Here is a 241,794-nt window from a genome sequence, read left to right as displayed (position 1 = left end):
TCACAGATCTTTCAGCATTTACAAATCTGTTTCCTCCTTTAACCTGCTGCATAGCATTCTCCTAGGAATTTGCAAAATGTCTTTTTCATTCCTCTGTGGATGGGCACTCAGGCTGCTTCCGATTCTTCATTATGAGGAGTGCTGCTGCTCCGAACATCCTGTGCTCACCTCCTTGGGCGAGGTCTTTCTCTAGAACAGTCACCCAGCAGGAAATGGCCCGCTCAGAGGGTCTGCACACTATGCATTTTAGTAAAACTGGCCAAAGGGTCAGGATTTCTACCACCAGACGCTGCAAGTAGATCAACCCATAATCTACTTGAGAGAATGGTAAGTGGAGAGAATCTCTATGGTTTGACGAAACGGGATGGTCGGGAGAAGGCAGCATCAAAGTCATAGTGGGGGTGAGGGGGCTATGCTCATAGTCCCCCCACCCAGCCAGATGCCCTGTGTTCAAATCATGGCTCTGCCACCCTCAAGCTAAGTAACCTCAGGCAAGTCACCCAACCTCCCTGCCCACAGTTTTCCATCTGCAAATGAGAAGAACAATAGTAACCACCTCAGAGTGTTGTCAGGAGATTTAACACTTGTATAAAGTGCTTAGAGCAAGGATGCACACCTGTGAAATACGCAGGACGCAGGACGTGTCAGCTACTGTTACTATTTAACAACCCAAGGAGGGGTGTGTCCAGAGAACACATTCAGCTCACTTCAGTCATAGTCTTTACCCTCCTCCACCCCGCCACCCCGCCCTGGCTTTTCCATCTGTTGACTCAGGACACCTACAGCAAAGGGAGGTCTCTCCCAGGAGAGACCTGGGAGATGCCCAAGTCCCAGGGGGCGGCTATTCAGGGGGGAAGGAGCTTTACAGGAACCGGACCCAGAAGGTGCTGCTGCAGCCTGGCAGCAAGCACGTCACCAGTGACCTTTGGGAGGGACGCTGGGGCAGAAACCAGCTCCAGAGGGACAGTCCCTACCCTTAATGAAGGGTAGCCCCCGATCTAATCTGCAAAAGTTCACAGAGATACGAAAAGGGTACAGTCACGATAGAGAGGTAGAGCCTGGAGACAGGCGGGACGGGAGAAAGGCTGCAGACTGGCAGCCTACACGAGGCTTTGATGGCCCACAGGGAGGTATTTTTAAAGCTGACTTGGTTGCCATTGATTACACATGGGAAGTTTTCACAGCAAGATCTGCATGTCTCACGCCCCACATCCTCCACGTCAGCAAATTCTGTAGCTCCGCCTTCAACATGTAAATACCCAGAGTCTGCTGACTTCTCCCTGCCCACACTCTCACCAACCTGTTGCCCATTCTCCGCGCGCAGCCAGAGGGGTCTTGTGAGGACCCGCGACGTCAGACCCTCTGCCTCCTCTGCTCAGAGCTCTCCCTGGCTCCCACCTCCCCAGGACAAAAGCCAGAAACCTCACAGTGGCCCACAAGGTCCTGCCTGGTCTGTCCCCATCACCTCTCTGTCTGCAGCGCCTTCTACTCCCCCCCCCCCCCCGTTCTCCCTCCGCTCCAGCCACACAGACCCCTCACTGTCTCCAGGGTGGTCCAGGCAGGCTCTCTCCGTGGGGCCTTTGCATTTGCTGCCTCCTCTGCCTGGACAGCTCTTTCTGCAAATCTTTCCTCAGACGCCCCCTTCTCACTGAGGTTTCCGGGATACCCAACTAAAAATTCACACCGCCCCTGCCATTCCCACCCCCTGCCCTGCACATTGTGTCTCCATGGCGTTTCTCCCACTCCTCGCTGTCCAACCTGCTACCGAGCCCACTGAGTCTGTTTGCATCTGTCCCCCGTTCGTTCCCGAGCAGCGTCTTTGGTCTGTTTTGACCTCACGGTCTCTCCAGGGCCTGGGGCAGTCTTGCACTTGCGAAGCTCTCAGAAAACATTTGTGCAATGAGTACATTTCCCGCTTCCCCAAAAGAATTTGGCAACACTGGGCAGGAGTGAGATAAGGAGGGGCCACCCCTCTTCTGCTCATGGAAGTCCCCACCCAGCCCCCTTCACTCACGTATGCGTGTCCCCCCCCCCGCCCCCGCCCGCAGGTGACAGAGCGCTGCGTCGGAGCCAAGAGCCTGGCATCTCGATTCCAACTTTTCTGTTCCAACTTTCCCTCCTTGCCGCCTCCCTGTCCCTGCCAATCTCACCGCCCGGAACACCCTTCTCCGCGTCTGCCTGGCAAACTCCTCTTCATCTTCTAAATCAGGGGTCCGCAGACTCCAGCCGCCAGCCAGATCCGGCCGGCCGCCTGTTTTTCTGCAGTTTGTGAGCTCAGAATGGTTTTTACATTTGTAAATGGCTGGGGGGGGGGGGTGGAATACAAAAGCAGATGATTTCATGACACGTGGAAAGTATATGAAGTTCAAATTTCAGCGTCCATAAGTAAAGTTGAACTGGCTGCACAGGGCCACACCGCTCAGTCACCTGTTGTCTGTCGCGAGACGACGGCCGAGCTGAGCGGTTGCGACAGAGGCTGTGCAGCCAGTGACTCTAAAAGAGTTGTCGTTCTGGCCCTTGAGATGAACAAAAACCAAAAACCACCAACGTCTTTCTCGCCCTTAGCTCCTCTGTGAAACCTCTTCTGGTTCCTGGAACCGCCTCGGCCCAGAGGACCCATTCACGTTATTGCACGAGGCACTGGGGACTTGCCCCGCCCTCCGCGAGGACCGGGGCCTTATCACACGGGCTCGCGTGCCCCGGCCCTGAGCGTGCCCTGGCCCTGAGCGTGCCCTCTGGCTGTCGGTAACTGCACATCAAGCTTTTCTGCAGGACCCAGCGCTGCCCACTTCTCTCTGGGCTTGCTTTTCTCGTCTGTGTGGTGGACGCCTTGATCCCCGAGGTCTTCAGCGCTGCGTGGAGGCAGCAGCCCTGAGTCCTCGGCTCAGCAGGTGACATGAGATTATTCACCAAAACAAGATTATTTTTTTTTAAGTCACTGTGAGGGCACGAAGGCCACAGATTCATAAACTGTGGCCCCATTTCAGCCCAAATACGTTTTGCTTGGCTTGTACCTGTTCTGGGTTTTGGTTTTGGTTTTTTGTTTTTTTTTTACTTCACTGTCAATATAAACCTAGCCCACTTAACCCCGCCCACTTCAGTCACGAGTACTACATGTCTGGCCCTTGTGAGCGTTTGAGCTTGCCACCCTAGGGCAGAAAGTTAAAGATCATTATAGCAACAATGCCCAGAAGCCCTAAAGAAGCTTCTGGAGTCAAAGGTTAGGGAAATATTTAGGCCATTTGTTCCCAAACTGGGTTGAACATTGCAATCACCAGGAAGCGTATAAAATGCAGACCCCAGGCCCACCCCAGTCCCACTGAATCCTACCCTCCATCATTCACAGTGCTGGATACGAATTTTTTTTTTCAAGCTTCTCCCACAATGCTTAGGCATTGCAGATGGGAATATATATTGAATCAAGCTCTGCAGATGTGAATTTGGCTGTATGTGTCAAAATTATAAATGTATCTCTCTCTTGACCCAGCGTTTCCACTGCTGGGAATCTATCTTCCAGACCAGCGCTTCTTCAACTTTAATGTGCATACACATGCCCCGGGCGTCTTTCTGAAATGCAGGTCCTAATGCAGCAGGCCCGGGGCGGGGCCTGCGATGCTCCAGCTCTAACAGAGCTCCCAGGCGACCCCCAGACGCCAGTCCTGCAGCATCTGACGCACACGTGCCCAGCACTGCCTGTGCAGGTTGACTCGCTGTACCTCACTCTGTCATGGCAAGGGGTGGGAGGAACCTAAATGTTTACTCACAGGGGACTGTCCTGCAACAAAGCATTACACAGCCTTGGAGAGCATCAAGGCAGCTCTCTATGGAATGCTATGGAATGTTCTCCAGGACATGTTATTAAACACAAAAAGCAAGGAGCAGAACAGTGAGTGGAGTGTTCAGTTATGTATGAAGAGTGTTGGGGTGGGGTGGGGGGGATATTTATGTTCATATCGACTTGAAGAAGCGCAGAACAGTCCGGCAGGAGAAGCTGGTAAGTGAATACCTCCGCAGAGGGGAGAGAATGGATGGATGACAGGAGAGAGAGAGTGATGTATTATAGTACTCACTTGAATTCTGAGCTATGCGAATGTAACACCTGTTCGAAAATAAATGAAAATGTACGTTATAATGATATATAAATAAAAAGACTCACTCTGCACTCCCGGTGCTCAGATGGAATGTGGACCGTCAGAAAAGCTGTGCCAGAGTGGGCAGCTCCTTGCTCAGCGCTCCGTGTGCACTTGTGCGCGCGCACATACACTCCCGTGCAGCTTTGAGGACAGCCTGTGCAGTGTGTTGGCAAGCACACCAGGCTTAAACTCTGCAGACCTCAGCGAGAGCCCAGTGCTGCCAGCCAAGTGACACAGAGCAACACATTCAGCCTCCAGGAGCCCCATTGCATGGGGATGATCAAAATAACCCTGGCCGCCCTGCAGACCTTGGGTGGTAGGAGAACACTTCACAGACTGTCAAGGGTACCCATGAAAACACGAATTATAACATGAACCTCATGGTGAGCAGGGCATGGGGCTGCCTCTGCCTGGTCTCTGCAGGGTCTCGTGCAAACCTCCCAGGACACCATGCAAGGTGGAAACCTAATACCTTGACCTTTGCAGTGAGGCAACTGCTCTGAGCAACCCCTGGCCATGCTAATCTCCAATTCTCCCATCATCTGGTCCTGCTGCCAGGCTGAGTCACACGCATGCAGGCCGAGGGACAGGCACATGACCTGTGTGTGGAGCTGATGTGTGAGGTGGCTGGGGGAGGGAGGGAGGGAGGGAGGGAGGGAGGGAAGCAAAGACCACAGGAAGCTGTCACTCCCTGCTCAGCGGGAAATTTCCTGACAGAGAAGGACATCTAAGCTTGACTCGGTTTAGAACTCAGCTGGCTGTCTGGTAGAACTCCTCCAGGAAGCCCACCGGGTGTGTGAATGTGTGTGTGTGTGTGTGTGTGTGTGTGTGTGTGTGTGAAGGAGAGAGGGGAGACAGAGACAGAGAAAGAAAGTGTACAGAGGAGGATGATAAAAAATAACTAACAAATATTGAGCACTTACCATGTGCCAACCTCTGTCCTGAGCATCTTGAAGATTAAACTCAGTGAATCTTCATGGATACCAGCATCCTCATCACCCCCATTTTCCAGATAAGGAGACTGAGGGACGCGCAGCTCATTAACTCACCCACAGTTATATGGTCCAGAGGCAGAGACAGGCGGTCTGGCTCCAGAGGCCGCACTCTGAACTTCTCAGTTACAAGGAATTTCACTCCTTGATGGGGTTTTTCAGGTGTCACTTGGCTCAGGACAGGGAGTGACGATGATGGAAATGCTGCCAGCCTACGGTGGCATCTGTCTGTAGAACGTTGGATGAATGAACCCTGTGCTTCATGTTGAAGCGCCTCCGTTTCCCCACCTGTAAAATGAGGATCCTCGTGGCGTCCCCCACCTTTCAGGGCCGTCTCAGGGCTTGGTAATGAGGTGTGGAGTGCCCTGCACACAGAGCACAGACTATGAACTTTGTTCATGTAGTTTTCAGATCCATGACCATCCAGGACTATTGAATGAGGTATAAAAAAACAGTGGCTGGTGTGGCTCAGTGGATTGCTTGCAGGCTGGCAAACCAAGAGGTCGCTGGTTTGATTCCCAGTCAGGGCACATGTGTGGGTTGCAGGCCGGGGTGTGGGAGAAGCGGCCGATCAAGTGTCTTCCCCTCTCTTTCTCCTTCCCTTCTTCTCCCTCTAAAAAAATAAATAAATAAAGCCTTACATCTTGTGACTCAGCACCACCACCAAAAAATAATAGAAAGAACTTTTTAAAACTTTTTTAAAAAAGAAAAATGGCTAGAAACTCCCAGCCCTGTGCAAGAAGGAATCACATCTCTCTTTTTCGCTGCTTGTCCGTATCATTCATCTGTAACATGTAACCTAAATATCTTGCCTTTTCTCCTCTTTCTGCAAGAAAGCAAGATAGGGCTAGCAAAGAAAGTACACAGATCTTGGTCATGATTAGAATCACTTTTAATTTTTTTTTTCCGGAGACATTGAGCATCGCGGTCTCTGCTGAGGCATTCTCGCAGAAGAGAAACTCGCCCGTGGCACCAAATGCGGCCTGGTGGCCAGGGGACAGAAGAAATGTAGCTTTCAAGGTCACTTCCACCTCTCTGTCCTCGGGAAATTAATGCAATTCCATAACTATTGAACATTTGTGCTGTTCCAGGCCTCTGCCAGGGGCTGCGGAGACAGCACTGAACAAGACAGACAAAAATCATTGCCTCATGGAGCTGACATTTCAGAGGAGGAGGCAGATAATAAACAAGCAAAGCCACCGTCTAATGTCAAGTGTTGAGGAAGGCCATGAAGGAAAATAAAGCAGAATAAGGGCATGGAGAGTGATGGGAGTGGTGCGTGTGGGAGGGATGCTATTAATTTGAACAGGGTGACATTTGAACACGGAGACGTTTGAGCAGAGAGCTGATGAAGGGAGGGTAATTAGGGGACGAGTATTCCAAGCGGAGGGAATGACTGGCATGTGCAAAGGCCCTGAGGCAGAACCGGGGGGAGAGACTGACAGAAAGCGAATACAGAAAATCAGGCAAGGCCTTGCCTCTCTGTTCCTCTCTTAGCAGCCTGCCGCCCCACCTCCATCCCAGAGCCGCAGGGAGATAATAGGTGGGAAAGTGCTTCGAGAGGAAGAGCAGGAGAGCGGTGTGATTTAATGGGCTCGCCAGGTGCGCTTTGGGACACTGTGGTTTCTCCTCCCTCCCGGCAATTCTGCGTGATCCTAAATACCAGCAGCGGGAGAGTCCGAGGTTCGAATCCCCACCCCCCCCACCCCATCCAGGCCCCGTGCCCTCCTTCCAGGGACGGAGGAGGTGGGGCTCGCCGAGGGGAGGAGACCTGCCTCAGGTCACAGAGCTCGTTCCTCCACGGCCCCTGCCTGCAGGGTTTCTAGAATCGGGGCTCCGGGATGGAAAATATTGAACAAACATTGAACGAGCCCACTCTCCCGTGGAGATAAGAGTAAATCAAATCAGTATTCTTATCTCCTTAAGAAGTTGTTATTTCCCCAGGGCGAGAGGGAGGTGAGACTATTTGCTGGGGGGTTGGGCTGGGGGAGCGACACTTTGCAAAGCAGATGAAAGGTGTTAAATCAGCAGTTTCTCCCACAGGCTGGTCTCCTTGCTCTCCGCAAGTGACCTCTCCTTGGTGCTTATCCAAACATTCTCCTAGTTCTCCTAGGTCTTCTTTGCAGCCCGAGTCTCTGGGCTCTTTGTCACCTTCCCTCAGACTGAGGCTCAGAGTGGTGACAGGCTCGTCTGAGGCTGTGCAGCAGGTTTATCTGCCCGGTCAGCAGACGCGGCGTAACGGTGGACTGAGCAAACGGTGGGGAGCAGACCGCAGGGGCAATAACACAACGCACCAGATAATTTCAGAGAACACGCCGACAAAATAAGACACAGGGGCTGCAGGACTGATGCAGTGTGGTCAGAGAAGGGCCCCAGGGGAAGTGACACAGGAGTGGGGCCTGTAGCTTAAGAAGCAACCAGCTTTGTCAGAGCCAATCAGAAGAGGGCCCCAGGCTGGGGGACTGCAGAGGCAAAGTCCCCGTGGGGGGGACAAGCACGGGGTTGGAGGAACAGAAGCAGAGCAGACTGGGGGAGAGGTGAGGGGGGTGAGTTCAGGGCGTTGGGGCAGGGCCTCCCAGGCCACTCTAAGGAATCAGATTCAGGGCTAAGGGCAGGGGCTGCCGGTCCAGGGCTCTGCGGTTGGTGGCCGAGCGGGGAGAGGGGGGGCCCCTCAAACCCAGAGCTCGTTCTTCAGAATCAAGGCTCGCTCTTCCCCAGCACCCTCCGGCCTTTTGTGCATCCTGGTACTTCCTCAGCTGAGCCTGGGAGTTCCTGGTTGTCCTCCTAGCATGTGACTCTGTCCCGTCCTGCTCAGCCCGCATTTCCCACAAACTCAGCACCGACTGCCTTTCTCACGTGCGCGGGCAGACCTTCACCTCCGCTTCTCAAGTTCACACGCTCAGGCGCGCAGGGGAGCCTGGCAACAGCAGTTGAATTTGCATCCCCTGTTCCCCTGGCGGCGGCGGCGGCGGTGGGAATTGGGGCTGGGGAAAAGGAGAGGAGGAGGAGGGAGAGAGAGAGAGACTTTCAAGAGTGAATCTGCCAGCAAGCCAGGTAGAGAGGCAGGGAGAACACAGGCCAGGCCTGGTGTCTCGGGCTTATCAGCCACGTCCGGGAGACAGGCTTCCAGGGCCATCGCTGGCTCCTCCGGCCTCACTCCTGGGGCCAGGAGGCGGCAGACAGGATCCTGCTGGCCAAACACAGCCAAGCCGCACGGACAGCCTCTAGGGGACCCTGAGGGGGGTCTTGGGTTGTGTAAGGTCATCATTTCTCTCCACACATTTTGTCATTCCTTGAACGCGTTTCCTTAAAACGCAAAGCAAAGATAAAAAGAATGAATTGGAAACTCTGTCCGCCAGTGTAGGGCGCGGGCTTGTGTTTAGAGCCAATGAATCAATCGATTGCATTCTCACCGAACACACCATCGGTGTCCACAAGCGCGCCCATGGGGCGGGCTCCCAGAAGCATGTCCCTCGGGCACACAGGAAGGTCTGGGAATTCACCACGAAGGAGAACGGGAGCTCCAGAAGTGCACTTTGACCCAGGCCAAAGGAAGAGGCATCGCCCCCTATGGGTCGACCTGCGCTTATCCAGAAACGTAACAAGGACGGAGATTCACCGAATAAATATCTCCCCTGGTGTGCTCCAGTCGCCACTCGCAAAAATCTGCGGTCCGTGTGGATACAAAAGAACTAACTGCTGATTCTCACACAGAGTTACAAAACCACGAGATTTTTTTTAAGCCAAACAATCAAATTTTTAAAACCGATCCTACACTTTTAACTTCAAAGACATTTAAGAGCAGTTTTGTGTTCACAGAAACATTGAGGGGAAAGTACAGAGAGTTCCCTATCCCCTCTTAACCCCTCCCCCAAATTCCCCACTATTAGCATCTGGCGTCAGTGTCGTGCATCTGTTACAATCGAGGGGCCGATGTTGATACATCGTTAGTAACTAAACCCATAATTTACATCAAGGTTCACTCTGTGTTGTATGTTCCGTGGGTCTCCATAAGCATATATAGTATCATGTTTACCACAGCAGTATCGCGCAGAAGAGTCTCACTGCCCTAAGAATCCTCTGGGCTCTGCCTGTTCATCGTCCCTCCCCCCAGACCTCTGGCAACAGCTGATCTTTTTACCGTCACACCATTTGCCTTTTCCAGAAAGTCACATACTTGGAACGGTACAGCACGTAGCGTTTTCGGATCGGCTCGTTTCACCTAGCAGTATACGCTTAAGCTTCCGCCACGTCTTTTTGTTGGCTTGATAGCTCTTTTCTTTTTTTTTTTTAATTGCTAAATAACATTCCATTGTCTGGATGTACCATAGTTCGTTTTTCCACTCACCTGTTAAAGGACATCTTGTTTGTTTCCACATTTGGGCAATTATCAATAAGGATTTATGTGTTTTTTTTTCTAATTGCAAAAAGCATACTACAGTATGTAGTCACTGTAGATTCGGAAAACACGAACACACATAGAGGTTGAAATAAAAATCTCCCCTCTTACAAATAAAGAAACTGAGGCTCAGGGAGGGAAAGTGACGTGTTCATTCGCTCATTCCCTCCAGTGAATATTTACAAAGCTCCTACCATATGCAGACACTATGCTGGGGCAGGAGACTCCACAAGGAGCAAGAGAGATCAAGTCTCCTCTTCCCTTCTGGAGCCAATATTCAAGACAGACAATAATCCAGTAAATAAATGCTATGAATAATGAAAGAACAGCGAATATTTATTGTGTACTTTTCCTGTGCCAGGCATTGTTCCAAAACCTTTGTGTGCGTTGAGACGATCCTCACAAGCACATTGGGAAGTGAGCCTATCATTATCTCATTTGCAGATGGGAAAACTGGGGTCCAGAGAGGTCAAGTAACTAATCTAACGTCACACAGCTGGAAAGTGGAGGAAGTGCGATTTGAACCCAGGTCATGGGCTTCCAAGACTGCGGGCTTACCACTGCTCTACAACAATAAGAGGAAGTCTTTTCAGACCAAGGGTTGGTGGCAGAGTCCAGGCAGCACCTGGGTCTTCAGCTTCTTTCAGGGTTCGGAGAAGCCAGATGTCATTGTTCCTTGTAGCTTCTTCCAGTCTCTTAGCCGTGGTCCCAAGGGTTGAGGGGAAGGGCTTGGAGCTCAGGGCTTGGCCAGGGCTTCTGAGTGCCATCGGGTCCCCTTTATTTTTAAGCCAATAAATCCCTGATGACAAATGCTGCTCTTCGGAGCAGCAGGCTGACCTGACCGAGGGAGAGTCGCTAGGTGTGGTGGGGAAAGGAGAAAGAAAGGATCTCAAAGCCATACATCCCAGCTGATGTGTTTGACAGTCTCGAGAGGGGTAGTCTCACCCAGCTGTGCTTCCTGCTGGGCCGTTCAAAAGCAGCAACAGAAAAAGCCAAAAGGGGCCCTGGCTGGCATAGCTCAGTGGATTGAGTGCAGGCTGCGAACCAAAGTGTCGCAGGTTCGACTCCCAGTCAGGGCATATGCCTGGGTTGCAGGCCATGGCCCCCAGCAACCGCACATTGATGTTTCTCTCTCTCTCTCTCTCCCTCCCTTTCCTCTCTAAAAATAAAAAAAAAAGAAAAAGCCAAAAGTTTATAAAACAGCATTGGCGAGGCTCTGGGGAAACAGACACGGTGACAGACCACTGGTGAAAGTCATCGTAGTTGCTTTGGAAAACAATTGACATTGACTACCCAGCTTCTAAGGAACACAGTCTTGGGGCCAGCAATCCCAGGTCCAGGAGTCCGTCGTACACGCATCCTCCCCCGGGTGTGCAGTGATGTACCTAAAGGCCGCACGGCGCAGCAGCTTGTAGTAAAGAACTGGAATGGCCCATCACTGCCCCAGCCCCTAACCAGGTCGCTGGTTCAGCACAGTGACCACACAGGCGTCCCTGGCTACAGTGAGCTTCACAGGCATTGCATTTTTTTTTACAAACTGAAGGCAAGACCCTCCACCAGCAAAGAGATTCAGACTTGCTTTACTCACTTTGCTGTGGTGGTCTGGAACCGAACCTGCGACATCTCGGAGGTCTGCCCGTGCTCTTCCGGAAGTGCCCTGCTGTTGTTGAAAAGGCAGCAGCAGCTCCCCGTGGACGGCCATTGAGCCCTGTTCAGGATGAGTTGTTTAGGTGGGGAAAGCAAGGTCAGACGTTGAATGCTATCTCTGCTGTGAGAAAAAGGAGGAGGGGGCTGTTACGAAGGTGCTGAATCTCAAAAGAGGACCTGGGGTCAGGCGCCCCTTGCTGTGCAATGAATAGCGAAGTCCTCGACCTCCCCATGCCTCAGTTTCCCGAACTCTAAATTGGGTCCGAACTTCTAATCTGGGCCCACTGGAAGAATTGGATAATCTATGTCAGGGCCTCTGCTCAGTGCCTAGGACGTAGGAATCGATCCATAAAGAATGGCTGTAATATTAATAATCATTGCCATTACCTACAAACACTCTCTTGAGGAAGACACGAGAAGCTGGGTAAGGAGCTGTTTCTGGGCACTGGGAGGATGGGGGGTGGGAGACAGAGCGGCTGACTTTTCAGGGTCTGCCCTTATTGAAGCATTTAATTTTTTTCTTCTTTTAACTTGTGCATGTATCACACAGTTAAAGAATACCATTTGAAGGAGGGGAGCAGGGCGAATTCAACAGGAGGTGGTTTTCCAGCTGGATTTTCTGAGCAACCTTTGTTTGGGGGCCCTGCTGCTCCTGGGCCACACCTGGGAGGCAGTTAGAACTGCAGGAGCTCGGCCCCGCCCCGACCTGCTGAACCACAATCTGCATTTTAACCAGATGTCCAGGTGGGTCTCTCACACGTGCAAGATTGAGAGTCTCTGGTTGTAGGACCGCAGCCCTCGAGGCTGCCAAAGGCCAGAACACAAGTATTTTTTTTTTATTTTTTTTTCATCTTGTGATTCAGCAGCAGCACAGGATGAATGGAATGAATCGCCCCTCCCCTGGGGTGACACGGGGGAGGGGAGAGAACCGTGAGATTTAAGAACTCTGCTTACTCTCTCTCCGCAGGAGGCTGCAGCACGTGAGATCTGAGGTGTGTGGCTTTTAGCAGCTCCCCACTTAGGGTTTAAAATAACTTTCTGGTTAAAAAAAAAGAAGAAGAAGAAGGAAAGGAAAGAAAAAAAGGGAACCTCCCACTGCAACCCACACAGCCCAACATAAAAGGAAGGCTTCTGCTCCCCCATCCCGTTTCATCTGGCTTTGGGGACAGCGACAGAAGAGTCGCTCAGGGGGAAATCAAGTGGGAGCTGAGATAATCCACGTCAAGCTTCTTGTTTAACGGGTGGGAAACCTGGGGCCCAGAGAGGGTAAAGGGTTTGCCCAAGGTCACACAGCAAATTAGAGGAAGAAGCAGTTCAGGGACCACAGAGCAAAGAGAGACCTGAAACTCGAGGGGCCACGAGTGCCTCTGAGAGAAGCAGACCAGCGATCCTGCCGCACAGGCTGCAGAGCAGGCACTCGAACATGCCTGGCTGATAAGAATTGGTTCTGGATCTTTCGTCGGTCCTGGGAGCCATCTTTGCATCTACCTATATAGGTCTAGAGCCTTCCATATTAAAAAAAAAAATTGTACTAAAATACACATACAGTTTACCCTCTTGACCATTTTTAAGTGGACAGTACAGTAGCATTAAGCACATCCAGCCTTCTGTGCAATGAGCCTGCTGCTTTGGATGGAGACCCGAGCATGAGGAGTGTTTCACTAAGTCCCCGGCTCATTTGCAGATGGTGATTGTGAATGCAGCTGCCCTGGCACCCAGCAAGGGTTCTCCTCTCAGATGTACCAGTCAGCTTTCGCTGTGTAACAAACAACCACGAACTTTTCATTTATTTCTGCTCGTTTGCAAAACATTTTCATTGTTATGTTTTTAGAGAGAGGGAAGGGGAGGGAGGAAGAGAGGGAAGGGGAGGGAGGAAGAGAGGGAGAGAAACGTGGACGTGAGAGAAACATCAATCGGCGGCCCTCAGCACCCCCCCAAATGGGGACTGATCCCACAACCCAGGCCCGTGCCATGACCAGGAATCAAACTGCAACCTTTTGGTTTGCGGGATGACACCCAGCCGACTGAGCCACACCAGCTAGGCTATTTTCATTCTTTTATCCTAAAACACTTCACCGAGTGCCAGAGGAAGCCCCTTCTTGCAGAGGTAAGTCTGCAATGAAAACCCAGGAAGCGGATTTGGATCCAGACACATCTGAGCCCCAGTCCTGGCTCAGGCTCTTGCAAGCTGTGTGACTTCCCTGTTAAGCTTCCATTTGCTCAACTGTCACAGGGGGATAATGAAAGTCCCCGCTTTGAATTGTATGTACGTGGTAACCACAGTGGACAAAAATAAGTACCTTTAGCATCGACATTGGGCCCAGCTCACCAAGATGCTCAGACGCTGAAAGGCTGGAAGAAGTTGGGCCCGAGTAAGAGAAGATTCAGGGGTCCCCTGTCACTCATTCCCCTCCAAATCACACCTTCATGTAGGCAAGAACAGTGGGTGGAATCACCCACGCTCATTAAATGATGACAGTTTTTTCCACTGAGTGCCTGTAATTGGGTAGGTGTACATTGCACACACAGGTAAAACAATGCCTTCATATCTGTGTTGTGTTTATGCAGCTAGATCCTAAGCTCCATGGAGGCAGGGACCGGCATGGGGACAGCTAAATATTTTACAAGGTGGTGTGAAGTAAACGGTGGCTGCGACGTGCCATGGGGAAGGGCAGCCCATTCAGACCGGGTCCGGGAGTTTCCTGAACCAGCCCTGGGAGGGAGACTGGGGGCTGGAACAGTATCCAGCCCTTACCAGCGATTTGCTTGGCACTCCGTTTCCTGAATTTCTTCTTTTCTATTTAGGTTTGTTTGTTTTTTCTCTCTTTGAAAGATGACACAAGTATATCTGTTATCTTTCCCTGTAGAACAAACTCATTTATTTCTGGCTCGCGCATCTGTGGATTTTCTGGGGGATACTGCTGCTGAGCTCACGATCTCCACTGCGTCTCTGGGCAGTGGGTTTGATTTAGATCCGGCCCCCCTGGGGCTCATTCTGGGGGGACCAGCAGGCTACCCAGGGCGTGTTCTTCTCCTAGTGAAAGGCGGGAGCATGGGGGACTAGCCGAGCTCCGTCAGTGCAGCTCGTGCCTTGGTTTGTACAGTGTCCACTAATATCCCGTTGGCCAAAGCCAGTCACACGGCCAAGGCCAAGGCCAAGAGACGAAGAAGTGCATTCCTTCCCTGACAGTGAAGGGTGGGAAGGTACATATTTACTCAACAATAACCTACTCTAGAGCAACCAATAATACGTGAATGCAATCCCATTAAAAAATCAAACAATAGTGAACCAAAGTGTCACAGGTTCGATTCCCAGTCAGGCCACATACCTGGGTTGCAGGCCACGGCCCCCAGCAACCACGCATTGATGTTTCTCTCTCTCTCTCTCTTTCTCCCTCCCTTCCCTCTCTAAAAATAAATAAATAAAATCTTTAAAAAATTAAAAATTCAAACAAGAAAATATAAAAGCATAAGAAGGAGGCAAAATAGTGTCTTCATCCTCCCCATCCTGCCCCCCCTCCTCCCAGACTTCAGTGCCACACCCATTTGGGATGAGTCCTGCCAGGCTTGGCCCCACACTCTCACACACACACAGACACGCACACTCACGGTTTCTATTTCACCCCACGGGAGCGCACTCCCTGAGTGTTCACGTGACAAACACAGGCACCGAATCATTTTGACTACGATGCTGACCCCGGGATGAGGCATGTTGTGCTACCATTTCATCAACGAGGAATCTGAGATTAAGATGTTTAGACAAGGTCCCTCATCTCTTAAACAGCTGAACCAGGATTGGAGCCCAGGACTTTGCAAAATCTCTTGGAGTTGCGAGGAGGCTGCCTCTGTGAAAGGGGGTTGGTTGGGTTGGACCATTGAACTTGTTACGGGCTCACTGCACCCATCCTCTGGGGCCACAGAGAAGGAGGTGGAGGCTGTGTGTGTGTGTGTGTGTGTGTGTGAGTTTTAGGAAAAGGAAAAGGGAGTGTCTACTCTGATCGGACTTGTGTTGTGGGCTTTGGGAGACACACCGCAGAGGAGAGAAGACCCTGCCCCCCAGGTCACGGGTAATTAGGCCAGAGAAACCAGGAGTCCCTCTGCAGGCAGGTCAACAAGAACCCGGCAGAACGCGCTGGGGGAAGTGCGGGGCGCCCACAGGAAGTTTCATTATCTGTCCATCTGGCAGCTGAACGCTGAAGGTGAGCGCAGGAGGGGCCCATGGCCCTGCTCAGGCTTGGGGAGGACACAGGGCTTAACCGCATTTGTAGCAAAAGGGTAGGTTTTATCTTTTTTTTCCTCCCCCTCCCCCAAAAAGCACTGTTTCTATTTATGTAGAGTCCTAACCACTTCAGTGGCAGGAGTAGGGGGAGAGGTTCCTTTTTCAATCCAGGGGCTTCTAGTTTTGTTAGTCTGTTGCTAGCAAACACACAGGGAGTGGCATCAGGGGTTTGGTAAACTAACTGCAATGTTTAGTCTCTCCGCTTGAGCGACAAGGTGAGCATGCCTCTTGGCCTCGGTAAGAATCCCGCATTTAGGCTTTTCCACGGCAACTACCCCCACTTCTATTTCTGAAGGCTGGAAATCAGTTGACGGAACAGGAGACAGGCATGTAATCGCAGTTTCCACTGTCTGTTCAAACGCCCAATTAAATTTCTTTTTCACTGCCCCCCCCCCAAGAAAGCTGGTTGCTGGAGAGGGCTTGGGCATCAGAGAAAGAGAAAGGGCACCCTGGTGGTGAGGAGGAGGGTGGGGAGGGGGGTAGGGATGTGGCTGGAGATAAGGCTGGGCAGTTGGCAGGGGCCGGGCGCGCAGGGCCGAGGGCTGAGCTCACTGGGAAGGCGAATAAGGGACAAAAGGTGCGGTGTGACCGCAGGCTGGTGCCAGAGGAGGCGAGTGCCTTTACGGCGGACCTGTGTAGGAATGGCTTCGTGAGCACACACGAGACGGCTCTGAAACAGGGCCAGGGTCGGGACTGGGTGAACCGTGCGGTGGTGACTCTGGGTGTGATTTCACCCGCGGCTAAACATTCAGGGCTTTGAAAGGGTGCCTCGAATCGCAACACTTGAGAAGCCCTTCCTACAGAGCTTGAACAAAGCACAAAAGAGACAAATTCTGACGTGTCCGTGGTGCAGAGTAGTGGAAGGTGTGGGGGAGGGGTTGGCATCAGGAAGGTGTCACGAGGTGACACCCGAGCTAGGTCCTAAGGAATGAATGGGGGATCACTCAGCAGGGATGGTGGTGCTGGGCACAGCAGGCAGAAGGCGCAACAGAGGCAAAGGCGGAGTGTTCAGAAAGTGCCCCGCAGGTGAAAAGGGATGGCGGGGTAGGGGTCAGGGTCTTAAAGGAGAGGGGCAGAGAGGAAAGCTGGGCGGTCCTGCTGGGGGTGGGCTGTGCACGGCCTCCCGCACCAGACACGGGCCCTGGGGAACCCCGGGATCAGGTGGTTCATAATAATACGCTGGGCTCGCCTTCACGCTCTCTCACCCCAAGAGACCAGGGCAAGGCATCTGGGGCCCTTCCCCCTCTGCCTCCACACAAAGACGCACCTTTTGGGGAGGTCAAGGTGGCAGATGGGGGCGACAGATCCTGTAACCCTATCCCCAGTCCCTGAGTCAGAAAGCTCTTTCCACAGCGGGTTCCAGTCCAGGTCTACTGTTAAGTCAGAGGTTGGAAAACTGTTTTGCTCACTCACCTGGCTTCAGGTGGGCGGGAGGGAAGCCAAGCCGAGTCCCCTGGAGACAGCTCCGACTGTGGGGCCGGCCCCTCGGAAAACACGAAGGAAACCCAATGCAACATGAAAGGCGGCAGGAGGTGGCCAAGGGCCGATCTTATCGATCTTATCGAGCCAGCTCCTCCTCAGAATCAGAGAATGGGGATAGAGCGTCGCTGGTCTCTCTCCTTTTTCCTCCTGGTTAATCGCCGACCAGGGGTCTGTGGCCGTGTGACCAGGGGACGGCTGCGTGTGTAATCAGGCCTGGGAGGCCGGTTTCCCAACCGGCCTGAATTTTTATCATTTTCCTGTGGGAACTCCCATTCTCAAGCAAACTGGTAAACACCATTTGGGGGGACTGAAAAGGTAAGAAAAAACAACAGACTGTCTCAGCAAAACATTTCTAGTCTTGATGGAAGCAGGGAAAGAGGCACAGGTTCTTGACCTATCTCACTCAACTGTGAGCTCGTTGGGAGCGAGGACCTACTCAAAACCGTGCTGGCATCTGTCCCTGGAACCAAGCACATGATGAGGCTCAATGTACCTGTCGTCTCCTTCAGAAATCTTTCCGTTGTGAATATTAGAAACCCAGCTAAGTCCACCTAATGAGACTCAATCCTGAAACTTCCGCTGGAATTATTGGGAACAAAAGCTCTCTTTATGCTGATGTTGTTAGAAGGACAGTACGAGCGTTAGGCCACCAGAGCTACCACAGGGAGATTCTACTTAAGAAACACCAGGGAGCCCTGGCTGGCGTAGCTCAGTGGATTGAGCACAAGCTGGGAACCAAAGTGTCCCAGGTTCGATTCCCAGCCAGGGTACATTCCTGGGTTGCAGGCCGTAACCCCCAGCAACCGCACATTGATGTTTCTCTCTCTCTCTCTCTCTCTCTCTCTCTCTCTCTCCCCCTCCCTTCCTCCATCCCTCCCTTCCTTCTCTAAAAATAAATAAATAAAATCTTAAAAAAAAAAGAAAGAAAGAAACACCAGGGAGCCCTGACTAATGAGGCTCAGGGGGTTGGTTGGGTGTCGTCTTGCAAAGCGAGGGGTCTCTGGTTTGATACCCAGTCAGAGCATCTGCCTGGGTTGTGGGTTTGGTTCCTGGTGGGGGTGTGCAGAAGAGGCAACCTATTGATGTTTCTCTCTCACACCGATGTTTCTCTCCCTCTCTTTCTCTCTCCCTTCCCCTCTCTCTAAAAATAAATAAATGAAACTTAGGGTGGAAGGAAGGAAGGAAGGCAGGCAGGCAGACCAGGGAAAGCAAAGCAGGGAGAGAAAAACTGAGTTCTGGTTGATATCTTTCAGCCTCTGGATTCAGCTATGACTGAATCCCATTAGTCTTTTTTTTTTTTAGTTTTTATTTATTTCTGGAGAGAGATGAAGGGAGTGAGAAAGAGAAAAAGAGAAATATCAGTGTGTGGTTGCCTCTCACACACCCCCTACTGGGGACCTGGCCCTCAACCCAGGCATGTGCCCTGACTGGGAATCGAACGAGTAACCCTTTGGTTTGCAGGCCGGCACTCAGTCCACTGAGCCTCACCAGCCTGGGCATGAATCCCATTAGTCTTAAAGTTACATGCCTTAGCAGATTCCCTTCTTTGCTCAAGTCAGCTTAAATTGGGTTTCTGTCACTTACAACCAAAGGCCACACTGAAGGACTGCTTCAAGGTAAGGCTTAAACGAGATTGTAAATTATAAAGTGCTTAAGCACAGATGCTCCCAAAACCAGGAGTCATCATTCTGAATATTTTATAATTTCATCTTCTGCACACATATTGAAATCTGTTTTCACTTTCAAAACTTTTACTGAAGGGAAAAGAAAATGTTTCAAAGTCTGTAAAATCGGGATTACTGTTCCCTCGGTACCCGTGTGGCCACATGGGTTATTATAACACTGAACTATTTCCGTAACCACTTTGGATCTCCCGCCTCCCTCTCTGGGGACCCATCAGCCCAGCTCACAGCCCAGCACCTAAGGGGTTAATGCCGGGGCTGGCAAGGGATCCCTGGACCTGCTTCCTGGCTGAGGCCTCCTCCATGCTGCATGTTTTTGATATCACCTCTGGGTATAGCTGTGTAGCCTTTACTGACCCCAAAGATGCCAGAGATGTAATTTTGCACAGTGGTGACTAAGCAGGTGTGGGTACCAGGTCAAGTCCTGTCTCTCTCCCTTGCCTATTAGCTGCCTCCTGACCTTGTTTCTACATCAGGACCATATTTGTCGTTTCTCACAGCGATCCGACAGTCCTTTGTTTTAACACACTGTAGCTGGCCCGACCCTTCCTCCACAGGGGACATATGGTCCGTTTTTGTTCAGCTTTTCAAACTTTAAAAACTCACTCTGTCGGAAATTGAATTTCCATGTGGTGCCCATCTTTCTGGTAATAAGCAACGGATTGCCTTCCTGCTACGTACTTTGGTTTTGCGAATCACAAGACACAGTTTAACTTTTTGTCTGGAAATGTTTTTTGGTTGTTGCTCTTTGAAATAAGAATCCATGTGCTCGACTGTGTGATGCTGCCATTTAATAAATTATTTATTTTGACTCTAAGTCTACGAAGGATTTAAAGTGGTTTATAAAAATACACACGAGATGAAATCAATACAAGAGGGAATCAGGGAAGAAAAAATAAGGAGCTGTATATCTAATAAGTACAGTGGTCAGCTGCTGTTAAGAGACCAGAAATAACAGTGGCCTAAACACCATAGACATTTTTCTCTTACATAAATAAAAATTTTTTAAGATTTTATTTATTTATTTTTAGAGAGGGAAAGGGAGGGAGAAAGGGAGGGAGAGAAACATCGATGTGCCCCCCTCACTGGGGACCTGGCCCACAACCCAGGCACGTGCCCTGACTGGGAATCAAACCGGCAACCCTTTGGTTCACAGTCCAGCACTCAATCCACTGAGCCACACCAGCCAGGGCCATGAAGAAATATGGAGGATAGAGGTTTAGATATGATGTGGCAGCTCCACAAAACTGTTCTTGTGACTTGTTTCACTGGATCCTTAGAATGTGGCTCCTAGCCTCAAGGCTACCTCATGGTTCAAAATGGCTACAGGAGCTCCAGCCATTGCAGCCACATTTAAGCAGCAGGGAGAAGAAAAAGAGTACACCCTGCAATCCTAGCTTTCTTTAAGGAACCTCTTGGAGGTTCAAAACTTCAGTTTATAAACTTCAGCCCAAAACTTCAGTTTATATATCAATTGGCCAGAATTTAGCCCTGGCTGCATAGGAAGCTGAGAATTATAATCTTTTAGATCAGCATAATGCCACCTCACGTAAAACCGGGGCTCGGTTACTGGGAAAGAAAAGAGAATGGATAACAGGTAACCTCTGCTACAGATAAGTAAACAAAATAAATCCAGGGATTCAGCTGGTTCATAAAACTGCTTTTTGTAAAGACCTTTCAGGCTGCCACATTTTCTCTGAGCATGCTAGTGACGACAGCAGGTAGAAGTCCGAGACTAAGTACACAGTGTTCTTATCAAAGCAAAAGAAGTAAACCCATTGCTCAGAGAAAGACTTATCTTTTCCCTCTGCAGAAGCTAAAAAAGAAGGTCTACCCACAGGTCTTCACTAGGAAAACATGGGACATGGCGTCCTTAACAATATTCCCACGACAACGAAACGACATGCTTCTGAGATTTGCTTCAAAGAATGCGGGGCGAGGGAGTGCTCGGGATTGTGTAGCTGAAACCAGAGGAGCCGAGAGTTGATACCTGCCGGACTGGGTGAGGGGGACAGGGGAGTTTGTTAGACACCTCCCCTTCCTTTGGTGTGTGTTTAAAATTTTCCCATAAAGAAAAAAAAGAGCTTAAAACTCTGCAAAAAATCCTCTCCTACAGTTGCTTTTTAAATGTTCCTTTCAATAAACTTGCTTTCAAGTTCATATTGTCAGGCAGTTTCCATCATAATTAATCCATCGCATTTTTGGCCTTTTGGTATGATTTCCTTGTTTACTAACATATTTCACAGCTTTATTGAGATGTAATTCACATTATAATTCAACCTTTTCAAGTGCACCGTTCACTGGTTTCTCACAGAGTTGCACAACCATCACCACGATCTAATTTTAGAACTTTTTCTCACCCCCAAAGGAAACCCCACCCCCATCAGCAGTCACACCCCATTCTCTTCCCCCAAGCCCACCCCCCGACAAACAATCTACTTTCTGACTCTCTGCATCGGCCTATTCTATATAGTTCATGTAAATGGAAATCAGACAACATGGTTTTTGTGTGTGACTAGCTTCTCTCACTTAGCATGATGTAGTCAAGCTTCATCCATGCTGCAGCCTGTGCCAGCACTTCATACCTTTTCACAGCCAAAGAATATCCTGTTTTGTTGGCAATGCCACGTTTTGTTCATCCAACTGCCAATTGATAAACATTTGGGTTGTTTCCAATTTTTGGTGATTAGGAAGATTGCTGATATGAGCCTTTGGGTGCAAGTTTCTGTGTGAACGTGCGTTTTCATTTCTCTTGGATATGTATTTACCCCCACGAATGAAATGGCCAGGCTAAGCGGTGAACTCCGTGTTTCACATTGTGAGGAAATTGCCAAACCATTTCCAAGGTGGAAATGTATAATGGTTCCAACTTCTGTACCCCCTCATCAACACTTATTATTGTCTGTCTTATTTATTTTAGCCATACTAGTGAGTGTGGAGTGGTATCTTGTGGCTTTGATTTGCATTTCCCTAATGACCAATAATGTTGGCCATCTTTTAATGTGCATATTTGTCATTTGTATATCTTCTTTGGAAGATGTCTTTTCAAATCCTTTACCCACTCCCCAGTTGACTTACTGTCTTTTTACTGTAGGTGTTTTTATGTATTCTGGGTACAAGTCCCTTACTGCATATATCAATATGATCTGCAAACATTTTTTAACATTTCGTGGCTTGGGTATTTTTTATGCTTTGTTTTGTTTTATACTTTCTTGATGGTGTCCTTTGAAACACAAAAGTTTTTAATTTTGATGAACTCCAATTTATCTATTTTTTCTTTAGCCACTTGTGCTTTTTTGGTGTTACACGCAAAAACGCTTTGCTTAATCTAAGATCACAAAGATTTGTTCCAATGTTTTCTTCTAAGAGTTTTAGTTTTAGTTCTTACCTTTAGGTCTATGATTTATTTTCAGTTGTTATTTGTGTGAGGAGGGGGTTCAAATGCATTCTTCTGCATGTGAACATCCAGTAGTCCCAGCACCTGTTGTAGAAAAGTCTTTACTTCCCTATCGAATTGTCTTGGCACCCTTGTCAAAAATCAACTGACTATAAATATGAAAATGTGTTCCTGTCTTTCAATCTATTCCATTAATCTATATGAGGCCTAGAAAAAGTCCAATCATTGTTAATATAACAAGAATGGTTTGTGCCACATTGATGTAACCTGGCAGCCAAGGAGAGTGGACTGGAATGTGCGTGTGTGAACAATGATGACTTCACTGTACTAGTCAGTGGGGATGGTAGTCTCTGTTGAGTGAGTGTGTGTACTGTGTGGCCATCACATTCAAAATGACTAATTGAGTAGAGCAATGAATTTACATCAAATTTTGCATTAAGCTTGAATATTCCTCTGTAGAAACTATTCGGATGATTCAGAAGGCTGCAGCTATGGGCAACTGGTGACTGGCTGCTTCATCAAGACAATGCTTCTGCTCATGCATCATGTCTTGTGCAGAGTTTTTTGGAGAAACATCAAATCACCCAGGTGACTCAGCCCCTCTACAGCCCAGATGTGGTGCCCTGTGACTTCTGGCTTTTCCCAAAATTAAAATCACCTTTGAAAGGGAATAGATTTCAGACCATCAATGAGATTCAGGAAAATACGATGGGGCAGCTGATGGAGATCGGGAGAACTGTGTGAGGTCCCAAGATGCCTGCTTTGAAAGGGACTGAGGCATCACTGTCCTATGTACAATGTTCTCGTACCTTGCATCTTCTTCAATAAATGCCTCTATTTTCCATGTTACATGGCTGGAAACCTTCTGGACAGAGCTTGTATGTCTATTCTTATGCCAATGCCACACTGTACGGATTACTGTAGCCCAAAGTAAGTTTTAAATTAAAGAATTGTAAATCCTCCAACTGTGCTCTTTTTTGGGGTTGTTTCACCTATTATCTGGGTTCCTCGAATTTCTGCATGGATTTTAAGATCAGTTTGCCAATTGAAAAGAAGCCAGCTGGGATTTTTATACGATTCCTTTGAATCCATAGACTAATTAGGGAAGTATTGCCAACTTCCCAATATTAAGTCTACTAATCCATGAAGACGGGATAGCTTTCCATTTATTTAGGTCTTCTCTTGCTTCTTTCCATTTTTTATTTTTTTGAGAGCACAAATACTGTACTTCTGTTCATTTATTCCTAAGTGTTTTACTCTTTTTGATGCTCAAATAAATAAAATTATTTACTTAATTTTATTAACAAGCTTTTCATTGATATTTTACAGACACAATTGATTTTTATATCAGTCTTGTATCCTACAACCTCGTTTATTAGTTCTAATAGTTTTTTAATGAATTCTTTACCATTTATATAACCTATGAGATAATACCATCAACAAATAGAATTGCCTTACTTCTTCCTTTCCAGTCTGGGTACCCTTTATTTCCTTTTCTTATCTAATTGCCCCAGACAGAATGCCCAGCACAATGTACAATGGATGTGGTGAGAGCAGCCGGCCTTATCTTGCTCCTCACCTTAGGGGGAAGGCATTCATTCTTTCGTCGTCAAGGAGGAGGTTGACTGTGGGCTTTTTGCAGATGCCTCTTAAATTGGGTTGAGGAAGTTCCCTTCTATTTCTAGTTTGTTTAGTGTTTTGTTTTGTTTTTTTAAATCAAGAAAGGGCTCTGGATTTTGTCAATTTTTTTTGTACCTACTGAGATGATCATGTGTTTTTAGTCTTTAGCCTATCGATATATGATATTAATTGCTTTTTTAATGTTAAGTTCACTTTGCATTTCTGGGATAAATTCCTGGTGTGTAATCCTTTCCAGATGTCTCTAGATTCAGTGTGCTGGTATTTTGTGGAGGATATTTGCATCTATGTTCATGAAGATATTAGTCTGCACTTTCATGTTCTTGTGGTGTCTTTGTCTGGCTTCCATAGCGAGGCAATACCTGATCTCATAGAATGCATTGGGAAATGTTCCCTCTTTTAATTTCTAGAAGAATTTTTGAACAACTGGTATTACTTCTTCCTTAAAGGCTTGGTAGAATTCACCAGCAAAGCTATCTGATCCTTGCTTTGTAAAACAATCTGTTTTATTAATTATGCGATTACAGTTGTCACAGTTTTTCCCCCTCTGCCCCTCTCCACCCGGGACCCCCATTCCCTCCAGCAATCTCCCCAGGTGGTTCATGTCCATGGGCTATGCATGTAAGTTCTTTGGATACTCAATTTCCTATACTGTTCTTAACTTCCCCCGTCTATTTTGTACCTACCATTTTTTACTTCTTAATCCCTGCCCCTTTTCCCCTATTCTCCCCCTCCCCACTCCAAATGATACGGAGATAACACTCCAAATGATGTCCGTATCTATGATTCTGCTTCTGTTCTGCTTGTTTGCTTAGTCTGTTTTTTTTTTTTTAGACTCAGTTGTTGATAGTTGTGAATTTATGGCCATTTAACATTCATAGTTTTGGTCTTCTTTTTCTTATGTAATTCCCTTTAACATTTCACATAATAATGGCTTGGTGATGATGAACTCCTTTCGTTTTACCTTGTCTGGGAAGCAAGTGTATTTGTCTCTGTGTATTAGGTAGAGCTGCTTTGGCTCCCTGGCTGTTGTAGAAAACACACCTGTAAGTTGTATGGGGTGGAGCCTTAGGTAATCACCTGCGTGGGGCAACCTCTGTCACTGCTCAGAGGCTGTGTGTGGAGGGGAGGGCTCAATGCTGCTGCCTGGCCTCTGGAGCTCTACCTGGAAGGAAACCACCTCCCAGGACTCGCCCTGATGCCAGCCACATCAATCTCTCCCCGTGTGCCCCTGGCGCCCTTCCAGTTGTGGCCCTGGTGCTGAGTCCCAGAGGGAGCGTGTCTGCACAAGTCCCAAGTCCATTGTGGGCCCTTTAAGAGGAATTTCTCAAAAATTCTGCAGTTTCTTCTGCCGCCCCAACCCCCACTGGTTTTTACAGCCAGAAATTACGGGACGCATCTTCCTGGTGCTGGAACTCTGGGCTGGGTGGTTTGCTCTGGGGCTAGGATCCCTCGCTCCTGAGGTGTCCCTCCCAGTTCTTACCCACCACACATGGATGTGGGCGCGCCCGTTCTGTGTCTCTGTGCCTCTCCGTGCCGCTCTGCCGCACCTCTCCCCACCTCCCCATCTCTCCCCACCTCTCCCCACCTCTCCACGTCTCCGCCCCTCCTACCCGTCTGGAAGAATGTGGTTTCTTTAGGTCCTTGGTTGTCGGACTTCCATTCAGCTCGATTTTCTGATGTTTCTGGGTGATATTTGTTTCGTAGTCCAGCTGTAATTTTTGCTGCTCTTGTGCAAGGAGGTGAGATGGATTTGCCTGTGCCCCGACCTTGACCGGAAGTCCTTGTCTCCTGGCTTTTCTTTGTGGAATTTATTTTATTATTATCTCCTTCTTTAGTTGTTATACATCTATTCAGATTTCCTATTTCTTCCTGAATCACTTTTGGTAGTGTATCTTTCTAGGAACTTGTCCATTTCGGCTAAGTCGTCTGATTTTTTTGGCATAGTTGTTTGTAGCATTCCTTTATAAACCCTTTTTGTTGTTTTTCTGTAAGGTCAGTAACGATGTCTCCTCTCTCATTCTAGATTTTAGTCAGTTGAGTCTTCTCTCTATGTTTCTTGGTCAGTATGGCTCAAGACTTGTCCTTTGTGGATTTTTTTCAAAGAACCATCTTTTGGTTTTATTGATTTCATTGTTTTTCTGTTCCTTATTTTTTTAATTTTTGTCCTAATACTTCTTTTTTTTCCTTTTGCTTGACTTAAGTATATCTATATTTTTAAAGTAGTATTTTCTAAATTAGTTTTCCACAGGACGAGAAATGACTGGCAAAGAAAAAGGATTTCCCTGATCAAATAGTTTTGGGAAACACTGAGTTTAATCATATTAAATCCTCCTCCTCCTCCTAAACTGTGGAGGTTCTCAGAATCTTTGTTATCTTTTTTAAAAGATTTTTGTTTGTTTATTTATTTATTTAAGAGAGGGGAAGAAAAGGAGAAAGAAAGGGAGTGAAAGACTAATGTGAGAGAGAAACAATAATTGATTGCCTCTCTCATAAGCCCCCAGCCAGACCAAACCCACAACCCAGGCATGTGCCCTGACCGGGAATGGAACCAGCAACCTTTCATTTTCACGGATGACGCTCCAACCAATTGCACCACGGAGCGGCGCACAGAACCTTGGCTGTCTTTATGAATATTATGGATTTCCCAGAGAGGGCTTCAGTATACAGCACCTTCAAAATGTATTTAATTAGAAAACTCATTTTTTAAATTTTTGTAAAGTAATTTTGGATCCTTGGGATTTTGTGAGAATCTACTGTGGAGTTGTCTGAAGTTCTAGCACGCACAGAGGTTTTATATGGTTAAGGGTAGAGTGACCACGTATCTTCCCAACCAGCACACTTTCGAGACTGACAGGGGTGCAAAATTTAAGGAGTGCCAAAAAGCATGGTGATCAAGATAAAAAAATATTTGTAATGTGCTTTTTAAAACAACCTAAGTCGATATTAAAAATCCATGATGGCCCTGACTGGTGTGGCTTAGTGGGTTGGGTGTCGTCCTGCAAACAGGAGAGTCGCTGGTTCGATTCCCAGTCAGGGCACATGCCTGGGTTGCAGGCCAGGTCCCTGGTTGCAGCCGGTTGGGGGCATGTAAGCGGCAACAGATAGATGGGTGTTTCTCTCACATACAGATGTTTCTCTCCTGCTCTTTCTCCCTCTCTTCCCCTCTCTCTAAAAATAAATATATAAAATCTTGTTTTAAAAAAATACACCATGAACAAAATAATCAACCTTTGAAATGAAGACAGAAGCAGTGTCCTTGACTTTGACTTTTGCCTCAGGCTCCAGGGCAGCTGGGGCGTGGCGCTGTTCCTGATCCCGTCGTTATTAAACATGTGGGGATTCGATTCATTCTGGATGTTCTGCATTCATTTTGATGTTTGTCAATACCGCATTATAAATATAATTATCCCGGTCACCAGAGTTTTTTGGTGCCCACCCTTACATTTTGCCTGGCTCTCTCACCTACTCTTTGGGCAATCAACACGTGCCAGCTGCTGCTATTGCTACTCCTTGTTGAGTGTTAACTATGCACCAGAAAGCGCCGTGAAGAGTTTTGTAAACATGCGTCACCTCAACAACAACTGGAGGGGAAATCAGGGACCGCATTGCCACTCGAGTGACAGGATGGCAGAAACCATTTGTAGCTTCAACTGGCGAAGGATCACTGCCCAGAATACATAAAGAACTCCTACAAGTTCATTTTTCGAGAGACAAACGACCTAACACAGCAGCAGGCGAAGGAGGGGAACAGGCAGTCCACCAAAGAGGGAAGACGGTCGACAAACACGTGAAAACGCTTCCACCTCGCTGTTACCAAATACAGATTTTGAAGCTTGATGCTATCGAGTATTGGCAAGGATGTCAGGAAATTGTACACCGACATCCTCCCTGGAGGGAAATCGGCACATCTGTTACATTAAAGTTGCACCCGTCCTGTGGCTGAGCTCATCCACTTCTTATCTATGCCAGGAGATACCGTGTACACGCGCCCAGGGTGTTTCTGAGGCTGCGCCTAATGGCAATGAGTTGGAAACTTGCTAAAGGTCCTTCAAGGAGGGAGCCGACAGATAAACCAAGGGATGATCGGCCCCATTCCCACTGTTGGGGGGGGGGGGGCGGTGCCTGGTGGCCAGCAGCATCTTCTGTCATCAGCCCTGGTCTCCAGAGAGAGCCAGCCCCACGGAGCTCCTCCCCTGATATCTTTTGTGGGCTGGGGAACCACAGCACTGTGGGGCACGGTTTCCCGCCTTATCTGTTATCTTCACTTTTGCAAACCCGCCTCTCTGGGTCTGGCCTCCCTTCCTTCACAGTCTGCTGGGGCAGTGGTGCCTTTCTGTCGCACGTGGCCTGGACCCACCTTTTCCCCAGCTGCCCTCCTGGGAACAGGGGAGCAGCATCTGCCTCCTGGAAATTGCAGGTGTTAAATCCCGTCACACAGGAGAGCGCTCACAAATGATAAACGCGCCCTCGTCCAGTATCGTGTTTCGCTCCCTACACTGTTGCCTCTAGATCCACACCTGCAGTGGGTCCGCTCTCTCCCTGTTCTGGATCCGTACCCTGTCGGTCCATGCGAAACTCATTCTGCAGCCCCTTGGTGTCTGATCCCCACGCTCCAAAGCCTAGAGAACACCCCCCAGCCGGGCTGTGCTGGAATGTGACTCTTAGAGACCAGGTTGTAGGGCGGGGATCCCGTTCGATATTTTTCCACTCCTAGTGCTTGGGAGAGAGGCTGGAGGAGTCCTTGGCAGGTGGTGTTGGCTCCGGGAATGACTCCTTGGCTTCTGGCATCACAGGGCTCTGGGTGTGAGCTCAGAAGCTCAGCACTTTCTGGTCGTGTGGCCGTGGGGGTTCACTCGATTTCTGTGAGCCTCTGTCTCTTCTTCTACCAAGGGCAGTGAACCCCACGAACCTCACAGCCTCACGGGGGTGCTACAAGGATGAAAGGAGAGAGAACCTTCAAAGCTCCCTGCAGACAGCCTGGGTGGCTGGGCTGAGCATCTTGGATGGGCCCTTGCAAACTTGAGATTCTGTAAATGGGAAGAAATGCTTCCCAGAGCCGAGTGGGGGACCGGAAGCAGTGTCAGGGACCGGGTGAGAGGAAGAGGAGGAGGACTTGGGGGGGGGGAAAGAAACACAAAGTGGGTCCCACTGCCTGCCACTGTGGGGTGTGCGTGGGGTTCTCTCCAGAGACTGCTGTGTTGTGGGCTCCGTCCTGTGCGTTGAGGGGTCAGTGCCACACCTGGCCCCCGCCCACTGGGCGCAGTAGCCCTCCTGCTCCCCCTCCCCTGTCGCGACAACCAAGCATGCCTCGGGGGCAAGGTTGTCCCCAGTTTGGAAACCACTGCTCTAAAACGAATTAAGCCTCCTGGTGAAAATGGGGTAATAATGTAGTCATATCCACCTTTCATGGTGGCAGTAAGGATGTCATCACTTGTACCATGTTTATTGAGCACTTACTGTGTGCCCACGGCCATGCTGACGCCTGACATGCTCCCCCAACCCTGCAGTCCATCCTACTTGGCACCGCTCTCTTTTTCTCCGCTGCACAGATGCAGAGACTACCACCGTCTCTCTCATCTTCAAATTCAGCAAACACCTTCCAAGACCTGTGTGTGCCAGGGCTCAAGGAGGTATTGTACATATATAATAGCTCTGGTTTCCGGGCGGATTCGGCCAGTGGGAGTCACTAGGTGGAGACCGGGGGATGAGAGGAAGGGAGGATCCGGGGCATCTGCCCCCCTCTCCCTGCCATGGACAGCAACTTCAGCAGCCGCCGCATCTCATTCCATGGTTCCAGCTCCCGCCACACGGCCCCTCCCTCGGGGGTCCTGGCTCTGTCTGCCTGGCCAGGCTTCCTCCCAGGGGCCCAGACTCCAAACCATGACAACATCAACCTCTCTCTTTACTCCTCCCCACACAGCAGTGGGTCATCTTCCTGCTATGGTTAATCACCAGGGTGCCTAGCATGTCCTTTTGGCTTTTTAGCTCCTCCATCACCCATGTAACCAATGCCATGTATTACATTCCCTTGGTTTAAAGTCTGGAGGGTTTTTTGTTTCTCTGATGGAGCTGTGACAGCCACACACAGGATTCGGTTTCCTAGGTTGTCCTCTTAGACATCAGGCTGATGAGCTCCTGGCTTTACAGGGAGATCTCCTGAATAGGAGAATAACTGTATCTATTAGATGTATTAGTCAGGACTCCTTTGATGGCAGGTGACAGAAAACCCAACCCCAAAATGGTCTAAGCAGAAAAAGAAATGTATTCACTTAGGTGACTTCCAAGGGCAACCTTCAGGCACAGTTTGATCCAGGGACTCCAGTGCAATTGTCAGGATGTCTCTATCTCCAGCTCTTATTTTTCCTGTGTTAACTCATTTGTAGGTAAGCTCTTCCATTATGTGACAAAGGATGGTTCCCGCAGCAGCAAGCCTGCCTCCTTCCAACTTAACGACCCCGGCAGAAAGAGAGCTCTCTTTCTCAATATTTCCAATGAAGTCCCAGGGAGGGTTCTCATTGGTTGAGCTTGGATCCCATGCCTATTCCTGAGCCAATCACTGTGGCCAGCAAGATGAGATGCAGGGTTACATACCCAACCCATAGAGCTGGAGATGGGGGCCAGCACCCTGGGGTCAGCACCCCGGGCCCAAGAATGGGAGTGGAGCACAGTGGGGAACTGTTACCACTGTCCGCACATGCGCATCTATATATCACACACACACCGTTCGGTTCACTCGGTGCTGATGCAAAAGAAACCGGTTGATCGGGAGGGGCAGAAGATGCGGACTCAGAAGACCTATTTCGGAACGCCAGAGTCTCCGTGTGTCCTCGGGGGTGTGACGTGACCTCTCTGCGCCCGTTTTCTCGTGTACAAAATTCAACAGCAGTAATAACCACACGCATTTATTGAACGAATGGCAACTATGTACCGGGCACTGGCAGAGGCTCCGGGAGCACAGAAGTGAGGGAATAAAACCGGGGTTCATATTGCTTGCAGCTGACATGTAGCTGTAAGAAATACATGAGATTCTTTGTGCTAAACGTCTCCCAGCCCTGACACATACCAGGCCTTCGGGAGGAGCTAGTTACATTGAAATTTGAAGAAAAGTGAGGTAAGCCCATAGAAATTGTCAATGAGTATGGCAAAGGCAGTGAGTACTACCCCAGTGATTTTTTTTCTCCCCCTCTTCCTCAGTTCTTGGGCACACTGCTGCCTGAAATCAAGACTACATTTTCCAGCCAACCCTTACAGCCGGGTGTGCACATGCGACTCAGTCATGGCCAAGGGATGTACGTGGAAACTCAGTGCGGTGGTGGGGAGTGGGGAGTGATGGAGGGGGGGGATGTTCTTAAAAGGAGAGGTCAGGCACCTGTCTGTCCTGGTTGTCCCTGGGTCCCTGCAGTGTACATGCGACCATGGCAGAGCAGGTATCTTGGGCCACAGGGGGTTAATCCCTGGATCTGTTCCATCATTCGTACCATCTTCAGGGGGAAAGAAACCTCCCTTGAGCTCATCTCCAGCTATAGCCCCATTTCTCCCTTTCCCTTTACAGCAAAAACTCCCCAAAGAGCCTGTGTTTTCTGTCCCAAATTTCTCTCCGCTCACCCGCAACCTGCGTGTAGCTGAACCCCGTGGTCCTTCGAATTCCTCCTCCAACGTGCATCCGCGGCGTGTGACACAGTTGTTCCCTCCCTCCTTTGTTATTTTTAATTTTGGTAAAATGCATAAAATAAAATTTGCCCTTTCAGCCGTTCTTAAATGGACAGCCCAGCGGGCGTTAGGTACATTCCAGCTGTTGTGTGACCATCACCACCACCCAGCTGCACAGCTTTCCTTGTTTTCTAACTTGTTTTTTATTGTTGCTCAAGTCCCGTTGACTGCATTTTCCTCCCACCACGCCCCCTGACCCCAGCCATCCCCACTTCCTAGCCCCGGTCCCACCCCTCCGCTGCTCAGCTGCTCCGCCTTCCCAAACGGAAACTCTGTGAGAGTTAAACCACGACCCCTCTCCCTGCCAGCCACACTCTACTCTATGTTCTGTCTACACATTTGCATGTTCTAGGGGTCTCCTATCCGAGGAGTCATACCACATCTGTCCTTCTGCATCTGGCTTCTTTCACTAAGCGTAATGTTTTCCAGGTTCAATTCCATTGTGGCGTGGACCAGGTCTTCCGTCTTGTTATGGCCAAATAATATTCCACGGTGTGACTTAGACCGCATTTTTGTTTTTCTGTCCTTCCGTTGATGGACACGCGGGTTGTTTCCACTGTTTGACGATTGTGCAGAGTGCTGCTGTGAGCCTCCCTGCACCAGGTTCCATGAGCCCTGGTTTCAGTCCTCTGCCCCTGGAGGAGAGGCGCTGCGCTCACGGCAGTCGGGTGCTTTCCGCTGTGGGGACTGGGCTGTGGTTTGGGGGGGCAATGATTTCCAGCCTCTCGGGCTTCTTGAGGCCGGTAACATTTCTTAAAAACAAAACAAATGGTTGGGCGAGGTACGTGAGGTGGTCTGCTTTTTATATTGCCAAGGAAAAAGACTTTAAGGTCAGAGGAAAAGGGCATTTTAACCACTGCTGCTACACCCACCCCCACCCAAAAAAAGAGAAGGAGATTTAAATGTTAGAATAAGCAGCAGTTAAAGTTTATGCAAATTTCACTGCATTGTTATTTTCTCCAAAGTACACGAACTGCTAAACACACACACACACACACACACACACACACACCTCACCTCCTTACAATCTAGCCAGGCTCTGTGTGTGAGTGTGTCTGCATGTGTGTGTCATGGGGGGATGTGGAGTACGCAGCTCTAGGGAATTCTGGGATGTGTAAAAAGTAGTTATTGCCCTAAGGAGCTTCAGGCTCCATGAAGAATAAAAACCAGGGTAATTGCTTTAATCAAGGCACAAGCAACGAGAGAACTCGAAGAAAGAAATCAGTCCCGACCGTGGGAAGGCCTGTCGGGGAGCAGAGATTCTGAGCGGGCTGAGACGCATTGTGTGCCCGCGAGTCTGGGAGATAATTTTTCCCAGACCAAGGAGAATCTGCAGTTCCTAGAGCCGTGGTACCTTTAGGAACAGAGAGGTTCTATTGCCAAATAGTCTCTTCCAGTTGGGGCATTAATACAAGCAGTGGGAAGGTTTGGTCCTCTCTTCTCCTGGGCCCCAGGGGACTCTGAGAGCCACCACCTTCCATAGGATCCAGCTCGGAAATTAACCCCAAAGTGCCTGCCACCTGAGCGAGTTTGGGAGGGAAGCAGTTGTCCCAGGAGGTTGGGAGACTTACGGGGTCCCAGCACCATCATGAAGGACAAAGTGGCGTGTACCTGAGGCAGCAGACACCAGGAGGTCTATGAGTCTCTGAGCCCTCTGTCTCCCCCTAAGCTCCTAAAATCCCCTTAGAGAATTTGGGGGAGGGGACAGAGGGGGCAATTGTAGCTGAACTCATTAGGGGAAGGAATTATTCTCTTCGCTCCGCATCCCACAGCTCCCTGCTGGAAGCACAAAAATGAGGAAAGGAGACGAAAACATGTAGCCACTTAGTCTGTGACTCAGTGACTCCCCAAGGGAAGAGGCAAATCCTATGGAGGGAGTTTAGGAGAGCCTCGGAGTGGGGAGCGAGCTGGGTGGGGCAGGGTGCTGGGGCCTAACCTGGGCACAGAGGAGACGCGGGGACCTTTCCTTCTGTCCCATCACCGTGCGGTCCTTGTGCTCTGCCCTAGGTCTTAGGGACACTGCAGTGAACACAGACCCTGAGAGTCCTTACCCTCGCAGACCTTGGTTTCTAGGGCGGGGAAACCATTCACACGTAAGCTAACGTGGGGGCGGCTGAAGCCTCACGCGTATCCTAGGTTATAGATGAAAAGCGGTCACTGGGACTATAAGACAGAAGCGTAAATGTATTGGAATCAAACCTGGCTGATTTTCGCCTAAGGCTGGCAATGTCCATGTGGACAAGAAGTCCCCAGATCTTGTGAGGTGGGCTCCTGGAAAGTCGTGGTGAGGCAGATTTGTTTCCAATTATCTCTGAAGGATTAAACAATCCAGTACCAAGCTCACACATGACACAGCTATCAGATTTTCTTCTGGTGCCAGGGTAGCCCACGAGTACAATTCTAAAGCCAGATGATGAAGTCAAAACCTTTTCCCTCCTTTTCTTCAGAGAAGTAAACAGGACCAGGTGGTGAGTTCCATCTGAACTGCCTGGGCATTGGCGTCCTCTGGTGGCCAGTATATGAATTGCATCAAGGATGTGGACAGAATTAGGGTGGAGGGTCTTCTTTCCCTTTGTGAAAGGAACAGAGTTAGATGTACTAAGATATTTTGGAGAGGCTGGTACTGAATTGTGGGAAATGGCAAGTTGTTGTGTTAAGCCGCTAAGTTTGGGGACAGATTTTCCAGTGGATGACCAAAAACAAGGAGTAAGACCACTATAGTGGGTAGATCTGTGGAAGATCCGTGAAAGTTCTAACCTCAGGACTCCACAGCCAGCTGCCCACTCCGCGATGAGGGCAGAACCGTGGTCAGAAGCTAAGCTCTTGTCCCAGCTGGCAGCCAGGGTACAAGCTCATGACCTCTACTTGGCCCAGCGGATGCTTGGGCTCAGGCCTTTCAATCTGGAGTAAGCAATGCGGAGGGCCAGAAATTTAGGACTTGTTCTGAAAGGAGTGGCGGGGGGGTGTGGGGGAGAGGGGCCCCTGGGCGGGGGAGGTGGGCCAGCATCCTGTCTCCAGCGGCAGCCACTGAGACAAAGCCAGGAGTGAGGGTCTGGTATCCGGTTCGCAGAGCAGCAGTATCCTTTCCAGAATCTTCTTTTGGTATCATTTCAGATCCCCCAACATCCCTCATTTCCCACTTATTTTCTCAGCCTTGTTCTCCAGTCTTCTAATTAGTTTTTTAAAAAACCCATCGTCATTCTGGTAAAGCCTTTCTCTGCTGAAGTTAGCAAGAGTTAGTGTATTGATTAGGTTGGGTTGCACACATCAGGAGAAACAAAATAACTGTGATTTAAACAAGAGAGGCGATTTTCTCTTTGTGAAGGAAGTACAGAGGTCAGCAATCCAGGTGCCCCACGCCCTTCAGAGACCCCACATCCTTGGGTTTTAATGCTGTGGCTCCTCATGGTCCTAAATGTGCCTCCCAGTCTAACATGGCTGCTCTAGCTCCAGCCACTGCATGCACACTCTGGGCAGAAGGGGAGAGGAGAGGGTGAAGAATGACATGCCCCTCCCCTTTCAGGTGACCAGGACAGCTTACTTAACAGCTCGTGGGTAGAACTCCATCCCGAGGCCACTCCTCGGTGTGAGAAAGGCAGGAGTGGATAGTCTTTCACTGAGTAGTTAGGTTTGCAGCTAAAAATCAGGGTTCCGTTGATCAGAAGGAAGGAAAGACTGTCCACTGGGGTCGGCTATGAGGAACCTCTGCCCCGGTCTGCCTCTGCTGCTGCCCAGCCCAGAACCCCGCACGGAAGAGCCAGGCCGGGCTACGAGCCTGTGACCACCAGAGAACCAGGGACTCTGATGATATCTACCACCTTGACCTAGAACTGGCCTCCCCTCTTAATTCTCTCTCATTTCCTTGATCACATCCTTTTTGTTTCTTCCCTCTTTGTCCTGGCTGCCCACCCGCACTCCCCTGGCCCTAATTCTTTCATCTCCCTGCCGTATTTTCTTTCCTACAGGCCCAGCCCAGTCTAGCCTCCACACCTTGATGCCTGCTGTCCCTTTAACCTGGAAGGGCCCTCCTTCTCCCTCTGGCTTGTTTACCTGTCGGGCGCATGCGTCATGCTTTCTGGCCACCCTATGTTTGGGGGACGTCTCCCTTACACACAGAAAGCAGAGCCAGGCCTGATCCCCAGCCTCCCTTGCAGCTACAGGTGGGCACGTGGCCTTAGCTTTGCCAACAGTCACACCTGTGCGGGCCTTCCATTTGGAAGTGGGTGACATGAGAAAGGCTCCTGGTGAGGGCTGCAGAAGAGCCCAAAGCCTTCAGCACAGCTGTGGAAGCAGAGTCCTGGAAACGCCATCCCACCTCAGGCTGGCCGTGTGGGCAGCGGCCTGCACGCCAGGGTGGGGCGGCGGGCCTTTCTGAGCTGCCCAGTGGGGGAGTATGGATGGTGCATGTGGCTCTGGAGCCCCCAGACCTGATTCCCAGGCCCTCCCAGAATTTCTAAGAGCTTCTTGCTGTATTTAAAAAAAAATCATTTTCTAAACGATCTGGAGTGAATTCTGCTGTTTGCCATTCAAAATCCTGTTTCATACCCTCATCGTCTAGGTATTATTTTTCCTGTGGCTGCTGTAACCAATTGCCTCGGTGGCTTAAAATAACACAGGTTTGTTACCTCATGGTTCTAGCAGCCAGAGGTCTGAAATGGGTCTCACGGGCCAAATTCAAGGTGCCGTGAGTGCTGCGTCCTTTCTGGAGGCTGCAGGGGAGACTCTGTTTCCTTACCTGTTCCAAATTCTCCGGGCGCCCACGGCCCACGGCTCACGGCCCCTCCCTGCCTCTTCACCGCCAGCAATGCCATCGCTCCGACCTCTGCTTCTGTCATCGCACGGGCCTTTTCTGACCCCAGCCCTTCTGTCTCCCCTTTTGCCTTATAAGAACCTTTGTGAGTACATTCAGCACCTCCCCCAAATAATCGACAATGATCTTCCCATCCCAAGATCCTTAATTTAATCCTACCTGCAAAGTCCCTTTTGCCACGTAAAGTAACATTCACAGGTTCCAGGGATGACGGTGTGAGTATCTTTGAGAAACCATCATCCCACTCACCACAGTCAGGTTCCCCAGGAGCTTATCCAGAGACAAGGATTTGGGTGTCAATGGTTTATTTGGGAAACATCGGTGGGAAAGCAGGGACATGATACAGGGAAGGGAAGGAAGCCACTATGGGGTATGCCGTTAGGCCAGTGACCACTGGGGACCTCTGGGAGACCCCCGGAGCTGTCTGTTCATCGTTGGGTGGCTCTCCCAAGGGTGTCAGCCTGTTGGCACTTCTGGTCTGCCCAAGCTTGGCCAGAAAGAGCTCTGAGGCTGAGAGTCTGACTTACTGGAAGGCACGAAAACAGCACGTAGCAGACGCTGTGGGTGCCCCGGGCATCTGTCCTGGGCACTCCCCTCTCCTTCCTAGAGGAGGCTGCTGTCCCCGGACCAGGGGCCCCGGCCAGCCTGTGTGCAGGACACGGTGCCAGAGTCAAAGTCCCCAGGAGCAGCCCTTAGGCAGTGCTGGGCAGGGACGAGATGATGGACTACCCCAGGCCCCTCATCCCTCTGCTGGGATGACTCGGAGGCACATCTCCATGGACTCCCAGAGTGGTCCAGCGGGCTGGAGCCCCAGATGCCCTTAGTGGTCTCTGGCTTGGTGTCACACTTGTGCTGGCTGCATCCCCACTCCCCCGTGGCCGCGTCCTGGGATCACCTCCCAAACACACTCACATCCTTGTCCCAGGGTCCTCTTCTTGGGGAGGCCACGCCAAGGTCCAGGGACAAACAAACAAAGTCCCACACTGTGGTGTCTTAACTATTTACATGGAACGAGTTAGTGTTGTTTTTTTCTTTACCGCAGTTGGACACACGTACACACACAAGCAGAATACAATCACTGTGCACATAACCTGCTTTGGAGAGAATCTCCTAAGTCTGCATTTGAGGTTTTTCCCAAATTTGAGCCCTGAGCAAATGGTGCTTCTGTCTCATACCCCTGCCCCAGCCCTGCTGACAGGACTCGGGGAGGCTGCGCTGGAGTTTTTCCTTAAAGTAAACACAGAAAATGAGTGTGTCTCCAAGGGAGCAGTGGCAGGCAGAGGCGCCGTGGGAGCCGGCAAGCCATCCCGTGTGACCAGGCATATAAAGAGTCTGTGTGTGCAGCGCGAAGAAACCAGACTGGCGGCTGGAAAGGCCGACGGCAGGCCCAGCGCGAGTCATCAAGTTGAGACGTGACTCAGAGGAAAGCAGGGGTCGGAGTGGCACTGTTTGTGGCCAACTGTATCCGTTACGACTAGGTTCGGTGACAAGAGACTGAAAATGAAAGGTGCTGTTGTCTACTTCGTGTAAAAGTCAACCGGTGAGCACCCCAGAATGGGCATGGCACCCCAGAACGTCAGGGACCCAGGTGCCTTCTCTCTTGTTGCTCTGCTGAGGAAACGTGTGTTTCGAAGCTTGCCTCATGGGTCCAACGTGGCTGCGGGACACTGGCAGACTGGGAGGGGGGTTGCTGGATGAACTAGAACATATGCAATTAGATTTCATCTATTTCGATTTCAGCTAAACAGGCAATACCTTTAACATGTAACTATGTCCCAATTATTGCATGGGACATACTTAGACTAAAAAAAAAAAGTATGTGCTTTTTACCTGAAATTCAAGTTTATTTATGCTGTAACAAAGTACCGTAAGTTTAGTGGCTTAAAGTAACGCATGTTTATCGCCTCACAGTTTTGGAGGTCGGAAGTGCCAGCTGGATCCACAGGGGCGTGGCTGGCGGAGGCACTTGAGGGAGAACCGTTTCTCTGCCTGTTCCAGTCTCTAGGGGCCGCCCGTGATACTGGGCATGTGGCCTCACTGCCGCTTCAACCCCTGCCACGTCTGTCCTCACATCTCCTGACTCTGGCCCTCCTGGGACTCTGTCCCTCTTAGAAGGATCCTTGGGATTATATTGAGTCTACTGGAGAATCTAGAGTAATTTTCCCATTTTGAAACCCTTAACCTAATCACATCTGCAATATCCCCTTTGTCCTCTAATGTAACATATTTTCAGTTTCTGGGGGTTACGACGTGGAGATCTTTGGGGACCATGATTGCACCTATCTTAGAAATGTACAAATTGCCCCTCAAATTACTTGCTGATTAAATGATCAAATCCTATGGACCCCAATCCAGCCATCTTCATTCATTCATTCATTCATTCATTCCATAAATAGTTATTAAGCACCTCCAATGCACTCTGGGCATAAAGCTATGAACAAGACAATGTGGATGCACACTCTGCCTAGAGAAGGCACGAGGGTAAGTGAACAAACTCATGTGAAAACAGACCTTTCCTTTCAAAGGTGGAGCCTAATTCATCTCTCCTTGAGGGTGGGCTGGACTTAGCCTTTCACCTCTGAAGCGGCTATATGTAAATCAAGGGAAACCCATATTTTGTCTGGAACTTTGCCAAACGTTGCTCACCATTTCAAAACCACATCATCCACGCTTCTGCCTACCGCGGCTGAGTCACCAAACCTGCACCCTTGGTCAGTCCATGTGGTGAGCCACTTTGGAGACAAGGTCATAAAAATCACAGTGGCTTCCTGTAGCTGCTTTCTCTTTCTTTCTCTCAGGTCCCTCGCTGTGGGGGAAGCAAGGTGCTGTGTCGTGAGCACCATCGGGCAGCCCTGCAGACAGGTGAGCAATTAGACCTCCATCCCCCGGCCTCAGCTGTGCCTCCGGATGACGCAGCCCCAGCTGACAGTGTGATTGCATCCTCGTGAGAGACCCCGAGTCAGAACCAACCAAGCTGCTCCCAAATGTCTAACCCACAGAAACGACGAGATCACACATGTTTGATTTTAAGCCACGAAGTGTTCAGGTAATTCGTTATGCAGCGAAAGACACCTAATACACAGGTGAACGGATAGCACTGTTTCCAATGAAATTTAGTGCAACAAATAAAGGAAATCAAGATGATATAGAAGGAAAGTGGTGGGGGCAGGGGTGATAAGACCAGGAAGTGAGTGAGAGCCTCCCTTACTGGTGACCTTGACCTTTGAACAGAATGGTGAGAAGGGGCCAGCCAACGGTGCTTTTCAACTCCAATAGGCACCACACACAGCTTTTTATAACCACAAGTCTCCCATTAACTATTTGGAAATGAAATTCACAGATAATGAAATCTTTCTACAGACAAATTTTTTTAAAAAAGACAACGACCTATCAAACAAAGATGAAATAAAAGGAAAGCAATATATCAATTGCAAATGTTATTTCGACATGTAAATGCTCGGACACAGTTACTCTAACAGATACACCAAAGCATTCAGATGCGGGGACCTACAAGGAGAACGAACCCTCTGAATGGCGATCGCGACAAGGCAGACGACCCAGGGTGCCATCATGGCGCTCAGACACCGTGGCCGGAACGCCATGGTGGTGATGTGGTTCTCCAATGGTGACCAACACTTGGTAAAGTTCCAGCCAAAACCCAGTTTTCCCTTGAATTACAAACATAGTTGCATTCCTAGAAAAATCAATATACATTAAAACTGGACAAAACATGCTTTGTGTTTATATGTAAAGCGGATGTGTGTTGTAGGTTTAGATCATTCCTTTTTCAAAATATTTCTTATTCATTGATTTTAGAAAGGAGAGAAGGAAAGAGAGAGAAGGACCTGCTGTTCCAGTTACTGACGCATTCATTGGTTGATTTTTGTACGCGTCCTAACCGGGCATCAAACCCACAGCCTTGGCATTTCGGGGTGATGCTCTCACCAACTGAGCCACCTGGTCAGGGCAGACCATTCTTAATAGGTTTCTCGCCCACAGGAACGTACAGTCCAGCCGCACGGGATGCGTGTAAATATTTATGAAGTGGGACTGTCCAGCTCTCTGCAGGATGCTGTCAAGCATTCCTGCTCCCCACCACCAGTCATGACAATAAAAAAAATGTCCCCCACAAAACTTCAAAACGCCCCTGGGAGCAGTCGTGCCCTCACTGAGAAGCACTGGTTCCGAGGAACAGAGATGCATCAGCCACACTCTTGATCGGAACCAAAGGGGAATCCCACATGGCTGGAGAGTCCTGATGGGGAAAGAAAGCAAAAGGGAGAGAGAGGTTCAGGCAGAGAATTCAGCCAAGGTGAGATGCAGGTGTCCACTGATTTTCAGAGTTCACGCTCCTCCACTTGGCTTTTACAAAAGGCTGACATTGGTACCCATTTTCCTTCCCTGAAAGAAATCCGAAAAGAAAAAGCGAAGAGAGAGCCGTTAAAGAGGCAGCGTGCCCCCTCAGCAGTGAGGGTGACGCCACCACTGCCTTCCCCAGGGGCCACGTGGCAGCATCGCAGCTTCGAACGGCGTCTGTGAGCATCTGTGCTTTAGCTCCATTTATTTTGTGCATCCATCAGCGAGATGTATCCTGAGGTATCGGAAAAGCCTAAGAGCTCTAAGGGTTTCTGCTTACAGTAAAACTGGATATAATTACACATTTCGATTGTGATGAATGAAATAAAGACATTGTGTGTGCGTTGAACTTGCTTGTGCTCACCATACTATTTACACACACACACACACACAGAATCTTAAAAGCTGCCATAGTTACTATTGGTTCTGCTAATGGCAAAATGGTCTCCTTTAATCGGCATCCAGTAATGGATAAAAAGGCAAGTCCATTGCTTGAGTGGATTGGTGGGTAGGCAACACTCTGTGTTCTGTTATCTGGGAACACTCAAAAAATGCCCCATATAAACTAATGGTCATTGCTTCTTTGCCTAACGCCATTTCAGCTTACAAAAGATTTCATAGGAATGTTCTGCTTTCAGCTAGCAGGGAAAACTTGCCCTTAGACTCATTCAGTTCCAAGGGCAATGGAGAGCTGAATAGGGCGTTCAGTAGGGGAGTGACCTGGCCTGAACTTGTTGTGGGGGAAGTCACAAAAACTTCTGTTGCTCGGGGGTTTGCACTGCATTTTTCTGAGTCTCACACATTCATTCAATCACTGACTCATTCATTCAACACATAAGCATTGAGGGGTTTCTCATGCTATCTAACAAATGTAGTGGTGCAAAGAATAATTTGTTTTCTGTTGTTCTGTGGGTTGCCTGGGCAGTTCTGCTGCCGGTTCACCAGGGTTATTGAAGCTGCTGAATTCAGCCGGTAGGTCACCCGGAACCACTGAGCCCCTCTCTCCATGTGCGCTTTCTTCCAGATGCTTCCTGAGCAGCCAAGGCCTCTTGATTCCTAAGCTCTGGGCCACACTCAGCCTCACTTCTGCCACATTCTATTGGCCAAGGCAAATCACAAAGCTACCCCAAAGGAATAAAGAAACAGACTTCACTTTAACAGGAGGAGCTCTGAAGCCGAGTTAAAGCTTTGGAATTCATGGCCATGAAACATTCTACCTGGCTCTGGACCAGGCCCTCAGGATACGGCCTGCCCCTCTGTGGCCTATACCCTGGGCAGACAACAAACAAGTCAATAAGTAAAAAAGGTCAGAAAGTGCAATGAAACACATCAAATAGGGAGAGCGGGGGTGCTACTTTAGACAGGGGGGTCAGCGAGGGCCTCCCTGAGATGTTTGAACTGAGACCTGAGCATTTGAGCATGCCTGCGTGGGAAGTTTCTGAGGTTTCCAAAAAAGACGAGTTCTCACAGGAGCCCAGAGCACAGGGCTGCACCTGGGAGAGGGGGACAGTGTGAAAGACAGCGCCCCAGGGGGCATCACCAGGGGTGTTGTGGTATCCCTGGTAGCGGGATGGAGTGGAAGGTGCCCCGGGGCCAGGGTATCTGCCTTCTTACACTCATTTGCAACTGGGTCACAGTTTCTCTGTTTCTCCTCCTGTCGGACACCCCCAAACCCCACCTGCCCTGGTGTACTGCACTGTAAGGAACCACACGTTTATGGAAATAAATCGACAGCCTCCAGAGGGAGATGTGCTGGGGGCAATTCTTACTGGCAGCCCTGGGCACAGGTGTGGCAGCAGATTCACAGAAGTTCACTGAACTAGACCCCCAGCAGCGAGCTCTGCTGTGGCGACAGGTCGGTGGTGTGGAAGGGGTGTGTGTGTTGCCAACAGGCGTGCAGAAATCCTGTTGCGGAGAGTGTATATGAGCCCTACCTTCACCTCTGACCCCTTCCTTTCCTTTTCCCTCTACCACCCACCATGTTTTCTGGCCATCCTTTCTCACCTCCTCCCCCTTCACCTCCCTCCCACCCCATCTCCTTTCCATTTCGTGCCTCTTCCCTTGTCCTGACTCCCCCTTCTCCCTGTACCCTCCTCATCTCCTCTTTTCTTCCCTCTTCTTTGCTTTTCTCCTAAACCCTCCTCTTCCTCCCTCCTCTCTAACCACCTCACAGCCTCTTCCAATCTCTTAGCGTCCTCTCGTTCCTCCTCCCGACCTTTTATCACCTCTCTCACTCTCATACCGATTCTCTTTTTTCCAAACTTCTCTTTCCCCTTCCTTGCTCTCCTCCCATCCCCTCTCATCTCCTCTCCTTCCTCACCTGTGTCTTAACTGTGACTCCAGTTTCACCTTCCTCATTATCCCTCTCGCCTTATTTCCTATCACCCACAACACCACCTCTCCTACCTTTCACCCCCTTTCTCCTGCCCTTCAGGTCCCTCCCTGCCTTCGCCCACCTCCACTCGCCTCCTCCCGTCCTCCACCTTCGCCCCACCCCTCCACGCCCACCTGGCCACGCCCACCCCGCCGCGCCCCAGCCTCCGGCCCCGCCCCTCCTGGGGTCACGGGGTCGACGGACGCGCGGCTGCCGTAACCTCTCCAGTCACGTGATCACGTGACGCGCTCCAACATGGCGGCGCCGTGGGGCCGCGGCGTCGCTTCCTGACGGGGCGGTGCGGATGGACGCGGCGGGTGCCGGCCCGGACGCCGGGCCCGCAGCCTCGTTGGGCCGCTCGCTCGTGCCGCCGGCCCGCGGGGCTGCCAGCCCCCGCCGGGCTGGGGCCATGCAGGAGAGCCAGACCAAGAGCATGTTCGTGTCCCGGGCCCTGGAGAAGATCCTAGCCGACAAGGAGGTGAAGCGGCCCCAGCACTCCCAGCTGCGCAGGGCCTGCCAGGTGGCGCTCGGTGGGTGAGCTGCCCCAGCCCGTCCCCGCGCCGGCCTCCCCACGTCGGCCGTTACCCCATTCGTCCTCAGCCCGGCCTCCTGGGCTCCACCTTCCCGGGACCACGAATCCCACCCTGCCGACCTCTTCATTATACCCTGGGGGAAACTGATGCCCTGGTACCTCGGAACTGGCCCAAGGTCACCTAGCAAGTTGGTGACAGCTAGGGCAGGTTCTCCAACCTCCCAGCCCATGGCCCTTGCCACGACTCCTTGCCGTCCCGTTTCCTGGTTCCTCCCCTCACCACCCTCATAAGCAGTCTTTGCCTTAAGTTTGTTCTTGACCCGCATTCTGCTGCGTGGGATTCCCCCATGTGAGCGGAGCCGGTGGGAAGAACTGGTTTAGAAAAAAAAAACCAACCCTGAGCCTTGCTTTGTAAGTGCCTGATTGGAGAATGTTTCCCATTAATTTCCGGATCTCCCATAACTCATAACTGCCTTCAAGAAAGGAGTGTAAAGTGTTATCCTACATCTCCCAGGTGTTGGGTGCAAGAGATCTTCTTACTCAGGGCGGCCCACTGAAATAGAGGTTTTGTTTTATTGAGTTCCGGATCCCCGGCACCTGCAACAGCGCCTGGCACATAGCAGATACCAATTGAATAGACCCACAGATAATGGGAAAAGGGAGAACACGCTAACTCATAGGTAGTTGAACCTTCGTGGTTGATTCCCACATCAACATCCTATCTTTTAGTTTAAATCATTCAGCAAATGCCCACTGTGTCCCAAGCACTGTTCTGGGCCCTTAGGATACAGTAGGGAACAAGTCAGACAAGGTATTTGCCCTTACAGAGCTTATATTCTAGTAGGGGAGACAAAATAAGTAATAAAGTTACTGAGACATCTTTGAATACTAATAAATACTTTTGTGAAAATAAAAGAGCAAGATGTGATAATAAAGGTCTGCTATTGATATAGTGTCAAAAAGTAATCTTTTCTGAGGAGGTGGCATTTGAATGGAATACTGAAAGGCAAGAAGTATCCACGTGGAGTTTGGGAGAGTAGAGTTCTGGGCGTTGAGGATCAATACATTTGACTAGACCTGGCTCCAGCTTACTGCCCTGCCCCAATGCCTTTGATTTGGAGTCTGTGAAAAGTCCTATTTTTCCTAACAGATTGCGCAAATAGAAAGTTTGGTTTTCTGTTACAGAGTGTGAGGTTGCCATCAGCTCTGTCCCTTTATTTGGTTTGAGGTCCAGCGCTGGGATTCTTCTCCTAGGGCCTGGGGATGGGCTTGTGACCTTTGCATTTCTCTGGAAAGAAGGTCCATGGCTTTCACCAGACTGTCCTAGAGGTCTGAGACTCCCTCAGTGGTCAAGAACTATGGATACAGAGGTTGTTACTTAGATAATCTTGGAGAAATTCACTGAGATTTAGACTTGTAAAGCTTTTCTAATCAGAAGACCAAGGCTGACGGTTGGACGTTGTTTTGTCAGGAATGCTCAATAAGCACTACAGAGCAGTTTGTTGGGCAGAAAAGCCCTGAAACAACTCCCCTGGAAATCTGCCTGGATTCTGTCCTCTCACTCGTACTTTCAAGGTATTGTCGCAGAGATTCGAAATAGTTATTTGGCAGAAAAGTTTTCATTCTTTCCTCAGAAAACTTACCATATAATTTTCACCAAATTGTTTATCACATTGTTGGAACCTACTTATAAAACTGTCATATGACTCATAAAGGACCGTAACCTTGAGAGCTTTTAGACATTTTTGGATCATATCTTTGTTCAGAAGTTCAGATTTTTCCAACCCAGATTATGGAATGTACATCCATTGTTTCAGGAGTGAATCACAAGAAATAGCCTATAAAGGAAGTAACTGACCACAGGTTAAATGAACAGCAAATTGACATGGTGGCTCATCGTCACTGAATTGAAGGAACTGTTATAAGGAAATCTATGTGTAGTGTTGAATTAAACTGGCCATCTTGTTTAAGAGAATAATTGTGTGTCATTGCTGTTAAGTAAAAGTGACTGTTTTTACTTATAAGCAGTAGAAAACATACAGCAAAGTGCCTGGTAAGATTTCACTGTGCATCTCAAGGCATAGTCCTCTTTCCAGTAAAACTAGCCGAAATGAGCCTGTGTATAAGAAAGATTGCAGTGTGGCTAGTATTTCAGAGGCTACCACGTGTGGATTTTCATTAATTTTGATAAGAGGAACTGTGAATGTCTGCTAAAAGTTGAAATGCTTGAATGAGAAGAACACTTACAGGAAACAGCTCCTGTGATAAGTCCACCAGCTGTAGCTTGTCAGTTCGTGGGGGGGGCGCTGCTGGGGCTGTACAGGGTAGGGGTTATGAGTGTGTTCTCTGAACTCAAGATCACCTGGGTTCAAAACCCTTGCATGGCACTTGCTGTCTTTGTGATCTTGGACAGATCTTCTGCCTTCCTTGTGGGGTTATTATAAAGTTAGTGTATATGTGCAAAGAACTTGGCACATAGTAGGTGCTCTGTAAAGGCGTGCTGCTATTACTTATTTTTAATATTTTAAGCGACACACCATAGAAACTGTAAGTGCTCTGACTCAATGTGTTATCTGAAGCTACATTGATTCTTCATTCAGCAATGACTTGTTGCTTTATTTGGTTTGTGGATGTAATAAGTAAGAATTTAATTACATGGCTAAAATACTGGGTTTATTGCTAAACTCAGTGAAGACAGGGGTGGTTGTCCCTTGTAAAAACAGTGATGATCAAGATGGAAAAGTTCGGAGTAGTTGCAGTGATTCATCTCCACTAAATGCCAAATGGGTAGAGAGAGACTGCCCAGTTGGGGGATTGTGTCCCCCCATCGTTTATCTGGAGAAATCAGAAGAGCCTGTGAGAGCATTCTTCATTGTGGTTTTTACCTTGCTAACGAATCTTTGACATAAAAGTAATCTTGAACCTTTCAGCCCTCGGTTGGGTAATATAATTACACAATTAAACCTCCCTTTCATAACTGCTTATTTAAGAGCCATTTTCTCCCATGACCTGTCCTTAACTTATACTTCTGCTCTTAAACGAGGTGGAGTTTAGAGACTTGACAAGATAATTAAGTGCTTTTAAATTGGGCATAGAAAAATTGGTCCAGAAATCTGGAAAACTGTAAGAGATATCTTATTTAATAATTTAATATGCACAGAGGGCTAAGTAAGGATGAAGTGTTCTGTAATTGGTGACTGTCATTGTTCTTAGCCAATATCAAAAACATACAAAAAGAATAGCAAACATACCTATACATCTTTCATATGAAATTGAGTGATTTTTTTACATTTATTTTTTAGATCAGTTTTTAGATTCACAGCAAAGTTGCACTAAAGGTATAGAGGAGAATACCCATGTGTCCCCTGCCCCCACACATGCAGAGCCTCCCCACCGATCACTGTCCCTCACCAGAGTGGTGCACTTAATTACAGTTGATGAACCGCATTGTCATTAGTGTAGTCACCCACCTGAGGGACTTTTTAACGTCACATGCCATGCAATAACTACATGGTATCTACCACATACTGAGCATTTCTTATGTTCCAGGAGCAGTGCCATGAGCTTTGCATGCAGCCTAGTTCTTACTATTACTGTCCTCACTGAGGCCCAGAGACGCTGGCCAGCGTAACTCAGCCAGCAAGCAGTGCAGCCGAGGTGCGCACACAGGCAGTCTGGCTCCAGAGCCCAGGTCCTAACTGTCACTCCCATGCTGAGTTGTCTCTCCATACGAAAGCCCTTACATGTAAAGTCGTCGTGGAGTCTTTAAACAGTCGTACTGCAGTGATGCTTCTGCGCCGTGAAGTTTTGACGTTTCTGTAAATAAGCCAGTGAGTAAAGAGACCATGTTTTCTGTAGTTGAATTCGAGATGTATTTGAAAGCCTCTAGTGAAAAAGATCATAGCTTTTTTTTCTTGCAGGTTTTTACTGCACGTGTATTTGGTTTACTTTAATTTAGGGACTCATGGGAAGAAAGAAATGAGGGTAAAGAGCTGATTTCCCACAAGCTTCATTTGAGTTAGGAAGTTTTTCTTATTTATGACATCTTTCTCTTCATCTGCAGTAAACTCCCTCTTACTAACTCTGGAGTTGTGTGATCAATGCCCATCTGTGGGTCCAGTCGGCAAAGGGAAGCCGAGGCTCAGAGAGCAGCTTGCCCACATCTGCACGGCCAGATGGGGAGACAGCTGTAACACAGGCTCCAGTCCGAGATGTGAACGATAAAATTCACCTTTAGATTTGCTACTCTAACTGTTAAATGTATGGGACTTAGAGATGTGTGGATGGTTGGTGATCTTCGCTGGAGCTGTCTCGGTGGCACGAGGAAGGTGGAAACCAGACTGGAGTGGGCTGAGGCTTGAGTGGGAGGTGAGGAAACAGGCAGTGAGCACGGAGGACTCTTCCCCAGAGTTTGGCTGTGGTGCCAAGGGGAGGAGAAGATGAGGATAATGGGGAGTCTTCTTTTCTTTCCTTTTTTTTTTTAAGGTATAAAAGATTTGTTTAAATGTCATTGGGAAGGAGCCAGCTCAGGGAGTACATTCATAAGTCTTAGTTGTTTACTAATGTGCGGGAACATTCAACATTTACGCAGCATAATGCTATGTGGTAACTTGCTTTTTCTCCATTTGATGATGTTGTTCTAATTTCGGTGTGTTCAAAATAACTGTTCTCATTATTGGGAAGAACCTCAGTGCAAAATTTGAAAAATACAAAAAAAAAAATCCCTAAATTGTCATAGCCAATATGGTAAGGCTCTAAATTGAAAGATAGAATAAAATACTTAATTTTAGCGAATTCTGGTGTTTTGATTGGACATTTTGTTTATGAGTACTTTTGTTTATGAAAGTTTTGAGGAATAACAGGACTCGGGAACCTGACAGATTACTTTTTGTGGAAAAGCTCTACGATGCTTCTTTGGGAAGAGGTCATCTCTCTAGAAGCAGCATCTAAAAATTAGATTTAGATTGTTGAAAAGCACTTGTTTATTGGGTCGGCAGGATGTTCACTGAGAGCTGAGTTTGAAACTTTGCTTATTGATTGGTCCTGTGAACCTGGGCTAATAATTAGCTTTATTAAGCCTCAGTTTCCTGAGATGATAGGGGTGATAATACCTATGTCTCGGGATTATTGTAATGGTTAAGGGAACTAATGCAGTCAAGTAACTGACACAGTACCTGGCACCTAACAGGTGACCTGCTAAAACTCAGGCATTGGTGTTACCACATTTAAAGGAGAAGGAGCTGAATGCTTGTTCTTCACTGTTCCCCGTAGGCATTGGTTTATGGACCTCTTTGCTAGGCTCTGACATTTGGACACCAGTGAAGCAAGTGGTTGGATGAATTTGGAGCTCTGTTCTCTACTTGTAGATCTCAGGGGAGACTCTGTAAGCAGTGCTGGGGAAAACAGTCAGACCATTCTTTATGGAAAAGAGTGAGCTTATGAAAAACGTGTACTTAATCAGCAAGTACATGGAGTCTCCTATATAAATAGCTCAGTACTGTATTTAGTTCTCACCATTTTCACCGGGCTGGAAGGCCTGCCAGGAAAATACTTGACTTTCTTTCCAGCGAGTTTATGAGTTTTTATGCTTATTAATTCATTCCTGGAGTCTTCCTATAAGAAGGTTCTTTTGGTTTACAGTCTGGGTTGTAAATAAGTCTTTTAGCTTTTTGTTAGGTATTTTATTAGGTTTTATAGATTTGTGGGAAGAACAGCCTTCTTGTGCTGGGACATAAAATTCTTAAATTTTCCCTCAGTCCTAGGGAGTGGTCAGGGTGTATTTGTGCTTCATATAGTCCTTTTGCTTGTCGAATAGACCAGGCTGATGTTCGTTCAGAAGGTGTTTGTTTGGGGGTCACACCTGGTGTCGTGGTGCGAGGGAGAGAAGACAAACAAGGACCCTGTTCTCATGGAGTTTGCAGTTAATAGGGAAGAAGGGCACTGTTCCGGTGATCTTGTCCTCTGGGTTGTACTAACAACCTGAAATGTTCTAGAAAGGAAAGACACCTGGTCCTGCAAGGGGAGAGAACAAGTTGGTGATTAGAAACTTCCCTGAGCAAGGCTGGAGATCTGGATGATAAACAAGAGTTAAATAGGTTGGGGTCAGAGGCATTTTGGCAGCACGTGGAAGCAGCATGTGCAAAGGTCCTGTGGCAGCAAGGGGGGGGGTGGGTACACCCGGTGAGGAAACTACAAGATACAACTGTGCATGAATTTGCCATTGTCTCAAAACAAAACAAAAATGATTTGAGTTGGGGAAAAAAAGGCAGGGGAAGAGTCTGAGGATAATGTGGGAGAGGTAGGCCAGGGCACCACCATGCGGGACATTGGAGGTCATTGCGTGGAGTTTGACTTTTAGACCCAAAACAGTGAGCTGACACTCAAGAGTTCTAAACAAGGAAGGTGATAGGGTGACCAGATCTGTATTTTAGAAAGATCACTCGGGCCGTTGTGCTCAGAACTTCTTGAGGAAGACCAGAGGGATTGCCGTCATCCAGATGAGAGATGTCAGTGGCCTGGAGTTAGAGTGCTGACAGTAGAAACAGAACAAAATGGAAGGATTTCCCACTTGTTTAGAAAGTAAAAAGCTAACAAAACCTTGGGATGGGTTGGGTAAGAGCATGAGAAAGAGGATCGCTAAGTCTGACTGTCAAGTGTCTGACTCACCGAGCTGGATGGATTTGATGCCGATCTTGGAGAGGAAGGAGAGAGTGGGAAGACCATCTGGGGAGAGGAGGGGGTGGGGGTTGATGAGTTGGGACTTGGACATGTTGAACATCACCTGCCTCTGAGCATCCAGTTGGACAGGTGGAGCGGGAAGCGGATGGATGTGTGAGCCTGATGTTCATAAGACAGAGCAAGTCTGGAAGCCAAGCTCTGAGAGTCGTCAGGATCTAGGGTGGGAATCGAACACGCAGGGGAGGGCGAGATGGCCCGGAGAGAGAGAGTACAGAGAGGGCGAGGCGAGGGGAGCCTGCGCCAGGGGAACCCCAGCCTGCTCGGGCCGTGCAGAGGAGTCTGAGTCCGCAGGGGGTGAAGAGGAGATGGGCTGGCGAGAGGCAGGGAGCAGACGAGAGTGTGCTTGAGAAGTACACGGAACATCTCAGGGAGGTGGGGTCAGCAGTAAGGTCCGGTACTGCAGGAGCTCAAGTCAGGCAGAGGCTGGGGAAACGTCCCCCCCGACTGGGAGACGTGGGTCACTGGGGACCTCAGCTGAGCTGTTTGGGGGCGCGGTGAAGGTGAGAGCCGGGCTGGAGTGGGTTGAGGCACGCGCGGGAGGTGAGGGGATGAGTAGGGAGTGCAGACAACTCTTCTCCACGTGGAGGTCACGGAAGTTGTGTTTCTTCGAAGGTAGAAGAAGCTTGAACTTGTTTCAGTGTCATTGGGAAGGGGGCCAGTTGAAGGGCAAGGTTGAGTAACGCAGAAGAGGGCAAGGACAGTTCATTCAACAAATGCTGAGTGCCTGCTTCGTGCCTAGGAGTCCCTAGGTGCTGGGAACTCAGGGGTGAAGAGAACAGGCAGGGGCCTCCGGTTACAGAGTTTGTAGTCTCCTGAGAAGGGTAGTAAATGAACTGATAATACGTCAAAGGTGGTAAGTACTGTGAAGAAAGATTAGAAAAATAAGTCAAAGAGAAAAAGCAGATAAAAAGATAAAGAATGACCAGGGGCAGAGATGACAGTTTTAGGTGGTGAGGGAAAGCCCGAAGGGGTGACGTTGGATCTGAAGGGAGGGGGGAGCGGGGGAGGGAGCCGTGTGGGTGTCGGCGGGAGGGAGGGCCTGCCCTGCGGCAGGGAGAGCCGGTGCAAAGGCCCTGAAACAGGAACACAGGCCGCGAGGCCAGAGGCAGGTGGTGGAAGGTGGGATCAGAGGGGGAAGGCAGGGGGCCAAGGCTCGGAGGCCAAGGCCAGGATTTTGCATTGTACTCAGAGTGGGACGAGAGGCCAGCAGAGAGTTCTGAGCAGAGGAGCCTGTATAATCTAGCTCACATTCTGGGGGAATCCCTCTGGCCGCTGCGAGGGGAAAAGGTGGGGCGGGAGGGAGGGCGGGGAAGGGCTGACATGGGGAGACCAGTGAAGAGGCGGCAGTAGGGGTCCAGGTGGGAGGTGGCGGAGGTGGCCTGGTCCGAGTGAGGAGCTCCTGGCCAGGGGGAGCACGATGTTCCTGAGAAGCCAGGGAGGGGTGGGCGACTGCAGAGCGGGGGACACTGGACACCGACCGGCTTCTAGCTGGGGAGTGGAGGGTGGTACAGAGGTGGGTCGGTTTGTGAGCCGACTAACAGAAAGTAGAGGGAGTCTCCTTGTGGCAGCTCCTGATTTGTGTGGAGCAGGGGCCACTCCGAGGGTGGTGAGTGAAGAGGTAGAGTGGTGATGTGTGGCCGGGGCTGGGGGGGTGGTCAGAGAAACGTGCAGCAGCCCCTTTTCCTGGGCCACCCACCTTTTCCCTGGGCCTTCTCCTGCCTCTTTTTAATGGAAAAAAAATATTGTGTTATCCAGATACGTCCAGAATCCAGCTGTTAGTTTGTTTGGACCATATGAAACTAGTAGTATTGGACCGTAAAAATGGCACTTGCATGCGGTTCAGACTGTACCTCTCTCTCCCCACACAGCCTCCGCCCTGGTCCAGGCCCCGTGTCCCTTGCCTGATCAGCTCCTGTGCTGCTGTGGTGGCCACCCTCCTCTTTATCACCCAGATGGCAGCCAGAGTGATCTGTCAGGACGGAGGTCTGCCCAGGCTGTGCCCCCTTCCTCCTCAGGCCTCCCATCGCCTGGGCCCCTGCTGTGCCGAGTGGAGAGGATTTTTCATACGTTTTTTCTTTAACAAAGACTGGTGTGGAAAGCACAGCAAGTCCTAATTCTTGTGGAAATAACAGTTTGTGGCCTTGGCTTCTTAGCCCTCGTGTAGTGGTAGCCTTCCCCTTCCTGCACACCTGTGAAGCAAGTGCAGGCCCTGCTGCAAGTCACCGGCCCTTGTTTGTTCTCATTTGACTGGGAAATGCCAGAGCCAAGTTGTAAAAGCCTCTCCAAGGCCACGTGGGGCTCACAGGGTAGTACAGAAACCAGAGCTCTGTGGCATTCACGTTTTGACTTAGTGGTGGCAAGACTAACATTTATGTTGTTCTGTAATTCCGTGTGCTTTTTAAGAGTTTAGGTACCCCAGAGATTATGAACACAGGCTCTGGAGCCCAATTTTTTAGGTTCAAGGCCCCCTCCACCTCTCTGGGTCTTTTTTTCCCATCTGTAAAATGTAGCAGAGTTTGGCCTTGAACCCTGGCCCTCTGGCTCCTTAGTTGCTCATTGCTCTTTGGCTGAGCAGCATCTCGCCTGTACAAAACTTATTAGATGTTTTGTGCTCACAGTGCTGGTTATAATCCTTAAAAGTCACTTTTATCCTCTGCAGTTACTCCTTTGCAGTCAGTAAAGTACTTTCTTTTGGATTCTTTCCTATCCTTTAAAGCAAAGGTTGCGAGCTAATAGCCCCAGGGTCAGGGTAGCCTGCAGACCAGTTTTATTTGAGCCATAAATTAAAAAAAAAAAAAAAAAAGTTGAGGTTGCTTTGAATTGCAGTCAGAGCTTCCACTTTAAAGTCCAGATCAGAACAACTGGTGCCTCTGGGCTCAGGGTCTCTTGAGTCACCAGTCAGCTGGAGCTGAGGCTCCGCTGTGCCTTTTGCCCTGTTGGTGGGGAGGGGTCCTCCCTGCCCTTGATGCCTCGTACCCACCCATCTTGCTCCCTGAGGTTCCCTGCCTGGCCCCTGATAGGCCTTCGAGTGTGTAACCCCTGCACTTGGTGTATTACCCTGGGTGCCTCGATAAGGAGCAGTCATGGTGACTGACCCACAGATTGGAGGGCTGGCACCACTGGCATTCCAGAACAGATTAGTTTAAGTTTAGAGGCTGGCAGGGACTCTTGCAAAGGCCTCATTGTTTCAGAAACGTTTACTCTCTAAACCTAACTTTAACAAGGTAACCCTGATCGGAAGAAAACCTTACGTTTGCGTTTGGGCAGCAGTGCCCCTCTGGCATGTCACACGGTGACAGGTGACAGACGGTTTCACCACCACGCAGAGCCTTGACATTGTGGACATAGATTTCCGAAAGCTGAAAGCTTAGCTGCCAGCCTCCAGGGCTGGATTTCCTGGGCCACTCCCACAGCCTGGGGGCCGCAGCTTAGAGGAAGCCTGCTCTACTTCCTCAGTGGATTCACCTCCTGGAAGGGCAGGAACCGTGCCACAGAGCTCTGTAGCAAACCGGGTCCCAGGCCTCACGGTCCAGGGGCAGAATGCTGGATGTGAGTCATCTGGACGTTTGGCTCCTGTTGTTTGGTAGTGAGAAGATTGAAAGACTGACTTAAAGTTAGAGTTTGCCACCTCTAGGGAGTCCAGGTATTCAGTTTCCACATCCTAAAGTTCAGGCTAGAGCAGAGTTGTCCAAGAAAAGGAAAGTTGTAACCTCTAGATCTGTGTTCTGGGGTTGCTGGGATGGCTAATGTTGTCTCCCAATCCCTGGCTCTCGTGAGACTGTGTCAAGAAGGCTGGTGTTCTGGAGATCACCTGGGTGCATTGTGCTCAGGGTAGGCCTGCTTCACTGGCCCGTTTTGGGGAAACGTTGAGCCTATCATGTAGGAATACGGATGATTGAGTGGGATGGGGAATTCTGGGTATTTAGATAGGGGGTTCTGGTGTGTTTTAGTGGCACAAAACCTTGTACTTCTGGAAATAAGACTATCATATTTTGCTGTGTACAGTGCATACTTTTTTGCCCAAATTTTTGAGGGAAAAATAAGGATGCGCCTTATACATGGGTAGTACCTGAAATACCTGTGTCTGTTCCTGTGTTTTGTAATTATTTGTTACATAAAATTTCTTGTGCTATAGTATGTTCAAAATAAATGCTGAAATTCCTTTATTAATAAAAGTATCTAAATATAAATAAATAAAAACTTGAATTAAAAAAATAAAATGAAAGATTTTTTCTTGAACGTCTGGGCCAAAAACACATGTGTACATTATATATAGGAACATGTTATGCATGACAAAATACGACATCTCTCTGACAGTGCAGTTTCTGAGTAACAACGCTTTATGTGTTAGTTCCACAAGTGTAACCTCCATGGTAAAGGCTTTTACGTTAATTTTCTTTCTTTTGTTTTTTTATTTTAGAGAGGGAAAGGGAGTGAGAGAGTGAAACATCTATGTGTGGTTGCCTCTTGCACGCCCCCCTACTGGGGACCTGGCCTGCAACCTAGGCAGGTGCCCTGACTGGGAATCAAACCCACGACCTTTTGGTTCTCAGGCTGGCACTTAGTCTGCTGAGCCACACCAGCCAGGACAAGATTTTTAAGTTACTTATCATTCACAGAAATTATGTATGCCTTTACACAACTGTGTGAATGTACTTAATGCCCTGAACTGTGCACTTGAAAATGGTTAAGATGGTAAATTTTATCTAAACATTTACTGCAACTTTTAAAAATGCATTTGTTATTTTAGAAGAGAAAGTATATGCTTATCATAGAAAATGTGAAAAAAGAGAAAGATAATATCATCCCACTACTTATACACCTTTCGATATTTTGTTTCCAATTTTCTGTGCAAATTTTGACACAGTTAAGGTGTTACTGTATCACCATGCTGTAATGACAACTGTCGTTAACATTCATTTTGCAGAATAGGGGAGTAGCTAGAACATGGACTGTGGAGCCAAAATGCCTGGATCCCGATTCTGATCCTCCAGTTCCTGATAGGTAGCAGGAGACAAGTTACCTAACCTTTCTGTACCCTGGTTTCCTCATCTAAACCAGTGATTCTCAACAAAGGCAGTTTTGCCCCAGAGGACACTTGCTTGGCATTGTCTGGAGATGTGCTTGGTTTTCAAGACTGCAGGGGGATGCTGCTGGCATGGCCTGGGCAGAGGCCAGAGACGCTGCCCAACGTCCCACAGTGCGCAGGACAGCCCGACAGTGAATGGTCTTTCCCCAGGTGTCAGTGGTGCAGAGGCTAAGAAATCCCGCTCTGAGTAAGGTGGAGATACTGGCACCCACCTCATAGGATTGCTATGAGGGGCAAATAAGTTAAAATATGTAAAGTGCTTAGAACAACGAACGCCTAGCACATAGTAACTGCTGTGTGTTAGCTATTATTGTTATAATCATTCTCTATCACTTCGTATCACTATTTATGGCCTTTAAAATCTCATAAACATTCTTTTAAATAGTTTTTTAATATCTTTTAGTAAAGTATCTTTTCATAAAAACATTGCATACTCCTAACAAGCCTTTCTTTCTTCCTCACCAGATGAAATTAAAGCAGAAATAGAAAAGCAGAGGTAAGCTGGGGCACTTTCTCCTTGCTGAATACCATTTTAAGGGAACAGGTAGTGGCCGAGGGGAACCCCTTTCTCTGCTCGTTCTCTCATATTTCTGGTCTTTGGGTGGCACACACTCTCCTGGCCCAGAGCGGGACACATTGCAGAGCTCTGTATGTGTTTGAACCAAAGCTAAGTTAACAGTTACTGGCTCAGTAACTGCATTTGGAGGAAAAGAAAGGAAGGTCAAGTTAATGCTGTTGTACCTTTCCTTGACAAAAGAGTCAAAGCCCGTGCCTTTTGTAAGTCATGTTTCCTTAAGCAGGAGGACAGCTTGTCCGATAAGAGGCTGTTCCTTATCTTCATAGTAATGAAGCCAGTTAGTCATATTTCAGGAACAGTGCTCTGCCATGGCCAATGCCAAGATCCAACGTGGGATGTGGTCGATACAACTCACTGATCCGAGGCCTCGCTCTCTGCCTGTGGCCACTCTGGTATTTTGTCCAAATGCATGTATGTGTTCATTTTGAATTGTTTGGCCCCACAGGTGCAGTTTGCAGGCATTTTTAATTAAATGGTTGCAGGTAGATTGGGCAGTTAAGAGTGTAGTGGAGGAAAAGCAAGTTTGTTGTTTTGTGTTGTTTTTTTTTTAATTTTCCCTCTCTGGCCCTCTCCTGCTCTTTTCCTAGGCTTGGCACTGCTGCACCACCAAAGGCAAACTTCATTGAAGCTGACAAGTATTTCCTTCCGTTCGAGCTAGCTTGCCAGTCCAAGTCCCCACGGGTGGTCAGCACGTCCCTCGACTGCTTGCAGGTACCATGTTTCAAATCAGCTGTATAAAGGGGGTTCTCTTCAGGCCACGCTGGTGACCCCTCTGCTTCTCAGGATGCTCTTTGGGGTGACGGAAAAAGGAACATTCCAACTTACTCTTTTTATTTTTTTTTCCTAATTAAATTTGAGAGGGAGGGAGGAAGGGAAGGTGGGTGGGGGAGAGACAGAGAGAGAGAGAGAGAGCGCGCACGCAGGGAGAGGGAGAAATAGATAGACATCGAGTTGTTGTTACATCTGTTTATGCATTCATTGGTTGATTCTTGTATGTGTCCTGACCAGGAGTCGAGCCCTCAACCTGGTGTATCAGGACAGCTCTCGAACCAACTTAGCTACCTGGTCTAGGCCACATTCCAACTAATTTTTTACAGAGGTCTCATGAGGGAGGGAAGTGAGAGGGGACTGACCTTCTTACCTAATAAAAGAATTCGCCCTGGCTGGGTGCTCAGTTGGTTAGAACGTCATCCCAATACACCAAAGTTATGGGTTCGCTCCCCAGTCAGGGCACACACAAGAATCAACCAGTGAAAGCTTAAATAAGTAGAACAACAAATCAGTGTTTCTCTCTCTCTCTAAAAAATCAGTAAAATAAAAAAATATTTTTAAAAAGAACTTGTTTCCCCAGAAATATTTTGTTGATCTCTCTTATATATGTTTTTCTGGAATATTTGCTACACGTGAACATATAAGATGTTTTTATTCAACCTCTTCCTTGATGGCATTAAAATTCATAAAATTGAGTAGAGAAAAAAAAATATATATATATAATCAAACCTCATTATTTGTAGTAATATTCTATGCAGTTGTTGTGAACACCGATTTAGCAAATTCTGAACCATTGTTTCTAAAGGAAAAACAGGGCTGGGTTTCCTTGAGCCTCTGGTCTCAGCATGCTCATCAACTGATCAATATGCAACTGTTTTTGTGTGTTTTGTTTAAAGGCACCATAGCTACTGGGTAGTACTGATTCACTAGCAGTGAACTCCCAGTCCACAGCACTATCCTGTATGCCTGAACGAAACCTACCCGACACACGTGATTTCTCCATGAAGCATATGTCTGTCTTCGTGCTCTTAGCAACACCAGACAGGACTTCACACTGTGGTCGAGGGCTATTTTAAATGGCAAAATTTTGTGCTATTTTAAAAGGACAGAAATGGGAAAAACATAACACTAAATGGACCACAAAAAAAGACAGTTTACAGTATGAGGGCTGAATCAAGAAGGCAGAGTGTCTCCTTGTTTGACCTCAGCTGGGAACCTGCACATCAAGTAATTCAAAGTTTTCACTGCTCCGTATGTGTCATTTTAGAGAGTGAAAATTTTTTTTTCTCTACTCGATTTTATGAATTCTAATGCCATCAAGGAAGAGGTCTGCAAGTGACCGTAAAGCACCACAAGTATCGATTTTGGGCTTACAAATAAATTTTAGGAAGTGCATTTATGAATACAAAGTCTGCAAATAATGAGGATTGACTGCACTTAGACCACCAGTAACCTTGTCATAAATTACCTTTCACTAATGAAGAGGCAGAAGAAGAGAAGTTAGGGTGACTTGTCCGATGACGTACAAATAATGAGGGACAGAAATCGTGCTACAGCTTGGATCTCCTAACTCCTAGTCCAGCATCCCTGATTTGTTTCATTTTTTTTTTCCATTTTAAAATTATATAGGTTTCAGCCCTGGCTGGGTAGCTCAATTCATTGGAGCATCATCCTGTGTAGCAAAAGGCTGTAGGTTTGATTCCCAGTCAGGGCACATACCTGGGTTGCAGGTTCAATCCCTGGTCAAGACATGTCTGGGAGGCAACTGATTGATGTTTCTCTCTTACATCAATCTTTTTTCTCTCTCTCTCTCCCTCGACTTCCTCTTTAAAAAATTATGTAGGTTTCAGGTGTACAGTTCTATAATATATCATCTATGTATTGTATTGTGTGTTCACTATCCTGTATTTTTTTTTTAAATGATCTACTCCTGAGGTTTCTGGTTGCATCAGAGAACATTTATTCTTAACCCCAGTGGGAAGCCTGCATCAAGGAAAAGAAGCTTGATACCTTTTTTTTTTTAATTGATTGAAGAGATCCACAATTTATTGGTACTTCCTGGAACAGGAATGGTGAATAGGTTCTGTATTATGGTTGTTTAGAAGCAGTGTTGGGAAGATAATGAAACCTCATCTGGGTTTCTTGACAAAGTGCCATGGTTGATTGGTAATGTCTGGTAAGGCACAGGACTGCCAAGTGGTGGTGGGCATGCCACATTTCTGGCATTTCTAGTCTAATATCTAATAATCTCTTTTCTCTGATATATCTAAAATTGATGACAGTTTCTTCACAGAAGCAACTCTTCCAAATGAAAAGTCATTTGCTCATTCAGTGTAATTCTGTACAGATTGTCCTATGTATATAACAAGCCAAGAATTCTTAAACGGCGGACTCAAGTCCTACTTCCATCCTAAAATATTTGTTGCTGTGGAACATTTTCTGAAGAAATTTGTCATAAGTTTAATTTTAGCTGTTTTGTCCTCATGTTAAGGTTTAGTTTCGAAGCTGGTGCTGATAGTCAATGTTATTGACGTACTAAGTACAACGGCTAACATGTTGAGCACTCAGCCTGTGCTGGGCCCTGTGTGAGATGCTGTATTATCATCGTTGATTTTATCTTCACACAAATCCTCTCATGCACTTACTCTCATCCTCATTTTAGAATCAAGGAAACTGAGGCTTAGAGAGTAATATAATGTAGAGTAATATAATGACCAGCCAGCCCCACTAAGTTCCCCTGGCCTAGGAGTGATGGGATTGGGTGGGTGTCCAAGATTTCCCTGCTCCACATCTAAGTCTTTAATAGGGTCCCTAATCTGTAGTCATGAACCAAATCTGGCCTTCCACCTGCTTTTGTAAATAAAATTTTATTGGAACACAGATGTCTTAATCTATTTGGTCTGATATACCAAATACCACAGACTAGGTGGCTTACAAGAGACATTTATTTCCCAAACATCTGGAGGCTGGAGAGTACTGGGTCAGGGTGCCAGCTGTTGTGAGAGCCCTCTTCCTGTTTTGTAGGTAATTGAATTCTTGATGTGTTGTTCTCACATGGCAGAGAGAATGCACTAGCTTTTTTTTTTTTTTTTATTCTCACCTGAGGACTTTCTTCTTCATTGCTTTTAGTGAGAGAGGAAGGGGGAGAGAGAAACATCAGTGTGAGAGAGAAACATGGATTGGTAGCCTCCTGTTCATGCCTGGACCAGGGATTGTACACACCCTGGACCGGGGATTGAACCGAGAACCTAGGTACCTGCCCAGAGCAGGAATCGAACCCAACCTTTCAGTTATGGGATGATGCTCCAACCAACTGAGCCATGCCAGCCAGTGCTGTGACGTGTCTCCTTATAGGCCATTAATCCCATCTCGAGGACTCCACCCTCATGACCTCATCTAAACCTACTCACCCCCAATGGCCCCACCTCTGAATACCACCCCACTGGGGTTAGGTCTTCAGCATAGGAACCGTGGGCACGCAGACATTCACGTGCTGTCTGTGGCTGCTTTCCCGCTGCCGTGGCCGAGTCGAGCAGGTGCAGTGGAGACCGTGTGACCTGCGAAGCCTAAATACCTAGTATGCAGTCCTTCACAGAGACAGGCTGCCAACCACTCCGAACTATTATCCTGTAGTTCTGGCCTCTTCGATTAGAAACATGCTCCGTTGTCCTAGAGATAGTCTGTTCCTAGAACTCTGAGTATGTGTATGATTTCTCACAGAAACACTGATGTCTGGCTTTGACCGGGGTTGAAAATTTAAGAGCATAGTGCCTGTCTTCCTTGAGGTGTGTGGCATATGTTAGCTCTTTTTTAAAGAATGGAAGTTCCCTGTGATCTAGCAGGTGCTCCTGTGTCGTCCTTTTTATGACATGGAGAGTGGCTGGGTGCTCCCCGGAATACTGAATGAGAATTTCATTTCCTCTTGGTGGCTGTCTTTGCAAAGCCTGTTTGACTGGCTTTTCCCCAGTGTGGGTGGGGTAGCTTCCATCCTGGAAGTGGAAGGCCACTGTCGAGGGGTAAAGGTTGGTTTTGGCAGATTGGGGCAGCTGCAGACACATCTGCCTGTTGCCCTGGGCAGAAGTGTCTTCTTGGAGCTTGGAGAGGTGAGGATGGGTGGTAAGGGATCTTGTGGGTTTACGTGAGCAGTTAGCTCAGAGTTCTGTCTCCCCATTGGGAGGAGCCTTCCCCTCTGCTTCCTGCCACCAAATGATAAAGACCCTCTGAATTCCTTACCTCGGGCAGCTGGTCTGCGCACACTCCCCCGGCTGGGACTGGGGGGCTGGGACTGGGGACGGAGTGTTAGGGTTCAGTCTTGCCTACACCTGCGAGTGATCTCCAGGTTTCCCCGGGCACATGTCCGTAACAAAACGTTTTAAAGACTGTGTTCCTAATATATTCATATTTCTTCAGTTGTAAGATTATAAATATGTACTACTGTTACTAAATTGCATGTATTATAAAACATGTAAAAATGGGGCTTTTAAAAGAATAAGACAGAAAACCAGGTAGAAAGAAAATGCCGCTGTCTTCTTCCTGCGCGCCGGGGAAGGCCGCGGGAGGCCCGGTCTGAGCTGCCCTGTTCGCGCCGCAGCGTTGTCTTCTCACCTGTTCCTAGGAAACTGCGGGTTTTCAAACGCACGTCTGCAGTTGTGTAAGGCTTACATGACCGCATTCTTTGCTAAAATACTTTTAGAACTTTATAGATAAGGCCGGAATCCTTTGGATCACCAGCTCCAAACCCAGTTGCCTGCTTAGGTGTATAATGTTCTTTTTATCGCTTTTATTTTTCTAAATAAATGGTATCATTTGTACAAAATTTTCTGCAGCTTTTTATGTTCAGCCGTGTCTTTTTAAGATCTAGCTATATTGCTATAGGAAAACATAGGACAGTCCTTTTGACTGATATAACATGTATTAATGCCACTATTTTATTTATCCCTTCCCTTATGGAGGGTACTGGCCGGTAGGGTTACACTGAACATCCCCGTGCGTGCAGCCTCCTCAGCGTGTGTGTCAGTGAGCCAGCTGCCCAGAGGCCTTCCTTGTTCGCCCTTCTCTTCCTCTTCCCTCACTGTATCAAGGAATGGCAGGAACTTCTCTCCGCCTCTGTCACTGCCCCCCAGGCCCCTGCCCAAAGTCCAAGCCACCAGCATCTACCTCTGGGACAGCCGAGGTGGCCTCCTCACAGTTTGCCTGCTCCCACTCCTGTGGCCTGCCCTCAGTCCTCTTTTCCACGAGGAACGGGGGTGGGGGTGGGGGTGGGGGGAAGCCTTTAGAAATGTGTCACATTGTGTTACTCCTTTGCCTAAACCTGCCGGTAGCTTCCCGCCTCACTCAACGCCTCACTCACCGTGCAAAGCACTGTCCCCAGGGAGCTTGCCAAGCACGCTCATGCCACAGGACCTCAGATATGTTTCCAGGCTTTCTCTGTAAGTACAAAGACACTTGTAGACACACATTTTTATTTTTCAAAATGACATAATGCTGTGCATTATTGCTGCGACACCCTTTTGTCAAGATATCTACAAATCACACAGGGTCCTGTGGGTCCCATTCGGGACTTTTGGCTTTGGTCTGTCCCCACCCCTACCCCAGAGAATATAAACGCCATGAGAAAAAGGACTGTCTTGCTCACTGTCGTATCCCCAGCACCCAGAACAGTATCTGGCGTAGAGAAGGGTGAGAAGGCAGAACTAGAACTAGAAGGCAACACAGGGCGCAGACACTCTGCACAGACAAGGGAGTAAAACCGTAGTTAAAACCTGTTTCAGTTTGAAGGGTCATGTGCCCTTTGAGGAGCCTGTAGAGGGGAGAATACATCCAGTTTTGTTTTGTTTTTTTGTATTTGAGTTAAACACCCAGGAATTCACTTCTGTCTTTGCTTTGCAGCATCAGTGTTGGGTTCTGTGGGGCCTGCTTTTATTCGTTTTTATTGTAAAATTTTTTTTTACTGTCTGTAGTATTTGTTCATTGTTTGTTTATTGAGGAAAACTATTTCTTTGCCTAGATATTCATGTTTCACAATTCAGGAACACAGGACAGTGACAAACTTTCATGGAACTCAACCCAAAGAAATTCTTTGCATTCCGAAAACACTTTGCACTCTGCACGATCCCAGCATTCCTCAGGGTTGTGTCAGCGTCTTTCCTGGAATCATGATTGCTGTAGAAATCTGCATATGCCTGCTTTCTTGGTTCAGCCACAGCAGACTTAGAGAAACTGCAGCCCCCAGGGATGCAGTGAACACTCCAACAATACGAAGTCACAGGCGCTTTGCCAGAAGGCCGAGTAGCTGAGGTTTTGTCTGAGCACCGGAAGGCACAGTGATTACGTTCTCCTGCACGGCCACGTGCCTCCTGGTTGGGCTTGCTTTTCAGCGTTCGCGTTTTAGCATTTCGCAGACCACCCCACGCATAACCCAGCGCTCAGAAACGGGCTTGCGGCCATGAGGAGTACGGAGTAAGGACGTCCAAACCAGAGCTCATCTGGAGGGAGCCAGCACTGCCCCCTTGGGAGGCCTGCACATGCAGCAGCAGCGAGAGAGGATGAGGCGGAAGAGCACCCTGACTCGTCCTTTAAAAGCACACTCGGTTCTCTGCCGCTTCCCCTACCCGGCCCCTCTGGAGATCTCTGGGGTTGGACTGGACCTGCAGAGTGTAGGCAGGCCTTTCTCCTGCTCACTCTCTTAATCTGTTTTTATTCTGCTTCCTGAACGTGGCACTTTCGTAGCTACTGATGGGGAAGAGCCATTGAGAAATGGCGTCAGGCCTCTGCGGGGCAGTGGACCCTCCTGTGGCGGTCAGTGGTGGCTGCCCTGTGAATAATCTCAGGCGCTTGTGTCGCTGTGCGTGGGTAGAGGCAGATTTGACAGGCCAGAGACCCTAATGGATCAGGAACAGAACAGGGTATTTAAGCGTCTTCACTGAGTCCCCGGAAGCAGGCGATGCGTTAGAATTCGTGTATCCCAGCGGGCTGTGTCAGTGAGCGGTTCGCTTATCTGGTTGGCCGTCAGAGTCACCAGGATCGCTTGGAGAGCACTGGTGCCTCGGCTCCACCCCAGACGCTGTGGCTTAGTAGGTCTGGGTTGAGGTCCAGGAACCTATATTTTTAATGAGCTCTCCCAGGTGCTTCTGAATCTCAGCCAAGCTTGGAAATCACCCTGCTCCTGACCTTTGAGCTACCTCCCAGCCTTGATTGTCCATGGTGAAATGCAGGTCATCAGTGAGGTGCCAGGCAGGCTGCCTCTGGAAGGTGGCCCCTGTCCAAGCCGATCTGTCACCTGATTGTGAGTGCATGGCCCAAGCAGCCACTCATCTCTTCAGGGTAACAGGCATTGTTTGATAATGTAGATGCAGAGTTTAGTGTTTTCACTTCAGTTTTTGGAATAGAAAAAGTGCTGATGTGATTCAACATGCTGAAAGAATGAGAGCATGTACTATCAAGTGTCTTGGTACCACCCCTAACCATAGCTGTTCCTTCTCAAGCAAAAATGTTACTAGTTTTTTTATGTATCTTTCCATTTATATATATTTTTTTACAGCTTGAGACATAATTCACATGTCTATGATTCTATTTAAAGTGTTGTATTTCGCGATTTTTTTATATTGATACAGTTGTGTGACCATCACCACAGTCTAATGTTAGACCATCTTCACCACCTCAGAAAGAAACCCCATTTCCCTGCAAATCCCCCAGCTTCAGGGAGCCTCTGCCCACTTCCAGCTCTGTTATACGTGGTTTTAACCCCTCGGTGTTTGCATGAGTGGTTGTGTACTGGGGACGGTTCCACACCTTGCCTCTTCCATCAGGTTCTGTTCCCCATCGTGGGGCTCTCCTGCCACGGGGGGACAGGACCAGTGCTGCACGCTCAGGGTGGCTGTGCCCACCGTGCCCCTGGGGAGCAGGGGGATCTGTGGGCACCGGAAGTTAAAGGCTGTGCTTGTCATTTGCTCCAGTGGGTGGCTCCGGTCCCTGCCCGGCAGAAACATCTCATCCCTGTTCTTTCTCTGTTTAGAAACTCATCGCATATGGGCACATCACCGGCAACGCCCCCGACAGTGGAGCCCCGGGGAAGCGGCTGATTGACAGGATCGTTGAAACCATTTGCAATTGTTTTCAGGGCCCTCAGACTGATGAAGGAGTCCAGTTACAAATAATTAAGGTATTTCTGTGTGTTTGCCTGGTCTGGCTAGGCCCTGCTGGGAATTTGGGTTTCTGGTGTAGCACGTGTTAGTGGTCTCAGGTGGTGCTGAGCTGGAACAGAAGAATGTAAGCATCACTTAGATCTTTTATGAAGTGTCAGAACTTATTAGTGTGAACTGAGACAGGAAGAGTGGAACCAGGTGTATTTTCAGAGTAAACAGTTCCACTAATAACAATGCAGATTGCTTGTGAATTAAATCGCCTTGAAGTCCTCTGGTCTTGCCCCTTGAATTTCTGGATTCCCAGTCTGGCATTTCTCAGCAGGTTCCTGTTGATACTCACATCACCAATTTGCTCTTGTCTTCTTGGCCCCCCCTTCCATTCCCCTGCTCCGTATCTCCCGCCAGGAGTGGGTTGGCACGGGGCTTGTCAGAGAACGGGATCCGGATGCGTGTAGCAGGCTGCGCCTGAAGCCCTGACTGTGTTAGCTCTGTGAGGGGTGGCCGAGTTAGCCACACCTTCCCTAAAGCTCCCTGGGAGACCCACCGGGGAACTGGGAAACGGACCCCCCACCAAAATATACATATGTATATACATATACAAAATATGTATATTTTGTGGTTAATCAGGTGACATCAGGTTGGAGCATTTTCCCTCTGATACATATTGTTGGCTTTTTTAAAAAAGTAAGCTGCTAGAAAGCCCTCTTCAACACAATCATCTCAAATAATTTGGACTTTACGGAGTTAATAATTGTTTTTAAACTCCGAGCAGGTACTAATCAATCTTCCAGTTTAGTCTACAGAGCCATTATTTTTAAAATTTCTCAGAGCAAACAAAAACAAAAGCAGGCCTCGTGGAGGAGTTGGGCTGTGGGAGACTCGGAGTGAGGGGTGTGTGAGCCTGGAGGCTGAAGGTTTCAGAGTTTCGTTTCAGGCTCTCCTGACTGCAGTGACGTCCCCGCACATTGAGATTCACGAGGGCACTATCCTGCAGACGGTTAGGACGTGTTACAATATCTATTTGGCCAGCAAAAATCTCATCAATCAAACCACTGCCAAGGCTACCCTCACTCAGATGCTGAATGTCATTTTCACCCGCATGGAAAACCAAGTGGTGAGTGAGTGAGAGCAGTCGTTAGCTGCCGGGGGCGGGGCGTGATCCCTTGCTGTGAACCGTGTTGTGGGTGGCCTCAGTGCCTGGGGAAGATCCACCAGCATTTTAAAGTTTATCCCTTCTTCCTCTGAATTCTCTACACTCTGTTTTTGTTCTCGCTTTAAAAAGCAAGGGAGAGAATCTCCCTTCTTTTTACTAAAAAAGCACGTGTTTTAAAATTTGCATTCACAATTTTTTGAGTCTGTCTAAGGAATGTATTTCTTTTTCAAAATGTTATCCTTCTCTTTGGAAATTTTTTAAAACACAGGCTGGTGTGTTTTCTGTTCCTTATCAACATTCTGGGACCATTTAGGTTGAATCCCCTTTCTGTTGCCTTCTAGTTGCAGGAGGCCAGAGAATTGGAAAAGACGGTCCAGTCGAAACCCCAGTCCCCTGTGATCCAAGCTGCAGCAGGGTCCCCGAAGTTCAGTCATGTGAAGCAGAGCCCGGCGCAGAGCAAGCCAACAACTCCTGAAAAGACCGATGTAGCCAACAGTGAGCATGCCAGGAGTCATCCTGGAAAAGGGAGCTCGGAGAACGGAGACGCGCCCAGGGAGAGAGGCTCATCGCTGTCAGGTATGCGCTGTGTGCAGTCCCTTTCCAGCTGGGCGGGAGACGGGAGGCTGGTGACGTCTGCAGGAAACCTCTGGTAGCAGCTCACCCGTCTGGGCCTTCCCCTTGGTTTTCCCCTTGGCTTTCTGTCACGGAACGCAGCTAGCGTGGCGTCATGGCTGATGGCCCGATGCTGGCTCTGCAGTGTTCTCTGTCGTTCCGGGAACGTGTCTGGCCACCGCTTCTTAGTGTCGGCTTCAGTGCAGTGGGTTCAGCTGGGTGCACGTATCTCCCAGTGGTTAAATATTTGGGTGGTTAGTCACTCAGGGGCTGTCTTGCCCGCCTAGCGGACAGCAAGACCTCATCTGTCCTGTGTGCACAGGATGTGTGTGCCTCGCCCCCTGCCTGGCAGTTCGTAGCTGCTCGCAGACGCCTGAGAGGAGCTGGAAGGTGGGCAGTGGTCGGATACGTAGATGTACAGATAGCATTGTTTTCTTTGTCTGTGACTGAGAACATTACTTGTTTTTGTTTGCTTTTTTAACTGAAAGAGATCTTATTCTCCACCTGTAGTCCTGAAGTAAATAATGTGTTGGGCATGAAATCGTGGACTGGGCTGCCATAAGATTATTCCTGAATGTTTGCATCTCTCCTTGGGCAGCTGGTACGAACCAGATCCAAAATTGACCCCCCCCCCCAGGAATGTCCCTCCTGGAGTGATTCTGTCAAATAATTTTTTACTCTCGCTGGTGGTCCTGCATCTTTATAGTTGTTCTCACGTCTTCTTCTCTCACGTTATTGGTGGTGATTTCTGTCGCTAGTGTGTTCCCTGCTGGAGTGCACACACTTGAACCGCTTTTGTTTCTCCAATAATTCACCACTGTGCTTGGCGTATGTGGGAACAGGCCAGGTGTCATCGCTGGAACGTTGTGCTGTGTCAGTTCGCTCAAGGAAAGGACGGAAGAGGAAGTTGCCACTAAGAACTGCGTGTGTGTCAGGGTGAGCACAGAGGTGCCGCCTACTCAGTCCTGCTGTCACGTGTCTCAGGGAAGGTGCTCGGGAGCTCCTGGCCCGCCCTCTGTCTGCCGTCAGCGTTTGCCTTCTCAGCTCTCAGGGCAAGGGCCAGAGCTTTACCGTAACCCTCACCAGGCTGCGGTCAGTCAGCATTAATATTTAAACGCCAGAGTAAGCATAGCCGTGCAGATGCGGTAGTCAGTCTCTCCGAGCTGCATGGAAGTGCTTCCACTGTGGCCCATTTTCTGCACGGCAGCCCAAGTGCTCTCTTAAGAGCGTGCGTTAGATCACGGCCCTCATCAGCGTTAACCCCGTTGGTGATTTCCCATTCTGTCCCACTCAGAGTGAAATCTGTGTCTGCCCTGCTCCCACGGCTTCCACGGCCCTGTGTGACCTGGCCCCCGTCCACCGCTCCGTTCCCTGCTTACACCTCTTTCCCCCTCGTTCGCTACACACTCTGCAGGTGGTGTGGATGGCATTTCTGATTCTTGAAAACGCCACACTTACTCTTGTGCCTTCGTTCTTCCTGCCCCTCCCCGCCCCCTTCATCCTCAGGTCTCTCAGTTCAAACGGATCACCCTCTCTGAGGCTCTCTGTCACGCCTGTCTTCTCGCCCTCTACTTGACGTTAGAGTTAATGTTTACGTGTGCTCGGTCTGAGACCTAGGCCGCCCTGTTTACGGCTGTATTCCCAGAACCTGGAATGGTGCCCGGCACTCATGGCAGACAGTAAAGACGAAGTTTTGAATAAACGGCGGGGAAGGGTTTGACCTTTAGACTATAGTTTGGTGGAAACGCAGAAGTGAAAATTCTGTGAGAATGATGTGCAGTCATTTTGCTCTGGATTTTGTTGCCAGTACACGGTGCGTCCGTGAGGCTTCCCGCAAGAACGTGGGAATCAGATGGCCTGTGCGAACCAAACCGCAAACTTGCAACTAGGTCAGCGTGAGGGCGTGCCGTCAGCCTTAAAGAGCCAGTGGCTTCAGTTCTCAAGGTGTGGCTCTAACGGATGAGTCCTTCTGAAGAAGGGACTGAGAAGCCTTGGGAGCCAAGGAGGAAGGACAGCCTGAGAGGCAGGTGGCAGAGACAGTGCCTGGGCAGGAGTCCATGCTGTAGAGGCCCGGGCTTCGGCGCCTCTGCGATAGAGCCCACACGTCCAGCCCCCCTCTGGTTCCGTCCGCAGGCACCACCATCACATAGCTGCCCCGAGCTAGCCGGCCACTGCCCGGCGCCGTGCTCACTGCGTGGGCCCTGCACGTGCGATTTCTGCTTCAGCGGGAACCCTCCCCTTGGCCCTCCTGGGGCAGTTGGCCTCCCAGTGAAGACCATGAGCTGACTGGCCTGAGCACCTCTTTCCCTGTTGCAGTTTTTCATCCCAAGTTGATAAATCACAAGTCACTTTGTCAGTCTTATCAGCCTGTCCAGGAAGTAGATCGAATGGCTCTTTGTACACTCACAAAATGAGATTTTTTTTTTTTAAGCCTAAGACATGCTTGGTTACGTGAAGTTCTGGGCACAGCTAACAGCTGTCCCCGGGGAGCCTGCCCCATCTGTCTGTTCGCACCGCTCCTGATTGCCCAGCTCGTCTTCCCAGCTTTTTAAAAACAGCCTGATGGGGATGCAGCCGTTACCGTGAATGCAGCCATTTAAAATGTACAATTGAATTCTTTTTAGTGTGTTCACAGAGTTGTGCAACAATCACCACAATTAATTTTGGAACAGTCTATCATACCCATTAGCAATCACTTCCCATTTTCTTTTAGGTTCATTTTTAAAATTCTGCCTTTTTAACTCCAACATGAGACATTAGCATTTATATAGCTAATATGTAGCTATTGTAGGTACACCATTACCTATGTGTTTACCGCTTTGTTAGTTCACTTTCAGATAACCCACTTCTAAGTGCCGTAAAACAGAGAAAGTTTATCCTCCCTCAGCCATTATGGAGGTTCTGATCAGACAGCCTAGGTTCAGATTATGACTCCACCACTTAGCAGCTCTGAGCCTCAGTTTCCTCCTCTGGAAAAGGAGACTGCAGCCAGTAGTACCGTCTTACGGGTTTATGAAAATTAAATGAGAGCAGTGTCTGGCTATACAAGTATTTGTTCTCATCTTTCAAATAAGCGTCAGCCGGAACAGCCGAAGAGTTGGAAGAAAAACAGCAGAGGGGAGCAGCGCGGCGGCCGCCGCAGCCCGCTCCCCTGTCGGGTGAACAGGTGGTGGTGCGGTCAGTGCTCGGGGCGGGGCCGCGGTGCTGCTCCCCACGGCCTCGAGGCCCAGCCATGGAGGCATGCATGCTGGCTTGTTTGAAGATCCTCTTTAAGGAAAAATTTCAAGGGTTATTTTTCTGTTGTTTATGTAATGTGATGGCCTTTTTGGTCATTGTGATTTTTATGTGTCCTTCTGAAAGTCTAATTGAGGGCTGTTTAGCAGTTCTCCCAGAACTGGTTTTCTGCAAAAACAAATGGTGCCAAACCTCTCCTTCCATGCAGACAGTTAACATTTTGCAGAGAAATTCCATTTAAAGTTTAGTAAATCTCCGACTACCACGTTAGAAATCTCATGCTTAGTTCTAGGTTTACAGTGTGGGGAAAGCGAGGCATCAGAGGCAGTCACTTACCAAGGCTTCTTGTTCCCGGAGGTGAGGACGCAGGAGAAACCATCATCTTTTGTTCTGCCGAGAACCACAGCTGGATAAAATCCAGCTCCTGCCTCCAGCTCAGGGGTAGGAGGGGGTCCTGAGACTTGGAGCGGCTGTGGCTTAGGGAGGAAGAGTGTGTAAGTCAGAGGGTGTCACTGTCCCACAAAGGGAAACGCAGAATCATAGCAGATGTTGCCGGGGAGGCTCCAGATCTCGTGGACTTGTCTTCGGTTGGCACGGTCATATCTGGCCTCGGCGGGTGCTTGTTCGTACCCTTTGCTTTCTGAAGTGTGACCCTAGAGAACGTGGACAAAATCTCCTTCCCCTTCCCGTCTTCACTGGAAACGCCCACATGTACGTGTTTGTGTTTGTGCGTGTAGGGACTGATGATGGAGCCCAGGAAGTGGTGAAGGAGATCTTAGAAGATGTGGTCACGTCCGCTGTTAAAGGTAAGAACCAAGAACCCAGCCTTTCCTTCTACCTCAGTCCTCCAGAAAGTCCTTAGTCAGACACTTTGGTGGTAGAGCGCCCGTCCCCAGGGGACCTAGGGAACCTGAGTCTACCCGTGTCTGTGCATCTTTCATGTGGAATTCAAAAATTACTTGTTTTTAGTGGTCGATTTTGTTTTCATTTGAGTTGGGTTCAAGAAGCACGGTCTGCCCTGACCAGTGTGGCCCAGTTGGCTGGGTGTCGTTCTGCAAAGTGAAAGGTCCCGTGTTCGATTCACGGTCAGGGCACGTGCCTGGGTTCAGTTCCTGGTCGGGTGCGAGCATGATGCAGCCGATTGATGTTTCTCTCCCTCTCTGTCCCTCCCTTCCCCTCTCTCTAAAAATAAGTAAATGAAATTTTTTTTTGTAAAGCACAGTCTAACGATATCAGGGTTGGAGCTCCCCGTGGAGACACAGAGGGCCACTTGCATACACATCCAGTTCCTCCGGGAGTGGGCTGAGCCCTGAGGTAGTGTCCTTGCCGCCGAATCTCCACGGCCGGCCACTGCTGCGTCGGGGAGACAGTCCCTGTGTCGGCAGGTGTCAGACGCACATGGAAGCTTGTTCTCTGTGTTAGTTCTCACCCGTACTCCCTCAGTTTTATGGTGTGGTTTCAGTGAAATTAAACTGGTACAGCCCAGAATAAATATTGGATGATTTTTTCTTTGTATTTGCCCAAAATCTCAGGTCAGTGGCTATATGTTGAACACACAGTTCCAGTGTCAATAGACCATTAGTGGGTTAAGAAATCAATAATTTAATGGGTTATAATCTGCATTTTACAAATGAAAGAACATAAAATGAGAATAAAATACCAACTGAGTGCATTGCATGTGGTTTATTAAGCATTGTTTTGTGAAACATGCATTTCAGTTATTTATGTGCTCATATGTGCTAGGTCATGACTTTTAAAATGCATTTCGTACTGAAGTTGTAGTCAAAGAAATCGGATCTCCTGCCCTAAGCCTTATCCTTTTGTTAATTTAGGGTACCATCAGTCTATATACATAGATTTCATTATTTAATTCCTTGTAGAAATGTCTTCAAAATATGGAATAATTTTATTTCACACCCTTAGATTTTTTTCCGGGGCCAATGCAAGTCCTCACATAATGAACATTGGTCTGTCTTGTTGACTGTGTATCCCCCGGTCCCTAGCGCAGAGCTTGACAAATAATAGGCACTTGGTAGACCATTTGTCGAATGAATATATGCTTTGTAAAATCATTGTTGATGATCGTGCTTATAAAGTTTTGATGTTCCTTATACATGTAAAGATCCACATGGTAAATTCCTCATGGAGTTAAGCTGTTCTTTTACATATATATTATTTTTAGAGAGGGAAAGAGAAGGAGAGAAACATCAGTGTGTGGTTGCCTCTTGTGCACCTCCTACTGGGGACCTGGCCTGCAACCCAGGCATGTGCCCCGACTGGGAACAGAACCAGCAACCCTTTGATTCACAGGCCAGCACTCAACCCACTGAGCCACACCAGCCAGGGCCAGCTGTTCTGCTAATCATGAGATATGCTTTCATTAAATGGTGAAGTCTATTCAATTCTTTGTTTTTCCTTTTTTCATATGGTTGCCAGGAAGCTCAGGTCTACATTTTTTTTCTGTGAGGTTTTCTTTCATAACTGTCAAATCCTTTTATTTATGTGGCTCCTCTTCTCTAACACCTGTATTAATAACTCTTTTTTAAAAAAGTCTACCGTTTTCATGTTAGTAGCTTCTAATTTTTTTCAAAGGGGACAGGGTGGGCAGGGCCGCCATATCGCACAGTTCTGGAGGCACCATTGACGTGGACTGCAGTGTGAGCCAGGCCCCCGGCAGTGGGGCTGTGGGTACCAGACGTGTGGGAAACTTACCACTTTGGCCAAGCCTGTTGCAGTATGATGTCAGTCACAGGGCAGTGGTGCGGGCCAAGGAGAAAAGTGGTACCTGGAAGGTTACGTGAATCACTTCCGCATGGCATCAGGCTGCCTTTCCGGATAAGCGCTAATTCGGTGATGCCTTTTGTGTTTGTGTTTGAAGAAGCAGCACAAAAGCACAGTCTAATAGACCCCGAGACGGCCCTTGGCGAACTGGAGGGCCAGGAATGTGCTGTCCCACCAGCAGTGGACGAAAACTCACAGACCAACGGGATAGCGGATGACAGGCAGTCCCTGTCATCAGCAGATAACCTGGTATGTTGATGATTGGTTTATACAGACTGCGTTCCATTTTTACCTTTGTCGAAGAGGCAGAGTTCTCTGTCAAAGAAGCGAGCGAGAACCTTCGGCTAGAAGGCTACTAGGGCTTCTACTAGGGCTACAGGGCTACTACTGTTCAGTCACTGGTCACAGAGTCCAGGAGTGATATTCTTTGTGTTGGTGGGTTCCACTTTAGAATGCGCCAGTTAGTGTGGATTGTATACAGCAGCGTTATCAAACCCTGTTTATTCAGATTGTTAACACTGACGTTTCCTGCACTGTTACTCCTCTCTCACAGTAATATGCACTCATTATAAAAAAATAAAGAAATGCAGAGAAGGAAAAACAGGGAGATATAAAAGTCATCCATGGTTCCATAACTCAGAAGTAACCCTTGTTATTAACCTTTTAATTATAGCTTTCTGAAATCTCCCCTCACATATTTTTTTTCACGTAAATGGAATAACTATATATACTGTTTTGTAACCTACTTTTTAAACTTTATATATATTAACATTTTTTCAGGCCCGTAGATACATCCGCCACAATTTTTTAATAGTTTCATTTTCTGTTGAAAATGTTATAAACTCACTCTCTGTACCTTTTCACCAGTGTTTCTCAACCTTTTTTATTATTGCCCTTTTAATGAACCTTTTTACCACCCACCTTCATGAAATTTTAAAGGTACTGTTTATATAACTGTATATATATATCTGTTTTATACATAGAAAATAAGATTTTTTTCACCCCCAAGAGCCATAGTTTTACCCTCATATTAGCCTGTTAAAACAGAATACCACAGACCACGGCTTATAAACAACAGAAATGTGTTTCTTGCGGTCCTGGAGGCTGGAAGGCCAAGATGAAGACCCCAGCACTTTCAGTGTGTGGTGAGGGTCTGCTTCCTGGTTCACAGGCAGTTGTCTTTCCTGTCCTCGCGTGGCAGAGGGCGAGGGCGCTCCCTGGGGCCTCCTTTATAAGGGCACGAATCCCATTCATGAGGACTCCACCCTCCTGACCTGAGTACCTCCCCAAATTCTCACCTCCTAACATCACCACACTGGAGATTAGGTTCCAGAATATGCATTTTGGGGGACACCAGCATTCACTCTGTGGCGGCCCCCGAGGGGTTATATTGTCCCTGTTAAGGATGCACAGAGAGGTGGATGTCTTTAGATACATACGCAAGACTCATGTCTTATATACTAGACTGACTTGGTTTGTTCACTCAGCATTATCTCATGGGCATCTTTCCACATCAGTATGCATATAGATCTAACTGACTTTTTAATGGCTCTGTAAAATCACCCATATGGATTACCATAATCTATTCAGCCAATTCCCTTTAGGCGATTTCAGTTTTATCATAGGAAACAAGGGTTCTATAATGAGCATCCTTATAGATAAATCTTGTGCACATCCTTAATTCTTTCTTTAGGATAAATCCCTACAAGTGGTATTGCTGGATCAAGAGTTGGAAGCTCTGGCTAAGCCTTTTGATCCTTAACATCAAATTAGCCTATTGGGAAGGTAATGCTGGCATCTCTGCCCACCTGTAGGCTCTCGGTTCTCATTTGCCCATATCCTCGTTGAGACTGGGCAGCAGCATTCATTCAGACCTCTGCCAGTCTGCCAGGAGAAAGGTCCTGCCTTAACGATTCATAGTGAGGTCATGTGGGTTTGTCATTTGCATTTCTTGGTGAATTGCTTCATGTTTTTTGCTTGTTTTCATTTTAGGTAAAAGTTTCCATGTTTCCTTAGTGAATTATAATAACTTACTGTATGGTTGGGATTTTTTTGTATGTTGAAGATATTAATCCTTGCCATAGGTTACAAATATTTTTTATTTTTAAATGTAGCTTACTTATTTAAGGTTTATTTTAAGACACCCATCATATTTTTCATTTATCTTGGAACAGTATTTTTAGAAATACATTTTTACCCAAGCTTATATGAATAATTACTTATATTTGTTTTGGTTTTTTTATGATTTAATGTTCGTGCATTTATCACTTTACACCACTCACACCCACTTTCTGAAGGACAAGGAACAGGTGTTAGAATTGCTTTAATGGCCCCCATAGCTCCTTTTTTGCCATTTCTCCCCCCCAGCACACTACATCCCTCACTTCCCCACTGAAAAAATAAAATACATTTCCATGAAGTAATTACATTTCTTATTTTTGAAAACAGTCATCCTTTTGTACTGACCCTTTGATTTTTCTCATTTCTTTCTCACCTTAGGAATCGGACACACAAGGACATCAAGTGGTCGCTAGGTTCTCTCACACTCTGCAGAAAGATGCCTTCCTTGTGTTTCGCTCCCTTTGCAAGCTGTCCATGAAACCCCTTGGCGAAGGCCCCCCAGATCCAAGGTAAGCAGACAGCAGTTCTTGGCTGTTTATGACCCAGATGGCCCAGGAGGATCTGAGGGGTTCCAGGAAGCTCTGTGTCTTGGCCCCTGATTGGTGTGAATGCAGGAATTTATTCAGGATGGTTTTATAGCTTTTTAAACTCATAACGAATTATCTTTGTGTCCCCACCAACTAAGAGTTTGCCCAGTTTTGCTTTCTTGGTTTATGTGCTAAAAATAATTTCATTAAATATGCGTGCACCTTCTTTCTACTGAATGATGGATTTAATATACTAAGGGCGGCGGGGGCAAGATATGAGCAAACCTCAGTCTCATGACCCATTGGAGACCTTTGTTTGCTGCATGGATACAGGTCTGGGCCCCAGATTCAAACCAGAAAAGCCAAATCTTTCTTTGTGGTAGTGAACGAACTATCACGAGGATGGAGTGCTGTGGACTGTCCAAGCAGAGGCTTTGGAGCCCAGAAGACTGTATTCCTTCCCGGCTCTTCCACTTGAGACCAGCTCCAGGGCTGTGGGAGCTCCTGACATCATCTGAAAAGCAGGAATATAGAAAATCACCTTACAGGACCCATTTAATAATATGTAGTGACATCCATGCACAAGGCCTTGCCCTTTGTAAGAGTTTTATCGTCACTATTATTATCGTTGTTATTATTGCTAGTCCTTAATAAGAACCCTCAACTCTTATTTTGTGAAGGTAACCATTAGGGAAATGGTCCATGGAAGGTTCCGGTTTCTTACCCTCCCTTGGGCACCCCCTTCGTTGTCTGTGAAGGCAGAGAGGGCCGGATGTCTTAGGGTCCTGGGAATGATGCGAAGTACTTGTTCCGTCAGGTTGGTTAAGGACCAGCTCCCCAGAGTCAGCTGACACGGCCTCTCTCCTGCTGTCCTTGGCACTTCGTGGCGGGGCGGGAGGGGGAGTAGGAGCTGGCAGCCCTTGGGGGGTTCACAGGGTCTGCGGGTTCAAGAGGGCCCACCTCGTGCCATCTGCTCTTGGTCTCTTGACGTTGGGTGCCGTTGCTAGTTCTTAACTCATTGGCTTCTCAGACAGTTCTCACCTATAGAGGAATGAGACCTGCCTGAGTAACTTGATTTTTAAATTTTATCGTCTGGCCTCATCATTGTTTTCATTTTCTTCGCTAGGTCCCACGAGCTGCGCTCCAAGGTGGTTTCCCTGCAGCTGCTCCTGTCCGTGCTGCAGAACGCCGGCCCAGTCTTCAGGACCCACGAGATGTTCATCAACGCCATCAAGCAGTACCTCTGCGTGGCGTTGTCCAAAAACGGCGTCTCCTCTGTGCCTGATGTCTTTGAGCTCTCTCTGGCCATTTTTCTTACTCTTCTTTCAAACTTTAAAATGCACTTGAAAATGCAGATAGAGGTACGACCTCCAAATTGGTTTTTTAATCTCATACTAGATGAGTTAACTGCTGGTGGCACAGTCACCAAGAACTACAGTAACACAGTCTACTGACTGCCACCCCCAAAGAACTTTTTGAATGAATGAGGAGAGACTACCTTTTCCTAAATAGTTACTGCCCCAAAGTCTCGTATGGTTTTCATTTTAACCAGAGATTTAAGTCACATGGTCTGTGTGCTAGGCTCAGACCCCACAACTTGTTTGTTTAGCCTGTAAATTATTGGAAATACCCTGAACTAGTTGCCAAGTTGAGAAATCAGATTCTCTGTGAAAATCTAGATTTCCTGGTTTCTCTCAAAAAAATCCTGCCTCTCCATGTGGCAGCTCTTGGCGGTCACTCAGGAAGAGCCCCTCCTCCAATGGGCCTGTGTTCCCCAGTTCCCTGGGGCCCCACCCCCTGGCTGTTCCCACATGGCCAGCGTTCCGACGCGACTCTGCAACGTGTGGACACTGCTCTTCCTTCACCATGGGGTCTGCCTGTCCTCTGAACTCTAAAGGCTTTGTGGTTCGGAGCCCTAGTTCAAACTGCTAATCAGTGTCCTCCTTGGTTTTCATGTCATCTAGGTCTTTTTCAAAGAGATTTTCCTGAACATTTTAGAAACGTCAACCAGTTCTTTCGAGCACAGGTGGATGGTCATTCAGACTCTGACAAGGATCTGCGCAGGTGTGTGTACCCCGAGGGCGCGTGCTTATTCCTTTGGCTGGTCCAGGGCCTCCTGATGCGTTCATTTGCCAAAGTCCCGAGGAAGAACTCTGACTCCTCCTTTTAAAGTTTTGATGAAGTGCTGGGAAAATCATGACCTTAGAGGCCAATGCTAACCTAATGAACAGTCCTGTCCCACCTCTCCTCCTTTAGAGGATGACAGTTTCTCAGTCTGGGTGGCCTGAGAAATCTTAGTACTAAGAAGTCCACGTCCTGGGGAACCCCCAAACCCTGGAAAACTGTTTTTCTAAGTCCCAGGGTCCCAGCTGTTGGTGCTGCCAGCCCCTGAGTGGGTGAGTAGGGGTTTGAATTCACCTTACACCTCATGATCACGTGACTGTAATGCCAGCAGCCTCCTTGCACCATCAAACATAAGTCTGTAAGAGTTACACACCTTCAAGAGGTGGATCGGGCAACTGTTACTCTTTTTTTTTTTGTCCTCACCTGAGGACATTTTTTTACTGCTTTTATCAAGAGAGGAAGGGGGGAGAGAGAAACATCGATGTGAGATAGAAGCAGCAATTGGTTGCCTCCCCTCCTCATCTGGACCCGGGCTCCTACGAGCCCTGACTGGGAATCAAACCTGCAACCTTTCGGTTACGGGATGATGCTCCAGCCAACTGAGCCACACCGACCAGGACTGTTACTCCTTTTCTGGTGAGGAAAGTGATCTTGGAGAAGGCAGAGTGACCTGCCTGAGATTTCAGTTAGTGCCAAGGCCTAGAGAGAGGGCATCCTGCCTCCCTGGTACTTACGACACACATTTCCTGTGTAAGGCGTGTCCCCCTGAGTTGGTTATTCACTGGGGAAAATGTTTGAAAAAGGAATCCTGTTTAATAAAAAAACAGAACTGCTATTTGTGTTCAATCAGAATTTCTAATATCTGTCTGTTATTTTCCAAGATGCCCAGTGTGTTGTAGATATTTATGTCAACTACGACTGTGATTTAAATGCTGCTAACATTTTCGAACGCCTCGTAAATGATTTATCCAAAATCGCTCAGGGAAGAAGTGGACATGAGCTGGGAATGACCCCTCTTCAGGTAGAAACTCCAGGAGCTCTCGTTTTTGTTTGCGGTTCATTTTGATGAACATTCGCTGGGGCCAGGGTACAAAGCAGACGGACGTGTGTGCTGGCGCACAGTTGCTGCCGTCGTGACAGTTCTGAGCGGGCAGGGAAGGAGTAAACTGCAGGGATAAAGCGGAGAAGGTAGCGAAGCAGTGCAGGGTGGGGGGGTCGGTGGGGGGAGTGTTATCCTCAATGATGTCATTGGTGTAGTCTTCTACACCCCAGAAGGTGGCGTTTGAGCTGAGATCTGTAGGGGCAAGGTCACTTTCAGTCACCTTCCCAGAAACCTTGCGGCAGCAGGATCTCAGGCCTCTCACTGGTGTGCCTACAAGGAGTAGAGTCCTCATGGACTGGTCCGAAGGTCTGTGGGCCGCCCAGAATTATGTGTAGACTTTTGGGGCCTGGGCGTTGTTCCTGGAAGGAGGTTCGTACTCTCATCAGATTTACAGGGAGACCTGTGCCACCCTAGATGCTGCTGTGAGCCTAAAATAGATTGTATGCAATTCACCTTTAATTTTTTATTTAAGAAATACTATCTGTTAAAAAATCAGTGTTTTTAATGAAGAGTGAGCCTTAAAATGGGGTACATTTGGATGTGTTTGGGGGGTAAGAATGTGTCCAGAGTCACTCATTTGTTGAGTAAGATTCTTTTGTCTTTTTTGGAGGTCACTGTTATTTAATGAAAAAAAAAAAAAAAGGAAAGTATTTTAAGTATTTTTTCAAATTACACAAGCAATGAGTGAGAACTTCCTTTTAGAAATTCAGATAACACTTCGTTTTAAGAAAGCACACATCCTGTATTTTTGCTGATAGGAAGTTTGTAATGAATGCCCATAGAGATTTTCTGGGGTTTTGCAATGAGCCCTTAATAGTTATGTCACCTGTTAACTTTCCTTTGAGTAGCACTGCATGTCAGTGATTATCTGGTATCCTTGTAGGATTCCCCGAGAGCCCTGTGGATGTCTGCACTTCATTTACCTGTTCAGTCTCTGAGCCTTGTCACTCCTGTCCTTTAGGAGCTCAGTCTGAGGAAGAAAGGCCTGGAGTGCCTCGTGTCCATTCTCAAGTGCATGGTGGAGTGGAGCAAAGACCTGTATGTGAATCCCAACCACCAGACCAGCCTCGGTGAGAAGCGTTACTGCCACTGCCACCTCCATTGACAGCAGGCTACTGTGGCTGTTGGGGAAAGTTGTCTTTGTGTATTTGTCTTAGAGTTAGCCAGAACATTTTAGTTTGCTAAATACCTGTAGTGTTTTAAAGGGCCTGCTTTTTGACCCATCTGGAATTTGGGGGAGGAAATGTATGAATTGTGCTCTGACTTCATTTTTGCAAATGAAGAACCAGTTGTTCCAGTGTTTTTTAGCAGTCCCTCCCTCACTGATTTGGCGCCCCACCTACAACATACCATACTCCCCTCTGTGCGCATGTCTGTTTCTGAATTTTCCGTTCTGTTCTACTGGTTTGTCTGTTCTTGCACCAGTGCAAGTGTCTGGATTGTTTTTGCACTTTATACTTTCATGGGAATTTCAGAATTAGTTTCTCAAGTACCACAGAAAGGTAAGTTTCTAAGTAAAGTGTTAGAGTGAAATCAAAGTTGCATGCTTGTGATCTTTACAGTACCAAGGTTATTGTTACAGGTCTGGAAAGGGGCATTGCAGAGCCAGGCCTGAGCTCAGCCGTGTCTGGGCCCCATCTGCTGACGGTTTTCTTTTCTTTTCCGTCATTGCAGGTCAGGAGAGGCCCACAGATCCGGATATGGGGGATGGGAAAGGCCTCGACATGGCGAGACGGAGCAGCGTGACGTCCATGGAGTCCACGGTGTCCTCAGGGACCCAGACGACTGTCCAGGATGATCCCGAGCAGTTTGAGGTCATCAAGCAACAGAAAGAGATCATTGAACACGGCATTGAGCTGTGAGTGTGGGCGCTGCTCCAGCTGAATCTCTCGGGGCCTCTGGTGAAGCCACGTCGCTGGGGACCTGGGGCTGGCTCCCCAGGGGGAAATGCCTTTCACAGAAGGCCGGTGCTGGCACTTGCAGCTGAGCCTGATTGAGCCAGCAGAGTGAGTGAGAGAGAAACTCAGTGGCTTTGTGCAGTCGATGCCCGGTCTTTTTATTTTTTCCATCGTGAAAAAAACTGCTTTAGAAAATACAGAAAAGCATAAAATGAAAATGTTCAAATTGCTCATAAAATTACTACCTAGAAAAAAATCACGGTTGGTAACATTTTTCCCAACTATATATTATGAAAAATTTCAACATACAGGAGAATTGACATTTGCCACATTATATTGTGTGTGTGTGTGTGTGTGTGTGTGTGTGTGTGTTTTCCTGAACCATCTGAAAGTAAATTGCAGCCATCATAATACTTCGGCCCTGCGTCTTTGAAAAATAAGAACATTCTCCCATATAACCACCCCATTATCATTATAACTACTGGTAAATCTTAATGTGTTTTCTTTCTAGTCTTTTACAGACAAAAACGCATATGCACACAATCTCATATCCTGTCCAACTTTTGAATGATTGAAGTGTTGATTTCTTCATTTCCTCTCAGCCTGCATCTCTCAGAAGTAATCTTGAACACTTAAGTCTTACCACTCCCCTGCCTGAAGTCATTCCAGGCACCCCCTTCTCTCATCACAGCCCGCCCCAGCCTCTGGCCCTCTCACTGGCCTCATGGCTCGCTGACCTCATCTCCTGCCGATACCCCCGAGTCACATGATGTGTTTCAGTCCTTTGAACACTTCCAGGTGTTTTTATCCATCACACGCGTATTCCGGGGAAGAAGGGGGGAAGGGCAAAAAGAGTATACCTCCCAGCCAAGTCTGCTTTAAGAAGCCTTCTTGGAAGTATGCATGCTGCTTCTGCCCATATCCTCCCTGGCTAGAACTATATCACGTGGCTGTACTTGGTTTAAGGGAAGCAGGGAAACGTAGTTTTTGTGTTTTGGGGTTTTTTTTAAGATTTTATTTATTTTATTTTGAGAGAGGGAAGGGAGCGGGGGAGAGAGAGAGAGAAACATCAATGTGTGGTTGCTGGGGGCCGTGGCCTGCAACCCAGGAATGTGCCCTGACTGGGAATCGAACCTGCAGTGCTTTGGTTTGCAGCCCGTGCTCAATCCACTGAGCTACGCCAGCCAGGGCGGAAACATAGTTTTTATTCTAGGGAGTCATGTACCCAGCTAAACCTCTAGGGTGCTAGTGGTGTTGGAGAAGGGGAGAATGGGTACTGGGTGAGCACCAGCAGACTCGGCTGTACAGCTAGGTCAGAAGTCGAAGGTGGAACTCAGAAAAGCTGCCAGGACACGCAGGACCTTCTTAGCTGATACGTGATGACTCGTTTGTGGTGTTATTGTAACCTGCCTCAAATGCTAGTTATTTCTGTCCTTTAGATTTTGAAATGAGCCATCCGTGTCCCATCTTATCTTAAAACAGGTTCAACAAGAAACCCAAGAGAGGGATCCAGTTTCTCCAGGAGCAGGGCATGCTGGGAACATCAGTTGAAGAGATTGCCCAGTTCCTGCACCAGGAGGAGCGTCTAGATTCTGTAAGCCTGGGAGTTGAGCACTTGCACGTGGGTTCTCTCAAGTGACTCTGAAATCAGACCAGCTTTTACCTAGAGATTGTCTGACCTGGGTGCACGCCCCTGCTTCCAGCAGTCCTACTCATCCCTTTGGCCAGCGATGCAAAAAGCTCTTTGAAGGAGATGAACTAGCCTCTGACAAGTGGTTGTGTACTTGGTGGGACAGTTGCAGAGCTAGAAGTGTGCCTTCAGTGCTAGGAACTGTTCTAGCTGCCCGTCTGCCACTGATCTCTCTCCGGAGTGTGTCCCATCTTTCTTCCATTGTTAAGTCTCTTGTGCCTTCTCCTCCTCTGCTGTGGCAGTACAGAATGACCTGGAATGGTTGGGGGATGGACAGGCTCAGGGGTCACCTAGCTTCTCTAGCAGTATAGTCTGTTCTGGGTGTCCAGAGCTGGGCATTCTGCCCCCCCCCCCTTTGACTGAAGTGTCTTTCCTTCTGCGTTCATATTTGACAATTTCTAGACGTAAGTGAATACGTATGTTTCAGACCCAAGTAGGTGATTTTCTGGGAGACAGCACCAAGTTCAACAAGGAGGTGATGTATGCCTATGTGGACCAACTTGACTTCTGTGAAAAGGAGTTTGTCTCAGCCCTTCGGGCCTTTCTAGAAGGTTTCCGCCTTCCCGGGGAGGCCCAGAAGATTGATCGGTTAATGGAGAAGTTTGCTGCGAGATACATAGAGTGCAACCAGGGGTGAGCGTTGTGTTTAAATCTTTTCCACACGTGTTTTCCCTGTATCAGAACACTAACCTTGGATAGGTTGGGGGTTGAGTGTGATATTGCTAAACCTTTGCCAAGCAAGTGAAGCTTCTGTTCACCACGTGCCAGACACGGTGCTGAGGGATCATCCCGTGTGAGACCGCAGAGCAGCTGTTTGCGTCTCCCTCTGCAGACAGCGAGGCTGAGGACCCGAGAGGCTAAGTGACTTGCCCGAGCTCCCACCTGGAGCCCGCGCTAGTAGTGATGGTCGGAGGGCGGTTTCAGGGGCTGAGAGGAGGCACTTGGGCACCTCTTCCCTAATCAGAAACAACTCCCTGACTTAGTAACTGGGGTAGATCTCAAGGGTTTTAGTTTTTCTTAATTACATACCGATGAGCAGGTTACAAAAATGGCTATGTAACTGATAAAACCCATCTAAGTACCTGATTCCACATGGGGACCTTTTTCATAGGTAGGCCGTGTTTTTGTAGGAGCGAAATTGAAAAGAGAGCTGACTTTTATTAAAAGCCCCCTATGTGTCAGCCAGGCCCGCGTCTTACATGCATTACATTGAACTCACGGTAAGCCTGGGAGTAGTGTCCCCATTTCACAGACGAGGAAACAGGCCCTGGAACATTGAGCAACTCTCCAGAATCAATCAGCTGGTAAGCAGCAGAGCCAGGATCATGTATGGGTTTTCCTAACTCGAAGCTCACACTTCTTCCTGCTGAATGTGAAGTTAACAATGTCTGGCTATACTGAGAATATGATGTGGAATTGTTCAGTAGAAACATTTTGGTAACAGTTTTATTTCCATAGTCAATTTGGTTTTCATATTAATTACTCCCAGTCCTCCAAGTGTACAGCAAAGAGACGGCGTAGCCAGCAAAGGCAGCATCTGGTCATTTTAACCAAATGGATGATGCTCGAGTCCGCCGTGAAGACATAATTAGATGTTGTTTACTTTAAACACACAGGCATACCTTGTTGATTGCACTTCACAGGTACTGTGTTTTTTGCAGATTAAAGACTTGGGGCCACCCTGCACAAGCAAGTCTGTCAGCGCCGTTTTTCCAAAAGCATTTGCTTGCTTGTGCCTCCCTGTCACATTTTGGTAGTCTGCAGTATCTCAGACTTCTTCATTATTGGTATATTTGTTACCGTGGTCTGTGATCCGTGAGTGACCTTTGATGTTGCTATCATTGTTTTGGGGAACCACAGCCACATCCAAATAAGATGGGGGACTTAATAAATGGCGTGTGTGCTGCCTGCTCTAACAGCTGGCCGTTGCCTTGTCCCTCTGCCTCTCCTTGGGCCTCCCTGCCCCTGAGACAAGACCGTATTGAAGTTAGGCTAGTAAAGAATCCTATAGTGGCCTCTTAAGTTTTCAAGTAAAAAGGAGAGTCACTTCTCTCTCTCGATAGCATAATCAATAAAATATGTTAAACAATGAAGATTTAAAGAAAGGAGAGTCCCGTATCTCTCACTCAGTGAGGACAGCCACGTCAAAGGCTGAGACAGGCTGAAAGCCAGGCCTCTGTGCCAGGCAGCCAGCGAAGAACTCGCCACAGGCCACCCCCGCTGTCAGCAGCCACCAGGCTGACCAGTCAGCAGCCACCGGTATCTAGGCAAGACCCTCCACCGGCAAAAAGACTCCAGTTTGCTGAAGTCTCAGACGATGACTAGGATTTTTAGCAATGAAGTAATTTAAGTTAAAACACATACATTTTTTTAGACACAATGCTATTCTGCACTTTAATAGACTACTATTGTGAAAACATAACTTCCGTGTGCACTTGGAAGCCAAAAAATTTGTGTGACTTGCTTTGTTGCAATATTGGCTTTATCATGGTGGTCTGGAACCAAACCTGTCATACCTCTGACGTCTGCCTGTGTCTCCTGTGTGCACCTGGAGGCCTTGGTCTGTCTCCCTCAGTCACTACATTCAAGTATGTGACCCAATTAAATTTCACATAGGAATGCTGGCCTTTTGTGTGTTCTTCAGAATTTCTCCCCTTCTTATTGGGGACAGTTTGGACAGACCAGTTTTTCTAGCTTTAGCCTCACTTATTATGAAGCTGTGTATCCAACAGTTTTTGTCTTTTTTTTTCTTGCCTAAGACAAAAATAGTCAGATTTCACCAGCATATTGTTTAGGATATATAAATATTTACTTTGTATTTCTACTGTTAAAATATTACAGTGGGTAATGTAAACTGTTAGTAGCTGATAACTGGATAGCAGTTTTAGCCGGCTTTCCACGCAGTGCGTAGCACGAAGTGGATGGGTAGCATGGCATGGGTGCCTGAGGGAGGCACTAATGGTGCACATGAGGGGGCCTCCCTCTCGGGGTCTTGCACTGCAGGGTCGACACCCAGAGTGGGGGCACCTCGCTTGCTTCACCCCAGACCCTGTCCCTCGAGGCTACTCGGAGATCTTACCAAACTGGCTGGAAACTGCTTTAGTCGAGGAAGGCTAAAGCTGGCACACATTCTGAATTTGCTTTCTCTGCATCCTGGGTGGTTAATTATCAGTCGGTGATGATGGACGTAGGGAAACTCTTGGCTCATTTGGCACCACGTGGAGCAGCCGGGCTGCTTTTAGCGAAGTGTGTCCCCCCGTCAGCACGGGACCGTCCCGGCCGCCTCCCCGTGCTCGTTCTGACATCTGGAATCTTTTCTTCCAGGCAAACTCTGTTTGCTAGTGCCGACACTGCGTACGTCCTCGCATATTCGATTATTATGCTAACTACAGACTTGCACAGCCCTCAGGTAAAACATGTTAATGACTTGTATATTGTGGCAGCTGCGTAAGTAGCCTTATTTGGGCCACTGGCTGTTTTCTAAATGCGATTGTTTAAAATTATAGGTAAAAAATAAAATGACAAAAGAACAGTATATTAAAATGAATCGGGGCATCAATGATAGTAAAGATCTGCCAGAAGAATATCTCTCCAGCATCTATGAAGAGATAGAAGGCAAGAAGATTGCAATGAAAGAAACAAAAGAACACACGATCGCAGCCAAATCTACTAAGCAGAGTAAGGTCTAATGGCAAATTATTTCTATTCACTACAATTTCTGGGTGTGTCAGAATGCACAATTAAGCTCTCTGATGATGAATTTCTTTTGCCTATCTAGAGATCTGAATAAGAAATGTGATTAAGCCCTGGCTGGGTGACTCAATTAACTGAAATGTCATATTGTACACCAAGAGGTTGTGGGTTTGATTCCCAGTCAGGGCACATACCTAGGTTGCAGTTCCAATCCCTGGTGGGGGTGTGTATGGGAAGCAACTGATCAATGTTTCACATCGATGTTTCTCTCTTTCCCTCTCTCTCCCCACCCTTCCCCTCTCTCTCTCTCAAATTAAATAACATATCATCAGGTGAGGATTCTTTTTAAAAAGAAATGTGTATAAATTAATTATTACAATTATGTTGGTTCTCTCATATCACCATTTTCTCGCTATGTTTGTGATTAGTTACAAGAGAGAATTTAAAATAAATAATCTGAATTCCTCCCCAGAAATGTTTCTTAAAACTGTGCTTTAATGCCAGTGACGATTGTGCCAACATGATTAGAATCCTGTTAGTTAAGACCCCTGTGAAGCCATCCATTTCTTTGTTTGAGAGGCAGCAGAGGGTAGTGGTTTTGAGTTTAGGTTTTAGAACCACTCAGGTCCCAGCTCTACTGCTTATTAGCAGTGTGACCCTGGATAAGTTACTTAACCTCTCTGTGCCTCATTTTCCCATCAGTAAAATGGTAATAGTATTTCTAATAGACTCAAGAGGTGGTTGGGAGGATCTGTGAGTTCATTATTGCAGATCTGTTCAGTCAGTGCCTGGTACTCAGCAAGCACCCCGTGAGCATCAGCTGCTGTTTATCTCTTGTTTCTCTGTAGGTGTAGCTAGTGAAAAGCAGCGGCGGCTACTGTACAATTTGGAGATGGAGCAAATGGCTAAAACAGCCAAAGCTCTGATGGAGGCTGTGAGCCACGCCAAAGCCCCATTCACGAGTGCCACTCACTTGGACCACGTTCGGCCGATGTTCAAAGTGAGTATCCCGAGGAGCTAGGACATGGCTAACCCCGGTTCTGGAGTTAACCAGCTGGAAGCTAACCAGCAGGTTTATAATGATGAAGAGATTGAGGAGAGGAAAGGCCGAGTTTGGGGGTTGCTTTCTGAATAGTGGCTAAGGCGAATCCTGCCCAGAAGGCCTTTGATGGTGCTGGGGATGCACCGGCACCGCCCCGGCCAGAAGCGTGAACGCTGTAGTCAGCACGTCTGGGTTGGAACCCTGCCTTTGCCACGTGGCAGCTCTGTGACCTCGGTCAGTGACTCACCGTCTCTCTGTTCATCATCTGTAAAATGGAGACAAATACGGGGATGGTGGAGGATTGAATGAATAAAAAATTACCCCTACCAGGCCCTGGCCGGGTAGCTCAGTTGGTTAGAGTGTTGTCCCAATACACCAGGGTTGCAGATTTGATCCCCCATCAGGGCACATACAAGAATCAACCGGTGAGTGCACAAGTAAGCAGAACAATAAATGTATGTTCCTCTCTCTAATCAATAAATCAAACTTTAAACAAGTAATTGTTCAGGCAGAAGAGACAGTTTCAGTGTGACCTCAGGGTGAGTTTAGCCGTTGAGAGTAGGTGGAAGTAAGAGACCATATCCCGGGGCCTCTCTGTTTTTAAAATGCCTAGAAAAAACACACATTCTGTACACATAACATTCATTTTTCTCTGAAGATGTTTTTATAGCTGTCTGTGTCCTGTTGATTGATTGAGTCTAGATTTTTGTGAGCATTCCTTTTTATGGAGTTCACAAGAAAACTGGAGGAAAAGTAAAATCGAAATAATTAGGAGTCTTTTAGTGAACTAACTTTACGGAAGACAAGTTGCTCATAGGCTTTATTTTGCACGCCAACCTCTGGTCGGTGATGGCTGCCTGCCGCACGGTGGGGTCTCTGATTGGTCAGCGGTGTCTGCCGTGCACCCGGGGACGCATAGCGGTGGCTCACTGGCCCCAGGTTTGCCTTCCTTCCTTCGGAACTGTGCATGTAGTGTATGGCATCTCTGTAGTGATAGCTCTGGCCACAGCTTGGGAGGAACTGTTTTATGGGAGTGACTGGAATAGATTGAAATAAAAATAGCGTGAACTTGGCATCCTGGCTGTGCTCATAACTAGCAGTGTGGCTTGTAAGTGCTCTTTCTCCTGACATTCTGACATAACAAACCTTCCTTCCTTGGTAGCTGGTGTGGACACCACTGCTGGCCGCCTACAGCATCGGACTGCAGAACTGTGACGACACCGAAGTGGCCTCGCTGTGCTTGGAGGGCATCCGGTGCGCGATCCGGATCGCCTGCATCTTCGGGATGCAGGTGGGTGTGAGTCAGCAGAGTTCCGGAGATGCTGGTGGGCTGTGTTCTCTGAGATCTGGCAGAGCCTAGAAACTATCAGGCATTTCCAATTAGCCAAGAGAGTCTCAGCCAGCTCCTTCCTCGTGCCCATTGAGTAGCAGCCCACAGACTTGTGCTGGCAACTGCCTCATTAGGGAAAAAAAAAGGAGGTTTGGGTTAAAACTTTATTTCAAAGGTTTTAAGGTTGAAAACCCTTTTTTGAAAGTTCAGGCTAGATTGGATTTGATCTACGTAACTTGGCTGCCCTAATGCTTGAAACATTACTTTTTCTTTTAAAATGAGTTTTTATTATATATTTTCCCTCATTTCCAAATCTTGTTTAGGGGAAGTAAGTGGTTCAATGAAAAATGAAAATGTCAACTTTTTGAATCTTGGAAAATTCTAGCAAATAAAATACAGTTCTCAAACTGTTTTAAAATCAGGACATTGTTGATCCTATTTATTTTCTAAGTTGGTGAGAATTTGCACCCATTTATTTTGAAAAACTCAGTCTTCTCTTGCCATTTATTTTACAGTCGGACATTTTCTTTGGTCCTGAGACCATGGGCTTTGCTGTCAGACACTGGGTCTCAGTGCCCAGCTCTGCTCTTTCCCTAGCCACGTGCCATTGGCCAGGTGTCCTTCCGTCTAAGACACCTTGTGTTTCCTCATTTGCAAACCTGAAAGAGTCAACTTACTTTGCAGGATTGTTACAGATGCCAGAATCTATGTGACAGTCTTAGCATTCAACAGATTCCTCCTCTGCTCCCTCCCGAGGGGGTGGGCAGGAACACAAGGTTGAGGTCACTTGGAAAGGAGGGGGCCAGTTCTCAAACACGCAGTGCGCCGCAGCCCCAGTGGGATGTTCCGGTAGCAGGAGGGCAGCAGCGTGGAGTGACTGGCATGTTACTGCGCGTGAAGCCTGTCGGTGTGTGTGTGCAGAAGGTGTCAGAGAAGCCGGGTGCCCCAGCCCCATCCATGTGAAGACGGTCGTGCCGTGGGTAGGATCTCAGTGTTCTCTCCTCGGCTTCCCTTACAGCTGGAACGGGACGCCTACGTTCAGGCTCTTGCTCGCTTCTCCCTGCTGACGGCCAGCTCCAGCATCACAGAAATGAAGCAGAAGAACATCGACACCATAAAGACGCTTATCACAGTGGCTCACACTGACGGCAACTACCTAGGGAATTCCTGGCACGAGGTGCGCATCTCAGAGAGCCTGGCGGTGACCTTGTCTTGGTCGGGCTGACCCCACGTTCCTTTTATCCAGTGTCTCTCTTTGGCCACTTTCATTTTTCTTGAAGTCAAGTGTAACTTCAACTCTCTCACCCCAAAACACCTCATGTATGTGAAAGCCAGGGGAAATGCATTCACAGGTGCCACCTCACCAGTGGCCATCGTCCTCACGGAATGCACTTGCGTTGTGACAACTTTCCTTCCACAACGGCACTGCTTCCCCAAGCCCTTATGCACCTCCTGGGAGCTCTTACAGTCAGCGAGCAGATTCAGGACGGAGCTAGGGGCCTGACTTCTCTCCTGATTATCTCTTAAAAGAGATGGTCGGCATTTACATTGAGCCATGGGGCAAACTGCCAGTGGGTTCACTTTTTTTTTAAGAGTATTTATTTATTTATTTATTTATAGAGAGGGGGAAAGGAGGGAGAAAGAAGGAGAGAAACATCAGTGTGTAGTTACCTCTTGCACACCCCCCACTGGGGACCTGGCCCACAATCCAGGCATGTGCCCTGACTGGGAATTGAACCTGCAACCCCTCGGTCCCCAAGCTGGTGCTCCATCCACTGAGCCACACCAGCCAGGGCAGGTTCACATTTTTTAATTCAACAATATCATGACATTCTCTCACCCAGGGCAAGACTTAACCTGTACAAACATGTATTGGAAAGGTCATTGGAATTTTAGTTGTTCTGGGGAAAAGATTGGATTAGAAACAGCCTAGATGTTTCAACAATAAGAGATTGCTCCTTTTAAAAAAAAAAGTGTGGTACCCCATTCTTTAGAATGGTGCGTGGCCACTTAAAGTGATGTTGCTGACAGGAGAGACAGCCAGACATCGTGTGCTCCCGGGTCCTGTTGGCCCCAAAGCCAAACCCGAGTCCGTTCAAGCCTCTGCTGCCTGTTTTCAAGAAGCCCGGGGGACAGAGGAACACCGTGATGGTGACCGTGAGAGTGCGGTCTGCAAGTGAGGGTATGGCAGGCCCTCGGCAAACGACCAGGTCCTCCTGCACATAAATTGCAAGAAAAATAGTAGATGAAGGGGAAGGACCTGTGGGTTAAAAGAGACGTTAGAGAAGAAAGATAAAGGTGTTATTAAAAACTAACACTGGGGAAATATGGCCACAACATATTAAATAACAAGTCATAGTAACACTTTGCGAGGCATCATCCCTTGTGTGCCAAACACACACAGAGTGGGGTTTGAGAGGATAAACAGAAGTGTTAGCATCCTGAGGGATAGGATTATGGAGGTGATTTTTCCTTAAATTGGGTGTGTAACCTCTACCATGTATCTACATGTATTCCTTTTTGTTGTAGGAAGAAAACTGAGGAGTAGAGGTGAGGGTATTGAGAACGGTGGGGACTGTGATGCCAAAAACGAAAACTGCTGTCAGCCCCATGTCCCCCTCCTGCACCAGGATTGGGTGGTGGCGTGGAAAGGCCTGGAGCCAGACCCCCGGGGTCTGGTCTCGGATCCACTGCTCCTGCCTGCGGGGATGGGCAGGTTACGTAGCCTGTGGGCTGCACCGTTCTCTCTCTGTGGCTCACGGGGTTGCTGTGAGCGTGAGAGGAGTTACCTGGCAGGGAAGGGCTTCGGGCTAGGTGTGGCAGGTGCCCCGGGCTCAGTAGTTGTCAGCTGTCAGCATGGTCCTCATGGCTGGACCTTGGTCCCTGCGCACCCAGCCTCTCCTTCCTCTGTCACAACCCCGGAGCATTCCATGTTAGAAAAGGTGGAGGAGGGACGTTGTTATTTTTATGGAATTGGGAGCTTTTATTTTTTTAATTTATAAAATGTTCCCAATAGACTGAATGCTAGCAATATAGCAGGAAAAAACCTAGTGGAAAAATATTTTTGTGGTCATGTCCATGGCAAATGAGAAACTGCATTCTAAAAGCCTTGGTAATGACCGTTAGTTGGGTTCTTTTTTAAAGAAATAACTTCTTCTGAGGAGTTACAATACCTAGTGACTCAACGAACAGCTGCTTTCTCTCCTCAAACTTCTTTAGCCTGAGAGGTATGATGTGTGTGGGGTTCCTGCTGGGTACCACGTGTACAGCAGGGCCCGGAGACACTGCACGTGAGTCAGCCACCTGTTTGACGGTCAGAAACCTTGAGAAATCAGGGTGGAACCAGTACGTTTTTGGCCTTGTATTGCTGACCTCGAGGTAGGCGTACCCCCAGCTTCTGGAAAAGGAAGGGTATTAATAGTTTACTAGTGATAATTAAATAGCATACTGTGTGGGCCAATCAGGGGATGGCTTTTTTTTTGTAAAAATGAAGTACTTTTCTCAGTCAAGAGGAAGGCAGTCTATGAGATACTCAGTGGTGCTCAGTGGATGGTCGAGTCCCATAGTCTGGGACTGGATTGCAGATCAGCACGAACGGCAAAACCCAGCTTTAGTCAGGGGTCCCCTGAAAACTGCCTGGGAAGGCTTCGCCCAGACATCCGTGTGCCGTCTCTCAGTGGGTTTCCTGCAGCTGGTTTTGCCTCCAGCAGAAGTGGAGACCAGCTTCTGCGTCCTCGGGCCAGCGCCCAGTGAGAGAGAGCTTGTGTGCAGGAGTGTGTGCTCACGGCGGACCACCCCCAGGGCTGTGAGGCCGCCTTGCCTCCCACTGCACACTCCTTCTAGGGCACGTGCTCCTCCACTCAGGTGACCAGGCAGTAGCTGCCCACTGTGTTAAGTGCTGGGGAGCCAGTAGTGAGCAAGGAGGTAATGTCCTGGTGGCACTAAAGACAGAGAACAAATAATTACTTGGCATAATACCAAAATGTGTGACCAGGGGAGGGTGTGTGGTCTCGGAGTGGTCAGAGCGGGTCTCTCTGAGGGACACATTCCTGAGCTGGGAGTCGGAAGGAGTGAGCCATGGGGAAAGGCATAAGGAACAGCAAGCGTAAAGGCCCTGGGGCAGGACCAGATACATCAGGTTAAAGGAACTGCAGACAGGCTAGTGCGCTATGCAGGGGGGAAGGGAGGTGGAGGTGGCTGAGTCAGGTTAGCTGGCGCACTCTGAGTGGCATGGTAGGTGGAGTCTCCTTCTCTAGTCAAGTATCTTTCCTTTCTGTCTTGAGCACTTACTAAATTTGCATAATTAAACATTGATATCATGTGACTCCATTGTGCCAGCTTTTCTTTTGCTTATTTTCTCTCTCCCTTCTTAATAGGTTTTGGGGGACTTTTTTAAGTGAAGACTGTCATCTATACCCACACTCAGGGACTAGGGAAACCATCCTAAGACTCAGATTTTACTCTTCCCTGAGCAGCTGTGTGTTTAAAAGAACTCTCTAATGACTAATTTAAGATCATGGTGCCCTTTTCAGGCTATAAAATGGGAACTCATTTCTTCATGCCTTCTTTTCACTAGATCTTGAAATGCATCAGCCAGCTGGAGCTCGCCCAGCTCATAGGGACTGGTGTGAAGACACGCTACCTGTCCGGGGCTGGGCGTGAAAGAGAAGGAAGCCTGAAGGGCTACACGTTGGCGGGAGAAGAGTTCATGGGCCTCGGCCTCGGTAAGACGCCAGGCCCCAGCCACGGCTGCCCGGCAGGGGCTCCCGGGTTAGCTGGGACGAAGCACTTCCTGTCTCATCAGGACTGTCGCGTAAACCGTTCTCCTCCTGTGCCAGCCGAGGGCGTGCGGTTATTAATGGAAGTGCTGCTTCAGCAGTCTAGTTGTGATGAACTGTCAAGTGAACGCCGGTTTTCTCGGCAGCAGCAGGGTGCATGACTTTGCTCTGTGCATAAAGCTAGGGGGGAAGCCACCTTAGAAAGGCTACAGCTGTTAGAGGGATGGGTATGTTTATCTCCAGATTTTAGAGGGTAGTGTCAGCCTCTTCCATGTTCATTTGGATGGCTTTTTAAACAGCATTCGTACAAAAGTAGAATCATTCCTGGCTCTGCTGGATTGAGAGACTCTTGCAATGATACTGCCCATTAGCAAAGTGGGCAGACAGATGTGCCCAGCCACGTTCCGAGCTCTCAGTTTGTACATTTTTAACTCATTTACTCCTTGTGACAACTCAGTGAGATGGGGACTATTATCCCCATTTTGTAAGTGAGGAAAGTGAGGTACAGGGCTGAACTGACTAGAGCAGGGGTGTCAAGCTCATTTTCACTGGGGGTCACATTGGCCTCGCGGTTGCCGTCAAAGGGCCGGATGTAATTTTAGGGCTGTACACATGTTAACTAACTACTCCTGAACAGTCAGTGAGAGCTCAGCACTGCCGCCGGGTAGACACAAGGTGCCGGCCGGATTCGGCCTGCAGGCCTTGTGTTTGCCACCTGTGGACTAGAGCAAGGCCGCACTGCAAGCAAGCGGCAGAGGTAGGTGTCAAACGCAGGCCGTCTGATTGCAGAGAGTAGGCTCCTGGGTTGTGCACAGCGTGGTGGGAACAGTACTGGGTAACGGTTAGAGGCCTGGACTCGACGAAAGTGGGGGCGTGTAGTAGCACCTACTTTCTGGGGAGAGTGTGAGGGTGACTGGGGTGATGTCCTGGAACGTTACGCTGAACGTTCAGCAGGTGTGAACCATCACGTTTTCTAGGAGCTCTGGGTTGTGTCCATTGATTCAGATTTGTTTTCCTTAATGTGGGCATTGAATACTATAGAAATGTAGAAGTCTGTCAAGAAAGGGAGATGGTTGATACAGGCCAGGGAAATTGTCATAACAATGTATTTTAAAAGCTAAATGCCAAAACCCCAGTTCAGTTTTATTCCGTCATCAGAAGAAGGGTTTTTCGCCTACAGACCATTCTCATTTCTGTCTCTTGTGTGCATGTCGATGTCTCGGGGTACTTTGCTCTGAATACCTGACTGTCTGGGAAGCACTGTTGACTGTGCGCTGTGTTTCAGGTAACCTGGTGAGTGGCGGAGTGGACAAGAGACAGATGGCCAGTTTCCAGGAGTCGGTTGGGGAGACCAGCTCGCAGAGTGTGGTCGTGGCTGTAGACAGGTAATGATTGTGTTCTCCAGGGAACTGGACTACCCAGGGGCTTGGCGTCCTCTCTGTCATCGATTTTCAACCGTTTTCTTTCTTTTTTTTTCTTTTTAATTTTATTTATTTATTTTTAGAGAGAGGCAAAGGGAATGAGAAAGGGAGAAAAACATCATTGTTCAAGAGAATCATTGATCAGTTGCCTCTTGCTCGCCCTCAACCAGGGATCTGGCCCCCAACCCAAGCATGTGCCCTAATAGGGAATCCAACCAGTGACCTTTCAATGTGCAGGGCAATGCTCAACCCACTGAGAAATACCAGTCCGGGCAATTTTCAACCTTTTTCATCTCATGGCACACACAAACTACTAAAATTCTGCAACACACCAAAAAATATATTTTTTTGCTGTTATGACAAAAAACTAGATATAATTTTGATTCGTTCACACGGGACAGCTGTTGTTGTGTTGACTGTTTTTATTTTTTAATTTGACAGTCTAAGGAAAAGAGGTCAGTGCCTCTGACCAAATAGTCAGATATTGCATGGTTTAAAAATTCTTGTGACGCGATGGTTGAAAATCACTGCTCTCTCTGTGCAGTCACTAGGTGAATGGCTCCTAACATGTTGGATGACTGTAAATGGTGTCAGGTCCGGGTCACTCAGACTGAGAAAGGTCAGCGTGGTGCGTGTGATCCCCAACTGCTGAGAGCTTTCACAATCGTCTGAAGTTGGCCCTCAAAACCTTTTCCAGAAAATCGCAACCAAATATGACCAAATTATGTCAAGTTTAAAATGCCACAGTGTTCACAGTGTTACTGAGTTCCAGCTGTTTTTCTTACATGAAACATTTTTACAAGCCTTTGGTAATTCCAAAGCTAAGTTCTGGAAGCGTGGACTTTGGTGTTTTCTCACCAGTTATTTTATTGCTCGCACGGAAGAACAGCTTTTTGGAGGTTCTCACTCTGTCCCTCCCTCTGTCGTGACATCACGTGCTATTATGTTTTGACCCCTCCCCCTCCTTCCGAGGTGTCACTTTCTCTGTCAGCGTAGGTGTTTCTGTTCTCAGCTCAGCTTGTAGGCCGGTTCTGTACCCCCGATGCCTCGTCACTTGTTTTAAAGTGGAGGCACCAGCCCTGACATGTTTCCTTTCTCCCTTGTCTCAGTGTTTGAAATTGAAACTAGGCTTCCAAATCTAATTTTTATTTTTTGATGTCTGAAATTTACCCTCTAGAATTTTTACTGGATCTACGAGACTGGATGGAAACGCAATAGGTACGTATTTGACTCCCCTGTGACCACTGCAGAAGCTTCACGTTGTGACTGCCTGGCCGTCACTAACGAGGCCTTGCATGTATCGTTGGGTCTGGCCTGCAGTTGACTTTGTCCGCTGGCTTTGCGCCGTGTCCATGGATGAGTTGGCTTCCCCCCACCACCCCCGCATGTTCAGCCTGCAGAAGATTGTGGAGATCTCGTACTACAACATGAACCGGATCCGACTGCAGTGGTCCCGGATATGGCACGTGATCGGAGACCACTTCAACAAGGTAACCCTTAAAATTCCAAAACCACTCCACCGATGTCCATAGACAGGCAGGCTTTAAAAAAAGTGATTGAGAATTTAGGTACCTATCATTCACTTTCTCTGTGGAGTCAAGGACAGCTGGGCAGGAGTGGTAGCATACGTACACATTGATAGAACTCATGGAGAATAAATTAAGAAAGCAGTGGTGTTGCAAAAACTTTAATATCCCATATCTAGGATGTAAGCTAAGGGCCCAAAGGTCTTATAGTCATTCAACAAACATATTGGTGTTTGAAAGCACTGTGAAATTCTAAAGTGCTTTCTGAAAAGATTGTTCAATATAATTTCACTATTAAATGTCATTATTTCTTACATTCTGACTTTTATTGCCACCACTCTCCTGAAACATTTGTAGAGACAACTAATACTTGTTTTTAAATCAGAAATAAGCAAGAGACTTCTGTGTTCTGAAATTGACAACTGCTGAGAGGAAATCTGACTTTCTCTCCACAGGTTTCATTATATACACATAGACAGGTGCACACATGTATTGACCAAATAAAAAGAAATCAGAAGAATATATATGTATTACATATGTGTATGTGTGCATCTGTGATGTCATTTGCTTCAAAAGGGAAAGTAACAGCTTAATAACACTGTTCCCTACCAAACACATGTCATAATTTCAAAAAAAATTTCCTCATGCCTGGAGATAGTGTTATATAATACAGATGCTTAGAAATAGTATTAGTAGAAAATAATTCATCCAAAAGGGAATCACTCTTTCCACATCGAGTAGAAGAAAATCGTGAAAAGAAGCCATCTGCCATTCGGCTGCGGAGCAAGCCGCAGAGTGCTGTTAAGTGATGTGTCGCATCTGCTGGTTTCTGTGGTGTGAACACCCCGCCAGCACCGATGTAAAGCTAGCGACACGATGCCACTGCGTGCAGGTGGAGGCAGAGCTGGGCACTGTTGGCTCTCGCGGGCAGCTTCTAGCGGGCTCCCAGTCCCCACCGAAATGAGGCATCGTCTGATGTCGTCTCGCTTCTGACTTGGTATAGCAGCTAATCAGAGCTTCTGTTTACTCTGTGTCCTTACTAATAGCTCCAGGTAAGGTCTCAATACCTCACACCACCTTTTAACAAACTGCGTGAGTGCCTTGTACCAGGCAGTGGGCAGGTGAGTTCCCTGCCCCCGTGGTGCTTACCCACATGTTATGGTAAAATAACTGGTGGTAAAGGGCCCGGTGATACAGTGTGTCAGGCCTCTCTGGAGGTGACCTCTCATCTGAACCCTCAGTGAGGGGACAGCCACAAGAGCTTGCAGATGACCCAGAGCAACTGGTGGCTGAGTGAACGGTCACACTGTCATCTGAAGTCACCTCACTCAGCAGCCGTCTTCCCCACTGTTCTGGGTAGATAAATTCTTGCCGGACTAGTCGACATAATTGGCATGAACTTGCTGGAGAAAGAAAACGTGCCCCGTCTCCGTTAGCGTGCCTTGTGCCTGTCCTCGTGTCCAGGCCTGCGACTGCTGAGCCAGCACAGACATTGTCGTTTCTTCCACGGATCTTCTGGCTAACCGTGGTGGCATCCTTTTCTTTCAGACATGGCTGTCCAGAAGTGTCTTGGTGAACATTTCCCAACTCTTCAAAGTCCAGATTTCATGTTCAGTGGGACTTCTTTTTGGGGAGCTGGCGGGGGGGAGACATCACTTTGTCCAGGTTCCTTTTCCCACCTGCAGTTCGGTTGCCAGGACCCTGTACGTGCCAGGCCTCGGCAGTCTGTGGGTCACCTCTGGGCAGGCCTGGGACCGGGGCTGGCGGACAGCAGTCGGACGCTTCGTGGTTGCCAGCTTCCTTGCAGACGTCCACCCACCCCGTCTGATCCGGGCCGTCAGGCACAGAGTGTGGAAAACTCAGTTGCTCGCTCTGGGCTCTGGGCTCATTACTCTTCCCACCTCATCCTCAGAAGGATGCCTGCTTCCCTTGGGGAGCTGGAGCCCGCGAGAGTCTCGTGGGTCTGAGGGAATGGTGGCTCAGGACGGGTGTGGCTCTCGGGTGCTAGCCATCATTGAACAGTCACGTTTCTTTTCTTCTGAGCTGGGGCGCCCGTGTGTTCTGGGGTGTGCAGCGCTGCACAGTGAGCCTGGCGTGTATTCCTGAACCAGGGATTCCTGAATTCTTCTGGATTTTTAGGAGGGGAATATTCTTTGTATTAGTCTCTAACTACATGAACATTACATCAACACCTTAAAAAAATCACAGCCAATAAATCTTGGACCATCATCACCCCCGACAGGACCCTCCCCAAAGCTAATTGTTGTTAGCAGTTTGGCATGTATCTTTCCAGACGTTTTTCTGTACACATACACATGTAGGTATGCATAGAAATATAGACAACATTGTCTTGGTTCTGCCTTTTTTGAAAAATAATATTACACATATTTTATTTCTTAGCAAGGACTCCTAAAGACTTAACTACACTAGCATATATGAATTCATTGGGGTTTTGTTAGTTGTGGTAAAACATAACAAAAGTTTTCATTCTAGCCATTTATAAATGCAGAGTTCAGAAGTGTGAAGAGCACACACACTGCCGTGAAACAGATCTCCAGAGCACTGTTCATCCTGCAGAGCTGAGACTCTGCACCCGTGAGACAGGGACTCCCCGTTTCCCTCGCCCCGGCCCTGGAGACCGCCCTTCTGCTCTCGGCATGACCTGGACGGCTCCGGCGCCTCGCAGAGGTGGAATCACGCGGCGTTTGCTCTTGCGTGTCCGGCTGCTTTCGCCCAGAGCCATGTCCGCAAGGCTCATCCGTGTTGGAGCCTGTGACAGAATTCCCTTCTTTTTTTTTAAGACTGGGCTTATTCTTTCTAACTGCCAAATGTGATTCCATGCATGTGAACATTTTTCTATTGAGGTCTTCATTGTTTTATTACAAATGATACGGCATCGTGATTCTTGTTAAAAATCAAACATTTTCCAGCCAGACCCCGTCAGTGGAATTTCTCGCCTGGAGCAGCTCCCGCACAGCGTCCCTGCCCCTTGTCAGGGGTTCTGGTGGCAAACGTTCCCTTGCTCTGCGTTTGGGGCACCTTCTTGAGGGGACAGTCTGAGAAACACCTACCAAATACACACCCATAACCCCAGTCCCCGACAGGAGGTAAACCACATACAAGTGCAACTGTAAAGAAATTGAGAAGCCTTAATATTTCTGCTGATTTTTCCTTTTTTTTTTTAGAAAAATTTTTAACAGTTTTTTTAATGATTTTATTTATTTATTTTTAGAGAAAAGGGAAGAGAAGGAGAAAGGGAGAGAAACATTCAAGTGTGGTTTCCTCTCACATGTTCCCCACTGGGGACCTGGCCCACAACCCAGGCATGTGTCCTAACTGGGAATCGAACCAGCGACCCTTTGACTCGCAGGCCAGTCAGTGCTTACTCAGTCCACTGAGCCACACCAGCCAGAGCTGAACTTTCTGAGGATGATACTTATTTGTAATCATTTGCTGTAGGTGACAGATATGGGCCGTGTAGAAAGGCTTCACAGAGGCTTTAAAGTCTTTTGACCTTTTTTGTATATTTGGATAAGATTAAACAGCACACGGGGGATTGTTTAACGGGTGTGGAGTTTCAGTTCTGCAAGATGAAAATCGTTCTGGAAGTTGGTTGCACAGCAGTGTGAATGTCTTTAACACGACTGAACTGTGGGCTTAAAAATGGTTAATGTGGTACAATTTGTGATGGGTGTATTTTGCCACAATTTTTAACAAATTACATGGCACGTTTTGAAAGCACTTCTAATTAAATGTGCAATACTGATCTTTCATCATCAACCTTAAAACAAAATTGTGCAGGTCACAGCCAGGAGATACCTTTTGTTTCCTCCTTAGGTGTGTGTGTGTCCCAGAGCACCTGTCTAAAAGGCAGGGCGTCCACTGTCGAGGTCAGAACCCCACGTCCACGGGTGTCGCACTCTGCCTGTTTGACCTCCCTTCCTGTTCCTGCTCAGGTTGGCTGCAACCCTAACGAAGACGTGGCTATCTTTGCTGTGGACTCGTTAAGGCAACTCTCCATGAAGTTTCTGGAGAAGGGAGAATTAGCCAACTTCCGTTTCCAGAAAGATTTTCTGAGGCCCTTTGAGCATATCATGAAGAAAAACAGGTACGTGCATTGTTTTGAAAGACCTTTGGTCAAATTCCCCATTGGGCCCCTAAAAAGACCCCCCACAATTACTAACTACGTAATTTTTTCCTCCTCTCCTAGTGGAAGCAAATGAAATGAACAGCTCTAAGTTTTTGGTGCAGCGGGGGGACTCTCAGGCGTAACCCTTTATGTCGGTCCCACCCCTAAAAAGGGTAGAATCAGACCTGCTTGGATCACTGCTGTAAAAAAGAAAATGAAAGCTCATAGGCTTAAACACTTGGAGCCTGTGTGAGCCATTCGAGGTAGCAAAACAGGGCAGCAGAGAATTCTCCTTGACATACTTCTCCTTTTCTTGGTGCCCGTATCCTTTACCTTATTGCTTATTTTAGGAGAACTAAAATGAAGCCCCTCGGAGCCTGGCATCACCCCTGACTTTTGCATTTGCACAGAAACACCCCCTCCTGCCCCTGGCACACTGTTGAGAAAGCTGCAGGGGCCTGGGGCCTCCTGGAGCGGAGCACCGTGCTCCAGCCTGCCGGGCGGGCAGGCACCCCGATGGCCCCAGAGCCCCTAGTCTCCTACCTCCAGGCCTTCCCTGCCTGTCCTGCCGGTGTCCCGCAGCATTTGAAAAGGGCCAGAATATGTTTAGAATCGTGTTGCCAGCCATTCTCAGACCGTGTTGGTGGAACTGTAACTTCCTATGACATTTTCAGTGGTATTTTGGCAACATACATACATCAAGAATCTTAATATTTTTGTGCCCCTTGACTCAGTAATTCTGTAACCATCTCCTAAGGAGTTGATTTGAAACATAATCTTGTGAGTCACACAAAATAGCTTTTAAATAAACAGAAACCAGCCCTGGCCAGTGTGGCTCAGTTGGTTAGAGGGTTGACCTGTAACTGAAAGGTCCCTGGTTCAATTCCCAGTCAGGGCATGAACCTAGGTTGCAGGTTTGGTCCCCGGTTCGGGTGCATATGGGAGGCAAACAATTGATGCTTCTCTTGCATCAGTGTTTCTCTTTCTCCCTCATTCTCGCTCTAAAAGCAATGAAAAAATGTCCTTGGGTGAGGATTTAAAAAGAAACAAAACAAAACCAGAAACCACCTAAATATACACAAGTGTTGAAGTCACTGTTGGTACTGTCACAGCATGGAATATTATGCAGCTGTTAAAATCACTCACAAAGTTTATAACATGGGAGATGCTTAATAGTTCAGTGAAAAGGGCAAGTTATAAAATCGAACAAAGTATGATAAAGAGAGTGATATATAGTTCCCCATATACAACACTATACCATCATATTAAGGAATTTTTTTCTTTCATTTTATTTTTTCACATTTTCTAAAATGTTTACTAATGTCCCCATATATTACTGTTAACAATCAGATAAAAACCATTTTAATAAACACTTTTAGTTCTTGCCAGTAGGTTGCTTTTTCCCCGTGGGAAAACAACCATGAGTTTCGGCGCATTGTCAAAGTCACCTAGGTCTGTATCTGTCCCCCAGTATCACAGGTGGCAGGTTTGCTTTGTGGATTTTTAGCTAATTTTTAACTGCTTTGACTTTCTCCTTACCTTCTCTAAATGACCTTTCTATTATTATCATTTAGTCTGGGGCCAGCAGACAAACATGAATGTTGTTTTAAGCCAGATGACATTTGCAAGCAGGTGAAGTCTGCAATCCAAAAGCCACTGTGCTGACTCTCAGAGCCAGTGCTGTAGGAGCTGTAGGTTTATGTGGCCTTGCTTCCTGCTCTCTGTGAGGTGACAGAGGGCACCCAGTAATTGCATGTGCCTCGGGAGGCTGCAAGACATATGTGCTAGTCTGTTACAGATACCCAGGTGACACCATGTTGAATCTCAAAGTGGCTTCAGAAAATGGGCCATTTTTTCTATCTCCATTTGTGTTTTATTTAAATTTAAAATATTGCATCCAACACCTGAATTCCAGACTCCCTGAAGATGGGTTTGAGAATTAATTCTCTCATCTTCTCGAGCTGGGCCTTCTAGATCAATAAACCTTTTCTTTCTCCTCCAACCCCTGCCAAAAAGTAAGTGTGTGTGTGTGTGTGTGTGTGTGTGTGTACTTCCATCCATGTAAATGTGCTTGCCGTACATGTATATCTCTGCCCAAACATCTAAGAGGAGACAGACACACTACGAATTTCGGAATGGTCATCCATGGGTGGCACAATTATGAATGTATTAGTCTAAATGTTTTAGGCCAGAGAAGCCAACCAACAATGGCCAAAACCACAGGGCCCTGTATTGTTTACCTACTGAGTCAGCAGCATGCAGCCCCATCTTTGGTTTCATAGCCCAGACTGTCACCAGGGACCCAGGTTCTTCCCATTGCTTTGTTTGGCCGTCCACAGGGTCACGTTTCATCCTCGAGTCTGTTGTGTTCTGACTGTAGGACTGAAGCTCCAGCTCCAGCTGCCATGCAGTGTTCAGAACCAAAATAAAAGGAAAAGGGGCAGAGCCTGCCGTGTCTACTCCTTTTAAGACAAACCTTCCCAGAAACTTCTCCTCCCCACTCCTGTAGTTTCTCTCTGGCATCTAGTTAGAGCAGGCCAGGGGGTCCCTTAGCGTAAGGGAGGCTGGGCTCCGTAGACCTGGCACGTGTGCAAGGTCGCCGTGTTGTCTTGGGCCGTCCGCGATCCATTTCCTGCAGGCGGGCAGGCTGCTGCCTGGGTGAAATCAGAGTTTCTGTTATTTCTGTCACCAGAGAGCTGGAAGGGTGGCTGCTGCGTAGGCCACTGGCTGTCTGCCACAGGGGTTCTTGTATTTTTCTTAATTGGCTCTAATATTTTTTTAATTCGCTGAAGAAGTTTATTTGAGGCCAGCTGCCCACGTTTGCCAGGAAGCAAGTCTCAAATGCTCTGGAGAATAATAGTTTTGTACCTTCTCGTATGCATGTGAAATCAAGAAGGAGCCGTAAGGAACATTACGTGACAGTGGGAAAGAGCAAGGCAGGGGTCGGATGGCAGGACAGTCAGCAGGATTGTGTGTTCGAAGGTGTGTGAACCTGGATGCACAGAAGCGACGGACAGCTCTTGCTGGGCGTGACCGCTCACCGCGACCTGCCCCGCCAGGTGGTTACGGTCAGTACCCCGTGAGGCTGCTGCCCACAGGGACTCTGTTGTCCACGGCTCCTCCTCTTAGTCAGAAATCAAGCCAAAGGACATGTTCATGACCAGGCTTTGGTCAGATGTCGTCTCTAATTTTTTTTAATGGAACGTGGATTACTGTGTGCTTTAGGGAGATATTTTGGAGTGCTGCTTCCATGTGATGAGCTGTGTTCATATGTCTTCCCACTGGCCCCTTCCTCCTCAGGTCGCCGACCATCCGGGACATGGTGATCCGCTGCATCGCCCAGATGGTGAACTCCCAGGCGGCCAACATCCGCTCGGGCTGGAAGAACATCTTCGCCGTGTTCCACCAGGCCGCCGCGGACCACGATGGGAACATCGTGGAGCTGGCCTTCCAGACCACGGGCCACATTGTCAGTAAGTGGCTCTGTTGCCTCGGAACATCCCACCTGCACGTCTAGCACAGTGACCATTTACTTCCTGTCTGTTTTGCTCCCCAGAAAGGGCTTCCTTGGTTCAGCCATACCGTGACACCATAATGTGCCGGGTGATGTCTCCTGAGTTTTGACACATGCTTAGACAAGTGCATAACAGCCCCGTGAGGGAAATCCTGTCAACCCTCACTGTTCGCCGATTCCGTGTTTGTGAATTCACCTATTGCTAAAATTTTTACATAACCCCATAACCAGTATTCCCGGCACTTTTTAAAAAAAGATTTTATTTATTTATTTTTAGAGAGGGGGAAGGGGAGGGAGAATGAGAGGGAGAAAAACATCAGTGTGTGGTTGCCTCTCATGTGCCCCCCTACTGGGGAACTGGCCTGCAACCCAAGCATATGCCCTGACTGGGAATCAAACCAGCGACCCTTTGCTTCACAGGCTGGCACTCAGTCCACTGAGCCACACCAGCCAGGGCTATTCCTGGCACTTTTGTGGTCATTTGTGGACACACACAGAACAACAAAACACTCAAGTCACCCAAGGTGTGTGTTCCCAGCTCGTTGAATAAGGCAGTGCTCTGCCTTCTTGTTTCAGCTCTTTTACTGAGAATAAACAAGTGCCCTTTTTGTGGTGTACTTACTGCCTCGTTTTTTTTGCATTTTTGTCTTATTGCTGGTGACTTTGCCATCTAAAATGGCCCTGAAGCCCTGGCCACGCAACTCAGTTGGTAAGAGCATCGTGCCAACACGCCAAGGTTGAGGGTTCATTCCCCAGTCGGGGCACATACGAGAATCCACCAAAGAATGCATAAGTGAGTAGGACAGCAGATCCGTGTTTCTGTCAAAGAAAAAAAAAATCATACTTGCCTGGCAGGGGAGATACCGTGATCACAAAGGTGGTTTTCCCAGGTCCAGGCCCACCCACTGCACTCCAGACGTGCTGACCCCCGCGATTTCCCCAGATGTGGGGAACTCACCTGCATGATTTGTGGTAGTGGGGGACTGCGTTCGCACTCTCCCCTAAAAAAAAAGACCAAGAAATAAAAATGTAAACACTATGTAAGTAAATAAAATTGGTCTGCAGCGTAGTGCTAACGTGGGGTCCAGTGTCCCTGAGCACAGGAAGGCTGTGTTGTGCCTTCGGCAAAGGTATGTTGTAGATAAACTTCATTCAGGCGTGAGTTCCAGTGCTTTTGTTGGCTGTAAGTTCGTTGTTAATTAATCAAAAACGTACATTAAATACGATGTCTTTAGACAGAGGCAGAAAGCAAGTGTATGTATCGATCGGTTGATGAAGACGCTACGGCCAGAGGCTCACAGGAGCCTAACCCTGTGTCTCCCCTAGGAGCGACGGTTCAGTGTTCACAGCCACTTTGTAGAAACTAACATAAGTAACGGGAAGTGACAATACCACCGTTTTACCCCATTTTACTGAAGGGGGTTCCGAGGCACCAAAAAGACAGGAGAACAACATGCCGAGGCCGCGCAGCTCGGAGCTGGCGGAGCGGGTTCACATCGGGCAGCCCAGCCCGGAGCTGGCGCCGTGACCCTCCCCTCCGGCCCGACCAGAGTTTCTGGGCCTGCCTGTGCTCCCGTAGCAAGACGTTCACTGCCCTTGGTCTTTGTGGGAATTGTAAGGCATTGGGTCAGCTTTCGTCCTTTTTGAGGTCTTTTAACTTTTTGTAAACTTCTCGCTACTCATGTATTTCTTTTATGTGGTATTTGTAGGGTTTAGAAAACCTTAGGTTTCTAAGTTGCTTTTCACCTTAGCTCACTGACCTTCTTCATCTTCACAAAATCCCATATGGCATGGTAGTGTGAGGTGTGGTCCTCGGGAGGACACCCCCGGAGAATGAAGGGACGTGTTCAGGGTCACAGAGCGGGGCCGGGGCCTCGCCCGGGGCTCAGCGTCTGTCAGGAGACCCCGGTGCGCCAGCTTCGCTCCCAGATCAGTGATGGCCTCTTGCGTGGTTCCGCCAGCTCCCCTCTGGACCGGCTCAAGTTCAGTGGACACCTTGGCACCCTGGTGCAACTCAGTTTTCCCGTGGCTCCCCATGGCCCTCTCTCACTTCCGTAGGGGCACTTCTCAGGACCTCTGCAGAGGCCCTCCCTGACCACCGGCCTGAGCAGCCCCTCTTAGCTTCTGCCCCTTGGCCAGAACGCACCCCACCCAGGGTTATCTTACACGCATCCTGAGTTAAGTGATTGTTGTCTGTCTCCCCCGTGGAGCATGAGCGTCGTGAGGGCAGGAAGTCTGATTCATCATCTCCGTGTCCCCAGGGCCCATAACCGTGCTCTGCATGTAGTTGGCACTCAGTGTTTATTGAATGAATGACTCTGTTTATTGCTGCTTGAGCTCAGGAAACACTTTAGCCCAAACTGTACTCAGTGCACTTGGTCCTGAATAGTTTACTAAGAAGCACTAGCTTTCAGAAAGAGTAACATGCTTTGCTTAGACTTTCACAAGAGAAATCCTCTCTGGGGGGTATGTATATGTCTAATCCCCATTTCTAAATCCTGGCCTTATTTTTTTTTTTTTTAATATATCCCTTTGTCTCCCCAGCAACCATTTTCCAGCACCATTTCCCTGCAGCCATCGATTCCTTTCAGGACGCTGTGAAGTGCTTGTCGGAGTTTGCCTGCAACGCCGCTTTCCCGGACACCAGCATGGAAGCCATCCGGCTCATCCGCTTCTGCGCGAAATATGTCTCCGAGAGGCCGCGGGTACGCGTCCCCTTCCTGGCGCACGCGCGGGCGGCGAGGGGGAGTAGTCGTGGGGCCACAGCCCTTCCTGCTGACCGAGACCGTTCCAGCTCTCTCCGGGAAATGCGTGTTTGCCTAAACGAGGGGTTTATTTCAAAAGGCTGCCGTTGTGGGGTTACACCTTTTCTGTATTTTGTGAGTCACCCGAACTTTTATATCGTATCCTACTAATTGTTTTGTAGATGATAATAGTATTTTAGCTTTGAATTTTGGCAAAGCTGAAGCTGAAGAAGCTAGACCTTTTATTTGAAGGAAAACAGCCCTCCCTGTTAGGGAGTGACATTGTGCCATCGTGACGGGCCTGAGAAATCACATTGGAAAGCGCCTTTGGTTTTCTCCTGGAAGTGTTCGGGGTTTTTCTGTTATGTGTCACCTGTCTGAAGCGGCCTGCTGGGTTTGAATGACAGTCTCAAAGCCAGGAAACTGAGTGGAAACAAGCACAACTAAACTCTGGTGGCCTGCACAGAGCCCTTAAGCACTCTTTACAGAACTCTGAACACCCGTGTTGTGTGTGGTGCCCGCAGCAGCTCATTAAGGTGCAGGGAAAAGGAGAGCCATTGTTGGCTGCGTATCAGGCACCATTCCAGGTACTGTCTGTGCGTTGACTTATTCAGTCCCCTCCGCAGACCTGTGAGATGGGTAACTGTATCCCCACTGTGCGGGGGAGTTACCCGAAGCACAGAGAGTAATCGCCAAATGTTAGGTCACCAGAGTTGATAAAGAAATTCCGTGACAACAGACAGTACCACTTCAAGAGCAGTTACAGAGCAGAGGGCTCAAAATGCTGTCTAGGTCTTTACATCTAGACTGTGGAAAGAGTGCCAGCTCATAGGTGCATGACCTTGGGCAGCTTACTTAACCTCTTAGTGCCTCAGTTGATGCGCCTGTAAAATGGGACCACTATTTCTACCTGCCTCCTGGAATCGTTGTGAGAATTGACAGTCCACACAGAGCACCTTCACGGTTCCTGGCCCATAGCAAGCACTCACTAGTAGTAGCTGCTGCTGCTGCTATTATTTCAGGCACTGTAGTGACATTTTAGAAGGACCAGAGATACTGAATCATCCCTTGCTGAATGGACGTGTGGGGCCTTCCTGTCTGTGTAGTTCCTTTTCAGCTCCTTCCTGCTGCCTGCTAGTCTGCATCCACAGCGACTCTCATTGCAGGTGCTACAGGAATACACGAGCGATGACATGAACGTGGCTCCCGGTGACAGAGTCTGGGTCCGAGGCTGGTTCCCCATCCTGTTTGAGCTCTCCTGCATCATCAATAGGTGCAAGCTGGACGTGCGGACAAGGTAACCCTGCCCTTGCAGCACCCTCCCATCACTGAATGAGCCTCGGCCCCCTGCTCACCTGACCCCATGCTCCCCCCCTCCCCCCGCCCCCTTCTCGGCTGCGCACTTCCCCTCCCCATGCCCTCTTCCGCGCCCGGCTTTGTTTGCTCCAGAGGGCTCACGGTCATGTTCGAGATCATGAAGAGCTATGGCCACACCTTTGAAAAGCACTGGTGGCAGGACCTGTTCAGAATCGTGTTCAGGATTTTTGACAATATGAAGCTGCCAGAGCAACAGTCGGAGGTAGGTGAGGGCTAAGGCACTGCCCTGGGTGAGATGGGAGACAGGCCTCTCCAGCCTGTGTCTGCCTCCAGGGGTTGTGTCCTCATCCACTTGGAAGTCTTAAATACTGAGCCACTGAACGGGTGTTTTTAAGATGGTGACGCCCTTCCTGGCACTCGTCTCCCGTCACCAGTGAGTACAAGAAGGCCCCCCTGCCTGGGACAAGTGAGAGGAAATTCATCCCTGGGCTCCGCCCACATGGCCCTCAGGCATCATACCTGCCCCACCAGCAGGGCACCTGACTGGGCCACTTACTGTTGGCTCATACCAACTTCTGAACAGTCAGTAAAAGCTGGAGTGACTCTGGTCCCTTAAAAACACATTAAACAGGTTTTTAATGAAGTTACAGTTGGATGGCGTCAGCAAATACCAGGCCTTTTTTTTTAAAGGGCGTCCAATGCTTCTAGTTGTTGTTATTTCTTCCCTAGGGGAAGGGGGGTGGGGAGAGGGCATTCTAGCTCAAGGTTTTAACACAGGAAAATAATTTTTTTACCTTCTTTTAGGAACAGCATTCCCCCTCCCTCCCCCCCCCCCCGTGTAAAAGGAATATATGCTTAGTGTGGAATATTAGGCGTGCACACAAATTCATCACTTTGCCGTTCGGAAATCAGAGCTACTGTTTCGGCAGACATCCCTCTCTCTTCCACATGGATTCAGTAGGGTTGAGATCGTAGTACAGATACAGTTTTTAACCTTATTTTAAAATAATTAAAATTTTTCTTCATTATAGAACAAAGCGGAAAACAGAAAAACAAAGAAAAAATTTAAACATGCACAGTTCCAAACCTCCACAGGGACCACTTCCAACCCTTTCAGACATGCCGTGTGTGTGTGTGTGTGTGTGTGTGTGTGTGTGTGTGTGAGACACACCTGTTTCATAGAAATGGGATCCCCTCGCACATACTGTAAACTGCCCTTCGACTTACTCATTGAATATTTCTCTACGACCAAGTCTTGTCTTCTGTGGTGTTTTTAAGGACTGCAAACCATTCCTGCCTGTGGACGTTCCATAGTCCATGGAAAATTGTTTCCCCTCTTTCTTTCTTCAGAAAGCACTGGAATAGATGTTTTTGCAGCTACACTTTTGCTTATTCTCTTACCTTTTTGGGCTTGCGCACTACTGAGGCTTTTGAGCTGACACACTGCTAAGCTGACCTCCAGATACACTTGTGGCTGTTCACACTTCTGCCAGCCGTGCTCGGAGATCCGGCTTCCCCGTACCCACTCCGGCTCTTCATAGTTTAACTTATTTAATCGTTAATTTGACAGTCCCAAGTGTCACATTAAAAACGTTAAATTGCTAGCGAGGTTGCGTGTTTTCCCTCATGTCATTGATCACACATGTTCCTCTGTGAACTGTTTTCATGTCCTTAGCCCATCTGTTGGGTTTTTCATCTCTTTCCTATTGATCTGTGAGTTTTTTAATACAGAAGTAACAGAGCGTACCCTCGCATAAATTTCAGATGATTTTGCCCAGTTTGTTTTCTCTTTTCCTTTTTGGAAAATTTTAGCTTTTAAGTAACCACATCTGTCAGTTTTTTTTCACTATGGTTTCCACTTTCTTGGGATCATGCTTAGCAAGCCTTCCTTTTTTCATGATTATATAAATCTGCATATTTCTTCTGGTAATCGTACAGCCTCGTTTTCTGTTTCTTTTGGCTTTATTGAGAGATCATTGACACACAGCATGGTGTAAGTTTAAGGTGTATCGTACAATGACTTAACGTATATTGTCAAAAGATCGCCACAATCAGTTTAGCTAACATCCATCATCTCATATGGATACAGAAGGAAAAAAAACAACACATTTTGCTCCTGTCAGGAGAAGTTTTAGGCGCACTCAGAGCCCCTCGCGTGCACCACGCCGCGTTGTCGCCTGCGGGCGCCCTGTTGTGCGCCACACCCTCGGCACTCAGGCATCTCGCAGCCGGAAATGTCTACCTCTGACCCCTTACTAAATCCCTCCACTCCCCACCCATCACCTCTGGAAACCGTAAATCTGATCTCTTTGTCTATGAGTTTGTGTTTTTGGATGTATTTTTTAAAGATTCCATATACTAGTACTCTGGCTGGTGTGGCTCAGTGGATTGAGCGCACTGGCCTGTGACCCAAAGGGTCGCCGGTTTGATTCCCTGTCAGGGCACACGCCTGGGCTGTGGGCCAGGTCCCCAGGAGGGGGACACACAAGAGGCAGCCACACACTGGTGTTTCTCTCCCTCTCTTTCTCCTTTCCAGTCTCTCTAAAACTAAATAAAATCTTTTTTAAAAAGATTCCACGCAATAGTGAGATTATAGACTCAGAATTTGTCTTTGACTTACTTCTTAGCGTAACGCCCTCAGGGTCCGTTCATGTTGTCACAAATGGCAGGATGTGTTTCCTTGTTATGGCTGAGTAGTGTTCCATTGTGTGCGTGTGCCACGTTTTCTGAATCTGTTCCTCCGTTACGGACACTGAGGCGGTGTCTGTGTCTCCGCTGTTGCAGACCACGGTGCTCCGAGCACGAGGGTGCGGGTGCTTCTTCCGCCCAGTGCTTTCGTGCCTCCCGGACATGCACCGGAAGTAGAGTTTATCGGGTCACACGGTCATTCCATTGTCTTAGATGTTTTGGGGAACCTCCATACCGTTTTCTGTAGTGGCCGCACCAGTTTGCAGTCCCACCAACAAGTGTCCGCTTTCTCCACACCCTCGCTGGCATTTGTCTCTCGCCTTTGTGACGAAGGCCATTCTGACAGCCATGAGGACATACATACCTCATGGTGGCTTTGATTTCATTTTCTTAATGATTAGTGATATTGGGTACCTTGTTGGCCTGTTGGCCATTTCTCTATCTTTTTTGGATAACATCTGTTCATTCATTTTTAATATTTAAATTTTTGATGTATGATAGGAGTATTTAGCATAACCTCATATTCATTTTTTCCAAATCATTAAAACTTTTTGTAAGTAACACTTTGAATAACTGTTTAGTATTCTGTCATATGGGTGTACTCAATTGCCACATTGCTAGGCATTAGTTTCTATCTTTGGTTACAGTATATAAATACCAGTGTATAAACATAACCTTCACCCACACATCTTCGACTTGTTATTTTCTAGGGTCCATCCCTGGAAGTAGTGTGACTGCGTCCGTGGGTGTGAGCATTTATGGCTGGCGGCACGACTGCCAGGTGCTTCCCGGAACGGTTTGCCACTGGTGTATGGGAGAGCGTGGCTCTTAAACATCATCTTTTTACTGTTTTTCCAGAAATCAGAGTGGATGACAACAACTTGCAATCACGCACTTTATGCTATTTGTGACGTGTTTACCCAGTTCTACGAAGCGTTGAATGAAGTTCTTCTTTCTGATATATTTGCACAGTTGCAGTGGTGTGTAAAACAAGGTATTCTCTGTCTCCACGTATCGTTGGTCTTGACATAGTCCTCCGTGAGAGCGTAACTTGTTCCGCACGTGAAAGCGTGGCCACGGTGCCAGGGAGGACAGCGGGTCGCTGACTTGGTGGAAGTGACCCGGGCGGTGAGCACACAGCGCAGTGCCCAGACGATGTGCTGTGGAGCTGTTTGTGCCCCTGAGGTTTGTATGGTTTTACCAACCAGTGCCACCCCAGTGAATTCAGTAAAGAGGAAAAAATAATTGGTGAAAATGTATATTTTAAAAATTTAATTAGAACATAAAAACAATCTTCCAACCAAGTCAGTTTGTCAAATATTCCTTTACAGTGGGATGCAGTTTTTTAAAATATTTTAGAAGATGTACCTTTTTGCATGTTATATTATTCTTTCAAACTTTTATATGTGTTTGAAATTTTCTATGATAAAATGTTTTTAAAATGTACTGCCGGCCCTGACCAGGCGGCTCAGTGAGAGCCTGGTCCTCATACACCAAGAGGTTGCAAGTGTGATCCCCAGTCAGGGCACATGCCAAGGTTGTAGGTTCAGTCCCTGTTGGGGCATGTAAGGGAGGCAACCTGTCAGTGTTCCTCTCACATCCATGTCTGCCTGCCTGTCTTTCTCCCCCCCCATCTTTCTCCCTCCCTCTCTCCCTGTCTTCCCCCCTTCCTCTCTCTTTCCCCATTCCTCTCTAAAATAAGAAAACATATCCTTCAATGGAATTTTTTTTAAATGTGCCATGGGAGTCGAGATCAATAGCTTTATCAGTGGACATTTTTGTTTGAGGGCTTAGCTGTTCACTTTGGTGTGTGTTAGGGAAATACACAGGTAGCATGTTAAACCTGGGTGCCATAGATAGTTTTGGCTTATTAGGATGAGGCTTAACTTAGATAAGTTTTCAAAAAGTGTCTCAGTTTTAAAATAGCAAATGGTAAAACAGTTGACACCTTGATGGCAAAAATTGGAAAAGTAGAGTTTGAGTGACTACATTTTTAGAGACACTGTTCAGATATTTTCCATCTCCTTTTACCATGTCTCATGTAAGAAGCCAGTTAATTAGGTAGTGAAATGTTGACCTTCTTCTGATCCTTGGCAGTAAAGCTGTTGATAAGTAATTTCTGCTCTTCATAGCCTGCCTGAACCATAAAAATTCTCACGGTGCCTGTCGCAGTGCTCCTGTAATTAGCCCACAAGCCTCCAGCAGCATGTGCAGATGCATCACAGCATGAAGCACCAGGGATCTGGTTGGAATCAAAACTGCAGTTGAAATTTAGTGATGATACTGTTTTGTCTTGCAGATAATGAGCAGTTGGCTCGGTCAGGTACAAACTGCTTAGAAAATTTGGTGATATCCAATGGAGAAAAATTCAGTCCTGACGTCTGGGATAAAACGTGCAGCTGTATGATGGATATTTTCAAAACAACCATTCCACACGTGTAAGTGTTAATGTGATTGTTGGTATGTGCTTCTGTGTTCAGTGGGCATCTTACAGCTCTGGGTTGCCTCTCACAGTGGTCGTTTTCCTTCTCTTGGTTTTCTCAAGTTTGCTGACGTGGAGGCCTGCAGGCATGGAGGAGGATTCATCAGAAAAACACCTGGTAAGGTTTGTCCGTTGGTTCTCTTTTCTCTGATCTCATTTTGTAGTAAAAAGAAAAGTAAGCAGCCCAAAGACTTCATGCTTTCCTGATGGGAAATGAGTGAAAAAGTTTTAAGATCTAAAAACTGTGTGTTTATTGGCGCATTTTTTTAGAAAGTACAGAAAAGTATTGGGTTGGCCAAAAACTCCATATGGTTTTTTCTGTAAAATAAAAGACACATTTTTCATTGTCACCAATAACTTGGTTGATTTGAATATTCTTGAGTATGTCGCCTATCTCCTGCGCGGTATAATGCTGACTGTTCCCAGTCAATGCCTCGATTTGGTCACCAGCAACCTCAGCTGGTCTGCCCGACCACGGAGCGTCATCCAGCGGGAAATCTCCAGCGGGAAACTTCAAGAACCACTTTTGACACGTCTGATCGTCAGTCACAGCACCTTCTCTACATACACTGCATGAATCTTTTTTTGCATTTTTACCTTTCTTGAAATAACAAAGCATGCCGAAAATATAGTGTATTCCATCTTCAGTATTAAAATGGCTATACAGAAATTCAACAATTTTAGTAATAAATTTTTTTAAATGCATGCTGATATGACAGCTGTCGCAATACAATCTACCAAAATTGTTCTAATAAAATTAAAGACGATTAAGCACTACTGGAGCCATCTTACAGAGAAAAGCAAACTTTTTGACCAACCCAATATGAAGAAAGTAAGTCACCTCAATAAAAACAGAAAATATTTCTTGTTATATTCTCTGAGAACAGCCTTTTCAGTAGCTGCGCATTATTATTATTTGTTTAGTGAACTCTCCCATGTTGGACAGGTTGATTCTGGTATTTCACCGTTACGACTAACACTTCAGTGTAATTATCCTTATTTATTATCCTCCTAAATAAAGAGTGCTTTCCTCTCCACCTATGAAATAATAGTTGTTTTTGTGCAAAGCCACATGAAGTTCTAATTCACATCTCACTTTCAAATGCTTTGGTTTACATGGGTGTTTGTAACATTAGCTTTTATTCCCAAATAACAAAAAGGGCGTTAGACTTCAAAAGGCATTTGGGATATAACAACTTAACCATAAAGCCCATTACTTAAACACTTTCTGGTAGGTTTTTTTCTTGTTTGTTTTTTCATTTCATAACTTTATTTTTTTAAATTTTTTCAATTACAGCTGACGTTCAGTGTTACATTCGTTTCAGGGGTACAGCGTAGTGGTCAGACACTTACATGACTTACAAAGCGATTCCCCCAAGTCTGGTACCCCTTTGACATTGTACATAGCCATTGAACTCCGTCTTCTGTTGCCAACTTAAAGGTCAGCTGTAACACCAGTTTATTTTTTAACTAGACCTCATTAAGAATCAGTCGTGCTCATTGTTAAGTCGTATGTCGAGAAATGCCCTCTAAGTTGGAATGAGAAAGCGTGAAGTTGCGGTGGAGGGAGGAATAACTGAAACTTGCAGCCTCTCCTCTGCACCCCCCGGGAGGTGCCACATGAGGCGTGCAGTGCAGTCATACCTCACGCTGAGCAAGATGCGTAAATTCAAGAGGGGCCCTGGCGTTCGGACGGGCACTGCTCTGCCCGGGTACCGCACTGCAGATGAGGAGGCGTGAACGTCGTGTTTCTCTCTGGTTCGCTTCCAGGACGTGGATCTGGACCTGCAGTCGCTAAGCAGCGTCGATAAAAACGCCTCCGAGAGGGGCCAGAGCCAGCTCTCCAACCCCACAGATGAGAGCTGGAAAGGTAGACCGTACGCAAGTAAGGCCGCTTTTTTTACTGTTTTTACTGATTTTAGATAGGTCACACACGTGACTTGGGTACCTGGAAGGCACCGAAGAGTAAACTCGGTGAGCCTTTCTTCTGCACCGTGCCTGGGTCTGCCGGTTCCTTCCTGTCTGGCAGCCAGTGCACCAGCTTCTTGTGCCCCTTCCAGAGACATTCGTTTATTTACATGTCAGAAATGCACATCCACACACACACACATATATCTATAAAATACGAATTCTCTTCTCCTTTTTGTGCAGTTGTAGAATACTATGCATTATGTTTTCACTTAATATATCTTAGAGCTCCTTCAAAATCAATACTTGAAGACCTCTCACATCGTTCTATACTGTTGTACATTATTCCAGGCTTTAGATGTGCTGCTCTGTGCTTAATTAGGTCCATACCAGTGGACGTTTACACTATTCCTGCTTGTTTCCTGTCACGGACAGTATTGCCTGAATCACCTAACACGTGTGTCATTTGTGAATTTTTCTGTACAATAAATTCTTGGTAATAGGATTGCTGAGTTAACAGATAAGTGCATTTGCCACTTTGACAGATAATTTCAGATTGCTGCCCAGCAAGGTTATACCCGTTTACATGATCTTTGGGAGCGCCCAGGTGATGTTTGGTATATCTGGAGTCATTTTAATGTGCAGCTTTCTAATTATGAGTGACACTGAGCCATTTGTAAGATGTTTAAGTATTTTTTTTCTATGAAGTATCTGTTCATAATTTTTGCTCATTTTGTACTGACTGTTGCTCTTTTTTTTTATTGATTTGGGGGAGTTCTTTATGTCTCAAGATCCCTTTCGTGGATACTAGTTTCAAATTACTTTTTCAACTTGTGGCTTAATGTGGCTTATGGTGTTACTACTATGTGTCAAAAAAAGATAGGTGTACAGCCCTGGCCTGTGTGGCTCAGTTGGTTGGAGCATTATCCTGTAACTGAAAGGTCGCAGGTTTGATTCCCAGCCAGGGCACATGACACATACCTAGGCTGTGGGTTTGATCCCTGGTTCAGACTCGGGGTCTGGGCATGTTGATTCCAGTCCAGGGAAGCACCCAATCAGTGTTCCTCTCTCACATCAATATTTTTCTCTCTCTCCCTTCCTATCTCTCTGAAAGCAATGAAAAAAAAAAATCTCCTTGGATGAGGATAAAAAAAACAATAGGTTTGCCAGTTGCTACGAACCAAGCACTACACTGTGTATTTCACATGTGTGGCCTCCTGTAGTCCTTATGCTGGTCCCCTGAGGTGGTACTATTTTACATTTGAGCGGCCTGGGACTTACGCTGGTGGCAGGACCCACAGTATGTAGTAGAGTTGTGATGCAGGCACACTTTGGCCGACTGGGAAGTCAGAACTAACTGTTCTGGTGCAAGTCTGCTCTTTTTAAAGTCGTGTGCCCGTTGTTTTTCTTCATAACAGACTCTCGCTCTTCTGCACATGCCAGGCTGCGGGCATTAACATGACCATTAACTTCGGAAGCAGCACGTTAGACAAGCCACGAGTGTTCATTATCTTCTGCAGGCATAAAAACTAATCACCCTTGAAATCCATTAAAAAGGCACCGTGCTGGACACTGACACACCGTCCCCAGTACTGTGGCACACCGGTTCCCCCGGTGTCTGTGAGCCCATGAGCCCTGCCGCCTCATCAGCTCCAGCTAAAGGGCTGGCTGGTGTGCAGGGGGCACGTGCCGGGCCCCTCTCACTGCAGCACAACGCCTGGACTCCGAGAGATGCCTGGGACTTGGACCCCTGCCGTCCCTCCAGGGACCAGTGTCTGTCTCCCCATCTCCCAGCTCAGTCTCCCTCTGGGCTCCACCTCAGTGAGCGGAGCAGCATGCAGAACCTCTTATGCCAACTGTGCTGTTTCTCCCCTTGTTTCCATTTTTGGCCCAAGATGGCACAACTGGTATATGGTATATGTCACAACTTTGCAACTCCACTGTGTTCTCCTTTAACTAAAGGGAACTCTGCTTGGGGGTCTTATTATATAATATCATAGCCTCTCTCAAAAACTTGACGATGACCCATCGTCCTTGTTTGCCATCACTAAACACTAATTTACTGTTTTTCACATTCTGATTCTACAACAACAAGTTGAAGAAGAAATCTCTACTTTTACTGTAGTGCAGTCAGCTGCCACCTGTGAAGTGCCTGCCATGGGCTGCCCCCGAGCCCAGGGTTGGACAGACGAGATGGATGCAAAACTAGTCGCAGTCTAGTCAGTAGGCAGAAGCCACACCAATAATTTGAACAGGGAAAATTCTACATAAAAAACAGTTAACTAGTCAAAGATGGCTAACCAATAAAAGACGTAGAAGAGGATGCAGAAGTTTTCTTTCTGCATCCAAGGCAGTCCTGCCTCCAAGGCGGACAGAAGGCAATCCAGAACTAAGAACTAAGGAGCCCCGCCCTTCAAGACTGAGGTTCAGACCTGTTTGGAGAGTCTGGCCACTGCAGGAACTTGTGGCCCGTGTAGGGGCACAGTCCCCAGCTGCCCCGTAGGCGTGGCCTGTCCCGGAGACACCACAGCTGACTCCTCTCCTCCGTCAGGCCTTTGTTCACACAGCACCCTTGCAGAGAAACCTTTCCTGACCAGAGTGTTTCCACATGCAACCCCACCCTGACGCCGTCCCTTCCTTATCCCCACCGCCACCTCATGTCCTCATCGTCTGACATACTCCACTGTACACTTACACATCCTCTTCATTGTCTGTCTCTGCCAGGCGGGCGTATTCGTTTTCGTCCAGCTTCTCATTGTTAGAGCACAGTGTCCAGAGCCATGCCTGCACATAGTAGGGGCCCAGGGAATGTTTATCCAAAACTGGCTGAATCATTATTAGGGTTAATCTTTATCATCTAATATAGATCAGAAACTGTTTGCCAGCCTCCTCATCAAGTGTGTGGTCCAGTTGGAGTTGATACAGACCATTGACAATATCGTGTTCTACCCGGCAACAAGCAAAAAGGAAGATGCAGAGCACATGGTGGCTGCCCAGGTAATAAGAGCGGGCCTCGAGAAGGGCACCTTGTCCGTGGGGAGGTGGCGCAGGTGGCGGGGGTGTGCTGGAGCCAGCTCGTCCCGGCCCGCGAGAGCCCACCAGGCCCGTCTCTTCCCCAGCCCGCGTTCAACAGCGTGTTGGTAGTTTGACATTGGCTGGGATGGAAGTGTCTGTAGCATAGAAATCAGCGAACACGAAAATCGGGGCTTCTTTTTTTCTTTCATTCCCCAGAGAGCCAGTTTACCAGCATACCACTGTTCAGATGCCAGCCCTACCTTGAACGTTATTAGTCATGGGCACTATTCCTCGTAACTGGTGTCTAATTTAACCATAAGTAACTGAGAGGGAAATACATGTGGACGACAGTTCTAGTTTTTCCTTGAGAAAGTTCACTTTTTGTTTTGTATATATAATCTATATACATGGTATTCTTGGAAATAGAGAGTAAGTGTCCAAAATATGGACAATTACCTTACACCTTGGGACACAAATTTAAGTCCTTCAGGGGCTAGCATGGGGCAGGCTGGTGGGACTGTGACCGAGAGCTCCAGGCCAGGCAGAGCTGAGGCCACGCCCCAGCTTTGGAGGCCAGGGGTGTTGTGTTAAGTCAGAACGGTCTCCCAGTTTTCAAGAGAAACCAGAATCAAGATTTTTTTTCATTTGGGAAATTACCTTTTTAAGTGTTGTAATTACTGATGAACAAAACACATCTGTGGTCTAGATCCAGCCCAAAGGCTTAAAAAAAAAATTTTTTAAGGGTACACTTTGGTGGTTTTAGAGTATTCATAAAGTTATGCAAACATCACAGCTGTCTAATTACAGAATACTTTTTGTCACTGCAAAAGGGAACGCCCTAACCATTAGTAGTCACTTCCCATTCCTTTCTGGCTCCAGCCCTTAGCAACAGCCCATCAAATCTACTTTCTGTCTTTATGTACAATATTTGCCTAATCTGGATATTTCCTATTAACGGAATCATATAATAAGTGAGCTTTGATGTCTGGCTTCTTTAACTTAGCATAATGTTTTCCAATTTCATCCATGTTGTGGCCTGTGTAAGTACTTCATTATTTTTATACATGACTGAATAATACTCCGTTGTATGGCTATACCAACTTTTGTGTTTATCCATTCATCAGCTGATGGACATTTGGGTTTTTTGTATTGTCTGGCTATTTTGAATAATCTTGCTGTGAACATTTGTATGTAAGTTTTCATGTGGACATATGTTTTTAATTCTCCTGAGTACATCTCTAGGAGTGGAATTGCTGAATCATATGGTAACTCTAAGTGTACCTTTTTGAGGAATTGATGGACTGTTTCCAAAGCAGCTGCACTATTTTACATTCCCATCAGCAGTTCTGTATGAAGATTCCAATTTCTTCACATCCTCACTAATGGTGGTTACTGTCTTTGTAAAAAATTATTACGGTCACGCCAGTGGGTGTGTGAAGGGGTGTCATTGTGGTTTTGATTTTTGTTTCCCCAATGGCTGATGATACCGAGCATCTTCTGTGCTTCTTGGCCATTTCTGTATCTTTGGAGAAAGGTGTGTTCAAATCCTTTGCCCACTTTTAAATTGGGTTATTTATCTTTTTATTGCTGAACTGCGGAATTGTACGAGTTTTTATATGTTCTGGATACTAGGCCCTTGTCAGACATGTTCGCAACTGTTTTCTCCCACTCTGTGCATTTTCTTTTCAGTTTCTTGATGGTGTCCTTTGAAACACAAAAGTTTTTAATTTTAGTTAAAAACTTCAACTTACTGTTCTTCTTTAGGCACTTAACACTTTTAGTGTTAGATCTAATAAAACATTGCCTAATGCAGGTCACAAAGGTTTAGGTCTGTGTTTTCTCTTAAGAGTTTTATCATTTTAGATCTTATATTTAGGTCTTTGATCCATTTTTCACCTAATTTTTTCTATATAGTGGTAGTTAAGGGGTTTACCTTTTGTTTTTTTGCACATGGATATCTGGCTGTCCCAGCACCCTTTGTTTTAAAGACTGTTTCTCCCCAGTGAATTATTCTGGCACCGGTGTCGGAAATTACTTGACCATAAATACAAGGACTGATTTCTGTACTCTGAGTTCGGTGTCATGGATCTGTATGTCTGTCTTTATGCCCGTTACCACACTGCCTCAATTACTGCAGCTTTTCACTAATTTTTGAAATTGAGAAATAGGAATCTTCCAACTTTGTGGTGCTTTTTTAAAAAAATCTTTTTTTTTTGTAAGAGTTTGAGTCAAACTGATGATGTTGCCAGCGAGCAAGATCTCAAATGCTCTTCTTTTTTCAAGATATTTTGCTACTCTGTGCCACTTGCATTTGCACATGAATATTAAGATCAGCTCGTCAATTTCTGCAAAGAAGTCAGCTGGGATTTTGATAAGGATTGTGTCAACTGTAGATCAATTTGGAGAATATTGCAAACTCTGCCCCTTTTGTCCTTTCTTAACTCTGGCTTCTGAGGAGAGCGGGGCCTGTTCCTTGAGGGCTCAAGAAATATAAATGTGAGCCCTCACATTTTAGGCAACATGCACAATAAAAAAATTCTAGCATTTCATACCTGTCTTTATGAGTTTTTTTCCTTCATATTTGAAAACACAGTTGTTGAACTTAAACTCATTGGTCACCTGATGGAGCTCACGAGTCCAGCTGTACCCCAGTTGGGCTTTTCTTAATAATTTCTATCTTTCAGTGAGTATGTTTTGAGACTTACTCACAATATAGACTTACTCACAAACCTTCTATCACAATATTACTGTTTGATTTTGTCATTTTCCAACTTCTTTATAAAATAAAGAGGACAGCACAATCCCGTAGTGAAACAGTAGGAGAAACACACTTCTGTTCACGCTGTGAAGGCAGCACTGACAAATCCGAAACTTTGGCCAGCAAAGCCCACCATCATGCAGGAGCTCAGTATCCTCTCTCCCCAGCCAGAGAGCAGAGCCTAAATGGGAAACAGTTGCGAGTGTTGAGGAATGAAGTCTGTTTTACACAGTGGATGAGTTTTGGAGAGTTATGACTGCCTTTGTCTGAGGTCACAATGCCCAGAATCCCTCCATCTCCTGTACTTAGCTCTCTGTCCTCCCTGCTCTAGCAAGACACGCTGGATACGGACATCCACATAGAGACGGAGGATCGGGGCATGTACAAGTGCATGTCTTCGCAGCACCTCTTCAAGCTGTTGGACTGCTTGCAGGAGTCCCACTCATTCTCAAAAGCCTTCAATTCCAATTATGAGCAGCGGACCGTCCTGTGGCGAGCAGGTAAGGACACACGGCAGACCGGACAGTGGCCACAGAAGTCATCATCCTAAAACCTTAACGCCTTTGGGAGAGTCCTGATGCTGTAGATGTAGCTGGGATAACTCACCAGGTATTTTCATGCTTGCGGGGGAAAGAAAGGAAATGCTGGGTAGATGTTATCCCACTACCAGGAACACTGCCTGGCACATGGGAGATTCTCAGTAAGTTTTTGATGGGATAGCAAATTGAAAGAGAATTGAATTGACGTAGCAAGTCAAAAAACGTTACATTAGACTAAAGTTATGTAAACGTGATGATACAGTAAGTGTGGTAGTCTAGGAGAAACAAAGCACTCATACATTTTTCTGAAGCTTTTAGGGATTCTCTCTTTTCCACCTCCAAAAATAGACACAAATCCTGGGGTGATGGTGGGAGGCTCAGTTTTTGAGCTTTTACACAAAAGTGACACTTTATATTTTTTGTATTGTTATTAGCCCCAAATGCCTATTTGAACCTAGAATTTTTAAATCTCATTTTTCTCTGTGACTTTAAAGTATCTAGATGGGCTGTGTCTTTGGCTGTAATAAGGTCTCGCCTATGAGAGTGGTTTACACATCTCTGTTTGCTTGGTAGTGCTTTCAGAAAATGTGTTCTTGTGTGTGCTCTGTGGGAAAAAACCTCGCGACAAGCCAGAATTCTTAAGAACTATTACACTTAGCGAGCTGACACAGATGGCTCCAGCAGCCAGCGGGCAGGGTCTGAGGGCAGACGGGTTCGGGTGGTGGGGACGAGGCGCGTCCTGCAGCAGGGGCGAGCTGTCTGGCCGCCTCTGCCTGCTGTCACCGTTGAGCTGTAGTAAGAATGTGAGCAGTTCAAGTATTTCTTTTTAAGTAACTAGATTAGGTTCCTAGAAGATTTTTAGCATTAACCTAGAAGTGTACACAATTTCAGTGACTCTCTGATCTCCAGGTTTTAAGGGCAAGTCTAAGCCCAATCTTCTAAAACAAGAAACCAGCAGCCTGGCCTGTTGTCTGAGGATCCTGTTCCGAATGTATGTTGATGAGAACCGCAGGGATTCCTGGGAAGAAATACAGCAGCGGCTTTTAAAGTAAGAACATTGGTTTCCAATTAAAATTTCTCATCTGTAACACATCACAACAATGCTGTGAATTGGAAAGGGTAGGAGCAAAGTGCCTACGCTCTGATGCCCTCTCAAACTGTTTTCCTTTGTGTTTTTTCCTTCTCTTTGGTGACTTCTGTTTTCTATTTTTTAAAGTTTTTTTCTGATTTGATTAGAATATTTAATAAAATACAACTCAGTGCTTAATTCATTAAAATGTAATATGATTTTATTTTTTTAGTTGAGAGAGAGAAGCAGCAATTTGTAGTTCCACTTACTTTACTTACACACCCGTTGGTTGCTTCTTGTGCGTGCCCTGGCTGGAGATCAAACCCACAACCTTGGCGTATCAGGATGATGCTGTAACCAACTGAGCTACCCAGCCAGGTCCTTTTTGCTGACTTTTCCATTTCATGTTTCTTAAAACCCTTAACACAGCAGGGCCTCATTTCTTTAATTTATAAATTTCTTAAGGTACAGAAATGTGAGCAGTGAAAAGTGCTCTGAACTCAGAGTCAACAGGCCGGAGAGAAGTCCTTGCTACGTTCTCTTTCGAGCAGTGTCAGCCCTAACACCCCATCGTTTTTTCTTTCCAGAGGAATGTATTAGAGGCATACGGATACCAGAATGTATTACTTTGGTTACGGGTAGACAGGGGGATGCCATTGAGAGATCCCCAGACAGAAAAGTAGATTTTTGCCACCCAGCTTCTCGGGCAGCTGCGAGGGAGATGTTGTGTCTGCGCCCCCCTTACACCTTTAAGATCTGGAGACGGTGACGTGCGCTGCTGCTCCTGTGCACCGTGTGAAGAGCCTCACGCTGCAGCCCTGCTGGTGGGGAGTGCGCGTTGGGATCTTCCAGGACATCAGGCGGCATTATATATCAGGAACTGAGAAATGTTCAGTGCCGTTGAGTCAGTGATTCCACTGCTACAGAATCTATTTAAGAAAATATCTTAAAAATAAGAACCAGGATTCCCACACGTAATATCAATTGCCGACTAACTTGTAAAGAGGAAAAAATTTAAAACAGCTTAACTATGAAATTAATTTACAGTATAACCTATGATAGAATACTATCAATGTAGCCATTAAAAACCAGCAAAGCTTTCATTTAGAATGGAAGGGCAGATTCAAGTGCTTCCCAGATAAAGTCAGGTTAAAGGAGTTCTTCATCGCCAAGCCTTTACTATATGAAATGTTAAAGGAACTTATCTAAGAAAAAGAAGATCAAGACTATGAACAGTAAAATAACAACAAACTCACAACTATCAACAAATGAACCTAAAAGAAAAGACAAACAACGAAAACAAAAACTAAGCAATTAGGACAGGAACAGAATCAGAGAAGTGGCGATCACACGGAGGGAATTCACTGGGGCAGGGGAAGGGAGGAATGGGGGAAAAGGTACAGGGAAGAAGAAGCATAACTGGTAGGCATAAAATAGATGGGGAGAGCTCAAAAATGGTATAGGAAACAGAGAAGTCAAAGAACTTCTATGTACAACCCATGGACATGAACTAAGGAGGGAATGTTGGAGGGTTGGGGGTGCAGGGCAGAGGGGATATAAAGGGAGAAATTGGGAAAACAGTAATAGCATAATCAATAAAACATACTTAAAAAACAAAAATAAAATATATTTTTTAAGATTTTATTTATTTATTTTCAGAGAGGGAAGGGAGGGAGATAGAGAGAAAGAGAAACATCAATGTGCGGTTCTGCGGGCTATAACCTGCAACCCAGGCATGTACCCTGGCTGGGAATTGAACCAGTGACACTGGTTCGCAGCCCGCGCTCAATAAAATCTTTTTTTAAAATAAAAACAAATAAATAAAAATTTTGAAAGGCTAAAAAAAGGGGGCGGGGGTTGCCCTGGCTGGTGCGGCTTCAGTGGATTGAGCACAAGCCTGTGAACTAAAGGGTTGCCAGTTTGATTCCCAGTCAGGGCACATGCCTGGGTTGCAGGCCAGGTCCGCAGTTGGGGACACGTGAGGGGCAACCACACATTGATGTTTCTCTCCCCCTTTTTCTCCTTCCCTTCCCCTCTCTCTAAATAAATAAATAAAATCTTTTTAAAATTTAAAAAATAAAATATTAAAAAGTAAATAAAAATTAAGGTTTTTCTCTGGGTGAAGGGGGGCAAAGGGGGAAAAATCAGGACAACTGTAATAGCATAATCAATAGAATATATTTTTTTAAATTAAAGTTTTAAAAAATAATTTTCCTTGATGTGGAAATCAGTAAGTCTCACCACAAAAAAGCAGCATGTAGAACTACGTATACTTGTGATTTTTGGCAGTGTTTTTCTAATCCGAGACAAAGAAGCTGGAAGGATATATGCCAAGCTCTTGTGTGGCCCCTCCGGGTAATGGAGTATGGGAGTATGGGTATTTTCCTCCCTTATGCTTGCATATACTTTCCAGCCGTCTCACAGTGAGAATATATGACTGACAAGTCATAAACAAAAAAGAAAGGGACATCAGTAGTCCATTTCACCTTAAATGAAACCCTGGAGAGAAGTACCTACATAGTCGTGTAAAGTTTCTCTAAAGAAGGTACATAAATGGTAAATTCTGCCGCATAACATGTGTCAAAAGTTAGCAACTGGCCCAGGCTGGTGTGGCTCAGTGGATTGAGCACTGGCCTGCAAACTGGAGGGTTGCCAGCTCCATTCATGGTCGGGGCCCAGGTCTGGGTTGTGGGCAGGGTCCCCTGTCAGGGGCCTGCAGGAGGCAACCAATCAGTGTTTCTCTCCCTCTCTTTCTCCCTCCTTTCCCTCTCTCCAAAAATCAATAAATAAAACCTTTTAAAAAATAATAAATAAGTTAGCAATTGTATGTGATACAAGGAGAGAAAGGTAGGATATAATTAACTATGGAAAATAAGCCCTGTGCCTTTTGTGCTGCAAACACTGAGTCTGGCTATGTGCCAGGTCTGAGCTCAGCTGCCATTGAACATACTTATTAGTTCATTTAATTTTCACAACAGCTCCTTGATTCAGTACAATTATTTAACCCCATTTTACAGCTGAAGAAACTGAGGCTCAACAATTTGCTCAAAGTGGCACAGCCAGAGCAGGTGCTCGGTAAATACTCATTGTGAGAATAAAGTGTTCTCCACTCCAGTAGGACGTGAGGTGTTGATCTCTTGTTCCATGTGCCTTCTCTGATTCTTGCAGCGTGTGCAGTGAAGCTCTTGCCTATTTCATCACGGTAAACTCTGAAAGCCATCGGGAAGCGTGGACAAGTCTCCTGCTTTTACTGCTAACAAAAACCCTCAAAATAAACGATGAAAAGGTATAAACAAACTGTTGTCTCCACTAGGACATAGGTTTGGGCTGGCTTTTTCCTCAGAGTTGGAGGTAACTATTTTCTGAATTCTTCCGAGGATGGTTCTATAGCTAGCACCGGCCTAGAGGCATTGGAGGGAAGTTAGTTCATTACCGACAGGGGACGTCTTGGGTTCTTGGGGCTTTTTCTCTCAAAGAGCCAGGGCTGAGGACGGCTGGTGTTGAGCCCAGGCTGGTGCTCTTAAACAGCCATGGCGGTGTTCGGGGTGGCTGCGTTGGAGGGGGCCTGAGAGCGGGCAGCACTGGTGTAGACCTGGGATCTCGGCTTTACCAAAACTAAACTTTGGTGGCAAGGCTATCCCCAAATAATTTGTGTTTGGAGTTAAATATAATGAAGTTTTAATTGGCAAACTTTTTGCACCAACTTTCTAATAGCAAATAGCAAGAAAAAAACACCAGTGTTGCAAGAAGTTCCAGGGTGAGATGAATGCTTTTGAAAAAATATTGCCAAAAAATAGTTCGATGTCTAACTCTCTATCTTTCTCTCCCCGCTCAAGTTTAAAGCACATGCTTCAAAGTACTACCCCTACTTGTGTGAGATTATGCAGTTTGACCTGATTCCTGAGCTTCGAGCCGTTCTCGGAAGTTCTTCCTACGGATAGGTGTTGTGTTTAAGATATGGATTCCAGAAGAGCCATCACAGGTCCCAGGGACCCTGTCACCGACGTGGTAGCCCTGGCCCCTGCGGGACCCTGCTGCTTCTCTGTAGAATGTCCACCATGCCACCTCTGCCTGGCACTCGTCTCCTGAAGGAGCAGCTCATGGAGACAAGGAGTCAGCATCTTGGAGCCCGGATGGTCTGGATAAAGATGGCCTCTGCGCTGGTCCCAGTAGAGCCCCTGACTGAGGCGTGGGGTTTGCTAAATGGCTGCATACCCAGCTGACGCAGTAGGTGGGGGGTCTGTCTCATCTCTGTCATTCCATTTTATTGCTTGAACTGTCGGTCGGACCCGTCGCTGCACACGCTGGCCTCTCCCAGGAACGTCCTGCGACTGCCTGTGAGGGTCTCGTCGGAGGAGCTGCTCCGTGAGGATACTGGACACGGCTGTGTAGGTTTGTGGTTGTTAGAGAGTCTGTTAATAAAATTTCTTGTAACGGCGAAGCGCCACCTAAAACATGCTGGGTTTGTGTCGTTTGAGTGTGTTACAGAAGTGGGAGTGTCCTTGTCGGTGGTGAGTCCGCTGTAGTTAGAGTAGTCGGGGGAAAGGTAGGGGACAAAAGGGTTTTCTTCTCCCATTTCATTTTTGTCTGAGTGATTTTTAAAGTATTTTACAAAAATATATTATTGAAGATTTGATTGAAGGCAGAGTTTAGTAAGTTAGAATTAAGAGCTTGCAAGGTTAAAGAAAATGTAGTGCCTCCTGATTCTCCGTTTTAGTAACTTGGGGAGAAAACATCTACAGGAAAAAGTAAAAAAAATGAATGAGAATGATTAGCCTTCCTGGAAGTATTTGTGGTAGGTGGGTATTAAATTAAAATTTCCAGAATACATTGTCCATCTCACACCCCGAAATCTAATATATGAAAGTAGTAACAAAAAGGAAGTAGTAATTTAATGGAGTTAATTTATATTTGAGTAAACTTGTTCCTTTTACCTCAGAATAGTGAGGGTACCAATTGTTAGTATCCCTGCTCTGCACGGGCCCCACCCAAGGGCCCTCGAGAGAGGGTTGGGGCGTGCGTGAGAAGGGTGGCTTTGCGAACCTCCTCAGGCACGTGTCGTGCGTCGGACTAGAGCACAGCTGATCTGTGACCTTGGCAGAAGGTGACATGTGCCCAGTGCTTCTGTTAATCTGAGCTGAGGAGCTGAATTCTTTGGAAGGTTAGATTCTGAGGCCCTTGTTATGTTAATGATGGTGCAATATTTGTAGCTGCAGAAGTGAATACTGATGCACCTTATGCAGAAGTGGGCGGTATATAAATGTGGCCCGAAGCCTGCGAGCACTGTATTTGGAAGTTAATTTATTCTGAATCCAGGAGAAAGAGAACACACTCTCCATTCTCTGCCCTCATCCTCTGCTCGCCTAGAGCAGCATTCAGCATTAGCAGAAGTGTTACACAGAGTTGTTAAAGCATTCAGACTTCTACCTATGCCCTTCAGTCCCGTAAATTGGATTGTATTGTTGTCAACTCTGGTGCCTTAGAAGTTAGTAAGTTGGGAACCTATCTATAAAATCAAATATTTTTTTTTATAGAGAAGGATTTCTGGTGCTTTTGTTTACCAAGAAACCAATTTCTTAAATGTTTTTGTTTTTAATGGCCTTGAGAAGAAATGTTTGGTTCGGGCCAGCAATATGCTGTCTACTTTTCTTTCCCTAAAAGTGTTTTCATTTCTTTACCAAAGAAAAGAAGCAAGTTTATGTTTCTACATTATTTACATACACTTAGGAGGGGCTATATAACTTAGCAGGAAGGGACCTCGGGAGAGTATTTTACTGTGAATGGAAAATGTTAGCACACTTGACTGACTTGTCTTGGATCCAGTACATCTTGACACTGCATCGTGGAGGCTGTGTTCTAAGACGTAACCCCCTGGTCCTGTGGTTCGTCACAGCCTCAGCAGGTCAGTCATCCCCACCGACGTTTGAATTAAAGGTGGAAATGGGGGACACGCGTGTCTGTTACATTTTCTGCACAGCTGCATTCCTGATTGAGATTTTTCCTTTCCTTCGGAGGTTGTCATGGGACATTTTCTTCATCAAAGATGAGTGCAGGACTTGACCAGTATATTCCTGCCTCCTCTTTAATTTTTGTCTCCTTTTGCAGAGTAAGAAATGCTATAGCACATTTTGTTACATGCTGAAACATTCAGGTTTCATTTCTTTTTAACTTTGTCTTTTAAAAGGCATTTGAATTGTACCAGCACGGACTTTTAAAAACTGGATGTAAAACCGTTTGGGGTGGTTTTTCTCATCGGCAGATTGGACCTGCAGAAGCAGTCCCTTGCCTCCAGTAATAAGCCATTCGGCCTGAATCCGCTTTGTGAGTACATCTGTTCTGTCTCCTGATCCACGTGGCTCGTGCCCCTCAAACACTAGGGACAGGGTGTGTGTGACTCGGCAGTACCACGCCAGGACCCCACCTGTTATTAACAAAGTCCAGGGAGAAGAGGGAAGCATTTCCAAGGCCTTATTTCTTTCTCAGAATGCTTTACATGTTGGTTATATGTGCTGGGTCTCTGGAGAGTTTTTATTTGTTACAGTACTGCTGCTTTGAGCGATTTTGTTTTTCTTCATTGTCCTTTATGGAAATCACCAGCTTTGGTATCTTAACAACAAACAGGTGGGAGATGTTATTTCAAATATGCATCGTCAGACTCAAACACACTTTTTTCCTGATACTCCTCACGTACAACCAAAGAACATATGCTATGGGAATTGTATAACAACATCTGGAAACACAGCATTTTCCCCTGACAGGTGACTTTTGCACAAGACGCAAAGAAAAAAAACCCTGAGGTTTTTTGTTCTTTTGTGATTATGGCTATACATTTAGTAGTCTTTAATAGTTATTAAAGGAGCCTGTAACACAAGTATGACCATCGTGTTCAAATGTTTGTTGTTATGATGCAAATGGATATTGATTTAAACAGACGCTGGACTCTCGATACTGCATTTTCTGAATTCTCTTCCCATATTTGTGTTACGGTAGACATATCTGAAACGCACATCCTGGAGTTTGCTGTCAGCAGCTTTGTAGTTTGGGAAACAAAGAAACCAAAGCTGAGTATTTAAAAGAATGAATATATCTGGAAATCCTTGCTTTCCAAAAAAGACACTCATCAAAGGTGTAGTTTTCCTCAGTGTTCTAATTTTTAAAAAATTTTATCTGCATATTTGCATCAAATATTCCTTTATGTGCAAAATATATGTTTTACCTCCTTAAAATGCCTAAGCGTTAATAGCTACTTTTGTTTAATCTATACACGATGATTAAGTGCATTTAATATTGGTAATTTAATGAAAAGCATTCCTTGCCCAATGGATGTATACATTTTTGAAAGAATAAGCAGAATTATATAACATAAAATGCTATGTAAAGTTTTCTATGTAAAAATATTATGTATAATACTGTTAAAAATATCCCATGCTTTAATCAGGTGATAAATCAATAAAGTTTTAAAAAGTAAAACTTTCTAATGTGGTAACTTGTACATCAAGACATCATTTGTTCTTATGGCAGCTCTAAGCTTGTAGATTAACAAATATAACCATTAATGGGAGAATGTTAATTGTGAGTTTCAGTTTTCAAGTATGGTTCCCCTTTTCCCCTTCCCTCCCCTCACTCCAGGAAAGGGAAAAAAAACCCAGTCATGAGACTTTTCTTTATCTCCTGAATCTACTTTCACACTTCAGTTTGATCGTGCTCTCGTTCCCATAACACAAATCCCCTCCTGCTGGCAGTGAGGGTGAGATTACAGAGCCACCAGCTGGTCACTGGGGGGGGAGGCAGTCCCAAGGTTCACACGGGACCCCCACATATGAAGACAGTAAACTCTGAATGCAAATTCCATTCTTTCTGAAATGCTCTACAGTTGTAAATCATTACTGTACTTAAAATACTCCACTGCTGAAATTCACTAGTACACTGCCATCTTTATTAATTCACCGGAGTAAAGCTGCACTCTGTGGAGCTACCTTTCAGGCGCTTCCAGCGAAGCGCAAGAGGACAGCCCCTTCTTCGGAAAATGTTTCTAAAGGGTCCATCTCTTCAGGGCAGGTAGTGCCTGGGCTGTATCTGGAGCAGAGGCCTTCAGTTCTGCCCCCAGGCGACAGTGGCAGTGTCTGGAGACAGTTTGGTTGTCACAGCTGGGATGGAGGGGTGGAAATTTGATACTGACGCCTAAACACCCCCCACCACAAGGAATTACCCAGTCCCAATGTCAGCAGGGTTCAGGTTGAACAGACTTGAACTAAAATGACTTCTTTCTTCCTCTGAGTCTAAGGAGTTTGGTGTAGTGGGACCTACAAGTCCATCTGTGGTGGATACCTTCAGCTTTCCTTGGCCTCCCTTTACACACAAAAAAACCACTTACCCCTCTTAGGAAGGCAAGAGTGTGCCGAGGTCACTGGTTGGGGAAGGGCTTTAAATAAAGCTCTACTTTTATTTCAAGTACTACTTATTTTAGCATTTTGAAAGGTAGTAATCAGCATTATACTGCATCCGTACCCTACCAACAGGCTGGAACACATTTTAGGCAAAAGTACTTCTTCAAAGGACCAGAGTGGTTCCCGGGAACTTTTGCAAACCTATGGAAACATACCTGTTGTCCAGTTTAAGAAATCTGCTAAATTGTCCCCGGTTGGTTGTGTCATTTCTCAGGAGTTTCCAGCTTAGTAAATGCAACTACACACCCACAGCAAAAGGAAAGGAAAAAGGGTGGGCCTGCCCCAAGGATTCTGCCAAAGTGGTTTTAGTATTTTTTAAATGCCTGTTTCCAGACAACAGCTAGCCTTACTTGATGTCCAACCATAGACTGAGTCTCTGAGGTCAGTTTTCATTTATCACAGCCAATCACAGCCAATTTTCATTTTTCCCAGAGACCCTCAATCTGAATTAAGGCTGCTATAGCCTCCTCTTCATTAACCTAATTCAGATTTGCTTCAAGAATGTATCTTGATTTATGTCTAAGAAATACCCGTGTGACCTGAAACTAATATAATACTGAATGTCAACTGTATTTGAGGTATTTTAAAAAGAGAGAGAACTAACCAGGTGTTTCAGTAAACATGTTTGCGTAAGTGAGTTTGTGCTCAGACAACAGCGTACTGATTTTCTTCTCCAGAGTGCTGTGCATATATACTTCCTAGGGTCTTTTGCAGGTTTAAAGGACTTCCTGTAAATGAAAAGCACTTAGTGTCTGGAGCACAGTAAACCATCAACAAATGTTAGTTCTTTAAAAAGGGCCTGCTTATTGCTTATGCCCCAAAGGGCAGAAAGTTAGCACAAACCCTCCTGCCCGCAGTTCTTCCTTCCAGCTTCCCTGATCTGCTGTCCACTGGCCGCGCCTCCTACTGGCTGTGCTTGGGTCTGCCTGCTCCTCAGAAACTCACAGCACTAAAAAAAGATGCCTCTGTTTTAGATGAGGAAACTGAGGCCCAGAGAGGCCCACTGAGGCTGTGTGACTGGGTCACAGAGCTGAGACAGCCCCAGGCTCTGCCTTCAGAAGCCCCCAGCTAACCTGGTGGGAGGGGTGCGGGAACGAAGGGGGGGGCATCCCGTGGGAGTGCTGGTCTGATGAGCTCTGTTCCAGGGCGTTTATTCAGGGCACTGCCAGGGCACTGCAAACACCTGAGCTGGGAACGGTCTTCACCAGACCCCTCACACTAGCTTTCGGACGGTCAACCTTGGACCTTTTCGTGATGATTTAGAAGCAGACGAGAGGGGCTGACGACCACAAGAGAGAATGTGAGAGGAAGTGAGCGGATGCGGACGCTGGGCCGGTAAGCCCTCCTTTTCTCCCGGCCCTGGTTTTACTTCTTTCCCATCGGTTCATAAACTGCCTTCATCTTCCCACTTTACTGAACTGAGAATTTGCCAATTTCTGACTTTTTTAGAGTTCACACTCACGCCTGCCTGAGGGCTTTTGCCCCTTGACATTCCCCTGCCTGCAATGCTCTTTCCCTAGATTGTTCCACGGCTGGTTTCTCCTCCAGGGATCAGGCCAAGCACGAACCCCTCAGAATAAATAGTAATAATAACCATGTACTGGTTTCTCAGTGTGCCAGGCATGTGCTCTGCACTCATCTTTCCCTTAGTTCTCCCAACCACGTTAGGAGGTTAGGTACTATTATCATCACACCCCACTTTTTTATAGAGCATACCTGGGGCTCAGAGAGGTCAATGAACTTGCCTAAGGCCACACAGCTAGATTCAAAGCGTGCAGTCTGGCTCTAGGTCATGCCTCTTAAACACTGCCCATACCACCTCGCAGAGCTTGGGAGCCATCCGTGCCTGTCCCCATCTCTCTCCTTCATTGCATCCCTGAGGCTCCCTTCAGTCCCTCCCTAAGGAGGGACCTCCCACAAAGGATCTGCAGACAGTTGGAGATCTGTTAGGGCACGGCCCCCATGGCCTGAGAGCACAGCATAGCACTGCCATCTGCCGGCTCTGGAGCATATAAAAATGTGGGTTCATGTGCAGTTTAGTCTAAATATTTCAAAATTGTATATCAATCTAATACATTTTTTAATAAAACACATTGTTGAATGGTAGGCTTTATTAAAAGGAAATGACACAAACCTTTAAATACCTAATAACTTCAAAATAGAAACCAAAAGCCCACTAAAGTACACTTGCACAATGACAAAGCCAAATCCTAACGGGAGACTCGTATGCGTCTCATGGAACATCAGATAAAGAGCATTTTAAAAGTAAGGACATAGCCCTGGCTGCTGGGGCTCAGTGGACTGTGTGCCGGTCTACGAACCCAAGGGTCGCCACTCAGATCCCCAGTCAGGGTATATGCCTGGGTTGCAGGCCAGGTCCCCAGTAGGGGGGCACGCAAGAGGCAACCACACATTGATGTTTCTCTCCCTCTCTCCTTCCCTTCCTCTCTCTAAAAATAAATAAAATCTTTACCCAAAAACCCTTATGTCCATAACCTTTTTACTCAAACAGAACAACTTTTTACATTGTATCCATGAGAATTGCTTTTACATGTGACAGGGTGCTATCAAAGATAAACACAGCCATTGTTAAAGCAGGGAAAACAGATTTTCTTCAGTAACTACTGACAGAAGGGGAGAAAGCTGAACTCCATTCTGACTTCTGCAGAGCTGATTGGGTGTTTTAAAGGGGAAATGAGGGAGTAGGGGAGCAAGCAAGGGCGAAGTGAAAAGTTACAAAGGGCTGCTCAGTAAAAAAGTGACTAGGCCAGCCCTGGCTGGTGTGGCTCGGTGGACTGAGCGCCGGCCTGTGACCTGAAAGGTCATTGGTTCAATTCTGAACTAGGGCACATGCCTGCGTAGCAGGCCAGGTCCCTGGCTGGGGGCATGTGAGAGGCGGCAACTCATGTTCCTCTCTCAGATCAATGTTTCTCTCCTTCTCTTTCTCCCTCCCTTTCCCCTCTCTCTGAAAATACATAAAATCTTTCTAAAAACAGTGATGATGCCAGCTGTGTCTGTTAGCTGGCATTTACCAAAGTTAGGCTTCCAGAGGATCTACCTTCTGGATTAGATTTCAAAGCAATGGCTTTCAGGTCCTTAGGAAGGACACTCCTGAATTGTTAAAGGGACAGGGGTAAAGTTTATGACTGTAAGCCCTTTTTGGTAACTGCTGTAAGAAAGGGAAGTTGGGGCCTATCCTCAGGAGCTGGCTAGAAAAACAGTACGTTTCCCTAGCACACTGAGCTGCCTGCGCGTCACTCGTCCTAGGGAAGTGCCCTCTAGGTCATGCCAGAAGCCATGCTGAAGCTTGGTCACCTTTTGGTGAAAGGTTTGGACAGTCATTCATTACGTGCTGAGAACTCTGCAGTTCTCAGTGTCTATATAATTTCACGTCTTTATATTTGTTTCCTTGAATGATGACCACAGTGTGACTTTCAGCCACAGGAGTAACAAGCTAGCAGTTCCACGGGACGCGCTCTGAGTGGACAGACAGCTGGGCCTGTGGAAGGAGGGGGAGAAGGAGGCCAAAGCTGAGGGCTGGGATTTCCATTAGTCACCCCTGGTTCCTCTCCTTCCCACATTCAGTGTATCATGAGATCCTAGGGGCTCTATCTCTGAAATATATCCTGAAGCTGTTCACTTCTCTCCATATTCATGCTACAAATACACACCCTATTCCAGGCTATTACACCTGCCTGGATGCCTCCTACAGCCTTCTCACTGGTCTCCCTGCTTGAAGTTCTTCCCCCCATACAGTCCTTTCTCCATGCAGCAACTGGTGGGCCTCTTAAAATATCAATTTGGTAGCCCTGGCCAAGTAGCTCAGTTAGTTAGAGTGTCTTCCCAATATGCTAAGGTTGCATGTGCCCAATCAGGGCACACACAAGAAGCAACCAATGAATGCATAAATAAGTGGAACAACAAATCGATGTTTCTCTCTAAAATCAATCAATAAAAAAGTCACTATATTATTTCACTTACATGTGGAATCTGATGAACAAAATAAACTAACAAGGTGGAGACAGACTTATGGATACAGAGGGCATACTGACACCTGCCAGAAGGGAGAGGGTTGGTGGGAAGGGCGAGAAACATGAAGGGATGAGGCAAAGAAAAAAAGACTTGATTCGGCGGCCATCACCGAGCAGATCGGACTCTTACCTCGTTCCTGTGCCTCCCTTGGCTTCCTCAGCACCCATGCCTGATAAACCCGATACGGCCGAGATTGAGAAATTTGGTAAGTCGAAACTGAAGAAGGCAGAAACTCGAGAGAAACATCCACTGTCTTCCAAAGAAACAACTGAAGCAAGAGTCAAATCGTAGTCAAAACAACTGAAGGAGAAGCAAGTAGGCAAATCGTAATGAGGCCTGCACCGCCAATACGCACCATACATTCCACAAGCATTGCCTTCTTATTTTACTTCCTTTAGCTGTTTAACTTTGTAAGCTGCAAAGAGGTTGGATCAGTTTAAATGACTGTGCTGCCGCTTTTCACATCAGAACTACTGACAAGAAGGCCGCCCATCTGCCTCCCTGGCTGGCAGGGAAGGAAAAGAACTTGCGTGTTGGTGAAGGAAGAAGCTGGGTGGGAAGACAGTGAAATCTAGAGTAAAAACCAAGCTGATCCAAGGTGTCCTGCAGACTGTAAAATGCAGTTCAATCAGAGTGCCATTTTTGTGTTAAAATGATTTTAATTATTGGAATGCACAATTTTTAAATATGTAAATAAAAAGTTTTAATACCTGAAAAAAAAAGACTCATGGGCATAGACTGCAACATGGTTAATTGCCAGAGGGAACCGGGAGGTAGAAGCGGTAAAAAGAGGGAAAAATGGTTACGGAAGGACACGACATGCAGAGGTAAACATACAATACAATAGACAAGACGATGTATTGTAGAATGGTACACCTGAAACCTACATCATTTTATTAACCAATGCCACCCAAATAAATTCAATAAAAATAAATAAAAGAAGGAAAAATATATGTAAATTTAGGGGTCCTATACTTCAGACACAGTTCAAACGCTGGCCTACATCATCTAGCCTGGGCTGGTCTAACATCACCTCCCGACACGCTCCACTTCATTAAGGCCCAGCCTAGCGCACTCCTGACTCCGAGCCTTCGCACTGACGTCCCCTCTTCCTGAAATGCTCTCCAGGCTGAGATGCTCACAGCTGCCTGCTTGTTGCAATGCAGGTCAATTTTCACCTGTTCAGACATCTCTGACTATCCCGTTGACCTTCGAAGTCACTGCCTGCCATATCACCCTGCTTTCAATTTTCTCTTCGTAGCACTTATCAAGAGCTTAAATTATCTTACTTGTTCATTCCGTTTCTCCCTCTAAAACATAAGCTCCATGGGGGGGGCAAGAAGTTCTCTTCTGCCCGAGACGCTAAGGACAGGACTTTGGGCACTGCATTCAAAAGTTATATAAGACTTACTACGTGCCTTATATCAAGCCCTGACATCAAAATAGGTCACAATCCAGCAGCCGCTCGCTGCATCTGTTCGTTTCAGGAAAACGGTGATTGTGATGCCCGTTAGAACTGTCTGAACCAAAGGGCATTGTGGCTTGTGACGTCAGCGCAAACACAGAGCGGGGTCACGCAAGCCAGAGATTGGTCATTCGAAAACCGGAGTGGTGCCGGAGCACCCTCGGCCCCGCCCCCTGCCTCTGCCCTCTTCACGCATGCGCCCCTACCGCAGCCTCGCCGCCGCGCCATTTTGCCCGGGTTTGAATGTGAGGTGGAGCGGTGGCAGGAGTGGGTAGTGGCAGGTACGGTCCGCGGCTGAGATTTTCTTCTCCATTCCTGTATTTCCACGAGGTAAGGCCGGGGAGTGCACGGCTTGGCGGGGTGGCCTCTGGAAACCCCGCGGGGAGAAGGATGAGGCGCTCCCTGCATTTCCGAGCGCAGGGGAGCAAGGACCGCGCCTCTGGGCGAAGGCGGAATGTGGGCCCATGTGTCTGGCAGAGTCCTCGGGCGAAGTCTTTGCCCTCGCCCGCCGCCCTCGCCTCATCTCGCAGCCTCTCAGTGGTCGGGCCTAGACCGGGCGGTCCCCGGGCCTGTGGGAGGTGAGAGCAGCCGCGGCGCGGCCTAACGCGGCCCACCTCCCGCCCCTTCCCCTCCAGCGCCGCTCTGATTGGCTGCGCGGCTGCCGTGTCTCTCGGGAAGGCCGCCTCTCATTGGTCACGGCCGCGCGTCCGTTCTCTGGGCTCCGGGCCCTCGTCAACGTGAGCAGGGTGCAGCGTCGACGCCTGTCGGGTTGCGGGGCGGAGGATGCGGGTCTCCACCTGACCGCCTGTGCCTTGGACTCTCCTTTTTAAGGACGACAGAGAGCGTGACCTCACTGTGCTTCAGCCTCCCAGATTGTAAAATGGGCACCATGATCTCACCTTGCTGAGTTGTTCGTGAGGGTTAAATTCTAGTGTGTGCACCTGCCTAGTAATACGGGGTGCTCCTCTTGGGGGAAACGCTGTGTGGCTGGGTAGTTCGAAGCATGGGCTTGGGCGTTGGAGCGCCTGGGTTCGTTCCAGATTGAGCCTCGCCCTAGGCGTAGTCACCGCATCTGTCCCAGCCTCCATTTCCTTCCCTGCAAAACGGGGTTGAAAACATAGTCTGCCTGTGAAAGTGGCTGTGAGGATGCGCCGAGTTATTACCGTGGTTGACCGAGCCCCACCTCCGGGGACCCTTCTCCGCCTCCCCACCCATCTCTCCTCTTCAGGCACGGAAGCCACACGGACCCACCTGCCCGCCGTGAAGCGTTGTGTTGTGCCTCCCGTTTTCTTGGGAATTACCAACGTTAGACGCTTGCAGGGCCGGCTCCCCGTCCTTCAGGTTTTACTCACCTTAGGCCTTTCTCGACCAGCCTCTTCAACTCTTTTCATCGTGTCACCCTAGTTTTATTTACTTCGTAACATTGAACGTTATCTGTAATCACTCGGTAGTTTACTTACTTATTTATTGCCTTTCTTGACTGCCAAGAGCAAGAACCTTGCTTTCCCCCCGTCTTGTTTACTGCTGTTTCCAGGTGGCCAGTGCTTGCCACATGGCGGCTGCACAAGTATTGTTATTCTTTGGAGGCGCAGAAGGGGATTTTCTTACTCTTGGGTCTCACCAGTGCTCATTTCCTCCTTTGGGCCCCCTTTTTTGAGTCTCTGCTTTTTGCACAATTCCTGGAACTCTTGACCTAGCCTAGTCTCTTCCCTCTTAAGACTCTTTGTCTTTCACTTCTTCCATCAGTGTAAGGGGATTCTCCCTCCCCTTGTGTTACTTTGATTTCTGCTAGGTGGGAGCTGGAACCGAGGGATACCGTTTTCTCTACAGGATTAAATGGGTTTGAGAACACTGCTCTAGTTTCTGAGTTAATTTGTTCCTCTTTTCATTTCACGACTTTATTGAGCAGCCCGTTAGTTTTTTGGAATACAGTGAAGAAACAAAAATGGACAAGGTCCCTTCCTTTGGGTAGCTTATGTTCAGTGAGGGAGAGAAACAAGAATAAAGGTAAATGAATTAGGTAATTTCACACAGCAACAAGGGACAGGGTGATGTGATAGATGAAAGCTCCTGAGGAGGTGACATTTGAGCTGAAACCAGTCATAGAAAGGTAGGGAATAGAAAGTATTGTACAAGAGCTCAAGGACAGGTGCAAGCATGGAATAATGGGATATTTGAGGGGAATCCAGCTTGCCAGAGGAGCGGATGAGAAGGGGAGGTATCCAGGGGCCAAATCACGTAGGGCTTGGTAGGGACGGAAAGAGCTTGAATCTGAGTCTGAGTGGAGTGTTCCTGTGGTTGGAAAGCAGAGGGAGGGGCGGGGAGGTGTTGGGCTTCGTTCTTGATGCGCGTGTGCCAGGCAGGTAGTTGCCACACGTTGGGTCTCTTTCCCTTTCCCCAGACGGACGGCCTCGGGAGTGGTTCTCTAATGTGGAGGGAATGACTAAGGAAAAGGCACACTTCTTGGATTAGCTCATGTCATAGATGTCTGAAACGGGGATAGAATGCAAGCTTTTATTCCAGAAATCTTCATCTGTAACTGAGGGCCTGTGGGAAGAGGCTAGACTTAGGTCCAGCCATCTATTCAACAGGAAGAACTTACAAATTAGAAAAGTCTGTCATTGATTTATTGTGGTGCATTGTGTGTATGTGTGTTGGTAGGAATTTCCAAAGATAGCTTTGTGGAGAAAGTATCACCCCTTATTTAAAGACAAAATAATGAGCCCGGGCTGGCATAGCTCAGTGGATTGAGCGCGGGCTGCAATCCAGGCATCTTAGGTTCAATTCCCAGTCAGGGCACATGTCTGGGTTGCAGGCCACAGCCCCCAGCAACCACACATTGATGTGTGAGTGTCTGTCTGTCTGTCTCTCTCTCTCTCTCTCTTTTTCTAGAGACAATAAATAAAAGACAAAATAATGAATCTTCCTTTTTTTTAAGATTTCATTTATTTATTTTTAGAGAGGGAAGGGAGGGAGATAGAGAGGGAGAAACATCAATGTGCAGTTGCTGGGGGTCATGGCCTGCAACCTAGGCATGTACCCTGACTGGGAATCGAACTTGCAACACTTGGGTTTGCAGCCCACGCTCAATCCACTGAGCTACGTACGCCAGCCAGGGGAATCTTCCATTTTAAAGTCAATAACACTTTTTACATTTATATATAGCTAATATTTTAAAGGGTCACAGTACCTTCACCTGTGGCCAATTAAGATAACTTAATTAGGTCTTGAGCTTGCTGATATATTGGGAATTCCTGTGTAGTGTACTCTAAAACTACCTATTATACTTTCCCAAATCAGGGCTAAGCTTACAATTTTGTTTGAAAGACATTATCACTAGGGAGATATAAAAAGAGTTTGTTGAATTTAGTTCCATATCTAACATTAAAATTCTAGGACCTATGTAGTATTTTAACTTTCAGGGATTGTAGCATGCATGTTTATATAACACCATCCCCCCATACACACACACTTTTTTCCCCAAAAACGCTTTAAAAAAAAAAGCTTAAAAATAGTTTATCTTAGCACCTCTGCTTTGTCATTTTAGGGCTATTCTATCATGTGGTCTTCTATCAGTTGTCTCTGCCTCTTCCTGTCTGTTCCAGCTGACCAGAGTAAAGGGGAAGAATGATAGTGCTTTTGATGGAAAAATTAGTCCAGGGTATGTGGCTTTTGAAAATAGTACAACCGATATGTATAGTAGGTGCCCATCATCGTTGTGAAGCTCTAGGAAGATTGCAGTGAACAAAACACCAAGTCCCTGCTCTTGGAGCTTGCAGTCTAGTGAAGGGAAAAGCACAGCAGACAAAGCAAATTTATATACCTAATAAAATGTACTGGGAAAAATAGATAAGGGAATGGAGACCAGCAAGGGTGGGTGCTTCTTCAGAGAGGACAGTCCAGGAAGGCATCTCTGAAAAGAGATGACATCGTAAAAGAGACCTGAATGAAGTGGGCAGTGAGCCGTGCAGCGCTGCGTGTGCCGAACTGTCAGCAGTTGGGCCAGTGAGTGCAAACCCCGAGACAGAAGCAGAAGCACTGCCATATGTGAACAGTAGTAATACAGGGCAGATTTCAAATTCACTTTCTTGAAGTTCCTTAGAATGAACAGAAATTAATTATGGCAGGCGAGTTGGTCGTTTGTTATATGACAGATGTAACTGAGTTCCTACATCTTGTTGGGGCTGCTAATAGCTCGTCCTCAAAGAATAGTGGTCTCCAGTTCAGACTGGGAATCTGTGTTCTAGCTGGCACACTTGACATACTGACTCATCCGTTAGTTCATGCAGCAGATGCTCACTGAATGTCCAGGTGCCAGGCTGAAGGTCCTGAGCACACAGGCAAAGACATAAACAAAGTTCCTGCTGTAAGGACTTTACAAATAGATAACAAGTCAAAGATAATATAGATGAGAATTAATGCTATTAACAGGAATGCCGTAGATGTTAGGTGTGGAGGGCCCCTTTGAAGAGTTGATGGCTGACAACTGAATAATCCTGCATATCAAATTAGAAGGAAGGGCAGCATTACAGGCAGTGAGGACTGTCTTGGCTGGTTCAAGGACCAGAAAGAAAGAAGGCTTTTGTGGCTGGAATAGTATGAGGCCAGACAAGGAGAAGGTAGGAAGTGAGGTTGGCAGGTGCCAGATTGCATGGGACTCTTTGCCATGGTGAAAGAGTTTGGATTTTTGATACAGATAGTTATGAGGGACCTGAGAGATTTTGGTTGAGATAGGTACAGTGCTATAGGAGCATAATGCAGATTTATCAAAGAATATATTTAAAAACTCAACAAAATAGACAGTTAACTTCTGTAATCCCCCAAATACACACACAGCTTCTAACATGCTGCTTTGCATAAATCCAGAAAAGTAGAATAAATTTTCATGTGGCGAAGAAAGACCGGTTGGATTATATTTCCTCATGTACATTGATGTAAATGATTTTGCTTGGCATTGGCAAACTTTCAAGATTGCAAAGTCAGACAAGGAAAAATATGAAGTCCTAGTCCTATTTTTTATTTTTTTTGTGGACCCTTCATACTGTTCTATACTGACTGCCCCAATTTACATCCCCCCCAGTAGTACACAAGGGTTCTCTTTCCTCCACACCCCCACCCACACTTGTTATTTCTTGTCTTTTTGTTAATAGCCGTTCTGACAGGAGTTGGGTGAAGTCTCGTGGTTTTGATTCACATTTCCCTGGTGATCAGTGATGCTGGGTGCCCTTTTGTGCACCTGTTGGCCATCTGTATGTCTTCTTTGGCAAATTTCTATTCAGACCCTCTGCTCATTTTTAAATTGGGTTGTCTTTTCCCCCCTGAGTTGTGTAAGTTCTTTATATAATTTTTGGATATTAACCCCCTGTCACAGGGGTCCCTAACTCCCCAGGCCACAGACTGGTACCAGAAACTGGGCCGCACAGGAGGTAAACAGTGGGTGAGCTCGCCAGGCTGTGCTTGCGTTACTGCCTGAGCTCTGCCTTCTGTCTCCCCTCTACCCCGCTCCCTCCCCCGGTCCATGGAAAAAATTGTCTTCCATGAAACCGGTCCCTGGTGTCAAAAAGGTTGGGGACTACAGCCTTATCAGTCATATGATTTGCAAATACTTCCATTTGGTAGGCTGCTTTTCATTTTGTTGATGGATTCCTTTCCTGTGCAGAAGCTTTTTAGTTGGATGTATTCCCATTTGTACATTTTTGTTTTGTTGCCTTTGCTCTTGGTATAGGAAGTTACTTTTTAATATTAATCACAGTTGTCATCTTCTGAACCCTAGAATTATCTCCCCAGGTACAAATTCTCAACAGTAGTTTGTTGTCGGTACTTGGCATGGAATATTGTACACAAAGGCATTTATTCTAATTTCCTTAATCTCAGGACACTATGGGATCCTTACTTTTGCTTAAATTTTTAATTTCTTATGGGAGGACTTATAAAAAGTTTCCAGTGAGTCTCTTTAACCCTTTGCTCTGTTTCATAGCATTTAAATTAGATCACATTTTTGGAAACTTTGATCAGTTCTTCAACTTTGCTTCTCTGTGCCTGTCTTTTTGAAATCATCATATGTTTTTTCTTCTCCCTCATCTCAAAATTATCTCACCGTAGTTTAAAAAAAAAAAAAAGCCCATCTTAGTTAAGAGTCAGGCTTATAGCCCAAGCTCAAACACAACAAGTGGACGACTTTGAGAGAGGAGAAGACTGATAATATAAAAGGATTTTTTTAATGCAAATTACTGAGCCCCCATGTGACCGATTACCCAAACCTCATTTCTTGTTTCAGGTTTTATTGCAATGGAGCTCAGTGATGCAAATTTGCAGACGCTAACAGAATATTTAAAGAAAACTCTTGATCCTGACCCCGCCATCAGACGTCCAGGTAAAGAGAATAAATATTGTTTTGTGGTTGATTGATTCTTAAAGGACAGATGAGGGAAGCCTTTGTGCAGTCTGTTTGTTAATTTAAAAAAAATTACACTTGGATTCTCAGACATAGTTTATATTTCATTCTCTAGCTGTAAAGTGTGTGGGGTTATTTTTTGGTTTTGTTTTTTGAGTAAAATAGCTTTTATTTGACCTCTTCTAGAATAAAAAGCACTAGTATGTTTAGACTACTTTGTCCCTTCATCTTTCTGAAATTCCCCACACCTGCCAGTTTTAGAAAGATAATAACTAGGGCATAGAGATGAGAGTTAATTGCCTAAAAAATGATTAAGTGAATGAAACCAGGCAGTCAGACACTGTCAATCTCCATGCTTGGTTTGATTGACTTAATATATTTTAAGACCTAGGGTTCCTCTTTTCCTCCCTTACTCATGAATATGACCAGTTTCTATTAGAAACTTAGTTAGACTTGCAAACTCAGACGCCCACAGGAATCACATGCGAAGGTGAATGAGTAAGGCAGGCCAAGTGAGGACTGGGAATAGTCTCTCAGTCTGCTTCTTTGGAATTTACTGATGGGCATGCCCATGAAGAGGATTTTGGAAGTGCCCCGTAAAGATACAAATGAGTATGTGTGTGTGTCATAGTGATGTTATATATAATAAGTAGAATCATAAACAGGATGTTATGTTAATCCATCCATCCTATTCTAGAAAAGCCTTCATGGTTTCTGAGAGGGAAAATTTGTCACCTTCCCCTTAGTGCTTAAGAAGTAATATGTTCTTGGATGAAGGGAAATTAATGGCCCTAATCTTCTTAGACTTTCTCAGAAAGCCTCTGCCAACATTGTCTATTAAAAATGATTTTTAATTGTGTCTTTCAAGGTGAAGGTGCAATTGTTGTATGAATCCAGGACAGAGTATAGGAATAAACTGTCTGTCAGGGATTGGTAGGAGACTGACCCCACATATTTATAAAATTATCTGGAGGTGGCAATGTGTCATGCTTCCCAGCCTACAGGGACCACTGTGCTCCAAAGATTATTGAGATGCGACAGTGTCATAGGTGAATTAGAAGAAACTTTTGAGGCTTATCGAGTGTGTAGAAATATGTAAGTGAGAATATTCTGAGAACAAGTCGAGGGAAATGAGCACAGAAGGGAATGGACTTAAACTCATGAGAAAATTGTCTCCGGGATACTAATTACAATTTAGGAAAGAGACCTGGCAGTCTGTGTGGGCTTTCCTCCAAACCATGCGCATAGGGTGTGGCCCCGTGCCGAGTGCTGACCCCTGGGAGGAAACAACATAAGCCCGACAGACTCATACAAAACTGTGTCTGCTACTTAAAAACATGTTTCGTTTATTTCTCATCTTTCAAGAAAGACATGGGGAACACAAAGCAGGGAAAGTTTGAGGTATAAATTAAACTCTTGGGACTCAATTCAGAAAGAAGAAAAGTGTAAAATCATAGTATTGTAGGAAATAATAGATGTTAACAGCAGACCTTTGCAGTGAGTATTGGATCCTTGGAATGGGTGAGGCCTAAGACAGGCCTAGAAAAATGAGAAGTGCTGCAAACCTTCACAGTGTGATCAGTAAACCTAGGAGCTTTAATATTCCTATGTGTAATATGAGTGTAAATATGTGAGTTAAAATGTGTATAAATTTATTGCTGGTGTTAGAAATGTTTATTTCAAGAAAACCACTGAAGTCTGGGGTGGTCAAATAAGGACTAGACTAAGACTTTTCAGTGATGAAATAATTCTAGCTGTGTGATCTTGACAAGTTACTAACCTTGGGGGCCTTGTCTTTACAGTGAGGTTACTATTACCTACTTCTCTGTGTAGTAATGACAGCTTAATAAAATGATATATGTGGGCAAAGTATCAGACCCACATAGTTAATAATAGTATAAGGATCCAGCGCAAGTAACACCCCCTTTTTATTACAAAATCTTTTATTACAAAATCATAAGCATATAATTCTGTGACATAACAATATCACACTTAAGCACACCATGTGACATTTTAGGTAAAACGTTCAAATTAAAACTATAAATTATTACACCCATATTATTATTATCCTACCAACTACACTCAAGCAGGCGTTACTCCTGCCAGACCCTGTATATTATCATGAATTAGCTCATGTCATGACAGTGGTACTGTAAAAGGAATGTTACCATCAGTACTAATAGTACTAATAATAACCCTTCTGGAACAAGACAGGGTGCACTACTTTTCCCTAAAGTCAGTTAACCTCTCTGAGCAGCATATTCTCCTTCAGATGGGATGGTCGTCTGATCAGGCCACTTTGTAGGTTTGTGAGAATCAGGTGAGTTGAGTGATTTGAAAACTGAGGTATTATATAAATTTAATATAATATCATATATAGTCCATTCAATAGGTAAGAAAACTTGAGTTCCCTAAGAAAAAATATCTTAATCTTTTCTGGTTTTTGATGCTTTAGTCAGATACACATAGTTTGCATGTACATAATGTGGAAAGATTTAGTTACAATAACAAATCTAACATAGAAATTCTTTTATAGCTGAGAAGTTTCTTGAGTCTGTAGAAGGAAGTCAGAATTACCCGCTGTTGCTTTTAACACTCCTGGAGAAGTCCCAGGATAATGTTATCAAAGTGTGTGCCTCAGTAACATTCAAGAACTACATTAAAAGAAACTGGAGAATTGTAAGTATTTTGTGAATACATAGTTTAATACCCTGTATATTTGTAAGATTTACATTTGCAGTGCTCTTGAAAGATTCAGACACAGATTAAAGGTAAAATTAAATAGGACCCTCCTCAACAAAATATTAGCAAATCAAATCCAAAAGAGTATAAAAATATATATATCATGACCAAGTGGGATTTATCCCAGCTGTACAAGGCTTGTTCAGCATTCAGAAATTAATGTACTGCCCTGACTGGTGTGGCTTAGTTGGTTGGGCATCATCCCGCAAAGCGAGAAGTCCCTGGTTCGATTCCTGGTCAGGGCACATGTCTGGGTTGCAGGTTTGGCCCCAGTTCTGGCGTGTACAAGAGGCAGCTGGCCTTGGAGTGGTGAACGTACAATAGAACATATGGGTGCTGTATTATAGAATTGCACACCTGAAACCTATACAGTTTTATTAACCAATTAACCTCAGTAAATGCAATAAAAAGAATAAATAAAAATTTAATTAATGTAATTTATAGCAATAAACTAAAAATTTTTTTAAAATTAACATAATTATATCAGTAGACGCAAGAAAAATTTTTTTTTACCAAGTCTAACTATCATTCATGATAAAAACTACTTCAGTAAAGTAGGAATAGAGGAGGAACTTTCTTCATAAAGACAAAAAAAACAAAACAAACCTACAACTAACTTCATACTTAATGGTGAGAAACTTGAAGCTTTTCCACTAAGATTAGGTACAGAGTGAGGATGTCTCTTCTCACCACTCTTTCCCAACATTGTATTGGAAGCCTCTGCTAACACAGTAAGAAGAGGAAATAAAAGGGGTACAATCAGCTGCAAAGGAGGACATAAAACTGCCCATTCACAGATGGCGTGGCCGTCTGTGCAGAAAATCTGAAAGAACTGACAAAAGTTAAACAGGACACTTTTCCAAAGTTCTTGTGTCTCATTTGCATTCACATGGGTTACCTCAGCTTTATAACCTGGGTTTCTAGAGGGTTGTAGAAACCTTATTTTAGTCTGTTATGGTTGAAATTTAACTCTAACTCTTCATCTACTGAAGAGACATGTGGGAAGACACTGTCTAAATGAATCATTGAAGCAATTTCTGTTGTAGACTGGGAAAAATTATATAAAGCTGAAAACTACATTATATATGAAAACTTATAGACTGCACAATAACTTATCTTGAAGTTTTTGATAAGGGATTATGCCCTATATCTTATGGGATATGGAAATATATACTAATTTTAAGATGAATCTTACCATCCTACAAGTTTAATAACAATAAAATTATTATAAATTAAGAAACTGGTATTTGCCACTCCTTAGCTCAGGACAGTGTTTTTCCATTGGGGGTGATTGTGCCCACCAGGGGCTATTGGGTGACATCTTGGTTGTTACAGTTCAGGGTGGGGAGTGGGTGTTAGGGCATCTAGTGGGTCAGGATGCTGGTCACCATCCTGCAATATACGGGAAAGACCCCTACAATAAAGATTTATCTTCCCCAAATGTCAGTAATTCCAAGGGTGAGGAAACCATGGTTTACGATAAAAGGGGGGAATGAGAATTGTTTTATAGTGATAGCAGTAATGATATTTATTTAGAAAGTATTATGGGTAACAAAAAAAGGCAACTTTAAATCTAAAATTTTTATTTAGAATCTTTTCTTCATTGCATGAGAGTTTAAAAATGGTAAAAATATTGTTTTAAGCTTGTATTTTCAATAACCACATGTGAAAAAAATAACCTGGTGAATCTTAAGATGTTTAAAAACCCCTCTCTACCTCTATTTCAATTTGTAAAACTAGTGAGACTCAACTTTTTTGGGTGTAGTCCGGGATGCATTCAAACTCATAATGGTCAAGTGGTTTCACTGCAGAGACTTTTGACTTAAGGTGAGACTCAAAATTGAAGCTTTGTGGATGAATGTGGGCTAAGTAGCATATGTAAAGATTTTAACCCCAGGGTCTGATTATATATAGAATTGAGAGTAATGATTGACATCAGGTAGTCAGTGGCTCATTAATTTGTATGGTAAGTATTTGCATTTGGGATGAAATATACAAGTTTTGTTCAGAGAGTTCACGCGCTCATGAGATCACTAAAGGAATCTATAACCCATTCATGTAGAGGGAACGCCTTACCTTTCTCTATGTTTTTCTTAGAAAACCAGGACATTAGAAATGGTTCTAGCCCTGGCTGGCGTAGCTCAATGGATTGAGCGCGGGCTGGGAACCAAAGTGTCCCAGGTTCGATTCCCAGCCCAGGGTACATTCCTGGGTTGCTGGCCATAACCCCCAGCAACCACACATTGATGTTTCTCTCTCTCTCTCTCTCTCTCCCCCTCCCTCCCTTCCCTCTCTAAAAATAAATAAAATCTTAAAAAAAAAAAAAAGAAATGGTTCTATTTTATTCATAAACCCATCTGACCATGGACATGCATTTTATGTTACTGGCTCATGAATGTTTTGATTTTAGGTTGAAGATGAACCAAACAAAATTTGTGAAGCCGACCGAGTAGCCATTAAAGCCAACATAGTTCATTTGATGCTTAGCAGCCCAGAGCAGATTCAGAAGCAGGTAATGTGTAAGGCCCTGCTTTTTAAATAGACTAGTTTGTAGAGCTTTCATCTAATTAATATTTTTCCTCCCCCAGTTAAGTGATGCCATTAGCATTATTGGTAGAGAAGATTTCCCTCAGAAATGGCCTGACTTGTTGACAGAAATGGTGAATCGCTTTCAGAGTGGTGATTTTCACGTTATTAATGGAGTCCTCCGCACAGCACATTCTCTTTTTAAAAGGTATTAACGTATAAATTCATACTTTTAAAACTTTTTTCCAAATGTTTTTGCTTGTGTAGACAGTTATATTTTTGTGACTGTCATCACTCCCTTGAGTAAGGTAACCCTGGTAATCTTTTGAAAAATGTCTTACTCCCTTGAGTAAGGTAACCCTGGTAATCTTTTGAAAAATGTCTAACCTGAACAGAAATAGAGCAGGTGGTAAATAATGAACTCCCATGTATCTATTATACAAGGTAAACAGTTACTATAGTTTTGGTTTTTAAGAAATTTGTTCTCTTCCCTTCATTTTGAAAGGAATAAGAGCATAAGCCTCTCCATTCATCACTGTGTGTGTTTGTTCTCACATAGGATGTTTACTTCATATTGCCCCATCACCTGTGAAACTCCTGGTCTCCTTAAACCACTCCATTCCTTTTAAAAGAATTTCCTTTGAATTTCAGAAAGCTGCCTAGCTATAGTATTTTCTTTAATCTATCCTTGAAGAACTAAAGTCAGTAAACAAAAACTTAGAAATTACCTATTTTACCTTAATTTTCTAGATACCGCCATGAATTTAAGTCAAACGAATTATGGACTGAAATTAAACTTGTTCTGGATGCCTTTGCTTTGCCTTTGACTAATCTCTTTAAGGTATGGAATAATATTTTGGTGATATTTTAAATTATTTAATGTTTTAAATTGCTGAAATATTTATATAAATTTTGTTTAGGAGAATGCTTTGAAAATTTATTTTCTAGGTAATATTTAGAGCAGCATTTCTTTTGAAAAATGTCTAACCTGAACAGAAATAGAGCAGGTGGTAAATAATGAACTCCCATGTATCTATTATACAAGGTAAACAGTTACTATAGTTTTGGTTTTTAAGAAATTTGTTCTCTTCCCTTCATTTTGAAAGAATAATTTAACAGCAAATCCCAGGCATCATACTATTTCACTCAAGTATTTGTGTATTTGTCTCTTAAAGGAATAGGTTCACATTTTGGGTTGGCTGTTTATGTAGTTTAATATTTTGTACATCATCTTGTGGTGAACAGGCTACTTCCCTAAACATCTTCATCTTTGTGAGAATCCTGTAAGGTTGAAGGAGGTATTGTTAACCTTTTTTCCCCCCCAGACGAGGAAAGAGGGTTCAGTATCACACAGGCCTCAAACCTCTTTGCTGACTCTGGAAAAGGTGCTTATTTCTGAATTCTGAAAGGGAAAGTTGTGTGATAATCACAACTTGCTAAAATGGAGAGTATACATGAGATTTCTCATGGTTAGGGTGTCTTACTGATAGTACATTTTTATTTAAAAAACAACATTGGACAAAATGTGATCAATTTTTTCTACCTATTGAATTGGCAAAGATTTCTTTTCTTTTTTTTTTTTTAATGATGCTAAAAATCTTAGCCAGAGTACATTGAAATGAAAATTCTGTTGTCCTGCCCATTTGGTTATAAAGGGTACCAGCTTTTTGGAGTTTGATAGCTCATTAAGAAAATCTTAATATTCATTTTTCTTAACTCCAGGATATATGAGGTAACACTTTGTTGAGCGTCCATAACAGAGTAGTTATGTGCAAGCACTGGGACATTTTGTATAGTTTTTCTCATTTAATTTGCATATTCTCTCTATGGGGCAGGCATTATTCTCATAGTACAGTTGAGGAGATCTGGTCTCAGTAAAATAACTTGCTTAAAGTAATGCTTACTGTGAGTAACAGAGTTTGGGTTACATTTAGGGCTCTCTGGCTTCCAAAACCTGTGCTGTCAACCTGTGAAAATCAGAGGTGTATGCAGAGTTTTCTAGATAAGCCTGTTTGATACAATTAGAATAATAAACAATTGGAAACAACCTAAATACCAGCTGGCAGGGGAATTATTTAATGAGAGCATATAAAGACAGTTTTGTGTAACATACTTCTATATATGCACAGAGAAGAATGGAAGGATCCAGTCCAAAATACTAACATTGGAGCTTTTAGCAGTGCCACGATAGATAATTTTAAAATATGTACTTTAAGCCTTGGTTGGTGGCTTGGTTGGACTGTCATCCCATCACCAAAAGGCTGTGATTCTGATCCCTGGCCAGGTGCACATGGGAGGTGGCTGACCAGTGTTTCTCTCTCACATTGCTGTTTCTCTCTCTCTCTCTCTCTCTCTCTCTCTCTCTCTCTCTCTCCCTCTCCCTCCCACGCCCCCTTTCCCTTCCCTCCCCCTCTCCAAAATCAATAAACATATCTCAGGTGAGGATTAAAGGTGTATATATGTACTTTAAAATATTTCTCAAGTTCTGGCTGGTGTGGCTTAGTGGGTTGAATGCTGGCCTGCAAAGTGAAAGGTCACCAGTTTGATTCCCAGTCAGGGCACATGCCTGGGTTGCAGGCCAGGTCCCTGGTTGGGTGCACACAAGAGGCAGCTGGTCAGCATATCTTTCACACGTGGATGTTTCTCTCCCTCTCTTTCTCCCTCCCTTCCCATCTCTCTATAAGTAAATAAAATCCTTAAAAAATGAAATCAAGACTTCCAGCCAAGATGGAGGCATAGGTAGACACACTGTGCCTCCTCTCACAGCCAAGATAGGGACAACAACAGTTTAGAAACAGAATAACAACCAGAACTGACAGAAAATTGAATTGTGTGGCAGTCGAACAACCAAGGAGTTAAAAGAAACATGTTCATCCAGACCGGTAGGATGGGCGGAGTCAGGCAGCCAGGCGGAGAGGGATCGAGGAACAAAGAGCGTTGGGACCGCTGTGTAAGGCATCCCAGGCACACAAGACCTCAGCAGGCGGACCCTGGGCACACAAGCAGTGGATGGCAGACCCAGCAGGGTGTCGATTGTGAAGCGAGGCACTGTGCACAAGGCAGCTGGCTGACCAGGCGGTCCCAGCGTCCCAGCATCTCAACACCAGGAAATAGCCTCGGGTCACGTGTGGGGTTTGAGGTGCAGGGAGAGACACCCAGCCTCACAGGAGAGTGTATTGGAGAGACCCACAAGGTCCTAGAACGTACACAAGCCCACCCACATGGGAATTGGCACCAGAGGGGCCCAGTTTGCTCGGGGGAAGCGGCAGAAGGGACTGAGGTCCAATGGAGCTCGGAGCAAGTGCCATTGTTCCCTCTTGGACCCCCGCCCCCCACACACATACAGTGTCACAACCCAGTGACTGGGTTGCCCAGTCCTGGAGAACACCTAAGGCTCCGCCCCTTATATGTAACAGGTGCGACCAGACCAAAGAAAAAAAAGATGGCTCAAACAGAAGAACAAATGAAAGCCCCAGAACCAGTACTTTTAAGCGACCAAGAGATAGCCAACCTATCAGATGCACAGTTCAAAACACTGGTGATCAGGATGCTCACAGAATTGGTTGATTTGGGTCACAAATTAGATGAAAAAATGAAGGCTACAATAAGTGAAATGAAGAAAAATGTACAGGGAACCAATAGTGATGGAATGAAAACTGGGTCTCACATCAATAGAGTGGACCAGAAGGAAGAAAAAAAACATACCATCAGAAAAGAATGAAGAAATAAATTAAAAACATGAGGAGAGGCTTAGGAACCTCCAGGACATCTTTAAACAATCCAGCATCCGAATTATAGGGGTACCAGAAGGAGAAGAGGAAGAGCAACAAGTGGAAGACTTATTTGAACATATAATAAAGGAGAACTTCCCCATTCTGGCAAAGGAAATAGACGTCCAGGAAGTCCAGGAAGCTCAGAGAGTCCCAAAGAAGTTGGACCCAAGAAGGAACGCGCCAAGGCACATCATAATTACATTAGCCAAGGTAAAAATGAAGGAGAGAATCCTAGAAGCAGCAAGAGATAAGGAGACAGTCACCTACAAAGGAGTTCCCATCAGACTGTCAGCTGATTTCTCAGTAGAGACCTTGCAGGCAAGAAGGGGCTGAAAAGAAGTATTCCAAGTTATAAAAGGCAAGACCTACATCCAAGATTGCTCTATCCAGCAAAGCTCTCGTTTAGAATGGAAGGGGAGATAAAGTGCTTCTCAGATAAGATCAAGTTAAAGGAGTTCATCGTCACCAAGCCCTTATTTTATGAAATGTTAAAGGGGCTTTTTAAAGAAAAAAAAGATAGCCCCTGGCTGGCGTAGCTCAGTGGATTGAGCTCGGGCTGCGAACCAAAGTGTCGCAGGTTCGATTCCCAGTCAGGGCACATGCCTGGGTTGCAGGCCACAGCCCCCAGCAACTGCACATTGATGTGTCTCTCTCTCTCTCTCTCTCTCTCTCTCTCTCTCTCTCTCTCTCTCTCTCTTTCTCCCTCCCTTCCCTCTCTAAAAATAAATGAATAAAATAAAAAAAGATTAAAAGCATGTATAGTAAAATGATAGCAAACTCACAATTATTAACAACCACACCTAAAACAAAAAGAAACTATGCAAACAGCTAGAACAGGAACCGAACCACAGAAATGGAGATCATATGGAGGGTTAGCAAAAGGGGAGTGGGAGGAGGAAAGGGGAAAAGGTACGGAGAATAAGTAGCATAGACGGTAGGTAGAAAATAGACAGGGAGGGCAAGAGTAGTACGGGAAATGTGGAAGCTAAAGAACTTACGACCCATGGACATGAACTAAAAGGGGGAAATATGGTTGGGAGAGGGTGTGCAGTGTTGGGAATGGAGGGGGGGTAATGGGACAACTGTAATAGCATAATCAATAAAATATATTAAAAAGTGAAATCAAGTATTTTTCAAATTTCAATATATTTGATTTTTAAAAGTCAGGTTTTAGAGAAGAGGTGTAGGTCGTCTCAGCCTAGTGCAGGCTGCTGCTTCATGAAGGTCTGCAATACACTAAAACTATGTTCCTAAATTTCTTTCCAAGGCCACCATCGAACTCTGTAATACCCATGCAAATGATGCCTCCGCCCTGAGGATTCTTTTTTCTTCCTTGATCCTGATCTCAAAACTGTTCTACAGTTTAAACTTTCAGGTAAGTTTTTTTTTTCCTTACTTTTGATAATTGCTCTCTGTTGTCAGATTTATAGGTTTTCCCTGGTTGGTGTAGCTTAGTGGATTGAGCATGGGCTGCAAGCCAAAGCATCGCAGGTTCGATTCCCAGCCAGGGCACGTGCCTGGTTTGCAGGCTGTGGCCCCCCAGCAACCGCACATTGATGTTTCTCTCTCTCTCTCTTTTTTTCTCTCTCTCTTTTTCTTTCTCCTTCCCTTCCCTCTCTAGAAATAAATAAATCTTTTAAAAAATATATAGGTTTTCATTTGATAAAGACTTGTTTGCCAGCATAGATTTTTCTGAAAGAAATTCGTTTTTGTCTGACTTTTGTGTCCAATCAGATAATGTTCTACTTTATAGTAGTTTTTAGAGATCACTAGGAGCTGTTTCATGAGGGAAAGTAGCATTCTCTTGTAGACCAGAAGGTTAGGGAAACCCCACATCCTCAGTCACTGTTTTGGAGAATCATCCTCTTCTCTTTCCTTGAAGATGTTGAGAGATCACATTCTCAGGCCTTCCCTGTTGTTCATTTAAGTGGATCTTAATACTGGGGGGAACCCTGTTTTGATTAGAGGTCTATGGCTAGCTTATACAAAAAGGCTTTGAATGGAAACATATCTGGGAGACAGAAGGCTGAAGAACCAGACTTTGGATAGTAGAAGAACCAGTGTCCTTTCAGAGGAAACAAAGCCACAATTTTATAGCAGAAAATGCCTGATCACTCTGTTGCATCTAGTCAGTCTTTCTGCTCTTGAATCAGTACTTTAAGATTCTGGGCTCCAGGAACCAAGAGATCTTATTGGTACAGATTACTATGCTGAATGGCAAGAGAAAGGGTCTGGCCTTATTGCTCAGAGCCAGAGCCAAGTACCTCGACCTGATCCTCACAGTATGGCTAACAGGGGTAGGGAGAGCATTGCACGAAAGGGTTAGGTAAAGTAGGAGATGAGCACTCCAAAATAGCATACCCACGTCAGTGGTCAGCTGAGTAGCAGTTTGAGAAACTCTTAATTAAAGGATGCCACTGTTTTTGCTTATACTTTCTTTTGAATTCTGCTTTCTAGATGTTAGGTAGAATGAGGCATAGTCAGGGACACCTAAGGCATACCCTACCCTTGGGGAGCTCATCAACCTCATGAAAAAGGCAGTACCATCCCATAGGAATCCATTGATTGTATAAGACAGTTACTTGGTGGTCATCTTACATTAAATACAATAGTTCAAAAGGAAAAGGAATATACTGGTAAGCACCAAGTTTTGTAAGGAAAGGCTTCATATAGTGTTAGCTGACCCTGAAGGGGTAAGTAGCTTTAAATTGGTACAAGAAGTCTAGATGGCATCATTTCTGGTTGAAAGCATATAAACAGAGACAGAGGTCACAGTGGTTTGTTCCGCTGCCAGACCTGGTTAGAGCAGAGAATTCTCATCAGAAAAGATAATGGTTGGCTCAGGCTAAGAAGTGTGCACTTGGATCTGTAGGCATGTGGACAGTGTTCGGTGTGTGTGGGAAACTTACGTAAATAGCATACTTACTTTAATTAAAAGACTCAAGTCAGCGTTTATTCTTTAGGATCTCCCTGAATTTTTTGAAGATAATATGGAAACTTGGATGAACAATTTTCATACCCTCTTGACATTAGATAATAAGCTTCTACAAACTGATGTAAGTATTGTTTAAAATTTTTCCCAAGTAGACTTTTGTTAAAGTTAAGAATTATTTGAGGCATAATGTTATATATTAATTATATCTGTTTTTTTTTATTAAAAAATTATTTGGGTACCTCAAAATCTTGAAAAATATTTAATTAGACTTCAGAAAATGAAATAAAGTTACTGGAGATCATTTAGTATTCTGGTTCCTTAAAAATTATTTACCTTTGGCCCTGGCTGGCATAGCTCAGTGGGTTGAGCGCGGGCTGTGAACCAAAGTGTCGCAGGTTCAATTCCCAGTCAGGGTACATGCCTGGGTTGCAGGCCATGACCCCCAGCAACTGCACATTGATGTTTCTCTCTCTCTCTCTCTCTTTCTCCCTCCCTTCTCTTTCTAAAAATAAATAAATAAAATCTTTAAAAAAAAGAAACTATTCTCTTTAAAAAAAAGAAGACTGTTAACTATGTTTTAAAAAAAATATTTACCTTTGCATTGTAAATAGCTAAAATTCCAAGAATGCAAGTAATATTTGATTATGTGGAATGTTTCACATTTGGTTATTTCTAGTATGCAGAATCAATTATTTATGCTTCTGGCTTTGGTCACAGTGTATAGATGATGCTATTTAATTACATTGAAAGTAATGTCTTAGAGTATTCACAGTGTAAACATTTATGAAATAGAAAATAATTTGTCATTGAAGATATTAAGAAGACTTAAAACTTAGATCTCTGTGATAATAGTCTCTTTTTTAAAATTCATCCACAGCATAGGAAATAATGGACATGATGAAAGTTTAGCCCTGGCCAGTGTGGCTCAGTGGCTTGATCGCTGGCCTGCAAGGCCTGTGAACCAAAGGGTTACCAGTTCACAGGGCACATGCCTGCGTTGCAGGTTGGGTCCCCAGTAGGAGGCACGTGAGAGGCAACCGCACATTGATGTTTCTCTCCCTTTCTCCTTCCCTTACCCCTGCGCTAAAAGTAAATAAATAAAATCTTTAAAAATGATTTTTTAAAAAGTTGTGTATTTGAGTTTTCTATTTTCTCTTATTTGAGGATGAAGAGGAAGCAGGCTTATTGGAGCTCTTGAAATCCCAGATCTGTGATAATGCTGCACTGTATGCCCAAAAGTACGATGAAGAGTTTCAACGGTACCTGCCTCGTTTTGTCACAGCCATCTGGAATTTATTAGTTACAACAGGTCAAGAGGTCAAATATGACTTGGTAAGATGATGGTGGAGACAAATAATTCAGACATTTCTTTCCCTACTTCCCCAAGAAATAAATGGTTCAGTTTTGCTTTTAAAAATATGCTTCTTTTTGTGTTTTATTCCAGTTGGTAAGTAATGCAATTCAATTTCTGGCTTCAGTTTGTGAGAGACCTCACTATAAGAATCTGTTTGAGGACCAGAACACGCTGACAAGTATCTGTGAAAAGGTTATTGTGCCTAACATGGAATTTAGAGGTAATTACGACAAAGTGTAAAGCTTTTTTGGGGAGATCAAAAGCTTGTTTTTGTTTTGTTTTTTAAAGGAGTGTTAGTATAAATTTAGTAAGTCTTCTCCCCATTGGTTTTTGTAACATTCTAATTTTTTTATCACTGAATAAAACTTCTGTTGATCATATATTGCCTATATTTTCTAAACCAAGACAGGAAATGTGGTATGAAAGGCACTTGTGAAATAAGTACTGCTGTGATGAGTTTCATTGTGTACTGTGGAGGTTTTTCCATAGAAAAATTTATAAGACTTGCAGCCCTGTTATATTGAGAGGGAAGTAAACTATCCAGTATCTCAACTTACGGAAATAATTCGGTTTCATTTGATTTAGTATTTCACCAAGGCAAATAGCTGTTTTCCAACATTGGACTTGAGATGAGATGTGATAAATAACTTTTAAATAGAGTGAAAGCCCACTTAGTTTGTGCTTAAGGTGAAGATAGCCCTAAGAGAATGTATTTGTGTACAGAGTCGCTCCTTCCAGCTGGGAAGAGCACCTGGTAAATGTGGAAGGAATTGTGTTCTGTGTCACAGCAATCCTCTGACCAGTGGTTCTCAAATTATCTGGAACAAAATGAGGAAATAAAGAACAATATAATGTGAGGCTTTATTTCCTTTTGTGTTTTCATAAAACTACATTCAAAGGACAGATTTTTATTCTGATATTGCCTGTCCTACTTTTTTTGATGTTGAAATGATTTTTGTAAACAATGGTAATTGTAGTTGTTACCTTGTTTTTTTTTTAATGCCCTTACCTGGCAAAATAAAAAGTGGCATCCCTAGATTGGTTCCCAACACTCACTTTTTTAAAAATACTTCTTTAATTGATTTTAGAGAAAGAGAGGAAGGGGGAGAGAGAGAAGTAGAAAAGGAAACAACAGTTTTGTTGTTCAACTTATTTGCGCCTTCATTGAGGTTGCTTTTTGTATTGTGTGCCCTGACTGGAGACCGAACCTGCGACTGGGGTGCATAGGAACGACACTAACCAGCTGAGCTACTGGTGGGGCGGGCCAGCACTCACTTTCCAAAGTTGGTGGTCAAGTCCAACTATGGGGGCATTGTCACGTTAGAGCACGTGAGCCAGTGTCACAGCTGTGCAAATTACCCATTTCCTAACCTTTCAGGGCAGCGTTTGCTGCTAAGTAATGATTAATAATGTGTGAAGCAGTCATGTGTTGGGAAACAATACTTTGCTGTAAAATATGTCAGTTCTACATACTGTTCTGCGTACTCAGCTGCAAAGTACAATGATTGTCGTGTCGTTATCTGAAATGTCACCTCTCTTTGTAGCTGCTGATGAGGAAGCCTTTGAAGATAATTCTGAAGAGTACATAAGAAGAGATTTGGAAGGATCTGGTATGGATTTTTTTTTAAGGTTTTTAAAATTTATTTTTAGAGAGAGGGGGAGGGGGGGAGGAAGAAACATCAATGTGTGTTTGCCTCTCGTGCGCCCCCTACTGGGGACCCGGCCCACAACCCAGGCATGCACTGTGACAGGCTAGTGCTCAGCCCACTGAGCCACACCAGCCAGGGCTGTATTTCAGTTTTTAACTATTAGTCTTAGCAAGCCAGTTTTAAACGTGCTCTTTTTCTAGTAAATATGGGGACGAAGGGGAGGTAAGATTAGTGTGTTATTTCAACTAGCTTTGTTGGGGAACTATTTGCTTCAACTTCCACACCTTAAAAGGGAGCTCTTACTTAGATGGGCTATATCAGGTGAATCATTTGTCTTTATTTCTTTTTTTAATGTACGTATTCGTGTTTTCATACTGCTGTGAACTCTTTAATTTTCACTCATTTTGTGTTTCTTGTGAGAAAAAATATTTTTTCATTATTTTGCTGCTAGCTATCAGACAGTGGTTTTCTTATAACCTCGATCAGTTGTTTGGTGCTTGTTTTTCTCATGCTATGCTTCCCTTTGGTTTTATAGATATTGATACCAGACGCAGGGCTGCTTGTGATCTAGTACGAGGATTATGCAAGTTTTTTGAGGGACCCGTGACAGGCATCTTCTCTGGTTATGTAAATTCCATGCTGCAGGAATATGCAAAAAATCCATCTGTCAACTGGAAACACAAGGATGCAGCCATTTATCTAGTGACGTCTTTGGCATCAAAAGCCCAAACACAGAAGGTGAGTCTTTTCAATATAGTTTTATTTCCAAAACAGACTTATCAGTAACCACAGAAGTCAAGCCTGACCTACTAGGTAACCTGTTAGTTTTGGTTAGAATCCATAGTCTCCGAAGATGACTTCATGTTGATGTATCAAACACTTCAGTTTCTTATAGACCAAAACATTGACAGATGCCACACTTGTTCCCTTAGACTCAGGGTTTGCTAATTTGGGAACTTTCTTTATTGCCTGTTAAAAACAGTCTTGGTTTATATTGAAGCGGTTTGTGTTTTGAAGTGTTCTTCTCTATTTTTAACCTGGTTTTCTAAAGTTACCTAAATTTCCAGTGTGGTGGATATATACAGGTATTTCATGTTGTTTTACTCTGTAACAAATTTGTTTTTCAGCATGGAATTACACAAGCAAATGAACTTGTAAACCTGACTGAGTTCTTTGTGAATCACATTCTCCCTGATTTAAAGTCAGCCAACGGTGAGTTTTGTGTGAAATTATTTATACGACTTACAACACTGTACCTGCAGTAAAATAGCATTTGCAATGTTATTTTAAAATAAGTAACATTATGGCAAAGGTCACGACAGGGGCTGCACGTCACTGTAATGCTCAAACTGTTGCTACTGTGCATCTTGGAGGTGTTTCTCTTACTGAATAAAATCTCTACTGGTTCCTCCAGATTTCACCCAAGTGAAATTAACTTTTTATAAAGAAAATGTTACCTTACATAGAAAGGAAAATAGGAACAAGTACGACTAAATTGCAACTCAGCTTTTTGTTATCTTGGCATAGAGTCTAGGAATTATGCTTTGGTTTTCTTTTCCTTCTCATTTGAAAAAATAAGCTGTTAAAACTGAAGTAAATTTAAAGTACTTGAAACTGATGAATAATAGGGATAATTTACTACTTTGATGAAATAATATTGACCAGGGTACATAGATAGTCCCCTTTTTTTTTAACTTTTTGTATGGAAAATTTAAGTATATTAAAAGGTAGGGAGAGTATTGTCATGAATTTCCATGTTAATATTGTCCAGCTGCAAGAATTTTTAACAACTGGCTAATATTCTGTCCTTTTCACGGATTTATTTTCCCATCACAAGAGCAACGTAAAGCAAATCCCAGCCAGAGAGACATACTCTTGATTTACAGTAGCTTCAGTTTGGAGAAGAAGATGATATGGTTATTAGTCATGGTCCAAATCATTTTTATTCAGTTATTTTAAGTAATACATGTTCATTTGTAATGAAACTTAAAGGTGAGGGGGGAATGAAATTATTTGTAATCTTACCAGAATTAATAGCTACCTAGTAGATTATTATATAATTAACTAAGCTTCAATTACTTGACATTTCGGTTACCAAAGTTATTTTTTAAACATCTAATAATGTTGTCACCAATTTTAAAGTAATAGTCCTTAGCACTTAAATAACTATGACTTATTTTTTTTTTAATAGTGAATGAATTTCCTGTTCTTAAAGCTGATGGCATCAAATACATTATGATTTTTAGGAATCAAGTAAGTAGCTGCTCATTTATGTGTTACATGCCACTTAATCCTTTGGAAGGGAGGCAAGAACTTGTTACGGTTCCACCTCGTTCCGTTTTATTAGGATGGGTTCCGCGTCTGGTTGTCCACTTAGTGATGGCAAGAGTGGTCAGTGGGTTCAGGTGAAGAGGAGTTTTCCATTGTTGACTTATTTTTGGAGATACTCTTCACCTAATATGAAATTCACCGTTTTGATATGTGCACTTACATGGTTTTTGATATATTCATTCTTGTGTGCAGCAACCACCATGGTCTCGTAGGTGTTGCTACTTATTTTTTAATTATCAATTTGTTTGGGAAAAGCAGGATAAATGTTTGTCGGTTTTCCTTCTTAATAAATTTTTATAGAGTTATGAGACAGTGCCTTATCAACTTTGAACACTGACAGTGGGGGGTATTTTTGATGCCCGAGTTCCATCTTTGGCCAGTGAGGGCGCCCTTATGCAGATTCCTGTGCCCACTTGACATAAGCTTAGTACTAAGCCTTTAACTGCTTCTTCCGTACACTTCCTGCTCCCGACCTCGATCAGCCACCTCTTAAAGGTGGGAAAGTTATTTAAAGAGCATAGTCTAGGAGCTGGGGATACTGCCAGTGAATTGTCATTGGTTCTAGGCTTCTGTCACAGGAGAGAATGAGGAAGTAACAATGCCAACATTATTACTACTAAAGTAATACTGCTGAATTCATTTTCATCTCTTTGTGGTTTTTAATCTTTACAGTATTATCCTATTAAGTATGTGTAGTAAAAAAAAAACATGTTTAAAGCAACTTGAAATTATTTGTGCTTTTTTGCCACAAATTTGATAAACAGGCTCATTTGTGTGTGTGTGTGTGTGCGTGTGCGTGTGTGTGTTATTTGGGCGGTGGGCATGAGAAGGGCGGTGTCCGTGCCTCCAGAGTCGGGGCGTACTCAGAGAGGGGCCGCTTCCACCCCCTTCCCTCCCTCTTCCTAAAGGTGACTTTTTTTAACCGTGTTTTGGTTTGTTTCCCTTTATTTATTTTGAAAATATAATCTAATACCTATTCTATATATGTTTATATTTCTCCTCCTTTTATGCAGAAGACAGTATACTAAAAATTGTTTTCCACCTTGCTTTTTTCACTTAATAGATCCTGGATGTCATTCTATATTAGTATTTATAGATTTTCCTCATTTTTTTAAAAAACCATAGTACTCCATTGGGGAGCTTCATGGTTTACTCAACCCGTCCCCTCACAGATAAATAACCTGGGTGTTTTGCGCCTTTTGCTATCTTAAATAATACCAGTTATTCTAAACAATACTTTTAGTAGCCTTGTTAAAAGGCATAAGCACTTATGCCTTCGAAACTTCGCGACAGAGTCCCAGAGGTGGGGCGGCTGGGTCAGAGGGTGAGCGCGCACTGTGGCTCTGCTGGATGTTGCCAAGGTTGCCTCCGTAGGGGTTTGACTGTGTCATGTTTCGTTTCTTTAAAAGTTTATTTTCTGTGAACTATTTAGTCATACTGTCGCCCATATTTATGACTGTTGGTCTTAATTTTTAAAAGATGTGTTTTTCTTATTTTTTAAAAATAAACATTTTTTATTTCATGCAACTCTCAAGTGTAGTAGGGTGCTTTTATCATAACTGACAAAGTATTGATCTAGTTTCTATTTATATATTTTTAGACATGATCAGTTTTCTTTGTTGTAACCAATAAAAGTTAAAAGTCAGTCCAACAAGTACAGAGGTGCTGGGTCACCCCCTCAAGTCACTGGCTCATTGTTCTCCTCACACTCCCTGTTAAACTTCATCAGAACAGCTCCCTGAACGTGCTCAAATTCAACAACAAAATAGTCTTAATATTTTTCATGGATTGCATATTTTCCAAACAATTTGGACTCTGACTAAGAATTTGTGGATCCTGAAGTATTTAGTGATCCAACCGTAAATCCCCTTTATAAAACATTATCATTCTCATGTAAATCCGTCACACCCAGGCCCCAGCTCATCGGGGCACTCTGGGTCGGAGGACGGAAGCGGTGAGAGAGAAGTTCCACCACGCAAGCCTGTCGGTGGGCCTGCAGCCCCGGGGAGGGAAGACTCCGAATCTGCTGTTCCCTCCGTGGGTCCCAGTTCCTCGTCTCTCTTATTTTTTAATTGAAATGTAATTGAGTTATATTTTATTGATATATGGGTGTGTGTATATCACATCATGAGGTTTTTTTTTTTTTATTGATTTTAAGAGAAACATTGATTTATTGTCCCACTTATTTAGGCACTCATTGGTTGCTTGCCTGTGCCCTGACCAGGGATCAAACCTGCAACCCTGGCATGTTGGACTTCTGTCTAACCAACTGGGCTACCTGGCCAGGGCTGTATTAGTTCTAGGTTTACAATATAATGATTCTGTGTTTGTATATAAATAAGGTGACCCTTGAACAACATTTGTTGTTATTTGTCGTTTTGATAATATCTCATTGTGGTTTGGGTTTGCATTTCCCTGATTGGTGATTTTGAGCACTTTTTCATGTCCCTGCTGGTTGTCTGTATGTCTTATTGGGGAAAAGTCTATTCAGATCCTCTGCCCATTTTTTAATTGGATTCGTTTTTTTGGGGGGGTGGCTATTGGGTTATATGATCCCTCTGATTATTAACACTTTATGTCACTGTAATTTTAGTGAGGCAAAAAACAACATGGAAAGTCATCTTACTCATCCAGCACTTCTGCCAAATTACAGTTCATTCAGCTATCCCGCAAATTATTTAAATACACAAGCAAGAGTAGAAAATAATAAGTGTGGGGCAAAAGTAGGTTTACATTTATTCACGTGGAAAATAATACAGTAACTATTCACTAAGAATACAAGAACAAACCGTTTTTGCACACTCACAGTACGCCTGCCCTGCACGACGGTGACGTAGCGAGCACAGCTGTGCGCTGGCAGCACTTCAGTGTGCGTGCACGGTGGAGGCGGCGGGTCGGGCGCTTCCTCCCCGTCCCCGCTCTAGTCTCTCCCCCGAGAGGGGTAATGAGTTCAGTGTGTCTCGTGCCCATTCTTACAAGTGTTCGTCTGGTTTTACTGTGCGTATTTGTTTCCACAACAAATCTGTCATTCCTCATAGGATTACATTTTTTATGTGTATAACTGATGTCATGCTATAGTTGTTGGTCCACACATCTTGTTATTGGTGCGCTTAGCATTGTTTCAGAGAGCTACTCGGCAGAGGTGTTAGAGTTCGTTTTCAACAGCTGTGTACTATTCCATCATGAGAATGTGCCACAGTTCACTCCCTACGGGGGATTCTTTAATTTCTTGATTTATAATTTTTTTGTGTCTTTGGCAAGTATTTACTCAAGGTTACCTGCAACCTTGTGAAGTTGTTCTATTTTAAAGACTAATGGATTGTCTAAAAAATGTTAAGAGACTTTTATTGGATTAGTATTCCTATTTTTGTCCTCCTCCTCCCTCTTTATAGAAGAGAAAATGAGGCACACGGCTTGAATAACTTTTCCACGAAATGCCCGCTGGAGAAAAGTATAGTTGTTAAAGACTGATGAAATCTGAGTCTGCTTCTCCGTGATGTTTGTCTGTGGTATGCAAGGTTTTATCCCCGTCGTGCTGCTTATGCTCGGAGAAGGAGGATTTGAAACGGGAATGTGAACTGAACCACTGTGCTGGGTAGAAGTTTAGGTTTTTCAGCCACATCATTTCCCATTGCAACAGCTGAAAGAGCACTCTTTAGAATCAGCAAGCCCTTTCCTTCCTGTTGTCTTTTAGATGGCACCACTGAGTTGACGCCGTGTGTATTACTGTGTTTTTCAGGTGCCGAAAGAGCAGCTTTTAGTCTCCGTTCCTCTCTTGATAAATCACCTTCAGGCTGAAAGTATTGTTGTTCACACTTACGCAGCGCACGCTCTGGAGAGGCTGTTCACTATGAGGGGGCCTAACCACACCGCCCTGTAAGTATCGGCTTCTGCGGAGTTTCGTTTTTTCATCTTGGGGTGGGTGTTCCGTACTGGTCAGGGATGTCTCTGAGTGTATTCATAATGTCATTAGTAGTTAGAAAAATTAATGTGTACTTTTTACTCATTTATACATACTGTCTCAGTCTGAGAGGATTTGAGGCAGCATGCCAAAATAGACACATTATAATAATCGAGTTAAGTAGAGGAAATGCGAGCAAAGGAAAATAACTGGGGTGCGTTTCATATAATAAACTGAAATGTATGTCAGGATCCTGTACAGTAGTTAAAGAAACTCTTGAATTTTATGTGGAGTCTCCTAGCAACCCAGGCAAAGAGAGAAACTTGGCAAGTTAAAATGTTCACAATCTCCATGGGATTAAAGTTGAAACAGTTAACTGAGCAGCAGCTGTGTTCTCGGCCACAGGTGCAGAGTTACTGCCCCGGCGGGTTCGAATCAGTGCTGAGCTAGGACACGCTAGGGCCCCAGATAGTTGCTTTTCTGGCCTGACACAGGCCAGGCTGCAGAGGAATGGGTGGTCTGCATGTCTTTCAGGCCATTCTTCAACAATGTTATTTCTTGAAACTGACTTTGGGTAGGAGATGGAAAACAATTCTAGGTTCTCTTCATCCAGAACTTGAAGTGCAGATATTCCCAGAGGCCAGTTAAGGGTTGAAAGGACATTCTTTGAGGTGAGTCAAGCCAGTATCTGTCTTCAGGACCAGAATTTACACAAAAAACAAACAAACAAACAAAAAAAAAAACCAGTTCTAAACCTGCTCCACCTCCAGGAAGATTAGGTGGCTGAGCCCCTGAGAGTTTTGAGTTCTGGTCTCAGTGGTGATATGAACCAAGAATGACCTTAACAGCTTCAGATGATGTTGGGTTTGCTCAGGTTTTGGTTTGTTTAATTATGATTGGTCTTAGATGTGTCTTCTTAGGAATTAACATGAGCTCATAGAAAAAATTGTTTTCCTGAGCTGTCGATCGTCAGTGGTGGGAGATGGCTCACTTTTATGCCAAGAAGTGTGATTTAGTAGTTGCCAAGGGTAACCCAAAGTGACAAGCTCAAGGGTTGGCAGTGACTGAAAGCTGTTTTTTCATCTATAGCTTTACAGCTGCAGAAATCGCACCGTTTGTTGAGATTCTGCTAACAAACCTTTTCAAAGCTCTCACACTTCCTGGCTCTTCAGAAAATGAATATATTATGAAAGGTAGGCCGCTCCCCGGTGTGCACAGACCACAAGTGTCTAATCTCCAACTGCAAGGGCGAACACTGAGTTGTATGCCGCTACCTGAGAACTAGCTAAGATTAGATACTTTTAAATGAAGAATATTGTTTTCTTTATGGTGTTTTCAGGAAAAGATTTCACCTAATTTAATAGAGAGCTCTTATTAAAGAAAAAGTAGCATGCTCCTTTTTTCCTTTCCTAGATTGAATTTCTCGAGGGCAAAGGTTAGGTCAGACAACACTCAGTGGTGGCATGCCACGCGAGTTCTTGGTGGGAGACCTGGGCGCACCTGATAGACCCCACACAGATCCTGCCTGCAGAGACGCAGTGACAGCTCAGATTTCAGGGCGCGTCACAGCCACCTTCACTGCCGCATCCCAGGAGACTAGCACAGTGTTGGATTCCTAGGCAGTGCACTTCAAAGAAACGGATGTCTGTTCTGGGTCAGGACCCCTGGGGTGTGGGTGTGGGTGTGTGTGTGTACATGTGTTTAGGTGTGTGTGTGAGTGTGTGTTTTCAGCACTGTACTTCTCCCAGCAGCGATGTGCAGTGACTGGGGTTTAATGTCCATTTCTGTGAGGCAGCTAACTGGTCCTTGGTCTTTGTTGCTGTGTCCGTAGCGTATGCAAGAACACCCAGGGTGTAACACCTTCTTGGTAAAGACTCTCACAGGAGTGAATGAAAGGCTGTGTGTCAGCCCAGAGGAGGGACACCGACCCACCCACTAACCTTCTTAACCTGGCTCAGGGACAGGCTCTCTCTAGGAAGTGGTGTCTCAGCTGAGGTGAGGGCTAGGTAGCAGTTGGATCGTTGAAGTGTGAGGCTTTGGCTCAGAGAGAGGAAACATCATTGCAAAGGTTAGGAGACCAGAGAGGATCACGTTCTATCCTGTGTTTGGCATACAGTAGGTGCTCTACTTAGTAAACATCTATTCTGTTTGTGCAGAAATGGCTATCATACATTTTTAGCTTAATGTATTTATCTCCCATGCCACATGTTTGTAGGCATTTTTTAATGAGCATTATATTTGCAGTATGGGCCCTCCACAGCTTTATACGTATTTCTGGACTTTCCTTCTGCTCTTAATTTCTTTTTTTGGGGGGTTGGTGGGGAGGCACGTATCCTTCTCCTTCGTTCCCAGTAGGCTGCAGTCGTGTTCCCAATAGGCTAGGACTGAACACCTTCTGCCGTGACTGCTCCGTGAAAAAGACGCAAAACAGTGCCATTACTTCTCTGCCGCTTTAGTCACTTCGTTTTTCTTGGTCTCCCTTTTTTAATTCTTTAAGCTTTATGCCCTCAGGAAATAATATTTCCCAGCTAACTTTTGTTGTCAGTCCTTGGCCTAATTTTTAAAAGAAGGGAAATTTAGATTTTAAATGTAGAGAGCTCCCTGGGGGTTAAGGGTCTGAACATTTTCAGTTGATGAATCAGTGGACTTTTTACCCCCAATCAGTGTTTTGTTCTGAATTTTAACTAACATATTTGTTTTTGCTGTTTTTGTATTTTACAGCTATCATGAGAAGCTTTTCCCTCCTGCAAGAAGCCATAATCCCCTACATCCCTACTCTCATCACTCAGCTCACACAGAAGCTGTTAGCTGTCAGTAAGGTAACAGAACCACTTTCAAAAGTACCGCTGCTTTTTAATTTACGCTCTAAACTGCATGTCAGGATTCCCTGCAGTAGGTCAGACCTAGGAAAAAGGTCTTTGGAGTCTTCTTAACCCCACCGTTCGTGTACATTTCTGAAAACGTGGGGATGGCGTTGGACTGGAGGCATGGCAGCACTCGCCTTCAAAAGGTATAGGCTCAGCACCGTTAAAACGTCATTATCCTCAGTTTCAAGTAACACGTTCATTGAAGGAAATGGAGAAAGTGCAAGTAATATGAAATGATCTTAGGAAAGTAGGCTTTGTACCCAGTGGACACAAAAGAGGCTGTTCACTTCTCTTTTGATCAGGAGTTTAACACGTATTTTGATTCATATTTAAACATTCTTAAGTTTTAGATAGTAAAAAAATCAATTTAAGGCTGACAAAATTTCTCTTTAGATTCTTATTCCTAGTAACCATGAAAAGGAGATAAATTCATAGGAAGTATTAGAGGCGCTTTGGAGAACAGCGATTATTTTTCCACTGAGGTTTGGTCAGGGTCTCAGGAGATCGAGAGGGAAGAGAAGCAGGGGACCATCCCTCACCGTCCCGGTCCCCCGGAGCAGCCTTCCAGGGAGTGGGCCGCCAGGGCCACCACTCTGCAGACAGGGCCGTGAAGCCCGTAGGAGTTGAGGTTTACCCAGGGTCCCGCCCAGGGCTGGTGGCAGGGCCGGGTCGTGCGTCCCTGCGCGTTTCCGCTGCTGACAGTGACGGCATGAGAGCCCGTGGGTTCGAGACCAGGCCCTCACAGCTGGGCAGCTGGGGCTCATGCTGTCACCTCCCTGGGACGCTCAAGTACACTTTTGCTCATTAAAAGAAAAAATCCAAACAAAACAAGTATTGCTTTATTTTCTGAATTTTATAGTCAATGTAAAATTTCAACATGTAGGCTTTTTATTGTCATTGGTGGTCTTAATACTGACTTTTAAAAAGAAGACATCTTTTTTAATGTTTTGGAAGGGTTAGGTGTTTTATTCTAAGTGACAGTGAATACGGTCACTTGGATTATTAGAATAATATGCCTTTTTTAAAAAATTTTCAGAACCCAAGCAAACCTCACTTTAATCACTACATGTTTGAAGCGATATGTTTATCTATAAGAATAACTTGCAAAGCCAACCCTGCTGCTGTCGTAAACTTTGAAGAGGCGTTGTTTCTGGTGTTCACTGACATTTTACAGAATGATGTACAAGGTAAGTTAAAAGGGGTTGGTTTTTTCCCTTGCTGAATAAAGTCATTAAAGTGGTTATAGAATGTAGCCTTCGTAACAGATACGACCTCTGGTGGCAGAGCCATCGCTTCTCAGGCTGACAGCCGTTTTACTTCCTCAACAGAGTTTATTCCGTACGTCTTTCAAGTGATGTCTTTGCTTCTGGAAACACACAAAAATGATATCCCGTCTTCCTACATGGCCTTATTTCCTCATCTCCTCCAGCCCGTGCTCTGGGAAAGAACAGGAAACATTCCTGCGCTGGTGAGGCTGCTCCAGGCATTCCTAGAGCGCGGTTCGAGCACGATAGCCAGCACTGCCGCCGACAAAATCGTGAGTCGGGCTTTTACTTTGATGTAACGATAATTTTCCAAGGTGGCTGATAGAAACTAAGGATGGCAGATTTTTAAAAATTCTTTATTAAAATAAATGTAGTAAAAAGGGAAGTAATTAGTAGGAAATGTTAATGTATATCTTACTAGAATTAGGTATCTAACCTTAGTTATCTCCATGAGGGAAAACAAAAAATTAAGAGCCCAACAGGTTAATCTCAAGAACTTTTAAGGGCTCGTTGTGTGGCATTATTTTTCTCTATACTTCAGAAATTGCTAATTAGATTATTACAGCGTGTACTCTTTTCCAAGTTACGTCACCTGTCTAACTTTTGGTATAATTAATCCTTGCCTTTTTAACTGGTTGACATTTGATCTGTTTTGTTGTAGCCTGGGTTGTTAGGTGTTTTCCAGAAGCTCATTGCATCCAAAGCCAATGACCACCAAGGCTTTTATCTCCTGAACAGCATCATAGAGCACATGCCTCCGTGAGTATGCCTACGTAACCTCGCGGTGCTTTCTTCAGGGGCTCTGCCGGGGGCTCGGGAAACGTGCTGATGTGTGTTACTGCTTTTACTCAATTCTGTAGTGAGTCCGTTGACCAGTACAGGAAGCAAATCTTCATTCTACTATTCCAAAGACTTCAGAATTCCAAAACAACCAAGTTTATCAAAAGTAAGTAAAATCATTTGGGTGCTTCTGCAGAAATAATGAAGGAAAGTAGCGAAAACCCCTAGGCATTATGGATACATCTAATAAACCTTTTATCAGTTATAAATGTTATCTATAAAATACATTAAGATGTTTGTATTCCTCAAACACTAAATCAGTTTCAAATGTATTGTGTTCCAAAGGTTAGTTTAACAGAAACATAACAAATATAAGTCAGAGACTGCATGTAGACTTATGCTTGTGCTGTACAGGCAGAAAGCTGTATGTTAACTGTATTAAAAGGCAGGTGTTGATGCTGAGCCGTCTGGCAGGCTCCCACTGCATCGCTTGCTCAGTGCAATGAGTCCTCCGTGTTGATAATCTGCATCTTCTCTCAACAGGTTTCTTAGTCTTTATTAATTTGTATTGCATAAAATATGGGGCGCTGGCACTACAAGAAATATTTGATGGTATACAACCAAAGTAAGTTTGTTTTTTAATACAATATAATAAATAGTAAGATTTGTGAATTTATTTTTAGAGAGAGGGGAAGGGAGGGAGAAAGGGAGAGAAACATTAATGTGTGGTTGCCTCTCATGCACCCCACACTGGGGACCTGGCCAGAAACTGTTTGGTTCACAGGCTGGCACTCAATCCACTGAGCCACTCCAGCCAGGGCTATATTTTCTTTTTAAACGTGAAAAATTGGACTTTAGCATAAACCAATGTCTATTTTATACATGATTTCATAGTTATTGGTGCAGTGTCAGCATAGTATTTGTGGTTTTCAAAATATTCTTGACGTTGTCCTCAAGGGGGAAATGCCTGTAAACGTTCCTCTGATTCCCAGAGCGACTCCCCACTCTGTGTCCTCCAGCCAGCGTCCTGTGCAGTATTAGGTGGTCGGCGTTGTCTCCAGGAGCCTGCCTTTGTTAATAGCGTGATTTTTCAAATGAGAAATAAGACTGCTTGGTGTGTATGCAAAGAATGTAGTTGAGTGCCATTCCCCACTTAATAGGGAAGGGAAGGATACAAAGAAATGATAGAGGATGGAGAAAAACTCATGTTAGATCTCTTTATGGTGTATCAAAAAAATTCCAGATTGAATAAATATAAAACTTATCTAAGAAAAAACAATCTAAGAAAAAGAAGATCAAAACTATAAACAGTAAAGTGACAACAAACTCAACAACTAGCAACCACTGAATGGGAAACAAAAGAAACTAAGCAAACCACTAGAGCAGAAACAGTGACAAGTGGAGGTCACATGGACGTTATCAGCAGGGAGGGGGAGGAATGGAGGTACAGGGAATAAGAAGCATAATTGGTAGGTAGAAAACAGACGGGAGTTAAGAACAGTGTAGGAAATGGAGAAGCCAAAGAACTTATGTGTACGACCCATGGACATGAACTAAGGGGATGCTGGAAGGAGGGGAGATGTAGGGAAGAGCGGGATACGGGGAAGGAAAAAAATGGAACTGTAATGGCATAATCAGTAAAATGTACTGAAAAGAAAATTAATTAACCTAAAGAGCAGTATCAGAAAATAGGCTCTCTAGCAATAAAGGGCTGTGAGGAAGTCAGCAGTTCATGCGGTGCTAGTGGGTGTTTAACTGGCAGTGCTCTTTCTGGAGAGCAGTAAATGTCCATACTCTTTGATGCCCACTATTTCCGCATCAAAGGGTTTATTAACTTCTATAATCTGACACATTTGCATCTCACGTGTGTGCAACAGCGTAGAGTGATTGGCTAGGTCATCTTTTTACTGTAGCCAGTAACATTTACAGGCACAGGTATGCAGGCATAGAAAGTCAGGAAGTTTATTATCCAGAAATGTTAAAACTAATTATTGCCAGGTAGTGAGTGATTCGTTTTTTTTTTTTTTTTTAAATATTTTCTTTATTTTTAGAGAGGGAAGGGGGGGTAGAGAAACATCGATGTGCAGTTGCTGGGGGTTATGGCCTGCAACCCAGGAATGTACCCTACTGTGTTTTTCTTCTTGATGTTGCTTAATCCTTTTTCCTAATTTCTAATTTTTTAGACTTCTTAAAAGTTATTTTTTAAAAAAAGACCAATAAACGGCTGTAGAGATTGAACGTAGGCTTCAGCATTCACAAAAGATGATGGTGATTGGCCTCAGGGCAGAGGTTTGATGCTTTGCCATCTCCAAGTTTCTCCCATCAGTGCCGCCTTGTTCTTTGTGTTTTATATTCGTAAGGAGCCAATGAGTATAAAAAACATCTAATAAGTGTGTAACAATTATAGGTAGTCTAATATTGACTGGGTTTATTTTGTTTTAACAGAATGTTTGGAATGGTTTTGGAAAAAATCATTATTCCTGAAATTCAAAAAGTGTCTGGAAACGTAGAGAAAAAGATTTGTGCGGTTGGCATAACCAAATTACTAACAGAATGTCCCCCGATGATGGACACCGAGTATACCAAACTATGGCAAGTACTCCATTCTGAAATTCTTAGAAATTACAGCTTCCTTTCACGATGACTGCAAAATCAACCAAGCTTACTTTCTCAAGGGTTGAGAGAATTGGGTTCTGGGCCTACGATGTCTTATTCCCTGATTTTTTGGGGAGCGGGAGAAGGAATTCATGAACCCCTTGAGAGTCTGGTAAAAGTCCCTGTTATTGATGATTTGTAAGACAGTTTTATAACAGGTGCCCGAGTAAACTGGCTTCAGTCTGGAGAGGTGGTGAACAGGCTAACAGAAGACCTTACGTGCCCGTGCTTAGTGTCCGGCAGACCTGGCTTTCCTGGCCTCCTGCCTCGCCTTTCCTTCTGCTTTCACTCAAGCAGCCCTTCCGCACAGCCGTCTGACAGCTCGAGGCTTCCTTCCAACTCCTAGCTCGGGCTCTTCCTTCGGCTTGAGCCACAGAGCCTCTGGCTAGTCAGGCCTGGGTCACACAGCCCGCTTGAGCGCTCTGGGTGGGGTCGTTTACCGAAGAGAAATGGGGGCGCTGCCGCCGAAAGAGCTGAAAACTTTGTGGATAGCCATACGCACCGATGCCCATCTTAGTTTCAGTGGTCCCTGGCTACGTTGAGACTGTGAGTCTATAATTTGTGTTGCTAAGGAATTGCTGTTTTGTTTTGCTTTCTTCTAATCCAGGACTCCTTTACTGCAGTCTCTGATTGGCCTTTTTGAGTTACCTGAAGACGATTCCATTCCTGATGAAGAACATTTTATTGACATAGAGGATACACCAGGATACCAGACTGCCTTCTCACAGTTGGCATTTGCCGGGAAGAAAGAGCATGATCCTGTAGGTCCGATGGTGTCCAACCCCAAGATTCACTTGGCACAGTCGCTGCACAAACTGTCCACCGCGTGTCCAGGAAGGGTGAGTGTCTTCGCTGTCGAAGACCTTGAGGGGGAGGGGGAGGGCGGTGGTCGTTCTGGTGCCCGTTTTCATTGCCCAGCAAACCGGACAATGTCCCATGGGGCAGTACTCAAGGCTTCTTTTTCTTCAGCTAAAATGATGGGCTGACAGAATATTTTAAGGGAATGATTTTAGGAGTAAATCAGGGATAAAGCCCTTTGACTAGAAATGTATTTTTTCCCCAGATTGAAATAATCCTCCTAATATTAAAATACAGGTATTTGTTTTTGTTAACAGAGGCATAGTCAAATTAAATAATGGAATATAGAGTAAACCTAGTAATGGATGTATGATTGTTCCATTAGCCATCGCTTTTGAGAGTCTTAAGATAAATTTATATTTTTCAATGTTTTATTATGGAAAACTTCAAAGATACATAGAACCAGCACACAGCACCCTCACGTGCTAACCTTCGATAGTAACCATTTTCTGCCAGTCTCGTTTCACGCGCTCCCTTTTCCGAGCAAGCTCTAGGCAGCATGTCATTGCACCCCCAATGTACTTCATTATGCATCACATAAGGGCTTTTGTTTTTTAAACATCATAACCACACTGCCTCTGCCATGGTGAACAGCAGTAATTCCTTATGGATCCACTTTTTAAACCTATTCATTTTTGAAGGCATAAAAGTAGTGAGGTTACGTGGGAAGTCCCATAACAGTAACGGGTGCGGGCCTGCCCCTCCCAGAGCGGAGGTGGCGTTCCGGTGGAGATCGGGTTTGTGTGTTTCCGTCTCTCGTAGGTCCCCTCGATGGTGAGCACCAGCCTCAATGCAGAAGCGCTCCAGTACCTCCAAGGGTACCTTCAGGCGGCCAGTGTGACGCTGCTTTGATCTGTGATTTGGCTGAGAAAGCCCAGGATGGTTTCTGAGGAAAGTTGGTCAACTTCTGAGCACAGCTGCATAAAAACAAAGCAAGTTTTCTTTTTGAACGTGTCACAAGTTCCATCTTTTAAAAAATATTAAATGTTGCTTTATTCTAAACCTTGGGCAACTTAGGTGGTTTGTGTGATCATAAAAAGTGGTTAACTTTTCCAGTTTGCAGCTTCAAGGGACAAGTATTAATAGTTCAGTATATGACACTGAGTTGAGCATTTGCACTGTTTGGATAATTTAAAAATTTTGACAGACACTTAACTGTGGAGACGTTTTATCTGTTACTAAGTCCTTTTGTTTTGAGGCTGATGCCAATTTGTGGTTTTCTTGTCCTTTGTATTTTCGTGTTTCCTTAAGCTTTTATTTGCAGTGTAAGTAATCATTTGTATGACTTGCCAAGAAGTGCACATTACATAGTTTTAAATCTGTAATCAGCAATAAAAAGAGCCCTAAACTTTATGTATCTAAGAGCCTCTCAAGAACAGATTTTTGGTGCTCCCTGATAACAAGGGAATATCAACACCCTTCTTCGGGGTTGCTGCATGCTAGGTGGTAAAGCTAGGGCGGGAGAAAGCAGCCATGAACTCGTTTATCTGTTCCCGGCTTTCCGCCTTGTAAAGTTCACTGGATGAGGGGAGAAAAAAACTTGCTAAGGTGGGAAGCACTGTCCACGTTATTTAAAAAAAAAAAAAAAGTGGGTGGAAAGGTTTCTCGGACCTGATGCAAAAGGAAGTGGGAAACAAACTAGGAGAGGTTTGTATTTACCTTGTACCAGGAAAATGTCCACCTTGCAGTTTTCAGTCAACCCTTCTGCGCCTGGAGGGGAAAATGATCACTGCTCCCGGGAACCTGGGTTTCTGCAGCAAATGTCAGCTGAGAAGACATCCTGGCCTGTGTGCAGTGAGCCCGGGGGCGGGGGCGCCACCTGCCGGGCCTGCCATTCTCTGACACAACTGGCAAGGACATGCAGCATGGTGAAGTAGGTAAACCTGCTCACCTCACCTCCTCCCACAACCACGTGCAAGTTACAGCTGAATTAATTATAGAACCACCACCTGAAAACTCGGAAACTAAATGAACAAACCTCCTCTTACTAAGGGTATAAAGAACCCAGGATGAAAGTGTGGGAGGAACGGAGACATGGAATGGGAGGGTCCCACACCCACGTGAGGAGGAGTATTGGTCGTGGAGGGGTCCCCTGCAGAGGAGTGAGACACTGGACACCCCCAGCCCACCGCATCAGCTCAAAACGCTCCAGGGCCCTATGGGGAGGGACTGAACTGACTCCCTTCGGGGCGCAGGTCGGAGGGCCGGATGGACGGCACCACTGCTCTTCTCCTCAGTGGCAAGCTTGAGCTGGCGCCACTCTGACCTCTCCATTGACCTAATACTAATCTCCACTCTGCCCCAGGGGCCTCTGTTTCGGAGACCCCACCAAAGTGGCACAGCCAAGCAGCTTCTCCACGCAAGCAGCCTTCCTCCATGGGTGCTGAGGCCTTTATCCAGATTCCGAACAAGGAGCAGCTATCTGTCCTCACTGTATCCTGGACCCCAAGCCTGGCACAAAAGGTGACCCATCCTAACTAGTGGGGTAATCCCATCAGGTGGCCCCAAGCCCAGCACCAGTGCAACCAACTGCAGGTCCCTGTGTGCCCTGTAAACAACTGCTGGCCTTGGCCTGCACTGGAGCCCCTCTTAAGACACTTCAGACCGCATCCGACCACCACCCAAGCAGCTGCACAGAGGACACACCTGAAGGCTGGACTTGGCTAAAACCACAGCCCCACTCAAGCAACTTCTGCTTCACGGGATCAACTCCCACATGACAACTGGTTAAGGCCATCTCTCAGCCTGTCAGCTGGAGGGTCGGTCCCACCCACCAACATGCCGACAGCAGTCGAGGCTCAGCTGCAACAGGGGGGCGCGCAACCTGCACGAGGGGCGGGGTGCTCTGGAGCACCAGGCTCCGCTGATCAGGGACACTAACCCACCAGGCCTCACGGACACACAGTACGAGAGGCTCCTCTGTCGAGACCGGCAGACCTGGCAGATCAACCTAACAGAAACAGGCATGGTGGTCGGCCACAATGGGAAGGCAAAGAATCCTCTCCCAAAGGACAGAACAGAGTCACAAAGTCAAAACATGGCTATAAGGGTAATCCGTGAGCTTAGGGGGAAATAGGTAAACTCGGTGAGAACAAACAACAGAAAACCTAGTCAGAAATGAAGAAGACATGAGAGGGAATCAACCACAGCTTAGATGAAGCAGAGGGTCAGGTCAGCCAATCTGGAAGACAAGGTAGCAGAAAACAACCCGAAACAGGGCAGGGGGGAAAGGTTCAGTGATCTGAGACAAGATTAAGCATAAATTCACAACGAAAAGTTACTTGACAAATCTGATGGAGTTACACAGGATGCTGACAGAGCCTCACTCCACAGTGGGAGCAACTGCCCAGTGGTCCCTCAGCAGCGTCAGAGGTCGGGGAGAGACTCCCGCTGCTGCTGCACCTGCGGCAGGGAGGGCGGGGCTGGCGCTCCCCATCCTGACGAGCTCCGGGTGCTCGGTGCGCACCTCACCCCCGAGCTTCAGGATGGATACTCCAAGTGCACGCTGCAAACTCTTTGCAACTTACTCTGAAACTAAAACATCATTTAAACAACTGCCCCTGCACAGATTGCTGTTTCCTGTTATTGCAGGGCTAGTGGGTATTTCCATCAAAGATTTTGATATTTGTAGAATGTACAAAGGAAATATTTTTAGAATATTAAACTTGGACTAAGCAAGTATTAAGCAAAGCAGTACAAATTTCCTAAATTACACATAATTTTTGCTAATAAAATTGGGAATGCTGTTCAAAGTACAAAGTCTGATTAGAATATGATTAGCTTCACATGTATATTCTATACACACAATGACACATTCCAAGAAAGTAACTGCTGATTTCAGGAATGGAAACTCCACCACCTCCCATCTTTGAGTTAGCCACTGGTTCTTGGAAGTACACACATTTCTTTAAATGACTTCTGTTGGCTGGCTTCTCTCTGCCAATCCAGAAATGCTTAAGTATTCGACAAGTCATTACTAATGGATTCAGAAATTTCAAGCAAGGTATGTTTTTCGTTTTGTCTTGTGTCTTATTAAGGGCGCACAGACTTTTAGGCACTAAAACCAAAGATGGTGGTAGTCATGGAAGTTTCTAAAGGCGCCCACAGACAAAAAGCTGCACACCTCCATCCGTGGGTTTCTTCCCTAGAGGTCACCTCCTCCTGAGCTCACATCAGCCCCTGCGCAGCCGCAGCTGCTCGGGAACAGCTGGTTTCCTTTCCCGTTGGTCACCCATCCCAGACTCCTTCCCACCCCATGAGACCTTGGAATCCAGGCCGAAGTGGCTGCCGTCACTGGGCGTTTGCCCTGCAAAACCATGCACACTAGCTCAGTGGCAAGAAACCTAGATTCAGAAGTGACACTTTTTGTAAGACTTTTAAAAAAACAAACTCAGCTATAGGGAAATCATCTTCGCTCGTTAACATCTCGTGATAGGAGGAACTTGACAACGTCAGCACACCACTATGGGCTCAGGGACTCCCGAGCCTGTCTGCCGTAAGATGAGGAGGAGCCTCTGGCTGGGAGACCAACACTCTACAAATCATAAAGACTGCATCTGCTGTCCCAAGGGCAGAAGTATAGTTTGGGCTCAAAGGTTCTCGCCACTCTTAAGAGATCACGTTGGAATAAAACGTACTGCAGACTCTGGATTCCCAGGCAGCGCTCTCAAAGCCCGTGGAGATGAGGTGCTGCAGAATGAGCGGGGCCTGTGCAGAGAGGCAAAGCTGGTTTGAGTGTACGTTCAGGACACTGAAGGACGTCCTGTCTGGACATGTCTCCAAAGCAGCCAGATGTGTCACCTTCAGAAAACCTCTTATCAAAGGAACCCAGAAATCCTAACATTCCTAAGTGGAAATTTAAGTGGAAACTCACTTCTGTAGCGCTGTTAACGAGGGCCAGCTGGAAACAGCCACCGGAAGTTCTCAAGCACTAAAACTCCTGTCACCACTGAGGCAGAGGCAGTGTGCCCTCAACAGGTCGCTGAGAACACAAGGGCAGTCGCGGTAGGCAGCCACTGGAGAACATGGTTGGCAGTGCTGGGAGGTTGGCTGCAACCTCCGTGTTGTAGAAAGTACCGAAAACAAAAGTTGTGAAGAGCTCAGGGTTGCTGGAGGTATCAGTATAAATGCATGGCTTTTAAATATATGTACAAATAAACAGATGTGTACACATACATACAGGGGTGGACAAAAGTAGGTTTACAATTGTGAGCATGCAAAACCTTATTCTTGTACTAATACTGTTATTTTCCATATGAACTGTAAACCTGTCTCTGCCCACCCCTGCAAACACACATGTATGTACATCGTACATGGACCTGTGTCCAAGCCGTCTGCGCAGAGGGCCTAGAAACAACAGCCCGGTCGGTGGCAGTGAGCGCTCGCTCCAAGCACCCACATCTTGCTTTCCGAACGCTGTCTGTCACCAAAGGGGACCGGGGCTCCTTGGAGAAACGACTGAGTCTAGGACTGGGCGAGGGGAAATGCCTGCTTTTCACTGCTTCTATGCCTGTAGTGTTGAATCCCTCGTTTCCCCGTAACTTTCTGATCCCTTCAGGTTATTCCAGCAGTCCAATCCACAGGCTGGTTTTATAGTTAACCACCTTTTCAAGAATCTTCTAAAATTAAGAGAAAACCACCAGCCCCTTCCTCAGCCAGGCTAGGAAGCAATGCCTCGCCCTTACTCCCGAGTGGGAGAGCGCCTGAGGAAGGGAAGAGACCCGCGGTGTCGGGAAGCCTCCAGGTCGTTTTTTGGGTAACAGTGTCAGGTTCCGATGACAGGCATCTCCCTTCACCCAGTGCCCACATGTCACTGGCAGCGATGCCCCCCCACATTGTGCTTCTGTGCCCTTACATTGTCCCTTTAGTTACTGCTCAACAGGACAAAACAAATGCATTAGATGTTTATTGATCAACAGATACAAATTTCAGGTCTTCAGAATTTTGCCCAAATGGAATCACAAGCATTACAAATTTTCTTTTCTTAAAAAAAGGACAGGGGGCAGGTTGGGAGGGGACCCAACCTAGCAGTAGTGGCATCTGAGAATAAATTAACAAAAAAATTTAGTATTACCATTTATTGGTGACAAACACTACATTTTACTTACATTCCATGGGGACAAAAAATTCCGGCGTAAACAATGAATCAAAGCAGTACTTAACTCGCAAGGCTACCGTGCTTTCCAGCTGAACCATGGGCAGGACCTTACCGCACACACTTCCGTGCACAGTAGCACAACACCAAAAGCAACAGTTTCAGAGATACACACGGGTAGGTCATTCTTTTCAGCCCTACATGGAGATGCAATCAACAGTATGACGCGCTCGGGGACACCAGCCTGCAGTTCCGCACGGACTACATGGAGGTCACACCTGTAGTGTAGTGAAAGCTGTGTGTCCTCAAGAGCCATATGTACATACACACGATTTTAATAATCTTTAAAACAGAGAGCAAAGTTCATTTAAGTGTGTTGCATTAACAAAAATGAAATAGAAAAGGAGCCAAATGATCATTTAAAGTTTAAAATTCCTAAATCGTCCAATTTGTACACCTGTGAGAGACTTCATCAAGGGTTCTGAGAAGTCCAGGACTGTTCCAGCCAGACCGAGGGCACGCACCCTGCATCACTGGAACGGTCCCGGGTTAGTCCAATGGGATGAAAGGGATTTAATCTTTGCCGGTTAAGTTACTGATAGTCTCTTAAGTTTCTAAACTGTGCTATGTAACTAGATACAATTGAGAAACTCAAATGAAAATTTATAGTGTCATTTCAATCCAAAGAAAATAATAAAACTAAGAATATGCATCTCTTTTGGAAGAGAAAGCAGTGGTGACGGGTGAGTACCACGGGAGGTGGGGAGCCGTAGCAAGCTAGGGGGTTAGCTCGCGCCGAGTAGGAAGCATTTGATTTTCCTCTAGTGCTTGCAGCTCTGGGCCTGCTGGTCTAAGGCCTCTCTCCGGCGTGGGTGTCCAGGATTTGTCCCAAAGTATGTTAGTGAGCCGGTCTGAGAAAGGGTCCTGTTTTCTGCTTGCTTCTTCCACACAGCAAAAAAAAAAAAAAGAAAAAAGAAAAAAAGAAAACCACCAAGCACTGAAGTGCAGGGGGCAGGGACCTGCTGGTTTTGCAACTGAGCAAGGGCTGCTTGGCAGGCCCAACCCTCCCCCACAGCAGCTGCTGCTGCCACCATGTGGGGACAAACCACAGCACATTCGAGCAGCCTCAGCCTCCCGCCTCTGTCACCACTGCTGTCTCCAGTTCTTTACCCATCAGGTCTCTCGGCCCACTCGAGGTATCAGAAATTCCAAATTTTCAAAAGCAGTCCCAGGATTTTCAGTATCTGTTGGGAAGTTTATGTAACGGTTCATGACCAGAAGGGGTTCAGCACCTCCCACACCTTTAAGGAAGAAAAAAAAGAAAATGACGCTAGTTTGAAATGAAGAGAATTAAACCCATGTTAAAAGAAATTTGCAGACACTGAGAGAAGCCCAACAGCACGGGCCCCAGCTTATGATGACTGCAGCCAACTTTCCCCAGGGTGCGCTGCCAAGGGGAAAAGGCAGGGGGCGAATGTGCGCACAGCATGCTACCTCAGCGGCTCGGGGGAGTAAGGATGTGTGAGATTGTATTTGCATAAAGAAAGAAGTATCCATACATAAGAAGCTAATAAAAATGTGACCTCTGGATGGGGGGGGAGAATGAGGCGACGGGGAACTGTATGAGGGCAGCATTTATTTTCACAGCATACCTTTTAAAATAATTTTGATTTTGGGACCATGTGAATATATTAACTACCATATTTTGCTGTGTAAAATGTACATTTCTTTGCCCAAATTTATTTTTTTAAAAGATTTTATTTATTGAGCGCGGGCTGGGAACCAAAGTGTCCCAGGTTCGATTCCCAGCCAGGGTACATTCCTGGGTTGCAGGCCATGACCCCCAGCAACCGCACATTGGTGTTTCTCTCTCTTTCTCTTTCTCTCTCTCTCTCTCTCTCTCTCTCTCTCTCTCTTCCCTTCCCTCCCTTCCCTCTCTAAAAATAAATAAATAAAATCTTTAAAAAAAAAAAAGATTTTATTTATTTTTAGAGAGAGGGGAAGGGAAGGAGAAAGAGAGAAACATCAATGTGTGGGTTACCTCTCACACACCCCAAACTCATCCTGACCCACAACCCAGGCATGTGCCTTGACTGGGAATAGAACCAGTGACCCTTTGGTTCTCAGGATGGTGCTCAATCCACTGAGCCACACCAGCCAGAGGTTTTGCCCAAATTTTTTAGGAAAAAATAAAGATGCACATGATACATGGGTAGTACTAATTCTGCATCTATATAAATGTTAGAATTAAAAGTGTAACTCTAGCTCTGGCTGGTGTGGCTCAGTGGATTGAGCACCATCCTGAGAACTGAAGGGTCGCCAGTTCAATTCCCAGTCAGGGCACAGGCCTGGGTGACAGGCCAGGTCCCCAGTAGGGGGCATGTAAGAGGCAACCACACACTGATTTTTCTCTCCCTCTCTTTCTCCCTCCCTTCCCCTCTCTATAAAAATAAACAAAAAATCTTTAAAAAAAAGTATGACTAGAGAGTAGTAATGATATCCATATGCAAAGTAATACCATACCATGGAACACATAACTGGTTTTGTACCTAAATGTAAATACATAAATAACTGAATTTAAAAATTAAAACAAAAGATTTTTTCCCTCAAAGTCTGGGCCAAAAATGTGGATGTGCATTATCCATGGCAAAATAAAGTACTCAAAATTTTTTAAGAAGTGGAGCTCTCTGCCCCGAACTGGGAAAGCTAGCCGGGGCACGGGACAGGAAGTAACTGCGGCCCAGCGTCTCAGCACTGCGCTGGCCAGACAGCTTGCATTTATCGCAAACAAGGAACAGAACTGCTTTCCATGCAGATCAGCTCACTCACACAGACATTGGTCCGTTTCCTGTTCTTGGCATCTCTGTACTTTGTTGGTCCAGCTCAGACAGCAACTTTAAAATGTTCAGTGCAGCCTAGCAGGGGACGAAAAGAGAGGTCAGACCACAGCCACTGCTCGGGCCACAGCGCAAGCCACTGGTTGGAGGCGAAATGTCTCCTGCTGCCTAGCAAAGCAGGTGGTCCCACTGAATAACCTTCTTTAATCTGAATTTTTAATTAAAAAAATTCATTATCTCTGGTTTCATTATTAAATTACCTCTTAATTTTCTCATGTATTTCCTGCTAATATTTTTAACCTTGTGGTAACTGGGCTGTACAAATTTTATATCCTGCTTTAAAACAAAACCCGCTCATGCTTCCTTGTTAGAATACACCGTCTTCGGAGACATTACTCTGATGGATGCACCAGTCCCCTCGGGTGAATGTGCCGAAGTCCATGGACACTAAGCAACCCTTCCCGGTGTCAGTACTTCTTACAACGGAAATGTCATCTGAGCAGAACACCAAAATAAGGGCCTTTCTACGGCTGCCTGAACCCGGGCCTTCCCGGGTTCCCCAACCCAGGGTCTGCACGACAAGGGCTGTGTGAAGCTGCTAAGTTCTCATACACAGGACGTGGCATCAGCCCAGGGAACTAAGAGACCAGTTCTCCAGAAATACTCGATCTGTGAGACCACCGGCTGCCCCGTCGGCGGGAAACCCCTTCCACCATCCCCCCGGGGCCGGCCCCAGGCCGGGAGCGGGCCCGCCACGGGAGAACGTACCATGTCGTGGCAGGACTCCAAATCCTTTCCAATACCGTGGCTGATCAGAGGCGGCTGAGAGGAGCAATTGATAAGAGATACAAATTCGTTCTTGTTGTTTTTGGGGAAGTCTTTGTATTCGACCTAAGGGGGAAAAGAAAACTGAGGCAACGGTCGGGAAGAGGTGACTGTGAACCGGCAGGGGCTCTGAGAAGAAGGAAATGACACCTCTCCCCGGGTCTCAGCCTGACACGGGACACCAACTTCTGCTCGTCAGCACGGAAGACTGTCAGAGGGGCTTGCGGCTGAGGGGCGCCAGGGGCTGCGGGCAGATCACGGCCACAGCTCCGGAGCCTTCCCGGGACCTACATGTCTCCTCAAAGCCCTGGTCTGAAAGCAGCCTGCCCTTCCCTACCAGGCAGAAAGGGCCCGCACAAGGAATCTGGTCTCACCGAAACCTAACTTGCGACCACCACTAGATCAGAGGCCTTGTTAGTACTGCCCTTGGCTTGGATATTTAAACTTTCATTACCAAAGGTCAAGGGTTTTCTCTTGCCACACAGGCCTGTAATACCTTCCATACCGCTCCACCCTTCCTTAGAAGGCCCTTTCCCCATGCCTGTCCCACCCGCCCCCCAGACAAAGAGCTCAATCCTTCAGAACAAGGTAGGACGCTCATTTTCTGAGAGAAACCCAAAGAGGACTGCACGGACGCGCAGACCCCACAGCGCGGTGCAGCAGTTACCTGGAATCCCTGGACTCTGGAAAGGTAGTCCAACTGCTCAGAGGGTCTTGTGAGAGGTCCATGGGGTGCGTGGCCTGAAGAGATGTTATTCTTTAAAATGGTCTCGGCTGTGGGCGATGTGCCCCCATACAACAATTCACGGGCTATCATGGCAGTTACCGTGGCCTTGGCAGGGTTCGGAGCTGCCCTGGTAAAATCTTTGGTGTGATGTCCTTGACTGACTCCTACAGCCTGGGCAACCTCGGGCACCATGGGAAGAATTCCAGCAGGCAGTTGCTGATGACTAAGATAAGGCATCCTAAATTCATCCTCCTTATTGCCTAGGGAGGAACACGCAGGCAAATCAACACAAGGCCACACGCACTGCCAGCCTGGGAAGGTGCTACAATCCCCCCGCCTGCCCACCCTCAGCGCGCACACTGACGCAACGCCACAGGGCTGGGAGCGCCGACACCTGTTCTCGGGCACTGCTGTTACCAGGAACCAAGCAAATCCCCAAATCCCACTCAGATCAAGATAATATTAACAGCACACTTACTAGTCCCATTTTCATCCCCAGAGCCAGGTTCAAAAAAGGTTACTTTTCTTCCATCCCCTGGTTTCTTTATGGGTGTCTTTAAAAAAAAGGGAGGGTGGTTATGAGTGTAAGTCAAACTTGAAAAATTAGTTCCTGCTCTCTAAAGACTACTAACTCCAATTAGCACGAACCCTTGGTTCTGACACTTCTGAAGATCAGGAGGCAATCCGCAGACAGCCCTCCTCCCAGAGCCTGACCACTGGTGCGCCTCCGCCACCCGGCGAGCCCGGAAGCAAAGCCTCCGCCGTCTCCCAGGGCACAGCCCCCCCGGGGCCCAACCCCAGCCTGTCCAAATGGCAGGCGCACCAGACTGAACGCTGGGCCGCCGTCTGCACGCACAGGAAGAGATGGGAACGTTAAACCAGAAAGAGCCAGAAGACCCTAGATCAGGAGAGCCCAAGACAGGGAAAGATGCTTTTCCACTGAAGCTAAACGATACTTCCTGGAGCTCACAAGGTGACATTTCCAGAGACGACAAACTGAGGAGGAAATGTTACTAGGTAAAAATTTTGTCGGACACAAGGTCTTCTTTCTGAGAAGGTAAGGATGCCCATGAATGCTCTGCAAGGTTCTGGAATAAAACACTCTAAATCCAAGTCCACGATCCAAGCAGATTCTCTGCTAAGTGTCTGGGGTCCTACTTATTAATTGAGCGGCCACAGCGGCGCTCTCTCTCACGGCTGACACGACTGACCGAGGCACACCCATCAGTCCCGGGTTTTGCGAGTGTATCCCGGCAGGAGAGTTCAGTGACTGGAGACAAGGTCAGGCAAAGCTTGGGGGGCACAGCTTAACCGTCTTGGGTGAAGTAAAATTTTCAATATGGGATGATTTTTATCTATTGTTAAATTTGTAAAGAAAAAAAAAAAAAAGCTCAAGTCTAAACCACAGATTTGGCCTGGACTCTCGAAGTGTACTACTTCAGTCCCGCAGAAAACCCAAAGCCTGCTCCACGGTGGATGAAAGCCCGAGATGACGAACCTTCCATGCAGGCCTCAGTCTAAGAGCGCACATGATGGAACCATCACACATTCGTTCATTTCAAGCCCAATCACCCAGCGCCCTACTCACGGAGAGGAGCAAGCTGCCCTCCAGCAAAGCATCCTAGACCACAAAGACACCGAAACAAGAACAACTTGACTAGGAGCCCTTCCTGGGGCCATGGACAGGCGACTCCCCCTCTGACCGCCTGACAACGGTCTGGCTGGAGAAGACGCTGCTCAGCGGGGCTGCGCCACAGCCAGAAGGGCCGAGCCTTGCCCTGACGCGTGGCCCTGGAGGTGTGAGGGTCCCCGGATGCCAGGAGGTCATCTTGCAAATAGAGAGCGAGGACACGGAGCCCTGAAGAGTCACCTTATCCTCTGATTTGAGGGCTGGTTTGGTGGGCTGAGCTTGTGGGACTTTGAAGCCCAGAATCTCCAGCATGTTCTCGGCCGCGTTGCGCTTGGCCACCTTCTTATTGGTGCCCGTTCCCTCTGCGGTGTGCTTCCCCACTTTCACCTGCACACAGAAGACAGGAGTCGTGTCAGCGCTCAGGCCTTCGGAGCACACACCGAGCAGGAAGTGACGTGCGAGCCAAAGAATCCAGCACTGGTCAGAGGCCAGAAAGCTGGCCGGCGGCGCCCAGGAGCTGGCCTGCACCAGCCTGCAAGCTCGGACTGGTAAACATGCAGGAAGTGGGAGAACATGTCATTAAAGGCAACTATTATCAAACAGTCTCGTATTACATAAGCATATAATGAAATACATTATTTTAACAAACAGGTAATGAATACTTAAGACTCATCACTTCCTAATTGGACTACATTTCAGAGTTATCTATGCTTTTGAAGTTCTTTACGTCTGTTTTATCTGTACGGTGGAATTACCATGTAATTGTGTGCTGCTACCCATCTCCTCCCAACTCCACAACCAGGAAAGGGCACGGCCATGGTGGGGTTTCGCACCACCGAAATCTGCAAACACTACAGAGCAAGATTTGAGTTGCTTTGTTGAATGTCTATTCTAGACTTAAGTGACAGAAAAGGTTAACAATGCAGATTAAGCTCAAAAGCATGGTAAGTCTTACCAAGACATTGTAACTAGTACAAAAAAACTGAAATTCTTCTAGTCTGCAAAATTATGTGATTGAGCAGAGAAGTCACTCATACTGTTTACATACAAATAGGAGACATTCTGACACGTTTTTGTTGTTTTACTTTCCTCTCACTTGTTAACGTGAACAAAAATACCAACCAATCTTCATGCTAGAACTCCGCTCGTTTGTCAGCAGCACGAGCAGCCTGGACAGCACACGAACTGATCGCCAGTCTGACTTACAGCACTGTTGTCACTGACAGTCACAATGAAGGGACAGATGCATGAAGTTTACAATAAAGAGGATTATACATATGTAATGTGTTATTTGTAAACTGAGCTATAAGAGCTATACATCCAATAAAATTTGTAAAACATCTACGTGTATACATACACACAGGGTGGGGCAAAAGTAGGTTTATAGTTATGAGTATGTGAAACAGTTTACTCTTGTTATTTACTAATTATTGTATTATTTCCCATATGAACAACTGGAACCCTACCTCTGCCCCACCCTGTGTGGAAACCACACACACGCACTCCCCCGGCGCACTGCCCTCTCCGAAGCGCAGGCTGTTAAACACACCCAGGACACCCAGAGCCTGCAATCCCCTTGCAAGCTGGCATGACCAAAGAGCCCCATGTCACCAAACTGCGAGGACCAGGGAAACCTTCCCTGGCCTGTGAGGAGGGCCTGGGGTTGAACCCTGACCGTCTGCCAGGCAGTGAGCTCGGGCGGGTCCATTACTGATTCTCTCACTAGCTGCTCTCACTAGCAGAATGGACCCATCACTACTCCCCTCGCCTTCTGACTGTGCACTGAGACACACAAGGCCAAGTGACGATGCTTTAACAGGTGAACTGATACACATGAGTTAAATAACCTGGTTTTCACCAGAAAACACCACTAGATTCAAATCACAAATTAAGCGGCCCACGTGGATATTTGTTTAATAAGCTAAGTGCAAGGAAAAGCCCTCTACACTGCTCTGAAGCGTCACCAACCCAGACTGAAGATTCTACAGAAGGATTAGGAGGAGCAGGAAGAGATCACTTGGTGTAGCTACTATAAAGTTTATCTTCTGAAAAGAATATAAATCTTCAAATAGATGTAATGAAGGAAAAGAATCGAGCCCTGGCTGGTGTGGCTCAGTGGATTGAGCGCCACACTAGGAACCGAAGGTTGCAGGTTTGGTTCCTGATTAGGGCACACGCCTGGGTTGCGGGCCAGGTCCCCATTTGGGGGCAAGCGAGGAGCAACCACGCATTGATGTTTCTCTCTTTCTCCTTCCCTTCCCCACTCTCTAAAACATAAGTAAAATCTTAAAAAAAGAAAAAATCTGCCCACAATCCCACCACTCCAGCGCTCTTCTAAACTGACACGTTGTGCCCAAATTCCTACTGACTGACAGCACCTGCGGTGCACGGGGAAACAAGGTTTTAAGGCCCCAAGTTACTGCAGCCAACATGGTTTTAACTGCGGCACCATGGACGGCAGGGAGCGGCCCACTGGACCGATGCGCTGCGCCCGGCCTCCTCAGGAAGGTGTCCGGCCCTGGGTCTCGTCGGGCTGGGGGACGGGACGGGGTCCGAGAAGGGACGTCCACAAGCCGCACCGACCCACCTGCATCACAAACTCCCTGCGGCGTGGGAGGCCTCGCTCTGTGAGCAGCATGTACTCCGGCTCCTTGTCCTTCTTGGCCTGCTGGATCTGGGCGAGTCTGCTGATGGGGTTCATCGCCTGGCCGTGCTCCGGGCCGCTCTGCACCTGAGGAACGACGACCGCACAGACCGTGCGCCTGTCAGTCACGGGAAGGACCTTGCCGATTCAGAGGTCAGGACACAACAAGAGTTACTTTATATTGCTCTAACAGCTCAGAATTAATCTGCTCTTTTCAAAACTTTTTTTAATTGAAAGATGATAAAAGATTTTCTATGACTGTTATAAAGTGATTTTAGGGTCTTCTTAGCAAACTGACATCAACATTTCACTAGCAGCGGGCAAGCACCATTGCAATGTCTGCTTTTTAACAATTTCAGTATATTACAATGAATGAAAAGGCAGAAAAATAAGAACACTGTTCCTAAAATTTCCCAAAACTCTATACTATAAGATGGGTTCCCAACTTTCTTAATAATGACTCAAAATCCAGAAACCATTAAAAATATACAAAAAAAAAAATTCAAACATAGAATGAAGAACCTAAGAGCCCTACAGTGGGCAGCATCTTCAGCACCAAGGAATCTGCACCTGCTCTGATAAGGATTTCCAGGATATATTAAGCAAAACAAAGAAACTGCAAAAACATGCTAGCTTTCCTATGTACAGTATGCTAACTTGTGTGTATGAGAAATCTGGATCTTGGTGATACAGCATGAAACCATACTGACAGTCCTGACATTAACAAATGTCCCCACATGGACTCCTGTCCCTCTGTGGGGGTGGGGGTTGGAGGAGCAGTACAATTTTTGATAGGTCCGTTAGCATAACCTAAAACTCCACAACAAGGTGTATAAGGAGGACCCAAAAACAAACCTGGATTTATAAAAATTTGTGTATTTATTCTTACATGTTTAAACTTCTGTCACCTTCAAAGTACTCTCCATTCAATACACCCATCAAGACATCTTTTCTGCCCTGGCTGGTGTGGCTCAGTGGACTTGAGTGTCAGCCTGCAAACCAAAGGCTCACTGGTTTGATTCCCAGTCAGAGCACATGCCTGGGTTGCGGGCCAGGTGTGTAGTTTGGTACACTCGAGAGGCAACCACACACTGATGTTTCTCTCTTTCTCCCTTCCCCTCTCTAAAAATAAATAAATAAAATCTTTATAAAAAAAGACATCTTTTTCATTGCTCAGTAACAATTTTCAACTCCTAGACTCTGATGCCTTTTAGTGCTTCTGTCTTTTTTTGTTTCTCATCTTCTACATCTGCGAAATATCTCCCTTTGAGGACTTTTTTCATCCAGAGAAACAAAAAAAGTCACTAGAAGCTACACTGGGTGAATAGGGAGGGCGGGGCATGGGGGTCATGCCATTTTTGGCCAAACCCTGCTGAACACTCAGTGTCGTACGGGCAGGTATGCTCGTAAATCACTCATCACGAAATCAGTAAATGCACTGAAAGTCTCAAAAAAAAAAAAAATTCACTGAAGCCAAACGCAGACTCTCACGACAATGCCAGCTACTACACTGATACAGTTGGGTTCCTAGAACTCACCTAGTGGGGAAACCCTGTGCTACAAGGGGCCATCCTCCAGAAGACAATTACAATTTGGGGGGGCCCCCCTCATAAAGTAAGATATCTCGCTCCTACACCTGCCCCTGGGCAGCTTTCCTTCCACGAATCTCCTTCACGATGTACGAACCCAGCAGCCCACGAGAAGGAGGACACTCGGTTCACGGCTCTCCCCGCACGCAGGTGGGCGCTGACTGCCCTTGTGATCACAGGGCTGCGAACACCCACATCCACAGAGGCGTGTGCGTGCCTGGAGGTGCCTCCACTGGACCCGGCTCAGCGTCCTTGCCTGCCCGACCCGGGGCTGTCCAGGGAACGACACAAGGAGGCCCCGGACAGGGTCTCCCGGGCCCAGCATGGGCACGTTAGCTCCCTCCACTTCCACTGAGACTGGCAGCTGGTCTTCTCAGCTCCCCGACCACCACAAGCAATGAAAACACCCTCTTCACTCAGAAAGGTGCTTACCCTGACTATGGGTTTGGTTTTCTTTTTGATTCGGGGCTTCACCCGCTCAACTGCAGGCAGGGGTGGTAACTTCTTCAGCTCCTCAAGAACAGCTATAGCAGCATTTTTCTTTGAAATCTTCTTGCTCTTCCCTTCACCTTCCCCCACAAACTCCCCAACCGACACCCTGGTCACAAAGCTCTTCATGTGGGGTGGGCCACTCTCCCGGGCGACCTGTTGCAGAGGGAAAGACTGAGTGAAAGCGTGACAGACACTCAGCACAACCTGCAGGGCACACTGGTTAGCACACCACTTCATGTGAGACACAGGTAAAGAGGATCAGGGACAAAACCCACTCGTGAAGGAAGTATAAATATCGGCAAAAGGACAGTGATCGTGCTGAATGCTTTTTCTTCCCCTTTTTCTTATTTTTCAAACGTGTTAAATGTTCTAGGGTCTGATGAGCCCAGAACAACAGCGAGGCGTGGAGGAAGAAAACATTTTCCACTGCCGCCCTTCTGGAACAACGGCTTGCATCTCCCCAGAGTCACGGACTGTCCTGAGTCTAGGGCAGTCCACTGCACACGGCAGAAAGGAAGCTGGTCCAGCAAAGCCCAGAAATAACTGCAGCAGAAAGAGTTCAAGTTTAATATTTGTTCTGACCCTTCAGCCAAAATTGACCTTATTAAATATTGGCTGCTATGCAGCTGTAAAAAAGAATGAGAAAATCTCCAAGCACTGAGTGTGATTTTCAACACACAGTAAGTAAAAAAAAAAACCCTGCAAAGAGTATATATGGTACACTAACTTCTGTGTTTTACATGTATGTATACATATACACACATATATAAATAGACACGTGTTTATATGGTGATTATTGCAAAAAGAAACAGGAAGAATAAAGGAGAAAGCAACAGAATTACTTCCCTACAGCAGGTGGGAGGGACTGGGGTAGAGAGGGGACAAAGTGACACTTCCGAATGTGTCTTTTTGTCTACTATTGACTTTCAGAACCATCAGTGTTTTAAATATTAAAAATATAAAAATAACAAAGACAGGGAAAAACACTGAAATGGAATATGAACAGAAACTTAATTGCATATCAAAGTGATTAAATGCTCACACAGAAGGAAAATAAAAATTGAATCCTACCTACACCCACCAAGACACCACTGAAAAAACTAAGACTTGTACTACCAGGTTTCAAGACTTCCTATAAGGTTCCGGCAACTGCAGCATCTTGGTCTTGTTGAAGGACAAAACGATTGATAAAACAGACAGAATGCAGAAACAGACCTATACATACACATATAGCTGCTTGATTCTGGGCAAACACACCAAAGCAAGTCCAAAGTTGTCTTTTAAAAACATGCTATTGGAGGCCCTAGCCAGGTAGCTTGGCTAGTTGAAGAGTCATCCTGATACACCAAGGTTGCGGGTTTGATTCCCGGTCAGGGTACAAAAGAATCAACCAATGAATGTGATAATAACTGGAACAACAAGCTGATGTTTCTCTCTCCCCACCCACCTTTCTCTCTCCTCCCCCTCTCTAAACTAAAAAAATTAGTTTCAGTTTAATCTAAAAAAAATTAGTCTAAGAAAATTAAATAAAAACATGGCATTGGAGCAACTAGATATCCTTATGAGGAAAAAGTGAACTATGACATCACACTCAACCACCAACAAAAATTAACTTGTATTAGAACACAAACCTAAATGTGAAAGCTAAAAATATACAGCTTTCAGAAAACAGGAGAATCCGTGACTATGAAGTTAGCAGAGTCTGGAATACAAAAAACATCAATCATAAAGAAAAAAATTCTCAAAATTAAAAACTGCTCATTAAAAAATATTTAAAAACTGAAAAAGGGAACCTACAGAATGACCATGAGTATTTGCAATACATGTATCTGACAAAGGATTTCTATCCAGAATATTTAAAGAACTCATACAAGGCAGCAATAGAAACACAAACTACTCGAAGAAAGGCCTGAACAGGCACTTTACAGACGAGACCCCTAACGGCCGACAAGCACAAGGAGGCGTGGGTGTCCGCAGCACTGCGCTCCCCGGGCGGGAACAGGGCGGCGTCCTCTCCACGGAGGCCTCGCCTGCCCTCCGCACACCGGAGAGGTCTGATGGGAGCGTTCCTCCCACAGTTCCTTCTGTGACCACGGACAGTTTGCACAGTCCCTGCAGACTGGTTTTATTCCATTTCTTTATCCTCACCCAAGGACATGTTTTCATCGCTTTCAGAGAGAGAGGGAGGCAGAGAGGAAAACATCAATGTGAGAAAGAAACACTGACTGGCTGCCTCCGGTAGCCCCCCCGACCGGGGTTGCACTCGCCTAAACCGGGGGTCAAACCTGCAACACAGGTCATGTGCCCTGCCTGGGAATCAAACCGGCAGCCCTTCGGTTATGGGACGAGGCTCCACCGAGCCACGCCGGCCCCCAGGACGCCTTCCACACCACACCTCCCACACCGACAGCCTAGATTCCGGGACCCCCTCCCTGAACAGTGTTCTCATGCCCTCAGGGCGGCAGCCACCCCCCCAGCCAGCGTTCCAGCCACAGCTCCGCCCGGCCCTCAGTAACTGTTTCCACTGTCGACTCAGGGCGCCATCCCACCCGTCTACACGTGGACTTTGACCTGCAATGGATGACTGTGGCCAAGTCACAAACGCCTCCCAGTGACTATGTCAATCAGCACCATCACAGTTTTGAACTAAAACTATGTATTTTATATAAAAATCAAGCTGTACACATTTTTCTAAAGAACTCTGTTATGAATGGCTCCTGTCTTTTACCAACCCCCAACCCAGCTTCCTATGCAACAACATTTTACTACCAGAAACTTAGTTAAAAAACAAACAAACTATGCTGTTCACTCGTCATTAAATATTTGCAGGGCATCCACTGTATGCCAGGCAATCTTCCAGGTGCTAGAAACAAGAGCTGTGCGGGAATATGAAGTCTTTGCTCGACCCAACAATGGAAGTTAATATGAGCCTTTGATATATGAGTCATTTAATATATAAGTGCTCACGTCAACAAACTCAATGTCCCAAACTGAACACGGGCTATAATGTTTTAAATTTTTACTTTAGCCCTGGCCGGGTGGCTCAGTTGCTTGGTATGTTGTCGCACACACCAAAAAGTTGCGGGTTCGATCCCCAGTCAGGGTGTGTACAGGAGGCAACTGAACGATGCTTCTCTCTCTCACTGACGTTTCTCTCTCTCCTCCTCCCCTTCCTCCCTTCCTCCCTCTCTCTGAAAGAAAAAAAAAAAGCAATAAACATATCCTTGAGTGAGGACTTTAAAATATCTTTTTACTTTAAAAGACATTCGCTACCAGAAGGCACTGCCAGTTCCTTCTGTGACCACCTGAACAAGTCTGGGCCGTACGTTACATGTTCCTGAGCACAGGTCTGAAAGCCGAAGCCAAAACCTAAACAGAAGAGCGAGTAGATGGAAGCAACCTGGTCTCCAAAACCCACAGAGCCAAACCTAAAGCAGCAACCCCTCACTCAGGTTCCAGTAAGCTCCAGGACTCTCAGGCAGGGCGGTGACTAGCATGGGCAGGTGACAAGCTCCCCAGGAATCCAGGGCCCTGGCCCCAGCAGACATCTCTGAAACCCAGAGGTGACCCAGGAAGCCAGACATCTCTGCCTCCAATAACCTGGGTACCACTCCCTCCAATCTCTGCAAATCCATTCCCGTGGCTACCCATCCCTCAGGAGGCAGAGAGAAGCAACATTTCTTCTCTTTCCTGCAGAAGGCACCCGAGGAGACCTTATGGCCTCTTGGGGTGAAGCTCCGACCTAGTTCCCACCCAACAACCAGTCCTGTCGTTCTGTGCGACCCCTGTCTCATCGCTTCCCCTATCCCTAACTCCCACCCCAACAGAGGGAGAAAAGCTGGAAGGGATGAGGGGCAGGGTAAGAAGATACCTGCCCTTTGTCCTCTGCTCTCCAGAAGGGGAGCGATATAAACCTGGTCTGGCCTGTCAGCACAGGGCGGGGGTGGGTGTGGGGGTGTGAGATGGCCCTGCGCCCCAGGGCAGGTGGGTAAGCACCACCAAGCAGTAAGTCAGAAATCATCACCAATCAGCTGACAGATGAAGGACTGAAATCAGGATCCGGTTTAGGCTGCCAGCATATAGTGTATGTAAGAAGATGTATGTATATTTATGAAAGTTAGGCATTAAATTTGGGATCACCTGTAACTGCAAAAATGTTACAAAAGAAGTTTATGAATCACTTAAAATTGTTTTAAGCAGATGTGCCACTGTAAATTACATTTGCCTAAAGTCACAATGTCGAAGTTTAAAGCCCTCAGGAAGACTAAGTACACGAGTATACTCTCTGTAACTCCGAAAGACCAACGACTGGTAAAAGAATCTGTACTGTATGGTAACACACAGCCCTGCATAACCAAGCATGGAAATCAGACGAAAACAGTCTGGCACCTGGCAAGGAAAACATTTAAAAATTCTCCCTTCCCTGCCTACCTTTGCACTCCGTCTTTGAAGGAGATGCACACACAGGTAACCTGTTCTCCGTTCTCAGCGAACAGGCGCTGATTACGGTTTGTAGACCAGAGTCTCCGACACCTGGGGGAGCAGATGCTGGACAATGACAAAGCCTATGTCCTTTATAAAATTACTCTGATACAATTTTTAGGGACCACTTAAGATTCCTAACATTGAGAGTAAGAGATGCTTTTGACAGTCATGAAAACAACGGCCGCTCCCTAGAAGAGTGCCCGTGTGGGCACAAACACAATGCTCAGCCCACTGTGGGAGGCTCGCAGGCCTGCTGTGCTGTCCACGGGCCACCCAGAGGTTCCAGGCTGCCCCTGGCGACTCCTGAGAGAAAATAATAGTGCTCTGCTAAATATGCAACTTGAATCTTAAATTTGAAGGTTTCACATATATGTGATTACGATTCTAAAATGTTATTTAGGAAAAAATATAATTCCAATGATGAATGTCAACAGAATTTTATAATACAGGGTCCTAACATGTAAAATAAACTCACCTCAAAATTCACAGGCAAGTTCCGTCTAAGTGCAATCTCAAACACTTGACTTATTTCAGATTTATTGAGATTTTCTTCTTCCGATTCTCTTCCATTCACCTAAAAAAAGAATAACTGTTTAGTAGTTAACTCTTATTAAAACCATCAACACCCTAGCTGTGATGATAAAACCTTAAAAGCACTGAACCTTAGCTTTCTGGATTGAGTGTCAAACCAGTGAACAAGGCCACATACGTACCATGTGTCAGTGAATTTAAAAGATTAAAAAAAAACAGTGTTGCCCTGGCTGGTGTGGCTCAGTGGATTGAGCACCGGCCTGCCAAACCAAAGGGTCAGTGGTTTGATTCCCAGTCAGGGCACATGCTGGGCCAGGTCCCCAGTGGGGGGTCATGAGAGGCAATCACACACTGATGTTTCACTCCCTCTCTTTCTCCTTGCCTTCCCCTCCATCTAAAAATAAATAAATAAATAAATAAATCTTAAAAAAAAAAATAGTGTTCTATCAAACTTGGGTCAGGCTACCTCATAAACCCACCACGGACAACGCACCTGTAACAGACCTCAGAATATGAGTCAGCCTAATCGCAGTGCAGCGTGATGCCACGGCTGCCCCGGAAGAGGGCCTGCCGAAGCCCTCCGAGGACTGACCCGTCACATTTTAGGAAAAGTCAAAATAAATCTGTGTGGGGCATGGCAAGTTCAAATATAAGTCTCTCTACTTAAGTACGCAGGTTTCTTATCTGGACATAAAGTCCCTGGAAACCACTAAAAAAAAAAAATTGCCGTGAAACTATTATAAAAGTGCCAAGTATCTCATATTTACTGTTGCTGGCAAAATGCAAGATGCAAACTAATCAAGTCTCCTGAACAAAGGCTGGGACCCCACCTCTGTAGGCAGGCTTACACAGCCCCCAGCCAGGGCTGAGACTGAAGAGGGACGGAGCCCTTCTCCGCGCAAGGCGACAGCAGCCTAGACTGTGCTGCCCAGTAGGAGGAGGAACTAACTGGAGAAGCTCCAGAGCAGCAAAGTGCCCCCAAATCATGGCAGGCCAGCAACCTGTGCTCTTCCTCATGTTACTGGGACTCTTCAGTCAACAAATTATAAAACCCTATTTCCGAGATTAGACGTGTCTGACAGGAACCTGTGGCTGAAATGGCTGAATGAGCAAGGTGTACAGGACTATCCACATTTCCTTACATTTTATCAGGTAGATCCTATACCTACACTGGATCATCACTTTAAGCTGTAATTAAAAGAAATAAAAATTGAAGTTTTTAAAAAATGAATACAATCAAGAATATAGTCCTGTACAAACACGTTTATCCCAGACACTACTTATAGTTCCTTCCCTCCCTTCCATGATGCTACTGTCTTCTTTCCAGCCTGGCTTCCCTGCACCCTCTGCCTGGTCAACATTATTTGCATAGCATTTCCGGTGGTTTATTAAGCTAAACACACTTTTATTCTTGTTAAATCCTAAGGAGAAAGAAGGCCTGCCTTTTTATGAGGAAGCCTTAAAGCTGTAAATCTTCAAGCAAGGTACCTCATGAGGCATGGGTTCCGTGGAGGTTTGGTTTGACATTTAGTTGTTAAATTTTAAAGCATCTTCAACAAATGGTGCTGGGAAAACCAGATATTCACACACACACACACACACACACACACACACACAAGGAACCTGGACCCTTACCTTACACCATATACAAAAATTAACTCAAGACCTAAACATAAGGGCAAAAATGATAAAAGTCTTAGAAAACATATCAAGGAAAAGCTTCATAACACTGAATTTGGCAATGATTTATTGGATGTAACACCAAAAGCACAGGCAACAAAATAAAAACTAAATCGGACTTCATCAAAATTAGAAACTTGTGCAGCAAAGAACACTATCAACAGAATAAAGACAACCTACGGAATATGAGAAAATATATGCAAATCATATATCTGATAAAGAATTAACACCCAGAACATAAAAAGAACTCCTACAAAACTCAACAACAACAACCCGACTCAAAAATAGGGGAAGGATTTGAATAAACATGTCTCCAAAGAAGATATGCAAATAGACAGAAAGCATGGGAAATGGTGCTCAACATCACTTGGGAAATGCAAATCAAAACCACAATGAGAGACCATTTCACCCCCTTAAGAATGGCCACAAAAAACAGCAAGTGTTGGCAAAGATGTGGAGAAATTGGAACCCCTGTATGTTGCTGCTGAGAATGTAAAATGGTACAAGCTCTATGGAAAAGTTTGCTGGTTTTTTCGAAAAGTTATACATAGATTTACAATATGACCCAACAATTCCCCTTCTAGATATATACTCGCAAGAATTTAAAATAGGGACTCCGACAGACACTTGCACACCCTTGCTCACGGCATTATTCACAATAGCTAAAAGGTGGAAACTCAAACATCCGTCAACAGACAAAGGGGTAAAGCAACATGTGGAATATTCATACAACGGAGTATCGTTCAGCCTTAAAAAGGAATGAAATTCTGAAACGTGCTTCAACATGGATAAACCTTGAAAAATCATGACGACTGAAATAAGCCAAACACAAACACGAACACCCACTTAGATGGGTGTCTAGAACAGGCAAGTGCACGGAGACAGAAGTGGAACAGAGGTCACCCGGGGTGGGGACGAGACGGGGGAGTTACTGTTTAAAAGGTACGGGAGTTTCCATGTGAAGGGGTGAAAAAGTTCTGAGAACAAATGATGGTGATGGTTGCACAACACTGAGAATATATTTAATGCCACAGAACACTACACTTAAAAATGGTTAAAGTGATCACCTTCTTTATGTATATTTTATCTTAATGGTTTTTAAAGCAACAGAAAAGCATGTGTTTCACATCAAATATTAACACACAGACGACTGTCAAAATTTTGACAGCTATTTATTTGAAGACTATCCAGAGATTTTTTTAAATGAATGAGCTTTTAAAAAATGGTCCACTCTCATGCTCAGGAATTGTGTCCGTGGGAATGTTCTCCTTATGTGCAACCAAAACAAAAGTTGGAGATAAACCAGGTGATGAGGCTGACAGAAGACATCAATTGCCATGCACGTACCCAAATTTTTAATTTTTGTGATTATACCAGCCCAATTAATTTTAACTTTTATTTTAAATTATGACCTATTCTAAACATGCAGAAAAGTATAAATAATGTAACAGGCAACTGGATTTAACAAATGTCAACATTAAGTACTACTGACATTAATTTTTTTTCTTTTTTAAGAAACACAACGATGTGCTTCTCACTTTCCTCTCCACGGCAGAGTTACCTACTACTCTAAAACGAGACTGTGCCTTTCCCAGCCATGTTTCTTTTTTAATGGATGGAAACAACATACAGTATAATTATGTGATGTGAAAATTTACATAAATTATTTTAACTGATTGCCTTAATATTATAAAGTTCAAACTTTTAAGTTTGCACTAATGAAATGCTACTTTTTTACTTTATATATTGAGGTTCCACATAAGTCTGACAGCAAACAGTGGTCTACTGCTAAATCGAGACTCCAGGCCGGTGGCTCTCAACCACAGCAGCATCAGCATCACTTGGGAGCTTTACAAAGACGGCTGTCGGAGCCCTGCACCTGACAGGTGATTTCAAATTTTTGCAGGCAGGGCCTAGATATCCGATTTATGTACAGTATGTTTTTTAAGTCCCCAGGTGATTTTACCAGCAACCAGAGTTGAGATTCACTGCTCTAAGCCATTGCTTCCAAAGGAATTTCAACAGGGACAAAGCAGCCAGTAAAATAAAAATGAAAAAGAGGAAACAAAGATATACATTTATTTGGAAGTGAGATTATGTTGCTCTTTTACATGAATAATTTTGATATTATCTGAACTGGACAAAATGTTGCCATGGGGGAAGCAGCAAATGACTCAAACAAACCCACAAATACCGTTCCCAGGAAGATGGGGAAAGTGCAGTAGGTAGGCCCTTAGTCTTACCTTCATGAGGTGGGAATTACTGTTAACATCAATCCCATAGTGTATGGTTCAGCAATAAAATCTAGGCAACATTAAGAAAAGAAAAAAACACTCTGAACCATGCTTAACCCTCAGCATGCCAGGAAAAAATCGTCATCACCATTTACCATCTGGCTCCAAAAGACTCTTTTTATTTTTCTATAGTTTAAGTCATTTTACAAATAACATATAGAATAAAGGATAACAAAAATCATTTAAATACGAATTTAAAATAGCAAACCCAAGTTTTATCCCAGGTTTGTAGTTTGGAAGGCACATGTACCTGAAATGGGCAAGGTCCATTTATGCAACTAACTGTTCATCAGCTGGCACACCTGAACCCAGGGCACAGCCCACCTGTACCAATGCTCGATTTCAAACCCATCTCCAGTAAGTTCTGGATTATCATGACTCTGATTCTTCTTGTACCAGTGTTATCAAGAGACACTACTTTTGAAACTCATAATTTTGAGTTTCTCAAATTACAGGAGAACGACCATCTTATTTGTCCCGTAACTAAAAAAAATGTTTTCATTTTTACATTTATAAACTCCAAGGAGGGATCAATCTAATGATCTTTTTCATTATATCGTCTATTTCTTTCCTCTCATCTTTGTATATAACACTTCCTTTTGCATTTGTCCACTTATTTTGTGGACAATGATTAAGAAATTCTGGTGGCCAAACATCACAAAGAATGAAAGAATGTTCTCACACATTTTTTTTTTTTAAAGATCAGAACAGGATGGTCCAGGTTCGTGTTGCAAAATATTGTGTGACGAAGTTCTTTCTGCTGAATGACCAGAAGACAATACACATTTCCTTTTTGCACACCCACAGGACTATATTATCCACTCGCCGATTCTTGAGTGGGGGAAAATTTATCTGAGGTATCATCTAAGACTCACAGTCTGAGATCTTACTTAAGCACTCAATCTCACCATCGCAACTAAGAGTGTAGAGTGCTATCTGTCCCTCTGCATTCATCTTCTGGTTTGTCTAATAACAAAATGTGTTCCACTGTCAATTCTCTTCTCGTTGCCAGTAAGGATGGGAAAAGAAAAACTCCGAATTCTCACCTTCCAAACAGCTCAGGATGACAAAAAGTCATCCTTTATTAGCAAAAGCCTTAGATTTAAAATAAAATAAAGGAAAAGTGCCATCCCAAATCAGGACCTCTGCATGAGCTGCTCCCTTGGCTGGCAAAACACCTCCCTCCCCCTGCTCTTTGCTCATCATAATAGTCTCAGCTTAAATGACTCCCTCAGAGGGAACTTCTCTGAATACACCACCATGACTCCACTCGAAACAAGGCCTTTTACGCTCTCAGAACACTTGCTTTTCCATCCTAGCACTCACTGCACTTTTGATGATACTGATGTGAAGGTCTGTGAGCTCCCTTCAACAAGCTCCACAGGGGAAGGGACCCAGCACAATGCCTGTCGTCAAGGGACCAGACTACACCTGCCTTGGAGACAGAAACTGCTGCCTTGACTATGTTCTAGAGCAAATGAAATGATCCGCCACACAATCACATGCTCCAAAATTTTCAGTAGCAGACAATCTCCAACGCTGGCAGGCCATGGGCAAAAAAGTATGCTCACGCCCTGTTAGCAGAGTCCAAAACGGTACCATCTTCCGGACGGGGAACTTGACCACACGCGATGTACAAGTCCACTTCTAGGACTGTGGTCTGCGAAAACAGCCACAGACACACACACAGATTTAATTACAAGTGTTCTTCATGACCTATTTTATAACAGGAAAAAATGCAAACCAACTGAACAGCCAAGCCTCTGTTGAAAAAATAAACTGGCATGTGCACACAACGCAACACTTTACAGCCATTAAAAAGAGCTTAGATACACCTGAATCTGAGTCCTCCACGGAATCAGAAAGTGGCATAATATATTCATGACAAGCACACCAGTAAAAAAAGGTTGTTACTGTACAATATCATCCCGTTTGTGTATTTACTTATATATGCACTGATATCTACTGAAATGTTTATGATTATCTACGAGTGGTACATTTATAAACCATTTGTTTTTCATTTTGTGAATTTTAAAAAATTGTATCTCTCGAATGCATTATTTGTAAAAAAAAAAAAAAATTTCATGTTATCTCTTGAAAATGTCTCTCTTTACCCTCTACTACCCACCTACCGGGGGCAGCTTGTTTAGGTGGGAGGCCAAGTGTTTCATTTACTAGTTCAAAGAAAATGTTTTATCTGTGTTAATGATTCTTATTTCTGAGGCACTAGCTAAGGCCAGCCCCTGAACCATTTCTGAAGGGCACTGTCTCTGCCTCCAACTACACACAACGAAGAGAAGGGGCAAAGGGGAGGAGACAAAGGGCATGAACAGATGGGAACTTTGCTCTCCGCAGAGCTCCTTACACATATGAGATGAGCCCAGGAGGGCACGTCTACTACAGCCTCTGCCCACTGGCCCGAGCTGAGCACCGCTGCTCTTGGGAGTGATGGGCGGGCTCAGAGACCCCAACAGATACTTTCACTGTCTGACAATAAACTGAGTGCTTCCAAGGAGGACTCAGAGCGGGAAACTGCCTGCAAAGCACTGATAATACTTAGGACCTGTGGTTCCCAAACTCTGACCATGCTTTAGAATTACTCCAACAGCACATTAAAAAAGATAAAAGGCAAAAGACACACTCCTGGGTCTCACCCTAGACCTACTGTATTAGAATCATTGTGGGCTGGGCCAAAAGATTTTTTAAAAAAAACTTCTCAAATGATTCTGAAACAGACAACCCACACACCAGTGATCAATAATCTTTTAATAACTGCTGGCTGGAAGGAACCAAGAAAATACTTACTCCACCTGAGTCCAATTAGATTAGCATCAAAGTCAAGTCAAAAAATGAGAAGCCGAGCCCTGGCTGGCGGAGCTCAGTGGATTGAGCATGGGCTGCGAACCAAAGTGTCACAGTTTCGATTCCCAGTCAGGGCACATGCCTGGGTTGCAGGCCACGGCCCCCAGCAACCGCACACTGATGTTTCTCTCTCTCTCTCTTTTTCCCTCCCTTCCCTCTCTAAAAATAAATAAATAAAATCTTAAAAAAAAAAAGAATAAAGTAGATATTCTATTAAAAAAAATGAGAAGCCTCCAAAATGCCCCAAATTACACTAGCTTTTGGTGTTTTACCAAATCTCACCATCGAAAAGCTCATTCTATTAACTTCACTAAATCCCCCTCTTCTAAGTTATAGTCCATTTTCTTTTACTGGGTCTGTGGAGACGCTGGAAAGAGATCATCTCTAAAAATGTGTAATTACAATAGAAAATGAAAATGCACTGTAGCAAATCAACCCGCCCACCCATGTGTGGCCAGCCCTGAAGCCACAGAGCACCATCCTGAGATGGGGCACCCCGGAGAACAGCCTCAGTACGATGGAGCGCAGCAGGCACCTTGCTAGGGGTTCACTTGAGCTCACACCTGTCATCAAACATTCAGACCAGTGTTCGATGCAAGACCTTATCTGTAAACTTGTTCCTTGAACAGGAAAAATCAGATGCTTCCCAGAGGTATTTCCAGACGGCATTCCATGCTATGATTCAACAGAACCATGAAGTCTCCATGTTTTCTGCTCAATGAGTTTCCTTTGCACTGATGGCAGTCAGACTCTGCCTCATCAGGGGTATTAACCAGGCTCTGGCCCCTTGGTGGCATGGAGTCACTGATTTCCTAAGACCCAGATTCCTATTTAGTCACAAAAAGTTAAAAATCATTTTCCTATTGTGGTAGTTTTAAAACATGGTCCAAGTTTTCCTATACTCCTCTCCTCTAGAGGTAGTGTTCTCAATATTATGAATGTACTAAAAACCACTGAACTATGGGGCTTAAAAATGGTTAAAATTGTGAATTTTTATGACGTGAATTTTACCTGAATTTTTAAAAAATGAGATTCTTTATATCTTCCTTTTGAATGTGGGCTCTGTGCCCGTCTGACCTATAGAATAAGCTAGAAGCAGTGCTGTGCTGATTTCTGGGCCCGGGCCTTAAGAAACGCTGGCAGCTGCTTCCCTTTTCCTGTCTCCCAGGATGCTCCCTCTCGGTACCCAGCTGCCGGACCACGAGGGTGTGTGAGCAGCCTTTACACAAGTTAACTGAGAGGGCAGCTGAGGTCTCTGAGCCAGAGCCCCCACTTAGTTCCCAGCCCACAGCCAGAAGACAGCCAGCAGTACCGTCCCAGCCGTGTGAGGGCGCCAACCTGAAAGTGGGCTCTCCGTCTCCTACACAGCTGCCGCAGCCATAGCTATGTGGCGCAGACAAGGTCTCCCTGCCAAGTGTCAACCTGAAGTTGGATTCGTGAGCAAGGTACCTGTAGGTGTTTAAGCCACTAAGTTTTGTGATGCTTTGTTATGCAGCAACAGATAACTGGCACTTGAATATAACAAAGAGTGACTACTCAAAAATGGCTTCAGAAAATTCTCTAACCTGACACTGTAAATCACAGTAGATTCTGACAAGCATGATGACCTTTAACACCGAGGAATTCGTCCATGCACGTTCTTCACAGTTCAACTGAGTTCACAATCTTTCTAACATTCTTTCTAACATGTTCACTCAAAACTATGCCACAGACTGAAAAAGAAGGCACCGTTCTTGCTAAGAAATTTTTGAAAAAAAGGCAAGAAAGCTACCAGAATACAAAATCTTGTAAGCTATCAGACAACAAAAGTCACAGACAGCTCCCAATGCACCTCCTTAGGAAAGGCACTTGAGGCGATGCCTTCCAGGCCACCCTGCTCGCCCCGCAGTGCCGAGGAGCTCCAGCTCTGCTCTCTCCTCACCTCCAGCCGCTCGGGCGGGGGCTCGTTCTGCAGGATCCTCAAAGCTTTCGCAGCAGCATCATGTTTCGCAGCCTGTCTCGTCTTTCCTTTCCCATTAAATTGCTGTCCTCCCACAGAAAGTTCAACTTGATAAAGTAAGGGTGGTACTGGAAATGGGTAAAAGTACCTAAAAATAAAAGGAGGTGAAGAAAATTAGTCTCAGATCGATGAGTCACCCATACATTCTCTGGAAAATTCCAGGTATTTCCCCTCCATCATGGGTCCTAACTGTGTTAGTGTTTGCTGGCCAACGAGGTTGTCGTCATATATGCAGAGTAAATTTACCCTAGATTAGAACTTTCACACAGTATTTACAAACTCTAAAATGGACTAGGCTTTGACGGAATCAGAAAACTTAACTTGCTCTGCTTTCTCATATCTGAGAGTCACACTTGTGTTGTTTCCGCAAAAGGCTGGGAATTTTTCAACAGAAGTCTTTTCAAAAGGACCCTCATTTCTGCAAGTCCCAACAGCTTACAGCCTGGCAGAGGCTGGGCTACAAACTTTAGAGTTTGTATTTTTTAAATGGCTTTGGTTGTCCCCACCCCCAAGTAGGGTAGGGAAATAAAGACGTCCAATTTCGATCACTGCTCTATCCATTAACGGCTTATGACTGAGAGCAGAAGGTTTTTAGCACGTGGCATTTCCAGGTTCAATGAGTACTGTTATTACACCTGTACGCCAAGACTATTTACAAAGCACATAAATTCAAATGTCAAAAAGTACCCAGGAAACCAGGAAATGCTGAGAATCACAGTATTGTGGGACTCATGTTCATATTCAAATATGCCTCAGTGACACAAAGCAGTTCCCAGGGCAATCTTTAACAAGACCACTGGGGGGCACAAGCCACACTGCCTGAGAGGAACATGCTCTGGCCCTTTCCAACAACTGGAGATAAAAGAGCATCGAGACATTCCAGAGACACCAACACAATGAAAACTGGCTTCAACATGTGACAAGCCAAAATAACCAAATCGTCATGTGCTCCACAATCTATAGATTTCACTGTTCTTTGCAAAAGATCAGATGGCCCTGGCCAGGTAGCTCAGTTGGTTAAAGCATTGTCCCAATACACCAAGGTTGCGGGTTTGATCCCCAGTCAGGGCACATACAAGAGTCAAACAATGAATGCATCAATAACTGGAACAACAAATCAATGTTTCTCTTCCTCTCTTCTCCCCCCTACCCCTGCTCTCTTCTCAAAAATTAATTAAAAGAAAAAGATCAGATAAATTTTCACCTGTATTTAAAATACATACATACCTTGGGGGATAAGCACCTCCTCTCATGTTGTAGTTATAGGTGGACTGCATCCGAGAGTAAGGGTCAACGGGTTTGTACATTGGTTTTTTTCCAAGTTTCATGCACAGTGCATTTAGCTCTACAGTAGGGGTTATGCTGTCTGCAACACAGAATTAACACAAGAACTGGTTTTTTTTTTCTGACATGAGAATGAGAGTTAAAAAATTTTTAAAAAGAGCATGCTTTCTCTAATTGATTCATGATACATTTCATGAAAGCGTCTAAATACTGTACTGCTAGGCATCAGGTGAGGATATCCAAGAATCTGCTGTGATCTCTAGCTATAAACACACAGTCAACAACACAAAATGTATTACGGGACTATTAAAGGGAGCAGCAATTTAACACAATATGTTATCAGTGAAAGCCACACATTCCAGTCGTCAGAAATAAGTTCCAATATATATCTATCAACTTCCATGATTAAAAAATCCCATTTTTAATGGGATTTTAAAATCCCAATAAAGTGACTTGCGCAGTCATTTTATTGTTTGGGAACACTTAAACCAACATAACTTTGGTTGTACTGACTTACTTGGCAATTGGCTTACACTTAGAAGTATGTTTGTACACACTATTTCACAGAACAACGCATTTATTAAGTACTAATTGGGTGCAAAGCACTGTGCTAATAAGCTTGGGGACAATTCTTGCCCCAGAGTAGCTCAAAGAACACAAAATACACTCAAAGAGCTACAATGCAATAGAAGATGTAATAAGGGCAGGTGTAGAATCACTGAGGAGGGGGCAAGTAAATTCTATTTGAAGAAGTCAGATGAGACCCACAAAATATTCAGATACCTCCGTTCTCACTATTTATACTAGGATTGGGCCGATCAATCATGTAGTAATACTTATTGGGAAAAATGAATTGTTTTTACACACAATAGGAGCAAGTGTATCTTGGGTTAACCCCAGAATTATAAGCTTTAGAGAACATATACTATTCATTTTCCAATTTTTTCTAAGTGCATCCAATTCATAAACCTTTAAAAAGAAAACCAACCTGGAAAGATTAGTATCAGTGTACAACCACATTTAAAAGCAACACTTCCATATCAAACACAGAACAACACTAGCAATGGCAAAGTTCAATTTAAATGCACACACAAATCCACTTTAAAAGGCCCCTTTGGGACATTATATACGGGACAGTAAAAATGATTTGATTCTGCACTATCACTGGTCTAACTAAATTTAGTGCATAAATCAAATGTGTAAGAATACCTTTGGGTTCGCAAAAGTTAGAGGGTCACATGAATAACCAACTCTTCTCTACCTAACATCAGGATTATATTTTTATATAATTCATAGTTACACTTAAATATCTGAATCATTGAAGAGCAGTTCTGACGCATCAAATTTTTGTGCAGTAGAGAATGAATTTAAAGACGTAATACCACAAAGAAATCAAAAGCAATGAAAAAGGTGTGACCAAGGCCTTCCTGGGTGGTTCCCGCACACAAAGGGCCTGGGGTGACTTCAGGCACTGGAAGGGTGACGGCTAAAACACCACTCTTCCCACGGCTGCCAGTCCAGTGGTTCCCAACTTCCCAGCAGACACTCTTCTTCATTAGTATTTTTCTCGCTTGGTTCCCTTGTTGGAAGAGACACTATCTACTGATTTGTACTTATTTCCTCATTCTTTTTAAAAACAGGAGGCACGTTAACTGACAGTGAGAATTTCTGATCAACACGTTATAATCACTGTTAGCACACTGAGTGAAGTGATGCTAGCTGAAACTGCATTCTTGGCACTCTGTACACCCTAACAAGGGAAAACATGTTTGTCACTAAGCTTTTCTGAAATTTTAGAAATTGTCTGGTGACACCCCCACCTTCCATGACTGCCTCTCCAGATCGCCAGGAGTCAAGGAACCATAGATTGGGAACCACTCCTACAGAGTCAGGATAAGCATTTGCCACTGGTAGTGTGGAATCTGTGCTTTCAAAATCAACAAGTTAGTTAGAAGAATTCACATACATACTAAATGGGTACCTCTCGGCACACTTTTGAAAGGAACCTGTCTTGGCCCACGCATAATACCTGGATTCCTTCCTTCGCTACGAAAAGGGCGGACTATGGGTTTAGGAAATTTTGTTCCTTCCAAAGCTTTGGCAGCAGCTGTGTGTTGGGCTTTTTTAATACTACTTCCTTCAGCTTCCCAGTGCTGATCTCCAAGTGTTAGCTGTACTGTAAACACCTACAAATGAAAATTGTGAGCTCTCAATTCATGAAACCTGATGTTAATTGTAATATGTCACTTGGACCCTGAACATTTTTTATGGTCATGGTTTAAAAAGCCTGGTCATTTTGTTGGTAATTTATCCTATCACCACCTTCTTTGTTTTTACAAACACAAAAAGATAGATATATATAGAAAGAGATATATCTGTATCTTGTTGATATAGATATATATAAAACTAGTAATGGATAATACTCCATGAAAAAACTGTTTGAAGGATGGGAGTAAGTACAGGTTTTAAAATGTTTTCTTATTAAAACATTAGACGCATTTGGAAGCCATCCAAATAACAACTGTCTTCGAATTACTTCTCATGGAGGAAATTTAGCAAACTTGATTCGGACACACAACACCTCATACAAGTTAAGACAATATTTGTTTTAATGTTGTAATGTGTTTGTGGACTCCTTTCTGAAAACACACCACCAGTAGGACAAAAACCTGAATACATTTGGGAATGTCGGCCACGTTGTAAAATGTTGCCTTTCACTTTCCTAAGACTGCACTATTCAGACGCTGCCTCCACTTGCAAACGAAAATCAGATCTACAGCAAGCAAAGAGCTAAAAAAACGTTTTTGAATTCAATTCTAAGGAAGCACCCAAACAGCTAATTTCGTTCTCAACAAATGGCAAGCTTCTCTTCCCCTTTTAAGTATAAAGGTAACTCCATTCCACTCTTAAAATTAAGTTATATTAATGCTATCAGTATTGAAGTAATACTGCCAGAAAACGATCACCCATCAGAGCACTGTGATCTGTTAACTTTAGCGTCCATTTGAGTAACAACTAGGAAGCTTGGTAAAACACACAAGCCCAGAGATTTCAAATAAACAACGTGAGGGACAAGTCAGCATGTCTGACTTTAATAATCTCCCAAAATGACCCTGATGCACTCCAAAGTTTGACACCCCTACTTTGGAGCTTTTATTTTCCTGATTTTATCACTATCACTTTATTTCACTTAAAACTATTTACATGAGAAAGGTTGACTTCAGTAGGCCTAGGTCACTTCAGTGCAGTGCCTAAAGGGATGGGGGCAACTTGCCTTCACAGCTGATTTTTCTTGTAGGTCTTAACTTCAGGATTCCCTCAGTGCACAGCTTCCACTAAAGGGGAAAAAATGAAAGATTCCTTCACGCCCTCCCACCCCCGAAACATGAGGGGTCCCCTGTATTGATGCTGCAGGTCACAAGGTTAGTCATTTTAAGCACCAATATCACGAACACAAACCCCTGGCTGGCCTGCGAAGTCTGAGCAGAAGCCTGCAGTGCTGTGCAAGCCCTGAGTCATGTTCATGATCCTTTCATGAAAGACACTGAGGGGGGAAATGCTAAAAAAACAAAATTAAGAGTTAATTCCATTAACAGTCTTGCCTTTCTCCAGGACCTTACTCATCCGGCGGCTGCTGTCACTCTGTTGCCTCTGTGTGGATGATTGGTAACAAGTTAGAATCTTGGTTTTGAAAGAATTAGGAGCACACCAGACCTCTGACTTTTTAAATGGTCGAACAGTCATCTAGGAGGGAATAACTTTTGCCCTTTGAATGATTTGTAGGTTTTAAGAAAACGCAGCTATAGGTTAAACACACAGCCAAATTACCTAAAGTACTGAAGTTGAAGAGAGAAAGTATGTATTTTAAAAAATACCGAAACAGTTTATAAAGGGAATCCCAAAGTTAAGGTCTGCAAAAAAAATCCTGTAGAAGAAACAGAATAATGATAAAAAATGAGTAATTGCCTGTTGAAAGTAAAAAAAAAAAAAAAAATTTTTCAAATAATGCTTTAGAATAATGTTAAATTAGCTTCAACTGAGTGGAAAATTTGTTTTTCCTTAAATGCATATTGCTTGATGATAATAGCTACCATTTCTCAAGCATTTACTAAACACCAAGCATTGTTTCCACACTTTGACATATATTCTCTCATTTAGTTTTCACACTAGGCCTATTTGGTAGGTATTATTATCCCCATTTTACAGATGAGGAAACAGGTTCAAAAAAAAACTGGAACTTGCTCAAGGTCACACAGCTAGAAAGAAGCTAGGGTTCAAAACCAGATCTGTCCTCAAAGGCCACTTACCTAACTGCCCTATTTATGATAGTGACTGGTGTTACTTTTAGTCAGATGAAAAAAGAAAACGTGGTTATCATTTAAGGCTTGAGGTTTGCATGTCAAGAAAAATGAGGCACAGACGGATAACTCACCCTTAATTATCTATGTTACTACAGGGCTAGGACCAGAAACAGGAGGCTGAATTCCTCACCTCTCACACTGCACCTTCCCACACTACATCCTCTCATACTACAGCAGCAAAAGATAAAGCCAGATATGCAAACATTTAAATTCCAAGACCTGCATTAGCATGAATATCAAACAAACTTAAAGGCCTGAATTCTTGATAAGCAAATAGTAAACATTCAAATTATAATCAGTCTTTCACTTTCTAAGGGGAATGATGAGGAAAACTGACACCAGAGACAATCTAGAATACTCACTTTGAGGCTGATTTCTACCTCTCATCTTCAAACCTTTACCTGATGGCTAACAAATGGCAAAACTGATTTCTGGTTCGCCCCCTCCCTGCCCAGTCTAAGGTACACGTGCACACAAGCAGGAAAGGAGCCAAAGGGAGGCTGCAGCCAGGAGGGCCAGGGCCTGGCAAACTCATAGGAATTCATTCACAGGTGCTTGAGAATTGTCTTTATTCAGAATCCTAAACTACCACACACTAAATGGAGCTTTAAAAGTCAAATATCCTAAACAGAAGTATATCTTTTATTTAACCCATTCTACAAGGAAAAAAAGGAAATAACTTGCCAAAAATCTATACTTTTACATCTCTTTAAAATAACCTCAGCATATTCTGAATCACATATTCTGAAATACATATTCTGAATCACATCACCACTTGCAACAGTATAAAAAAAGACAGAAAACATTCCTGGTGGGTTATAAATGCACAAGCAGTATGACAATATTTACCTTACAGTGAGCCGGACCTTGCTCATGCAAAAGCTTATACTCAGGCTGAATCTTGTTGAAACGGGCTAACTCATTCACAAGACACATTGGGGTTTTCTCTTTGGGGTGTGCCATGCTAGAAGGAACTGAAAAATAACGTAAGAGCATTGAAGTCAAGTATACAGACTGCTGCTCTGCTATGGATATGAAAAAAGAGGGAAAGCAAACTGAAGGTCTAAGGATTTAGAGCAGCAGTGATGCAAATCTGCAAACCACACTGGGGCACATCCCTGAAGGCAGCTGGGATCTTTTCTGAACCAGTTAAGGCCAGGACACCTAGGAGAGGGTGTCTTTAAAGAGAGAGAATAGAAGTCAAGGGAATAACTAAACCATGGCAGGCAAGCAAGACCTGAAATCAGATGACACTGCTATTAAAACCAACCGAGGGAATAACAAGGTCTTCTGAACAGACACCACAACAGCTGTCAGCTGTATTCTGTTCATTATTTCACAAAACGCAACATGCCGACACCATCTCTCAAACAATAAATGTCGATTTCCACAAACTGAACTTCTCATTACTGGGTGTCCCTAGTCTGATCTCCAGAGGCTGCTATCCTCAGACCTTACCTATGTCTGAAAATCATAAAAGGAAAATATAGAATGGCCTTGGTGGGCAGGAGTTTTACAAAGTCAACAGGATGTAGCTGTAAGACATATTAGAAATAAAAGCAATAAACCCCAGAGGACTGAAAGAGTTGGTGCCATTGCCTTTCAAGACTATCTCAAATGGCCAATGTGGGGAAAATTAAATCTCTAGGGACTATGACAAGTCAAGAATGCTGTAAGCTATCTGGCAAGCTGGTCCAAGTCTAGAACCCTGCAGCTCAGAGTGGGGCAAGCTAACCCTCTAAGAATAAGTTTACAAAGTAAAGGAAATGAGAATGAAATGCAAAGGAAACTGTCAGGTATAAGGGATTGGAAGGCATTTGTTACAAGGTGACTCAGGCATGGAGACACCCATGCAGACACTCCATTGAACTGGATTTGCCGCTTCAGGGAGGTGGGAGAGAAAATACTGTTTTTAGGGGGTTTTTCTGAAGTATTGAAGTCTTTCCTAATCAATAAGCACAGTTAGGTCACTTTGAGGTTCCTAATGAGATCTGAATGCTTCTAAACTTATTTCCTTTTTAAAAAATCTCTGCTTCTTTGTTCAATCTCTAATTGGTCCTCACTATGATTTCTGAACTACCCCTGGAATCTCTTCAACTTAAACCTATTAAAAATAAACATTAACAAATGCCAATGCACTCTTCTGCTTGCCAGTAAAGCTGACTGCCCCCTTGCTTGGGATAAAATCTTAAAGACATACAAAATGGGGGCTTTACACTTACAAAAGTTCTTTGTCAGTTCTGGGAAATCATTTTAAAAGCAAAATTTTCCCATACAACAACGACTATCCAAAGTGAAATTTACTGTTCAATTCTTCCTGCCAGTGTCCACTTTATAATAGACTAGGCTTTATAGTTTAGTTTTCAATTCTCTTTTTTTACACTTTGAAATGGTGTATCAACCGAGGCCTCCATCAACCCAATACACAACAAAGTGTTTTACATCTGGGATAAAGAAGCTTGGGCAGTAATATTTTCTTCTGCTTCCTGAAGGTAAATGTGAGAGCTCCCTACATCTGCAATCTACTTATCAGATCAAAAAACAGGCTGAGAACACATTTGAAACAGAAGACACTTGGATTCACACGCTTACCTGCAGCTGCACTGGTGGATGTAATAGATGCAGAGGGTAAAGCAGAGTTTTGAATAGGTCTACCTGCATTTTCAGAGGGCAGAGAGCTAGTAGTAGAAGGAATACTCATCAAAGGCTGTGAGAGAAGAGACTGGTTCTTGTTCAGTATTTGGCTCCCTGAGAGAGCAGCAGATGGGTTCTGAACTTGCACTTGAACTTGAGACATGGTCACTTTCAACAAAAGTGAATAACTGCAGGTAAACAGCTTTCAGTGCAGGTTAATTCAGTGCTATGAAGTCTAAAGTTCTACCTAAAAGTTGTAAGAAAAAAAATAAAAAGGTAAATTATAGAGGAGATATGTAATTGCCAATATTTAGTCAAAATTGGTGTCACCTTCTCAAGTATGAAAAACAGCCCCATTTAGCATGTAGCTATGTAGATGTATTATAAATGTTCCTCTTTGGTATACAAGAGGTTCCTGGCCTTGTGATTTTCTCAAGTGTCTTTAAATGACTCACAATACCCACATGCTCTGTATGTTCATTTTATGAAGAAAATCAGGCCCTGGCTGGTGTGGCTCAGTGGACTGAGAAGCAGCCTGCAAACTGAAAGGTCACCGGTTCAAGTCCCAGTCAGGGCACATACATGCCTCAGTTGCAGGCCAGGTCCCCAGTTAGGGGTATCTGAGAGGCAACTGATGGGTGTATCTCTCACACATTGATGGTTCTCTTTCCCTCTCTTTCTCCCCCTCTTCCCCTCTAAAAAGAAAGAAAGGAAGGAAGGAAGGAAGAAAATCAGTAGGGTATAATAATATTTACTGGCAAATATTAAGAAAAGAAAATCAGTAGGGTATAATATTTACCAGTGAATATTAAGAATTACAAATTGCAGCTTATATTCAAAAATACAATTTTAAAACATGGAGAGGATTTTCCATAGTATATGGGGTATGGTAAAGGTTTCTGGCCTCAAAATTCTAAGAAGCTGAAAGCAAACTGGGCTACACCACCATCAGTGGGTAAATATAAGCACCGCTCCCATTTAAGGGCCTCAGTAAATGCTCAGACTGGCACCTCTGGAGCTTTCCTTTCAGTTGACTGAAGAAAAGTATTTCTCACTTTTGCTGTTTCTTTGTATAATGATAAAAGATCAACTTGTTTTCCTAAGAGGTTTGTTCTGAGGTGGTCTCATTTAACTACAGACCTCAATGGGGAAAAAAACTGTTGGATCCACATCAACATTTGATCCTGAGAAATCATCTAAATAGCGAAGAATATTCTACAGTATATATACAATTAAAAGCAAAAGTGGAGAAGACGAAGAAGAAAAGACTTCAGACTGGCAATTTTACTGCTGTGGCTGGTGGGGGTAGAGCCTAGAGAAGCGGAGAAGAATGTTTTACTGCAACTTGTAAGTCTCAAAGGCATTCATTCGTTCTAAATAAATTTTGATTTCTCCACAAGTCAAAAACAAGGATAGTTTTGCTCATTTTCATGACTGTCCACCGAAAAGCTAAAAATACTAAAAGCAAAAGTACTCAAAAGTAACTAGTAGCAACAAAGAACAGAAAAAGCCGACCAAAGCAGAAACCAGCAAACAAATGAAGTTTTATTATAGAGCCATTGTTTGTCACTTTACTTTTTAAAAAGTCTCAAAATGATTTTTAGTGAAAGCTGAACCTCTAGAAAGAGATGAAAGACCAGAATAATTAAGTCACTTGAAGAGTCCTGGCACATTCTCTCTTGCTTAGGGCAAAAAAGGCTGCAAAACTCAACCAAACCAAAACCAAAACCGAACTCAAAACCTCAGATGAAATATCACTTTGGATCACAGAAGCATGAACATTACCCTCTTCAAAAAACTGCCCAATACTGCAGTTGTTCCTTGTTTCCTTTTGGAACCAGAACCAAGTAATAGTTCCACCGAAGATCTAGAAAATGGCCTTAGACAAGTTGCCAGTGTCGGAAACAAGCCCAAAACCATTTAAAGCAGAGGTGTCCAGCCTTCTGGCAACTCGGGGCCACACTGGAAGAGTTGTCTTGAGCCACACATTGAATATATTACAACACACAATCACAAAAAAATCTCATAATGTTTTAAATCTCATAATGTAATAATTTACGGTTTTGTGTTGGGCTGCACTCATAGCCAATGTGACCTCATTTTATTGTCTTTACTTCCTTCAGCTGCCAAATATTTCTTTCTTGCTCTTCCCCCTCTCCCTGTCTTTCTAAACTCTGTCTTGAGGGCATTTTTCTACCCTCCCCCCAAAGTCACTTACAGCATACTCACAACTTCAGGACACCAACCACAGGTCAAAAAGTAGCCAAAGCAAGTGTCTGCGTCAGGGTCTACCCATACCCCAGAAGGAGCAACCCGACTCTGCTCTGGCTCTGAGAGTCTGAGACTGAATGAATGACTAAGTTTAGAAAGGGGGGGCCCAAAGGGATCTTTTTTGGCTAATGCTGTCTATAGCAGGCCCACTGCCAGAATTTCCATCACAGACAAAAATACACAGGTTTTCTAGAAGTTGAGAAAGGGAACAAACAGGCTTTTAAATAACTGTCCCAAAAATGTTAACCTCAGGTTCACCTGGAGATGTTGTCTTTATATCCATTGGTTGAAACAACTAGTTCAAAACTGCAAACAAAAAAATTTTAAGCCCTCTTAATAAGGCCGTGTACTTTACAAATTTTTAATTCCTACAACATGACCAATACTAAAACCCAAAAAATTGTACTCATTTGTTAATAAATGTTTAGTCATTTGCTAATTTAATACTTCTATGTGTCTTTAGGCCTGAAAAGAGAATCTAAAGCAGTGGTTCTAAAGAAGGGGTAATTTTGTTCCCCAAAGGCATGTGACAATGTCTGGAGATATTATTTGGTTGTCACAGCTAGGGGTCAAGGGGACCTACTAGTATCTAGTGGGGAGAGGCGTCAAGGATGCTGTTCCAACTGCCTAGACACTAACTCACAAAATAAAATCTTACTAATGTAACAAGCAGCTTATATATTCTTAAACAGAAAAAGAAAATCCCCTTTTCACCTCAAAGGCTCTAAAAAAACTGATGCTAATGTTTTAGCCAAACAGATGCTCCTCTCCCAAAGAGAAGCCATCACAGTTATAAATGGGGGAAAATATTGTTTACCCACATAACTCAGAGATCGAATGCAGCTTTTGACTACTGCTGTTTATAGAGTTCACAGCAGCCTTCAGAGGAACCTTGGAATTTGGGGTACATTACTTCAGTATAAATTTAGAACCTGCTGCTCACCAGCACTCAGTCCTGAAGATATTAAACCCTTAAACGAAAAGTTGTTTTTTTCCTTTTAATCTATCTTTAAGGATTGTTTTCCACCAGATAAATTAGGGATTCAAAAGAGATTAAAATACTTTGTTGGAGTCTCCTTATAGAAGAACAGTATTTTACACTAAAATGAGGCTACCTGGCTGGCGTAGCTCAGTGGATTGAGCGCGGGCTGTGAACCAAAGTGTCGCAGGTTCGATTCCCAGTCAGGGGACATGCCTGGGTTACAGGCCGTAACCCCCAGCAACTGCACATTGATGTTTCTCTCTCTCTTTCTCCCTCCCTCCCTTCCCTCTCTAAAAATAAATAATAAAATACAAATAAAATCTTTAAAAAAACAAAAATTTTTTAAAAAATGAGGCTGTCAAATTTGAAACACACAGACTCCTCAGTTTTCCCTGCATTGGAAACACCTTTGACAGGTAAGCCTCTGTTGTGCTATTTCCCTGACTCCTGCCTCCAGCACAGATGAGGTCCTTGTTTTTTTTTTTTTTTCCTGTTTGAAGAGCTTTAGACACTAACAATTCAGGAAAACACATTCATCTTATTCTCAAATCCCAAATTTATGAAGCATGTATCAGCACTTTAATACAAAGAGGAGTGATAAAACAGCATTATGGATTCCTCTTTTTAAAAGACTCCTAATTCCAAGCCCTCACACCCCAACTTTGGCTTTGTGACAAAAAATCTCATAAACACAGAATCTCACCTTGGCTGGCAGCTACCATTTTACAAGTGCCAAGTACTTTTTAATGGGTTGTGGGGAAGAGGCATATGGGCACACCAACCCTACAAAAGCACTTTTTAAAAATTATACATGATGTGCCACCAAGTGATCAGGCACAATATGCATATTCTTCACTCAGCAGTGAATCATCAAGAGTAGGCCACACTGAATACAGTCTGAATGATGTGTTTAATACACAACGAGGCTGACTCTTCTGGAAACAGTTAACAGAACTATCCACAATAATGCGTAGTCTTATTCACTCTCAACTAACAGATTGTTAAATCACTGTAGTATGATGTAACTACTTCAAAAATTATGGAAAAACATCATTTTTTAATATCTATTTTTTTACTGGATTCACTCATGATTTATAAAGAAGTAGCTGTACTTTTTTGCAATCAATACATCATTTACCATTGTAATAACTGTTGTCTCCAAACAAGATATGTTTTAAAAAAAGAAAGAAGTCCTCCTAATTCCAGACAAGATTTTAGGATGACCCCAAACATTTAACTAAATATCTCCCCAAAGACCTTTATTAAATCTCATGTAGTATGAGGACATAGGAATACTCCAGTTCCTTGCCATGATGAAGTACTAACGGTATCAACAGCAATTTTAGGATATATTCATTCAATGTTGAACAAAAATTTACTAAGCATCTACTACATACGAACCCTAATATGTCAAATTACACATTCTCCAGTGCTACAAAGGAGTCAATCTGTTAAACTTTTCTTCAAAAATACAAAAGAGATCTTTAAGCAATGAACTATAAATCTACTCATCTAATTTTTGAGATGCTCCATTCTCAGAGAAACTTTGTCAACACCACCAAAAACGTTAAGGAATAAACCACTTTTCCTACAATAGCCTTGAAATATACCTAAAATATCTTTACATCCAACAGTTATTTTCAAGACACTTTTCTGACATATCTTTGTAGTTGCAACATGGTTATAAGTTTCCTGCAAGTCCACTCACTTCCCAACTTCACCCCTCACCAGCACCTGCCATCCCCCGTACCCTGGAAACAGCAATTCGTTGACTCCAATAATTATCCAAACACCTGTAGATAGGGCACCCACAAGTACAGAAACATGGCAATCACTACTATCATACATAATCCTTTCTAAAAAGACAATGTCAATATCAAGTAAATAATGTCCAATTGTAGGCCCACATGTCAAATCACAATACTAAATGGTTCTTTGAAAGAAATATGACCAAACTACTCAAAAGAGAGGGGGGAAAAACATTATGTACTCAGTGCTCAAGAGAAAGACATAGGAAAAGCAGCCCTGAGGAGGCACAATCACTTACAAGACAATAAAATCAGCCAAAAATAATGCCTGGAAACAACCCAGGCTGTTCAAGACCTTTGCATCCAGCATAAGTGACTGAATGTGGCCCCTGTCTCACAACTGGTCCGATGCCAACTAGGCAAGGGAGGATTTTCTTTCCACACAAATGTAACCTTTGGGTGGTCCATTTAAAGAACCACTCCCTAAAAGAAAATTCATTATTAATTGTTTATCCTAGAAAAACCACACCATATTGTGTACTAAAGTGAAAAAAAATTACCTCTGCAGCCTAACAAGCTGCAAGCTTTAATTTCTAGCTTTGAAATCTTATCAAGCTCCCCTCTTTCCTTCCTAGAGAAATTCTTAAAAATAACTAAACTCAGGCCCTGGCTGGTGTAACTCAGTGGATTGAGCGCAGGCCTGTGAACCAAAGCATCACCAGTTTGATTCCCATTCAGGGAACATGCCTGGGTTGCAGGCCATATTCCCAGTATGGGGTGTGCTAGAGGCAACCACACATTGAGTTTCACTCCCTCTCTCCCTCCCTTCTCCATCTCTCTAAAATAAATAGATAAAATCCTAAAAAAAAAAAAAAAAACTAACCTCACAGACATTATTTTTGTAAACTGGAAATGTTTTTAAGATCTAAACTTATAAAAACATAGAAAAACATTTTAAATCAACCAAAATAAGTATCTACTTATAATATGGTAGAGATTTTTAAGAGTAGTACCTTGTGACATATTCTTAAATAAGGGGTTTGGTTCAACATAACAGTTAACTGGCTTTTCCTTTCAAAAAAGAAAAACTGTACTCTGTAACCTTGTGCCATCTACCTAGAAACATTTACCATCGTCTTCATGCAAAACAACCAGTGCCAAGACCCAGTTTCTAAGAAACCAGCCTCGCTGCCAAGTAGCAACCAACAATGTTAAATCAGACCAAGCTTCTGAGTTGTGGCTTTCAGTTATACTCCCAAATCAGAAAGCAATTATATATCCAGCTCTTGGCAATCCCCTGCCCAGTGCCTTGGTTTCTCCAAATCACTTTATAACAGGAGGTTTGACAAAGATTCGGTCCTACCAATCTGAGAGCTAAGACTCTCAAAGAATCCTAAGGCTTGGTAAGTTATTCAGTTCAAAAAAAAAAAAAAAGACATTATACACATTCAATGTGATGAGTGTAAATCCATTCACTGGGCTTTGTACAACTTGTCTAATTTCCTTAATGCTTCACTTTCCTCCTTCCAAAGAAACCTGGGTTACTTGTCTACTAATTACCACCTCAGAGATCTGATATGATAATGTGTTCTGGGCTCTTAAAAGGAAAAGGCTAAAAAGGACTGTAAAATCTTAGGAACACTCTCACAAAGCGTTTTTGGTCTAGATAATCACAAGCAGTCAGTGGGAAACGGCCCCTGATTCCTAACCCCATCTCACAACAGTACACAGCGCTGAATTAGGTCTACAGGTTTGAAAACCAAGTTTAACGTAAACGATCTGAGAGATCAAAGAAAAACTACAGAAGTTTCTATAACCGTGATGCTTACTGACTGAGTGACATTAATGACAACTGCAGTGGTCAATTTTCACATCTCTACACTCAAAGTATATGGCAGTGTTGGCCAGAGGGTTTTACATTCTTGCCAACAATTTTCCCTGAACTTAATTACTTTCTAATTAAACCTCAAGAGTAAAAAGAAATTCAAACTGCATAAAATCTCTTCTGTTTCTCTAATATTACAGCCAGAAGTAAAAGTCATTTTCCATACTAGTCACTGAAGAATTTAAAAATATTATGGATTACCAACAGGCCTGAAATTATAGAGCCAAGTTATGTGTACCTTAAAAAGAGGTGCTCCAGGAACAATGCTGTTTGGTTCAGATCTGAGTGGTTATGTGGTTAGAAAACTCCTGGAAAATAAGAAATAATAATTTACTAGAGGAGATCGTTTTCTGAAAATGAAGATGTATATCGTTAAAGTTTGAGGGAAACCTAAAATTTACAAGCAGAGAACCTTCCAGAAACAGGGCGTCGCGGCTGGAAGCAGCACTCTGGAGAGCCTACAAAAGGCACGACTGCAGAGACCTGAACAGGGAGCAGCAGAAACTTGACAAAGTTTCTGCTTTTCGGCTGCTTCCGATGACAGAGCTGTGAACCTAAGGGTTATTTTTTAAAAAGAAACTGGACATCATCTACTGACTGATCACACCAACCTGATTTTTAAACTTTTAACTACTGGTTCAATACTTTATTTATAAATGTCCTTACCATGTGCTTGCCGATGCAAATACAATTACACAGGACTTTTACAAAAAAGGCACTTTGCACATAAATATTCTTAACGTCAAATTGCAAAATACAAAAAGCACATTTACCTCTGGTAAATCCAAATCATAAGCCTTCTTTAGAAATGGATTTCAAGTGATATGAGAGTTAAATTCTCAAACTCTCAGGTCTGCTTGAGGTTCCCTCCTTTTTAAATGGTAGTAGTCAGTAGTAAATAAAATTAATTCCTTACCTTGGGATACTTTTTGCATTTTTACAACATAATTGTACTCATTTCAATTTTTCACTGCCACTGTGACTTAATAAACAATAAAAAGCAGCTGTTCACTGCCCAAATGATTTTAGAAATAAAGTCAGGTGCTCTAATAATTTGCTTTACAGTATTTTACCAGCTCAAGCTCTTTTTGTAAACAGTATACAATACTAACAAATTTCCAATCTAGAACCTTTTGTTCCATAATCTGACCCATTCGAAAGACTAGCATGAGTGGAAACTGAAACAGGCCTCTGAGCAACCCACACAGATGTCTAGACCACCCACCTAATAGAGCCCATGCCTTTTACCAATGGGGCTTTCCTCAATTCAAACCCATCTACGCTGAACAATTACGGTACATGTTGGGTATCTAGGTCTCTAGCCTAAAACAAAATTAGATTGGAGACAAATGGAGTGCTAAAGTTGGACATAATGAAGCCAACAACTCAAAACAAAGTAAAAAAGAGGAGTGGGGAGAAGTATCAGTCTGCAAACATTTGGGTTTCAAACATCTTTGCACAAGTGACAGCTGAGATTCATATACACATTTATACTTGCCTAAATAAACATTTTTTGAAATCCTCCAACCATTTTCAAATGATAATCCAAAGCCATCATGATTATTACTAATATATATATATATATAGAAAGCGCTGCCTCCAAACCGCAGCAGAGGAGAAAAGGCTGTGATTAAGCACAATTCCCTTTCTTTCCCACTCAAGAAAGCATACCCTAATCCAAGAGAGTGGATTAAATTCATTGCTTTATTCCTTCAATGAGTAATTATTGAACAGCTACTATCTGCAGGCACTGTTCTAGACATTGGGGAGAGAGGAGCACCCAAATAAGATGTAATCTCTGTCCTTGTGGACTTTACATTTGTAGAGAAATGGCCTTGAACCAACACAAATTTAAATAAATAATTCACGGTGGCATTTTAATTAGCCGTAACAAATCATTTACAGTACATATCACTTCATCACTACAGAAGACAAAAGGGACCATAAAAGAGCTCTTGTCTGGCCAAAGCTGCTGATCGGGGGTTTGAGTTTGGGTTCCAACTCTGGTGCTCAGGTGAATAACCCTGACCAAGTTACTCCTGTGGGCCTCAACCTTTTAATGTGTTAACTGGTGTCACCACCACCAATTTCATGATTAATAAAACAATAACCATATGGTTCTTGAGTGAATTGACTGGTAATGTAAATAAAATACTTGTAAACTATGACAGGCCATACACCAAAGTTAACTTTTAAACATTACTTTCTTAGGATAAACAGTAACTGATATTATAAAATGATATTAATAAATCACTTTCAAAACATACTACTCAAGAAGAAATGTAGCAAACTTAAAAAGAACCTCATTACTCCCAAAAGAATTTTTTTTACTTTATTCTTTTCCATATTTGGTGCTTGAATTGATACATTCTCATTAAACTAGGAAATTACCTAGAAGTTGTACCTAGAAGTATACTCACTCTAACTGTTACAGACTATAAAGGTAAACTCTTTTACAAACCAGAAGAAAACTTATTTACCTAACTATATTTGTCTGTCATCTAGGTCAAGGGTCATGGAGCCTTAATAAGCAGGTTGGTTAAACTGTGCAACAAAGAACATCATCAGACTTATCATTAAATATAAGTTATCTTCTTTCTGACAGAGGAAAGGACTGCCTACTATTTTGTACAAAACCACAATGGCATCAGCAGACAACGGCCCTATGTGTTAAGGTAGAATCTGCAACAGCAGAAAATTCATGCCTCAGTTAATTTTAACCTATAGAAAGCATGAACTTCAAAAAGGATAAATGTGAGAATCAGACAAAATCTAGTTAGATCATAAAGTTCATGTCTGAGGGGAGCCAATATAGTAACAATTTAAGAAGCATTATCTGCTCACTTCAACTCCAGAAAAGACATTTCCAACACCTTTTCATAATTAATGAGAACATGTGTGTCATTACAGACTACAAAGTTGCCTCAGTTAAGGTTAAACACAGAATGGAAACTCATACACCATCTCACTAAAACCCAAAATCCAAAGGCAGGTTTAATTTCATTGACCTAGCAGCCTTTAAAGGCTAGCCATAAAAGGTGGGTACTGCCTGGGTGTACAAGCCCAGAGGCTTCTTATTCAGAAGACCATTGATTCAAAGAAATTAAAAAAGAAGTCATTCAGGAAGCAGTTCAACACCAAACAGAATGTTACACTAAATATGCCTAATACCATTAGCCGGGAAATGGATATTAGCAATGGCTGGGAAGCAAAGGGCCATAACCACCTAACCCTAAAATTAACCTAGAAGCTCAATTAACTCACTTTTAATTGGGTGGAGTATAATAATTCTAAAGAAACTAATTTTCTTAGTAACAACCTTGCGTGTATTTAATAAATCATTTTAAACAAATCTCATGGAGGATTGTAGCAATAATTTAGGGGAGAGCCTCCTTCAACACAAAAGTTATTGAAATATCCTTCTCCCCATTTACTTCTAAGTATTCCCCCAAACCTCTGAATCAACTTAAAAGTTTTAGGTTCATTTGACTGCAGCAATCTATCTCAACAAACAAAAATAAACCGTAAATCTCCAAACTATTTCAAGGAAATGAAAAATGGATTTTAAAAACTGAGTATTACTAAACCAGACTCCCCCCACACCCAAAATTGGCCTAAAGTCCTAGTGAATAAAATCCATCCTAGCTGCAGTGGGTGGAAGAGTGGGGGAATAAATTATCCTAAACAAAAAGCACCTGGGCCTATTTGGCAACAAAGTGTGGTTCAGTGGAAAGAGCTTAGGACCCCACTCCAGTTACTTGGCCTCCCAGGCAGACCTCAGTATCCTCAGCAATCACGACCCTTCCTTTGCAAGGACGTTTGCAAGTATCAGAAACACAACATAACCTATATAATTTTATTAACCAATGTCATCCCAATAAATTCTATTTAAAAAAAATACAACATACAGTGTCTCCTTAAACTCTTGACACAAAGGCAGGGCTCAATGAAGAGCAGCTTTTATATTATTAGTTAAATTCAATATGACCTTTCAGATTCCTTTCCTGCATCAAATAACTCTCACCCAGTAATCCTAACCTGGCACATGGTAAGAAAGAGCTCAATAAATAGTAGCAAATATTATTATCCAGCAATTTCACTAATCCTGTGCTCGGTCACATAAACATCTATAAATATAAACTTACAACTAACTATATACCACTTGTTAAAAAAGTACTTTAAATGGGAAGAAAGAACATGCTGACTAAAACCAACCTACTCACTGAGCAACCAGTTCCAAAGCTACACCAGAGAGACAATCTGATTTAGGAAAAAGACACCAGGGCACTTAAAGAGATTTGCTTAGATTTTGTAGTCCTTAGACATAACCAAAACAACAATAAAGCAAAACCCTTTAGGGAGTCATGACCTCTGTATCATGTTATAAAAATGATCTATTTTGCTTCCATTACTGTTACAGACTCACAAAATCAGCACACTTCTCTCCCAAATCAGATTCCAGATTAAACAGAATCAGATGACCGACAGATGTAATATTTAGAATGTAATATTCCTACGTTTGCTTTCAGTGAGTATAGTTTGAGGGAACACCCTGAATACACTCCTTTAACAATAAATGAAAGTGTGTAATTCCAGAAAACATAATGAAGTCTGCAGAGAATTTGCTTCTACCTCCACTCTTCTGGTGATATAAATCACTTTTATTGTACATCAACCTTATTCACTACCACAGGAATGTAAATATTTTTTTTAAGGTTTTATTTATTTATTTTTAGAGAGGGAAGGGAGGGAGATAGAGAGAGAGAGAGAAACATCAATGTGTGGTTGCTGGGGGTCATGGTCTGCAACCCAGGCATGTACCCTGGCTGGGAATCGAACCTGCGACACTTTGGTTCACAGCCCGCGCTCAATCCACTGAGCTACGCCAGCCAGGGCTGGAATGTAAATATTTGAAAATATGTTATTTGCAGTAAGTTCACAATTTTACTATTTTTAAAGTAACAATTTTCTCTGGTAAATTTTTTTAGTTCAGAGCATTAATTTGGGGGCAAAACACATATCCAAGCCATCATCTGGTGGCATTTAAAATCACCACAGCTATGTATTTTAACACTAATTTCTCCTTAGTAGGTGGGAACACAGGACTTAGTCAACATTATTCAAGCTTTGTAATACTTGATTTCTCGATAAACACACCTTGGTGCAAAAATTTATTAAACGATTTCCTTTAAAAAGCAAAGAGTTCTGGAGTCAAAGCAAAATTGAAAATATCAACAAAGCTTGTAAAGATCTAGGGATACCTTATAGAGCTGTCTCAATTTAAAATTAACTGTAATAGATATGCATGCGGAAGTATTTAATGACCTGAGGTTGCAATTTACTTTGAAACGAATCAAAAAATAAAAGAAATGAACAGATAGAATAGGTGGGATAAAGCACGTGTAGTAAAATGTTAATGGCAGAGTGTAGGTGATAAACACAGAGGTGACATTAAAATCCTTTACATTTTGCTATACATTTGAAAATTTTTATAATAAAACATTTGGTAAAAATAACCAAAGCAACCGTGTCTTCTCATAGTTTAATATCTGACTTGTAAATTATATTTTGGGGACTAGTATAAATGCTATGGTCTTGATTTTGATATAGTTTTATTTAAGGAAGAGCTCAGGTAGGAAATTACACCAGAAGCATTTTAACCCGAAAGGTCTCCATCACTGGAAGTTAACTTAAAACAACCTGTCATAGATGTAGTAAAAAACAAAGTGTCCTTAAATCCTCTAAAAACTTCTGAAGGCTCCAAAATCCCATTCTGAGAGAAAGAAAGCAATGCTAAAAGTTCTCATTTGAGGGGAAGAGTTTACATTTCCCAAACTGAACAATTCTGTGTCACTAAGTTGGACAACAAATAAGATGATCCAGTCTGGAAGTTCACAAAAACAAGGCCCTGGCCAAGTAGCTCAGTTGTAGAGCATCAACTCAATATGCCAAGGTTGTGGGTTCAATCCCCAGTCAGGGCACATACAAAAATCAACAAATGAATGCACAAATAATAAGTGGAACAACAAATCATTGTTTCTCTCCTTTCTCCTCTCTCTAAAATCAATAAATAAAAAATAAAAATAAGAACGAGGTCCCATGACATCCCACAAAAAAATACCTTTTTCATGAAAGTGTCATCTTTATACAGGTAAATTTCACTCTCGATTCTGTAAAACAGCATCACAGGAAGTTGCCCTGTAAGCTGAGTCCCGCTCTGAGCCTCCCACGTTAAATACTTCTTCATTGTTTTATGGGGGAGAGACTCTGGATGAAGCAGCACAGGACAGTCCCATGTTTAATGATTACACCCAGAATAATGTGGACGACTGGACTTCAGAATTGGAGGAGGGGAGGGAATTCTATGAGTCACAGTCATTTCTAAACGTAAGGTAACCTGTGTGTATGAATTTTCTGGATGAATTTTAAAAGAGAACAATTTAGGCTGAACAAACTGTACAGTATTTAGGGTTACAATTCCAAAAACGTAAAAGTTTTACCTGAAGCCTACTAGGAAACTCTAAGCATTTTTATTTTTTTTATTGTTCAATTACAGTTGTCCTCATTTTAGCACAACCTCTTTTTAATAAAAGATTTTACTTACTTATTTTTAGAGAGAGGGGAAGAGAGAAAGAGATGGAGAAAAACATCAATGTGCAAGAGATACATTAATCAGTTGCCTCTCACACACCAACTGGGGACCTGGCTGAAAACCCCAAGCATGTACCCTGACGGGGAATCAAACCGGTGACCTTTCGGTTTGCAGGTCGTCACTCAATCCACTGAGCCACACCAACCAGGACTAGCACTAAGCATTTTTTTTTATTTTTTATTTTATTTTTTTTATAGAGTGGGGAAGGGAAGGAGAGAGGGAGAGAAACATCAATGTAAGGCTGTGTCTCACACATCCCCTAATGGGGGATCTGGCCCACAACCTGGGCATGTGCCCTGACTGGGAATCGAACCAGCAACCTTTTGGTTCGCAGGCCCACGCTCAATCCACTGAGCTACACCAGCCAGGGCACATTTTTTTAAAAATAAAATACATTTTCTGTCCTTTCTTAAACACCAAATTGCTTTTCTTTCCCTAAGTTAATTTTAAGACATATGGATAACCTTCCCCATCTCCTAGGTTGTAATAACTGATACATAACATACATTTTCACTGTACCTGATCAAGCGCAAAATAAACACAACTGAAATAACAACGTGACAAGTCTAAAGGCTGGAAACTGTTCATGACCAGAAATGTGAAAAATAAATGATAATGACAAACAATATTCCTGTCAACTTCCATTCTAGGAGAGAAAGAAAAACATGAACATCTATGCTATGAATTCATACTCAGTAAATTTGTTTGTGAATACAGCAGATGGAGAAGATGGGGAGGTGGGGGTCTTTGGAAAATAATTCTACAAGAGTTTTGAAATCTCATATCCTTTGCTTAATTCTTTTTAAGAAAAGATTTTATTTATTTTTTGGAGAGAGGGGAAGGGAAAGAAAAAGACAGAGAGAGACATCAATTAATTGGTTGCCTCTCAAATGCCCCCAACCAAGAACCTGGCTGGCAAGCCAGGCACATGCTCTGACCAGGTAGTATAACCAGAGACCTTTCTCTTTACAGAGACCAACTGAGACTCCACTGACTGAGCCACGCTGATCAGGGCTCCTTTGCTTAATTCTTAACCTAAGGTGATAGCAGCATAGTTACATGAGAACTATACAGAAAATTTGAAAGTTACTATGAATATTAACTGCTGTTTAACTTTGACACAGTTATTCTCTATTAAAAGTGGTTTGACAGATAGGTCTCTCCACCAAAATAGGATTAGGGATGTCTGTATTTCTGATTGCTTTTCAATTATAGTCACTAACAGCTTAAGAATTGTTGCCTTTGTACAAAAAGAAGCATGGAAGTATTTCTGGATATGACTTTTTTTTTTTAATGATAAGGCAGGGGTTTTTTTTGTTTTTTTTAAGATTTTATTTATTTACTTTTAGAGAGGGAAGGGAGGGGGGAGAGAGGGAGAGAGGGGGAGAGAGGGGGAGAGGAAGGGAGAGAGGGGGAGAGGAAGAGAGAGAGAGAGAGAGAGAGAGAGAGAGAGAGAGAGAGAGAGAGAGAGAGAGAGAGAAACATCAATGTGCGGCTGCTGGGGTTTATGGCCAGCAACCCAGGCATGTACCCTGGCTAGGAATCGAACCTGGGACACTTTGGTTCCCAGCCCGTGGATATGACTTTGAAGGGGGTAAGAACTGAATCAAGAACTAATTTGGCTGCACATTTTCCCTGCTGTATAGTAATCACGTCTGAGGAGGAGAAGCCCAACAAACAAAATGAGAACTGTGATTCTACTAAAAAGTAAATGTGGTGGCAAATAAAGAGTAGGGGGCAATCTGGTAAAACTGTGTGTTTAGGATTTATTTCAAAATAACCCAGTCTGGGGGAGAGGTACTACATGAAACAAGATTGACCCTGGCTGTAAGTCAAAGCTGAGTGACCAATACATGGGGATTCTCTATAGTACTCAGCTTTTGCACGATTTCCATAATAAAGTTTTTTTTAATTAGGTTACCTACTGCAATATTAAAACCTCATTTCCCAAACATTACAATTTTTTATTATGTCTTCTGTTGTTTGTATGGTTGTTTGCTTGGATTTTTTAAAGAGTCATCCAAACAAAGATTTTAAGCTAGAAATGATGGCAAGATCGTGTGTCAGAATTCTAACTAAATGTCAAAAACAGGGAGGCCACTTTGCATTGTGTTACTGAGATGGGACTATATCAAAAAAGTTTAAGAAAATTTACCTAAACTAATCCAAAGTACAGGAGACTCATTCAACAGAACACATACTTCTCAATCTTTCGTAAATTTGAACCTCCATGAGTTGCATTTTCCTAATGAAGGGTACACCAAACAACTAAGTACAGAATTACAAGAAACGCAGTATCCTTAAAGTTGCTGCTTTATAAATCCCACCTGTCACCAGGATGACTGAAACTGCTCCCTCAACAATCCAGCTGTATTTTTAGTTTTTACTTCAACAAGCAGCAATGTAATTTACACTGGGTAAGCACACCGATTCCTGAAAGCCCAAAATCAACCAAAAAAAGTCTAGTTTAACTGTCTTTCCATCCTCCATCACCCTCCAAACAATTAAAGCTACAAGCACAAGGGAAGAGTGACCTTAAAAACGTCCCCACCGCTAGAGAACAGGGGCAGAACAGACTGAAGCACACATCTTCACCGGAACAGAAGAAAACTTCCACATAAGCAATACTGCGACACGGAGGTGGGGCAAAGGCTTAAAAGGAAAGTCGGCCAACAAGGAGGAGGGAATAAAAGCACAGCTGCAGTGAAAAAAAAAAAAAAAAAGTTAGAAGTTAGAGATGTAGCGCAAGAAAGGACAGACATTTTCCAGCTTCGTACACCGCCCCCCCCTCCAGAGCCCGACAAACAGCAAGCGCTCCAAAACGGTTTGCTGAACGCAAGCAAAGCTTCTGCCAGTAACTTTCCCAGGAATGGACTGACAACAAGAAGCCGGATGACGGCAGGAAAAAGAGGGAGCTGGTGAAAATCTTGCGGTTGGCTCAGCAGAGATGGAAATAACAGCATCTTTTTACAGAATGCCTACTTACAGTGTCCCAATTAAACGTACACCCCTTTCAGATATTAACCACCCAAAACAATAAACCGGATCTGGAAGTGGGAACGCTGAACATTTCGGCCGCCAAGGGAACCCAACGGAGAGGTAGGTCAGCTTCTGTCCACTCTACCCACTAAGTTATAGCTTAATATCACGCTAATAAATTATGCAGACGGTTTAATGGGACACGCTGTGGGTCTGGCACTCTGATAAGCGCTTTGCACGCCCCAATTCACTGAACCTTAACAGCCTTAAGAGGCAGGGACGGCATTAGCCCGTTTTCCCAAACAAGACACAAAGAGTTTAAGTGACTTGCCCCAAGAGGCACAGCTGGTATTTGTACCCGCGTTGGACACCTGGGCAGTACACCTAAGTACTATACTACAGACACAGCCGGGGACCTTTAGGTGCCGCGGACCTCAAGAACTTGAAGCGGAGACCCTCTGCCCCCGCCACGGGAACAGCCTCGGCATCCAGCGCGCGAGCAGGAATGAGGAAAGGCTGCGTGGCACCTGTTTCTGGCCCCAACAAGGGGCGAAGGGACTGGAAGCGACCACCAGGGTCCAGGCCGCGGGGCGCCCCGACGCGGGGGGCGCGGGAGAACCCGCCTCCTCCCGGGAGGCCCCGCGGGCGGAGAGAAGGCCCGCTGAAGGAGGCCGGGTGCGCGGTCCCGCCGAGGCCTAGTCCCCCACTCACCGCCCACCGCCCCGCGGCCCCGGCGCCCGCCGCGCGGGCTCCGTCAGGCCCGGCCCGGCCGCCTCACCTGGCTGCTGCCCGGAGCTCGTCTCCTGACCGGCGGTCCTGGGCGGCGGCGGCGAGGAGAAGAAGGAAGGAAGGAAGAAGGAAAGAAGGAAGGGACGGCTGGAGGGAAGAGGCGGAGTGGCCGCGAAAGAGGCGGGCGCCGCCCGGCCCGGGGGTCAGAGGAAGGGGTAGGTGAACCAGACACCGCCGCCGCGGGCGCAAACGCTGAGGAGCCGCTCCGGCGCCCGCAGCACGGCAGGAAGTGACGGGGGAGGGGCTTGTGCCCGCCCCCAGCGCCCCCCCCGCCTCCCTGCTCAGCCCCACCCCCCTCCCTTGAGTCGGACCACAAGTTCCGGCCGGCGCTGCGGCGGCAAATATTCTCGCAAGGCGTGCCGGGAGCCTAGCGGGCTGGGGTCTGGTCTCGCTTGAGCCGCCTAGTCCCGCCCTGGGGCCTGCTGGGAGTTGTAGTTCAGCCGGGAGACGTGGGCCGCCCTGGGGAAGCGGGGCTGGGCTTGGCTTCTTTCCTCACCCCTGTTCGTTCTTCCGGTTGTCCTCTCCGTCCTTTTTCTTCCCCACTTCGGTTCCACCCTTTTCCCTTTTCCTCAATTCCTCTTTTCGTAGATGTTTATAGAGCTGAGAATGTGGTGTTAAAGAGACAGACAAAAGTCTCTGCCCTCATGGAGCTTCCATTTTAGTGGAGGGAAAACACAAAAATAAAATCAGTAACGTTTATAGTGAGTTAAAGAGGCAAGAAGTGCCAGATTACTATTTCTTTCACACAGCTCTAGGAAAATGAAGTGTATTTTAGCAGCCATTTTCTATGGTATGTTGGGGTTTGGGGATGGGGAGTCTTTGACCTCTAGAATCACACCCCGAAGAAGAACGCAGCTTTGTGAGAGGCCCAGGAAACTGATTGAAGGGACCGTAGATGTCCGGGCCTCCTCTCACTTCCCCACTTATTTATTTATTTATTTATTTATTTATTTATTTATTTTTAGAGAGAGCGGGGAAGGGAGGAAGAAAAAGAGGGAGAGAAACATGTGTGACCGGCTGCGTCTCGCACGCCCCCAACCGGGTACCTAGCCCACAACCCATACATGTGCCCTCGGGGAACCGAACCCGTGACCCTTCAGCTTGCTAGGGAACGCCCAACCCACTGAGCCACACCAGTCAGAGCTGCCGCCCTGCTATTGAGAAAGTTCATTTTCTCTCTTTCTCCCTCTCTCTCAATCCAACTGTTGCTCAATTTTTCTTTACAAGGCAATATAGTTTAATTTGTATAAATTCATGATATGAGGTGCGGTGACTGAGGGTGCCTCTCCAAACAATGCTTTGGGACCTTGTCTCAGCCACAGAGGGCTCTTTTCATTTCCGGAGCCTCCTTAATTTGCTTCTTGTAAACTCATTGCAACGGAATCCCAGGACACCTGTAACAGTCGAAGGACTGTCACTGTCCTTTAGCGCCCATCCAAGACAGTGGTAAACGACATTTAGACATCATCCCGCCTTCTGCTGAAGGCGAATTTCTTTTCTTTCTATAGCTGCCAAGCTGGCTGATTCCACAGCTCACCTGCGTGAAGGAACAAACACGCAGGTGTTTCCCTAAATCAAAGCCGGGGTGCCTGCACCATCATACTCTCTCTTCAAAGGTGTAAAGGTAGAAGGTGGTGTTCTGACCCATTTTACTGTCATCTGTGAGGACTTAGGTGACAAGCCTTTGACTTCCAGTCTTAGCTTTCTTCCGTTATTCCATACATTGAGGGGGAGAGCACTCTATTTATTTTTTTCGAGTCCACGCTTTGAATTTTATTCTATGACTTGGCCTTTCGGCACAGTTGGGCCTCTGTTTTTCCCTCAGTTAAACGTTAACAGTGATTTCCTATATTACCCAGAAATCATAAGAATTAGTAGAGCTTGATACCCTGTCTCATCTTCCCCACCTGAAAAATGATAGGACTCTCCTTAGCGTTGTGATGTCCCAAGTGTGATGCTCCGAGCAGCCCAGGCTACTGTCTGCTGCTGTTGGTGATTGATCACCTGTCATTCCAGGGTCAGGCACCCTCACAGCACTCTGTTCCCCTCCTGAGCCCCAACCACTGATCTTCTTCCGGTCTCCGTAGTTTCGCCTTTCCCAAGATGTCATACACGTAGTTGGAATGAGGCAGGATGGTCTTTTTAAGATTGGCTTCCTCCACTTAGTAATATGCATTTAGGCTTCCTCCGTGTCTTTTCATGGGTCTATAGCTCATTTCTTTTCCTATTTTTTTAAATTTATTTATTTTTAGAGAGAAAGAAGGGAGGGAGAAAGAGAGGGAGAGAAACATCAATGTATGGTTGCCTCTCACGTGCCCCCACTGGGGACCTAGCCCACGACCCAGGCATGTGCCCTGACTGGGAATCGAACCAGTGATCCTTTGGTTCGCAGCCTGCGCTCAATCCACTGAGCCATACCAGCCAAGGCTCTTTTCCTATTTTTAATAGACACATTAATTTTTAGATAAAAATCAATGTCTCACAGGGCTTTTATGAGATTTGCGTGTTCCCATTCCTTGTTACAAATACATATAATTTGTCTCCTGGGAAAGAATACACATGAATACACAAAGAATATAACTTACTTAATAGTCACGGTGTCTTACTTCTGTCTTCCCTAAAGAAAAATAAACACTTCTTTTATTATTTGGCAAGAGTCAAGAAGTCTTTATGCCCACGGAACAGAATATGACTGGCAGTCTCTATGTACAAATAGAGAAAGACAAATCTCAGTGATCCACTTCTGAGCCCCAGCCAGCCCCACAGCTGACCTATGCTTCTAAATACTATTCCTTAGTTATACAAAGTGAGAGTTCAGAGCCATCTTCAAAAATAAGGAGTATTCAATCTTCAGGTTGTTGTTTTTCTTTTCTCTCTTTTTCTTCTGTTTTTAGTTTTAATTAGTTGCTATCACTCTAACAGTTACCCAATAATCTGGGTTTGTGTCCTCTCTTTAAAAATGAGGCAGCCCTAGCCCTGGCTGGTGTGGCTCAGTGGATTGAGCGCGGGCTGGGAACCAAAGTGTCCCAGGTTCGATTCCCAGCCAGGGTACATGCCTGGGTTGCAGGCCATAACACCCAGCAACCACACATTGATGTTTCTCTCTTTCTATCTCCCTCCCTTCCCTCTCTAAACATGAATTTAAAAAAAAATCTTAAAAAAAAAATGAGGCAGCCCTTACTAATATGGCTCAGTGAGCTGGACATTGTCCCACAAATAAAAAGGTCACCTGTTTGATTCCTGGTCCCTGGTTGGGGGCATGTGAGGGGCAACCCATTGATGATTCTCTTGAGCATTGATGCCTCTCTCCCTCCTTTCCCCTCTCTCTAAAAATGAATAAATAAAATCTTTTTAAAAATAAATAAAAGTGAGGCAAATTTGGCTGCACAGAGCCTGTGCGTGGTAGTTGCTCCCTGAAGATGGACATTCTTTTCATTTCACCACAGTCCCCACCCTGCCCACATCTCTTGTTTACATTACTTTCTTGTTTGTGGACATGCAAGTTTGCAATGCCTGGTGTACTGTATAACTGTGTGGACCAAAAGCTGGTCTATGGACTTGAAAACTTGTCAGAAAGAGAACTTCCAAACGCAGGAAGAAAAGGTACATGGTATCATGGGGGCCTTTATTAACATTCTGAAGCATGTAGCTGTAGTGAAGATGTAAAGGCTATGAAGGTGGCCCTGGCTGGTGTAGCTCAGTGGATTGAGCGCCAGCCTGTAAACCAAAGGGTCCCCAGTTTGATTCCCAGTCAGGGCACATGCCTGGGTTACAGGCCAGGTCCCCAGTAGGGGGGCACGTGAGAGACAACCACACATTGACATTTCTCTCCCTCTCTTTCTCCTTCCCTTCCCCTTTCTATAAAAATAAATAAAATATTTTTTAAAATAAGAAAAGAAAAGATTTTGAGAGGGGCTTGGCAATGATGTCAGTGGTGACTATTATGAAGTTGTCTCCTATGGAGATAAGCAGAGAACTACCATCCTGTGCGGCCCTTAAATTCATTTATTCATTTAACCATCAGTTTTGAAACATTTACTGTATGCCAGGCACTGTACTAGGCAGAGGGACCGAAAGATGAATAACAAAGTGTCCCTGTGCTCAAAGGCCTGCCCAGCTGAAGAGGGAGGTTAGGAGGCAGAGGCATAACGTGGTGAGAGCAATGACAGAGGTTTACAGAATCCTGGGGCTACTTCAAGAAAGGGCATCTCATCCTTCCCCAGGTGGGGAGAGGATGGTGGTCAGAAAACCCTTTCTGAAAGAAGTAACATGTGAAGATCTACCTGGGAAGAATTCAAATCAGAGGAGACTGACATAAGAAGGCATTGTTCTGGCCTTAGGGAGAAGGGAATTTAGCTTCTCTCTACCTTTTCTGGTGAGGCAGAGATGGGCCATCCAACAAGGCCCCTTGACCTTCAGCCACAAACCAATCAAAACCCAAACCACATTGCCTTGGAGCAATTGCTGACTAGAAGTTCTGTTTTCAATTACTATAAATAAATAAATAAATAAATAAATAAATAAATAAATAAATTTTTTAAAAGGCTACGAAGGTGGCAACTGGGCACAAGCGGGAAGTGTTCTAAGTAACCCAAGCAGGGTGGAAAGCATGTGTAAACCTGCCCCCCAGCAGGACAGCATGTGGCCCAGAGTCCAGTTACTATTGCTACAAAACAATCACTCCCAAATTTAGTGGCTTAAAAGAACAGCAATCATTTTATTATCTCTCATAGATGGGGGTCAGGAAATCAGAAGGAGTTTGGCTAGGTTCTTCTAACTTGGGGTCTCCAGCGTAGGGCTGGACCCCTGGGGGATAGAGCCCCCTAGGCTCTGACTTGGGTGCCGTTGAGGCTGTCCCTGTGGTCTCTGCATGGGCTACTTTGAGCTTCCTCCCAGCATGACAGCCTCGGGGCCTTCCAGTTGTTACTCAGAATAGTTCAATGATAAGTAGCTGCGGGTGGAATGGCAGCTGAAGACTTCAAGAGTGAGTACCGCAAAGAGCAAGGCAGAGCCACATTGCATTGCCTTATGTGACACAGTCTTGGACGTCACACGGAGCCCCGTCCCCTGTGATTTATTGGCTGCAAATAAGACACAAGCCTGTCCAGATCCAAGGGCAGGGAAATTAGACTCTACTTCCTGATGGGGGATTGGAAATGGCAGATCTGGAGCTCAGGGGAAAGGCCCAGCTGGAGGCACGACATGTGAATATCGTTTGGGAGGTAATCAAAGCTTTGGGTATAGCTTTTAGTGGCTGTTAACACCTGACAGATGATTTCTTTTCCACTCTCATAGCCCTTTGCACAACTTTGCACCCTTATACAATAAGTATGCAATTGTTTGTTGCATTTGCTCTATTTGACTAGGACTATGTGATCAATTTCCATAGGGCCAGGTACTCACACTATGTTAGTCACCATGGTGTCCCTGGCCCCTACCACAGGGCTGAGTACACATGAATGTCCATTAACTGCCGATGACCCGCAGCCTCTCTTATCTTTGCTGGAGTCCCTAAAAAACAAGGAACACTTGTCGGATTGATTGGTGTATGTCAAGTTCACCAATACTATGCGTTGCAAGGGGAAACAAGGTTGAGAACTACTTGCTAGTCTAGATGAGTAATCCTCGAGATTATCTGCGGTAGACCGCTCCCATAAGGCTGTTCCAGAATCTTAGGGTGACAACAGTTATAAGACATAATGAAGGAAAAAAATGATATAGTAGAAGATCCCACTTATAAAGCAATTAAAAGCTTCCTAGCAATAAACTTTACAGTAATGATGCACGATATCTGTGTGAAGAAAAAATTTTAAGTGTACAGAAGGATGCAGAAAAAGACTTGAAGAAATAGAAACATAAGCTATGTTCTTGCCTAGCAAGACTCTGCATCATGGAGATAGACATTTGATGATATCACAATAAAAACACAAACAGGGTTTTGTTTTGGAATTAGATGAACCATGTCTAAAATTCTTTTTTAAAATTTTATGTATCCACATAGCTTTTTATCTGTCTCTTTAGTTTACATGTGGAAATGCAACCAGATTTATTTATTATTTATTTATTTATTTATCCTCACCCTAAGACATGCTTATTGATTTTAGAGTACAGGTGGCAAACACCAGGCCCATGGGCCGAATCCGGCCCTCCACCTTGTTTTATCCAGCCTGGCACCTTGTTTCTACCTGGTAGCAGCGCCAAGTTCCTTGCCCCTAGTTAAGGAATAGTTACATTTATACAGTCCTAAAATTACATTCGGCCCTTTGAAGGCAACTGCGAGGCTGATGGGGCCCCTGGTGAAAATGAGTTTGACACCCCAGTTTTAGAGAATGAGGGAAAGGGAGAGGGGTAGAGAAACATCGATGTGAGAGAAATACAGCCTCTCATACACACTGGACCAGGACCAACCCGCAACCTAGGCATGTACCCTGACCAGGAATCAAGCCCATGACCTTTTGGTTTATGGGACAACACTCTAATCAAGTGAGCCACATGGGCCAGGGCCATGTCTAAAATTCTTACAGAAAAATTAACAAGAAAATATTTTTTTAATGTATTTTATTGATTATGCTATTACAGTTGTCCCATTTCCCCCCTTCTCTCCCCTCCACCCTGTACCCCCTCTCCCACCCACGTTCCCCGCCTTTAGTTCATGTCCATGTGTCATTCTTATGAGTTCTTTAGCTTCTACATTTCCCGTACTATTCTTGCCCTCCCCCTATCTATTATCAACCTACATTCTATGCTACTTATTCTCTATACCTTTTCCCCCTCTCTCCTCCTCCCACCCCCCCCTGCTGCTAGCCCTCCATGTGCCCTCCATTTCTGTGGTTCTGTTCCTGTTCTAGTTGTTTACTTAGTTTCTTTTGGTTTTGCTTTAGGTGTGGTTGTTCATAATTGTGAGTTTGCTGTCCTTTTACTATACATGTCTTTTCTTTATCTTCTTTTCTTAGATAAGTCCCTTTAGCATTTCATAAAATAAGGGCTTGGTGATGATGAACTCCTTTAACTTGACCTTATCTGAAAAGCACTTTATCTTCCCTTCCATTCTAAATGAGAGCTTTGCTGGATAGAGCAATCTGGGATGTAGGTCCTTGTCTTTCATGACTTGGAATATTTCTTTCCAGCCCCTTCTTGCCTGTAAGGTCTCTTTGGAGAAATCAGCTGACAGTCTGATGGGAACTCCTTTGTAAGTTACTGCCCCCTTATCTCTTGCTGCTTCTAGGATTCTCTCCTTCGTTTTTACCTTGGCTAATGTAATTATGATGTGCCTTGGTGTTTTTCTTCTTGGGTCCAACTTCTTTGGGGCTCTCTGAGCTTCTTGGATTTCTTGGAAGACTGTTCCCTTTGCCAGATTGGGGAAGTTCTCCTTTATTATTTGTTCAAATACATGCTCCATCTGTTGCTTTTCTCCTTCCTGTTCTGGTACCCCTATAATTCGGATGTTGGAACATTTAAAGGTGTCCTGGATGCTCTTAAGCTTTTCCTCGATTTTTTTGAATTCTTATTTCATCATGCTTTCCTGCTTGGTTGATTTTATCTTCCTTCTGGTCCACTGTATTGTTTTGAGACTCAGATTCCTTCCTTTCACTATTGGCTCTCCTCCGCGTATCTTCCTGCATCTCTTTTATGGTAACCTGCATCCTTTCATCTAAATTGCGCCCAAAATCAACCAATTCCATGAGCTTTCTGATCACCAGTGTTTTGAACTGTGCATCTGATAGATTGGCTATTTCTTAGTCGCTCAAAAGGATGAGTCCTGGGGGAGTGATCTGTTCTGTTGGATACATGTCTTATGTCTTTCCCTGTCTCTGGTCGCTCTTGTTACGATGGGGGGCGGAGCCTTAGGTGTTCACCGGGGGCTGGGCACCCTGGTCGCTAGATTGTGACGTTGTATGTGTGGGCAGGGGCGGGAGCGGGAAGGGACAATGGCGATAGTTTCGTTCTCCCGGGCTCAGGCCCTTCCTTGGGATCCTGGGCTGCGAGCTCTGTCCTGGTCCACAATCGCTGCCTCACTGGGTCCGCCAGCCGCAGCTTGCGCACTCAGGGATCACCGCTGCGTTCTTGCGCCCCGGATGGCTGTCTCGCCGATTTCGCGCCAAATTTTCCCCGACCTCCGCGCGCCGCCGACCCACGCCAGCCCTGCGCCTGCCCGGCTCGTCATCCCCTACCAGTCTGGATGTACGGGTTTACTTCAACTTCTTGGCTGTCCGACTTCCATTCAGATAAATCCTATCAGTTCTGAGTGATATTCTATCTGTAAATTATTGTTGTTCTAATCTTGATTGTGCGAGGAGGCACGGTGCGTCCACCTATTCCTCCATCTTGCCGGAAGTCCAAGAAAATATTTCTAAAAATGCCTGACCAAGTACTAAACATATTATAAAGGCTTACTAATTAAAATTGTTAGATACAAGTGCCTAATTCCACAAATTAGTGGAAGACAGGAGAAATTCCCAAATAGACCTAAACACATGTAAGCATTTATTATTCAATAAAGGTGGTGTTTCAAATTGGTGAAAATAAATGGGTTTCATTCAATAAATGGTTTGAGACAACTATATAGCCTCTGTGGAATAAAAAGAAAAGTTAACTCCTTACTTCATATCTTATGCTTGGAAAATGCCGAATGGATCAAAGATTTAAATGGAAGGAAGGAAACTGAAAAAGACCGAAAGAATCCCTAATTCCTTATAGTCCTGATGGCAAAGGCCCTTTCAACTCTACGCAAACTGCAGCTAGTGCCCATTTGTAAACTCGTCATTACCTGTGCAGGACAATATAAGTACAGAAATTGAGAATCAGCTTTCAGAAAAGTTTCTAGCAAAATGACATCACCACATTTTTATTGCATTTTAACAAAAGTACCAGTCTGCAATGGATTGGAAATGTCAAACCCTGTTCCTTCACTATAGGAAGTGCACTTGCAGCCCTGCTCCAAGCACAGGATGGGTTGGGCATGGTCCTTGCCCTCCAGAGCTCAGGTAAGGCTGGAGGGAGCCAGAGTTGACATGAGGTCTATTCAAGTGAGCAAACACTGACGTACAGACTTGACACACACCTGAAAATGATTCAAAAACACACAAAGACATTCACTCACTTGTTCATTCATGTAGTATTTACTGAGCGCTTACTGTGTGCCAAGCACTGTATTAAGTAAGCACTGGGCATATAGTAGTGAACAAGACTGACGAGGCCCCCACCACTTTGGAGTATACATGCAGTATGAGAGACTATTAAGAAAGTTCGCCAAATAAGTAAATATAATGATCTCAAAGAGTGCTAAATGCCATGAGGAATGAGATCGAGATGGGCACTGCTGGTTTATAGGCTGGTCAGAGAAGGACTCTCCAAACAGGTACCATCTGAGCTGAAACCTGGGGATGGGAAAGAGCCAGACCTGAACTGAAGGCAGGGAACAGCATTCTAGGCAGAGGGAAGTCACTGCGAGGATCTTAAGGTAGGAGGGAGACTGGCTTGCATAAAAGGAAGAAGGCCAGTGTGCCTGGAGTGCAGGAAACAGGGTGGAGAGCAGTAGGAGAAGCTGTAGGGGTAGGGAGAGTCGTGTTGCCCATACAGAGGAGTCAGGATTTTATGCTAAGTGCATTGTAGTGTTTAAGCAGGGGGACCAAGGCAACCTGATTTGGGTTTTTAAAAGACCTCTCTGTTGCCCTGACTGGTGTAGCTCAGTGGGCTGGGCATCATCCTGCAAACAGAAAGGTGGCTGGTTTGATTCCTGGTCAGGGCACATGCCTGGGCTGTGGGCCAGGTCCCCAGCTGGGGGTGTGCAATTGATCGATGTTTCTCTCCCTCCCTTCCCCTCTCTCTAAAAATAAATAAAAATCTTTTAAAACACTCACGTAAAAGACCTTTCTGCTGTGTGGAGAAGTGGATTGAAGGGAGGCAAGAGGAGAATCAGGGAGCCCAGTGGAGTTTAGTGCAGACCCCATGTGAGAGAGGACGGTGGCTTGAACCAGGCAGCAATGGCGGAGGTGAAGAGCAGTGGACAGAAGGTTCATCAGATGAAGCCTCTGCTGCCCACTGTCTGGAACAAGGGATTTCACTTGGGATGACTGATGGACTTCAGGAGGTGATGAGGTCCCCGCAACTGTATCAAAAATGTGTGTTTATGTGCTTATGAGAGAGTTTTGTATTTATGAGTTATACTTTGCATTAGAATCTGTAGGTAAAGAAATACTGGTCTAGGACAGTGATTTTCAACTGGCGTGCTGCAAAAATTCTGAAAACATGCAATTCCTGGCTAGTCAGCGGCACAGACCTCTTTTCCTTTAGATTGCGAAATTAAAAAATGACAACAGCCAACACAACAATAGCCGGCAGGTGTGAATGCTATAGGTCATACAATAGAGTTGCATCTTACTGGGCACATTGCATAATAAAGTTGCATCTGATTGGTTAATTCTTGTTACCAGAAATCCTTATATATAAGTATAGGAACCTGATTTTTCAAAAAGTCACTATGGACCAAGAAGAGTAGGTAATTACTACTAGTATTTTTAGTAAATCAATCAAAATTTGGTCAGGTGGACAAAAAAAATTTTTTTTTTGGTGTGCTGCAGAATTCTTATAATTAGTTTATTTGTGCCATGAGATAAAAAAGGTTGAAAATTGCCGGTCTAGGAAGTAACCCTCAATGAAGTAGCAGTAGGTATTCTTCATTCACAAGAATCTGCATCTGAATCCAGGGCATGAAATTTGCCACTGTTGCAACCACCATTAAAATAGATCTGAGGCTATAATTAAAAAAAAAAAAAAGGAAAATAACAAGTATTGGTAAGGGCGTGGAGAAATTGGAACCTTCATACCTTGCTAGTGGGAATGTAAAATAGTGCAGTCATTGCGGAAAGCAGTTTGGTGGTTCCTCAAAAAGAGAAACATAGAATTGTCCTATTTCCCAGCAATTTCACTCTTAGGTATATGCACAGGAAACATCCCCCAGGAATTTAACCATGCTAGCAATATTTACATACAATTTTTTGAATTGTGATGATAATTTAAAGACACCCATAGACAAACACCTCGTGCAAAACAGGCCTGCAGGCCCACACCCTTGGTCTGGTACAGAGATCCATTAGGGGAGGGAAGATGGGAAGGCCCAGTTGAACTGTTGACTTGGGGAAGGGGATATGCTTGTGTTTCCTCTCCAAGAGGACCTTTGGAGCTGCCAGAGAAGACGGGTGAAGCTGTCCCATAGAAAAGGCTGCCCCGCCTGTGATCCACCTCTGCTCCACTGGACTCTGGTGATCCAGACTTCTCCAAGCTGTGTATCACCCCCCACCCCCGCCCTGAGGTGGAATTCCAGTGAGCATTCCTGGGCAGATGTTTGTCATCGCCCGCAGGGCGCGTTCTCTACCAGTCTCAGAGGACAGTTTGATCAGCTCCAGCTTGAGCTCCACCAGCAGCTCAGTGACGTCAAATGCCTAACTGAACAGAAAGTGTCCCAGACCCTCCACGATAATCTGCAATGCCTGAACCCTAAGAACTGGTTCGATGGACTGAATTTATGAGGTTGGGTCCTAGCATCCCTTGGGTGTCTCCTTGTCTTTCTCCTTATTTGTGCTTTATGATGTATATGGAGGTTATTTTCTCGAGATTGCATTAAATAGTAGGTTTTACAGGCTTAACAACTACAATTGATTTCGCAAACAAAAAAGGGGTAAACGCCTTGACTAGTTTCAGAAGCTGTAAACCCCCCATGGCTAAGGCTGAGTAAAAGACCTTGGGACCATAAGCCACTAAGGAGATAAAGCTTATCTCCCTGACAGGGGTGCCACCTCTGCCCCCTTTACTTCACCCTGCTTGGCCACAGGTGAATGACTGGTTAGCCAATGAGGAGTAAGATTTCTCAAGGGAGTGTCGACCTAAGACAGGCATGGCCACAAAGGGGCCATCAGGGAAGGACTTGGGGGGCTATAGAAAAAGGGAGTGATGGACTCTCACCCCTTGGCTTTGTCATAGCCTGAGTTCTCATTCTGTCTTCAAGAAGTCTCCTAACCTCTTGGCTGCCTTACTTCCCCCATCTGACTTAAGCCTAAAATAATGCAGGAGGGTGGTGCAGCCTTGGGCAGGAACAGGCAGTTCCCCAGGGTGGTCAGGCCTGAGAAAGAATGCATAAGATCCTGTGAAACCTGCTTTGCTAAGAATGCTCTCAATTTTCTGATAAGGGTCCTGTCATAAAATGAGTTTGTTTCTCAAAGTTTCATGGCCCTTGAGCTAACTGACCCTGACTCAGAATAAGCCCTCAGAGTTCTTTGAATGGTATCTATTGTTTGATCCTTAATGCTGACAATGATTGATGGGCTCACCTGTATTCTTGTGCAAATTGAACCCTATCAAAGCCCGTTGAGGAACAGGCTCAAGGCCCTTCTCCTCTGAGAGATTGGCTATCTTTCCTCCCCAAGCAGATCACGTTTTGGTAGACTTATTCTTATCTGTGGGCTCTGTAGGTGGAGCCCACCCAAGTGGTTCCTCAAAAACGTAAGCATAGAATTTTCCTATTTCCCAGCAATTTCACTCTTAGGTATATGCATATACCCAAAGGAACTGAAAAGAGGGACTCAAATATATCCCTGTATGTTAATGTGCATTGCACCATTATTCACAATACCCAAAAGGTGGAAACAACCCAAGTGTCCATCAACAGAAAAATGGATAAACAAAATGTGGTATGGACCTACAACAAAATATTATTCAGACATAATGAAGTTCTGATACATGTTTTCACGTGAACCTTGAAAGTGGTATGCTAAGTGAAATTAGCCAGACACAAAAGGACCAATATTGGATATTGCAACTTCTATGAAGTATCTAGAATAGGAAACTCATAGAGACAGTAAGTAGACAAGAGGTTGGGAAGGACTGGGGAGAGAGAATGGGTAGTTATTGCTTAATGGGTACAGAGTTTCTGTTTAAGCCCATGAAAAACTTCTAATGGTTTTTTAAAAAAAGGCAATTAAACCTACCTTGTGGTACAACTTGTAGAAGGTGTTGCTATGGAAGGAGCAATGTCTATGAAAGAGGATGGGCAATCCAGGAGGGCTTCGTATAGGAGGTGATATTTAGGGAACATTGTCTACAGGAAATAATTACAAGCTACATTTAAGAGTAGTATTTTCACAAGCAGACACGAGAAGAAGTTTCTGGTAAACCCGAGATCAGGGTCCTACAGGTTCCTAAGGACTCTGGAGCCACCGCCTACATGCCTACATTATAAACTTGGCTCAGTTATTAACCGTCTCTATGACCTTGCTACCCCTCTGTGCCTCAGTGTCCTCATCTGTAAAATGGTGATAGTAATGGTAACTTTTGCGAGGGTTGCGGTGAGGATTAACTTAATACATGAAAAAGTACTTAGCAGTACTGGGCACATGGTAAATATTCTGTAAGTGTTTTAGCTATTATTTCTTTTTTATGAAAATGTTTTTTGTGTGGAAAAATCTAAAAAGAAAATAAAAATCACTTATAATTCTACAACCCAAGAGATAATCACTGCTAACATTTATTGTATTATCTTCCATAATTTTTGTACATAAATACACACATACAGAGCTTATCCACACACCCCTTTGAACTTTCTC

At 45.2% G+C, this 241,794-nt stretch overlaps 3 protein-coding genes and 2 non-coding genes across 12 annotated transcripts; 3 read left to right on the top strand and 2 right to left on the bottom strand.

Moving 5' to 3' along the window:
- The first annotated feature begins 43,148 nt into the window (after positions 1 to 43,148).
- On the top strand, positions 43,149 to 129,418 carry ARFGEF2 (ADP ribosylation factor guanine nucleotide exchange factor 2). The gene is made up of 39 exons (XM_045832694.1): positions 43,149 to 43,432; positions 55,727 to 55,757; positions 56,426 to 56,549; positions 64,624 to 64,770; positions 65,688 to 65,867; positions 66,248 to 66,482; positions 70,490 to 70,558; positions 72,631 to 72,782; positions 75,033 to 75,163; positions 76,308 to 76,542; positions 77,146 to 77,245; positions 78,187 to 78,326; positions 79,369 to 79,477; positions 80,082 to 80,265; positions 81,788 to 81,899; positions 82,423 to 82,628; positions 85,320 to 85,404; positions 85,502 to 85,673; positions 86,537 to 86,688; positions 87,893 to 88,021; positions 89,079 to 89,237; positions 92,637 to 92,784; positions 94,124 to 94,223; positions 95,437 to 95,477; positions 95,580 to 95,749; positions 99,742 to 99,893; positions 103,215 to 103,387; positions 105,973 to 106,133; positions 107,339 to 107,469; positions 107,622 to 107,751; positions 111,036 to 111,171; positions 112,477 to 112,615; positions 112,723 to 112,777; positions 114,430 to 114,544; positions 117,434 to 117,564; positions 120,672 to 120,840; positions 121,789 to 121,927; positions 125,117 to 125,234; positions 125,785 to 129,418. The coding sequence occupies exons 1-39, from the start codon at positions 43,207 to 43,209 to the stop codon at positions 125,887 to 125,889; spliced, it is 5,391 nt and encodes a 1,796-aa protein (XP_045688650.1). The 5' UTR covers positions 43,149 to 43,206; the 3' UTR covers positions 125,890 to 129,418.
- Positions 91,062 to 91,182, bottom strand: LOC123815407. Its single transcript, XR_006785074.1, has one exon. It is a non-coding gene; the product is annotated as a small nucleolar RNA SNORA32 (small nucleolar RNA).
- On the top strand, positions 104,269 to 104,432 carry LOC123815406. Its single transcript, XR_006785073.1, has one exon. It is a non-coding gene; the product is annotated as a U1 spliceosomal RNA (small nuclear RNA).
- Positions 129,419 to 136,088: 6,670 nt separating the features above from the next.
- CSE1L (chromosome segregation 1 like) lies at positions 136,089 to 173,284 on the top strand. Its single transcript, XM_045833420.1, has 25 exons — positions 136,089 to 136,222; positions 142,170 to 142,265; positions 144,823 to 144,965; positions 147,439 to 147,540; positions 147,617 to 147,762; positions 148,305 to 148,395; positions 152,595 to 152,702; positions 154,291 to 154,383; positions 155,427 to 155,594; positions 155,707 to 155,836; positions 157,161 to 157,226; positions 157,801 to 158,003; positions 158,393 to 158,477; positions 159,457 to 159,518; positions 163,336 to 163,472; positions 164,587 to 164,690; positions 166,219 to 166,316; positions 167,401 to 167,551; positions 167,693 to 167,901; positions 168,291 to 168,388; positions 168,490 to 168,575; positions 168,953 to 169,034; positions 170,855 to 171,001; positions 171,672 to 171,903; positions 172,685 to 173,284. Exons 2-25 carry the CDS (start codon positions 142,181 to 142,183, stop codon positions 172,772 to 172,774), a joined length of 2,916 nt encoding a protein of 971 aa, XP_045689376.1. The 5' UTR covers positions 136,089 to 136,222; positions 142,170 to 142,180; the 3' UTR covers positions 172,775 to 173,284.
- A 4,528-nt stretch (positions 173,285 to 177,812) lies between these two features.
- Positions 177,813 to 228,432, bottom strand: STAU1 (staufen double-stranded RNA binding protein 1). Of its 8 annotated transcripts, none has more exons than XM_045833239.1 (16): positions 228,186 to 228,432; positions 218,015 to 218,084; positions 210,849 to 211,137; positions 209,106 to 209,230; positions 205,925 to 206,081; positions 203,839 to 203,977; positions 202,534 to 202,699; positions 193,721 to 193,819; positions 188,701 to 188,931; positions 186,623 to 186,817; positions 184,276 to 184,422; positions 182,884 to 182,959; positions 182,346 to 182,665; positions 181,622 to 181,744; positions 180,846 to 180,931; positions 177,813 to 179,317 (listed from the first exon to the last, which is right to left on the bottom strand). In XM_045833239.1, exons 3-16 carry the CDS (start codon positions 211,051 to 211,053, stop codon positions 179,302 to 179,304), a joined length of 2,085 nt encoding a protein of 694 aa, XP_045689195.1. In that variant the 5' UTR covers positions 211,054 to 211,137; positions 218,015 to 218,084; positions 228,186 to 228,432; the 3' UTR covers positions 177,813 to 179,301. The 8 variants fall into 8 exon arrangements, with proteins under 8 accessions (XP_045689195.1, XP_045689198.1, XP_045689197.1 ...); XM_045833242.1 differs by having other exon boundaries at positions 186,623 to 186,766; positions 228,186 to 228,431; XM_045833241.1 differs by having other exon boundaries at positions 188,701 to 188,913; positions 228,186 to 228,431.
- Between the last annotated feature and the right edge of the window lie 13,362 nt (positions 228,433 to 241,794).

Source organism: Phyllostomus hastatus, unplaced genomic scaffold (assembly GCF_019186645.2).
Source record: "Phyllostomus hastatus isolate PE091 unplaced genomic scaffold, TTU_PhHast_1.1 phas_contig_17, whole genome shotgun sequence".
Taxonomy (NCBI): Eukaryota; Metazoa; Chordata; class Mammalia; order Chiroptera; family Phyllostomidae; genus Phyllostomus; species Phyllostomus hastatus.
This window is presented reverse-complemented; position numbering and strand designations above follow the sequence as displayed.

Excerpts from the sequence above, each read along its gene's own strand:
- ARFGEF2 (XM_045832694.1), top strand. The coding sequence starts at position 43,207 with ATGGACGCGGCGGGTGCCGGCCCGGACGCCGGGCCCGCAGCCTCGTTG. Across the intron at positions 103,388-105,972 it reads GACCACGGGCCACATTGTCA|CAACCATTTTCCAGCACCAT; the intron begins GTAAGTGGCTCT and ends TTGTCTCCCCAG. Across the intron at positions 107,752-111,035 it reads TGCCAGAGCAACAGTCGGAG|AAATCAGAGTGGATGACAAC; the intron begins GTAGGTGAGGGC and ends CTGTTTTTCCAG.
- CSE1L (XM_045833420.1), top strand. The coding sequence starts at position 142,181 with ATGGAGCTCAGTGATGCAAATTTGCAGACGCTAACAGAATATTTAAAG. Across the intron at positions 169,035-170,854 it reads TTTGATGGTATACAACCAAA|AATGTTTGGAATGGTTTTGG; the intron begins GTAAGTTTGTTT and ends TTGTTTTAACAG. Across the intron at positions 171,002-171,671 it reads ACCGAGTATACCAAACTATG|GACTCCTTTACTGCAGTCTC; the intron begins GCAAGTACTCCA and ends CTTCTAATCCAG.
- STAU1 (XM_045833239.1), bottom strand. The coding sequence starts at position 211,053 with ATGTCTCAAGTTCAAGTGCAAGTTCAGAACCCATCTGCTGCTCTCTCA. Across the intron at positions 209,231-210,848 it reads ATCCACCAGTGCAGCTGCAG|TTCCTTCTAGCATGGCACAC; the intron begins GTAAGCGTGTGA and ends GTTATTTTTCAG. Across the intron at positions 184,423-186,622 it reads GCAGGGAGTTTGTGATGCAG|GTGAAAGTGGGGAAGCACAC; the intron begins GTGGGTCGGTGC and ends TTCTGTGTGCAG.